Source organism: Argiope bruennichi, chromosome 4, assembly GCF_947563725.1.
Source record: "Argiope bruennichi chromosome 4, qqArgBrue1.1, whole genome shotgun sequence".
Taxonomy (NCBI): Eukaryota; Metazoa; Arthropoda; class Arachnida; order Araneae; family Araneidae; genus Argiope; species Argiope bruennichi.
Window position 1 is genome coordinate 35,890,976 of NC_079154.1, and position 231,924 is coordinate 36,122,899.

At 28.9% G+C, this 231,924-nt stretch overlaps 5 protein-coding genes across 9 annotated transcripts; 2 read left to right on the plus strand and 3 right to left on the minus strand.

The window, feature by feature from the left end:
* Positions 1-844: 844 nt before the first annotated feature.
* LOC129965645 (plexin domain-containing protein 2-like) lies at positions 845-67,692 on the plus strand. 2 transcript variants are annotated; one of them, XM_056079726.1, is made up of 14 exons: positions 845-1,001; positions 48,069-48,556; positions 50,127-50,267; positions 50,391-50,460; positions 51,295-51,417; positions 51,610-51,663; positions 53,150-53,214; positions 54,023-54,113; positions 56,168-56,263; positions 56,344-56,486; positions 56,573-56,633; positions 59,016-59,150; positions 60,342-60,481; positions 63,287-67,691. In XM_056079726.1, the coding sequence occupies exons 1-14, from the start codon at positions 911-913 to the stop codon at positions 63,353-63,355; spliced, it is 1,767 nt and encodes a 588-aa protein (XP_055935701.1). In that variant the 5' UTR covers positions 845-910; the 3' UTR covers positions 63,356-67,691. The 2 variants fall into 2 exon arrangements, with proteins under 2 accessions (XP_055935701.1, XP_055935702.1); XM_056079727.1 differs by lacking the exon at positions 59,016-59,150 and having other exon boundaries at positions 63,287-67,692.
* Positions 67,693-80,099: 12,407 nt separating this feature from the next.
* On the minus strand, positions 80,100-119,248 carry LOC129965801 (Na(+)/citrate cotransporter-like). Its single transcript, XM_056079998.1, has 13 exons — positions 118,985-119,248; positions 114,650-114,799; positions 102,805-102,920; positions 102,473-102,621; positions 97,108-97,177; positions 94,533-94,661; positions 92,750-92,869; positions 90,801-90,881; positions 89,611-89,718; positions 87,842-88,019; positions 86,095-86,256; positions 84,117-84,254; positions 80,100-81,444 (listed from the first exon to the last, which is right to left on the minus strand). Exons 1-13 carry the CDS (start codon positions 119,093-119,095, stop codon positions 81,235-81,237), a joined length of 1,722 nt encoding a protein of 573 aa, XP_055935973.1. The 5' UTR covers positions 119,096-119,248; the 3' UTR covers positions 80,100-81,234.
* Positions 119,249-125,942: 6,694 nt separating this feature from the next.
* On the minus strand, positions 125,943-156,409 carry LOC129965804 (Na(+)/citrate cotransporter-like). Its single transcript, XM_056080004.1, has 14 exons — positions 156,311-156,409; positions 152,795-152,892; positions 151,281-151,430; positions 146,787-146,902; positions 146,555-146,697; positions 144,413-144,485; positions 143,245-143,373; positions 140,091-140,210; positions 138,324-138,404; positions 135,723-135,830; positions 132,699-132,876; positions 130,537-130,698; positions 128,806-128,943; positions 125,943-126,552 (listed from the first exon to the last, which is right to left on the minus strand). Exons 2-14 carry the CDS (start codon positions 152,873-152,875, stop codon positions 126,343-126,345), a joined length of 1,689 nt encoding a protein of 562 aa, XP_055935979.1. The 5' UTR covers positions 152,876-152,892; positions 156,311-156,409; the 3' UTR covers positions 125,943-126,342.
* Positions 156,190-211,157, minus strand: LOC129965803 (Na(+)/citrate cotransporter-like). Of its 4 annotated transcripts, XM_056080000.1 has the most exons (15): positions 211,027-211,157; positions 203,897-204,034; positions 189,344-189,437; positions 186,345-186,494; positions 181,539-181,654; positions 181,320-181,462; positions 179,783-179,855; positions 174,286-174,414; positions 171,510-171,629; positions 169,445-169,525; positions 167,585-167,692; positions 167,107-167,284; positions 164,586-164,747; positions 160,758-160,895; positions 156,191-156,624 (listed from the first exon to the last, which is right to left on the minus strand). In XM_056080000.1, exons 3-15 carry the CDS (start codon positions 189,422-189,424, stop codon positions 156,439-156,441), a joined length of 1,665 nt encoding a protein of 554 aa, XP_055935975.1. In that variant the 5' UTR covers positions 189,425-189,437; positions 203,897-204,034; positions 211,027-211,157; the 3' UTR covers positions 156,191-156,438. The 4 variants fall into 4 exon arrangements, with proteins under 4 accessions (XP_055935977.1, XP_055935975.1, XP_055935974.1 ...); XM_056080002.1 differs by lacking the exon at positions 211,027-211,157 and having other exon boundaries at positions 156,190-156,624; positions 203,897-204,023; XM_056079999.1 differs by lacking the exons at positions 203,897-204,034; positions 211,027-211,157 and adding an exon at positions 201,906-201,975.
* A 508-nt stretch (positions 211,158-211,665) lies between these two features.
* Positions 211,666-228,100, plus strand: LOC129966962 (protein pelota-like). The gene is made up of 11 exons (XM_056081584.1): positions 211,666-211,802; positions 213,384-213,476; positions 215,115-215,265; positions 215,471-215,561; positions 217,773-217,936; positions 219,327-219,387; positions 219,496-219,536; positions 223,757-223,877; positions 224,191-224,383; positions 225,367-225,473; positions 227,720-228,100. The coding sequence occupies exons 1-11, from the start codon at positions 211,762-211,764 to the stop codon at positions 227,812-227,814; spliced, it is 1,158 nt and encodes a 385-aa protein (XP_055937559.1). The 5' UTR covers positions 211,666-211,761; the 3' UTR covers positions 227,815-228,100.
* Positions 228,101-231,924: the final 3,824 nt, after the last annotated feature.

The following is a 231,924-nucleotide window of genomic DNA, read 5'->3' on the forward strand; positions in this document are numbered from 1 at the left end:
GTTTTCCCCTTAAAAATCAAAATAATCTTGATTTTTCTTTTTAAAAATCGGAAGCACATACAAAAGAGTACACATGTACAAAATATACCTTAACCCAAGCGATGATTGCTCCATAGGAGATGCCTAAATAACTCTTAACTTCTAATAAAGTCTATGAATCACCCTAATATTTCATGATTTCTTTTTCCACTGTTGCTACGATCGAATATTTTATATATGTATGAGTCAATTTCAACTATCAATCACAATGTATGTCGTTCGTTAAAAAAAATCAGAACATCTGTTTAACAAAACTTGAATTCTTCATTCGGTTTTACTTTCTCTTTCAGATTACACATGATGATGTAGTTCAATATTTTATTCAACTGAAAATTCACTAAGAATCTCTATAGAATATTATGTGCTTTGTTTTCCCAATTTTTATATATTTACCAAATCTTTTAAGATTAATTTCGTGTACATGTGATAACGACTTAGAGTTTTGGAGCTTTTTTTAAGGTGAAGCAAATTTCAAACAGTGCAGAGCTCTAGTATGCAGCAATTACAATAAGAAGAAATAAGAATACCACTTTTAAAAAAGTAATACAAACATTTCAAAATTGTAGATAATTTCTCATATGTGTATTGTGCAAATTGATAAACAAATTTCTCAAAAATTTTAAGCATTTTAACTCTCCTACTTGCTCTTATTTTAGTTCCAATTTTCGCCACAGACAGATCTATGAAGAAATAAACAAATTCCATTGGTTGAAAACCTCGAAAACAATCGTTGACGTCATTGTCTGTTACGAAACAGCGTCGAATTATTTTTATTTTGTTTTTTTCTTATTAGAAGTGAAAAGTAAGGAAGGTTAGTTGCGGTTTGTTTCTTTTTCTTCGGCAACGCAAACTTGACTCAGACAGTGTGAACATGGCGGCCACGGCAAAACTTTATGGGATTCTTTCTGTTGTTTATTGTACACAAATATTATTTAATTCTGTATTAGCATTTGATTCTCTGGGTAAGTTTTATAATAATTAATTTATATTGCTATTCCAGTCATTTATTTCTATTTTAATGAATAGAAGAATCGTAAATGCCATTTCTAATATTTTTCTTCCATTTATATTTAGGAATTATTCTTTTGTTTAATGTTATTTTGAAATTATTTAAATATAAATAGCAAATTTATAAAATATTGAAGAAATTCAACCGGTTTCAAATTTAATCCAGTTTTACTCTGTTATTGAATCCTTACTATTGATTTGTTATTGTTGTCCACAACAACAGTGAAGCTGATTTGCTTATTTACATGATTGACTGATTTAGAATGCATTTATTTCATAAAATTAGTATACAGTTCCTGTAATTTCTGTTTTATTCTTCAAGTTTTTTTGCTTTTACATATTGCATTTTCAAAAGTCCTAACATGAATTAAAATAATAAAACTATTTAACTCTTAAATGAACTTTAGGTGATAATATGATTTATTTTTTTTCTTAATTGAAATGTTTGTTACCCTCTTAAACATTTTTTGCAGATATCTCTGATAGTTATGCATAGAATCTGGAAACAATTAATAGTGCAATGTTATTATAAAGTAGTTTCTCTTTCAATTCATTCACAAGTGCTGTGAACTGTAAAACATGTAGTATAAATTTGAGTGCCCTTTTCATTATAATTAATATTCAGATGATATAAAAGTATTAAAGTTGGAAGTTATAAAATTTGTTTGAAGAAAAATCCGAAATATTTTTAATCAGTGAAAAAGTATTTTTGTGACAGTTTACTGTATTGTAGTTTGAAGCATTTTTTTTTTTAAATTTAAAGTTGTTGAACAGTTAACTATTAATTATGATTTTTTAGTATTTCAGCGAGTCTTCAACTATAATAACCTTATTTGATATTTTATAAAAATCATTTTCATGAATATGCACTTTTTTTTAATGTTTAAAGCAAGTTAATAAGCAAATAAACCATTAAATGAATTATTACTGGGAATAGTAAATGATTATTTATGTAATAATGATAATATAAATTTTATGATTCTTAAAATATAAATAAATAATTTGATTATGAACATAAATTTAATTGGTATTTAATGGTACATTTCACTATATTATTTTGTTTTATTTTACAAAAATTCAAATATATAAGTGCTTTTCTTAGGAATAATAATTTTATGATTATATCAAATTATTTTTCATTAATTATACATTTAGTTTTAAATTGCTGCTTTTCTGAGCTTTTAGATGTGAAGTTATTATTTTTTTTGTAGAGAATTGGAATGCATTTATATTTAATATGCTTTGAAAATTAAATTGCATTGTGTTAGACGAAGAATTAAAATTGAATTTAATTTTCTGATTGGTACCTTAAATATAAACAAAATGTACTCTCTTTGATTAATTAATATGTAGATGATGCATAAATATTGTATTGTATAATTTATAATTTTTTTTTCTATTTTAAATTATTACATTTCTAGAAAACTGTTAATTTAAATTAAAATTAACTAAGAAAATTCTTATCCTTAGAGAACATGCATGTACATATGAAATCAAAAGTAACAATATTACAATTTAATGATTTGATATTTATTTTTCATATATCAAATTTTGAAGTTAAGTATGTCTCTATATATTTATAATTTTTTCTTCAGTTTTTTTTTTTAATAGTTAGCAATTTTTTTAAAAGCAACTTAACTTTTCAAATCAAAGTCCCCCCCCCCCTTCCCTGCGTAAGTAGTGGACTTTAAACCGAAGAAGACCTGTTTATAATATAGTTGAAATGAAAATGTTTTGGATTTATTTTTTTAAATGCCAAATTTTAATGGATGAGTTATAGGAAAAAAAAAAAAAAAAAAATTTTTTTTTTGCTTAGCTATTGGAATTTTAGAAGATCTTTATTTACAAGTAATTTAAATATGAAACATAATTTACGGTTTAAAAAATTAAAATTAAGTTTTTGTCTTTGAACTCGTGTATTATTTGTAGCATTTTGATTTAATTAAACAAAAGTTGATAACAATGCTCTTTTTTTAATAAAAGTTCTATATGGAATATTCTTTTTGATATTTAGTATTTATAAAAAAAAAGTTAAAAAATTTCATTTTTTCTGTTAATAGTTCATAATTTGAAATGTTGATTATGCAAAATCTCATATCAAATTATATATGACCATTTGTTGTTTAATTACTTAAAACATATTCAAAATTGCAAGAGAGAAGTGGGAATTTGAATAAATAAAATGAAGAAATAAATTTAATGTAATAACTATAAAGTTTAACTTTTTATGTTCAAATTTCTATACTTATTTTACTTGTAATTTTGATGAAGAAAATATGATTTCAATTGAATATTACTCTTACTGAGTAGATAATTATATAAATTAGACCATTTAATTAGTTCCTCTCTCTCTCTCTCTCTTTTATTTTCCCAATTCTACATTTTTTGGTTTTTAGAACTTTCATACTATATCATAATCTGGCAATGAATGCAATAATGCATGTCATTTAACTCCTGTTATAATGCTTTTCCTGTCTTATGAGCATAAATTGATTTAATTTTATTACTTTATAAAAAAATTGTTATTTTATAAATGATAAGACTTTTAAAATTATTTCTGCTTTGATTCTGAAACTAATAACTGAGGTTTTAGAAAAAATCATATATATTCCTATTGAATAAATTTCTATCATTCTTGCTGTGACAAAACAACTAATATTAATGAAAATTTCTATTGTTTTTTTTTCATTATTATAAATTATAAAAAAGCATTTTATTTTTAGAAATAACCAGAAAATTCTAATAAAATAACATTAGATCTTAAGTTGAATTGATATCATTATCTTCCAATTTTTTTTTTAATGCATTTGAATTTGGATAACAGGAAAAGAAGTTTAAAGAATAAAATGAAGTAAAACATAAGAGGAAGGAATATATATATATATATATTTCAAACATGTTACTCCTTTATTATTACAATTTTCATTTGCATCTTAAAAGATCTGCAGAAAGAAACTACGATTTCCATGCAATTGTAAAAGGACAAAAACACTAAAGAATGCATATATGAATTACAAAAATGTGTGGAAGAGAAGATGCTGGAAAATTTCAATTCAACAACTTTTATTTGATTCAGCTGTCATAATATTTATTTCTACAAATAACCTTCTTTAGTGAAGCTATTGACAGTTGATTGTTATTTTATTTGATTTTTTTTTCTGTTATTTGATGTTTATACTAGATTATACTTTACATTCAACATTATGCTTTATTGGTAATGTTTGGTTAAAAATCTTTCAGACCTGTTTTTAGATATGCAGAATTTATTCAAAGCAGATATATTTTATTTATTATCTTTTCAAGTTCATAATTTTATTTATAACTAACATAATCAAACCTTGTTCTTTAATATATATTAAAAGAAAAGAAGATATGTTGATGCTTGAAGTTGAGTGAATAAAGTTTTCATTTTGTAGCGTTATTAAATCTATTTAAAGATGCGATTTCCAAAATTCCTCTCTATCTCTTTTGTGAAGAGAAAATATTTTGATTTTTTTATTGTTTAAAAATTAGTAATATTAATTTTTATTTGACATCCATTGATATTTTCATTTTTGGAGATTTAAAAAAAAAAAATCCAAAGAAAAAAATTTTGTTGTAACTTTTATTTTTTGTTTCCAAATAATTTTGTTCATTTTCCCTTTTCAATTTTTACTGATCGTGGATTCAATTTTGCAGTTGTAATTGTTCCTATGTGGCATGAATTTTAGGCATTTTAGGAAAAAGGGCGATGTTGCTTTAAAGGTAGGCTGTTTTGAAAGGCTGAGATCTGTCAACAGTCTTCATTGTAGATTTATTTTTTTTATTTCATATTTATCAGTTACCAAAAAAATTCATCGTGACTAATTTTTATGAATAGCTTATTATATAATGTCAAAATTTAGAAATTAATTAATTACAATTAAAATCTTAATGAATAATAAAGCAGAATGTCTGAATGTCACTTATTGTTTTAGAGATAGATTACTGAACTTTAGAATTACCAAATGTGGCACAGATACATTTTAGAAACTAGAATTGTGCATCGTGGAGCAAAATTTTCATTAGAATTTTAGTTAATAAAAATTAAGTAATACTATTATTTTTGGTACTAACTTTAAGAAATATTATTACACAAAATTTATTTTTACACCATTAGAAAATTCAAAAAGTTGTCTCTCTAGCGAAACCAATGTAATTTTTTAAAAAGAAAATCTAATTTTTTTTAAAAAATTTCTTTTGTAATAATTGCAATAATAGCAATTTCCAAGTCAATTAGAATAATATTGGAGGTGATCATATATTAGAAGTTATATGAAGTGAACTGTTTTAATATTTAAATCTATTGTGGATTTTGTGGGATGGAAAAAAAGATTATAACAAATTAAAGCACTGTGTAGGTGTTGTGAAATTACATGTTAGTTGATCTGGATAGTTACAATTTTCTTGTGACTGTGACCATCATAGATCTTGATTTTATTTTCTATACACTAAATTTTTAGATCTGTTTCTGATTATAGTATAATATATTTGTTTGTAGTAAATTATTGATAAATGAAATCTGATCTTAATTGCAAATTTATAGAGAAAGCATGTATTTGTCTATTGGGAAGGTCTGAAATCTATATACGATTCATCTGATTATACTCTGAAGCTTAACATAAAACATGTCATATTGTGTAAGTATATGAAAATGGTGGGAAAATACTCTTACAGGTTTGAGGGAGGGAAGAAAGTGCTGACTTTATTAGCATGATTGGACTGTAAATATTTTGACCTTAAACTGTTGAAATTTCCCCCTCCCCCCAGATTTGGGAACACTTTGTATTCTAAAAATCCTGCTTTTTCTAACTCCATTTTAATTTCCTTTTTAATATTTCTATATGTTCTGTCAGTTACGAAAGATCATAGAAAGTTTTTGACGATGTTTCTCTTGACCTTTTTCTTCTCACTCCATGCATAAAACGACCACTTAAAGAGATTCAAGGATGAGTTGATTGACTAGATGAATTAGATTAAAAAATACATCATTGGTACGTGCTGCACCTAATTAGTTGTCAGACGACGATACTTTATTCCTGCAGATAAAATTTAATCGTCTGGTCTTTGTTCGTACAACGCATAAATCTCGAAATGAATTGCTTTGACTTAATCGTATTTATTTCATTAGAAACATCTGTGGAGATACTTAATAGATCATGAACATTTTAATTCTTTGAATTATGTGAGAAAGTTAATGTGTCATGAGAAATTAACATTAATATTCAAACATCTTGAAGAAGTTGACTGAAATGACGGCACTTCCCTTTCAGACTAAATACTCCCGATTTTTTTTTTTTTTTAACAGATATGTGATTGAAAAAAATGTTCGATTATGAATTAGTTTCCTGATTGTTCCGTTTTTAAAAGTAGAGAAAGTTAAAAGTAGGAAAATGCATTGTTTGCATTTAACCTTTGCATGCATTGAAAATGCTTTGTTAACCTTTTTTTTTATTCCTTCTTTTAAAAAAATATTTTTTTTAACAATTAATTATTTTATTTCTTCTAAGTTTGTTTTATTTTTATATATAATTTTTGAATTTTACCCAATACTGCTAACTTTTCGCAGAAGTTTAGAATATTTTTCATTTTAATAAAAAATTCTTGCATATGTATATCTGTTTATTTCCGTATTGCATTCTTCCGTCTCATAAATGAATATTTATTTATATCGCATGCTGCTTTTAATTCTTACATTGTTTTTCCGATTTTTAACACATAAATTTGCTTAGTTAGCAAAGTTTTACATTCTTGAATAAGGAATTATATTAACTGCTTATTTTCTCCAACAATTGCATAAAAGTAACTTCATTATAGCAATTGCTTTTTTGCATGAGCTTCTAAAATGTAAGTATTCCCATGGAAATTTTACCTCTATCTATATACGTATAGGAAATGTACAAAGAGAAATTCGGCTTCAAAATTTCTAAAAATCTGTATATTATTAAACGTATTAAGTCAGAAAAAAATTATTTTTGAAATCTTATTTATTGTCCATCGTTTGTGAATCGGGAATCAAAAAGAAAAGAGGCGGTGGTGGTGGAAAACATGGTGTTTACTGCAAATTTGGATTTGTTTAGAAATCAAAATCCAATATTTTTATTTAAACAATCTTCTGCTTTTTTTTTTTTTCGTTATACTTATGAATATACACAAAAAATAATGTCATTGTATGCATGAAATAATTTATAGAAATTTTTAAAGAATAGTTTAGTAGTCATTTCATTCAAATCAATTTTTTTTCATTATTTTTTTCAAATATGAAGTAGATGAAAAATTAGACTGATGTTTTTAGAAATTATTTAAGACTAATTCATCATAATACAATTTTCGAAATGGCCGTGAAGCGATGCGGATCATTGGTGGACGCCAAAGGGTAGAAAGAGAATGCCAAATTGGTGCCTGGATTTTTTATAACTTCGAAACGAAGCATACTCCTAATTTTGGAATTCGATTGATAAGAAGTCCTTTTAATACTCGCGCAGCTGATCAGAACTGACAAGCAAGCTGAGACCGTAAAATAATTTTTAACTTGAAGGACGTGGATAAAAAGAATTTATGACGTATATTATTTTTTAAATCTTTTTCACATCTACCGTATGACTATCCGCAGTACATGCAACTTCTGCTTTTATTTATTTCTAAAAGCAGAAAAACATTTTATTTCTAACAGTTTGCGGTTTTTATATCCCTTTAGAGTTTTTAAAACATTTAATTCTAATTAATAATAATTAATCATTATTCTACGGTTTTGGAATAAACTGCAATTTTAGTTTCGGCATTTGTACATAATAATGCAATAAAACTAATTAAGATATAATGCAAAATTAAATCTTGTTCAATGAATTCAAATTAAAAAGACAAATCTGGCCACCTGGACGCATTAAAAATTTTAAATGTACTAAAATATGAGAAAGAATTAGGGCAAACAGTTAAAAAAATGAACAGTTTTAAAAGGAGTGTTTAATCATTACATGTGCATATTAACTCTTTAGTTTTTACTCTACTATTAAGAGTAAAATATATATTTGTGGGAAGCAACTTAACATTGACATTAACAAAAGAACACGAATTATCTATATATGATTAAAAAGTGAAATAGATTTAATATTTCCACAAAGAGAAAAGAAACTGGTTAAAAATCAGTAACAAATAGTACGACAATGAAACTGATGTCTCTGTTAAATTATTATTATTTTTTTTAAGTTTAAGATGGGATGAAATTGTTTTTTATGCCATGATTTGTGCAGACGTTATGGCTAAAAATGTATAATCTTTCAATTTTTTAAAAGGTCAGTCTACAATTTAGTTTTAAAAAAATAAACATTATTGACGAGACGGAACGGTATCACTTTCCTAAACTGAAAATTATTTGCTATCATATATAGAATTAAAATACAGATTTCTGCTACATGCTGAAAATTATCTGGAATAAATGAGAGTATTAATGTGTTTTTCTTTTTTCGGGAGAAAAATCCTAAGACGAAGATTGCAGTTTTCTCGTAATCATTACATTCTACAAATACATAGACACTTACTCTGCTTTTAACTAAAACAGAGACAGAATGAAGAAACTTACGAAAGTTTTGATTTTTCTTTTTCTGAATACATTTGCAACTGAAATAAGTAAATGTTACTACGCCGAGAGATTTTTTTTGTCTCTCTTTAAAATGTCTTAATTAAAACATATCTATTGCAGTATAGCAAAATTTCTCAATGCACATTTTAGTCACCGTTCTTTTTACTCCTTTCTTTTATCTTGTCTAACCGTATGATTATACAATGCATTTTATTAATTTAAAAATATCATTAACTTGATTCAGCAGTTTTCTTTATATGTGTGTTTGCCTCATTAACTCTCAAAATGTGACGGTCCTTATGGGCCAATCTGTCTCTTTATTTCGGGGGTTCATTCTGCTCAAAAGGATTTTTTTTAAATGTTAAATTAATTTTAAATCCAACATTTAAAAATTTTGGAAACTATTTGAACGTTAAGTAATTTATTTACTGGATCAGTGCATTTGAAACTAAGTGAAACGTTGTTGGCCGGTTGTACTTCTTTTTTAAATTACAGGCAGTCGCCCCGTTACCACAGAACAAAGACGTATAAACAGGGCTGTCCGATTGGGCTATTGGGATTTTGCTTTTAATACTTTCACAAGTTCGGTTAATATTCAGATTTAATAAAATTGATTTAGATTCTTTTCCTTTTTACAGCAGTTTAGAAAGGTTATAACAGGAGAAGGAGGGGGGTATCCATGTCAGCTGACATGCTCGAATGGCAGTCTCGTCAAATTCAAAGGATGGAGTTTGGATGATAATTGCCAATAAAAGCCTGCAAGCCATCGCTAGCATTATTTTTTTCTCGCCTTATTCTATTACGAGTTAAATGAATAAAATGGGGAAGTATCGTTTTATCTGTTGTGGAAAATCCAGGCAACTTCCTGGCTGAATTATGCCTGGCACTTAAAGAAATTCTGGTGTGAGATAACTGGCGTTTACAAAAACTTTCAGTGACTGCTAAAAGATTCATAAATGAAAATGTCAGTAACAGAGTGGAGATATTTTTATGAGGTCACCATTCTGTCATTTTATTTGGTTCAAAAGTTATCAAAACATTCCAACTTCCACGACTTCTTCAATTCTTTATTCATTTTCACTTTGAATAAATAATCCATAAATTGGATTATTTATTTAAAGGAATAATAATAGCTTTCCATTTTTTTTACATAAAGATTTCAATGGAACGTTTTAGAAATGGACTAGAAAAGCACCCGATTTTCAAAAGACATGATATCTTAGGTAAACTTTTCGAATGGTAGAAATCTGAAATTTACGTGCTGTCTTCTTTATTTATCCATGGTTCTGGATACGTCTCAATATAACCTTCGCAATTCTATAAAATGAGACCAAATTTAGTAAAGTTAAACTGAACACATTGAATAATAAAACTCAATTTCTCAACCTTTCCTTTTGTCGTTTCACTTATTCTCCTGAAAAAGCGAGAGTCTAATAGATTGAGTCCGTAAATTTCAACAAAATTTTAAGTCTCAGTGCAATGACATGAAGTTGAATCTATTCCAGTTTCAAGTTGAACTTGAAAAGCGAGAAAAGTTCGAAATAGTATTGCATTGAAAATCTATTAAATAACATGATTCCCCTCTTGTCATATTCTTTTTTCACTTAATGTATAATTTATTTGAGTGCTAATTCGTAGGTTTGTATAGTTAGTCAATTTTATTGCTTCTGTTTTTTATCTATCTTCGTAAATGTCCATTCCAAAAGAATCTTCGTGGTGCTTCGAAATAAGATTGAATATATATATATAAATCAAGTTAAATTAGACTAAATATCTAAATTAAAGTATAAAAATGTTAAGTAATAAAACCCGATTAAATGTTTTAACGCTATCTCGATTAAATGTTTTAATGCTATCTCACTTTCTATCTAACTAAAGCAAGACCTTTGATAGTTAGAATCTCCATGTCCGATTATTACTAAAAATTGTTATATCACAATACAATGAAATATAATTGAAAATAAAGGTATAGGCCGAGCTTTAAAAGCAAGATCTATTCCAGATTCATTATTTTGGGAACACTTTTTAAATAACATATTCCTCCCTGTTCCCTATCATACTCTTTTTCCACTTAACATTTAATTTATCAGAGTGGCATTTCGTGGGCTTGTCTTAGAAAGTCAATTTTTGCTAATTGGTTTTGTTCGTTATCTCCGTGGCGTAAAATCTCTTTTCTTTTTCAAATTATTAATTTAGAAAAGTGTGTGGATTCGACTGTATTGTCATCGTTCCGTAATTAGGGTTAATAGCGTTGGATAATGTCTCTCCCTGTTAGTTTTGCGCTTTAATCACACAGAAATTGATACGAAATTATTTACTATACGTTTTCAAATGTGTTTGGTCAGTAGGGTAAAAAAAAACCTTTCTGTAGCATTGAAAACTTTTTCATATTGGTTTATTTAAGAATTCAAATAGAAATTTTCTAGAATTCTTATTAAAAGAGCAGAATGAGTATTAAATATAGGTAGAAAAGTATGAATATAGGTCAGATGCATTATCATTAAAATAAAATTTGCGCTTTTTTACATTGTCTGGCTTTTTTTTTTCTTGCAAAATTCACGCCTGAAATACGGGTCTACATTTTTTTAAAGTTTGAATCAAATATTTTTCTCATTTTCTCTCTGTCAGAATTGTTTTTTTTTTTAAATTTATTGTTAAATTTAATCACGAAAATAATTTAAATGAATGGAATAATTTTTTTTTAACTTAAAAAAAAAAGTCTTCCTGTTGAAACATTCCGTTTTCAGCTGTCGGATATTTTAAAATCCTGTTGAACTCTGTTCTGGTTCAAGCTTTCCTGGTGGAACTAATATTGGGGCGTTTTCTTTTCACATCAACAGCGGAAGGTGTTTCCTGACTTAGATCACGAATTTATTCATCCATTTCAGACTCCGGACTCTATCAGCCGTATTCGGTGAATTTATTTAAATCTAGTTAAAATGTTTTTTTAAATCAAGACTTTTTATTTTAAAACATATAATTAATACATTTTTTTCACTACTTTTATGCATGTACATTCTTATCAAATGTGTCGTCTGTACATCTTTATAACCGTACTTGATTAAACCATGATTCAGTTTTACATGAAATTAGATACATGGAAATATTAGTATATCTGCATACTTTTTAAAGGTGTTAAGTAGAATCCACTTAAGAATTCCTTTTTTTTCTCTGATAATTCTGTGAATTATATTTGTATATTCCGCATTCAGTTGAAGATCTATGACTCTTTTTGACTGTATTGCAAAACTGTTGTATATATAAGGGATTACTATATTAATGCTGACATTCAGCGGAGAATATACACATTTGCCAGTTATCGGATTTCCACAGTAACATATAACTTCGGTGCGCTCTCAGTGTTTTTAAAATTGTGATCCACGATTTTAATTAATTTAGTAAAAATGAATAGTAAGCTATTCAGTTGGTTCGTTTCGAACATTAAAAACAATGCGCAATATAATCATTCATCAATGTTTTGTTTTTCATTAAATCTTGATCTCTACATGTAAATATAGGTTCCCGAACTTTTAATTTATGACTGAAAAGAACCAATACTTAATAAAAATACTCATTTCGAAGTAGCTCAAGCTACCGATCCTAAAGATGTAAAAACGACACTTCTTTTTTATTAATTGAATTTTTTTTAACTTTTAAAATATTTTCCTCATCCTTAATAATGCTTTTATCGTAGCAAAAAGTCATAAGTTAGAAAAAAATGCTATATTTTTCAAAACAAACGTGATAATATCATAAAGATATTCGAAATTGTTTATTAAATAAAACGAAGTTAATCTTCTCTTTAAATATGGAACCGTTACTGCAATAGATGGGTTCTTTAAATTTTCAAATGTTAATGTTTATTCATTTGCATCAGATCGAGCATTTATTTCACAACACAGATTGTAGATGTTATTTGCTAAATTATCTGTTAATCTCGCAAATCAATCTTAAAAATAAATTTTACGCATGAATCAAGGAAGTGGATCACTTCCATTGAGCGAATGCGTCAAACGCATGAGCTTTCCTTAAGTCTATTGCCTGGAGGCTTCAAGACGCTTTAGACGGGAAGTAGATAATAAAGATGTATAGCCTGAGACTGAAGGATATGTCAGGAAAAATTTGTTGGCCTTCAAGGAGTTTTCTCTTTTGTATATTCTTGTATACAGTTTTCAAACGTGACAATTTGGGGAGCGGCCAAAAATTATGAAAATATTTTTTTTTTCAATTTAAAAATTAATAGTAATTGAAATTTTAAAAACAATATTGGATGCAGTTTTCTACATGGGAGCCATCTCAAAAATGTGTATTTTAAAATATCCAGCTATCTAATTAATATATCAGAAAAAAAAATACTCATTATATTAGAAGTTGTGTAAAATGAATGGGAATAAGTTCCATTTTGCTTTATGAACTACACCCACTTGACCCTCTAGGAATGCTGCAAGGACACATGGCGCCCTTACGTAAAGAAAAATTTATATGTTGTCTTACTAATACATAATCAACGTGTTCATATGCATAGACAATTTGAAAAGCCTTGTATTAAATAAATGTTATTTAAATTTTGTAAAAAAAATTTGTAATATTCTTTAATTTGTTTTTTAAACATTGAAAAATTCATCGATAATGCATCTACATTTATAATTAAATGCATTTTGCATTTTAGTTTTTGTTATTATTGTAGAAGCAATAGTTTCATTTAAAAAAAAAAATGGTAATTTCGTTTGCTTTGTTGTTGTAACGTTCATAGGTGATCACTTAAGTTCGTCTAGTAGTAAAACCGGCTTTGCTCGATCCCTGGACATGCAAATTTATTTAACCATTTAATTAAACACATTCTTCGGGGATATTTGTTATTAAAATCCTTATAAGAACGCAGATCACACCCAGTATCAGCTTAGTTCCTACTGAGCATGTCCAATTTTATCTGAAATTGTTGCTTTAACTTCACTGTTCACAGTTAATTATCAAAAATTTTATTTATCTATTCACGAACAAAATGCTATATGTAAAAGGATGAAATTCTGTTTAAAAAAGCATTAAAATCAAAATCTATAAATAATGGTTGATTCCCAATTATTTATCTGCATCCTATTTTTGAGATAAATGATAGGCGAGAAAATAATATCTTTAGTTGAATTTCTGGAACAAAATAAAGCAATTTTAAAATCTTAAATAATCCTTTATCTTTATTGCCACTGCAAAACATTGATAATTTGTTTCAAATATTCATTTTTTTAGCATATTCTGATTGTTTTTATAGTACGAGTTCGAATCCCAATTAGTGATTGATACCAGTGGTATTAACTATTCTCTGTTAGCTAAATTATTCAATATCGAAAGTAATTAAAAGAAATTATCATCATCTGACGCATTTTATTAAAAATCTCCAATTACTTAGATATATTTTTACTATTAATCTCTTGATATTATTTGAAAAATTCGTGAATATTTTTAAATCTGTGAACAAAAATATCTATGAACTATTATTATTTCAAAAACAAAGTTAACATAAATTCCAATTAAAATATGAAGTGTTGTTCTGAACTGTGGAATGAAATCGGGTAAAGATTCTGTTTATTATTTAAAGCAAGATTGGAAAGTTCAGTATAAGTTACATTCATATGATTTATTGCGTTTGGATTATTTATTTATTAAAATGATCTGAAATTTTTAATTGAAATAGGAGACGATACAAACTTGATTGCAATTTACAATACAAATAATTAGAAAAGAAATATTCTAATATTAAATGTAGTAACAATGACAATCAATGATTATAATGTGGGTCATCTGGATACTCTAAAATAATAAATGTGACAATGTAAGAAATAATATTTGAAAGATATCAAATATCAGCCGATAAATGAAAAAAAATGGTAGTGAATGCGTTGTTATAGATCGAGGTTACAGCTATTAGATCCTGTATTTTGTCTGTCCTAAATGTGTCTGCCAGCTGTTGTCTAGAAAAGAACTGTTGCAAAACAAGAATCTTGTCATTGTGTTTATTATCTTAGTCATTGTTAAAACTTACGTACCTTATCATGTAAAAAATGTGTTCCAACGGGTCGAACTACGTGAATACAAATAGAACTTTCGAATAAACACATTGGATTAATTTTTTTTTTTTCCTTCATTCATGTTACTATTTCCTGTAGAACTTAAATTCTAATACGGCCCGCCATAATTAGTAAATTTCCAGGAGAGAAAAAAAGATACCATTCTACAAAAGGGGAGCTCATTTTTTCATATGTTTCATTGTAATAAATAAATAACATTTTTCTTTATTCATTAAATACTGTATTAAGATCTATTACATATTAGATTATAGATTTACTAAAGTATTTTTGTTTGCTAGGTTGATATACCAATTTGAATTAATCTTAAAATACAATTTACTATGTCAATTTGTTACCGCAGTATTTTTGAAATATTAAATCGAAATTATTTTTATGAATTTGTAAAAAAACCATAAGTAACGATTCGACTAGATGTAATAAATGCCTTAAATAATCAAGATTTGAGAATAAAAATAAATAAATATAATGAATTATTATTTAAGAGGAATGTTAAAAATTGAATACGGCAATTAATGTAGTTCTTTGACGCTCCGATGGAGTCATTGCAAGCACACGTGACACACGTCTTTCAGCTTGGGATTCGTTTGGCAGTAAGTAAAAAGGTTTTGACATCACAACACAACAGAAAACATCATGCTTTAAATGGTGTGCACAATCACCTTTGACATGAGACTAATGTCACGTACATTAGCTTCATTACGTCCACCTTGAATTCTTTTTTGGTGTAGTAGGGATTTCTTTAGGAAGGAGAAATGTTTTCTTAGAGATGGTCGCGCTTTTGTATTTATTAATCTGGAGAGCATTGTCAACTACAAGAATTTTTTGAATCTCAGCATATTCGTTTCCTCCTTTTTTTTTTTTTTCATGTAAATATATTAATATTCTTTTTTCGAAAAATATTCTTGATGTGTTTTTCAACTTAAATTTTTCATTGAAGTGGCCAGTAATACGCAATTAAGGAGTTCGGATTTCAGTTTTCGAGTGTCATTTTCCCTTTTACTGATTGAATATTCATATTCAAAACAATTTTTATGTTGTTAAATGTAAGGTTATGTGATTTAAATAAAACTTGCTGAATTTCCCAGCATATATTCTGTAGGTTGTCCTTCCCCCCCCCCCTTCTTTTTTGTATTATTTGGAGTTTTTAAATTGTTCATGTACTCTTTTCGTATTAATTGTATTCGTATTGAATTCTTTTTTAGACTGATGGGATTCGTTTCGCATTTCGAAATGGAGTATAAAAGTGTAAACATTTCCAACATCGTTAGTTGTTAAATAGTGTGATTGAAATGTATACCAGATTTTTTTTTTTATTTGGTAAATAAAAAAAGTAAAATCCAGTCCTTTTTTTTTAGACTGATGGGATTCGTTTCGTATTTCGAAATGGAGTATAAAAGTGTAAACATTTCCAACATCGTTAGCTATTAAATAGTGTGATTGAAATGTATATCATATTTTTTTTTATTCGGTAAATGAGAAAAATAAAATCCAATCCTCTTTTACAGAGGACTGGATTTAGTACTTGAAGTATGGTAATAAAAAGCGTTTTAAATATTTGTTTTCACTAATGAAATACGATACATAATAATATGAATAAACGAGCGCGTGCTTATCCTTCCCTAAATGTGTATTTTACAATAATCATGATTAAAGGTAGTTGAAGTTGACAAAGCTATAAAATATATCATTATAACCAGTTAATGTAACAAATTAACAAATGCGTTAAAAAATTAAGGAAACATTCTTATCTTATAAAAAATTGCTTTTAAAAAATCATAGTCTTTTGACGTGAAAGATATTTTTGAAAACATATTTTTGAAAGGAAGAGCCGAGAAAAACGAAATGCGAATAAATTTTAGAATGGTAGAGATTGTTGACATCATACACTTCTTATATTTTTTTAACAAGGCAAATTATTAAAACAACAATTTCTATATAAAACTAATTAAGATTTAAACTAATCTATACTTATATAAATCTCAATGTGTATGTGTTTTGGCGCTCTACAGGCTAGATCATTCGACCTACAGCTACCACAATTTGGCACATGCGTACCTTGGAGGTCGGGAATGTGCATTTGGAGTCCCTTTTTTTGAATTTTTAATTAGAATTTTAATTATTAATTAAAAATTACCTTTCTCGCCAAAACTTTTTATTTTCCCACTGTCAAATGAGAAAAGCTTAAGTTTTTTTTTTTCTTTTTTTCCCCACGCTAACAAGGATAGGCTTAACATATTTTCGGCCGATTATTTCAAACGATTCTGTTTATTTTCTTAGTGTTTGATGCATTTAAAATTAAACATTGTTAATGAATCGATCTTTCAGATTCATTCTGAAGTACTTTTGAATTAAAATAAGACAGAATGAAGGAAATTAAAACTTTCTAATCTGCGTAGCGTTACCCCAACTGGCGTAGAAAATTCATGCATTTGCGTTACTATAATTGGCTTTGAAAATACGCACATGCGCATTGTGTTCTGATTATTGGCAACTCTATATTCAACGGATACGGACGTGGTTTTGAAGGCTTCACATATTTCCGACCGATTGTTTCAAGCGATTATGTTTATTTTCTTAGAGTTTGATGCATTTAAAACTAAACATTATTAAATAATTGATCTATTCATGATGAATCTGAGAAAATTTTGTAGAAAACTTCTTGAGATATTACATAAATTAAAAAAGATATTCCTTAGTGCCCATAAGGTTTAAATACTCAGCGACTCTGTTTTCAGTACTCATATTTAAAAAAAAAAAAAAAAAATACTTCATTTCAATAAAAATGTTCTTATATTATTTGCAATTTAACCATTTCCACTTTAATTTAAAGCATAAATACGTAGAGCGGGAGCTAACAGAAAATTAGAGATATGCATATAACGTTATGGCTGAAGGCCTTTATAATATTATGAATGAATAATATGATTATCAAAATTTGAAGCTTTAAAATATTTTGATGAAGAAGCTATTAAAATAGGAGTTACATTATTAAAATTTTAACGAGCATTAAGATTGGCGAGCCTGCTAGTCGCCAAAGGCTTCTAGTTAAGAATAAATGTGAGAATTATATCTTTTTTTTTACCAGTGAGAGTTTATTTTTGAAAAATAGAAACGGATGATTCATTAAAAACAATCAATTCTCAAATTTAACTTTAATAGCTGACAAAGTGCATATTAAGTAATGGGGTATTCAGACAAGATAATCATGTAGAGACCAGGAAGCAGAGAAGGTATACATGCTCCTTCTCAATCTCAGGAACAAACGTAGGACTTTGACGGAGACAAAACATTAATACGTTCTTGCCATTTTGTTTAAGTTAAACATTATAAAAAGGCGGGAAATTATCATGCGAGGGCATCATTTCCCCTTGTTAAACCGATTACAACGGCTGTATCGTATTATGTTCGGACACAGTTTACTTTCGTTACGTCATTGTAATGATATTCTGATTAAAATGGTAGTAGTTGTAAAATAACATTTTAATTTGATAGGTTGCTGTTACTTTCAATTATATTTGCATGTGATTAAAACATTTACACATCCGCTGTGGGTTCCCCCCCCCCCACACACACTTCTTTTGAATTCTATATGTGGCGAATAAAAAGTGGATATTTTGGGAAACTTTCGTAGAAAAGTTTTCCTACTAATAAATATAGCTGATATATAATATCAATAGTCGCGCCTTTTTCCTGTCTTAAAAAGCTGTCTATGAATAGAATGTTAATATATATACTATGACGTAGTAAGAGATATATTTTTATTATAAAAAACTTTCGCTTTGTTTTCTTAAACGGTTTAACTTGCCTGTTTACTGGAGAAAAACGGTACTGAGAAAATTATTTTTGAATTGAAAAAATAATTTTCTTTCTCCCATCCCCTCCGCCATTGATATTTATCTTCAGATGGACATTCGTTTACGTCTGTTGTTTTCAAACATTTATCAGCGTTCATTGAACCACCATTATAAAACGTTTAAGATGTTTTATTATATTCCTTTCTGTTATTTGAATGTCTTCAACGTTGTAAAATCCTATCCAATATATTTCCTATCATATGTGTAAAAGTGTAAACATGTAGTAAATATTCCAATGCTATAAAAAAAACAATTATTAATGACAGTTTCCGAATTTTGTTTTGTTAACTCAAAGTTGTTTAGAGTAAAGGAGGATTTACACTTGGGCAGTTATAAGACGGCCAGTAAGACAACGCATGCGCAGTACGGACGGATTTAACATTGCCACAATTTCATAAGATAGATTCAGGGATTCTATGCTTGGCAATTAATTGCCATTTTAGCGTCCTTGAATTTTTCTTTTTCACTGCGTGTCGTGTTAAAATGACGGATATTTACACAAAGAAACATGGCTATATATATATAACGTTCAACATACTTCAATTTGCGAAACTATAGAAAAAAAAATGGCAAATAAAATAACAAAAAAGCACCACAACCTCGCTTCAGAAAAAACAAAGAGCAAAAAATATCGGTATTAGTCTAAGATAAGTAATGAATTTTTTTCACTCGTAAAAAACGCCAAATTGTACAAACGCCTGCGCAGTAGGGGAAAAAAAGTTCAAATACAGCGGCATGTTGTCTCGTACTTGCCATGGAACGAATTGCATTTTTCAGCCTTTCTACGCTTGCATTGCCTACTGGCTGAGTGTAAACCCCCTTAACCATAATGAAAGGTGACCAAAGTTGACAGTACGGAAAAGGCTACGAGAAACATCATTGCAGTTATAATTAAATAATTTTCATTTTCATTTTTTTAAGTGTAAAGGACGTGTTTATCTAAAATTTAAACACACGTATTCAATATTTAGCATGATTTCGGTAAAGTTATATTTACTTACGTCTCTAGTTTTATGACTACTGTTTTAAAACTGTGTGTGGCGATTCTATAAAAGAGAGTGGAAACTCTCATTATCACCTTCTTTTGTAAATTCTTCCATTTGTAAGCAGACGAAATTCAAGGTCACAGAAATTAATATGAACCCGACTGGGTATAACGTAAGAATAGTGTGTTCTTTTTTTTATAAGTTAGAAGGCGCACATGAACCTCAAGCATAGATCAGAAAGAGTTATGTTTCGCTCCTTCGTGATAATCATTTAAAAATTTATCAATGTTGAGAAGTAAGGAAAAAAAAAAAAAAATTGCACCGAGTTCAACGTAATTGTATTCATTAAAATCTTTTATTTCTTCTCGCCTATTCTCCTTTTTATACTCTTCTTCCTCTCACGAAATGGACTCGTCTGTTTGAGAGTGAAGGTCAGCTGCTAAAAATCACGTAGTATCAGGTGAACACTATAGGAAGTATTATTAAGTACTTATTCAGTTTAAATGTTCCGAATATGATTCTAATATATTTAAAAGTAATTTTTATAGTGAATGCAATTTCATTTGAAGCAGCAATAATTTGTGATATTAATAAATGAGAAGCTTTTTATGAAGCTTGTTTTATTTCATGGATCTTTTTATAATGCCTGTAGAAATACTGTATTATTAGTACATTATAGATGTAACACTAGTTTCTTTTTAAATGCTGTAAATTTAAATTTAACGAAATAAGAGTGTATTGAATCATAATTTTCTCTAAACTGAGCAAAATGTAATATATTTTAAATATTTAAATTAAACAAAACTTCTATTTTAAATAATATGACTGTGTGTCTCTTAATCCATTCTGTTTTTAAAAAAGGAAAAATTATTTTCTATTCCAGTAATACCGAGTGATACCGAGCTAAATTTAGTGAAAATTGTAGTTGTACCCTTTCCGGTCACAATGCTACAACTTTTTTTTTTATTATTGTCTCTTTTCGCTTCTCCTATGTTTGCCACCTGTTGTGTTGCCTTTGTTAAAAGAGCCCGTATTATTCTGATTTCACTTTTCCGACGTACATGCTTTATTGTAACAGGTGATAAATATTCCAATTAAGGCCGTATTGCCAGTAGGAAACAGAATGCCACAACTTTTTCAAAGCCGCTTTGCATTCTTTTCGTGACCGAGGTGTTCAAGAGTATCAACTTCAATAGTATGATTGTAGAGACATCAGTCCATTCAAATGCCGTTAGTGCAGTTTTCACTAGAAATACAGAAAACTATATTCACTGCAAAATTTTCAGGTGATGGTGTATTTCCGACGACGATGAAATTAATATTTCAGCAAATAATGAAATGAATATTTCAATAAGAGATAAAATTAATATTTCATCATTTGGAAAAGTAAGCGTTAATGAAAATTCTGTGTTTTTTACCGGCAGAAAATTGCAATGTGAAGTGATTTTAATGTTTTAATAAGGATATAAGATTTTGGAAAGTTTGTAATTTTCAATTTTATTTATTTATTTTTATTTTTTTAATCAAATTTACTATGGAAAATTGAAATTAAGGTATAAATTCTTCAGCTATGACATTTTTTATTATAAATAAAAAATCTATTTTTTTTTTTTTTTCAGCATTTTCTATGAATCAATTTATATGACATCATAATAACTTGGCAAGTGCAAATGTAGTTGCACACTACTATTATCCGTAGCACACTTACTGTGCTATGAATAATAAATGCAAAATGTCTAATGAACAAAATTAATTTAGCCCTCCTCATATGACATATTTTGTCAAAGCTTGAAATGAATCTTTGAAAAACTGAGTAAATGATGCAAAATTGAAGAGATAGCTTATAAACACTCTTTGTGAGAAATGATAAATGTCTAACTTGCATCATTTTGTAGAAATGAGCCTTGCTACTTAGGTTGCAAGATTTTCTGATATAGTAAATGTGGTTAACCGAGCATGTCTAAGCACTCTGTAATAATTCTAATTATCTCTTCACGATCGTCTGGTTTCCCGATGCTGTTTCCGGAAGAAATTTCTTCTGAAATTATCTTTGAACCGTTTTGATTAGTAAAATCGAATGATAGTTCAACACTCTTGAACTGCGTATCTAAAAATCGACTTCTAAATCTATATTGAGTGCGGAAGAAGTTCTCATTAATAATAAACGTTTTAACTGTAACTGTGTTCCATTGATCTATATATTCTGAAACAGCGGTTCTTTCGAACCATTATTTCCTCGATTATACCTTGATTAATCTTTTTATTACTGAATATCCGCTGCTATAACCCACCTCGCCCATCCTTCCTAACAAAGATTTTGTTGATGATATGAGGATCTTAGGTTAACTTAAGAATCAAATCATTACAAGATTTATTTTGGATTTTATATATATATATTTTTTTTTGAGGTAGATTCCTATAGGAAAAACTTTCTATTGCATTGCTTCTCATGACAATTCTTCAGTCCTCCACCGACCACGGTCACTAGACCCAAAACAAGTCTTCTTTCAGCAGTTTAATTAATTTCTAATTTATCAGTTAACCCATATATTAACTTTATTCTAAAATGTTCTCTTATTTCCTAATCCAATTCCACCTTTTTTTTTATTTAATTAATGTTACACGAGCACTGTAAATCAGCACTTGCACACGTTCCAAATGAAGGGGGAAAAATCTGTTATGCTTTGCAAATGTTTTTAAAAGATGCCTATATTTCCCTTTCCTAAATCGACTCATGTCAAAGAATCCCAATCAGAATCTCATAGTATAAAACCTCTGGAAAAAATATTTCGGTCTCTTTTTGTTCTTGTATCGCGCTATATAATATATATATATATATATATATATATATATATATATATATATTATAACTGGTTTGGAATATGTTGTTAGAAATGTAAAAATCTCGGACGAATTCGTAAATGGAATATCTAACTCAAAAGGAGCGAGAGTGGTAATGGTGGTGATGTTACTGACAAATATTATCATTCCAATAATGAATTAAAGAGCACAATTATTCACTGTTATAATCAGTTAGTTCATTTTCAGTGCAATCTTTTCGCTTATTGCTTATAAGCGAGTTTTACGAAATGAAATGAGAAATAATCTCATATCAGGAGCTTCTACAAGCTGATTTTGATGTTTGTGAATAGTATAAGCATACGAAGAGTATGTTCTTTTTCACAGATTCTATTTTCGTGAAAGGTATACAATTTTTCAATGCTTTGATACAGTATTTTTAGAATTGCACTCCTTCCACCAGTAATCAGTCCGCTTACGATCTTTCATAATCTTCACTTGTCACGCGAACGTGGAGAAACTAAGTTCTATTACTTTTTTCTTTTTTCATTTTTAATCTCTTTATGTTTTGTGTCGAACTAAGTTGAAACATCTGATCTGAAAGATTACATTCAGTTCAGTCATTCATAGGAGCAGAATAAAGTTAAATTATTGCTCACTGTCAATTTGATGTAGAAACCATCTCATGTCATCGGCTGTTTCCGTAAACTGAATAAACAAAGTGAAACTGAAAATTATGAGGACATAATTTAACTCGTGTTTTCATAACTTTCAGTTTCACTTGAGGTTAATAATGTTTTAACTGGAACAAACAAATGTAAAATTGTAAAATAAAAGGAAGATCGAAATTTCCGTTTGTTTATTCCCAATTTAGTGGAAATTTGTTGCAGTTTCATTTCAAGGAGATAAAGCAAGGAAATTTGTTTTATAGTTTCATTTCAAGGAAATAAAGCAAGGGATTTCGTTATAGATTCATTTCAGTGATTTCAACCATTTAATCATCCGATTTTATTGTGCAAATTTGTCGGAAGTTAATGAAACGTAAAAAGAGATTTTTAAAAAAAACTTTTTTTTAAAAAGTACATTAGAAATAATTTTTAATTTTTGAATATAAGAGAAAGAAATGAATTCAAATTAGCCTCTTAAACTAGTATGTACACAACCGTTAATTCAAAGCAAATAATTTTAAATTTCGAAAAAATAGATGTGAAAACAATCATTATTAATTTTAAAAAAAAGCAACTGTCAACTGAGTTTTAAGTTGTATAGGTGGAATACACTTCTTAATCCCTTTTCTTGCATTCTAATTTTTTTTTTTCACATACTGTGTTGTATCTGATTCATACACGGAGTTAAATAATTTTTGATATTGAAATCTGTAATTAAGTTAGAATGACAAAATAATTTAGGACGAATTTTAAAAATGGGGTAATGGGGATGGTAAAAATATTCGGACACGGAGTAGTAGCTCGGATATGTTTTATATTCGTATGTCGATTTCTCCAAATAGTATGTGATTTAACTCAGAAATGAAATATATTCGTAAATAAAGAGGCTAACAGATCATTATTTTGTTTAGAGGTAGATGCCATCTATTATTTTTAAAATGTCTCTATTTTTAACGTGATTATGTTTATAGATTGGCATATATTAATTAGTAAATTGAGCGACACTTCATCAAAAAATTATGCAAAACTCTGTACATGACAGAATGTTGAATCTAGAGCATCTTCATTTGACACGTCATTATTTCGTGGTTAATTGAAAATGAGTTGAAATTTGTAAGTTTTTTTCCCAATAACTTCAGGTAGTATTTTCAAACAAAAACGATTTTGTACCAGTTTGATCATTTAAAATATAAACTTTTCATTAATACTAATTTTATTGGCTACATTCTTTTTCTAATTAAAAAAATTATATAATCTTACAGTATTTTTCATTTTTTTATTCTGTCGCATTGCTCTCATATAAGTATATTTTTTTTGAGTACATATTATCATTGCTATATAGTTGAGAACAAATATAGTAAGAAAATAAATAAATATATGTATAAGAGAATCAAGCTTAGAATTTTCCCGCGCTTCGTTGTTTTGGACTAGAAATTCCAATTCTTTAGTTACTTTTTTTTATAAATCTAATTTTACTATCTATAAATTACACTATCTAATTGTAGCATTAAATTTATTTCTGAACTGTAACTTTACTAACTTACACTATCTGATAACATTAAACTTCTCAGCTGTGACTTTATTGCCTGTGATAGAATTAAAAAATTCCATTTGTTATCTTGCTGAAATTTCTTGATATTCTAACGCTTTCCATAAAAACGTTTAAAAAGTTGTCTCACGGTCACTTAGAAAGTTTGAGCATCAAATTCTTTTCTTTAAATAATTAGTTTATCGATTCAGTATGAAGAATTTACGTAAAACCGAATAACTTTATCCTTCGCACCACATTTATTCAAAATTTTCTTACATACACATGGAAAAAATTTTAAGGTCAACATAGGAAAAGGTACTTACGATTTATTTAACGTTTTTATCGTCTAGGACGTGCTACGTCTCATCAGGCGATACCGAATAATCGAAAGATTATCGCAAGAATTTGTTCAGGAGTCCATTCTCTCCATGTAAGTAGAGTATCAACTCTTAAAGATGAAATCGACAAACTACGACTTGTACTTGTAAAGTGAATCGTTATCTTAAAACTGTAACGTTGCATTTCCTTAAAGTGCAAACACAACACTTGATTATTTTATGCACTTTCATTTTTGCTTGTTGTGCATATTTTTCAGTGTCATTGTTTTTGATATTTTTATAAATGAAATTATAATAATACTCCATCAGTAACTTTAGTCCAGAGTCTTAAAATCTTTTCATTTGACTATACTGTTTCTAAAATTTGGTGCTATATTCTAGTAGATGCATTCCATCTGTGACTGTATTCAAGTATCGGCGCAAGTAGCTGTTATTCGTCTTTTAATGATAGAGATATCAAATGCTGAAAAGTTCTGAATTCAACTTGACCGTATCATATGAAGATCATATTTATGAACAAGATCTTAGTATTTAAAACTAAATAACCTAGTTTAATAAATCTGATGTCATTTAGTAAATTTTCTCCTATTAGTATTGTGTAAAAATTTGATGTCCTAGTGGCAATGTCTTCAATATAGGACAATGAGTTCTGATATTTGATTCCAAGACACATTCCTGGTTTGGTTCAGTTTGTACTCATTTGAACCGCATGTTATAAAATTGTAAACTTACCTTATCTCATGAAAGAACTTCCCTATACAAAGTTGGTGTAGGTAATATCTGGAAGTTATAAGTCCTTTTACAGTGTGCTGCCGAAATTTATATAGGGAATATTTGTTCGAATGGCCTTTTCGTTCTCTAATTATTACTCGAGATTATGAAATCCATCCTAAAAAAACCATTATAAGTAACTTCAACATCGCTCTACGAAACTGAACTATATGGAAGTTTGGTGATTTTCTAAGGTCTCGTCTTTACGTTCTAAGGGCGATTTAGAACGACAATGTAACAGACTAGCAAGTTTTAAACGGAACATTATTGCTGACAAATCGGCCAAAAAATCCAAATAATCTGTTGGATAGTTGAGATTTTATTGACGAAATAAGAATTAACTTTAAACTATTTTTTTTTTAATTATTGAGTTTATTGGGATGAAATGGCATCATGTAAAAGTTTTTTTTTTTTTTAATGGCATTTAAAACTAAAGATAGGACTATTTTTTCCCCTCCATCCTCTACTGAGACAGTCAACAACCTTTCTTTTACAAACTTCGCTTCATTTAAAGAAAAACAGTCATGATCGTTACTCGTGTGCATTCATGTATCTTAAGTATCAGGTAAGCTATTTTAGTTTACATAAGACACAATATGTATGCTGTCTGCTTAATTGTGCCTTTGTTAGCGAGAAAAAAAAATTGCTACTTAGGCCAAGGTCGTTATCTTATTCAGTTTTCAACAATATACGTTTTGGGAGGGACCACTGTATTTATGACTTAATGGTACACTGATTATGGTGCTAGTTTGCGATTTTTACGCTTTTGCATTTCTTTTTTACACTCCCACTTTATATTAATGTCTAGCTTTATGGCAATATTAATACGATATCTTTAACTTGTTGTTTGAACTGGTTTTGAAACGCAACTAAAATTCCTTTTTCGCTTAGATTGTACGTTTTCGTGAGATTAAATAGTTCTGAACACACTTTTAAATTCTTTTATTTACTTTATTTTAAAATATGATGTTAAGTTTTTGTCATTTTAACTTCTTGAAAGAGGTATTAGACTGAATATGTGTGTGTGCTGAAAATCAAAATAATGACCTTAAATACACACACACATATTTCGATTGGTGAGCACTTTGCATACAATTCGAATTTTCTCCCCCTTTCCTTTTTGAATCGTAGTTGAATACTATCAAGTATAAGAGTTTCAAAGTCATTTTACTCTAGAAAGAAAAGAAAACCACTAAAATTTTATAAAATTTCAAATTAATTATATATATTTTGGTTAAGTACTACAGTCAAAGTTTTGTGTTGAGATTCTCTTATGGGAAAAATAAAAAAATAAGCATCAAATTAGTAAGAGCAGTTTTTTATTATTTAGTATTAAGAAAAGGCGAAATATTGTTATGATATATGGAAATTATTAAATCTCAAGAAATGGTATTGTTACATACTGAATAAAAATAGTTGAATGAATGACACTTATTTATCTGAAATCATTAAAGAATTTTTTAGTGTGTTATTTTGTAACAGGTTATGTGCAACTAGCCCTAATGTGTTGGATAAATGAAAAAAGTTTTTAAATTTTTGTATTTATTAAAAATGATACATATATTTTTTATCAGTCATAGATTCGCATTTGCTTTGAATCACATCACCGAATAAAGCCTGTAAAATTGGTAGTTTGAAAATATAAAAATAACTTTATTAATTTTTGGGCGACACATTTAATTTGGTTTAATTTCCAGCATTTGATCATTATTGACTTTCTAACCTATTTAATATTTAGAAAATATCGCATTCAGATCATATGCAAATGTTCATTTATCATTTCAGCAATTATTTCTTCGCATTTGATTAGTTCGAACAAGTATTATAAAGAATTTTTTTCTGGTTATTATTTTGTATAAAATTTTCGAATAAACTTCACTATACTTCATTGGTGGATTTTATAATATTCAATATATCTTTTATCCTTAAAATATTCCTGTTTTTTCTCTTCTTCCAACAAAAACTTTCTAGAAATTATCATTTTAAGGGGTCAGTGGATTTAAGCATAAGCAAAAATTGATGAAAATATGAAATTTTCTTTTTATTGTGTTATCACCAAAATACATGTTTATATTCAACTAAAACAGGATAATAAAATATATTTTTTCAATAAAGATATATTTTTAAAAGCTTACAAAAAAGAAATACATTTTAATGATTTTTCTCAAAACTAACCTAATCTCTGTTCTAATTAGATTAAATATTATTCTAATTGTTTAAATATCAGTATAATAATTTTTGAAGAAATTAAATAAAATTACTAATGAAGATTTCGGTTAAAAATGAAACGAAAACTGGGTATATATTTTATGTTTCGAGTTCTTTTAAGATAATTAAAAATCAATTTTAATTTAGAAAAACAAAACAAATACTTACAAAACTTTATTTTGTGCGCATAAAAATATTTCTAAAAAATTAACTATTATTTGGAATTGCAAAATCATACCTAGTTTTGTTCCAGTTAAATTTATATTAGATAATAAAGAAAAAATTAATGAAAAAAATTAAAAATTAGTCAATAGAATATTTTAAAGTTTTTAAAAATTATGCATCTTTTAATTTTTTTTAATAATATATTTCGTCTTAGAGACTTTTTAAAAGATATTTGACATAATTATATTTTGATACATATGCATGCAAAATTTCATAATCCTTAGGGAATAATTCTTAAAAGTGCTTAATAGAACTTACCGTCCCCTTAAATCATAAGCAAATGTCATCATATGAATCTCAATAATTTTTTATATTCATTTTTATTGCCGGCCAGTTCAGCATATTTACAAACTCAAATTCATTTTTTTAAAAAATACATTTTGGATTCTTAAAATGTAACCTTTTTTTAGTAAGATATCGATATATGCTATGTTTAAAAGATTGTGAAATTTTCTAACTTCCACATCTCAGAGATTGCGCAGTCAAGCTCTACAAATCCCATACTTTGAATTGCTTTCATTGAAACGATGACTTTGAGGTTCCCGCTGTTGTATATCTCTTTTTGAGTCACAGTACCACATTCTCTTATCAGATTCTTTTTAGTAGCATTTATGAATTTGGCCTCGAAAATCCAACCTGATTGGTTATTGATTCATCATATTTAGAACTTGCCGCCTTTGGCGACCAGCCGGTTTGCCAATCTTAATGCTCGTTAAAATTTTAATAATTAAATATTTTATGATATTTCTACTTTAATAGCTTCTTCATTAAAATATTTCAACATTTCAAATTTTGATAGTCATATAATTCACTCATAATATCATAAAGGCCTTCAGTCATAACGTAATATGTATCGCTATAATTTTCTGTTAGCTCCCATAGAATTTGTGCTTTAAATTAAAGTAGAAATGATTAATCTGCAGTTAATATAATATTTGTTACTGAAACAAAACATTTTTTTTTATATGATTACTGAAAACAGAGTCACTGAGCATTTAAACCTTATGGGCACTAAAGAATATCTCTTAATTTATGTAATATCTCAAGAATTTGTCAACAAAATTTTCTCAGATTCTTCATGAACAGATCGATTAATTAACAATGTTTAATTTTAAACGCATCAAACACTAAGAAAATAAACAGAATCGTTTAAAATAATCCGTCGAAAACCGGTTAAAAAAACGATGTACTTAAAACTATAAGCATATACAAAAAAAATATATGACTAACATAAATACAATTTAATTACAAAACTAACCTAAAAATAATTTAAACCAAGTCCTATTCCGTTGAAAATAGTTGTCAACAATCAGAATACAATGCGCATGCGTGAATTTTCAACGCCAGTTACGGTAACGCAAATGCGTGAATTTTTCTACGCCAGTTGGGGTAACGCTATGGAGATTAGAAATTTTTAATTTCCTTTATTCTATTTTATTTAAATTCAAAAGTACTTCAGAATGAATCTGAAAGATCGATTCATTAACAATGTTTAATTTTAAATGCATCAAACACTAAGAAAATAAACAGAATCGTTTAAAATAATCGGCCGAAAATATCTTAAGCCTATCCTTGTTAGCGTGGGAAAAAAAACTGAAGTCTTACTCATTTGGCGGTGGGGAAATGAAAAGATTTTTTTGGCGGCAAAGCTAGTTTTTAATTAATAATTAAAATTCTAATTAAAAATTTTCAAAAAGGGACCTCAGGTGCACATTCTCCCGACCTCCAAGATATGCATGTGCCAAATTTGGTAGCTGTAGGTCGAACAATCTGGCCTGTAGAGCGTCAACTCACACACACACATACATTGAGCTTTATATAAGTATAGACTAAGATTCTGATCCCACCCCTACACCCCTTTCACAAACTTAAAATTTATTCTTCTAAAAATTATTTTTTTCCTTGATGTCTATATATGTTCTTATGATACAACATCATGCGCATTGTGCTAATTTTCGTATCGATTGCATATCTTATTGTATTCAAATGGGCGTGAGATCACAGTTAACATTAAATAACTTGCAGTTACGAATTCAGATGTAATAAGCTGTTACCGTTGTCAAGTGTCTTACAACCTTGATACTTTGACCTTATTTAAAGATATTGCTACTTATATGGGGGAAAATACAAATGTACAAAATAGTCTTTTACATAATTCCGCGCCATACTATCTATCTTGCAACTCCATGTCTAATTTGTAGCTGTCTGTAATTAAAATAATTCAGTGAAGTTTTATTGGAGAATAATTCGGTAACCGCATTTTATGTTGAAATAAAATATTGATTGGTCATTCGGTTATTGCTGAGTTTAATATATTGCAAAAACTTGCCTTAAAAGTTATTATCATTGTTCTTTTAAAATTTAAAAGATAATTTAGGCCTTTATCTATCAGTCCAATTTTCATTTGCCGTTTTGTTATTTTTATTTTCTCGTATGCGAAGTATAGAGAAAGTATTGTAATCGTCAAAAAAAAAAAAAAAAAAAAAAAAAAGAAAGAAAGAAAGAAAGAAAGAAAAAAATATGACTCGATTTTGACGAATTTGCACGTTTTACACCACCCAGAGTTTGAAAAAGACATTTTTGGAAAAATGTATGTGACAAACATAACACAAAAACGCTTTGAACTAGATATATTAAATTTGGTATAGTCTTAACACCAAATTTGTGAATTTCTATCAAATTTTGAACAAAATCAGTTCATAGGAAGTCTGGCTGTCCGAATATGCCTTAACACAACTACTAAACGAAGAGAGCTAGAGAGACAGAATTCAGTACACAAACTTAGCATCTATAATCTATAATTTTGAATCAAATACAACAAAGTTGAAGATAGAAGAAGGTTAAGAAACATGTAAACTCAACAATTAAAAAACGTAGTAACTTAAATACATCAGAATTTAATATGTGATTTTTTGTGACTACATTTGTAATTTTGTGTGAAAGTTTTGTTTCAATCGGTTTTAAAAAAACGCGTCTGAAATACAAATACGAGTACTATTAATTGTATGCTAGGAATTAATAATAATAAAAGTTCGTCGAAGATCACACAATGGATAAAATCAATATTAAATTCACGCTAATGCCATAAGGCTTCTGTGAGATAAAAAACATTTTTAATTAGAGTATGCAAAAAAGTTTTCGGGCCAACATTCCTTCTAGTTTCACCATAGAAAATTGATAGAATTTTATGAATTTTGAAATTACTTTTCTGTTTGCTCTTTTCTGTTTAATAAATGAAATTTCGTTGTATTATTTCTATCGTACAAGGCAATTTGTATGACAGTTTGTTTTACATTAGTTGCATTAATTAATATATGTATTTTTAATAATGAGATATTCATAGAAATATGTTTTCTGACGAATTTATGGACGATTTCCAGAAATTAAAAATTGTTATCGTTTTATTTTGGGCTAGCCTTATTCCTATTATTGAAATTCATCCTGCAGTTATAGATAACCATACTCGATAATCAGTTTTCTTTTTATACTATCTTTCTTTAAATCCACGTACATCTTTTAGAATTTGACCGCGTCAGACGAATTCTCGAACTTAGCGTTTATATTATCAAATGATGTGTTAGTTGATATTGAGATATCTTAATCGGGTGTAAGAAAACAATCTTATCGGTAAAACATTTTTTCTGGACCTTCGTTGAACTTATTTGTAAAGCTTAATGTATCCATTCAGAATATGGTTCTTCGCCCTATTTAGGAAAATGTTCGCTGTGATCGATGATTATTATCGTCAAATTCCTTTTATGTTTTTTCAGCAAGATGGTGTTTGCGAAGTTCAGGAGTCTACATTCAACCAAAAGGGAATATAATGCTGTTGTTTTTTATTCTTTTAGTTGAAAAAAAAAAGCTTCAAATTGTTTGTTTGAGTTTGCTTCTGTAAATACTTTATTTGTTGCAATGCTTTTGATGTGGTGTAGAAATTAGAACATTGATATGTCGAAGAGGTATTCTCTTTTTAACTGCTATTACGAATTATCAGTTCCATTTGTAATATTTCATTGTATATTGTATAATTACTCTATGTTGTCCAAGCCTTTTCTGATAAAAATCTTATATAGTAAGAGTATTATTTATAAATGCTTAGTATTAAATATTGATGTTTTCTTTAAAGAAAATCTGTCACATATTTTTTATTTTTTATAAAACTGAAATAAAGACAATATTTACTATTAATTCATTTTAGTACTAACCTCAGTCTTTTCACCTAAGCCGGGTTTTTTTTTAAAATTAAATGTTAACATTATTTTATTCGAAATTTCACCAGTTTTTCCTTTTTAGTGTGTTGAGAGGAGGGGAGCTTCCTTTTTAAACGTATATCATCCGATTGAATTTTAAATTTTCCTTCCTCTATAAAAGCTCAAATACCTTTACAAATGCTCATAATACAAATGCTGCTTTGCTTAGAGTTTAAAACCTGACCCCGATCATGTTCATTCAATAGAAACAAATCGTCTGCTGAATGGGATAAAAAAGAAAAGCTTACTGTTGCGTTTCCTTGTTTTTCTTTTGTGAAATCGTCTGATGTTAAATTATAGTGAAATATAGCTTGAATTTTAAATAAGCGGAACAAGTTAATATTGAGTTAAATTTTTGACCTTGTGTTGGCTTTCAAATGACATTGCAAAAATGACTAAAGAAGACAACTGTAATTTCCATCCCCTCCTTTACAAACATTTAGCGCTTCGCTTTTGGCCTTGACATTGATTCGAATAAATTTAATTTGAAGCCTTTCAACTCATTAAAGCATATGATACTCATTTGGTCCAATATGCCCAGCGATCAAGTTACTTTCGAAAGCTCTTCCACTGTCATCTCCAAGCCACTAACCATGATTTTAGTTATCCCAGAACTTCAGAGAAATGAAGCAACACATTCCAAATGGATACTGTTATTCTATGAAAGATATCTAAATGGTGCACATAAGTCAATGCCCGCTTTTTCGTATTAGTAAATGCTAATCTTAATTAATTGTAAATATAGGATAGGAAAGTAAATATGTGTGTGTGGGAGAGGGGGATATACTGTAAAAAGCATATAGTTTTCAACATATCGATACAAATAATGCATATTAAAATGTAAGTATGGCTTATTATGGAATTGTATCATTAACGTCATATAATCATAATACATTGACTGTAGTAGCAATTTGCTAAAGTCTTTCATCATTGCCTGCTATTTACTTTGAGTTCACAGTTACTATCAACTTACAGATGTACCTGACAAAATTTGTAATTCCTTCTCTTACATGATTATATTAATTAGTTCCTGACGTTGCATTCCAATAATTTTTGAAGAAAAAAAAAACTTTATTTCTGATTTTATTATTATTATTATTATATTCTGAAATGGGAAATATTCAACTTGGTTGGGAGAAAGCGGGAACCTCTTAGCATCAAGTGCGTATAAATCAATATATATTACTGTATAACAAATGGTCAGTTGTACATAAGCGAATGAAAATTTAGGTATATTTGCAGCTTTATGATAGATGATGAATCTGATTTCATTATATGAATAACTAGTCGCTTTTGCCGACCATCTGATTCGCCGGGAATATTGATCTTTAATTTCAGTTAAATCGTTTAGATATAACTTCATATCTATATCCTACTTTAATTGTCTTTCATATGCTCTATTTATTGTGTACATGAATCTTTCTAATGGAGACCAGTTACATGTTGTCATGGCGCTCTTAAAAATGCAAATGCGTGGTTCATTTATCTTATAAATTTCGTATTGTATTGTAACTTTTTTTTTTCCCATTTCGTCAACTACACGGATATTAATTAAAATCCTTCTTTAGCCTTCAACCATGGAAGAAAATCACGCGATCAGATAGTTAATGAAAGAATGAAATCAGTTTGAACTACAGGATAACAGTGTAATCTGCTCTTCGAAATTAGGCAAACATATTTTTAAAAAAAATTGCTGAATTTCATTGAGAAATACGCTTTACTATTAAACTGGAATTATTAAAAAAGGAAGTTTTTAATTTCGAATCGGTGTAAAATTTATATATGTATTAACATTTTCACAGGTTATCGCGGGAAAACTCCAAAATTCAAATTAATTTAAATTTTAAAAAAGTAATCTTTTCGTGGCGCACATTCCCACACTCCAAGGTATATAAATTTGGTTTGCTCTAGATTAAAAGAATGCAGAACGCCAAACACACTCAAATCCGTCTTTATTATTAGTAGAGATTGTAACCGATTAAGTAAAGTTTTTATCTGTCGAAATGCATCAAGATTCATGCTTCCACCATCACCACCACCACCCTCCAAAAACCTATTTTTGATGAATATTGCGTCATTGATGTTATGGCAGTGTTTTGTAATTAAAAGTTTTTTATTCGTATGATAGAGATTTTTCTTTAATAAGGATGTGATCATTTTATCTTGCCAATTCTGGAATTCTGTAAGCAATTAACTTTGCATCAAGAACTTAAAGCATTCCATTCCAGGCGCAGAATTATTTTTAAAAAATGGTTCCACCGGTTGCCAATTTTGAATTATTATAATTTAAATCATTATATTTAATTTTATTTTCAGATGATAGCAACAACATTTTAAATAATTTGTTTTGTAATAGTATTTTGTGTGTTACGAGTAATTAATTCCTCCCAAATCTGTGCCTTTCATTATTCTATGTATTTTGTTTCAGAAATAAATTTCTTTGTAGAATAAAAATGTTTCTTTTTACATATTTATTAAGAATAATAAATTAAAATTTTAAAAAGAAATAATTTGGAAAATAAAATTTCTTATCCTATAGATCAAGATATTATTAGTAATTTACGTGACTTTCAAGAATAAATTACATATCATTATATGGTACCTTTTTTATAAAATTATTCTTTAAATTTAGATATCCATTTTTTAAAACATTTTTTGTTTGTTTCTTTCAACTAAGATTCATATTCCGATTAAGAATGTTTCTTCTAGATCGAAAACATCGGGAAAACAAATTCTTCCGTTTAAATTGATTATAGCCCTCGTTATTATTTTTTTTATTGATTCCTTAATAATGTATCTCCATCATTTGATTAGAAATTCAGCCTGTGTGCCTCTGCTAATTAACTTTGAAATGAAAAATTATTCGTTGACCAGCAACGTGTAGCTATCTTATTTCCTCCTCTGACTCTGACTGACCACTTTTGGGAAGTTGTATTAAACAATTATGAAAAAATGCGTGAGTCATTCATACTTCTTTCTGGTTTCTCCGACATTACTTAATGAAGCTTAACGATTGCGTTTTACTTTCATTTTTGTATCCCTTTAAAGTTATTCATCTGCATAACAGCGAAATTGTCTGCAAGTCCCGAGAATTTTCGTGTCTGTCCCAGTTTTGCAGTTGTACATTTAAAGGTCTCGTACACAAACCTCTTCCTTTACGTCATGAAACCGTGATGTGTTTCGAAGTGAATATTCGGTGAAGCGTGTTGTATTTTCTTATGGGAACGCTTGTAAAGGAAATGAAGGGTAATCGGAAGAAAGTGGCGAGTCATTTGAACCGAATTTTATTTTGAGTTAAACATTCTAAGGGTAAAAAAAAAAGAAAAACTTTAAGGTGATTTTATTCCAATTTCGTCCGGAATCAGTTCACCACATTTTCCGAATACTTTTTCGAATTCAAATTTAAGAACTTTTTGATTGTACTAAAAGTTTTATTTAAAATTTTAATATATATATATATTCAATCTGTGTTATTAACAAAGCGTGATGAGATCCAGTTCCATTTCAATTGTTTGTATATTTCATCCGTTTTCATTTTATTCCAAGTTTTGATCAGAATCCTTCACCATATTTTCCAAATACTTTTTTCGAATTCAAATTTAAAAACTTTTAAAATGTATTAAAGATTTTATTTAGTATTTAAAATTTTAACTTTTAATTTTTTGTATCTTTTTTACTAACCCAACGAGATGAAATCCAGTTTCAATTAAAACCTGCGCATATTTCATCCGTTTTCATTTTATTGCAGATTACACTCAGAATCGTTCACCATAATTTCCGAAAACTTTTTTAATTCAAATTTTAAAACTTTTTGATTATACTAAAGGTTTTTTTTTAAATTTTAACATTTAATTTTTTGAATCTATGTTATTAACCAAACGACGTGGGATCCATTTCCAATTCAGTCTTTCGTATATTTGATCCGTTTCCATTTTACAGTGGATAAAAAAAGTATTGGCAATTGTCTATAAATGCTCATATTTGTTAACAAAGTATGTTTACAAATTTTATTTTAACATAGCGATTACAGAAGGAGAAAAGACAAACAAATACAACGAAATTTTCATTTAAATATTTTTTTAGTCAAAATCTACGAAAAAATCCAAAGTTTACATGATAAAAAAAGTATTGGCAAAATTAGGAAATTGACAAAATTATGAGCGAAAAGAAAATCAGTATATGTTTAGTACTTTGTATGCATACCTTCTGCATCTATAACAGCTTGTAATCTATTTCTCATAGAGGAAACGAAGATCTTTGTTGTACTGTTGGGAATTTTGTGCCACTCTTGCAAGAGTAAAAGTTTGAGGTCGTCTTTACTTGAAATTTTATGTTTCCTGATTTCTAGATCCAGCAGGTACCATAAATATTTAATTGGATTGATGTCAGGCGATTGAGGTGGGGTTTTTAACTGGCGAGGAGCATTGTAGAGTAGCCATTCAGGGGTGAGATTCGCTGTATGCTTGGGATCATTGTCTTGTTGAAAAACGAATGATGTTCCCAAGCCAAGATTTTGGGCACTGATTTTTAAATTATGGCGCAAAATGTCAATGTATGTACGTGCTGTCATAATACCATCAATAAAATGCAGGTTGCCAACTCCATTAGCTGCCATACAGCCCCAAACTAAGACGCTGCCTCCACCATGTTTTACAATAACAGTTAAATGTTGCTCTTCCAATTCAGTATTTGGCCTCCTCCACACATATCGTCGTCCATCGCTGCCGAAAATGTTAAACTTTGATTCGTCAGAAAAAATAACTGTGTTCCAAAACTCTTCGGATAAATCAACGTGGGATTTTGCGAAATCTAACCTCTTTCTCCTATTTATTTGCGAGATGAATGGTTTTTTTTCTAGCTGCCCTTACATAATAACGTCCCTCGTGTAAAACATTCCGTACAGTCTGTACGCTGAAAGTCTTTTGCGAACTGAAAGCAACATCTCTAGCTATATGGGGTGCACTTATTTTAGGGTTTTTCTTAACCTTGTTAATAATGACACGTTTTTCTCTAGTAGAAAATATTCGAGGTCGTCCACTTCTAGTCTTATTTTCCGTTGATACTGTTTCCTTGAACTTTTTTACAACACTTCTGACAGTAAATAAACTTATATTCAACTGCACTTCTATAGCACGATAAGTTAAACCTTCATTTCTTCTGAGCCTAATAATCATGTTTTTAACACTAACATCCAACTCCTTCGATTTCGAAGTCATTTTGCTGCAGTAATCGCAAAATAATGCATAGACACTTTTGGAGTAGTTTTGCAGACTTTATACCGGTAGAGTTTCTTATCAGTCGAAACACGTGATTTCAATGTAACAAAATTTGCATAGCATTTAAAACTTAGCCAATATTTTTTTGACATGCAAATTTTCGATTTTGAAAGAAAAAATCGTAGAAAATGCAAATTAAAATAAAAGTTTTACTATTTTTATATATCTAAGGTGTTTTGTATTTAATTACGACAGCTAAAATTGCATAAAATTTTATTTATTTGTCAGTATGAATAAATTAGGGCAATTGCCAATACTTTTTTTACCCACTGTATTGCGGATTTCGCTCAGAATCGTTCGTCATATTTTCGTAATACTTTTTTCGAATTCAAATTTAAGAGCTTTTTGAATGTTCTTAAATTTGAACTCGAATAAATATGAATACCATGTTTTTACTAAAGGTTTTATTTAAAATTTTAATATTTAATTTTTGAATATATATTATTAATTGAGTGTGATGAGATCCAGTTCCAATTCAATCATTCGTATATTTCATCCATTTTTGTGTGAATTTATCAAACGCAGTCACCACCAAACACGTTATTACTTTCTTCAAATTTGACTGGAAGTACTTTGAAGTCTTTTAAAAAAATGATGTGCATGGAAGGATTTTTATTTTTTAATTTCATTTTTAGGTGGTGGTCTTTTTTATGATTTCGATATTTGTTGAGTCACTGACGAATTTGGCATTGGTAAAACATTTGAATCATCTTGATAATGGCTTGGTATTTTAGTCATTGTTGCCAATAAAAACACACTTCAAGATCTATTATTTACTATTGCGTTGTTCAATAGGGAAAGATGGCCGTTGTTGCCTCTTCCCACAAAAGAAATTTTCTGATTTGAATTGGTGTTCAATCCAAGGGTGATAAGCAACAACAACAACACAACTTTCAGACGCTGCTAAAAGTAAAAAGTTCAAGAAAATCACATTCAAAATAAAGTAATTAATTAAATAAAGACACAAGACCATTGTTACATGTTTAGAGTTGATTTTTCCAGTTTAGTTCCATCTAATCTTGTTTGTTTTTAAGGATTATACCCAAACAACGGTTCGTGTTACAAAAATTTGAAGATTATTTATTTAACGCTTTTCTGCGCATTTATCTCGACAATTTATGATGTCTGGTAACCTTGAAAACAAATCTGTTGTCACAGCGAATGACAACATTGATTGAACTTAGACTGCGATAAAGAAAAAGCATATCTCAGCGTCTTTTTTTACTACTACTATTACTAAAGGTTTATTGTTCAGAGAACTAATAATATTATGTAATAAGTTGTGTAACGTTAATAGAAATAAAACTAAGTTTATTTTTGTTTATGTTTTAAAAAATAAATTATAAAAGAAAACAAGTCGCATTTGCTTCCTTCAGATTTCTTCTTTACTGGCATTTTTTTTTTGGGTGGGGGGGGGTGTTTCTAATTGTCTTATTCAAAATTTAACCATTACAAATATTATTAATTCTACATATTGATTTATGATAGCTAATTTCTTTCTGAAACTGATATTGATAAGTAACCTTAATGTGTTAGTAATTCCTTTGAGAATTCCCTTAGCGTGGTAATCATTTCATATAAGAATTTTGTAAATAGCTTTCGTCAGAATAGTTTTCAAATCTGAAGATTAGATACTATTATTATTTCATATATTGTTAATGGAGTGAAGCCCCTGCTTATAGTATACCGCATTCTTTTCCCTCTTCATTTATACTTCATAGTTTTGAAGCAAGATATCCAGTCATTAATTGTAATCAGGATATATATATATATATATATATTACCTTTTCATTCATTTCGGAAAGTAGAGAACTCTTACTACTTGATATCTAAGATCAGCGCTTTTGTCATGCTTATTGTATATAAACAAATTTTTGTGACAATACACGTAATATACTACTGTATTGACTGAACGAGAATATGTATTATGGACGGTTATGCCTAGCTTGGATTTTATGGATGACAATATCACATATGCCTGCATCTAAAATATATTTGATATCCTTAAATTTTTTAAAGCGCTTATTCTCTTTCAGTCAAGTGAATTTATATAACAAATGTTACAATAGTGCCTGAATATATTACAGTATACCGAATTTCTTATTGAGATAAATTATTTTTCGTACTTATCATTGCTTAACACTTGAGATTCTTTTAAAGCTTTTAAGATGAAATGACTTGGATTATTGTAATCTGCCATCTTTTCTTTTATTTGCATTTCTCATTTATTTTAATGGTCATAGACGTATTTAGTTCAGTTGAGAAATTTACTTATTTTGAATTCTTTGTTTATATTTGCAAAAAAACTTATTTTTAGTTCTCCGTCTCCATCTGTTACATTTTTTAATGCCTTGAGCTAAGTTTCTATTTGCAAGCTTAAAAGTAATATTATGTCTGATTTTCAGAATTCTATGAAACTAGTGCTGTGTTAATTTACTACTTCTTGACTACAAACAAGTAGGGAACTATTCTGAAAATGCAGACGTCTGCTATTTGTACGGCCGCCATAACACATTGCCATCTTTTAGAATAATATAGTTCTCTACGACTAGCGTTAGTCAGCCTGACATTGTAAATGTAGAATAATATTTCATATATATAGATGGAATTGATTGTTTTAATATATATATTAAAATGGAATTTTTGAGACATGAATAGCCATTTTTGTCGAATTTTTTTTTTTTCTTTTGAAATAGAAAAATAAATTTTTTTTCTTTTGATATGTTAATGACTATATTTTATAAATTCTTGTAGCCATATTGCACATTTTGCTCCATTCTACTCAGTAAACAATTTAAATATGCAAATTAATTTTTAAACTATTTTAATGATATTTATCTTTGGATAACTATTTGTAAATTGTGTGACATGGCGTAACTATTTGTAAATTGTGTGACATGGCTTGTACTGTTCAACAATAGCTTGAAATGCTTTACATGGCAGCCCATTTGACTTAGAATGATGGAATTTGGCTTATAGTTACTTTTTTAAGACAGCAGATGTTATTTAAAAGATTTATTTTTTCAAAAAAATTTCGATTTGTGATTAAATATTATTTGCAGTTTTAACATTTTTCAATATAGCTGCGGGGCACATTGTCGCACAAGAACAATTTTAAACCAAATTAATAAATAATAATTAGTTATTTAGTAATATTAGTTGTTGTTTTTTCTCTCTAATTGCAGAAATAATTTTTAAGAATATTTTTTAGTATATTTTGCAATAAAATCTTCCATGTTTTAAATATTGCATTTATGTGCATATGTGTTGAAACGATGTTAATAATATTCTTGTGTTCACTTTATTGTTACTATAATTAAGAGTGTATTTTTAGAAATATTATAAATACAGAGGATTCAAACCTGAAATATTATTAAGTTTTAAAATAGAATTTAGAATCGCCTTAATTTTTTTCCATATAATATGTATTTTATGAAGTTAAATTTCGCGGACTATTCCCTACTCATTTAACACTAACTCATACTGTATTCATGGCATTACTTTTTATTTTGATAGCTTTCGTGAAAATGCATTTTGTCAATGAATAATTTCAAATATTATGAGATCTAAGCAATCGTATCGTATATTCTCAGGTTTCTTAATAATAGATTAGCTTAAGATTACAAAACATTTTTGCGGCATTTACTTTTAATATTTTAGATTAAAGTGGATATTTTCTACCCTAGCATTATTTTGCCCCCCCCACACTTTTTTTTTTTTTTTTTTTTGTTCTTTTACCGTAGGAATGTTGCAAAACGGAGCTAATTACTTTTATAAGGAACTGGTATACGTTAGTCCCGGAATTCTAAAATGGTGGTTTCTGTAAATGGAATCATGACATCTGTTACTTGGAAAGCATTTGACAGCAGGAATGTTGTTTTTAACAGTCAGCATGTGTAATAGTCATTTCATTTGTGTTTCATTTCATTAAAATTTTGTGATAACTTTGTTTAATCATCAATAAATGCTTCAGTAGTTGCTAATATGTTTGGAGATATATGAGATCGTGGTCCCCTTGCCCACATACACAACTTGAAAAAAAATCATGCAATGAAAAAGTTTTAAAGGCATTTAATTTCAGAATACTTTTACGATTTAAACTTTCCTATTTATGCTTTTCCCATATCAGAACAATAGGTATATTTATTTTCACGAAATCCCCCCCCCCTCCTTTAATATGAAAGCATAAACTTGTTCATTCAAATTAGAAGCAGGTTCTTTTTAATCGTTTCTTACTGAAGAAAGCACGCGAAGGACGAAAACAAAATTATGTTGCTATTTCAGAAGTTTGCCGACTGTGTTGAAATCATGCGTAGTATCTTCCAGTAGCATGCTAAGTAGATAGTTTTCCGTTTCAAATGTTTTTCTGTAGTTCGTTTAAGTAAATATTTTCTACTTGGCAGCATTTGTACGACTAATTGTAAATTTTGTTAGTTTCTTTTCTGAAGAACTGGAACTAATGTTTTCTCAGGTCCAATTCCTTAGAAGGTTATTTCTAACTACAATAGAAGCCAATTATCCAGATCGTATAAAGGAGAGGAAAAAAGATCAGCAAACAAATTCTTCCCCAGTGAAAACGACAAAAACAGCTTAGCTGATTTGATAAATATCAGTGATATTTTATAGCAGTATGTAAAAATATAAACAACGTTTTTTTTCTGTGGTCAATAAATAAAAATAAAAAAGTTCGGGGGTGGTTGTTGATTTTTTCCCCCAGTCTCCTAAGAAGATATTTTTCGTCAATTTTGCAGTAAACTAGATTTTTGATTATCCGACTCCGGTCTAGTTCTAATTAAACTGGATAGCTACAGAATTCTACTGTTTAATTTTTTTTACATTTTAACTATTATTCATACTTTTTATGGTTATAATAAATTGATGACTTATTGTCTGATATGAGGGAGAAAAATCTTAGTGCTTTCAAATAATAATAATAATAAAAAAAAAACTTTTTAATTTACATAATTTTTGTGGATAGTTTGCATGTTAAGTTATATTCTTAAATCTTCATTAATAATTTTTGAAATACTGGTTGTCTAAACAAAACATGCATTACAAGGAAAAGAGATGTTAGATCAATTCGAAAAACATGAATATTATTCTTCAGATTATTGTTATAAATTTTGTTTAAATTTTTATGTTTACTTTTAACCTGCATCGGTAACAAGAAACTGATATTTATTCGATGAACTATATAATATTCTTGACAGTGATTTGATTTTCTTTCTTTCCTCTTCCTTTCTGATATCATAGACGGGGGGGGGACGTATTGCAAGGAATCTCCCTATTCAGGCTTTCTTAACTGTATTGAGTGTATTTTAAATTTGTATTTTTTTAATGCATCGGAAATGCATGCATATTTGCCAAAAAAAAAAAAAAAAATCGTCTGTTAATGTCAACTTAATAAAATTTGCTTATAAGAGACTAAAAGATTTACTTTCTTGAGAATAAATAAATTTCTTTTCACTACATTTTCAACGTATGTAGGGAATTTAACACTAGAACTTAATCAAAGCATGCTAATTTTTGTTTTGAAAAATAATATTTTCAGGCTATTTAGATTTGTGATGAAAATGAATTTGAAATAATTTTAGGTAATAATCATGCATTAATTTGCTAATTATTTTTGAAACGCAACTAGACACTAAGTTTGATTTGTCATAGTTTAATTGCACACAATTTAATAGAAGTATGTAACGTTATCATGATTTATGCAACGCAATTTACATAATTTATTCAACATAATATTTTTGATAAATAGATATTCTGACGTTATCAGTTTATTCAGCATAAATAATATTGTGCTTAAATATTTATATTTAATTTTTCCTTATTTATCTGCGTGCATCTTTTTATTATTAAAATATTTTAAACATTAAGTAAGTCCTTCATTTCATAGAATTAAAGACTATGAACTTTCAGTATAAATAATATATTATCAGATGACTAGTGCTTTTTTTTTATTCCATACCTTAAGTTGCTTTATAAAATATATAGTTAGAATCGAATAGAGAATGAAATTTGCTTCCTTAGACCTTCTGTATATGGAGATGAATCATTTGAGAAATTAGTCACAAGGCGAAACAATCTACCCGAGACTTGAATTTTTCCATTCATAATTGTTTACCTTCCATAAATTTGCATGACGCAAGCAGATGTGCATGTAGGAAAATAAAATACATTGATAAAAAATGAATAGATGATAAACCAGATTTTTTTTTTTTTTTTAGTTAAATACATTAACAGTAGTGTAGTAATCTGTTAGATTGTTTTAAATAAAACGGGTTTTTTTTAGTGGAAAAATTTTTGAAGTATTTGTACCCTAAAAGTTTCTGGTCTCGCTTAAGGAAGCGCCCTATTTCAAACTGATTGAAGTATATTGTCTCAGCATTAATCTTAGTTGAATCTGGTATAAGTTTCTTAATATTTGTCCGCAGTTTTTACAGCGTGAGTCACCTCCTGATGTAATTTCGCTTAGTGGTGATTTGTTTCAATCACCTTGTTAACCTAAAGGAAGTTTTTTTGGTCTGTCTGAGTAGTTGACCCTTGCTGTAGCGTGTTTTTTGTTGCGTTTTTCCTTTACTTCCTTTCAATCTCGCCCGGACGTATGCAATAGAGTTTTGCCGTCGCGTGTGACAAAAGTGGATAATCGTGTTTTGAACCTTTATTTTTGACCCTGAATTGCAGGAATGAGTCATTTTTGACGAAATATTTGTCTCTTTTGTTTTTTGTGCTCCTACAGTTGTGATGTTCCATGGAGGGCGGTGACAGATAACCTGCCAGAGGTTGATTATCCAGCCTTCGCGGAACACGGGATTTTTGAATATCAATCAATTTGTATATATTACCGTATTTTGAATTGTTTTTGCGAATTTTCCCCTTGTGTTAGAAAGAAGCCTGTTTTGAATAGCATGTTTCACAAGCGTTCAGACACCTATTTGCTCAGGTTGAAGTTTGATTTAATAGGAATAATATCTTCTCGTTGCAGAATATAAATTATTTCTACGGAGTAGATCGCCATCATTTGTCTGTTTCGTGCTTTTTTTTAAAGAACCTAAATTAAATTTTTATTTTCGGTGAGAAATCAAGGTCTGATTAATTCGTGAACGTCAAATTTTGCTAAGGTGTTTTTTCCCCCTTTCTTATTTTATATTTCTGTAAAATTTATGTAGTTTCAATACAATACTTATTTCAAAACAGTATGGTGCACTTCGTTCTTCACTAACACGGATATACTTGTAAAGGGGAAGGGAATAACTTGAATTATGTGAGAAGGAAAATAACTTTTATTATTATTATTACTTATTATTCGACAATTTTATCGTCTTGATATCGCTGTATTTTAAAATTTGGCATTGCTACAAATAAGCTTGCTTATTTTTACTTGCCCCAATTTATTGTCGCTAATTGGTATTAACTAGATATTGATGTTAATTGCATCTTTTAAAAAAATGACTTAAGTTCTAAATGCTCCCCCCCCCCCATTTGCATTTAGTTCTTGAAATGACTTAGTATTATTTGTGCTTGTTGGGAATCTGTGCATAATAAATTCTGCATGGTTTCTTAAAATTCATTCCGTTTCCTATTTTATGAGAATTTCTTTGTATGTTTTTTTTAATCTTGAAGTTAGATTTATAAAACTTGAAAAATACAGTGATCATTTTTATATGGAATGATTTTGTGTAATTTAAATTAGATTACTTATTTCACATTAATTTTGATCCGAATCCAGTCCGAAATATTGAAGGCTGTCAAGAAATGTTATTTACGAATGTCATAACGAATCAAATGCATATCATCAATACATTGCTAAAAATCACCATAATAGTTACCATCAAAGATAGCATTTTAAATCAAGAAAACAGTAACTCCGTTGTTTTTTTACTCATAATTTTTTTTTTTTGCAGTATATTAATTTTTTTAAAAAAATACTGTTTACTATGCTATTTTCCCGTTTTGCAATACACCGATACATTTGTAATCTTCTGCCGTCATCAACTCTTATATGTAGAGTGAGTGGCAATCGAAAACTTCTGATTTCTTTTAAAATTTAAAAGAAATCTAAAAAAATTTTTAAATTTCAAATTTTTTAATTTTTTTAAAATTAAAAAAAAAATTGGTAAAAAAAATTAACCAGTTTAATAAAGTTTTGCCCAAAAATTCGTAAATGAAAACTTCATTACGCTATTTTATACCTGGTGATTGATAGATTAATATTAGTTTTACCATATTACGTTTCATTTCTTATCGCCTTTGGTGACCAATTAGTGAATCGGAGTGTTGGCTTTATTTTATTTAGTTAAAACTTCTTGAACTTGATTGAATGTTCATAATTCCATCAATAATATATTTTAAGCATTTAAGCTTTAATTAAATCTTATCTAATTATGTCTATATAAATATTTCTATAGACATTAAAACTTTATTTTATTACATCTCTTCTGTTCATTGTGTGCATGAACCTTTTTAATAAAGGCGACTTCCACATCATCATAGTGTCTTTTAAAATTTAAGTATTCGAGTAATCTATCTTCGAATTACGTAATCTCTTTCATGATATCATAACATCATTTTGTTAGATTTCATTTGAATAAGTATATTCTTTCTTTCTTGCTTTGAATAATGAAAAAAATGAAATAGTCAAATATCTGATACAGCAATGGAAACAGTCGTTGCAGTTATAAAATATTTTTGAAAATATGCAAAAAAAAAAAAAAAAAAAAAAAAAAGTAAGGTAAAAATTAAAGCACTAAAATTCAGAAAAAATTATATAATTAAATAGAAACCATTAAAAAGACAATTTTTTTTAAATGATGGGAGTCAAATTTGTGTGATGATGTTTTCAGAAGTTGTGGAAAATGTCAAAATCTCTTTAATTTTTTATTTATTAAAATTTTAAATAACTTGCTGCGAATTCTACTTTATTAGTAGTAAAAATAATATATATAACATTGTCAATTAAGCAAACATTGTGGGATCATCTATCTGAATAGAAAATTCTTAAGTTTCTTTTTATGTATTATATATTATTAAACTAGCTCGTCAAATATTTTCAATCGAAGAAAATATCATTTTTTATAAGTAACGCATAGTTTATCAACTCCCCTCCCCCCTCCCCATTTCTTGTTTAGTAAAATTTATTTTAAGAAATACAGTTTTGTATTGATTGAAGAAATTTCAGCTGTGTTCTAGTTAATTCTTAGTTCCCTCATCTTTATTTCTGACATCATTTGACATTTCAGCTGTCTTAGAAAAATATTTGCTTTGAAAATAAAATACCTAGTTGTTTTATTTGATATCTTTAATGGTATCGCAAACTTGATCTTTTAATATTTGTCTGCACTTATTTATATGCAGTCCTCTTCACGAAACGCATCAAAGCTGAAAATCTTTTGCTGTATGCTCTTTCTAAGTCTATAACATTTATTGATACTGACCCATAAGCAATGACCTTTAATAAAATAGCAGTCAAAATTATTGCTGGCAAATGGTACCATGAATCTAAACATGGTGCCGTTCAATTCAGCTCTTTACTTCACTTTTTTTTCCGAATTTGTTTTTAAAATTGTCAATAATTATATTATGATTTCTTACATTTAATTTCCTTTTGACTACATACTTGGTATTTCCTAAAAAATATCACTTATATGTTTCTATAAAATAATAATAATAGTAAATTGCAAAAATTAGGCAGAAAACAAATTGCTTAAATTATGTAAAGCCATTTCCAATTGCTATTAGATTTAAAGAATGATATACCCTCAATATTTTAAAGACAGTTTCAAAAGCACAAGAATTTAATCTAAGCTGCATTTTTCAAATTAGCAATAATGTCTGAACAGTGATATTTTATAATAGTATGAACATTTTGCTCATACTATTACATAAAAGGACCCTACTGCAGTACATTTGCATACAGTATTTTTTAAATAAAGGTTTTAATATCAATCATTCAGTTTTAATGAACATATTTTTACTATTTTAAGATAATGTATTTTAAATTTTACTTTTTAAATGTCCTTTATGTATTTATTATAGCATGGCAAGCTTCTAGAGCAATTTGAAAGAATTCTGTTGTTTCACTTTGGACAAATTTTTGAAAATTTACATATTTGTATTTCAAAACCAAGGTGGCATATCAATGAAATTTGGAATTTTTCTATGTCTATATAAATAGTATATCTGTATCAAATTTTATGTATGTCTGAGATGCTGGGATTTTATAGAATGTGTTGAATTCCTCTGGAATGACCCTGATGCCAATCTAATACAAAATGCAGACCTTTGATATTAGAGTTGTAGGTTTAATTGTAATAAATTAAATCAAGTTTAATGCATCTGTATACAATGCCTATTAATGTTTAAAATAATAGATTATGTTGTTATTTTATTTTGATGCCATAATCTGTATATTTATATCCAATATATATTTTAGGTTCTTCTCACTTCAATCCATCCACAAATCTTTTAAATGTACAAGAAATTGATGGTAGCTATATACAAAATGAAGACCTTTCAAAGACTTCCTATCATATTGTTAAAAGATCTGTTGTTGCGCCACCCATTAAAAAAGCTACCTCATTAATAGAAAAGAAAGTTCAAGCAAAAAGCACATCGACTGAAAGTACTCTACAGAAAGTGATTTCCTCATTTGACTCAAAATCAAAAGAGGAAAACAGTACTTTGCCTTTGAATTCAACAGAAATTGATGTATCTTCTACTCAAACAAATGTTTCTTCTGAGAAGTATAATGTTTCTACAACCAAACCGTCATCAACAGAAGCAGCTAGTAGTACAACTACTACAACTACAACTACCACAACTCCAAGCAGTACCACAGCAGTGTCCACCACTTCTACTTTATCTACAACTTTATCTGACATTGTTCCTCCCACTAAACCTTCAAATATCACCAATACTACAGTAAGTTTGTTTTAAATTCATTATTAATTTTATAATGCTATCATTTTTTTTATCTTGTTAGATTATTAGCATTTAATTTTACTTTGAAGTGATTTTATTAGTTATTTGACAATTTAATTTAAAGCATATATACCAATCATTTTTTTAATTATGTTAACAACACCAGAAAATAGGATTAACTAGTAAGTAAAATAAAATTCCAAATAAACAATTGTTGTTGTTTAAAAAAAAAAAAAAAACTCAAAAAAAATTGGTAGAAAATCCTTATTATGTGGTTAATATCTACTCTTATGTACCCCTTGTATCTTTAGAGTATTTAAAAAAAAAAAAAAAAAAAAAAAGATTCTTTCAGATTTCTTGCATTTATTCAAAAATAAATCAAAGGAATGAAAATTACTGGGAGAATGTGCTAGCTGTTTTAAAAGTTTGTAAATACATATTCAGAAAAGGAGCAATGGAATGTGTTTAGCATAGTCATAAGAGTGAAATTACTTAATTGTTCTATAAATAAGGTGCTGGACATGATTAAATTAAATTAGTCTATTATTTTATAAAAAAGAAAATTTATATATATTTTTATCATAGCGAAGTCTTAGTTTTATCATTTATGGACTTCACACCTATAATTATGCATGATGCATCTTAAATTTGCTAGGCATAGATATTCTCCTTTTCTTGTGGTCTGAACCTTTGAAAAGGTGTCATATGTCTTAGTATTTAATTGTAGCTCAAAAATCTGACCCAGGTTAGTTTGTCTGTAACTTTGAAATGAAATATTAAACTAAGTCTTTTCTTTTGAAGTTAAAGTACAAATAAATAAATGAAAATAAAATTCTGTCAGTCATTATTTAAGTAATTGATACCACTGACAAATAATTGCAATGCTGCTTTATTTTATTTATGTAATCATAGTAGTAAAAAATTAGTAGTATTAATCATAGTAGTACATCCAGAATTAATTTTATCATAAATAATCTTTTATATTTTTTAAACAGTTACGTTCCTGATTTTTTATAATAAATATTTATTTACAGTTTTACTTTGAGATGTCATAACAGGTTTAGTAAGGTTTAATAACTAAAATTTCCTTTTTTGTGTTGTAGCAACTGCTTCAAAAAATTTCTTAACTGTTTCATTAAAATTATAGTTATATGTTTTATAAGTGTGTATAACTTGTTTTATTCATCACATACTCTATTTCTCCAATTAATATTTTATCTCATATTTTCTTATAAAGAAAAAAAATTTCACCATAAAACTCGTTAAAGGTAAAGAATTAAAAAAGCAATTAGGATACATTGTAATTATTAGTGGATTAACTTCAATCTCCTATTATATACTCTAAAAAATGTATTATATGTCACAAAATATAATGTATGAAATGTCTAAAATCCATGGAAAAAATAATGCAATATTTTTTTTAATGGAGTGGCAATTTAAAATTTAAATCCAGTGGAATGATGTTTTTGCTTAATTCTTTGAATAAATTTATTTTAAATTGTTTTGCTCTTTTCTTTATGTAGTAGTAGTTTTCTTTGTAGCTTACTATAGTTTAAAATTTGTTCAATAGGTGGATCATCACATTTATTACAACTCAACTATGTTATTAGACGCTGATAAGGCTCTAGCATATTGGGTTGATTTTAGTAAACTTCCTCAAGATAAAGTGGTAGTACATCGCATGTTATCAGATTCTCATCGAAAAGCTGCGGTAAGTTGATTTAAAAACCAAAATTTTTTTGAATTAGAAGTCTCTTTTACTTTTGATTCTAAAAAAATTATTTCAGTATTGAGTTTTAAAAATTTATTTACCATTTATTATTTCTTATTTCAGACTGTTAGTTTATCATTTGACTTTCCATTCTATGGTCATCCTTTAAGGAATATCACCATAGCAACTGGAGGTAATTGTGTTTATGAATTGTCATAAATAAATATGATGATCTTATTTCATTGTTATTATATTTTGTATTTTTCTCTGGTTTTAGATTGCTATTCTGTCATAGAAATAAATTATTAGCTTTTTTTTTTTTTGTAGAATTTATTTAAATTTTTAAAATGTTACTTTATGGGTTATTTCTTGCCTTTATTACTTTTGTCTATAATAATGAGAATCTTCATAGAAAAAGGCTGATTAAAAAATATTTTTTTTTTTCATTATGTTATGCTAAGATAAATATCTATAATATTTCAAGAAGTAATAACTTGGTCAGTCATTAATGATGCATTTTTTTCCAATAAATAATGATTAACTGATTTTTCATGTATAATACAAGATGAAAAAAAGAAAAAAAAATTTATTTCATTTATAAATTTTTTTACTAGCCATTTTTGGTGTCCAACCAATACAAAAAGAGTACTTGTTGTGCATTGTTTAATTTCAGTTAAATTTTCTGTATGATGACAAAAATAATTATAGATATTTTTGTAAAAAAAAAAAAAAAAAAAAAAAAGAATAACATGGAGCTTTATATGATAATAAATAACTTTAGTTATTTTTTACATAATAATTTTTACTTAATAAAGAATTTTTTCATCAGCAATTGAATTTTATATCAGAAATGTTTTAAAATTGCTATTTTTTTTTTTTTTTTTTTAATAAAACAAAATTTGATTGTTTTTAACTTCTCTTAAATTTCTTATGAAATGTTTATTAATTTTTTTCACTTTTTGCCATTAATTCTGGTTATTCAAAGTAAATAGTGTTGCATTCATGTAAAATATTTTATTTTGTTCAGGATTTGTTTACATGGGAGATTACATGCACAGTTGGCTAGCAGCTACGCAGTACATTGCTCCTCTCATGGCAAATTTTGATACAAGCCTTAGTAGTGAATCAGTCGTACAATATTTTGATAATGGTAAGTTTATTTTGAAGAATGTGTGTCTCATTTTACTGATAATATAATTTATGATTTTGATATTTCCCTTTGTTAAATATATATCATTTATGTATACAATAGTTTTTGTATACTTACAAAAATGTATTTTTCTTTATTTTCTGTGTTTTTAGCATTCTTCTCAATTTTATATTTTACTTTATTATTTTTCAGGGACAGCATTTGTAATTGAATGGCATAATGTTACTCTACAAGATGAAAGGAAAGGTATTATCTTTTTTTTACTCTATGCTTTTTATTTAAAGTTTTTGAGGAATTGAATTTCTAAATTAAGTCTAATTTTTTCATATTCTTTTTAAAGTAAAAATAGTTTACATGTTCTTTTTGATTCTTTTATTGTATTGATAAATTCTCATTTTTAAGAAGTGCATACAAAGATAAATGTTTGTATTTTTATATTTTCTCTTGATTTTTGGTGATGATCTATTCTTTTCAAAATCAGCATTTCCTCTATGGAAGCAAATTTTGGAATATCTTTTTAAGGATAAAATTATATTCCTTTACATACATACAAATATTTGTTTTATTTCTTCTATATTACAAGTGTTTGTTTTCTCTCTATACTTTAATTGGAAATAATCTAGAAAATACAAGTATATATGTCATTATTTTAACAGACAGAAAATGTGATTTTTGTTAAGAATAACCACTTTTTGGTGAATAATTGATTTGTTCATTGTAAAAAAAAGTAATCATTTAGTTAAATGCATAAATCTCAATAAAGCACTCAAATAAGTAATTTTAAAATTAAAATTTGTGAATTAAAAAAATCGATTTTCTAGAAATAGTAATAATTATAAGACAAGTTTTGGACTAGTCAAAGAAATTTGTTGGAAAAAAAGTTTTCATCTTCAAATAGTTCATTTTTAATTTGATGATTAGTAAGAAGTACAAATATATGCAGATATCCCTATTATTTCTTAGAAACATCATTTCAATATCTTGTTTCATTATGGAAACTATCTAAAGTTAATTTCATTTACAATGGAAGTGTGTAAAAGAACTGAGCCAAATATGTATAATAAAAATTAACCAGACAATTCAAGATATTTATTTCAATGTGTAAGAGAATAAAAATTTGAAATTATGTCAAGTGATTTGTTTCTTCAATACTTCTTAAATTCCTAGGGAGAAAGACTAAGAGGAATTGAATTTCAAATAATTTTTAATGATGCCAATTACTCAGAAATAGGAGACTGAGATGACTAACTCCACAATTTTTTTCTCCTCCCTATTGGATTTCTTCTGACCCTTTTTAAAAACTGACTACTGCCACCTTGTTTGATATTTCATATTATTGAAAAATTAAACAAAGCATTTTGTATCTTAAACTAATCTCATTAGAAAATGATTGTTTGTTTTTAATATATATACACAAAACTATTCCATGAAGTAGTAATTTGAAGAGTTTTGCGTTAAACACACACACACACACACAAAAATGCAGCCTTTTATCTTAGTTTCTGTTATTTAATTAAATATAAAGAAATAATATTTTGAAAGTTTAAAACAGTACAATTGGCTTAGTAATAACCTGGAAATCCATGTACTAGTTTCATGTTGCAATTGTTTTGGGAGAGTTTTCTTCTAACAGGCAGACTCATTTATTTTCTATTTTATACATGTAAATAATATTAAACTTGTATAAGCTAAATAAACTAGAAAGCAAATCATGCTTTTGTTTTTGTTTTAGGTGGAAATTTCACATTCCAGACTATTTTGTTAGACAATGGAGACATTGTTTTTGTTTATAAAGAAGTAAGTTCTTTTTTCAATTTCTTAATTCTAAATTTACTATTCTGAAGAATTCAAAAATAATTTTAGGATATTTAATGCAGAAAACTGTATCACTTACAAATGTAAACTTTTATTACTCAAATGAAATTAATTTTAAATTCAACAACAAGTTTTTAGTAACTAATTTTCTATGTGATCTAATATTAAATAAAATTTTTATGAAATTACTTTGCAGGATTCCATATTTAATTTTGTGAGTGTGATTATTATAGGAAATATAAAAATTCTGTTCTATAATTTTTGTTATTTAAATTAAAGAAAATATTTGGTTCAGTTGTTTTTTTCACCTGTAGGAAATAAGAATGTTTTGATGGTAAACAAAATGTGTTCACTCTCTTCCCTGTGTTGCACAATATGTTGGTAAAAAGCAGTAACTTTTTGTATTTTTTATCATAGCTAAATATATATTTTGTTATGTTTATACTTTTGAATTTCATTAATTTTTAATATTTGTTTATTTAAATTTGTAATTAGGCATTAAACAATTAAAACGAGTTTAAGGGTTAAATAAAGCACTGCAAAATAAAATATTACTATTTAATGTCTTTTTTTTTTTTTTTTTTTCTGAAAATTGTTACTAAGTAAGAATGGAAATCATTCAAATTATATGTTGAAAAACAAATTTCATGAAATTTGTATCTAGAATTTTGATTTAAATTGTAAATCTTGAAGATTTTCTTTTCTCCGTTTTTATTCTTATTAATATTTACTCTTTTGCATTTTAATTTGTATGCATTTTTTTAAAATAAATAATTAACATTTGTGCCAGATTCCTGTTTCTGTTACTGAAATTGGAGATGAAGCTCATCCAGTGAAAGTTGGATTATCTGATGCTTATGTTATTGACAGAATGATTTATTGTAAGTTTTGTTGATTTTTTTTTTTTTTAGTAATATCTTAAATACAATGCATGGTTAATACTTTCTGTAAGTTTTTGGAAAAAATGTTGAGTATGCAAGTTCAGTTAAATAATATAATGAAGTTGAAACTTTATGAAAAAAATATTTATTGAATAGTAGTATGAGAAAATTGTGTTGCAGCAAATGTCTTTTAAATTTGGTACTGTTTTTAAGTTCTGCATTATATGAGGTTTGACTGTATTGTACGTGTTTTTAACCATATTTATTGTTTTGCATGTAATTATTTAATAAGTATTTTGCATGCTTTTTTTTTTTTTCTAAATTAATAGAATGTGGAATAGAAGCCTCACTGAAAAGAAAGCAGATTGTTATAATTGTAGTAAATAAATGTAACTACAGATTTTGTCAAATCATGGGAAAATATTCAGTATTATTTCCCACATCTAATTTTCTGGATTCATTTTTTATGATATTTTAATTTTGTTATTTTAAAAATTCAGTTTTGCACAAGTAAAATATAACACTTGCTTTTAGCCCAGAGCCTTCAACATTGTTCTGCTCGGGCAAGGCAGTGTTGAAGGATCTAGTTCCTGACATCTGATGGCAAAATCCCTGCATGCAGAGCATTCAGAATCTGAGCTAGCCATTAATAGAATATAAATTATTAATGCTGATTGCCATGTCCATATATATATATATAGAGAGAGAGAGAGAGAATATAGCCATAATTTTCTCCACTTTGAATTTTTAATTTTGTTTTATTTCATCCTGAGAGGTATGATTTATAAACAAACAGAAGTGACGAGCATACACACAACACAGAACGAAATGAGGAAAAGCTAATGAAAATGTTATCCCTGTGATTATATACTGTGAGATTTTGATAGGGATTTCCTACATTGTCGACCACAGACAAGGGAATCTTAAGGTTCTTTTAGAAGAATTTGTTTAGGTCTGGAAATTTTTATCCCTTCACTTGGAGCATGCGAATCGCTGACTAAAACACTTTTACAGAGCTTTCTGTTGCATTAATTAATAGAAAAAGTGGAATGGGATCAGGAAATAAGAAAACATTTTGAAATTAAGTTAATCTGGGTTAAATTAAAATAAAAATTAGGATTTAACATGCATACAGATTTGCGTGTGTGTAATATGGGTTAAATTAAGATAAAAATGAGGATTTAACATGCATACATAATGTACATATATACGTGTGTGTGTGTATTTGTCAAATATAACAGACCTAACTGTATTTCATTCTAGTTACATATTCCACAGTCTGAAAAATTGAATTAAGCATTTTATAAAACTATTACATTACTAATTTTTTCATGTCATCGTGGAGAATTGGGAGGCACTAAAGTGCAATCTCTGTTTTGATGGATTTAGCTAGGTAATTAATTGGTAATAAATGCAAAATATTGCAAAGTTTTCATGGCTGATCAATTATTTATATTTCATCCCAATGTTTGGAATCTCAAGTACATGGATAAGATGCTACCTTGTAAGCAATTTCTTTAATGGGGTATAACAGTGTTACTTCATTAAGTTCACTTCTGGGAGGGGCGTGTCTCTTGTGGCAGGAATTGGGACATGGCAGTGAGAATGACTGTTTCTGTTGTGGCTCTTAAGACTTCCACCTCGATTCCTTCCTTTTATTGTCGCAAAAATAGAAATTCAATTAAATCAGAATGTTTAGGCTGAGTGAGAGTAATTCCACTGTGGTATATATATTTATAAAGAAACTTTATTATTATTTTATTCTAATAAATTAGAAATTTGAATTTGACTGATAAATATGATAATTGCAATTTACTCATGTACTTTAATGCATTCATTCCTAAATTTGTGCATATATTTTTATGTTATCATATTTATTGATTATTTATTGTTCTGTGACTCTGGATGATTGCTTTTCATTATATTTCTGAAGATGAGGAGGCTGGAACATTGTATTTTTTTTAAATAAAATGATTTATTCTATATATTTTGAGGCAATGCCAGCTTTTTTCTTTTTTTTTTTTTTAAATTCATTTTCTGTCTCAATTTTTCAGTCATTAGAAGGAAAACAATCTATGAATACCACAGAATCGATATGAAAAGTGCCGAGATTAGGAACAACACTGCCATATACTTCAATGCTTTAATCAGTAAGTGATTAATTATTTTCTCTTTCTTTTTTAATAATTGGCTATTTAAAAACTGCAACTGTATTTGTTTTTATTTACAGCTTGTATGAGGTTCCCTGATTGTAAATCTTGTATGAATGCTGATGTTGGATCAGAATGCATTTGGTGTGAATCCGCAAAGAGATGTTCAGATGGTCTAGATCGATTACGTCAGGACTGGTTGCAGTCAAAGTGTGATGTTCTGGTTTGTATTTCATTTGCATAAACTGTTGAAATGTTTATTTATTTTTTACTAATAACTGCTCAGACTAACTTATTTTTTCATTGCAGAAACATTCTGTTAACTGCAGTTCACTGCCTGTTCCAGATCCATTTGTCCAACCACTCACAGGTAAATGCATGTGAATTATGAATTAAAATAATAGCCTTGTTTTGGTAACAGTATTGATTTTGATGATGGTGACAAGTAATTTTTTCCTTTTTCATATTGCATGTAATTCTATTAAATGTTAAATAAGAAGTTACTTTTTTAGTTTTAGTGATTCTAAAATATTACATTAAAACTCATGGAACTATTTTTATTTCATATTTTGTTTGAATTGTTCAGTTTCAATGCTGGATTATCTTCACTAAGTTATATTTTGGTTTTTCATTGTTGTATATCTGTATATTCTCTATTATTATTTATAATTATTACTTACTAAATTTCTTGTTCGTAATCATCAAAGTAAAATTAATTTCCTATTCAGGTGAAATTTTGATGTTTAACCATTGAAATGAATAGTGTCTTCAATCTTAATAAATGGTCCAGAAGAAATATATGTAAGAAAATGACCTCATTTAAGAATGCTTCTTTTCTCTCAGTGTTGTCCTGTAAATCAATATTTAAAACTCAGAATCACTTTTTTTTCACCAAGGGTTGTACTTTTTATATATATACTTTGCTTTCTGTTTTGGCAAGAATTAAGCTGTAAGTTTCTTTGTCAAAAATTAATTTTCAGCTCTACTTTTTTTTATCGAGAATAAATTTATTGTTCACGTATTGAAAGTCTTAGATGAGCATAATTAATGACATACATTGTAGCATATATATATATATATATATATATATATATTTAAACAGTGCTTTTGAATATTATTATATATGCCAAAATTTATTTTAAACAACATCTTACATATTTTCTTATTTTTGTTTTACTTAGCTTTTCATGATTATTTCTACTTTTTATTACTCTTACTGCTTCTTATATGTCTATTTAATTTCACACTATTTTTATTGACTGTTTTATTTCAATGAATTTATATTGCTGCTCATCAATATATATATATATATATATATATAATATGTTTTTTGTACCTTTAAATAATATTAGTGTATAGCCCTGTGGTTCCCAAAATATGTTTTCTAGACAATCATGGCTTCCTGACAGGAACACTTTTAGATATTATATAATTTTCACAATTTTTTTTAGTTGAATTGTAGAGAATATTGTATTTTAAAATAATATTTACCACAGATTATCACTTGAGTTGATAAATATATTTGTAAAATGATTATATCAATAATTTTACTGGGCTTTATTGCTATTACTAGAGATAATCTGAGTTGTCCTATGATAATCTTTTAAGCAAAATTTGCTGTATGGAATTAATAAGGTTTTAATTGTCAGTAAAAGAGGAATATCCATGTTTTATTGCTCCAAGTTGGAGATTTTTCATCCAATTTACTATTTTTTTTTTGTGCTAATGCAGATTTCAGCAGTTACTGTCATAAAGGGTAACTGAGTATAGTTTCATTGAAAAACTTCAAGAAAATAGGCTGCCAACAGGTTGAACATTACCATTCATTTTTTAATATTTATTAATGAAATAATTGTACAGTTAATTTATATATAACCTAATATATGTTCCTTTATTTTAAAAAAATAGCTATATGGTCTATTTGCAAAAAATAAAGTTTTACATAGGATGCCTTGGTAAAATACTGGATTCACTAATGGTACTAAGAAATAAAACAAGTTTGGGAACCATAGATACAGCCTTTATAGCAAATAACTGCATATTACATTTATAAAAACAGTTTGTACTTTTCAATAGTGAATATTTATTTTTCTATAAATGCATTGTTCTCAGTAAAATTTTTATAAAATGAAGGATTAATTAGAATTATGTTTTAAATAATGAAATTCTCTGTGAAGAAATTTCTTTTCAGTAATGAATGTTTTTCAGTGAATGCATTGTTTTAGTAATATAATAATAAATTAATTAGACTTGCATTTAATGTATGAATTTCTGTATGAAAAAAGTTATGTGAAAATCATTATTTAAAAAAAATGTAGGGTTAAATTCTTTTCATATAAAATATTTCCTCATGTAAAAACATTTCATGTTTTCTTACAATGTTGTTTTAAGCTTACTTTTATTGTAGTTATTAATTTCATCAGGTTGGCAATTACTTATTACTTTATTCTAATGCATTATAAGTATGACAAATAATCCCTTTAGTTATTCCCTTGCATGATATTTTTATTTTTTAAGTACTGTAGTCTTAACATTGTGTGGATGCCATTTTCTTTATTGAATTTTCTTAGAAATTAGATTGCTAAACAAATAGTATTTTTTCTTATTTTCTAGTAATTTTTTTTTTATTGATTGTTTGCCTGTTGTATGTCAGAATCCTTTTTTTGATTTGAAGAAAGTTTAACAAATAATCCTCTTAATTTTTTTTTATTTGTTTAATTTTTTTCATTATGTATTTGCATGATTTTCTTAGATTCGCCATATAAACCATATACTTTATACCCGAAAACTCCTAAAAATGATTATCCTTTTGAAACAACAACTGCATCACACATGTCTTATAAACCTGGTCAGACCAGTGATGATGGAGCGTCAAGCAGTGCTCGAGGTATATTGCAAAAAAAATTATTATTTAAAACAGTTGGATTTTGTATGTAATTAAATCAAGTAAAATTTGTAACAAAATGTATTAAAAAAAATCAAGATATATTGTTATGAGAAATGTCTGTTAATATTAGAGTATTTTTGACTTATTAAACTGGTTAAAAGAATTTGTACAATTTACATTTTTTTTATATTGTGTGCTCTCATCTGCTTTGTTAATTCTGCATGTTAGTATTATAATTTGAACTATTAGCTGTTGTAAAAAATATACAAGCATAGTTAAAAGATTGCATTTTGGCATTTGCAAATTGTTTGCTATTATGCTATGTCATCGTAAAATGCACAAAGAATAGTGTATTTTATAAATCATTGTTTTATTTATGGATTGCTCTTAATTGTGGTAACTTATTATTTTTGAATCTGGTTACAGGTTCCATCCTGCTTTATATGACATGATTTACTATACTGCAATGATGATATTAGTGAATATGATTATTATGTTTTATAATATTTTTACACCATTTAACCCTAATTACTTATATGCTATATAAGTTATCAAATTATATATTTAAATTTTTAATTTCTGTGTAATATGAAATATTTTTATAAGCATTGTTATTTATATTTTGAATTATTGAAAAGTATTTAATGCATAAGCTTTAGTTTTCAAACCATTCAATGAAGCGAGCATATTTTTAAGCTTTAAAATATCCTTTCATGATTTAGTAGTTTAAAAACATAACCACTATGCATGAAATACTTTGATATAAATGTTTCAGAAAATAAAATATTGTGCATGAAAGAATCAAAAATAATTTAATATAAAAAAATAAAAGACCAATTAATATTTGGTTGTCAGTTCTATCTTAGACTCTCATAATGGTTTACTTGAGACCCAAATCATTTATTTATTTCCTGTCAGCACTTATTCAGGCACAGCACAAAATCTTTTATTTCAAACTTATATGTAAGAGAAGAATTATCAAAAAATAATTCTTTTTTTATAATGTTCTGCCTTTTCTTGCCACATGACTGCTGGCTTTCTTTATATGAAATATTGTTATTGCACACATATTGAAGAAGGAAATGCAATTAATTCAAGTATGAATGCAAAAATTCTTTTTCAAAAAAAAAAAATGTAATTTTTATTAATGTCTTCTCGAAATATATTATTTATTTTTTGAATTAATTTCAGTTGCTGAAGAATCTACATCCATGGGAGTGGGCAGTGTGATTGCTGTGTTATTAATTCTTGCCATGGTCATGGGAGGCCTTGTGTGGGTTGGCTATGCTTACAAAAATCCACATACTTCCTCAGGGCAGCTTTTAATTAGAGTAAGAGGCTTCTAAATGTTTCATAATAAATTTTTGAAAGTTTAAAATGCTTTGCATTAAAAATATTGTAATTTAGTTATTTAAAGGGATTTTTTTAAAATTTCTTTTTCATATTTTGTTAAAAAGATGTAATGGAATCATACAATTTATTTATAACTATTAAAAGTTTAATATACTTGGCCATTTTATATGGTTCATCCTAAACCTTTTCAAAGTAAAATATGAACAATAGACAATTATGAAATCTGCGAGATGCAGAAATTAGTTGGTCATTTTTGTAATCTAGATTATAATAAATATTTTTAATTTCATTATAATATTTTTAATTTCACATCAATATTCTATATACAAGATACCCATAGATAGCGGTATTAAAGTTTAGTTCAGAAATATAGAAAGAAGTTATATTGCAATTAAATAATAGATCAGGAATGTGAAAAAAAAAAGCATCATATTGTTTGTTGCTTTTTTTTCAGTGAATTAAGTAAAATAAAAGAATATATTAGATAAAATGTGCAAAATAGGTATAAAATACAAATTTACAACTAAGCATTGCTTGAATAAGAATTTGCAAAGCATATATCACCTGAAAGATTATGTTTTTTGAAAACTTAATTTAAGCATTCCAAAGTCTTAATAATACTTACATATCTAATGCTGTTGTAGATTTTCATTCCATTAAATCTTTGTGTACATTTTATCTGGTATAAACTTGTAAACTTTAATTTACTCACAAAGGGCATAATTGCAAATCCCACGACCCTTTATTTTGTATTTAGGATACCATTTTCTATTATAAAAATTGACTAAGCATTAATAATCGCTATTTATGGTACCTTACTTATATATGTTTATATAATTTCTATTTATTAATAGGTGTATAGTTAAATATTGATAGCATAAATTTTATTCTTTTGTTAGGAAATGAATCTTAAAATTATGGTTTTTAGGGTACCTACTTTGACCTTACACAAATTATGGTTCCAAATATAAGTGTTGTGAATGATTGGTTAACAAACAGTTTTGCAAAGCATTTTTATTCTCAAACAATAAATAATATTTAAATAAGATATTTCACCACAGAAAAAATCTTAGAAGAAATGAAGTGTATAAGATTTGTAGAAATGATTCTTGTTGAATCTGTTAGACAGTAGAGTACATTGCATTCCAGGAATTTTGCATAAAATTATGACAAATATATATAATTTGAGTGGGGGGGTGGTAATAATAAGTTCAAAATGGATTATGATCTATAGGCAGAAGATTTTCACATAACTTAGTTCAACAGAAAAGGAAGAAAAAGTAGCAATACCGTTGGCATCAGCAATTAAAATATTTTTTTAATCAGAACCATTTCAGAGTAAATTCTTGAAATATTACCCTAACCAGTTTAAAATAAATTGTTTTGTATCTTTGCAAGGAAAGGCTTTTAGTATTTCAAGAGAAAGAAGGGGGGGGGGGACTTTAATGATCAAAAATGGTCAAATTTTTTTTAAAAAGTAAAATGTTTAAAAATAAATTCTGAGTAAGGGATTTGTAAGATTAAGTGCTCTACCATCATTATTATTTATCAATAGACATAGTAATATTTACAACTGAGCATCTATATATTGAACTTGAACATAATTGAAAAAAAAAAATTGATGTGTATCAGTTTTAAGATACTAAAGTAAATATTGCAATTTTTTTGTAATTGGATTATTAAAAACAGTGATACATAATTATTTTTTGGAGCTAAAGATGATTTTTAAAATAAAGTATAAATATGTGATTTCCTTATTAAAAAGAGTTACAGGTAATTACTTTTTAAAGCTAAGAATAAAATCTATTTCTTAAAATATATAAATAACAATTTTTCAAAATTTTCCATAATGTTTTTATTACAATTTCAAACTTTTTTCTGCATTTTACATTTTTATTCCTCACTTTTTCCATTTCATTTCTTCTATTTTTGTTAAATTAAATTTCTTTTCCACATTATAAATTTTCTGTTAAGGAATGATTCTTTCTGTAAGAAATATAAACTGAATATGAAACAATTCTTACTCCTAGTTAAGAAAGGGATTCATGCAACAGAAGCTACAAATAACATATGTTTCTCCAACAAGTTTTTATTTCTTTTTCATGAATAATTTCAAGAGTTTATATTGCAGTAAAAAGTGAAATATATATTTTTTTTCTTTATTTAATTTTTATTTCTTCCCCAAAGGGTTGCTTTTTATGCATTGAACAAAGGCTTACTTTGTTCAACATATAGAAATGATGTTATATTTAAGATTCCTGAGTGGAAAAAAAATGACTGTAGATATATATTTTATACTTCTGTATAAAATATTTATTTGTAAAACATTAATATGTTTGAAGAAATTGACATCGATTGTTTAATGAATTTTATTCTTCATAACTTCAAGGAAATAGTCTGACTTTTGTCAAGATTTCTTTGTTAAACTCATGATAAAAGGAATCAACTAGGAAGGCAGAAAGCAGGAAAAAGAAACTGAGAAAGTGTGCTGAACTTATTAATTTCATAAAGAAATTTACCGATACATTTTTGATTCCATGGAGAAAAATAATTGTCTTGATGCTCAGAAAAACTTAGAATAATTAGAAGATACAAATTTATTGTAATTACTAAGCAGTGGACATAATCTTTTGTCAAATAGTGTTAGTTTATCAATCACTTCTGTATATCTTTTTCGTATACAATGTTTCTACAAAAAAAAAAAAAAAGTTAATTGTTTTTTGTATTTGTTTGAAGTATTTACAGTTTTTGAAATTTTTCTTTTATATATATTTTTTTTTCAGTACCGTCCTAGCCAGTGGCGTTTCCGAAGTGGAGAAGCTAGATACACAGCAGCATCTGTACATATGTAAAATTAAATATTCCACTGACGTAAAGACAATAACATATTGGAGGTCTCACATTCCCTAATGTTACATGACATTAATTATTAAGTGCACCTTATTCGCCATATCATGTCTGCACACAAATTTCAAAGTGAAGCTCTGAGTAGTTACGTAGATTTTTAGTTAAATGAAGTGAAAAAGAAGACATCATCACAGTGCTGGTTTGAATATGTTTTAACGATTGTTTTATAATTTTTAATCTTTATTTTATCTCTTCTTTTGACTTAGTCTGTTTTTAACTTTGGCAACTAAAACAATCAATCAATTTATTTTGTAGTCTGTTTTTAACTTCGGCAACTAAAACAATCAATCAATTTATTTTGTAATAGATTATGTTTTGTTTGTTTCCACTCATGCCATTGAAAAAGTAAGTTTGAAGGGTCTGTGGCCATGTGTGGAAAGTCAAGCAATTGGTTTTATTTGTACTTTTTTTTAATTGATCCTAATTGTTTAGCTCATTATTATTCTCTGAATGAAAAGTGCTTTAACATGGTACTTAAATGAATTTTAAGAAATTTTACTAAGTAAATCTTTTGAATCCAGATGAGATGTGCCTTTACTGCTGTGTCATAAAGGTTTATATTTGAAGTGTGATATATACATAGATATATATATTATAGCATTTGCATTGGGTACATTTATAAGAACGGACAAACGAAATAAGTACAATTTTCATTCGTTCATGCATGTGTTTGAAGAATTTCCATATGTTTAGAATTTTAGCAGCATGCAAGGTGTGGCTGGGTCGTTTTTCATGCTTGTATATAATGTTTTTGTTATCAGTGGAATTAAAAATATTTTCTGTACAAGATGCTTTGGGTTGTAGTTGGATGCTTAATAGAGAATTCTAAAGACTGATTATATATAATATCGATAAAAGAGTTTATTGAAATGTGTTCTCTGCAGGTTATATCTGTATCAAAGCTATCTCAAAGAAATGGTTTTTAATTAGAGGATGTAACAGCGAATCTTTTTGCTGATTTATGAATATCAACCTGAGTTTAATTTGTAGAATTCCAAAAAGATAAACTATCATATTAAGTAGCATTGGCATGTTGTTAAATTATTAAATGACATATATTTAGAAATCTGGGAGGCCAGGCAGCCAGTGTAAGATTGTTGTGAAAAGTAGTTATTATTAGTACTCATCCATATTACTAGTTTGAAAAAAAAATTAAATATGGGAAGTTGGATTGATTCCAGATAAATCAATTATCTCTTTCCTAACTAATTACACTGAAAAAAGCCTTTATTTTTGGATAAGTTTACTTGGACACCTTGTACACTGAAACTAGATATTTTCTGATTTTCCACTGTGTCAATGTAAATATAGATGTACTTTGATTTGAGAGAAAAGTGTAATTATCTAATCTATATAGGAAAGGATGTTATAATCTTAATTATTATATTGTGTTTTTAAAAAGTAAAGTGGTTTTTTTCCTCCATCTTTGCACATGCATGAATGTTTGAAATGAGAATTTGTAAATAACTTATAAAGCAGCTACACCAACTTAGCATTTGCTTGGGAACATTTTCTTTGAGAAATTATGCATTATTGTTTAATAAAAGTGCAATTTTTCCTGCCAATATTGTGAAGTATAAAATAATTTTTTTCTTGCTGATATATGAAACCATCAGAGGTTGTTATAGTATGGTTGTACTTTTCTTTCTGTTTATTTTGATTATTAAAATGAAAATATTCAGGTCTGTATTTAATGTTATTCCTGATTCTTCCTATATATAGGCTAAAATGCATTGAATTATGCATGTTTTGAGAATCTCATTTATTTTATTTAAAAATTGGATATTGAATTTTTAAATTTTTTTTTAATTGTTGACTATTTTGTTACCTGCTGATAAAAATGTTTTACTGTTTGACTATCAACAAAGCATTTGTTTATTAATGAATGATTTAATATTTTTGAGGTAGGATGGAAGTGGTAAATTTTTATATTTTAATGCCATTTTGCAAGAAACATGTGAGAATCTCATTTTTAAGTTTTTGATTTATGAAATGAGAAATTATTGAAGATAAAATTTTATATTATCTCCTCCTCTCATGCAAGTCTCGAAATTGTGTACTTGGTAGTGATTTTTTTTAAACATTATTATAATTTGATTTTATGTTTTATCTTTTTGTCGATTATTATTATTTTGGACTTTGTTATTTTTTTGTTATTAATCTGCATATAATATTTTTGTCAATTTATTTCAAAAATCTAATTAAATTTTTAAAAAGCAATCTGTATTCTAAAGTGGAAGAAATTCAAAATGCTTATTAGCAGGGTTTGTTTCTTTAATATAGGAATTTCTGAAAGTATATTTTTCATATCATATTCATTCAATTCAATGCATTTCAAAATATAGATTAGTATCTCAAGTAGTACACATATTTATCAGAATACAATGCAGTGTAATATAATAAATAAGTAAAATCTGATATTTGTATAAGTTTTTTAGGTGCATATAATAAGGTTTATAAATTATATGTAAAATTAATTCTATTTACGAAGGAAATTGTCGATTTAATGTCAAACAACATTATTTAGAAAAATAGATTTCACAATAATGTATCTGTTTGTACGTGGAGAGAAAAAGAAAGGTTGCATAGTATCATAAGGTTCTAACTTTTATTTTTGTTAATTACTAGATTCTGCTCTTATAACAAAATTAGAATTAATGTTTGTATATATTATGTCAAAAAAATTGTAGATAATATTGTTGTACATTAAACCATATCATACAAATTAATTTGGCAAAACAATTTCCTACAGCAAGATGTTGGATTGTGTTTGAGGAAGGATAATTTTATATTTCAATAAAAGAAATAAGCATATCAAATGGTATTTCTTATGATATGAAAATTTTTATATCTTCAAAAATAGTTACATGCAATTATCCTTATTATTTTGTATATCTATTTCAGCGGACTTTTTTTTTTTTTTTTTCTAATGACGAATTGCATATTAAGAATTAAAAAAGTAATTGTGGACATCATTACTGAAATAGAAGGGGAAAAAAAGTATTGAAACTTATTTTGTTAAAGATATTAAAAAATGAACATTCTTGACAAAGCCATTTTTATGTAAAAAAATACTCTAAAACTTTATATATTTCAACTTGCAAATAAAATATTTTTCATGAAAAATAATTTTGAGAAAAATGAAAAACTTTGGAAGTTTATTAAAAAAAAAAAATTCACTTTGGAAATACTTAAAACTAAAGGAGGAAGTTAAATTAATGATTAATTTAAGTATGAGATTTATTTTTTTAATAATGTATTTCAATGCAATGTGTTTGATTTAGAGGTAGAAATTGTAAATTTGTCATAAGATTTATTTTTTTAATTCTGTATAATAATTGGTAATATAATTTTTTATTTGCATTTCCTATGGTGTGATTAATTTTTTAAAATATGATACAGAATTTTATTTTTCATTTCATGTTGAAAACCAGAATTCTTGTTCAGCATACTTTTTGAAGTTTTATGATTTTATTAATATTCAGAGTCCTTCCAATTTCAGCACTAAAAAAAATCACACTTCTCAGTCCATTAGTTATATTTCTGATTTTTTTACAAACTGCCTTTTTAAAAAATAAAAAGAAAATCTGTGGGATCTATTTTAATATAAAATTATTTTATGTACTTCATGAAGGATCTGCTTATTAAGGATTTTAGCCTTCTCATTTTATAACATGTATGCAGCAGCTCTTGTATTCTGAAATTATTTTAATGCCCTTAAGACTTGTGTTTTTAGAAATTAGACTTGAAACTTAGTCATTTACTAGTGATATGAAATGCTGTCTGTAAACGTCCTTTACAAAAAAATTTAATCTTAAGTTACTCATCTAATTTTGTAAACATTTTTAGATTTATGTTAACACATTAGTAGTTCAAATGGTTTTCTTTTGAAATTTCATGTAAAATGTTTTTAGTATTAGTGACTTTGCTCAAACCAAATATCAATATTATTTGCTCAGTTTCCTGTAATTGATAATGTGTGATTTTGTATATTTGTCAGCTTTTGATTGTGCCTGCTAAGTGAGCATTGTGATCTAAGCTAATTGTAAATAAAGATGAATGCTTTTTAAAGAATTGCTGTTTATATTCCTATGTATTGAATAAGATTACTTGGATAAGCATAATAAATCTTGACAGAGATATGGGGAATTTGATTTGTTTAGAACTATATCACTTCTTAAAATCTGCCCACTTGCAGTGAGAAAATTTTTTTTCACATTTTTATGTGAAAAGTTTGTTTTGAACCAAAATTGTGAATTTTTAAAAATAAAGCAATAATTAATGATAATAAAAAATAATTATGCTGCATATCTTTTACTTTGTCAATTCTTATCCAGTCAAAAAAAAAAAAAAAAAATCTGAAACTGATGTGACATGATTATAGGAAAATGAAAAGAAATTTCCATTCAATTCATCCTAAAACAAATAATGGTCATTCTGGAATTGTTTTGAACTGACGATGCATTTTAGGTTATAATTTTGTTTTCAAGCCAACTTTTTTCTTTCCTATCTCTCATGTACCTCATACACACAATTGGAATAACACAAAATATATTTCGACATTCAAAATTCAGTGATAAAAGAAAAGATTTTTTAAAATTTTTAATGGAAAAGGATGATTATTGTTAAAAGGTCTAGAGTAAAAAAAGTTATAAGTCCAATCTTTAAAAAAAAAAAAATTATTAAAAAAAAAAATTCAGTCATTATATTTCCTCATTTGTCTGATACATGAAAACATGGAATTTGAATGTCCCCTTTTCATTATCTTATGTATCATAAACTATATCCATTGAGTTGACAGATAGCGCTGAAACTTATAAATCTAAAGGAACTGGATCTACCATCTTTTTTTTTTTCTTTTAGACTCTTTAATTGATATGGAAAATAATGTGCCAAAATAAGGTTAAAACAGCTGTTTTAAATAAAAACCTAAAATATATATAATGAAAAATGAAATTATACCTGAAGATTCATATCGCAAAGAATAGAATAACATACATATTTTAGTGCCTTTGACTGACTTAAAGATACATGATTGTTATGTCTTACATATGCAATATATCTTGTAAATCATGTCATTGATTTTATCCGTAAGTCTTGTACAAAGGCTAACAATTGAGACAAAATGTATGTTTCTGTCTTAAATGTATAATTTCTACATGTTTTACAAACAGCATCAAGTAATCATTGATTTCAAAACAATAATTTTAAAGATTTGGCAAAGGAATCATCACTGCACAACTTGCAACATTCTTTTTGATTCTTTTTTTTTTTATATGCAATCTTAATCTAGTTTTCTAAATATTGTCTCTAAGTAGCCCATTGACATTATATAAAAGAAATTGACAAAAATACAAAATTAGATTTTATAATTTATACCTGCAGATTTATTCCCATGCCTGTAAAATGTATCCATAAGGTTAGTGATCAATTAAAAATTTGCTGAAACTACATAGGTGCATGTAAAGTATCTGAGGGTCGATGTTGCTATTACACCCACTTGGTAATTCATTTCATTTAAATATTCGTCAAAAAAGAATTCTAATTTGAAAAGAAAACTAATAAAACACTGTAGCACTCAGTGCTCCCAGATGAATTGGTTCTAAAACATTTTCTGTGGATGTGAAAATTTGCATTTGCTTGGCTTCCATAGAGGTCATTCGAATTATTGAGAGGTTGAATTATTAGAGGTAACTCGAGTTATTGAATTGAAGAAATATAATATATTATTGATAAGATTTTTATTGTTCTTATGTAATAGATGAAAAAATTTCTCAAAATATGTATGATTCTTGCAAAAATCACAAGATTTCATAAAGCTATTTGCAGAGATATAAAACTATGAGTGACTAGAATACATTGGATACTGTCGTTTTTTCATAATTCAAAAATTTTCTTTTAATCTGTACTCTACCATGTCTGATTTATTCTCGGCAATGATTTAAAATTTTTGACAACATTTTGATTTTCTCTCTCTCTCTCTTTCAAATTGTTTTTAAAAAAATAATAAGCTTTCTGCATAAAAATACTAAAGTTGTGCCCTTTTATCATTGTTTTGCTTTGGGGGAGGGGGGGGGGGTGAGTTGAAATAAAATTCGCATGAAATGGATTTATTAAGGGAAAATAATGAAATGACTGAATTACATTCATTTCCCATCATCCCTTTAAAGAAAGATGTATTATAAAATTTTAAAACTAGAAATAAAAAGGAAAAATTAAATTTCTTTAAAAGAATTAATGAGGAGACAGATAGCACTAATTTATCGTGTGTGTGTGTCTTTCAACCTTACTGCAGTTATCAAAAAAAATTTCTAATATAAAATTATTTATATTAACTTCAAGCACTTTATGTGATGATTTTTTTTGGTCATGCTTTTCGCGAGTTAAACTTGATTCAGTTTTCTTTCTTTTTTTTTTTTTTACTTTGTCATTATCAATTCAATTAAATGTTTCCACTTGTATCTCAGATCGATTTAAAAAGCTGAATGGGTGAATCAGTTTTAGATTCAATCAACACGTTGTTTGTTATGAAGCCACCTGTCTAAACCCGTCTAATTGGATTATCCTTTCTCTACTGTAATTGTGAGATAATAGAGAAAGGTTCATGCTTTTGAATCAGTTTTAGATTCAATCAACACGTTGTTTGTTATGAAGCCACCTGTCTAAACCCGTCTAATTGGATTATCCTTTCTCTACTGTAATTGTGAGATAATAGAGAAGGGTTCATGCTTTTGAATCAGTTTTAGATTCAATCAACACGTTGTTTGTTATGAAGCCACCTGTCTAAACCCGTCTAATTGGATTATCCTTTCTCTACTGTAATTGTGAGATAATAGAGAAGGGTTCATGCTTTTGAATCAGTTTTAGATTCAATCAACACGTTGTTTGTTATGAAGCCACCTGTCTAAACCCGTCTAATTGGATTATCCTTTCTCTACTGTAATTGTGAGATAATAGAGAAAGGTTCATGCTTTTGAATCAGTTTTAGATTCAATCAACACGTTGTTTGTTATGAAGCCACCTGTCTAAACCCGTCTAATTGGATTATCCTTTCTCTACTGTAATTGTGAGATAATAGAGAAGGGTTCATGCTTTTGAATCAGTTTTAGATTCAATCAACACGTTGTTTGTTATGAAGCCACCTGTCTAAACCCGTCTAATTGGATTATCCTTTCTCTACTGTAATTGTGAGATAATAGAGAAAGGTTCATGCTTTTGAATCAGTTTTAGATTCAATCAACACGTTGTTTGTTATGAAGCCACCTGTCTAAACCCGTCTAATTGGATTATCCTTTCTCTACTGTAATTGTGAGATAATAGAGAAGGGTTCATGCTGCTCATGCTTTTCGCGAGTTAAACTTGATTCAGTTTTCTTTCTTTTTTTTTTTTTTTTTTTTTTTACTTTGTCATTATCAATTCAATCAAATGTTTCCACTTGTATCTCAGATCGATTTAAAAAGCTGAATGGGTGAATCAGTTTTAGATTCAATCAACACGTTGTTTGTTATGAAGCCACCTGTCTAAACCCGTCTAATTGGATTATCCTTTCTCTACTGTAATTGTGAGATAATAGAGAAGGATTCTAATTTGAAATGAGACAAAATAATCTACATGTAAAACTACTTTTTATTTCTCATTTTCTTAATGTTACCTAGTTTCCGTCTCTATTACGTCTGGTTTTACTGGAGTATAACTCATTTCTTTCTCTCTCAGTTTGTCTAAATGCGAATCTTAAACTGATATCTTGTATTTTAAAATTATTTAACTTTTCTTGAGAAATATTGCTACCATGGAAAAATTCTAACCAGTATAATTCAACTTCGGTAATCTTGCAGCAGGCGAATTATCGTTTTACTACTTATTTCTCAGATGGCGCCCCTAGTGAATTAAGCTATTTCGTATTGTTTGACAACGAATTCTAAAACCCTCCGCGCTTTTGCGCATGCGTTAGGATGGGTTTAATTCGTCGAAATAGGGTGAGAGGAAAGATGAAAGGAGGGAATGTTTGCAATTAACAATAAAATAAATTCGGAATACTTGCAGATTGAATTAAATTAATACTGTCAGAAACGATACGATATTCACATTCACGTGAAGGAAAAAATGGAAAAAAATATCTAATAGGGCGAAAATCAAGGTCAAAGAATGACGAAGAATTCCAGAAATGCGCCCACCCTTCTGCGTCTCTCCTTTTAATGAGATAGAATCGTAGAAAAGTGGTTGTCTCAAAATACTGAAACGAACAGTACATTCAGTTTGTAAGAAGAGAAGCTAGGCCATGGGATTTTTTTAAAATCAAAAAATTCTTTCCAGTATTTACTTAAGATACCGCCGGCTCCGCCAATTTTATTATTGTACTTTTTCATTACAAAAACCTGCGCAACCAGATTGAAAAAAAAAAAAAAAAAAAAATTCAAGGTGACGATATCTAGAGATGCATAATCCACGATTTTTTGAATAACAAATAATATTGCTATTGTTATTTTTAAATATCTGTTATTTCAATCATTATTAATGAAAAATTATTACTTAATATTAAATATAAAATTTATTAATTGTAATTAATACTTAATTTACTAATTTAATTAACGTGTGATTGAATTAATTTATCTGTTTCAGCTTACTTCTTAAATTTTATTTTTTTCTCAAAACTATTTATTTAATTTATTTATTAGAGTGAACCATTTTCTGGAAAAGATGAGTTAAAAATATATGTCATTTCTTTAAAATGTTTACTTTAGTCCTATATTCTACCAATAGATGGCGCCAGCAGTAAACCGAGTACATGTAATCAAAGTCAATCATGTCACGAGCAATAAAAAATGATCTGTATGGAATAGTGCATCATCAAATACGAATATCGGTGACTTCCCATTTTCCAGTGAAGCCTCGCACTTTCCGGTGAAATCACCGCTGCGATAAATTTCAGTGATATGCAATTCAATGATACGATACGATAATTCCAATAACCGGTCCGTTCACTTTTCATCTAATCACAGATTTCTTTCGAGAGCTTCCATTGGACAGATCGTATCGTCGCCGCTCCGGCAAATTTCAGTGATATCGTATCGATTGTTAGTTTCTATCGTGATCCAAAACTTGTAATCGAAATATCATCAGTAAGATCGTATGAAGGATTTGAATCACACCCCTCTTTGAAAAGTATTGATCACTTGTATTTGTGACTTTTTGATATTGGTTACGTAACAACCGCTCTGAAAATATTCGTCACCCCTAACGATATCTGCAGTATCTCAGCCGAGTACTGAACAGATTTTTTTTTTTTACATTAATATATACACAGTATAGAGAAAATAATGTAATTTTCAAAAAATTGGAAATCCAGATTTTGACGAATCTTTTACCCTGAGTTCGAAAAATACAATCTTGGAATTTCGTTTGTCTGTGACAAAGATAGCTCAAAAATACTTTGAGCTAGATAGATGAAAATTGGTATGCTGTCTTTAAACCATGTTTGTAAATTTCTGTCCAATTTTGAGTAAAATCTATACAGAGGAAGTTTGGTTTTCTGAATATTAATTAGCACAATAATTACAAACCAAAACAGGCGAATGTATAAAATTTAGTACACAGCTTTAACATCCAAAATGTAAATAAGTTGCCAAATTTGGAGGCAAATCCTTCAATCGTCTTCCGTCTGTACTTTCAAAGTATGTTGTTGTTGTTTTTGTTTCTTATGGCACTTGAAATGGACAAGCCCGCTGTTACGAAGACAGCGATTTTAATCCGGTGGGGGAGCATCTCTTGTTTTTTTAGTAGCGCCAAAGAGGCCAAGAGTACGACTTAGCTACTCACGCAGCACCCATTCACTTGCACAACCTCTTTTTACAGGAGGGCACATTCACACATCTCACAGATAGAACAACGCAAGAACAACCATGCCCAAACCGAAACTCGAACCCAGGACGCCCAGATCACGGGGAAGACGCGCTACCCCTATACCAGGACGCCGGCTCAAAGTATGTAAGCACAACTCAAAAACTACTAAATATGTAACTTTAGACTTAAATATGTCAACTTGGTCTATGATTTTTTTCTACTACAGTTGTAGTTTTCTGTCAAATTTTTGTTTCAATCGGTTGAGAAAAACGCATCTAAAACATAAGTTAGATTTTCGAATACTATTAACCCCATACCAGAGATTAATCGCCAAAGAAAACACAATAGATTCATTAAAAATGCTTAACTCGCGCCAAAGGTTTATGTTTCTGTGTTGCAACGCGTTCTCTGGGATAACATTATATTAGAGAGAACGCGAGAAAGTTTTGGGTGGGCCACGCCAGCTAGTTTAAATTTTTGAAAAAAGGCATCATACGGCTTTGCTGGCCTCTGAAGTTAGAATCTATTAGCTTTTGCAAGCAAACTGGATATCAGAAATTTCCGAATTAGGCTTAATCGTGCTCTCGATGCCAGGTTGCATTATCTAAGAAATAACTAACCTATTTTATTCATTGAATATTTATGGCTATGTATTTCTAGTATCTGAAGAGGAATTTTTTTATATGATTTTCTGTTTTCATTGCATAATTTATAAAATGTTTAATATTTGGATTGAATTTTTATTCCGTTTTATTTCTTTGTTACTTCGGCATTAAGAATTTTGATAGGTATGTAGAAAAAGTCTATGCCTTTTTTCCAATTTGAAATATTAATTTAATGCAATAAATTTGTAATGAACTGAAAAAAAAAACACAGTAATGTAACATTTTAAGTTATTGCCTAATATTTACCGTTACAAATTTTATTGTAGTCTGATGTTCGCTTTGCAAACTATTTATTGTAGAAAATTGGATGCAGATAGTTGAAGTTTAAATTGTACTTTTCACAAAGAAACATCAACAGCAAACTACTCGAAGAGTCTATCGATTTCATAAAAAAGTGCCGAAGCCACTTTGGATCGTTGCTGGAATTGCTAGATTTGAAGTTGCATTATTATTCTGTTCTTTCGAACTTGCATTCATTACAATAAAGTTTTTGTAATCAAAGTGGCCCTGTTCTGCCATATACGATTCTGTTTTTTGACAGATGTGTTTCAAGTATTCAAAATTTTACGATATTAACTCTTTTAAGATAGATTCAGTTTAAAACTGTAAGGCATTACATTGTTTACAAAGACGTTTGAACTTCAGCATGTTTCAAGATTGCCCAAAAATGACACGCATCAGCTAGTAATTATGGATTCTATGTCAAAGGTTCTGCTTGAAATAATAGCTGTCCATTAGCTAGTTCTCCACGTCTTGGTAAAGTAAAAATCTTAGCGGTAAGTATTTTTAATCCGAAGAATTATTTTAGATTTATTTATATATCAGCTTGGCTTTAATGACGCTTAGGAATGCTGGGTTCTATTTAGATGTCTTATTTCCTCTGTGGTTAATTCTGAACTTTTTAGTGACGATGCTGAAAGATTACGCAATTTTTCTCCTTAATCTTAATAAACAGTTGACCTAATTTAAAAGTCACTCATTATACTAAATGATAATATTATAGCATACATCTAATGATACCAAAATCGTTTACCGAAGATTATATTAAATGGATAAAGAGTGCAGCAACAAGAAATACATAGGATTTTTTAATATTAAATAGAATACAATTATTTTATATATTTTATTAATAATTAGATGCCTTTTATTTGGAAGTATCCATCTGCCTTTCCAGTATTTAATGCAGAAACCTGGTATTGCAGAAAATAATGAATACATCTTATAGGATTCATTATCCAAAGATAAAAATAAAATTTAAAGAATGTACCAAATTGGTGTAGTAAAATTGAAAATGCTGCGAAATCAGATAAATACAAATTGAATTTTGAGAGCTTATCGAAATCTAAAGGGAATCAAAATTGGCTTTAACTTAGATACGCCATTCCGTGCAAGTGATAAGCATACTCTATTAAAATAGAAACATTAAGATAGATTTTGCGCAAACTCTTATTAATTCATTTGGTTTATCTTATTTTGGTACAGATTACATCGTTTCGTGCCAGAAAGTTTCATGAATTAAAACCATTTGGACTTGTGAAATTATGTATAAATAAATAAATTTTGTCTTTTTCATTTATTATTACTTCTTTGCATTATTTTATTTGTATTTTATTATTTTTGTATTTATTTTTATTTTATTTTTTATTTTGTGAAGTTAGAATGCAATATTGGTTGATATCTATTTTAGTATTCTCTTCCACGTCATCCTTAATAAGTTAATATTCTTAACAAGTCAAGTATGAACTAATGCAAATATGGATTATTACATTTTCTATGAAATATTTTGCTAAAATCATAAGAGGTTGTTTTTTTCATATTAATATAGGAATAAAAGGAGATTAATAGCATTCAAACTAGAGATTAAAAAAGTAATCTTATCTGAACAACTTTGTTTTCTTTCTTAATATATTAATTTAAAATTAGATTTTTTCCTGTTCCATTTGTTTCCATGGATTTTGTAAAGTTTAAAAAAATCATTGTTACAGTTTTATAAATTCACAGGTTGCATGAAATCTGTTAAAATGAACATGCCACGATTCTAGCCGGGTGCAAAACATCTATTTAGTTGGGTAATTTTTTTTCCTGTTTTTTAATTATAGTTGAGAAAAGGTATTTAATTAAAAAGAATGTGGGAATCTCAGCAAACTTACGCGGCAAGCAACATTGTTGTTGTTGTTGTTGTATTGTGACTTATGGCACTTTACAAGTCCGCTGACCATTGTCTGTCAGCGATTTAAACCGAGTGAGCGTCTCTTGTTTAGTCAGTAGCGCCAACTAGGACCAAGAGTACGACTTAGCTACTTCATGCATCACATTCGCTTGCACAACCCTTTTTTACAGGGGGGCACATTCACACACCTCACAGGTAGAGCAAGAAGAACAACCATGCTCGAATCCCGGACGCCCAGATCATGGGGAAGACGCGCTAGCCCTATGCCAGGACGCCGGCAAGCAACGTGTTAACTGCATACGTTTATATCGTAAAAACTAATGCCAAAATATGTTAAGGTTGTCATTAAGATATCCATTTGAATATCGGCACTACGGAAGTGTAGTATCCCAACAGCAGAGAATGTAATTACTCATATTATTTGGTTTTTCGATTTTTTTTTTTGGGGGGGGGGGATGTAGTGTTGTTGTCCAGGCAGGTGGTGTAATTATTATTCAGAAAAGAATGGGTTACTTAAGAAAGTTACTTTGACAGAATACTTTTGAGCTTATGATTAACACCACGAAAATGATGCCACTTTTCGTAATCGTGAATTTTAATATGTCTGTGAAATTAGCAGTGTTTTTTCAGGATGTGTTCAACTCTATTAATTTGATTTTAAAAATTGCATTATCTTTATGGTTTATTTTATTAGAAGATGAAATGCGCAGTATTATTCGATAAGAGATTCTACATGTTTTTTTACTAATGAAATATTATCTATTTAATTAATTGTTGCAGAATCTTCATTAAAACCCTGTTCATACCGAAAAATTTTTGAACGAAATTTGAAATGCAAATAATATAAAAATATTTATGGTAAAGTTTAGTTAGGTTTTAAAATAATTGTTGAAAGCTAACTAGTGTAAGCGTCATAAATGAGAAAGTTAAAATATATGTAACTATTGACACACGTTAGAATCTCTCTTTCTCCTAAACAAAAACTTTTGAAATTTGTATTATATTTTTAATGTAAAAGATACTTTTTTATAAAACATTATAATACAAATTATACGCAAAATCCCCGCATCAGCTGTAACTTTATTTTTAATGTATATTATGAAAAATGAAATAGGATTTCTATTGTTTTCAACTTTGCCTTCAATGAAAAAAAATCTGTTTCAATAAGGAAATTTAACCCTTTGCACTCAGAAAAGTAATTCGATGCATGATTCATCTTATGCAAGGACTTGTTTATTGCTTCAAAAAATAAATATCTATTATCCGCCTTTGACGACCAGTTTGTTCGTCCAGATTATTGATTTTTGGGGCTGTTAAATGATTAATTATATGAAATCATTAAAAAAAACATTTTACCTTGTTGTATGATATGGCTGAAAAAAATTAATTTAAGTTAATCAATTTATTACGAATTAAAAAAATGTATACAATACGAAATAAAAGCATAAGTGAAGATCTACATTAAGGATTGGTAAAAACACGATTGAATGTTTCGATAAGTGGGTTTGAATTCCATCTTAGCATTTAAAAATATTATTAAGTATAATACATGAAATCTTATTAAAATTAAGGGGAAAAATTATTTAGAAATGAAACTGATATCGCTAAAGCTAATACGAAGAATATTTTTATAAGATAATTGATGAGATATGAAAATTAGTTTCCGTAAACAAGTCATAACGATTATTTATCTGACAATGATTAAATCTATTTTTATGCTTGATTAAATTCTCTGTTCGAAATCTATTTCTTGATTTATTTTATATCCTCTTTCTTCTGACTGAATGCAGTTTGTTGTTACACTGCGAACCATCTAGAGAAAATTGTTGTTGTTATTTTGCAGCTCCAAAGAAAGCATCGTGTTCAATGCAGATGTAAAAGCATTCAATGAAGTTGTTTGAAATCGGTATGATGGTTTGCTTGCATTTGTTTGTTAAAATTCGGAAATAAAAAATAGCCGCAATTTCTGTACCGCAAACGCTGTTAGCCTAGTAACTAACCATATGCATATGTGATATATATAGAGAGATAATTGTTTTAAGTTGAATTTCTTTGAAAAAAACTAATCTACAATTTACTAGTCTGTACATATTTTTTACAATCAAAATTTTTTAAAAAATTCATAAATAAAACTTCAGAATGATGCACCGTTTTGAATATTATCTAAGAAGAGTCCTCCGAGTGGATAGCGTTAATGCACCTTAGTTTTTGAGAAAATTATCATTACGTTTCGAAACGATATTTAAAAACAGCAAAGACATAATTTTTTTCAAAATAATTAGAATTAATTTCTAAAGAATGGTACAAAATTATCTTAAATTTTGTGAGTGGCAACTTAAAAAGTAATTACAATCAAATATGAAGGCAACCATTTTCAAATGAGAATCTAAATCTCCATTGAATGTTAAAAGCAAATAACCAAGTTTTGAATAAATTTTTAAGGAACAGAAAATGTCAAAACAATTTGGAAAACAGAGAGAAATATATAAATATATTTTTTTTAAATTTCTTATTTTAACTATTTCTGTATATTATGTTTTGATTATGTCAAATTCGATTTGGTAAACAAATCTTGGATGACTCCTTCTTGTTTGCTTGCCATAATGCATACTTAATGGAAGCATAATTTTTAATTAACAAAACTTAACAATTTCTTTAATTATCAAGAAACCTTCATGTTATTTCAAGTTCATATTTATATTCATATTATTTTTAAGTCATTAATCTATTGATTTTTTTTTTTAAAATTTCTATAATGAGCAAAAATATTGGCTTTTCAGTTGTTGTTTTTTTTTAATTCAGATTTAAATTTATGATTTATTTTCTCATGAAAAATGAAAAATTAATAAAACAGAATTAACAAAAATGTTTCAAACGATTTTTTACTTGGAACTAAATTTTCAATGTTTTTTTACAAAATAACCTAGATATGATTTCTTATAAAATGTATTCGAAAAATAACACGAATAGAATAAGATAAAATGAATTAAATATTTCGCCCAACAAAGATATTAAAATGGATCCTATTTAAATATATATATATAATTATGAATAAAAATGAAATACATTACGAAATCACGATTCCTTCCATGAAAAACTAAATTATTTCCACTGTGAAGAAACGAATTATTCTCTCTATTTAAAAATAAATTAGACTTCCCATGAAGAAATAAATCATTGATTTATTAGAATAGTAAATGTTTCTAGGAGTCAATAAAAATAATAATAGATAAGTTAATATCTTATGTATTTTATTCAGCGAAACATATTTTAAAATAAATATTATACAATCTTTTATAAATAAACTCATCAAAATATATAAAAACACAAATAAAATACGAAAAACTTTTGAGCTCAGATAAGTGTAACATTGAGATAAGTTCTATATGTGTCTCATTTATTATATTAGTCAGTCAGTATAATTGGATAGCTTCACATCAATCACTAATTTCAATTTAGTTTTTAAAAAAACTGTTTTATAATTTCAAATTTCGGCTTTATTATATTAATTTAAACATTAAAATAACGAATTTTTAAATCAATATAAAAAATAATTATTATTATAAAAAAAATTTGTAACCAAAGCAAAATTTATCTTTGCAGTAGCAAGCATTATGAAAGGAAAATGAAAAGGTTGGAATATAAATTTTCAAAGTATACATAAATTATCATATATAAATATTTATATATGATAATTGCAGTAGCAAGCATTATGAAAGAAAAATGAAAAGGTTGGAATATAAATTTTCAAAGTTTACATAAATTATCATATATAAATATTTATATATGATAATTGCAGTAGCAAGCATTATGAAAGGAAAATGAAAAGGTTGGAATATAAATTTTCAAAGTATACATAAATTATCATATATAAATATTTATATATGATAATTGCAGTAGCAAGCATTATGAAAGGAAAATGAAAAGGTTGGAATATAAATTTTCAAAGTATACATAAATTATCATATATAAATATTTATATATGATAATTGCAGTAGCAAGCATTATGAAAGGAAAATGAAAAGGTTGGAATATAAATTTTCAAAGTTTACATAAATTATCATATATAAATATTTACACAGAATTATTCTTAAAACGAATTCTTGTCATGTCAATAAAAATATAAATTAAGTTATAATGTGATATATGCAATTCTCATAAAACATGAATTAGTAAAGACAATTTAACTTGACAAAATTAAAATACTTTCACTTTTATATCATTACGCTTAGTTAACTGATTCTGCATATATAAATATGTACATAATACAGGTATTACTCTAATCACAACCCATTAGTTAATTTCAAAACCATTACAAATATGCATAAATTTCTAGTTAGAGTAAAGAATTACATTTTACCCTTTTTCAATCAATTTATCTATATTTTTTATCAATCTCCTTGTGCTATTAGTCATAATTAATAAAATATCTCAGATACTTAAAATTTTTCAGCGTTTGTCTCAAGAAATATCACCCAATCAATGAACCCAGCAGTTGATTGGTCTAGAATAAAAAAAAAAATTTCTGCCGTCAATATTGATTTAAAGCTTTATAAATCAATATTTGCTCACAGAAGAATGGGGCCGTTTTATGTCAAATATTAGAGTTTCGTCATTTAAAAAAAAATCAAATATGGCTCATTAGACCCTGATAATTATATAAAAATTTGTCTTTTTAGCAGTTTATTTATTGATTGAAAAAAAAATAACATTTGAAGCTTTTTTTCCAACTGGTCATATATGTCTAGATCTAACGGTTAAGTAACGAACTATTAAACAACAGTAGAGTAGATACCCATTATATTAGAATAAATTTGAGTAGTAAAAAATGTTTAATGATTAAAATTATTTATTGCTAAATTATCTAATTTTATGATGTTTTTGTTATAATCATAAAGCTTAGAATCTCCTGTTACATCATTCGTCGGCAAAATGGTCATTTCTTGTGTTCTATGTGCTGTCACTTTAATCCGTTTTTAGCTTCATCTATAATCTATTCTTCCGTTACAGTTCTCCGTCTTTTCACATAGAAAAAATTCTAGATGAATAAATTTTTCAGAGTTCAAATTTCAACGCCAGCATGTGTCTGCAATAATTGTTTCAAAATTAAGACAGACACCATTTCCTAATGTTGATATCTTTCAGAATTTTAAGTTAACAGAGTCTCATTCATATATTGGGACGCATTGGCAATAATATTTCCAAGATCAGAAATGTTTCGACTTGTCATGTTTTGATGCAAACTGTGTTTGGCCCAACTTGGGAATGTGTTTAAGTCGAACATGGCTACTCCTAGTGTGTTGACCATGAACAGTTGAACACCACAGCACACTAAATTCATAACAAGCCCTGGTTTCGCCTGTAAAGAAAAAATATATTTTAACAACTATTTTGAAGTAAATTGCTGCCTTCGCATTGTGAAGGGGGGAAAAATTATCCTCTAATTTAGATAATAATTATTTATTTTTCAAATTTTTCATTTACTTGCGTGATAAATCTTCCGATTTCTAATTTTGAACTATGAACTATTTGTAATATTTTTTTTATAAATTTCTTTTGATTTTCTTATACGTCATTTTAGATGCAACTTGCATAATGTAAAAGTTGTCCAAAACATTCTACATGGCAAATATTCATATCAAGAGCTGCCAAAATTGACATAGATATTTCCTTGATTATAAATGCTTATTAAAAAGGCAATTTTCAAAATTTTAATTTCATTTTTGTTTAAAATGAATCGAAATTAATATATTCACTCATTGAATTTGGAGCATTTTATTGTACGAATGCATTTTTAATTATTTTAAAATTCCAAAAAAAATAAACTTTTAAGTGTTGCTAATTTTATTTGCATATAATGTTTTTCTCTAATTTTTATAAATGTTAAAACCTTACTACATGCATATTTTACAACAAAACCATTTATTTTTTCATTTATTGAATTTATGCTCACGTGTGAGGGTATTATAAGCGCACGTCATCTATACTAAATTATTAAATGCAAATTTTAGAAATAAAAGTAGAAGAATATAACCTAAAAATTATCATACTACAAAGGTTTAGTCCAGTCACGTTTAAATATTTTTTGTGAGTATTTTTCTACTCTGAAACAGAATAGACTATAAAAGATTTCCTTTTAAATTTTAAGTTCATAAGTTTGTGATACAGCAATGCAATAAGCAAAGGCATTTGATTATTTCCGACACGAATGAATGTATCCGATGCCGGTTAATAGTCGAAAAAAAGCAACCAATCTAATCAATAAATTCTAACATACTCTTTAATATGGGTGCTATTCCACTCATAACAGTCGCATAAGCTTGTAGACTTTTTAGAATTATGAAAGCTATAAGTGCTTCGATTTTTATTTTTTGAGTTCCACATTTGAGAATTTTGTTCTTCGTAATATAGCAAAGAAAACAAGCACTTGTGTATTATTAACCACATACCGTTTGATGGATAACACTAGCAAAAGTGCTTATTAACCTGTTAAATGGGTATGACGAAATATTTCAATGCAAAACGAATTGAATATGAATTAATTACCCGGTTAATAGGTTAATGGGCGATTATTTTGGCAATTAATATTTAGGGTGTAATTAATTCAAACGTACCGGAAAGCTAACCGTATTTTTGATGCCTTTTTTTTCGACCTACTGAAACCAAAATTTAACAAAGCATGGCAAATGAAACCACGAGATCACATACCAAATTTCATTAATTCAAGTTGTGTTTTTAGTTATGGGTTTACATGCATGTGAAAATACAGATTGCCAGACTGTCATTCTCTTGATGGATTTCAAATTTGATACGTATCTATATTTTAGATATTAATTCTGTATACTAAATTGTATCTATCCAACACCTTGTTTTTTTATAATTATCGTGTTCACTTATATTCATTCAGACTTCCTCTTAGTGGACTTTATTCAAAATGTATAGAAATCCTCAAATTTGGTGTATAGTCCAGGTGCCAGGTTTCATCTGCTTAGGTCGAAGCTTTTTTGAATTACAACCTTCAGAGACAGATAGAAAAAAAATTCAAAATTGTGCTTTTTGGCCTCGGGAAGTTGGACAACGTAGTAACCGATAATATCTCCTGCTCGCTCTTTTTGATATACTTCAGATATGAAAAAGTAAAAAGAGAAGATACATTTTTTATAAACGTTACATTTAATTTGAAATATTTCAAGATCTATTGCGTTGCAAAATATATAGAGCAGCTAATATAACCAGACACTAATAATAGAGGGATTACATACTAGAAAAAATATTTCGGAATACTGACAAAATTTTATAACCAAGCATTTTTGATAAGATTATAATTACCTAACAGAACTAGAATAAATGCCGGTCTAGACGAATTGGTATTCTACTAACAATATCGCGAATATAATTCTCACATATTAACTAATGAAAGTTGTAGAAGAAAATCTCATGCACATTTACACTAATAAGAAATCAAAAAAAAAAAAAAAAATACTTTATGTAGTATACTTTAGACGTAAATATATAATAACATTAGACTTTTGTTTCCTTTCATTTGGAGTGTATCTGACAATAATGTTTACGAATACTCATTTCAAAAATAATCGCTAAAATCAGTTTAAATATAAAATAATAAAATTTTCAGGCCTCAACTCATTAACCTTTACTACAGTCAGCATAAAAATTGTAAATGAAATGTGAAGTTTACAATTAGCATACATAGCTTACTTATATTCGCGCTTTATTTATATCTTTGTTCACACAACTATAAACCAACCGATTTACATAGAAGTTTTTAAAAAAAATCCGCCTTAGTTGCTTGACACTGAAATAGAAATTTCAAATTGAGCATCTAATAATAATACGGGCCATATTTTTAGTTCCAAAAAGAGTTATAGACGACGGTGTATGACTATATATATTGATAATAGGAATTTTCTAAGGATGTTTAATAGTATCATAATTATAACCTCTTTAGTGTTGCATGAAAGAAGTGTTAAGCAAATGAACATGCGCCGGCATTCGTGAAATTATAGAACCTACCATATCTATTGTTCTCATGTTTCCATTCTCGAAAGCTATGGCATTTGGAGGCGTGGCAACAGGCAACATGAAAGCATAGGAGCACACGATAGAAACTGGCAGCATCAGGCACAGGGGATTCACACCAATGGATATGGCCTATAAAATGATACAAAATTTAAAAGAAATATTGGTTTTAAAAATATATTATTGGAATAACAGTACATTGGACAGCATTACGAATGTATTTATTCAAGTTTAAACATGCTTGTATTGTTAATGAGATTTTATTTCTTTCAAATATGTTATTTGGGAGAAGTAACACGCCCACAAGTGCAGTAAAACTCAAACTTCATTGTCGTTGTAGAAACAGCAGTTAAGTGGATATATTTGATTACCTAAGCAAACAAATGAATGACTAAAAGAAAACCCATTTAATTTACTTAAAATGTTACTAAAAATTTACTTAAAAATTAAAATTACTTAATTTACTTATATGCTTACTATAAAATAATTTAACAAGTTGAATGAAAATCAGTTTCAACATATTCAATAAGTTTAGTTTTATGTAAGAATTCTTTGTATTCACAATTTTTTTTCCTAAATATAAATTTCCTTCCATGTCTCTAAGAGTAAGACTTAAAAATGGTTGAATACTTAAGAATTATATTAATTTTTATCAAATCGTTTATGGCAATAGAAAATCTATATAAAACACATTATTAAAATTATTTGATTAATTTTATTAAAATGAATGCTTTTTCTCCAGTATATAATGCATATATTGCCAACATAAGGATTTTAATTCATTTTAATGAAATGAAAACACAAATTTAATTAGAACTCTGAATTGCCACATCAGATAGTAAATTTCATATGCTTAAGTCATTACATTTTTAAGTTAGGATATTCATGTACTTGTGAAATTACAGACTGATAGAAGGTCGTTCCGTTGAGGAATTTGACTCCCTGAATTTGATTTGATACATATTTTAAATGCTAAATATGTGCAACATATTTATCCATATAGCTTTCTTTGATTTTCAATCATCGTGTTAACTCTTATTTGGATAAACAGATTACCTCTCAATGTATTAAGCCCAGGTGTTAATAGAAATCCACAAGCTTTTAGCAATACCCATAAACCAAATTTCATCCGTCTGGCTGAAAGTGCTTTTGAATTATTTTTATCATAGACAGATAAAATAAAAATGTGGTTTTTTTTCTCGAACCCAGGGAGATTTGAAACGTGGAGATTCATCAAATTTGTGAAATCTAAAATTTTGACGTTTGTAATACTTTCTCTTAGTATATTCCGTGTATAGCAGAAAATAAAAATTGCTTATTTCACCCAACTGTGCTACTTTTAAAAGTTCGTCCCATTGTTTTTAATTACACTGTATAAAGGCAAATTCAAATTTCGCGACATCTTTCCCAGAATTGGCATTCTCTGACGTCATGATTTTTCGTAAAACAATGTAAAATATTTTGATGTTAATTCTGTTGTATGAATTTATTTCTAGCATTGATTTGCGATAAGGGTGCTCGTTCAGCTTAGAGAGATCTTAATGCAACACCAGCGAATTTATTGCGATCTAACAGGTCTGATTGTTTGAATAAAAAAAATGAATGCAAGATAACATAATTATATAACAATGATTTAAAGAATGGATGACGTGAAGCAAATTATTATGTAAAAAAAAAGTTATCCACGTTTTATTTAAGGCGAGGTTTAATCACGAATGCTATATTTTTAGGCGAATTTTGGCCAAATATAATCCTGACATTTTTTTTATTGCAACCTTAAAGCCATTTGTTAGTATTTAATGTAATCAAACAAGTTGATTCTTTTTTTTTTGGCGAGCTTTTATATAATTGGCACGATACTGTGCTGTTTCACGGAAAACTGGACAATTCTCTCAAATCTTTCCGTTATCAGCAATCTTTCATAGTTTTATGTTATTAAAAAATTGACTTGAGATTCCAATAATGCACCTACCATTTGATTGAGGACAGGCAGTAGAATAGTAGCTGCTGTGGTGTTCGATGCGATTTCCGTAATCATAGCTGTCATGAAGCAAATAATGGCAACAACAGCACCAGGGGGCAGAACGTTCAGAGATGACAGTTTCTCTCCTAATAGTTCAGATAGCCCAGATTCCTATTCATGAAAAAATATTGTTAATGCACTCAAAAATTATTAAGTGAATTGAAGGAAATTTACAGGATCCAGTATTTTTTTTCTTTCATAATTAATTATGCAAAGGGAAATTCATTAAACTCAACTTATTAATCGTTTCCACTCTTATGTCGATTTTGACTCACTATTCTATAAGACGAATCGTTTTCACATTCTTGGTAGATAATTATTATAATAAAAGCCATGTAATAGCAAAATTCTTAAATTAAATTTTTGGAATATAACAAATGGCAATTTTTTTTAGCTTCCTAAGAAAATTAAAAATTATCCTTACAAACATTCTGGATTTACAGAACAACACATTTAGGTATAATCATGTCATTGAACTTTTCGAAGTGCAAAGGGTTAAGAGCTTGTAGTGATCGTAGCGCCATCTTTTATTCATGTCATTCTAAAGCGCTACCTATCTAGTTTCCCTAATACAATCTATGTTAATACTTCGCCCGGGGAATCCCCGTTCTATATAGGGATGACGAATATTTTCAGAGCGGTTATTACGTAACCAATATCAAAAAGTCACAGATACAAGTGATCAATACTCTTCAAAGAGGGGTGTGATTCAAATCCTTCATACGATCTTACTGATGATATTTCGATTACAGGTTTTGGATCACGATAGAAACTAACAATCGATACGATATCACTGAAATTTGCCGGAGCGGTGACGATACGATCTGTCCAATGGAAGCTCTCGAAAGAAATCTGTGATTGCATTGAAAAGTGAACGGACCGGTTATTGGAATTATCGTATCGTATCATTGAATTGCATATCACTGAAATTTATCGGAGCGGTGATTCACCGGAAAGTGCGAGGCTTCACTGGAAAGTGCGAAGTCACCGATCCACTTTACGGGAGTGACCGATATTCGTATTTGATGATGCACTATTCCATATAGATAATTTTTAATTGCTCGTGACATGATTGACTTTGATTACATGTACTCTATTTACTGCTGGCGTCATCTATTGGTAGAATATAGGACTAAAGTAAACATTTTAAAGAAATGACATATATTTTTAGCTCATCTTTTCCAGAAAATGGTTCACTCTAATAAATAAATTAAATTAATAGTTTTGAGAAAAAAATAAAATTTAAGAAGTAAGCTGAGATAAATTAATTCAATCACACGTTAATTAAATTAAGTATTAATTACAATTAATAAATTTTATATTTAATATTAAGTAATAATTTTTAATTAATAATATGATTGAAATAACAGATATTTGGAACGCATATTTAAAAATAACAATAGCAATATTATTTGTTATTCAAAAAATCGTGGATTATGCATCTCTAGTTTTATATATACGTGCGCTAAGCAGTGATGTTCCGATAGTTGTTAGTGAAATAAAGAGTTTATTTTCCTAATAGCGATGAAGTGCTTAATACAACACTCTACATGAACATCACCATAATGGTGACCGAACTACCAATCTCAAAATTATGAAATGTAGTAAATTTATTAATGAAGAGACTTGAGCTCAAAAATTATTTCTTGATAAAAGAAAGTTAAAAGAACATAATATACAATCATTAATCCAATACCTGTGCTCCATGTGCCAAAGCAAAACCTCCTCCTAACAATAAAAGAACACCCCAGGGCAGTTTTGCTTGAGCTGTCTTCCACTCCAGTAAAGGTCGGCTGTTCAGATCACGAAGATTCGAAGGCAAGTAGAACAGTAGAAAAGAAACAGCAATGGCAGGGGCTGAATCTCCAATTTTCCTAGATGATGAAATGGTCAAGTCATATTATATGAAAGTCATAAGGTCAATTCTTATCATATGAAATGGTCAAGTTCAGTGATAAAAGAGACATTTTAACCAAATAATAAATAAATTTGATGAATTACAACTACTTTAATTCTTTTAACGGTATATTCGAATTGCCTTATTATATCGATATCATTTAAAATGCAGTTCAAGCTTTAGAAAACCGTCAAACAAAACCACAATCATTGTTAGAACTTTAGCTTACGATGAAGTCTTATCGTCACTCTCGCAAAAATTTAGCCAATTGTTAAAATGCTTGTCAAATAGATACCATCTTGAGTTGCATCAAAAAACAAATAAAAACAAAACAAAACAAAAAAAATTCAATTTTCGTTCTGTTCGCCGAAATTTTGTGGATTGTCTTATCTGGGAAATTTGAAAACTTAAAATTTTATGGATGAGTCTGAACAGGTATTGCTTGAAAAAATTATACTTTGGCAATTGTTCCCTGCACTGATTTTCTATTAGTCGTCGCAACTAATGGACATTAAAAATAATGCTAAAATTTATTTTTAAATCTCCAAAAACTTTATTCTGCAAATGGTGGTCCAAAACTCTGCGAGTAATTGCACAACTGATGGTGGTCCAAAACTCTGCGAGTAATTGCACAACTGATGGTGGTCCAAAACTCTGTGAGTAATTGTACAACTGATCGTTGTTTGGAAATTTTCTTAATGAAATGTATTCATTCATATTCAAAAGTAACACCCTTAAATTTCAGTAAATAATGGCATTTTTCAAACAGGAAATGCATATTTGATGAAAAAAAGCATTTAAAAAATTATTTTTGTTATTGCTTAGTTGATAACAATGAAGATGAATGTGTGAGAATGTGTATGTGCTGATGTTCTACAGGCCAAACCGTTTGACCTAGAGTTATCAAATTTGGCGCATAAATACTTCGGAAAGTCAAAGTGTGTACATTGGAGGGATTTTTTAAAAAATTTAGTCAGAATTTTAATTAAAAATTAAGAGAAATTTTGACGTTTCCTTCGATAACTTTTGTAAATATTACAGCATTAGAATGATTTTTAAGTCATTCAAAATTTTAAAATAGCATTTCCCTCCTTTTTTCTTGCATCAGACTACCCTCGTATAAGAAAAGTTAAATTAATCATCATATTTAAGCTTAAGAGCTGACAGGTAATCTAATTTCAATTCCTACTATTAGCTCACACTCTTTCTATATATATCTTGTTCAAATTTTCAATCGCTAATAAAATACTTTTTATTCATCCACTCAAGTTCAAATACATTTTTTAAAACTTGTAGAGAATGACACTTGATATAATAGCTTTTTTTAATATTAATTTATTAATTATTAAATTAAATTAAGTTTTAATACTTTAAATAGAGTTTTAGCAGTTTGTAAGAAAAATTGAAATCAACAGGCAGTAGCTCAATTGGTAAAATGCAAGGATTTCAGTATTTTTCACGTGAAGGTGAAGAATGCGAGTTCAATTTTTGCAAAAGTAGGAATTGACTTAAATTTTTTTTATATATTACTTGTTTATGAGATATAATTGAAAAAGCAGATTACTTACGTGTCCGAACCAAAGATACTCGCCCAGCCAGGAATAAACTTGGGATCCCGAAATACCCATAAAAACACTAAAATCAGGAACAATACTATCACAGAAGCCTCATGAGACCTGAAAATTTATGATAGCGATGATTAATGAGATTCTATCATTCTAATACAACATTTTTATTTAAAATTAGAAATTAAATTTCAAAATTTCATAGATGAAATTATTATTGTAAGGAAGTAGGTGTATATCTTAGGATAATTTTAAAATTCTGCGTTTCCTATGTGTTTTTAATTAAAAAAAAGTTGCAATTCCAATTCTTAATTTCTGAATTTGAACAATATCTTCTAAAGAAAATCTCATAAATTAATACAAAATGCAGGGTATATTTTTATACGAATTTAGTTTTATAATTTCTTATTATGTTTTTCAGTTCCTGTATCACAGAATAAATAATCCGTTAATTTAAAAAGATTTCATAGTAGTTCATACTTATAAAAAAAAATCCCAAATTTCATGTTATTTACCTATTTAAACACATAATATAAATACAACATATTCCGTATTTCAAGGTATTATAAATTTTTAAGATTTTGAACAAATTATTTTATAAACTTTTAAGCAAACAAGATCTAGCTTTATACCTTCTTTTAATTAAATAATAATACTCCAGTACTCATGCATTGACATAAGCATTTGTTCTTCACAAACTTAAGTCTGCTTAAATAAGTCTTTTCATGCCTATTATTACATAGACTGGTTTTATACTATTTTAATTAGTGGAGATTCTAACCTTGCATTTTTAGTATGTGACAAACGAAAAATGGGGCATCTTTTATTGGTCAAAGCAACTTTGAAGTAGCAAGTTAATACAAATGATAGAAGCCTGATTTCAATAAATGAAATTAGATTCTAGTCAGGAATCTACTAAGTATATTTTGGTTGAAGAAAAACATGCTATAGCCAGTCCAACTTCGTTGGAGACAATTACATGCTTAAAGTGCGCATCAATCAATCAAGTTATTTTTTTTAATATTGCACAGCTGGAGAATGGAATACATAATGTCCTTCATCCAATTCTTATTCTTAAGCTCTTTCCTGCCTTGACAGAAGGCCAATGGTGGGTTATTTCAGGTTGAAGGACAGGAAATATAAGGATTCAAGTCAATTTAAAGTAAACAAATCAATTTAAAGTTTTAACTTACGACAAACGTCCAAGTCGAATATATCTTTTTGAAATTATTTCATGAATCCTCTCTTTTGATTCAATATTGTGGTCTATATTCCTGAAAAAAATAAAATAATTATTTTTTTCCTTTTGTTAGTTGTTTAGAACTAGTAAAGACTTTAATTGCTAAAAATTGCAATCTTATTTTTATTTGCTTTAATTAAATATTTTCTTTATTAATATAAATATTTAAAAATGAAAAACTTTAAAATTGCAAAATAATAATACAGAAATACATGTTTAATACGAAATAATAATAATCTACATGTTATTTCTCGGTTACCATTTGAACTATTTTTATAAACCTGAAGCATTTATTTATCTTCAATAATCGTTGAAATTTTAAAAAAAAACTACGTTGATTCGGTATAAGTTTCGGAAGTCTTTCTGATTCTTAGCTTGCTTGTCTTGGGAGAAGAGTACTGTTTGCATTGATATTCTTGATAAAGTTCGAAAAAAAATATATGAAGCATAACACATCTTAAGGATATCATTGCGAAGAAACATTTTGATTTTAGAGGTGATTCAAGAAGTGTTGTCTCTTTTTAAACATGGACCAAAAGTTGTAAAGGGCTAAAAAAAATTTAGAATTATCATAGTAGAATCGCCAGCACAATTTGGTTTTAACGGCGACCAAAAAGCGCTAAGAAAAAAATTACTCAAAATTATAAAATATACTCAAGTGCATAAATACACACACATACATATGCAAAAGCATCAGCAAACAACTATATAGCACGTGCAAATCACATGCTATATAGTTTGAGGATTGAAATCGCCAAATAGACGAAATTTTTTCTTGGCGCTTTTTGATCGCCGTTACAACTGATTAGTAGTACCGAATCGCCAATAAATTGCAGCAGTAAATTGTATCTACAGCAGTACTGATCTGCTGTCTTGATAGAACAGTGTGGAAAATTGCTGTTTTAACATTGGTAGTTACGTCCACAGCCCTTTTGTGACGCATTTGCGAGTAACCCATGATTATGTAAATCATTACTAACATGATCAGATGATGGATAAATCATCTCCTTTTTACTATAATCAAGATTCGACTAACTGTTTTCTCACTAGTATAAGTACGGCTCTGTGTTGCTGTTTGTTAACATTATATATAATTTACATTGAATATTTTTGATACTGTATATGATATGTATGCTTTAACTTCCAATTATTTTAGTTATAAGTTACGAATTAGTAACAAAATTAGCATGACCTATAGGTTTAGTTGTTAAATTTTAATTAAGAATCTGTTTTCGATTGTTTTTCTATAAACATTTTCAGATAAAATTGCATCTTTCTTTCAATTGACATAAGGCTAATAGGTTGTCTATACAAACAGTATTTTTCTTTTATCGTAATAAATGTAAAATTCTTCGAGTCAAATAGATCTGACGTTATAGAGCTAGAACATTATAGGAATTATTATTATTATTGTTATTTTGAATAACGGGAAACATTCATAATCTATAAAAATATAATATAATATTTAGTCTAGTGTAAATATATCGTAAAATGTGGCGGAATTCAGCTATATTAGATATAAACGTGCGGTTCACATATTTAATGAAATTTGAAAAAAATATCAGTCAGTGAGTTACTTTTAGAGAGATTTCTTGCCGAATAGTTTCTAATTTTACTGATAATCTTCTAAAAAGTCTCTTCGCTGATCTTGGATAAATTATTCAATTTATAAAGAAAATTTTAATATTTCAGAACTTTCATTTTAAATTCGAATTCTATAATACATGGACAATTATGTTCTGCAGTACAAAATATTGTATTCTAAAACGAAAAAATAGTAAAATTAGCTTTCAATTTTTTTTCTTTCGAATTTTGTTATTCTGTAAGAAGCTAATAAAAACTCATAATTCAATAAACAATATTTAAGTTAAATTATTTAAAGAATGCAATTATTTTACTTACGAACAACGAACGTACACCAGCCAAAGATAGAACCAACCAATGAGAACGCACAGAATCATTCCGGGTACATTGTACATCATCCAGGTTGCGAAAGTTATATCTGTACTCTCTGGGTGAAGTCTAGAATCATGAAATTATTGTTTGGAATAGGAAAATAGTGATTTCTAAACGACAAAATAAATACAGTACATTCCCGAGTATCCGGTTCAGGACTATCCGACTTCCGTATTATCCGGCCTAGTTTTCTTTCATCGTAATTAAATCAAGGAATCAATGCGTTGCATTGGCAACATTGTTTATGTTTCCTGCATTTAATTGAGGCTTCACAGAATTTATATTAATATGTGAACAATTTGTATCCTTTAACTTACTTTTCCCTCAAATAAATTCCTGAAACGTGCAGTGTAGTATATAAACATATATAAACTACCAGTACAGAGCCTTCTATTTCAAATCGACATGTTACCGGCAACTGCTTCTATGATTTAACGGGTCACTGCCGCCTTCACATTCTACGAGGCTTGAGATAAATAGAGGGTTTAGCATTCAATAAGAAAGAAAATACTTATTATATCAGTGAGTTTTGATGTAAAAACTTTGTTTTCTGGTATTGGGGGCAAAGAAATAAGTTCAAAGAACTCCGGTATATCCGGCGTTTTTGTTATCCGGCCTGCCCTTCCGTCACATTAGGCCGGATACTAGGGAGTGAATGTATGTAATTAATGATTTAATTTCCAAAGCTCCTTTTTATAATTTTGGCTTCCGATTGATTTAATTTAACGCATGAAGACTTTCAATTTTAGAATGAGAAATTTTCTCCAGAAAATAAAATAATATTGCATATTCAGAATGTTAAAATATTCTTTAATGAGAATATTTTAATGAGAAATTTATATCAAAGTATATTATGATTTGTCACAGACTTTGATATCATGCTAATTAATTGATAAATGATACTAAAATATTTTATTTCATAATTAAAATTAAATAATAATCTCTTGGTTTATTTACAAAAATAAATCAAGATATGTACAGTTGTTAGTACAGTTAATAAACCAAGATATGTACAGTTGTTAGTACAGTTAATAAATCAAGATATGTATAATTGTTAGATATGTACAAAATTAGTATGCAAAGGGAATTTGAATATCATACATGGGCATAAATAAGTGATTTAAATCAATTTTTTCCAAATCTAAATAATTAAAATTAGTCTTTTCTAAATATTCTTTTGAAAACCTTGTGAAAATATTGCATGTTCGGTGCGAAAAATATCATTCAAGTTATTTTTTCAACACTCCATCATGGCCAAATTTGTATTATCAGATCTGAAAATAAACGCTTGTAGATAATAGTATTGATAAAAATGTATTTCAAGAACTTTTATATAATTAAAAAATGTTTTGAAATTATAATCAATAACGAAGAAAAAGAATAATCCTAATTATAATCACATTAAATTCATAATGGCTTTTTAGGATTCATTTTGGGTACCGTGTATGAGTGATTTTCTTTTAAAATTTTATTCAAAACGACATCTTCGAGGAGTTCGCCTTATTAGATCATAGATTCAACTTAGCCTGGGAGGCAGATAAGAGTTCTTAATAAATGCATTCTATCTCTAGAAATTTAAAGGCTTCTGTTGTAACTAGTCAAACAATAAATAATTACATGCTTCGCTTTACAAAAGCTGTATATTAAACGCAAACGATCGCATACTGTACTTTTAAATATCAGTAGGAACAACATCAAAATTATGATACTTTAAGAAACAAAAGCTTACTCTTCCAGCATCCCTTTAAGCACTAAGTTTGGTCCTGTTCCAGTGAGTGTTCCAGTGCCACCAATATTAGCTGCATAACAAACACTAAGAAGGCATGCCACCTTCAGAGTAGAGCTTCTGGCTTCCAGACTATAAAGTACATAAAAAGAAAAGAAAAATTACGCATAGTCCAGGGAAAAAGTTAATAAACACATGCAAAATGTGCGTTGCTTCTAGCTTTCTGACTATAAATTATATAAAAAGAAAATTAAGTTAATGTATAGCCAATGAAAAAAAAGTTAATAAAAACTTGATAATATGTGCATATAGGAAACATATTGTAGGTGAAGGGTTATTTGATTAAAACGATAATACAAGGTATATATAAGAAAAATTAATCTATTTAAAGTTGTATATAGTTATAATTATACACCTAAAATTTATGAAATTTACCAAGATTTTAATCAAGAGAAGCGACAGGCAAATTTTAATAAAGAGGCTTCTAAGAAAATAATTAGTTATTATTGTCCTTATTCCACAGAATATTACCCTAGAAAAGATTAATGAAGACAAATCAAGACTATTATTGCAAAGATTTCTGAGATATCAGAATAGAAAACTAGACATTCATAGGCTAAGACATTCTAAAAATTTTATCAGCATGATGGAGAGTAATTGGCAAATAAATTCTGACAAACATATTACGTCATCATGAATAATCCACTCTTTAAATTAGCCCTGAAGCGAAAGATCACATTGATATCAATGTAGGTGTCTTGTAAACCAAACATAAAGAAAATGGCGACTAATTACCCTTCCTTCTGTAATATTTTTCTGAGCATATTGAAGTATCAAAAAATATTATTATGCTTCGGGTAACATTTAACTTGGATAGATTATTGGTGAAGATGCTCCATAATGTATGCAAAAAGTTCCGTCAGGACACTCAGTTGCTGGAATGGAACAATGTTATTCTCTAGAAGCGATGCATAATACTGTCCAGCAGCAGAGCATGTTATAGGGCCTCTAAGGGTAAATAGACCGATCATAATTGTTCCTTTCTATGACTGCAATAACACTTAAAGGAGAGAATGAAGTTTCACATTCCAGACTTATATGTTACATTTGTAGTGAATAGCTTATAAGCCAGTTAACAGCTACGCTACCCGAGCAATTGCTTTTGTAACGTGGCCATGTTAGTGGATTGCGAACCACAAGGTCCCAGATTCTATCCTCCCCCATCACAATCCTCCACAGTGGTGACCCGGACGTAATTTGAACACATAATCTTCTTACAGCTGTTGTGGCGCCATCTACCCACAGCAACCCAAAGTCGTCAGACTCACTTGACGCAGCACATCAGCAACCACTCACCCACAGACGCTCGCCATAACGCTTGGCGCTTCTCAAATGCTCAAATAGGTACAGGCGCATTAGAATCAACAGCTAAAACATTACCACTTATAAGCCAGTTAACAGCTACACTACCCGAGCAATTGCTTTTGTATCGTGATCATGTTACTGGACTGCGAACCACAAGGTCCCACGTTCCAGCCTCGCCCATCACAATCTGCCACACATGTATTCGCCGCACCATCCATAAAATTATACTACAATGGTCCATAGAATGTTCCAGGTTCGATCCATATCGACTTCACATCGACAAGGAATTCTAGTACAAATGCTAAATCTACAAGATAGTCAATTAGCAACAGTTGCTGCCCATGTATCAAATTATAGGAATATATGCTATGTATCTTAAGAGACATAATGTTCCTAAGAATCTTATGGAAGAAAAAAAAAAACCCTGAAATAATTTATTGCAATGTAGCGAATGCCCGTGTTGTCCATTAAGTTTGAACCATTGTCCGTTTTCACCACATTTACAACATCATAAATTAACTCTGTAGAAAAAAAAATTATTACATTTTAAGGACAAATGTATGGTTTCCTTGAATTCCTTATTATTTTTGATAATCCTTTTTTCAATTATTGCATTTCTGTAAACGTTCTTCGAAACAGAAACTCTTCAAGTAGATCCTGGATCGTAAACGCCTTTCTGATTAAATAGAAAGAAGTTTAAATAGCGCTTTCAAAATTGCATATTTTCTGTGAAAAAGGCAAGAAACGGATGCAACATTCATTCCATCTTTTTATTCATAATATTTTCATCTTATGTCAGAATAGTGGTTATCAAAATATGAAGCTATATGTCAATTTTATCATAAAACGCTCTCTAGTTGCAATTTTTGTAACTATTTATTTTTTGTGGGGGAGGGGGGGTGATGTGTTTTCGAAATTTCTTGAAGAAACTTGCCAAATTTCACAAATTTTAAATGAAGAGCTACGAATATATTCAACAATAAATAGATTGCTTATTTACTACATACACGATTTCAAATAAGGCAAAATTGAAAATAACGTAAAATATGTTGCAACCAGACAGAAATTAGCAGTTGCTAAAGTATGTTTCTAAATTTTTAAGTAAAATATTTAATAAAGACCATTTATATTTAATATAAGCGTTTATGAAACAATGAAATAAATTAACACTAAATGATATATTCATATAATGCTGATAAAACTATTTGCTTACACTTTTTTAGTACTAGATTTTCCATTATCTTCAGTATTACAAACTTGCTTACTTTCTGTAAGAGAATTGTCTGAAAAAAAGAAAACATTCTGACAAAAGAAAAAAAATAATTTTAACTTATAATTTATTAAAATTTAATTAATTCAAATTAATGTATGGATAAGAGATTTTTTCATAGAAATTGAAATATGAGATTTATTGAAATTTTATTTTTCTCGTCTTCACCGAGAGCGTACTTTTTAAATAATCCAATTGTATTCAGAAATGAAATAAACTTATCTGTACCAATATTGAAAAATAAAAATACACAGTATTGTATCTCCTAAATAATAATGGAAAAAAAAAATCAGCTAGGAATGCACAATCTTTAAAAAAATAAAACAAAAATGTCATGAAATTACAGAAAGTTACTTCGTAAACTTTTTATGCAACATAATTTTATTCAAATACTAGCAATATTTACTCATAAAAATGTTGAGTAACTTAAAAATAACTAATAAAATTGATTAAAGCCTACCTTAAAAATGATTGATAAAATTACGATGTTAAAATTTTTTAAAAAAATGAATTTAATGAGAAAAATTGTCAAAAATTTTATATTTTAAGAATATTTAATTAAACTTTGTTCTGAAATCCTTTTTTTAAATTTTATGTTCACTTCTACAAACACAATTCGGTTTTTTGATATGATAGAATTTAATAACTTCTCTCCTCTGCATAGCATATATTACACATAAAATAAAATAATCAATTTAGGAAAAAAAAAAATGAAATTCTGAATTCTGTAATTAGAAAGGAAAAAAACTTTGTTTTAAAAAGTGTATTCTTTAATTTCGCAATTTCTGAATATTGTTCAGCGTATTAAATAAATTAATCGTTACTGCTTTATTGTGCTTTTTTATGTCTCTTTCTGATATCTTTCTTATTAAGATAAAACTTCTTCTTTCCTTGAATAAAATCAGATACTTATTATTTATGCAGCCGATATTTCTCAATTTTATAAACAGCTTCTAGAAAAAATATATTGATACTAAATACGTATATTGCAGCAATTGAAAATACTCAGCATTCGTATTCAGTATAAAAATGCAAAAAAAATTTAGAGAATAAAGTTTTTATAAATAAACTTATAAACTGCAAAAAATAAATAATTTAAAGTTCAAAATATACTGACAAAAATGCTCCAAAGGAACTCAAATGTTAATAACATTCATAATATATTTTAATTTTTAATAATTATTCAGAAATTTTCTTATTTATTAATTGTAGTTTAATTTACAATTAATACATAAGAAATACCTTATACATATGTATAATTTTTTAATTCTTATATATTTGTTTTGAATACCTCATTCTGTTACATTTTTTTTAACTTAGACTTTTTTATAATAAATATTTACTTTACTTATTATCAACAAAATTTTGCTTATAATTCCGTGAATAGGGCTAATAATTTATACTTAAAAATTATTCTTGTTTAAAATTTTTTTATTAACTTCTACTTTTTGGATTTAATACGTTTCTAAATTCATTATTATAATTAATTTGGCATCTTTTAAATAGCTGTTTCTAGAACTCGGAACTGAATAGAGCCACTGATAAAAGACTACAATTCATTCAAAATGTATTGATTAAATTTATTAAATGACAGTTGAATTATGAAATTTTTCAAATATAAAGTTCGCATCGGAAATTCATATTTGTAAAAATTTTTAGAACTATTTCCAATTAGAAAAAAAAAGTCGATTACAAAATTCTGAGCTGACGAATGTGAACACTGTTAACATTTTCGCTGCTATGACTCACGCTTTTATTCTGGCCGTAGTGTCATGGTGATAGGGTTACCAATTTCGGAATACGATTCCATTAAATTTCCATCTTGTATGTGGGATTAGTTAAATCAGTTAAATCAGACTCCTTATGCCATACTTCCTATGACTCACGCTTTTATTCTGGCCGTAGTGTCATGGTGATAGGGTTACCAATTTCGGATACGATTCCATTAAATTTCCATCTTGTATGTGGGATTAGTTAAATCAGACTCCTTATGCCATACTTCCTATGACTCACGCTTTTATTCTGGCCGTAGTGTCATGGTGATAGGGTTACCAATTTCGGAATACGATTCCATTAAATTTCCATCTTGTATGTGGGATTAGTTAAATCAGTTAAATCAGACTCCTTATGCCATACTTCCTATGACTCACGCTTTTATTCTGGCCGTAGTGTCATAGTGATAGGGTTACCAATTTCGGAATACGATTCCATTAAATTTCCATCTTGTATGTGGGATTAGTTAAATCAGTTAAATCAGACTCCTTATGCCATACTTCCTATGACTCACGCTTTTATTTTGTCCGTAGTGTCATGGTGATAGGGTTACCAATTTCGGAATACGATTCCATTAAATTTCCATCTTGTATGTGGGATTAGTTAAATCAGTTAAATCAGACTCCTTATGCCATACTTCCTATGACTCACACTTTTATTCTGGCCGTAGTGTCATGGTGATAGGGTTACCAATTTCGGAATACGATTCCATTAAATTTCCATGTATGTGGGATTAGTTAAATCAGTTAAATCAGACTCCTTATGCCATACTTCCTATGACTCACGCTTTTATTCTGGCCGTAGTGTCATGGTGATAGGGTTACCAATTTCGGAATACGATTCCATTAAATTTCCATCTTGTATGTGGGATTAGTTAAATCAGTTAAATCAGACTCCTTATGCCATACTTCCTATGACTCACGCTTTTATTCTGGCCGTAGTGTCATGGTGATAGGGTTACCAATTTCGGAATACGATTCCATTAAATTTCCATCTTGTATGTGGGATTAGTTAAATCAGTTAAATCAGACTCCTTATGCCATACTTCCTATGACTCACGCTTTTATTCTGGCCGTAGTGTCATGGTGATAGGGTTACCAATTTCGGAATACGATTCCATTAAATTTCCATCTTGTATGTGGGATTAGTTAAATCAGTTAAATCAGACTCCTTATGCCATACTTCCTATGACTCACGCTTTTATTCTGGCCGTAGTGTCATGGTGATAGGGTTACCAATTTCGGAATACGATTCCATTAAATTTCCATCTTGTATGTGGGATTAGTTAAATCAGTTAAATCAGACTCCTTATGCCATACTTCCTATGACTCACGCTTTTATTCTGGCCGTAGTGTCATGGTGATAGGGTTACCAATTTCGGAATACGATTCCATTAAATTTCCATCTTGTATGTGGGATTAGTTAAATCAGTTAAATCAGACTCCTTATGCCATACTTCCTATGACTCACGCTTTTATTCTGGCCGTAGTGTCATGGTGATAGGGTTACCAATTTCGGAATACGATTCCATTAAATTTCCATCTTGTATGTGGCATTAGTTAAATCAGACTCCTTATGCCATACTTCCTATGACTCACGCTTTTATTCTGGCCGTAGTGTCATGGTGATAGGGTTACCAATTTCGGAATACGATTCCATTAAATTTCCATCTTGTATGTGGGATTAGTTAAATCAGTTAAATCAGACTCCTTATGCCATACTTCCTCCTGCTAATGTGGTATGGAAGTTTGAATAGAAAGTACCAGCTCGGATTTCATCTTTGCTGTCTGACGACGGTTCGAAAATATGAGTTCCGTTTCAAAATATCCTTGTGTTGTTTCAAGAAGTGATGCTAATATAACTAAAACTAATAAAGCTAGAGCCACCATATACCCACTACTGTTTCTTAATTATAATAGAAAAAGGGCTATATAGTTAAATGTAGTAAAAGCCGCTTATAATGAACAGTCAATTGTATTAATCAAAATAGTGGGAAACAGATCTCCCAATTTAGATACATAAAAGATCCCAGTGATCAACAATTCCTCTGCGGTGTTCAATTTTAATGCCCAGGCGGTACCGAATGGATATTTACTTTCTCGTATATATAGTTTAGAAAAAGTATAGTGAACGTCAAAAATTCCACCTCTAGATTTTGACGAATCTTTAAGTTTCAAATCTCCCTGATTCCGAAAAACACATTTTGAGAAATGTCCGTCTGTCTTTCAGTCAGCCTGTCTGTTTGTGACAAAGATAACTCAAAAACGCTTTGAGCTAAACGGTTAAAATTTGGTCTTTACAACAAATTTGCAAATTTCTTTAAATTTTGAGTAAACTCTGTTCAGAGAAAATCCATCTACCTAGCTGTTCGAATATAAGTTAATACGAAACGAAGAGAGCTAGATAGATAAGATTAAGTGCACAAATTTAACATCTATAGAATAGATATCTTTCAAAGTTTGGGCCAAAACCAACAACGGGTTGTCTGTCTGTAGGTCTGTACTTTCAGAAACATGTAAGCACTATTCTTGACTTAAATATATCAAATTAGGTATGATATTTTGTGATTACAAGTGCAGTTTTGTATCAAATCTTTGTTTCCATCTATTAAAAAACTTATCTAAAACACAAATTCGATTTTCGGATACTATTAACTGTATGATAGGGATTAATCGCCAAATAACCCGCCAAGGATGACATTATAGATTCAGTAAAATTGCTGAATTTACGCCAAAAGTTAATATTTCGTTACTACTGTATGCTAGTGCCATGCAAGGTTTGCTTTGGTATGGCAAATTTATTAGAGAGTATGCGAGAAATTTTTAGAAGACTCTCCCTATTGCTTAGGACTAACCAAGAGGAAGACTTAACTTGGTTGAAAAGTCAGCAGATCTTTCTAAAGAATATTATGAAACCTAATCCAACGTTGACGCAAACTGAGAGATAGCTAAAGTTTTTACTGAAAGAATAAATTATCATAATGGATGAATCGAAGTGATAACAGCATACAAGATGAAGATAATGACGATGAAAAGAAGTTAGAAGAGAGCCATTATTTCTGTATACCCATCAACCTTTAAGAAGCATGGCTCAACACCGGGCTAAATTTTTTTGCTGGACTTTATTCAAATAAAACATTTATTCAACGAATGATTCATAAGTCAATAGTCTCGATATGTTTTGAAGAAGGTTTAAAATGTTAAATACTTATGAATATTTTTCGATCTCCTACATTGTACACACTTTTCTGCTTTTAATTAAAACGAATAAATAATATAAATGATGCTCTGAGGTCTTTTTTTATCTGCTGCCCTTTTATACTTATAAAATTGTATCATTTTTTAACATATTTTGGATGTACTGATCATTCGAATGTAGTAATCACTTTAGCTTTTAGCCAGATGATCATGTGCTCTTCATTGTAATAAGAATGATTCACAGGCATGAGTCACATAGTATCATTGGCAGTCAATATATTCAATAAAATCAAATTGCGTAATAAACTAAGATAAGTATTTTGATTAATGAATCTTACTTTCTTCAAGTTCAATGTCATTGCAGTTTGTGGTCATTGTTATCTTCCCAATCACAGCATCCACTATTGGAACCATCATGGCCGTTGTTGCTGTATTACTTATCCACATAGATAGGAGCATGGTTGTTATCATAAAGCCCATCATAAGCCTATGGAAACATTTTGTATTTTTTATCTAAGCAATTTGTAAATAGATGTTCGTAAAATTTGTTTATGAAAGTTTCATTGTCTGAAGAGCAATATATTTCATGGACGAGTCGAAATTGTTTCACATAACAGAAATAGGTTTTATTTGATTTATTTAAAGCTTGTAGTCTCTATCCAATACTTACCACTTTATTTCTGACCCTATCAGCAAAAGAACTTTCAGCGCGATTCTTTCATGTAACTTGCAATCTTCTACAGCTATGGCCACTATCAGACCTCCAACGAACATCATGAAGGATTCCTGTTATTGAAAAAGAGCAATAGTTAAGGATTTCGATATTTAAACTTGAATTTATCAATACTGACACAATTTTGAATTTTTCGCTATTGTAGGATAGAATTATTATGTCAGAAGAGTTTTAGCACAAATTAGAAAGATAGTACTGCTTCATAGCGCAAAAATTTACACTTCAATTACAATTTGAAACTCATGCCTTCAACTGTAAAGTTCAAATCCCCAGACGAATGAAAAATGGAAAATTTACTCCAGAACTTCAAAACAAATTCATATTAAAGTGCAAATTTAACTTGACGGGCCGATAAGAGACGAAAGATTAAAGTCTAATTTCAATTTTAACTAAACTTTAATACCAATAGTTACTGTGTAAATAATTTTACTGCTTAGAGTTCATGATTAATTATATAGGAGATGCTAGATTTGTTTTTGATTGGGCTGGACTAGATTAGAAAAACCCACATATATCTTCCAACTTCCAATTACTTTGGTCTTTTTTTAGCATGGTGACATATGAAAGAGGAGACACTAGAAAAACTTAACTCGAGTTTTAATTTTTCTATAATCGTCAATATTTCTGACTTAGAATCATAAAATCTTTTTAATATGGAAATGTGCACTCATCTTAAATTAATAGTTTATTCAAGTTTAAAAGAAAAGTATTGCATGAAATCTAACTTCTGAGGTAAAATCTCCTTGTCCAAGATAGATTTGATTCCTGAGGTTCAGAGGAAAATTGTTCAACTGGATTGCTCAACCCGGCGACAAGCTCCACTATAGTAGAAAATTGATTGAAATCCCACACTACACTCGAATCTACTATAAACATCGAAGTTTCATTAAATAATAGAAAGTATCAACATTAGTTTTTGTTTGGTGAACTTATTTTGATTGAGTGAAATTTTCCTAATTTGATCTTTCCCATAAAATCTAAAAACGTATTAAGCTACTTAGAATTCAGAACTTTTATACAATCGTATATCAAATTAACCCTTTCTAAGGCCGTGGGAAGTATGCTTCCCACCAAATGTATCAATCTTTGTATGAAATTATGTAGGTTGGCATAAGTTCTGACAAATTTCTTTAGAAAGACAGAAGCTTAAATGCTTCAGTTCTTTATCTCACACAAAATGATGTGTCTTGATTTGTTACTTAATTATTAATTAATCAAATTAAATTTATTTAATAAGCTAAATGAATCCCTTTTATTATTCTAATTTCAAGCCTAAAAATATTTAAACATGATATGACTAGAAAAAAATGGCCCTTTAAAGTGTTAATATAATAAGTATGCTAAAAATTTAGAAATATTTATTTTTGAAGATATAGTCAATTAAAAGTTCAAAGTTACAGAAGAATTAAAAATGGAAAACTTATTTCGGAACCCCCAAGAATATTCACCACAAGTAGTAGCTAAACATTTTCATTTTAGTTTGTAATTTAGTAGTTAAGTTTGTAGTCTAGTGACAGTTCTAGTCTGGAGACATTATTAAAGTTCACATCTGCTCCATTTCACAGGTCACTTGATACTGCGTATTAAAAAAAAAAAAAAAAAAAAAAAAAAACTTTTCGGGATGAAAAGTATGGATATAAAATAATAGAGGTTTTCAACTTCTGTAATAAAGTTTTTATTAATTCGTAGTGACAGAAAGATATGTTTTCATCTTTGTTTGTTGATGCTAACTACACCACATGGAATTATCTCTATCCTTTCAGCTTTGTTTGGGGCCATAGATCCGCGATTTCATAAAACTTTCTAAACTAGCAAACTGTAATTTATACAACAATAAAATAGATTTTCCTTCATTTATATTAGAGAAAAGATCTGTAAACATCGTCTTAAATACTGGGGTAGGGTCAATTATTGCCCAAAAACTCTACTTCTCTCTCTCTCTCTCTTTCCCCCCTATTTCACAGAGAGCATCACAATTCTTCGTAGAGAAACATTTCCTTAAAAACCACAGAACTGAGTTAAGAGCTATTTAAAAGGTGAATTTTCATTATAACATATACAAGTAAATGATAGATATTTTCATTAAATCTCCACTAATAATAAAGGAAAACATTTGAATGTGCGTATTGGCGCTCTACAAGTCAGGTCATGTGACCTATTATTATCAAATTTGATATAAATCAATTTTGGAGATTGTAAATTACTTTTCTAATTGAAATGGAAATCCTTTTCAATGTAATATAAGATAAAGAGTCAAATGGAAATGGCATCTAATTACTAACTGACTAGAGTTTGAAAAAATTCTCTAGGATCACGGGATAAAAATTTTCTTAATTACCCTTAAATAAATTTTTAAAACAATAAGTTTACCTTTCAAAGAATACACGATTAAAAAGATTTAATGTGCGGTAAATATAATTATTTACAGTTTTACTCTTAAATAAGCAGATACTGAGATATCTTCCATTAAGAATCTCTTAACACACTTTGATTATCTTTCGCCATGAGAAATCTGATCATATTTTTTATGTAATATTCTGACAAAAATAGAAGCAAAAGGTCATCATTCACTTTTGGTGTGTTTGTTTATGTTAGTTGATGCACTTAAGAGTTCATCAAGTTCAAGAAATGAAGCTGATGAAACAATTTAATAAAGCATTTTATTAGATTCCGAATATTAGGCAAGAAAGAGTTTTCGTTGTAGATGAATCATTTGTTTTTGTCATAGGCATGGGAAAGAACAGGATGTTTATGTTGGTTGGGCATTGTAATTAATATTTCTTTAACCTTTCTGCATGAGCGCCCTCTATGTCATGAAAAATTGTGCTTATTTCCTAAATATACTATAATAATTTAAGAGAATAATTATTAAAATTATAGGTAAAGGTTACTGCCAAAATTAGATAATTGAGTAAAGGTTAATTACTACAATTAATTTAAGGTACCCGGCTAGGTTCCGAGACGAATTTTTAAAAATGATACATAAACATTTTTTATTGTACCAGATAGCTAAAACATACTTGAAAGGTCACTATTAAAAGAAAAAATATATACTTATTGCCTTTAATTTTTGAAAAAGGCTACTTATTTAGTGAAAATTTAGCAAAATTTTCAATATTATGAAAAACAGAGCATGTTAAAAAAAAATAATAATGAAAATATTCAATTTTTATTTCCCCTATCAAACTACATAAAATATAGCAGACCACAAGATAAAAATTATTTTAATAAATAAACATTTTATGGAGATTTGAAGTTGCCTTTAATGATTTTTTTGTCAAAATTTATCTGTGTTTTCAATTTAAATTGCCTGTAAAACATGTCTAAATGAAACTATCTTATAATCCGAGGTCTATCAAACCCTCAAAGATTTTGGACACATGCATACCAACTTTCATGAAAATTTATTGAATTGATTTTCAGACATCCTGTTTTCCGTGAATAAATCACAGTGAAATATTCATTCTTCAGAAAAAAATTTTTATATATCGTATAGGGATTGCAATATCGGACCAAAAGTTTAATACCGGTATTCGGTATTTTTTCTATCTTAATACCGGGATTAGAAATTTTAGAAAAAGAAAGAAGACACAGGCGTTTCTTTGTTTTATTTGCCAGTTTTATTAGAGAGCGTAAATATTAGTAAAAATAATTTGTAACATAAATTATAACAATATATAAAGAATCACAAAAAAAGGAAAGGAACATTTTATTTATTTAAATCACAAAAAAAAGTGTAAATATAACTAATCAGTCTGTGGTACTATTACAAATTTTTGAAATGTGATCTTAAAAAACATAATGCATCAATTGTACTGTTATTAAGCCTGGAACGCAATTTTGTGCAAAAATTACCAGCTGTCGAAAACGCTCTTTCGGCATTTACGCTAGTTGGTGGTACTGTTAGCAATGCGCGATATACTTTTTTCAAGTATTTACCTCTAAGTCCCTCATCTTCAAATAAATCGATTTCTCATCGGATGGTTTTGGATACATCTGATTTCTGCATTCTATTTTGATTTGTTGAATTTTTTTTTATTTATCGCTCATTCTAATTTTTGTTTGAGAGTCAATTCCTTTTCATTATCGACATTAGTGCCATCATAATCTTCGATAACTGTACCGAATTCTTCTGAATGTGGATAGGTTTGTGGGTAAAAAATTTTAAGAAAATTTACAATAAACTTGATCAGATTTGAATTGGTTAGTCTCTTTTTTTCTTTTTCATTCTTAAAATCATTATAATTATGTAAATACAGTAAGACATTTTCTATTTCAGTATGCCTTTCTTCTGTACGAGTTTTCAATGTAATATATAATTCTTCAGCTAGTGATGTGTGCTGTTCTTTCAGTGACTGCAACATGAAATTTATTGTTGCATTAGCTGTTAATAAATTAGAATCTCTCCCACATAATGCCTCAACAGGCATTTTTATTTTAAGTAGAGCTGATACAGTTCTGGACATTAAGTCGAATTCACTATCTGAAAAATTAGGAGTAAACTGTTCCAACGTGTTTTACAATCTAATATTAACACATATTCCGTTTCATTTTCATTTAATATATTTTGTAATATGGCATTTTTTGTAGGGAAACGTTTAAATATCTTAACAATTTTTCGAACTTTATAAATTATAGGAAGCAATTCTTGATGGGTTAATATTTCATCCTCATTAGCAATACCGTCTTCAATAGTTACATTGTCATTATCTTCATTGTCAATATTACTCTCACTCTCTTAGGAAGTCGGAATCCGAAGTTTCTATATTCACAGTATTTGGATTCTTCTGTTCTTTATATTTTTGGTATAATACATCTATTACTCCTAATTGAATTCCTTGAGAATAGCACAATTGCTGATTTGCACCAATCAACTTTCCAACTTTTTTCATAACTGTTGCTCCATTAGTCGTTATGGATACAATATCTTCTTTCGGGGATAATCCATGTTTCGGTAATTTAGACTTAAGCACTTCCACACATTTTTCAGCTGGCATACTTCCCGAGACATGTGTGAGTACTGTATTCCAAAATTTTTTTTTTCTGAATGAATATTTATATTTAAATAGCGTCTATTTCTTACACTTGTCCATTCATCAAATGTAAGAATAAATTTTTCACCATTTACTTTTAATTGTAATAGCTCGTGTTTCAAATAATTGCGAACACCATTACTGTAGTTTATAACAGTTCTTATAGTGTTTACCGATGTTGGTAGATTTTTAAAACCTCTGGCGGATAGTGATTTTCTTAATTCAGTAGAAGTGCAAAACACTCAAAAGGGCAAACCATCTAATGCTGTCATTTTGCTTATCGTTTCATCCAAATTATCTTTTCTTTTTTAAAAATAATTTAAATCTCTGATGCCTTGGCCTTAGAAACTGTGCTTAAATTTGTATCTTCATCGCAATTAGATTCTTTCCTCTTTAACAAATTTGTATCATGTTTCGTTTTTAAATGTGTATGGAGTCCACTTGTACTTCCTCCGTTCACTTTAATAACTCGTGAACATTTTTTACATTGTGCCACCATATTCTTTTCATCATATAAATAATGAAACCAAACCGAAGTATTATCAACTGATTTTTTATGTTCTTTAAAGTTATTCTTATTCATTATTATGGGTTATTATTTATGAGTATATATATATATATAATAAATCTGAAAAATATTTTGATCCCTAAAGTATGATATGGATATCAAAATATTACGCACTTTCTTCACAACTACACCCTTGTTTTCACAGACACGAATATCAGACTACGAATCCTGCGCATGTGCAGTATTGCTCGGAGCTGTAATAGGATAGTTTTGACCCTCCTTCTTGGATGATTCACATACTGTTCTTCTACATTTCGACGATTCTATCTCATTAAAAGGAGTGAGACGCGGAACGATAAGCGCATTTCCGGTATTCACCTTTGACCTTGGATTTCCCCTATTAGAGTTCAATTTTTTTTTCCATATGTATGTAAGTGTTATCACGTGAACATGTAGTGGAGACAATTTAAAAGATTTCTAAATATCGAAAAACCGGTATTTTAACTTGTGAATATCGGTATTACAAAATTGTACAGGTATCGAGGTTCACCGACCCCGCAACGACTCAGTACGAAACTGTTTTGAAAACTGATCCCATGTCAACAGGGTTACAATAAATTTTATCACTGAAGCCAAGTCAGCACATGGTTGCAACATTCTTTAACAAAAAGCGCCAACGAAGCGGTAACATAAACATATCAAATATTCTTTTGGTAAAAATAAAATAAATAACTCATTTTTGATTAAAAATATCTCTATTTCAGATTTCATTTTAATTTTTTGTGTATTATTGAAACTACTATATCTATTGTTTTATCTTAGATATATTAAAAATAAATTTTAGAATCTATAAAGTTTGGACTTTATTTTCAAATTATAAAAAAAAAAATTGGAATTTTTCTGGAAAGGCATCTTTTTAACCTAGTTGGGTACCTTAAACAATTTTCATATAAAAGGAATGGAAAATTTTATTCATAATACATATAAACAATATAAAATGACTAAAAATATTTAACTGATGGGCATGAAATAAACTAAATGAAAATGCCAATATTCCAATTAATGTATGTATGCATACTTCTAAAAGGGTAAAACAAAAATAAGAAAGTAATGTACTAACATCTACATAAATTTAGTTGCTCATAATTTCATACAGGATTGTTATAATTAAATTTGGCCTATTCGGAAATTTTTAAAGCTGGTTCTAAGGCTACGAAAGAAACAAAGTTTCACTAATTTGTAATACAAATGGGGCGTTTTCTGAAAAAAGTGAACAGTTTCGTCAATAAACGGCACTTCTCCAATATCTGTCTCTTTAAAATATTTTATTAATATTATTATCATTGAAGTGAAACTGAATATTTCATTTGTGTTTTTTCTACAATAAAACTAAAAAGGATAATATTCGTTAATAAGAGTCACTTCTAAAATATCTAAGTTAGTAGCAGTTGCATTACTCTATCTTCTCTTTTGGATAATAGATGGCGATGTCTGATTAGGTACGTATCCCATCGTGCATTGCGATTGTAAGAAAAAGAGATGATATGCCGTTCTGTTAAGGTGCGCGCGTTAATGTCTTGTAGCGAATTGGTATGCTCGAGGATAGAACCTGGGACCTTGTGGTTCACAGCCCAGTAACATGACCACGATACAAAAGCAATTGCTCGGGTAGCGTAGGTAGTGTGGGTGAATGGTTGTTGCGTCAAGTGTCTGACGACTTTGGTTGCGGGTAGACGGCGCCACAACAGCTGTTCGAAGGTTGAAGGATCATAGTCCGATGTCACCAATGTGGTGGATTGGGATGTGCGAGGATAGAACCTGGAACCTGGGAACCAGTAACATGACCAAGATATAAAAGCAATTGCTCGGGTAGCGTAGTTATTAACTGGCTTATAAGCTATTCACTACAGTCGTGTCTTCGCGTTTTGTGTGTGTTTTCTGTGAAATGTGATCATTAAAGAAATGTTCCCGAAAACATGGATCCTCTTACTTCCACTGCACAGATCATGAACTTCATTCCAACACACTGGCGCCCAAAGAGAAAGAATTTCTGATGCAAATGATGAAACGAAAGTGAAACGTATCGTCCTGACACAAGGCATAATTTTTCCCATCCCGAGAATGATTCATCATTGTGTTCCAGACATCAAGTCTTCAAAACTAAATCAGTCTCTGCCATCGCATCGTTGATGTCCTAAGGAGTATTCCAGTATTCAGTTTTAATTCCTAACTCGTACGGGACGTCGGCCCTAAAAATCTCCAAACCGATCTCCCAAACAACCTTCTAAAACTAATGACAATCCTGGGACAAACGTCAAAATATCAAAAATCACACCACTTTGTAGTGAATAGCTTATAAGCCAGTTAACAACTACGCTATCCGAGCAATTGCTTTTGTATTGTGGTCATGTTACTGGGCTGCAAACCACAAGGTCCCGATTCTATCCTCGCTCATAACAATCCGCCACATTGGTAACCTCGGAGGATTAACCTTCGTACAGCTGTTGTGGCGCCATCTACCTGCAACCAAAGTTGCCAGACTCACTTGATGCAGCAACAGCATCAGCAACCACTCACCCACACACCCACTGCGAACCACAGGGTCCCAGGTTCTGTCCTCGCTCATTTCAATCCGCTACAACTTCACCGAGACAGTCTAAGGTGGTATAGGGGGAGGATGTAGCAGTTGCATTACTTTACATTCTCTTTTGCATAATAGATGGCGATGCTTGATTAGGTACGCTTCCCATAGTGCATTGGGATTGTAAATAATGAGATGATATGCTGCTCTGTTGAGGTGCGCGCGTTAATGTCTTATCTTGTCGTGTTTTGTGTGAAATGTGATCATTAAAGAAATGTTCCCGAAGACGTGGGTCCTCTTTCTTCCACTGCACGAATCATAATGATCTGAATTCCAACACAAGTTTATTTTTGCTTATTTTCTTTTGGTTTTATCACTCAAGTGAAACTGAATTATTCATTTGAGGTTTTCTCATAATAAAGCTAAAAAATTCAGCAATAAAAGACATTTCTCCAAAATTCTTTGTTTCCGCATAATTATCTCTAAAGCAAAGGTTTTTTTTTGTTTGTTTTTTGTTTTAGTAAATTTAAAAACGCTGATGAAGTTCTGTACTTCTTTTACTTCAAAACACTTTTTTATGTAAGACGATCACAATTTTCTATAATTCGTTCTGTTCACATTTTTTTTTAATACTCCATTTCTCGAAATATTTTATGAAAAGTCGATACTTCAAATACTGATTGCTTGATATTATACCAAACGATTTCTGATCATGAGTTTCTCTAAGAGTGTTTTCTTTTGTTCTCTGAGAGATATTTGTTCAAAAACAAATATCAGAGCATTTCTGGCCTAGTGACATTATTAAAGTTCATATCTTCTCAATTTCACAAAGCACTTTATGCTGTGTAATAAAAAAATACAGTTTTCAGAATGAAAAGTTTGATACAAAATAATAGAGATTTTATTCACTTCTGTAATATAGTTTCTGTTTATTCGTCTTGATAGAAAGATATGTTTTCATATTTTTTTTTTGTTGATACTGATTCACCACATGAAATTATCTCTATTTTTTGTGTGTTGTTTGAGACCATAGACCCGGTATTTTATAGAACTTTCTAAACTAACGAACTATAATTTGTACAATGATGAAATAAATTTTCTTTCATTTATGTTACAGAAAAAAATCTGCAAACATCATCTTAAATTATTTGTTAATCATTGCCCGAAAATTCAATCTCTCTCTCTCTCTCTTTCCTGATTTTACAGAGCACATCAATTGCAATTCATTCTAGATAAGTATTTCCTTTGGAACCACAGAATCGGGTTCAGGGCTATTTAAAAGTTAATTTTTCATTATAACATACATTCATAACGTACAGATATTTTCATTAAATCTCTACTAATAATGAAGGAAAATATTTGTGTGTACGTGTTGGTGTACTTAACCTAGTACTACCAAACAAAATTTGGTACGAATATACTTTGGAGGTTTCAAATTTGCACCTTGGAGCGATTAATTTAAAATTTTAATTAATTAAAACCTATACGGATTCAGGCATTTATTCTAGATCCATAAGTATTATCGCGCATAAATAATTTTTTACACCGTTTTAAATATTAAGAATTGTCTTTTTAATAATACCGGTGTATTTGCAGCGTAATTTTTTGTTGTGATTTAATTGCCAACACAATCTTTAAACATCGTTATTGGCATAAATTTTCAGCAATGCATTTCATTGTTGTGAAGGAAATAAAACTATTTTTTTTTTGGTATTTCATCAAATATTAAATCTCACAAATTTCTTCTGCTTTTTTAAAGCGAAGAAAAGAGGATTCCGTTTAAAATCCTTGCAATTTGAAAAAGGAATGGAAAATTGAAGTTGCTACATCCGGAATGTTAGAATATAGATGAAGCAGATTGTTACATTTTTACTGACATTTATGCAATAAAATTTGACCAAAATTGAAAAAAAAAATTATTTCCCTAATAAATAGAACAAGATTAAGGCTTTTAAAGAACTCGACTTTAATGTGCAGTATCTCTATAATGAAAGTTCTACTTTGAAGTTGCCATAAAAGGGAAATTACTTGACAAAATCTTATCAAACTTAGTAATAGTGTGCAGGAGGTTATGGGATTTCATTTTCTAAAGAAAAAAAACTCCACACTAAAGGGTAATGGCAATCTATACAATGTTGTTAGACATAAAGACATCGGTTTAAAATGTTTCTAATCATTCTGAGTGTGGCATTCACCATTTCCTGAAAGCAATTCAAATCGAATTCCTTCATTCTCAACAGTAGCTGTCACAAGAGAAATTCTACGGACGTGTCGGTACATCAGATTTTTCAATTTCGTCAAATTTCATATGTTATTACCATAAATAGAGGCTTTGAGCTAACCACATGGCTGGAATTTACAATATTTGAGATTTGATGACTGTAGTGACCAAGAAATGGGAAATGACAATATTGATCCAGTCATCAGTAAATTGCTTCATCAGTACTGCTTAAGTAATTGTTGGAAACATGTACTAATTGGTGGGGGACCCTGTCGTGTATAAAGATCGTGAGACCTAAATGCCGTATTGCTGAAGTTCAGGCATTACGAAGCATGCTGACATCAATGCTAAGAGAGAAGCAATCACAGTGCCAGTCACAGGCCCACATGTTGATTGTTCTTCATATAAAAATGGTCCAATTAGCAAAACAGCTATCATGTCACACAAAACCCTGACTTTAGAAGACTGCAGTGGAACTAGGGAGATAATATAAATGATTTATTTGACCCAAATCCTGCAATTATAGATGTTCACCATCCTAGTTTACTTACACAAAAAATGGGCCTGTTCTGTCCACAAAATGCTCCGTGACCAATGCTAGTGTACAATATTGCATAAAGCACTGTTACCCTGTAGTAAAGTATTTTTTTCTGGAATACATGCAGAATACACTCCCATATTCTCCTGCAATGGCAGATTTCTAGCTAAGAAGCTCTTAAGGCCACTAAGCTGAAAGAGGCTATCTAATTGCTAGGCCGCAAACAGGTCGATCAACAATCCTCATTTTTTTAGTTGCCAAATGAATAAGTTTGTAAAAAATAAAAAATTCTATGAATGATAAAATATTAGGAAAATATTTGTATTTTATCAAATAGAAGGTCCCTGTATGTTCTTTACATTGATTTAATTATTAGAAAATTAATAAATACAGAACGTCTGCTACAATAATATTGCAAAACAAACAAACATGCCAAACAGTCAGGAGTTATGATAGATAAATAAATACTAATTCACCATCAAAAAGTTAAAAAGATATAAATTATTAACATAAAATTAACCATTAATATATTAAAAATATACTGAAATTAAATTGACCATCTTTTAAAAAGAAGGGCCACATAATGTACAATGTCTAGAGTCTAACAGTAATAAAATCTGCCAATGTACCCCTATAAACAGTTACTAGATTTGATAATATTTTGCTGTATTTTTAATTTTAAGGTCCTTTCAAAATGGAAATTTAATTTTAAAGACACAGTATATCACAATTTGATTTTTAATTCTTTTTTAAAGGAATTATGAACTTCAATGTATAATATATTGAATGGAAATTAAATTTTACCAGTATTTCTGGTCAACCAACAGGTTGCCAAAGACGGAAAAAGTAATTATATAAACGTAATGCTAATAGAAAAATAGATATAAGCCCTTATACTCACTTTCATGTAGTTCTTGCAGATCTCCGATGAGCTGACTACGCCTAATATTGGAAACAGGACTATAGGAAGTAAAGAGGTTGCTGCTATCGGAACTGGTTCTAGTAACCAATATGCAGCAACTATCACCATAACGAAAGTACATTTTGATTCCTGAATTTGAATAAAAAGAATATATTTAACATTTGAATAAAATGAATATATTTTTAACAAAAATCAAATTTTTATTGAAATATAAGAAATACTCTACTCTATAATATAACGTAAAACTTTATAATAACAATAAAAATCAAATTTTTATTGAAATATAAGAAAATACTCTACTCTATAATATAACATAAAATTTTCCTTAATCCTTTCTAGCGCCGTGGGAAGTATGATTCCCACCAAATTTATCAATCTTTGTATGAAATTATGTAGGTTGGCATAAGTTTTGACACACTTTTTTAGAAAGACAGAAACTTAGATGCTTCAGTTCTTTATCTCATACAAAATGATGTGTCTTGATTTGTTACTTAATTATTAATTAACCAAATTACTTAATTAAATTAAATTTATCTATAAGCTAAATGAATCCGTTTTCTTATTCTAATTTCAAGTCTAAAAATATTTTAACATTATATGACTAGAAAAAAATGGGGTAAAATGGGATAAAGAATTGTGTCCAAAGAAATGGCCAATTACACTCTTTTCATTTTATCCTTTTTTTATTTACATAAATGAAATGTTTATTTTGGTTTTGGTTTAAATAGAAAAAAAATTATTACCTAAAAATAATTCTTTCATTTTTCAAGGAAACGAGAACTACCGAAAACTTAACAGTATTATTATTATTATCTAAATTTATGAAGTATGAAATTGATATTCAAAAGACATCTATCAGATTTGACATCAATATTTCTCTAACAATCAATCCAATTTTTAATATATGTCCTTCTTAACCATATTCGACAATAAAGATATATTGTATCGAAATAAAAAGTCTTTTTTTTTCAGGTGCTACTTGATAATTTAAAAACTAGTTATGATATATAATTTTTCCGAAATGTATGAGGCAATTTTCGTGAATTTTGTTTTTTCTAATAGGTTAAAAATTCTGATATTATTCTCATGAAAATTCAGGTAAAAGTAAGAAATTAAAAAAAAACCAGATAAGCTATAAATAAAAAAAAAGCTTGCATTACACATTCGTCTGTTTTTTTGTTTGTTTTTCCTTCCGAAGAAAACGGGCAGTTTATTAGAATTGTTTTTTGCATCTCTGCTATCTGTAAATTGCATCACTCATTTCTTTGAACATCAAACACATCGTCTTTATCTTGATTGCGGATTTATAAAATTTTAAGAATTATTCTACAGCAAGAGACTAAACAATCAATTCCCATTATTGGGGGGAGGAGGAGAGAACCAAGGCTGAATAATATTTCGTCATTTATTTATAAACTATTGTACTTTGCATTATTTTATTCGGTTTTAATCTCTTCTTTCTTTCTTTTTTTGAATAGTTGAAAATATGCCTAGACATAGATTTAGATTGTTGTTTGCCTTCCTTAAAATGGCTATATAAACTGAAATTGCGTAATTAGAATCGAGGAAAAAATTTTTGAACCAACTATTTAATATTTTGGTAAAATTACGAAACGCACACACACACACACACACACACACACACACACACACACACACACACACACACACACACACACACACACACACACACACACACACATATATATATATAATATATACACACTGAAGAGCTAGAAAAACTGATATAGCTGGTCGTGTGCAAATAATGCAGGTATGCAACCAATCAGCATAACATGATGCCTAGACAGTGCGTATACGTATAAGACAACTGGTGTCTGAGGAGACTATTGCATCGGTTATTGCTGCTACAATGGCAGGCTATCAAGATTTAAGTGATTTTCAACGGGGACTAATATCCGGCGTACGAGAGATGGGACACAGCATTTCCGAAGTAGCGATGAAATTTGGATTTTCGTTCACGACTGTTTCAAGGACCATTTCATTGAATATCATGTTCCAGGTAAAACCTGAAATCTCCGACATCGGTGCTGCCGGAAAAAGACCTTAACAGAACGAGATCATCGACGGCTGAAAAGAATCATTACACGAGACAGACGTTCAATAGTTTTTTTTTTTTTTTTTTCAAATTGCTGCGGATTTGAATGCAGGACTATCAACAACGTACGCACTGTGCAACATACCCTAATTGATATGGGCATTCGCAGCGTCAAAGCCAACTCGTGCACCGTTGTTGACTCAGTGGCACAAAGTTCTGCGCCACGCATGAGCTCGCCAACACCATCATTGGATTCTTAATGACTGGAAAAACATTGTTTGATCTGATGAGTTATATAGGGCCTTGCAAGAGTGTGAAGAATACACCATGAATCCATGGATCACTCATGCCTACAAGGGACTGTTCAAGTTGGTGGTGGCTCGGTGATGGTATGGAGAGTGGTATATCTTCTAACACAATTGCGATATCATATAACTCTTCCAACCAGTGGCAGATTTCTGACTAAATAAACTAGGCGAATGCCTAAAGTGGCGTTCCTACGACCTGTCCGCCTGTTGACAAAGCATGCTTTCCCTTGTTTTCCCTCTCTTGCACTTTTCTAGGGTGCTTTGATGTTAAACTAGACAGGCATCAAAGAACGCCAGAAAACCACAAGAGAGGGTCAAGGAGAGGCAGTAGGAGCGCCGCTTAAGACCACTGCGGCGTTAAGAGGGGGACGCAAGTAGGTCAATCGTAATTAGTCTAATGAATCAAATTTAAAAATGTAAATTCTGTAAATTAGTAAATGTTAGGATAATAATATTTTATCAGTTGATAAGATTTCTAACCGTTTTATTACATTCACTTCGCTATCATAATAATTGTAAATTGAAAATAACTAATGGAGTGAAATAAAGCACTGACATTCGTGTACATAATGTCGTTCATCCGTAAGTAAAATAAGAATATACATTTTCATTAAGTTATTAAAATTAACCTAAATTAAATCATTAATAAGTTAATTAAGTATATTAATGAGTTGAAATTTAAAGCTAAATTCATGAACTGAGTAAAAGAAAATGGGCCTCATATTGTGTACTGCCTAGGGCCGCAAAATGCATAAATCCGCCGCGATTTTTAACATTTTTAAATGAAAGAATTAAATTTCATTATTTCATTAAAAAAGTTCCTGAAATAAATTTTGTGCAATTTTTTTATTATCAGAAATAAATTTGAATAATTTTAATCAGTTTTATATATAGAAGAATAATTAACATAATACACAATTGTAAAGAACTATGAAATAGAAAGGAATTACAAGACAATATTTTGAGATAGATCTATTTATGCTAAACATTATGGATAAAAGTTTTATTTTAAGATTTTCAAGAGCTAATTATTACATTCAAATTTTTCCTTCAGTGACAAATAATATTTGGTGTAATTTCAAATGATAAAAATTTTTAAACATAATGAATCCTAAAACCATCAAATTTTTGTGATTCTTCATATGATAATTGTATTCAGTTTGTTCTTCAAATAGTGAAAAGTTAATCACTTCCTATTATCGATATATAGTTTAAATATTTATTATTTTCATTTTTATTGAAAAATCTTATACAGAGCAATTTTCCAACATCTGTAAAAATAGTTAATAAAATCTATTCAATTTCTTTATCGCTATTAATTAAAGAGCTATTTTTATTTTTATTGAAAAATTTTAAATATTATATTTGCAAAAGTTGTTAATAAAATTTATTCAATTTTTTTATCACTATTGATTCAAAAACTATTTATTTTTATTCAAAAATCTTAAAATGTCCAACATTTGCAAAAATTGCTAGTAAAATTTATTCAGTTTCTTTATCGTTATTAATTCAAGAGCTACTTTTGTTTTTATTGAAAAATCTTAAATTTCCAATATCTGCAAAAATTCCAATGAAATATATCTAATTTCTTTATCATCATGACCGTGCATAATATGGGCATCTAATTATGGTTTTTCATTTTTATAATCTGAATTTAAATCTTTTAAAGACATAATTTGAAATAAAAGTATCACATAATTCACAAACATCTTATGTATTCTAAAAATTCTTTATTGAATCAGCCTCAACTACCAACCAAAACTGTAGGCATCATTTAATTTGATTATAAAGAAAAGAAAACAGTAAAGCGTTTAAAGTATATATAATTTTTTCATGGCTCATTCAAATGACCAAGTCAGGTGTGTGAGTCTTTTTCTCAACAAATTCTTAATATTTCATATTAAATAATGACTTAGTTTCAAGAAAATGAAGACATGACTTACTTGCCTTATCAGTAGACAATGCCAAGGGCAATAGCGCGAAAGGTAGAATCAGACTCACGATATACACAAAAATCTTTCTATTCATCCGCTTCCAGCAGCTCTGCCAAAGCGACATGACGTCCTTTGACTTTTTTTTCTTTGCTCCAGCGAATAAAAGATCACAGGATGTTGGAATACAAAAACGATTTTAATTGACTACAATGCGCTCAGATTGAGTCTCAATGCCCAATGCACCCGCGTACGGAGTTAAATGAATCTCCACCGAGGATGGTTGACCTTTATCGATGCTGGACCTTGATCATATGATGCAAGAATCACTTAATAATATTTTGGTCTTTCCCGTTTTTTAATACAGACTATTTGAAAGATTCGCTGTGTCGCAACATAAAGGCCATCACTAAATGGTGGTGACAAGTGGCGTCTGCTGGTGATAAGGATTCATGTACCTCTTTGGAACATGTACTCTTCTATCACTAATCATGGTGTTTTTTTACAGTATTTGCTGTTACTCATATATGAAACTCTCTTATCGTATTTAACTGTATCAGTTAAATATGAATTACGATCTAAAGATGACATTTGATAAATAAACAGTTTAAATCAGTGTGGAAAGGAATTTAGTTCGTTTACTTTTATTTCTTCGCATATTAACTGGAAATCAGATATAAGAAAGTGCTGGAAGTAATTCTATTTAAGAACTATCTTTATTGATAGTGAGTAATGTTAAATAAGGATAAGTTGCATCTCTTAATTGTATAAGGCCGATCGCTAAGAATAAAGATAACTATCTTGTATAATCAGGATAAGTAAAATATCATAATGTTTAAAAGAAATATTTTTTATGACCTTATGATTTCTGATATCGTTTTTTGTGGGGCAATTTATTTAGAAAATTAAAAGAACTAGAGCCTGCATTTTTTTTGTCTCCTGAAAAATTTTTTTTTTGATATTTCAGCGCTTATGGGAATACTTACTAAGCAATAATTAAAAAAAAACAATAAATAACTCATAAATTTACTTTTTAAAATGTGATTAATAAAAGTCAGAAATGTTATTAATAAGAGAGAGTTATAAATATATATATATATATATATATATATTTGCTTTTTTTTTCTCAAAATATTTTTCTGCAACATTATTTACGTCTATATAAATTCTTTTTAATGTATCCTTTCAAATTTTATACTAAAATATATAAGAGCATTATGCATCCTTTATAGCAGGTTTTTATGAAGTCTGCAATATATATTTTTATTTTTTATAATGAAAAATATGTATTACAAGTTATAGCACTTTCAATATTTTTTGAATTTTTATTTTCAATATAGAGTGATTTTATACAGAAGCTTATTTTGGAGTGATTTTATACAGAAGCTTATTTTGGAGTGATTTTATACAGAAGCTTATTTTGGAGTGATTTTATACAGAATTTTTTTTCTGAGTGTAGCATTTGCGTTATGACCTTGATGATTATTTCATCACAGCATGCTTCCGATTTTCTATTAAAAATAATGCTATAAAAAACAATGTTTTTAAACATTATAAAGTTGTGAAAGTACATTCTTTCTATATATAATCAATTTTCTATCAGACATTTTTCCGCCAAAAAATACGATTTATTTGCAACTCATATTTCGACGTGATCCAGAGCATCTCAGTTCTCTTATAGAAAAAAAAAATATCGTTTTTATACGAATATAAAATTAAAATTATTTCAAAAATGAAATTTTTTTGTTAGTCATTTATTTGATACAATTTGTAATTATAATGAAAATAAATTAAAGGGAGTCGTTTCCCTTAACTTTCTTGCACTCAATCTCATAATGCGCTTGTGAATTTTTAACCGTTTTTATTGGCGAATAATAACTACCAAAGAGCATAATAGTGTGCTATTTTTGGCGATTAACCGCTGAGATGCGGTTAAAACAAAAGTACCAGAAAGTTGAATATGAATTTGGACACCTTTATTCCCTCTGATTGAAATCAAAATTTCAGGCATAACCAAAATTGAATTCAAGAGATGACATATCTAATTTCACGTATTTAAATCATTGCTATTTAAGTTGCCTCGCTTGTATGCTTTGAAAGTATAAACTAGCTGGTCAACCCTTTAAGATACGTTCAAGATTTGATAAAAATCAGTATTTTAGATGCTTGAACTAAAAAAGAAATTTCATTTGCCTATTTTGATATGTTGAACATATACATGCGAAAGGACAGATCAAAATAAAGTTCAATTTTTTGCCGGTCTCGGTTCTCAATTTAATACGTATCTACATTTTCGAAAGTTAAATCTACGCAGTAAGTTTTATTTATCCAGCTTTCTTTGTTTTGTAGTTATTGTGTTAATTTATTTTTGGAAAAACAGATTTTTACTGATTGGAATTTTTCAAAATATGATGCAAATGAGGTATAAAACTAATATCTGAATTTCATCTATTTAGTTCAAAGTGTTTTTTATTTATCATGTTTATAGAGAGACAGATATAATTCTAAAAATATAATAAAATATATAAAATATATTATATATTATATAAAATATATAAAATAAATAAAATATATTTTTAAAACTCAGTTAGACCTAAATCTCAAGTTCGAATATTTTGACGATTTCAATATTTCCTTTTTGTATATTTTGTGCACGTGAAAGTGAAAATAAAAAATAATCCTAACTATAATTTATCGGTTTATGGTAAGTATTGCTATTTCGGTTTTAACCACTTCACTTATCTTTAAAATTTATCGTCTTCTTAAAACTTACTTTGAAATATCAGAAATATTTTATACAATGAAACCAGTTTATGTTGATTCTAACAGAGAAATTAAAGAAGGAAATATTTTTTTAAAAAGCAAAATTTTATTTAATGCAATCTCTTAAGTAAAATGCATATTTATTGATATGAAACAAAACAATATCTATGGAGAAATTTTTAATCTTTGATCTTTTCCTAGCATTTATTATTAACTAGACTGAAGTAGGAAATGCCTCCGACGTAAATTAAAATAAATAGTGTATATCAGATGTTTTGATTGGAATTTTATGACACCAACTTTTATGAAATCTGTTTTAAACGTTAAGTCATCTGAACATATTAAAGTGATATTTTATTAACGTTAATCCCGAACGTTCTATGTTTTGAGTTAAAAGATGTTAGCACCGAATCATTAAGTCAATATATCTAATAAAAGTCTTTAGAATATTAAAATATATTTTTATTTGAACCCTAAAAAATTTGTTTGTACTTTAACTTATTTATTTTTTATTTTCTGCCATTAATTTATTATGTAATATTTGAAATATTATGGAATCTTGAAGTTAATTTTTTTCTAATATTTTCTGCTAAATAGTGATTACTCACAAATTTTGATTTTTGTCGATTCACTGATAATTAATTTCTGAAATTATAGTATTTTATAATTTTATCAAAAAAGTATAACAGATACAAAATTTCAAAATTCTAGTGCATCAGGAAGCGAGAAGAAAACAGATTTTGAGCAATTTTGTGAGCACAAAATAGGTCAGATTAAATTAAAATGAACAAAAATATTGACATTATTATTAATGTTATTTATAATTAATAATATTCGGAGGAATGATGCTGAACTTCCATTATTCACTAAATTTAGATTATTAGTCTACATCTAGAAAAAAATTGAAAAAGATAATTTCTAAGAACCCAATTTTCTAAAAACATATTTAATTAAAGATTTAACAATTTTTATTTTAAATAATTAGTGTTAAATTGCCAAGAAAGACTCATTAACGGAACTAAGAAGTTCTCGGCAAAGGAATTCATTGAAATTTGAAACGCATATAAAGAGCCTTTTTTGTAAGTAAATGTTATTTATTGTGCAAAACGAGGATATACTGTTTTCATAATAGAATAGCAAATATTATTTTTATTCTTAAAGTATTCTTTTTTAATAGCGAATTGAAAATATATTGTGATGTCATATTCTTCAAACTCATGACTACAAATCGATTCGCTTAGGGAAAAAAAATTTCTATAAAATTATTGCCAAATAAGCATTGCATCCAAATATATGAGTAATAAATATCTTAGATTTTACTTTTTAATGTATTTTAATTAAAAATTAAAAGATAATGAATATTATAAACTTGAAAATCTAAAAATTCACAAGTTTTTTTTAATTATAATTAGCTTTTTAAGATTATATTACAGCTCAAAATTAAGTAAAAGTAGGTGTAACAGATGTATAATATTTGTAAATATTGTATTATCAAATTTCTATCGTAATGAAATAATTTTATAAACGTATTGAAATTTGAAAAAAAAAATGTTTTGTAAAAAGAGCATATATATATAATTATAGGAGTTTCTATTAACTGCATTTTAGAAAGTTAGTTTATGAGATTTCAGCTTTCCGAAGCTAATACGCATTTCACTAGCCAGTTGAATGTCCCTTGTTTTATGTAAAATTAAAAAGATCAATCCTTTGAAAGTACAAGCTTTCCCAATTCTCTTAGACCATAATTTAAAAGGGGAAAAGAAAGAAAATTTCCAACATTTTTTCAAGTACTAAAAAAAAAAAAAAAAGAAAAAAAAAAAATTCAGAACCGTCGCGATTATTATGAAACTTTTGAATACCTTAATATTAAATAACTAATGGGGATTTAGGAAAATTACGAAGAAAGTTTGCTGCTCCTTCCCTTTAAGAGATTCAACGCCGTTAGTGCGGGAAAGAAATTCGAAGAGATTCGTGCCACTGCAAATGATGTCCTTATCATCTGATTGAGGCTCAAAATATCCTAAATGTTTCTTCCAAACGGCGTTAATTCAACTAAAGTAAACTAGTTTAAACAAGAGATGATTGTTAATAAAAGACTTATTTCGTTTGATTTTCTCCATGTGTATAATGATGGAATTTCGTAATCTTTTTTTTTTTTTTTTGATGTTTTTCTGATGTTCTAGAATTTTAAAATTTTATATAATAGTGTATTCTTAATAGCAACATAATATTCACATTTTAATTATTAATTATTTCGTTGAATTAATTACATTTTTGGTATTGTATGAATAGATATATTTTGTAATGAATTTTGAGAAAAAAATTGACAGGAATATTTCACAATATTTTTATTAACAAATTATGAAAAGTACGAAATAAGTTAAAAATTAAAAGGTTATATATCTGTATAAAATGTTTTTATCACTGCAATCTAAATAATTATTGTATTCAATTTTTGTAAAAATTGTATTCATTTCATTCAATGTTTATATAAAATTATCGAAAAAAAAAACATAAATGCGTTAGGCTCCGAAAAGGATAAACACTGTCAGAAAATGAAGCAAAAATGAATATTAAATAGGAGAAAATTTTTAATCATTTGATTAAAATCTGCTACTATCTTTAATTAATGACTGTTAGTGAAATTGTATACTTTTAATTGATATTGTATATTTTCCTTAACTTTTCTTCTTTTTTTTACATTGCAAACATTTAACATTCGAAATAAGTTATCGAATACAGTTAAGTTTCGTATACAGTTATTCATTTTTTAGAAGAGAATATTGTATATTTTATGTATAATTGGATAAATTCTATTTATCTTGCAAAATATGAGACTATTAGATAATAGATAAAAATCAATGTGAGCAGTTCCGCCGAAAGTTTCTTCCATATTATTTAATAAAAGTGTTATACTCTTTCCACTGTATAAAATTATGGAAAATGGTCAAGATAGTGAAAGCCACGATTGCTCAGATTTTTATTTTTAGAGTTCCGAATAGGAATATTTCGTCATACATAGTACAGTGAGGCAAACTGTGTGTATCATTTAAACAATCTTTTTTCAAATGATTGAAATCAAAATTTGGCATGGAATTATAATTACAATATGATGTTCATACTTTAAATTTTATTCTTATAAATTGTTGCGAATTTGAGTTATTTGCATGATGGTTAGTCCCTTGCCAGATTTGGTTCAAAATTTAATACAAATCTACATATTGAGTACTAGATATGTGTACCAAATTTTATTCTTGTAAAAAACCAAATATCAAGCATCATACATTTAGTTCAAAGGTTTTTTGAATTATCGTTTTCATAAATAAATAGACATAATTCTAAAATTGCGGAGTAAAAAGAAAGTCAGACAATATAAAAATAAATTTTAAAATTATATATTTTTATTTTGCAAAATATTTATATTTTGGTACACATCATTAAGAAATAACATTGTGAAATATTGAACAATGAAATGAAATGCAGCATGAAACTGAAATTTTATGAAATATAAACGTTAAAAAAAATTTGTATATATATTTGTATATCGGAATCATTTACTTTTACGGATAATTTTAGTTTACGAGTATATGCTATTCATCCTTGTGGAGAATGAAAAAACGATATCAATTACTTCCAAAAAATTATAAGAAATTATTTAATTCTTTATTTAACTTATAAGATGACTCTTCATTAATTGCAAATTTTATTAACTCATTAGTTCCTTCAGATTTCTCATGGTACTGTATATATTTTAACGCTTTGACACCCAATGGAACTTCGAAATTAACTTCTACAATGCTCCTTAGACAAATGATTGAATGATAATACAAACATATTTCTCTTCAGAAACATGTCAAATACAATTCTAATTGTAGATGATATAAAGCTACGAAGGAAGCATAGAAAATTGAAAATCATCCATGCTTTTACATATATAATATAGATATTTTTTTACATTTTAGTAAATTATATTTATATTTTTGTTTTATATTAAGTACAGAATTATTTAACAAAATTAGCGCCATTTTGTATTTCTCAAATTATTTTAAAATTTCGAATATTACTTATAATAGAACATTATTTTTATAAAAATAATATTATATTATTAGTAAATATAAAAAAAGTTTTTTTCAGAACTTAAAAATTCAACATTAATTAATGACCTTAATGATGATTTAAAGTGAAAATTGCAGTGTAGATTTTTACTTGCCTCTAAATTAAGTATTTAAAAAAGCCAATTAAAAAAATTAAGAAATTCAGTAAATAAAGGGTAAAAATTATAGGATATACATTAATTTCTGAAATTACCTTAAAATTTCAAATATTACCTAATAATATAATATTATTTTTACAAACAATATTGCTTCTGTAAAGTTTAAGTGGGGACTTGAAAATTCCAGAATATTTGTTCATTAATGATCAGAATAATTAATTTCCTTAATGATAACTAATAATAAATAGTCTGGTATAGGCTTTTACTTTCTTCTAAATTATGTATTTAAAGAAATTAGCTCAAATTAAAAAAAAAAAAACTTTTAAGAAATATATGATGTAACATTAATTACATTATGTATGAAATATATGATGCCATTAATGTACATTAATTTCAATTCATAAAATTAAAGTATTATTTAGAATTTGGGTTGTATTAGCTGGCATGCTTCCAAAATCAGTAACATTTATGGTCATTGTATTTGTTATCCCTTTGTGTTGAGCCCAGCTTGGAAATTTGTTCAAATCAAAAAGTGCTACTCCCAGAGTATGAAGAGTGAACAGTTGAATGCAGCAACACGCCACGTTCATGACGATTCCCGGTTTCAGCTGTAAAAGAAAAGTCAATGATATCAAATAAAATATTTCATATATATATTTATTCATATTAGATAGAAAATTAGATTTATCCATGGATAAAATAAGCAGAATTTCACAAATTATTGTTTTCTATAATATCACTTTTGGAACCACAATGCTGATGTTTGCAAATGCGTTTTATCGAATAAGTATTATCACTCAAATTAAATTTCTAATCATGGCATTTGCATTGTTTACATTTCTCATATATAACGTCCATCTATGTTTTTCGTAATTCAAGATAGGCAACTATGTTAAAAAGCCGATTTTTTGCTAAATCATGAAATTTTTTAAATTTAATATTCAACTCTTTGATAGAATTTTCATTCGAAAAACCTCATAAATTAAAATCTAATGTATATTTTTTAGTTCAAATTTGGTATAATAATTTCTCAATATGTTCTGCAGTTAAGAAAATAAGTAATTTATTCATTTACAAATATTTTTTTTTTATTGTTTGTTTTAGTGCTTTATGAAATGAAAAAAAAAAAAAAAAAAACTTTGTGTTATTTTCAATTGAATCCCAATATTTAAAGAATGGATAGAAATACAACCTACTCTTTAGTTCAGAAACTAGGCAATAATTTTCTTAAGGTATTTGTAAAATTTTAAGAAATAATATGACAAACTTCTAAACTAGAAGATTTTTGCTGTAAATTTTTATAAGACTTTTGCTTTATCAGGAGTAGTTAATTCATTTTTTCCAAATTCGCCACTCTCTGTTATTAATGAAAAATTAGACGATGTCATAGTAAAGAATGGTTAGATGTTTAAAAAAATAATCGAATCTGTAGATTTCCAAGGCAGTCACACTTTATATTACTACCTATCAGGAAGTTTAAATTTTAAATTTTTTTCCGGAAAAAAAAAGCTTTCTCAAAACATTTTTCAATTCATTTTTTAAAAATATTTCTGACTTTTTTATCTCTCTATATTATTTCGCTTTGAAGTAATAAGCAATCTGGAAAATCTCTCTTCAATACTGTTGAAATTATTCCTTTCATTTTATACATCTAGAGGCTTCTTGTTTTGACGCCAGATCTTTTGCTTAGATTAGGATCGACCAGTTGAGTGCGTCCCTTTAACTGCATCCAACAGAAAAGCCCGGTTCTTGCGGTGCCTAACATATCAGTCTTGGGCACAGCAAGAATGGGGGTGTGTTCTTTTCAGTGATGAGTCGAGATTTAAGACACAGAGTGACACTCGTCAAATCTTCCTCTGGAGAGAGCGAGGAGCTCGCTATCATCCCTCCTACGTAAAAGAAATCGACACTTGATGGCAGAGGAATCCTTGTCTGGGGTGGCATAATGTTGGGTAGTCGTACACCACTGTACGTCTTCGATGCGGGTACTGTCAATACACATCTCTATAGAGATGAGATCCTTGAAGCCTATGCGAGGTTGCTCCGGGGTGCTTTTGCCCCAGACGTCATGCTTATGGACGATAATGCGCGTCCCCACAGATCCCAGATTGTTGATGATTTTCCTGAGGAAGAGGATATTCGACGTATGGACTGGTCCTCAAGGTCTCCGGATCACAATCCTATTGAGCATGTTTGGGATGGTCTCGGAAGAGCCATTGCACTGTTTAAGCCCCCTTCTAATACCCTCCAAGTCGCGCTTTTGGAATAATGGGCTTTGTTGCCCCAAGCATTTATTGACACTCTCATAAACAGTATGAAAGCTGTATAGCAGTGCACGGTGGTCACTCCATATTAGACAGGCTTTTCCCGAGATAAATGCTTTATCTCTGATTCATAATGTAACACTTTTTAATATACCTTGTTTCTTAAATCCCAATTAAAATCTTTTCAATGCTGTTATGTGTCTATGTTCTTTCTTCCATTGTAGTGTACCTCTGTGCCAAATTTCGTGGCAACACAGTGAATAGTTTTTCCTTTTTCTCAGATTTTATGTTTGTGACTTTAATTTTGGACATGAGTGTATATAAAACATGTTCGTCATAGTCTGAGAAATAGGTGTATGAAATTTATGAATGGTCTTTTGTATCTTCCTGTATACTGGAAACCTCATTTTTACTTACCTGCTCAAATTGTACAGAAATAAATCCCAACTATAATATATATTATTTTACAACTGATTATTCTTATTGAGCTACTAAGCATAATTAATTTTCATATTATATTACCATGCAATAAATAAATAAATATTCTTATGAGAGTCTGATTATATGATGAAAGAGATATGATTTTAATTTTCTTACCATGTCCATTAATTTCATGTTACCGCTGTCAAAAACGAATGCATTTGGGACAGTGGAAATGGGCAACATAAAAGCGTATGAACACACAATAGCACAGGGTAGCATCAAATAGAGAGGATTTACACCTATTGTTAGCGCCTGTTAGGGAAAAAAATATATACTAGAGTACATTTTCAGATAAATAAATAAAGAATTTAACCCTTAAATGCATGTTGTTGCCATTTGTCTACATCCAGTTCCACTTAATTTTATTCAAAAACCCGTTGATAACCATAGACAATAAATCGTGTATAAAAGAAAAAAGTTGACATTACTTTTGGCGGTTAAGTTATATCTCTCTTTTTTTTTTCTTTTTTTTTACATTTGAATGTAATAGGCGAGGAAGTTCAGTGTGTAACCTGAAGCGATAGTTGCCATAGTCGAATTTCCTAATTGTTAAAAAATTACTTCTCCTCTGTTGACAGGTAAGCTATAAATGTTTGATAATGTACTTTTCGACGATTCTATCTCGTTAAGGGGAGAGACGCGGAAGGATGAGTGCATTTCCGGAATTCTTCGTCATTCTTTGACCTTGATTTTCGCCCTATTAGATACTTTTTTGTTCAATTTTTTTCCACATGTATGTGAATATCGTATCGTTTCTGACAGTTGTATTTTAATTTAGTTCGCGAGTAATCCGAGTTTATTTTATTGTTAAATAGAAAAACCTCCTCTTTTTATATTGCCTCTCACCCCTATTTTGACCAATTAAACCCATCCTAAAGAATGACAAAAGTGCGGAGGGTTTTAGAATCCGTTATCAAACAATATTTGAAAATTATATTAGATACAATCAAGATTTTTGGGGGAAACTGTATGTTTCCAAAAGTCTACATGGAACTTTTTTCAAAATAAATATACCACATTTTTTTTTTTTTTAATTTTTACGTAACTTATGACTATTTTCCTACAGTAAACGATTTTTTTTTTTTAAAAATTCAAAACAAATAATCATGCATTTAAGGGTTAAACCATTATCTTTTCTAAAATCATATAAAATCCAAACGAAAACTTATAATTTAATTATTAATTATCTATTGACTAATGTAATATTATTCTTCATTAAACTTAAAAAAATAAAGGAATCTTGAAATATTTTCCTGTAGTGGCCTTTGTCCTATAATAAGTCACTCAGAGCTCAAAACCCAAATGAAAAATTATTATAAATTAATTAATAATTATTTATTTATTAACGTAATGCTATATTCTATTAAATTTTTTAAAAAATCTATTGTTATTTATTAAACTTCAAAAAACATGGGAATCATGGATCATTTCCCTTTACGGCATTTGTCCCATAGTGATTTTCACAAATTGTGAAATGTTTCTAGGTTGTTATTAACATAACTGTTTGACATTCTGACAGATGGTACTTTGGAAAGCTGTCATTTCGACCAGAAGTGATATCGGAATAAAGAGTTCTTGAATGCTTTTAGGGGGCTTCAAATTACTCACATTAGGGAACTCGCAATAAAAAAAAAACATATGACATGCAAAACAACTGCATTAAAAATTTTAAGAGGGCTCAAATATAAATCATAATTGTTTTTTTAAAGATTGCAATAATTTTAAAACACAAATTTTTAATTATTTTTCATGCGAATTAAATGTTTCATTTTTTCTCTATAACTTAAAAATAAAAATGCCACAGAAAACAACTTAATGCGTTTCATTTCCTCCTATTCTACTCACTATTTCACTCAAAATTGGCAACAAAATCACAGTTGCAGCGAAATTCGAAATAATCTCTGTGATCATAGCAGTGCTGAAGCAAGTGACAGTGACAATCAATCCTGGTGACAGCACGCGCAATGCCGATAGCTTTGATCCGAGAAGGTCAGAAAGTCCAGACACCTGTCAATAAAAAGTAAAATAATTGAAAACACAAAGAAATTATATATCCCACTGTCAGCAAAATACGTATTTTCTCGACTTTTTCAAGACATTTACATAATGGTGGTTATCCCAGGATCCTCATGTAGAATACAAAAACTCAAGGATATAGACAGATAAAATTTTATACACGTTTAGAATCTAATTGGGTTTTTCTTATAAAATTTTGAGCCACATAGGTCAAATAGTTAACCATAGTCTGATCATTTATCGATAGTTGACCATCTGTTACAGAAATATTGCATGCAAGTAATCGCATTAATTCACAAATGGAATGATTTAAGTCAATGAAATTCGGTATGTTATCTGGTGACTACAATTATAGTTCTGTGTCAAATTTTAGCTTTAATCTATCGATAAAAAGACGTACAAAGTTCATATTTTCGCGATAGATTCATGTTAGATCAGACAAAGATCTATATTTTTTAGTTTGTAATATAAGTATCTAATGTCATCAAGGCATTCGCGACCTTACCAAGGTCAATGACTTTATGCGAGGAGGAGGGGGAGAAGACCTTAATGAGCGAGAGGACGAGAAAGTTTCTGGACTACTTCTACTAGTTGAAGTTGCTTCTAAGATCAAACGTACTCATGAAATCCAATAAACTATATCGAATCATTAAAATTTATCCATAAATATTTTTATTATTTATTCTAAACATGTGTCTTTTTCAATATTCATGAATATTTTGAAATTTCCAATGTTATATTTCGAATTGCATTGTTTCTAAAATAAGAATACTGATCGCAGGTAACATCAATAAGAGCTATTGAAGGATCGATATTTATTCTTTTATAGTCTTTGTCTCTAAGATTCTTGGAGCCGAAGAGCCTTAGTTTAGAAGAACGCCAAATCCCTATTTCAAATATAAGGGAAGTTCCTTATTAGTCTAAAAGAGCGTAATGACAGTTTACATTCTTAATGATTTGATTAAAAAAAAACTAATGGCTGTGTGGTGAAAGCTTATAAGCCAGTTAACAGCTACGCTACCCGAGCAATTGCTTTTGTATCGTGGTCATGTTACTGCGCTGCAAACCACGAGGTCCCAGGTTCTATCCCAATCCACATTGGTGACCTCAGACGATGAACCTTCAACCTTCGTATAGCTATTGTGGCGTCATCTACCCTCAGCAAATCAAAGTCGCCAGACTCACTTGAAGCAGCAAAACAAAAAGGCCGCAGTAACCCAGAGTCGTCAGACTCATTTGACGCATGTACAGCAACCACTCACCCACACAACGCTCACCATAACGCTTGGTGCTACTCAAATGGGTACAGGCGCATTAGAATCAACAGATTAATACATCACCACTCAACAGCCATATCGTTCGTCTCACCTCCGACTCACTGTAGTGAGAGTCTGTGGTGAAAGCTTATAAGCCAATTAACAGCTACGCTACCAGAGCAATTGCTTTTGTATCGTGGTCATGTTACTGGACTGCGAACCACAAGGTCCCAGGTTCTATCCTCATTCAATTCAATTCGCCACAGCTGTTAGTGAGAATTTTTATTAAAAAAATGGTTTAAATTGTTGTTTTGAGAGGATGTATGTAAGCTCAGACTTCTTTTGAGAATTCTAAGAAAATCTCCTTGTCCCCCTAAATCATCTGGAGTAGTAATTCTAATAAAAACGTCACGCGTCTCATGTCTCAATGAATCTCAAGCAAAGAAAGACGGTGAAAACTTTTAAATTATATTTGGGCACTTGTGGCGTTTGTCGTTCTTGGCTTGAAAAGGCATTTGGGGCGTTTCAGGATCGATCGAAAAAATTCACAAAAGTTTGGATTGAAATAGAATTTTTTGTCTCTTTGAAATTCTATCAGTGACGACTCAGTCAATCGGAACGGATTGAAAGCGGCTGAATATCACTCTCTTTCAAAAATAAAATGCCAATAGAAATGGATCTAAAAATTTACTAAGATTACTTTTGTAATAGATACCGAATATCTAAAGACTTTACCTGTATTCCTTGGGCCAATGAGGAAGCAGCTCCTATAAGAAAGAGAACTCCCCAAGGGAATTTTGCATGGGCTGTTTTCCATTCCAGAATGGGTGGGCTACTCAAATCTCGAATATTGGATGGTAAGAAGAACATTAAAAAAGCAATAGCCACGGCTACAGTTGAATCACCGACCTTTCTAAAACATGCGGACAAAGCAAATTACATTTTATGTAGATAAGTATAATGCCTTTATTGAAATAGAATTCAAACTGGCAATACTCAGAGTGCAATCAGTACCCGCCGATTAATGAAAAATTATATGTTTGTGTTCATTAGGAATTGCAATACCGGTATACCGGGATACCGAATACCTGTATTCACAAGTTTAAATACCGGTTTTTCGGTATTTACTAGAAATTTTTAAAATTGTCTCCACTATATGTTCAGGTATCGCGAACATAGCAATATAGTATACGTTTTTGTTTTTATGTCTCCCTAACGGGCGAAATTAATTAGCTAATTAATGGCTTAATTAATTGCTTAAATATAAATTAGCGAAACATGGATTATCCCTGAAAGAAAATATTGTATCCATAACGACTGAAGGAGCAACAATTATGAAAAAAGTTGGAAAGTTGATTGATGCAAATCAGCAGTTGTGCTATGCACATGGAATTTAATTAGGAGTAATAGATGTATTATACCAAAAATATAAAGAACAGAAGAATCCAAATACTGTGAATATAGAAACTTCGGATTCCAACTTTGAAAAGAGTAAGAGTGAGAGTGATATTGACAATGTAATTGTTGAAGAAGATATTGCTAATGAGGATGAAATATTAACCTATCAAGAATTGCTTCCTTTAATTTATGAAGTTCGAAAAATTGTTAAAATATTGAAACGTTCATCTATAAAAAGGATATATTACTAAAATATATACTAACTGAAAATAAAACAGAATATATGTTAATATTAGATTCTAAAACACGTTGGAACAGTTTACTCCTAATGATGGAACGATTTTTGAAACTGAGAAATCCAATCCAAAAAGCAATAATCGACTTAAACCTGTAAATTAATTTTTCAGATAGTGAATTCGACTTAATATCCAGAATATCAGCTCTACTTCCAATAAAACTGACTATTGAGGCATTATGTTGGAGAGATTCTAATTTATTAACAGCTAATGCAACAATAAATTTCATTTGCAGTCACTGAAAGAACAGCACACATCACTATCTGAAGAATTATATATTACATTGAAAAATCGCACAGAAGAAAGGCATACCGAAATAGAAAATGTCTTATGGTATTTACATAATTCTAATGATTTTAAAAATGAAAATGAAAAGAAGAAAAGAAAAGAACCAATTCAAATCTGATTAAGTTAGAGTAAAATTTCTTAAAATTTTTTTCCCACAAATTTATCCACATTCAGAATTCGATTCAATTATCGAAGATTATGATGTCACTACTGTCGATAGTGAAAAGGAATTGTCTCTTGAACAAAAATTAGAATTAGCGATAAATAAAAAAATTTCAACGAACCAAAATGCAATACAGAAATCAGTTATATCCAAAACCATCCGACGAGAAATCGATTTATTTGAAGATGAGGGATTTAGAGGTAAATACTTTAAAAAAGTATATCGTGCATTGCTAACAGTACCACCAACTAGCGTAGATGCCGAAAGAGCGTTTTCGACAGCTGGTAATTTTTGCACAAAATTACTTTTCAGGCTTAATGACAGTACAATTGAGGCATTAGGTTTTTTCAGATGACATTTCAAAAATTTGTAATAATACCACAAACTGAATAGTGATATTTACACTTTTTTATGATTTAAATAAATAAGACGTTTCTTTACTTTTTTGTGATTATATACTGTTATAATTTATAAGTTACAAATTATTTTTTGTGATATTTACACTCTCTAACAAAACTGGTAAATAAAAAAAAGAAACACCTTTGTTTTCTTTCTTTTTACCAAAATTTCTAATACCGGTATTAAAACCGGTATCCCGGTATTAAGATTTAAAAAATACCGAATACCGGTATTGAAATTTTGGTCCGGTATTGCAATCCCTAGTGTTCATATTCACATGATTATTTAAATCTTTGAGGTGCAGTTTCTTTCCTTTTAGATGCAAAATTTAGGAAACAAAATTTTATATATTTGTGAACTGTTCAAATGTAGGGACGTCATAAAAAGATTTTTCCGATTGGACCATTTTGTCAGGTATATTTTCATGTATTATATACACAGGGCAATCACTCTTATCGGGTATCGCGGACCAATCTAAACCGTTATATATAGAGTTGTAATTGAAAAATACTTTAAATGATGAAAGATTTATGTTGTGTTTTGTTTGAGTCGGAAAATATATTTCTTAAATATCTAAAATCTAACTTTTTTTGCGCGCCTGTCTGGTACTTAAGCCAATAATCATAATAAATAAAATATTCTTGACACTGCATTATATTAAACAAAAAATTATTCTTTCTTCTGTGAATAAATCTGATAAACTTCTGAAACGAAAATTTTATTTTAAACAAAGATATTTTAACAAGCCCATTTTAGAATAAATTAAGAGCCTAAAAGAGATATTAAGGGATCGTTTGTAAATTGAGATTTTGCGCCCTGGTTCTACATTTTTAAGTTGATCTTTAATACAAATTTGTATAAGGCCCCCATTTACATTAAGCAGCTGTAATTCAGTCAATTTTGTCTCAGAAATATGAAATATTTTTATGTATAATTTTAAATAAAATATCTTTATTTGGAACAAAAAAATAAATTTAAGAAGTAAATTTCTTATAATTCTTTCTTTTTTTCTATATATTTTTTTTAATTTGTGGTTAAAAAAATTTATTCTTTGGATTTCATATTTTCAGAAATAATTAAACAACAAATTCCAAAAGTATAAAGAAAGAAGTTTAAATCCTCAATTAAGAAGCTTATTATTAATTAAACAAATTCGGTTTTCAGGCCAACTTTTCAAAAATGTATAATCACAAAAAGAATTAAAAGGATCCTTACGATTTGGGAAAAAAGACAGTAGCCCAACCAGGTATGAATTCTGGGTCTCTGAAAATCCATAATAAAATCAGAAGGCCAAATAAAACCATTACTGAGGCCTCATGAAATCTGAAAAATGATTTGTTAATAAATTAAGAGCAAGAAATTCAAATTCTAAATTCATAAACAGGAACCTATTATTATAGATATCTGAAAGGATTTGATGGACAAACATAATTATCAGAGATTGAAAGATGAAAGTTCATTCATTAATGCAACAAATGTTAAATAAAGAAATAAAAGAATACTTTTATTTTAAAATTAACTTTAAAATTGATAAAACAGAATTGCCATATCACTCAAAACCAAGTTGCTCAGTTGATTTTATTTCTACAGAATTTTAAATTTTAGAGAAACGCAATCAACATAAATGAATTGTAATTAAGTCAATTTCTGCAAATAATAAAGAAGCATGTGTATATACAGATGCTGTATAAGACCAGACTGTTTGGCCTAGAGTTACAAAACTTATATATGAGTTATTTAAAAAATGGACTCAAATTAACTGATTTGTATTTAATGAAGTTTTAATTGGACATGAGCAATCTATATACTAATGAAAGATAAAGTTTCAAAATTTTTTACATAGGTTATAAATGTTCAATGTGCCTTCCCCCATTGCCGCACGACAAACATCTATGCGACAGCTAAATTTTCATCCCATAGGCGAAAAAGCATGTCTTTTAGGTTAATGAGCACATGGCAACACTTCCACAGATCGGCCGAAGTTCTTAGTAAAAATGAGATGTAAACAACTTCCTTAACATAGCCCCACAAAAGAAATCGCATGACTTAAGATCAGGAGATCTTGATGGTCAGAAGTGTAGAGTTATATTTTGATTTTCCCTCCTATCTATTCTTCGCTGAAGTTGGGATTGATGTAAAAATCCTCGAACATTACGGTGCCAATGGATTAGAGCACAATTCTTATTGGAAAATGGAGTTTTGTGATTTTCATTAAGTTGAAGAAAAAACCATTGTTCCAACATACCAGCTACGTTATTTCATTTTCAGAGCTTTCCGCAAAAAAGAATGGTTTAAAAAATTTTGTCCACGATACGGCATAAAACAAACTTCTCTTCGCCATTTTCATCTTGTAATATCGTAAGGGAATTTTGCAGACCTCATATGCGCACATTGTGTGTATTCACTTTTCCATTAAGATAAAATGCTGCTTCATCTCTAAAAAATAGGCGCGATAGAAACACGTTACTCTCTATCATTACAGTGTATGAATACAAAATTCTGTACGCTTTTTTTTAAGTAGAGTTTGCACAAGTTATAAGCGTAGGACTTGTACAACAAATACCGTCTCAGAACTTGCCACACATGTGGTTGAAATTTTCAAAATTCTGTGTTAGTTTTATTGGTTGACTTTCTTGCACTACAAACAAAACTGTCTTCTTTTCTTCTGACGTCATTCCTTGACAGACTCAATCGGTCTTTTCCTTTGCAGAAACATCCACTTTCTTGAAATTGTGAAAACCAAGACCTTATGTTTTCCACGGTTAGTAGTTCAATGTAGAATCGCAGATTAGTTTAGTTATATTAATGTCCCTTTGTAAAGCAACACTAGGGCTATTTTGGGACGGACCTCGTAATTTTGAACCGCGGTCGGATGACGAGGACATCTGAACTGGCACCTCCCTCTCCACACCACACCACACCAGCAGGAGTAGAATCGCAGAAGAAATACCCTTTGCACTCTGTCTACTCTTTTCTTACTAACTCTAGAACGCAGATAACCTTATGATGCACAGTCGCCATCCTGTTCACAACTGCCAATGAAACGAAATACATGCCTGTTGGTTCAAATATCCTAGCAGTCTTTCAGAGAACTACTTCCCTAGCGGCCTTTTATGCAACTATCATAGCCTAAATGGTGCTAAATAAAACCTTGGAACTTCCTGTTTCCTTTGGTATTTAGATTGTACGTATCCAATTTATATTTCATGAACTACAAAATAATTAAATTGGAATTCATCTTTTTTAAATAAACTTGTATATACTTTTAAAAATGGGAATGTGCAACATGAAGCATTTTTTTTTTTTTTTGTCTTAAGGTAGAATACTAATGAATTAAAAAATAAGCAAAAGTTTTCCATTTCCTACGATAACTTCGAAAAATAGACAGTTTGAAAATTCAAAATGTTATCTTTTCAATTAAATCAATTTAGTTGTCATAAAAAGGTTTTTATACAGCTTAAATTTATATAAAGTTAAGATTTCACTTATTACTTAGTTTATCTGAACTTTGAACAATGCCAACTGAGAGAAAATAATAGTAGACGCAATTGAAAATAAAGAGATACCGGAGCTCGAATCATTAGATTATTTTTTAGAACATAGGTAGTTAATTACACACACACACACACACACACACACACACACACACACACACACACACACACACACACACACACACACACACACACACACACACACACACACACACACACTCACTCACTCACTCACATTTCGCAACTTATCAACAACAAAAGATGTTTTTCTCTTTGAAAAATTTTATTGTTCTTAGATGAATTGAATAAAATAAAAACTTACGATATAGAACCCAATCGCTTATATCTTTTCGAAATTATTCCATAAATTTCTTCTTTAGATTCATCATTCTGCTTCAGCTTTCTGTAATTAAAAAAAAATAGAAGCGTAACCGATGAAGAAAATCGTATAGATTTATTATTGGGAAAAAGAATTCTTTGCAGCTAATTTTATGCATCTTCACGCAAATCTTTAAAAACAGAGGGAATGGTTTCTCCAAAACTTTCTTGCGTGGAATTGGGCGTATAATAGTTGCGAAAATTAACCTTTGGCAGGAATCTATCATGACCTTTAATTGAATCCCTCATGTCATTCATGTCAAGTTTTTGGCGATTAATCCCTGGCATGTGGTATCTGCAAATTTAATTTGTCTTTTAGACGCGTTTTTCCAAACCGTTTGAAACAAAAATTTGACACAAAGCTACACTAAAAATTTGGAACAAAATCGCTTATCAAATTTAATATATGTAAGTCACTGTGTTTTTGAGTATTGGGATTTACGTGTTTGTGAAAGTGCAGATCGATCAAATTCTTGTTGAATCTAGCTCAAAATTCGATAAGTGTCAAAACTATAATTGTTAATCATGTGTACTGAATTTTTTCTATCTATCTTTCTTCGTTTTGTAGTTATTGTGTTAACTTTTATTCGACGAGCTGAACAGACAAATTTTTCTCCAAATTTTTGTTCGAAATTTGATAGAAATTTACAAATATGATGAACGTACACCAAATTTTATCCATCTCCTTCAAAGCATCTTTGAATTTTCTTTGCCACAGACAGGCGTACATTTTCCAAAAATGTGTTTTACGAACTTGTTACCGCTTCGTTGGCGCTTTTTGTTAAAGAATGTTGCAACCATACGCTGACTTGGCTTCAGCGATAAAATTTATTGTAACCCTGAATATTGAACCCCCTGCTGAAATGGGATCAGTTTTCAAAACAGTTTCGTACTGAGTCGTTGCGGGGTCGGTGAACCTCGATGAAATAAAAAGTTTGCTTTCGAATTGTCGTTTGATTTTAAATAAGATTATAGTCCACGTATTAAAAAATTGAAATGAACCAGCTTAAACTTATGGTAAATTCGTACCAGAACTCATTTTAAACGTGTTTTTAAACCTAAAGTTGTCAAAATCTGGAGTTTGAAATTTTTGACGATTATAATATATTCCCTACACTGCTGGTGCGAAAAAGTAAAAATATCATTTTATATAGCCTCAAAAGCAAATTTTTATCAAATAAAAGTATCATTTCCTGCTCGATGACTGTTGCTTAGTATTGAACAAAAAATAGCATCTGGTATTTTTCGCATGTAATGAAGTAGCTGCGTCTATTGGCTTTCACATAATTATAAAGAACTTTTCAAAATTTCAAATCTAAAGTAAAAATATCCTTTTATATAGAATCAAAAGCAAATTTTCATCAAATAAAAGTATTATTTCCTGCTCGAAGACTATTGCTTAGTATTGAACAAAAATTGATTCTCTAGTATCTAGTATTTTTACATGTAATGAAGTAGCTGAGTAGCTTCCACATAATTATAAAGAACTTTTCGAAATTTCAAATGATGAAGATTTCTACAAGGCAGAAAAATGTACAAATAAAAACATGTACAATACATTTTTTTATAAATGAATTGCATTTTTTGTTGTGAAAAATTTCATACTTCATTTGTGCTTAAAAAAACATTTGGTTAATTCACACATATAAATTTGTTTCATAAATTTCACTAAAACAATTAACACAGATTTTTCTCTAAAAACTGTACTTACGAGAAGTAGATGTTTATCAGCCATAGATAGAGCCAACCAAAGGTGATGCATAGAAGTACTCCAGGTATACTGTACATCATCCAAGAAGCAAACGTGATTTCATTGGTACCTGGATAAAGTCTAATAAATATAGTAATTTAAGATATTTCGAATTACTTTCTAAATACAGTATGCTAAGAATTGTATCAAATGGGCAAAAAGTCAATTCATAAAACCCGTAAAATTAAGCAAAAAAAAAAAAAAAAACCGGTTTGCAAATTTAGCATCACGGGATTTTTTAAGGTAGGAAAGAAAAATAATTAAAAAAAATAGCCGAAAGGGGGCTTTTCGTACATAAGTGAACGAATAGATACGCAAATAACAAAAATAATGTTATCAAAACATTTCTTATTGCAATATGTATTCACCATGTCCACTAGTACAAGTGATCACCCATTGCTGGCATGTCACAAATCCAGGAACGGTAGAGTGCAGCATGTAAGGCTGTATACATGACATCACTCGGCGAATTGAATCTTTCAATTCCGACAGATTGGATGGACGGGATCAATACATCCGGGATTTTAAATTCTCCCAAAGCCAAAAGTCTGCTGGTGTCATATCTGGTAACCAAGAAGCCATGGAACCTTACAACGTTTACTAATGATTCTCTCTTCCCCGAACTTCTGCATCAGGAATTCCTTGACTGGAATAGAAGTGTGACTTGTTGCTCCATCTTTCATAAACCTAACAACAGAAAGCACATCTTCTTCACGCAAACATGGAACAACCTTGAAGCAGAAGTGTTAAATAACGCTTAGCATTTACTGTCACAGTTTTCCACACATTTACCGGGCACTGTGTTTCAAAGAAGAAAGGTCCTATGATGAAGGAACCTGTGAACCCACACCAGACTGTGACTTTGGGAGAATGCAGTGATTTCTTAGTATGCACTCGTGGATTTGACGTCCCCAGATGCGACAGTTATGTGTACTAACGTCGCCATGGAACGAAAAATGAACTTCAACTGTCCGCAAGATGTTAAAGACCCAGTTCGTTCAATTTTGGAGAGAGCCCACATCGACAATGCTTCTTTCTACAGTATCCGATGCTAAAAGTTCATGGCAAGATTGTAATTTGTATGGAAGCTTATTAAGAACTCGATCTCCATGAATAATGTTGCTTATCGAGGAAGGTGGTAATGCCAAGCGTCTGCCAGTTTCTCGTGCACTGCTAGTCCCTGCCGCGGTTTCGGAAGTTAATGTTTCCATTTCGGCTGCAAAGAGCTCCGAACGTGTCTGCGTTAGACCTGGTCGTCCGGAACTTACACGATCGTTCAGCGATCCAGTTTCCTGAAATCGCTGAATAAGCCTTATGAGGCCTGCCACTGGTAAAGATCCTTCCCCATTCTTCATATTTTTCTGAAGTCGAAATTTACGCAGTGCAACGGTCGCTGATTCCTGGTTCAGGTAAAACAGCTTCACCAACAAAGCTTTATCTTTTCTACATAGCATCCTTGTTTACTTACATAGCATGCAACGGAGAACTGATTCTGGATCAAGGGCATAAATATTTATAATCACCTGTCTCATTTGCATATTTTCAACTAAGTCGTTCATACTAGCTCCACCTATCGGCTGTTTTTTTAATTAATTTTTTTTTCTCACTTAAAAAAATCCCGTGACTTATCGATGCTAAATCTGCAAGACGTTTTTTTATTATTATTATTATTATTATTATATTTTATTTCGCTTCATTTAACTGGTTTTATGAATTTTTGAAGTTTTTACGGACATTTTGCCCACCCAGTATATCAAAGTTTAGCAAGTCAAAATCTAGTTCTCAAAACTGATTCCAGTTTAAAACAATATAATAGATGCTTACGCATATAGAAAAATAAAAAGAATTAGAGGCAGTGTATACTATTCTGATCTTAAGTATATTGTTACTCCTAACTTAATTTAGTTTTATTGAGGTAAATTGAGTCTTTATCCGAAAGTGACACAGCATATTTCACAATATTATACAATATTTCGAGATACTATATTATTCAATATTCGACAATGTCATGCAACATTGCGAATATTTTTAATAACACATAATAGTGTATAATATTATGTGATATATAGAGGATCATTAACTGTTTTATAATCGAGGAATTTTTTTCTATTAATGAGCTTAAAGTATAAAATTTCTACATTTTTGATGGAAAAATATTCTGTTTACTTATATTTTAATATTACATTTATTTCTGTAATGTTAACACTATAATATTTCTGTAATTGTATGCGTAAGATTTTTTTACGTTTTAAAAATTTGATTAAAGGCAATAATTGGATGGATCGAAATGGAATAAACACAATAAATTGTTCATAATTGATTTTTTTTCCAAAAACACTTATGCATTGTATTTGATTATTTATCTGAGATTTGTCTATAATAAACTGATTTCTATGTTCATGAAGTTGTTATAAACAACTTATATTCGTTTCATCTACATTGTAGAGAAAACAATTCCGTCTTTTCAAAGGAATCTTACTTCTATAAAACAACAATTGACGACATACAGTTATTAGATAAAAACTAGCAGAACTTTATCAGATAAGACTACAAGCCTCAATATATATTAATTATTTCGACCTAACATCAACTGACAATCATTATTTATCTCAAAGCCCAGCTATTTATTTTGAAAAGGCTACATAAACTATAGATTGTTGAAAGGGAAATCGCTGAGCATCAATTGAAAATCACTGTTAATTTCGTATAACACTGTAAGAACGTATATTTATGAAAAATATGTTTGCGTAAGCAGTAAGATTTTGAAATGTCTAGTTTTATGGAAGCAAAAGATGGTTTTTTAAAGCGTTGCTGAAAGATTTGTAAATAATTGGAAAAATACAGCTAAAAATTATCTAGGATAATTCTTCAAATAAATTTTTTTGCTGCGAAAAAAAAATCACTATTTTTTCTCTTTATTCATATGTTTAGAAAAGAGAGATAAATCTATTTGTTGTCTTTTCTTTTCCAACCACCCCGAGTCTTGTTGACATGTTACATTATTAAAAATCTTTAAAGATTGAGCTCATATCTCTGTTTCTTTTATCACTTTCGGTATTACAATGATGAAATGCAAAGTAAAATATACTAAGATACGAAGAAAAAAGCTGTATACGTTTGAAGTAATGCCACCAGCGCTACGTTTGAAGGAGTTCCTATTATTGTTCCAGTACCTCCAATATTGGCAGCATAGCAAACACCAAGGAGCAATGTTTTTTTCAAGACAGCAACTTTATCATTTTGACTGCAAGAAATAGTAATAATTAGTAGGGTTTTGCTAAATTAGAAATATAAGCATTTTAATTTATAATATTGTTGTTTTTTAAATAACACTAAATAGATATATATTAAATAAAGAATAATACTTTAAAACTAGAAGTAAATTTCAGATAATAATATGCCAGCCTGAAATCTGATGGACAATTAATTTATTATGAAATTTATTTCAAATTCTAGCCTCCATCTGATTATTTTGGAATATACCATGAAAATAATCTTCACAATTTAATGGCAATCATCAAGTATTAATTTGTTTTTGTTTATTAGTGCTATACTTTTATCAATTAATTATTAAGCAAAATAGGACATGAAGACACTGGTTTAAAATGTGTTTAATCGTTTCTGAAACGTATTACAAAGCATGTTCAATGTGTATTATCTCAAAAGCACTGTTTATGGTGATAATCTAAACAATTTCGTAGAAATGAAAGATGCAATACACCGACATGTGCTTAACATTCCTCCTGATATGCTAAGAGCTACTGTTGTGAATGCAGTAATGCGATTTAACTTGCTTTCAGAAAATGGTGGACGACACATGAACATGCTTTGTAACACTTTTCAGAAGCGAGTAAACACATTTTAAACCGATGTCTTCATGTCTTATTTTGCTTAACAATATTGATATAGAGCTATTTCCCCTGGTTGTGATTTTTATTTATTTATTTATTTTTGGAGAAAAAGAACCTCCTTTAAACTGTTATCAAGATTGATAACATTTGGTCCAGTAGTTTTCCTTTTATGATCTGTTTGAAAATGGAACTTTAATTGTAACAACCGTGTATTTTACAATATTCAAATAAATATTCTTCAATAGTGATATGACATTTTCATTTATGAGTCATGAAATATGTGTGAGTGATATCATTTTCAATTATTTCATTAAAATCAGTTTAAGATCAATTAAAAACAAAAACAAGATCTAATTTTTAAAAGCAATTTTCGTTGATCTAACAAATAAATAAGAAATATGCTTATTTTTAATGCACAGCAAGATATATTACTCTTTAGTTCTATTGTTCGTCTTGCCATTCATTTCGGTATCGCAAAGCAGTTTATTGTTTGTCTCGAAATTATCTGAAATAAAAAGAAGAAAAAAATGCACATTTTAAATTACCTCTTAAAACAAAATATAGAATTGTATGTAATGTACGCAAAGCAAAAAATTCATATATATATATATATATAAATTACTTATAAATGTTACTTTGTTTTTATCAAACAAATCGGATAAATTTGATTGCTAGAAAATACAGAGTTTGTTTGAAATGTATTCGACCATAATACTCTGTGCGTAAAAAACTGAGAATAAAATGGCATGGTATGGCACAGATAATAATATTTTTTCATACTTGGAACAATTGATAATGATAATTTAGGGTGTGGAAGTTGACACCTCCCGAATTTCCCTTTTTAAAAATGTCTGGAAAACATCAAAAATGCCAATGCTTTAAATCTTCCGTAAATTTAATAATTCCTAAGTGAATGACTAAGAATCGGAAACCAAGCTACAGTTATCGTATTAGAAGCATTTAACATCTTCGAGGCAAAAAAAAAAGCAAGACAAGTCTATAGCAATATTAAATTCTTACTTATCATCTTTATTGATTCAACCACAAAACGTAATAATCATCAAGAAGTACCATCAAGAATTTATATATTGCATTCGTGAACTTCGAGACGCAAATGACAGACGCTATGATGACGGACAGTCGGTACATCCAATAGAAATATGTATCTTCTCATTCTTGGTCCAATGCAATATACCTGTACTTCGTCAAGCTTTTAGTCTCCCAAAATAATTCCATGCGACTTCTAGCATTTCCTCAGGCTCATCCAAGAGAAAAAGCATAGAATGCAGCCTTATTGGCTTTAAATGTAGCATTGTTATAGTACCTCGTATATATAGTCCGGCATTCAAAATATCGAAAAGCATCGCGGAGAACAATATCTTGCGTTAATAAGACCTAGCCAGCTGCACGCTAAAAGGAGCATGCCAGAACTTGAAGATATATATATATATATATGTGTTCTTTGAATAAATTGTAATAATTTAATGTAAGTACATTGAATTATTTGCAATAATTTAATGTAAGTACATTGAATTATTTGCAATAATTTAATATAAGTACATAATCACGAAATTCACCAAAACATAACAACATGCTATTAATATCATTAGGCATGTTTTAGTACATTTCACGATCTTTCCGAAAAAGGCTAATATTAAATTTACCACTGTCAATTTTTGGTGAAAGAAATGCAATAGTTAAAGTTTAAATAAGAGTGTGTAAACATTCATATACAGTACTTGCATGTATGCGCGATTAGCACTTTTATTTAGGAACTGATAAAAATGAAAAAATTATTATTTACTAGTTGCCTCAGGTGACCAATTGATTCACCAAGAATATTGGTTATGTTTGTTTTGACACAAACCTTTTTTGTAATTTCATGTTCATGATTCCGTGAAACTGTCTGACATTAAATCGTGTTATTACAATTGCCTTATTTAGGGTTCTGTCTATTGTGTATACGAACCCTTATGTTGGAGATAATTCCATAATATCGCCATGCTATTAAAAGCTTAAATATTCGGGTAATTTAACTTCTAAGTTTCGCGACTCTGTAACTTTACTTTTTATTATTTTTCTTGTAATTATACAAATATCAAGTAAAAGCCTTCCTTTTTTAGTTTTCAGCAATGGAAGAAAATCTCTCAATTTGATGAAATAATGAAAATTATTTGAATTTCAGGTCATCAATGTAATATATTATAGAAAATTAGGGAAAAAAATTATAGTTTGGTAACACTCAGGAAAGCATTCCACGTCTGTTAAATATTTATCAATAAAAGAATATTTTTAAAATTTTGAAAGATGCAAGATTTGTTTTGGTGCGATAGTATTTTTGGAAGTTATCGCAAAAAAAAGCCGAAATTCAGCTTGGTTTTTAAATAAAATTTCAAAAAAATGCTTCGAAATTCATATTTTTATCCACCAAGGCATATATTTGTCAAAGTTGATAGCAATAGATCAAATGGTCTGGCCACTAACACACACACATTCATCTTTATTATTAGAATAGATTAACATTAAAATAAAAATTTTATATTAATACAATTATAACGTAAGATAAAATCATACTTTCATCAAGATATATTTCTTTCGTATTTGAACTAATTTCTTCAACCAAGGCATCTACAATGGGAATCATCATAGCTGTCGTGGCAGTGTTCGTCATCCACATAGACATGAGCATCGTTGTAAGCATGAAACCTAAAAGAAGCCTGTAATAGTGATATATTTATATGTAAGGGATAATATGCTCGGTCTTGAATTTGAATGAAGTAAATCTACAGTAAATATTGAGTCTCACCACTTAATCTCTGTTCCAACCAGAAGCAGAATTTTGAGAGCAATTCTTTCGTGCAATTTGCAATTCTCTACAGCAATGGCGGCCACCATTCCACCAATAACTACCATAATGCCTTCCTGTATTCACAAATTTCTAATTATTTCTTTGTTTAGGATCTTTATCATTAATTAAAAAATGCAATAATTTAATGTATTGAATTGTTTCATCACTGGTTAAATTAATTTCAGTTTAACACTTTTAGGGCGATAATTTTCTTCCGACATTTTTGGTGTTAATTGTCTTTTCATTTTTGCCAATTTGAGGGATGTGTCATGGAGTTCTTGAACTCAAAGTTCTTAACTTCTGGACTAAACTGGTGATATGGGTATTAATATGGCATTAAGATTATTTAACAAGGGGTTATGCTTTATGAAGTTGAATGGGGTTATGCTTATGAATTTTATTCATTAGAAAAATTCTATTTTCAATCTCTAATGAAGACAAAAGGCGCCAAGGTAAGCAGTAATTTTAACAAGATAATGTTTGTCAGCTGACTTACTATCTATAATTTGCAACACCTATAATGTGACGCACAGTCGCCAAAAAAAAAATAAAAAAAAATGCCACCCAGCTTTATTTTGTCATTATTCATCTTACATTAATAAAAATGGTATCATTCAAAAGGGTTTAATATACTTTGAAAGGTTTTTGAATTAAAAGTTTTATAAGGGGCTATCTATATATTGAAATGAAAACAAACTTGAGAATTACTAAAGACAACATACATTTTTCTCATTAAATTTCAAAATTACATTTCGAAGATCTTCGCGGATATCAAATTTCATTAATCTAGATCCATTCGTTTCCAAAATTAGAGTTAACAAAACTTTGAACTTCTAATGAAAAAGATAAAATGTTGATTTTTTTCGTATCTTAAAAAATATAGTTATTAATCTAAACTCTTTTTTATTAAGAAAAAATAAGATATTTTTAACATTTGACTCATATTTAACACTCATATTTATTATTAAAAATAATTCTTAGTTTGAAAGACAAATTTCAGAATATAGTTTCAACATTGTTAAATTTAAACATATTTAAATTTGTGCTTAAATCGAAGGGAGGCCATTTTATTGGAGCATACAAAATTTCTACCCATTCATACGAATAAGGAATCCATTACTTTGTTTTCAGTATTGTCTCTAAATCGATGTTTTTAGAGTTTCAATTAAAACGATTAAAAAATTTCAAAATATCGATAGAATTTCATTGGCATTCATTTCTTGAATTAATAATATATGTAAAAATTCCGATGATGTGATAAAAGATGTGAAATAAAAATAAAAGTAATGTTTTCCATACCATAATATTTTATTAATAGTCACTACTTTTAAATGTGAGAGATTGATTCTGTAGCAAGCTAGAATTTTTACTCGTCGGCTGATATAATGATACTTAAATACGATAAGAAATTACTGTAAAGGAAATTTTATTTCCTAATAAGTGTTTTATTGGATCATAACAATTTAATTTTTCAAACAATGTTCAAAATATTCCTTTTTTGTAATTAATTCATAATTAACTCCATATTTTGTAGCAAGAAAAGATATTTTTGTTTTATTATGTTCTCGTTATTTCTCACAAAATTCTCAATTTTATAATCTGCCGTATTTGTAATGTAATGTTAATATAATGTAATGACATTATAATTACAAAACTAATTATAATGATATTAAATATTAATAATTATAATAACATCCTAAATAATAATATTTCCCGTCCTATCCCATAACAAGGGGAAATTTAAAATAAATTACGAATTCCACATTGATATTTAAAAATGCCAAAAGTTAATAATCTAGGCGAACAATCTGATCGCCAAAAGCGACTAATAGAAAACAATTACAAAAATCTCGAAAGAAATTCATTTTTAAGTTATTATTTTATTTTAAGATTTGAATTTTAAAAGAATACAAGAGATTTTAAGAAACTTCTTTCATAAAATATTTGCGGTCATTTTTCATTTGTTCTCAGTAATATGAATAATCGTGATACGTCGAATAATTCTACTTTTATAAACTTTTGAAAGAAGTTTCAAACTGTTAAGAATGAATGCGAAAATCAAGCTTATATCTGTAGTTAATCTTTTCAGTATAATTATACTTTTTTTATAAATACCATGTAGATGTATAATTACAATTTGTAATTCGTTTTTATTCACCTTACTTCTCCATTTAAAATATTTGTTTCATAATTTATTTTAATTCCTTTTGCATTGCTTAATCAAAAAAGTTCTAATATTAATTCTTGGTTATTGACACATATTTCTTCCGATATATTTCTTATACACATCCTAGGGAATAATTATTCTTGTATTTATAAATATATTAATTATTCCTATAATTATATATAATGCTCTCTATAATTTATAAATAATTATTTCTATAAATAATTATGTATAATTAATTCAGTAATTCTAAATGACCATTTCTATAAACAATTATGTATAATTAATTCATTATTTCTATAATTCTAAATAATTATTTCTATAAATAATTATGTATAATTAATTCATTATTTCTATAATTCTAAATAATTATTTCTATAAATAATTATGTATTATAATTTCTATAAATAATTATGTAAAATTATGCATAATTATTTCTATAATTATACATCCTTTCAAATTTCTATTCATATCAGAATCAACAAATATCTGAAGGAATAATAGTTTTAAAAAGTGCAACACTAATTGATTGCGCGAGATCTACGCAATAAACGAATGAACTGTGATTTCCTTTCAACGTCTGTTACATGCATATGTCATATATACGTGTCATCCTATAATTAAATTTTTCGCAATCAAGACATTTTTATTAAATAATAATAAGCAAAGCGTGGAAGAACACAGATTTACATTTATCAGTGAATTATATATAATATATCTGAGTGTGTGTGTAATTTTGCCAGATGCGTGACCGAAAGGAAAACAAATTTTGAATAAAATTCAATTTATTTTATTACGGAAGGCATAATTTGTACACCGGGACGAAAGGTGTAATATAACTGTTTGCCCCAGAACATAAGAGAAAAGGGGCAGAAGTTTTTCACTTCAGCGATTTTACTAAAGGATTCTGATAGGGATTTCTTTGACATATGTAGCTGTTTTAGTAAGGATTTCTTTGACAAAGGAAAGGGTATATTTGAATCTTAGGTATATTTTAAGTTATATCGTAGCTATTAGGAATTTTTATTCCTTTTCTCACAGCGCGAGATTTCTCCACTCAGCAAATTTTTAGAGCGCTTGTTAGCAATAATTAAATTTAAAAAAAGGTGGGTTTTAGTTGAGGAAAAAGAGAAAATTTTTTAAAGTAACATGGGCTAATTTAAGATAAAAATTGGGAAAATAATTAGGATTTAAACTAAATTAAGAAATATTATGAATATATATGAGTGGGTGTTTTATTTTCGACATTATAAGGAATCGCTATCTATAGAATAAGAGAGGTTGTTTTAAAATGGTTTTATTATATATTATTTTTTATTTATTTTTATTACAAATTATTTTTTGATTTATTTTTTACATAGTTAAATGTCTGCTGAGAATGACAAGAAAAACAAAGGAAATTCATGAGTACAATATGACTATTCGTGAAAGTGCCTCAAACATGACACGATAAGATTAAGCACTGATTTTTATAACTCAATAAAAATCTTTTTAGGAAAACATCAATCCTTAAATATCAATCATAACGTGACAATGTTTTCGTATGGCATACTCTATGTGCACTGTGATAAGCTTAATGCGTTATGCAAGACTAAAAAAATAGATAAAATACTGGTATGCCCCATCCCATTTTCGCGGCTGTCCTTATGTGAAACCAGGCTTTGAGTCTGGAGCTCTCCGGTTCCGAAGTCAAGATCTTGTGGTGAAAGCTTATAAGCCAGTTAACAGCTACGCTACCCGAGCAATTGCTTTTGTATCACGGTCATGTTACTGGGCTGGGAACCGTAAGGTCCCAGGTTCTATTCTCGCTCAATTCAATCGGCCACATTGGCGACCCGAACGTGATTTGAACACGCAGTCCATATGAAATGTTACACTGAAATCGAGATGCATTATACAAAAGTTATTTTAGAATTTAAATTTTTCTTTTTGATATCACTTTTGATAGAATTAATACACTTTGATATAATAATGCTAGTATTTTTTTTTTAAATTTAATTGTATTCTTAAATATTCTAACTTTCAAGTTGAAAGCGAATTCAACTGTCACTTATAGGCTGTCTCTGATGGGGAAAAACACTTACAATGTAAATTAAATTTATATCTGTGTTACCTAATTAAGTGTGCTACAATAATTTGAGCAATAAAAGTTTATTCTAATCAAGAACATTGCTTTATTTTCCAATGAATATTTCCACTGCATATGAAATGTTTCCATTTAAGATAAGCCTTTCTTTTTTATTATTATAGAAAGTTGAATGATATAATTGTTATGAAATAATATTTACCTTCATGTAATTCTTGGCAACATCTGTCGAGCTGATTATTCCCAACAATGGGAAAAGAGCCACAGGAAGTATTGAAACTGCATACATATGAGCTGGCTCTAATAACCAGTAACTAACAACAATTATCACTACATATGCACATTGAGATTCCTGAAAAGGAGTTAAATTTCATATATATTTATTAAACATTCTTGACAAAATTATGAAGAGATACAAGGATTCAATTCTCGTTCTGATACCAAATTAATTTATGTAATAAATATTTTAATAGATCTTTTTATTGAATATCATTAATAGATCTAACCATACGTTTGGCGCAGTATGGTCAGAATTGGCTCTTGCGCCATTAAAACCCACAAATCCAAATCATTAATAGATCATTAATTCATTTACATTAATCTTATAATACAAAATTTCTGTCATCACTATATTGATAACTTCTCTTATGTTACATTAATTTGAAACTGAAAACTCACATTTTAATTCCCAAATATTTATTTTGTTATAGTAATAAATGTATCCTCTCATTTTTTCCCTCATACAATACTTATAAGAGAATTCAATCCCGCTCTGATACCAAATTAATTTATGTAATAAATATTTTAAAAACCCTTTTTATTGATTATCATTAATAGATCATTATTTCATTTACATAATCTTATAACACAAAGTTTCATCACTATATTAATGGCTTCTTCCTTTGTTACATTCATTTACAAATGGAATGGCCCATTTTATTCGCCAAATTTTTATTCTTTTATAGTAATAAATCTTTCTTATAATTATTTCCCCCTTATGCAATACTTATACGTTTATTCAATCCCGTTCTGAAACCAAATTAATTTATGCAACAACTATTTTAATACATATTTTTATTAAATATCATTAACAGGTCATTATTACATTTACTTTAATATTATAACACAAATTTCTGTCATCTATTTATTAATGGCTTCTCCACTTTTGTTACATTAATTTAGAACTCAAAAGTCACGTTTTAATCCCCAAATATTTATTCTGTTACTGTAATAAACATATTTTGTCATTTTTTTTTCTTATACACTTCTTATACGAGGATTCAATCCCCTTCTGATCCCAAATTAATTTATGTAATAACCCTTTTTTTACATTAATTTTGTAACACAAAATTTCTGTCATCACTACATGGATGGCTTCTTCACTTCACATTAATTTACGACTGAAAAATCACATTTTAATCTCCAAATATAAAGTATATTCGGTTGCAGTAATAAATGTAGCTTGTTAAATATTTGATAGAACTCATAATTAAAACATTTTTATTGAATATCATTAATGGATCTTTATTTCATTTACATTAATTTTGTAACGCAAAATTTCTGTCATCACTACATGGATGGCTTCCCCACTTATGCCACTTTCATTTACGACTGAAAAGTCACATTTTAATCCCAAATATAAAGTTTATTCGGTTATCTTAATAAATTCACCTTGTCATTTTTATAGAACCCATAACTAAAGTCTATTACACTTACTTTGTGCGAAGACAGTGCCAATGGAAGCAACACAAATGGCAAAAGCAAACACACAATGTAAAAGAAATTTTTCCACTTCATTTTCGTTTAGATATGCTCTGCAAAATGATTTTAAGAAATAAAGATAGATTCAACTGAAAACGAAGAGAGATAAACTGATGAATAAAAGGAAATAAATCTTGCAATATAATTCTATCCGTCAATTAAACATGAAAAAAATAGTGGCTTCAGTGACTGTGAACTGGTAACTGAAGAAAGTACAATTACTTCCAATCAGAATTATTTATAACTTGAGAAAATGCTTGTTAGAGGAGAATTTCTGGCGTTCTTTTAATAACTTCTGGAGTATTTATCTCTAATAAAACTAAGCTGTAATTAAATTTTGGAGACTTGGCTAGAATTCTTTCGTAAAAAAATAATTGTGACATAACATGCTTCTAGATTTCTGAACTGACTAATTCATGCGAAAAACATTTTTTATTAAGTTCCCGAATATTCCACCATAGTTGAAGTCTTTTTTTCCCTTGCCATTCGAAGTTTTTTATAGCTTCTTTTCTAATTAGGTTATAAAAAAATATCAAAAGGAAACTTTTAACACGAATACCATTTAATACCAATATACAATATGAATACCAATAGATTTAAAACCGTGGTTAAATTTTTAAGAATCTGAATAGAATTATATAGCTAGAAAAAATTTTGACAAGGCATTCGTCAAAGTTTCTAAACTGATTGAAGCACGAGAAAATAATTTTTTTAAAAATTAATTTCAGATATACTTCGATGGAGTTGAAGGTCATCTTTTTCTGTCATTTGTAGCTCTTTTCGATCACTCATGCAATTAATGTTTAAAATATCTTCCGGAAATATATCTCCACACATGCATCTCCAAGAATAAAACATATTATCGTTATAATTCTGGTTACCATTAATAATTTCCTGCAATTATTAATGTTACATTATTTATATTTATACTTACGTTGCAGATTTTATCTATTTATAGTATAATAGTGTATATTATATGATAATATAAAGAGTATCCCAAAATAAAAGGAAGATTTGAATTGGCCACCATTCATGTAGTAAATTGTTGGTAACCCTATTAAACATTTGAAAGCTGATAGTTAAGGGTTAGTGAAAATGGAGAATTACAAATAGAACAACGTGTTAACACAAGATTTGAATTAAATAAAAAACACATTTTCTTTAAAATGTTATATTTTTATTGAATCGTAAAGTACACAGGATACGTTATGTATAGAATAACACATAGGGCAAATGGCCTCCAAGGTTTTGATGGCACATGTGCACTTTTTTGTCGAAATTTTCCATGGCCACTTTTCATAAATGCGGCTGAATTTCGTCGATGCAGCATTGAATTCCTCATTCAATGCATGCGTGCTTGTGAAGATCTTTGACTTGAAACAATCACATAAAAATAAATCAGATGGTGTTAAATCACACGATCTAGAGGGCCAGTTCTCAAATTTTCGAACCGTGGCCGCCATACTTTCATTATTTTTGAAATATTGTTCAAGAATGAAAATACAATGTTCTATCGTGTAACGCTCCATTTTTACTAAGCCTAAACTATCAGCTGTCAATTGGTTTTTTTTAATAGGGATGCCAACACTTACTGCATGAATAGTGGCAATTTCAAATTTCGTGTTAATTTTCTGACACTCTTTATAAAAGCATATAATAATAAATAATCATAGTATGATCATGTTGTTCTTTTTTCACAGTGTATATGGTAAAATGTATCACAAATGCCATTGAAATACACAGTGCAATGATGTAAAAATCTTTTTTCTCCTGAAAGAAACTACATGGACTCTATAATTACCATCGTCTTTTAATGTGTTTCACATAAAATACAAATATATTATATTAAAACATAATTGAATATATTATAATAAAGCAGATGAACGCTGATTTCCGAATTTGAGGAATTTTTTTAAGTCTTAAATATGACGTAAAGCAACCGGAATATTTTTCCGTACACTTTTTTTGCATATTCTTCAATAAAAGACTTCACGAAAAACTCTGGACCTTGGGGAAGAATGTGAACCCTTTGATTGGCATTGGGCAACAATAGACCTTTGGTTAAATATTTTATCTTCTTTTTACTGAATCTGTAGTGCGAATATATATTTTAAACGACTTTTTACCTCGATTGATACCAAAATTTGACACAAAACTACAATTATAACAACGCAATAAAATACCGAATTTCATCGAATTGAAATTCATTGTCTTTTATGAATTATTGCGCTTACAAGCATACGAAATAACAAACCGATGACAGTCAACTGTTTGAAGGCTTTGGATCAAAATTTGATATCTATATTTTCGAGGCTAAACATGCATACCAATTTTTTTTTATCTGTCTCTTTATGTTTTATAGTTATCGAGTTCGCTTGTATTCAAACAGCCATACAGATAGCCTTTTTGCCACTGAAATTTCTTTCAAACTTTGATAGAAAGCTACAAATTTGCTGATAATTCCACATACCAAATTTCAGCTCTCTAGCTCATCACGTTTTTGAATTACAATCTTCACAGGTAGACAGACATAATGCTTAAAATGTGTTTTTCGTATCCAGGGAGATCTGAAACGTAGAGATTAATCAAAGTCTCGATTTCAAATTGTTTGTCGCTTACAATACTGTACTTCGTATATGAGAAACGAAAAATATCCTGCTTTATATATTTGGATACATTTTGTAAGATAAGGAGGATAATTGGTACAAATTATGAAAATTATGTAGATTTTATTTAAATAAGAGTGCATCCATTAGCCATTCAAATCGAAAGTTCCAGTGATTTTTTTTTTAATGAAGAATGAAAAATAGCCTACTTTATATATTTGGATACATTTTGTAAGATAAGGAGGATAATTGGTACAAATTATGAAAATTATGTCGATTTTATTTAAATAAGAGTGCATCCATTAGCCATTCAAATCGAAAGGTCCAGTGATTTTTTTCATGAAGAATGTTTCTTCATTATTTTTCCTTATAAATAACATAATTTCATTCCATGGCAAATTATTTAATAAATATTCGAAACATGATACCTTAACTTTGTTGCATAAGCGTCATTCTTCAATTTTGGTAAAAAAAAAAATTCGATAAAAGATATTTAGAATACAAATGTAGGATGCATCAAAATAGAATTGAAGTTAAAAGCAAGAAAGAATGTCACAATGTACTAAATAAAATGAAATTGACAAAAATATTCGAATATGCTTAGAATGCAATTCATTTTCTTAGTATAACAATTCATAAATTTTATCAAATAAATATGGTTTATTTTATTGTTTTCATATATTTTGTATATATTTTGAACTATATAGTTCATAAATATTACATCTAGAATTTTTTTTTATAAAATTGCAAGCTAAATATAACATAACTGCTGTTCTTGATTGACATAAACAAGATACACAAAGAAAAAAATGAAATATTAATTTTTTTTATATAAGTTAACAGGATTACATTATAACATATTTACCAAGAATTACAGAAATTTCAGTCCGCAAATATATCCAAATAAAGTATTTTCCTTGCTGTAAAAAATCTGTTAAGGTATTTTCAAGAGTCCAAAAAATGTATCAGATCTTAAAACTGAATGAATTCAATTCATAAAATCGAAGTATTATTTTGAATTTGTGTCGCATTAAAAATCACATTTTCAATACTAGTAAGGTTGCTGTTAATGGTCCAGCTTGGAAACTTGTTCAGATCAAACAACGGTACACCAATGGTATGGAGAGTAGCTAGTTGAATGCAGCAACACAGTATGTTCATGGCAATACCCGGCTTTAGCTGTAAAAAAATGTATAAATCTAAGATTGAAATTAAAAGAATGGGATAAATATTCACCTTATTTTCTTAATTAATAAAATTCATGATAATGGCAAATTAATCATCGGGTTTATGTTTGCTTGTAAACTGTAAAAATAATTTGATGTGTAGATTTTGTAAATTTAAAAAATACTATTTCAAGCGGGACTGGGAATGCGCCTTATTGCCCCCCCCCTTATTGCTTCGGATATTGATATCTATTCGAAGAGTTATGCTTGCTATAAAACCATTTCAGTTGGGCCGGTTGTCTTGTGGTCACTGAAAAAAATAATCATTGGATTCTATATTCGCAAAGTATTGCATCCATGAAAATTAACAATACTTCATAAGAATTGGAAGCATATTATCATGTCAGAACATAATGTTGTTTTGGTTTGTGGGTTTTTAAGCTCGAAATAGCGTAGGCAATGAATAATGAAGCTCAAAATCGCGTAGGCAATGAATATTGAAGCTCAAAATCACATAGGCAATGAATATTGAAGCTCAAAATCGCGTAGGCAATGAATATTGAAGCTCGAAATCGCATAGGCAATGAATATTGAAGTTCAAAATCGCATAGGCAATGAATATTGAAGCTCGAAATCACGTAGGTAATGAATAATGGATCTCAAAATCGCGTAGGCAATTAATAAAGCATAAATGGCAATTTTATCATCATCTTTTAATCGCATATATATTTTTAACTGCTTTTCCCAGTATTGCATTATTATTATGTATGCTTTTTTGACAGCAGATGCGTTTTTAAAAGGTTGACGTAGAACTATCACATCATAGTTGTTATTTCAGTTCAAAATCGGTCGAGCTCAAAAATTTTGTTTGCCAGCTAGAAAAATTGAAAATGAAACTTAAAAAAAAAATCATCTCTCTCTCTCTCATATTATATTATATATATATATATATATATATATATATACACTCAAGAGCCAAAACATTATGACCACCCCTACATTTTGCAATGAACTCGCCTGGATGACGTGCAAGGCACGTGATCAGGTGGAAGTGGTATTTAACTGATGCTGGAGAGTCTGAAGAATCATTCTTTCACTTACTTCTGTGTGTGATGGGAAAGGCTACGGATCTAAGCGACTTTGATAGAGGGAAGATTGTAATGGCTCGAAGGCTCGGAACAAGTATTTCCTGAAACTGCAAGACTCGTGGGTTGTGCGCGATCTACAGTTGTTAGTACTTATGCAAAGTGGGTAAATGACGGTGAAAGCAACAGCAGACGACATGGTGGTGGACGTCCACACGCTATCAAAGAAAAAAGTCGTCGGAGACTGTCTCGCATGGTGAAGCAAAACCGGAGCCAGACAGTGGCTCAGCTGACAGCCCAATACAATGCAGGGCCAAGTAGAATAGTATCGGAGCACACTGTTCAGCGGATACTGTTGGGTATGGGGCTTCGCAGCAAACGTCCCACTCGTGTGCCTTTGCTGACCAAGCGTCATCGCCAACTGCGCCTGCGCTGGGTCCGGGAACATCGCGACTGGTCCATGGATAAGTGGGAGAGAGTTGCCTGGTCAGATGAATCACGGTTTGTCATGCATCACGCCGACGGCCGGGTCAGGATACGCCGTCTTCCAGGCGAACAGTTGCTCCCTCAATGTACAGTAGATCATACACAGGCCTTTGGTGGTGGTATTATGCTTTGGGGGACGTTCTCTTGGACGTCTCTGGGACCCGTGGTTGTGGTAGAGCATACCATGAATGCTACAGGGTATCTGAACATCATTGCGAACCAGTTGCACCCTTACATGGCCTCTGTTTTTCCAACTGTAAATGGAATGTTCCAACAGGACAACGCCCCGTGTCACAAAGCTAAAATTATGTTGGAGTGGTTCCAGGAACATGATGCTGCATTCCAGTTAATGTCCTGGCCGCCTAACTCACTGGGTCGTAATCCGATAGAACACCTTTGGGATGACATGGGACGCCAGCTCAGAGTTCAAAGACCACCAATTCGCAATATCTCGGATTTGCGTGACCGTTGCTTAAACATTTGGTACAATCTGTCTCCGGCCATCTACCAAGGACTTGTGGCATCCATGCCAAGGCGAGTTGAAGCTGTGTTGCGCGCCAAAGTTGGGGAAACTCGTTATTTACAGGTGGTCATAATGTTTTGGCTCTTGAGTGTATATATATGAGAGAGAGAGAGAGAGTGGGACGGAGAGGGATAGAGAAGTCTCGTGATTATTTCAAGCCGGTTTAAACTGGTTAATGACTTAAACTAAGACAAATAATGACTTAAAAATAATAATATTCTCACATGATAAGTTGAAATTTGAGATCGTAGATTTCATTTTAATTTTTTTAAATTTCTTTTCAAATAGATGCACACTTTTGTACTTTTACATACTTGTATAAGAAGTATACAAAGTAAACCAACGGCAAGGGTCTGCTTGAAACTTTCTCCTATACTGTTTAGCAAATGATTTGTGTATTGTTAACCATATTCTACTGACGAACAACACTTACGAAACAGCTTGTTAGAACGCGATTTTTTGAAGAATAATCGTTGGGGGTCAGCTAAACAGTTAAAATAAAGCACCAAAACTGAATTTGTATTATAGTCGCCTTTATCCAAACTGATTAAAACCAAGATTTGACACAAACGATAATTGCAATCATAAAACCATGTACTGAATTTTATATAATTAAATAATTTTGTTTTTGAAATATCGTGCTTACATGTTTGTGAAAGTACCGACCGATAGACGATTAACCACTTAGCGAATATGGTTCTAAATTTGATATATATCCACTCTTTCTATACCTAAATCTGTGTAGAAAATTTCATCCACCCAGCTTCTTTTGTTATAAAGCAATCGTGCTAACTCATATTCAGACAGTCGGAAAGACATTTCTTCTAAATGGATTTCATTTAGTATTTGATACAAATCTGGAGTAGATACTATTTATCATCCATCCAACTCAAAGCGTTTTTGAGTTATTTTATTCACAGATAGACAGACAGACATAATTCCAAATATGTATTTTTCAAGTTCAAGGAAGTCTGAAGTCAATTAACCTCGTCAAAATCTCCAGTTGGAATTTTTTCGGTAATTGACACACTTTTTAATGACTTATTTTTAAAGTTATACATGTCTGTCTTTTTGTGAACACGATAACTCAAAACGTATTGAACTAGGTGGATGAAATTTTGAATGTAATCATAACACGTAATATGTAAATTTCTATCTAACTTTGAGCGAGATAGGTCACAGGGAAATCTTATCCATCTGTGTGGTTGCATAGGAAGACGAAACTCAAAACACAAAGAGCTATGCGAGTCTAATTTACAGATTTATTATTAGAATAAGAGATGTGTGTTAAATTTTGAACCAAATCTATCAATGGAGGGATTTAATGGCTTGTATATTTGCATATATATAATAAGTCTTTTTGCTTTCGATTTATTTGGTCGAAGGGAAAAGATCCAATGCACACCCAAAACATTGCAAACAATCTAAGTATTTAATTAGTATAAAATTATTTAATTAAGCCAGTTTAATTAATTTAAAATCCAACTTTCATACAGCACGAGGATTGTTTCCTGATGAACCTTTCTACTTTGACCAGATGATGAGGGCAACATCCGATGTTGCTGGTCGTCCTCAGCGTCATATTTAAGACTCACCAGACCCACATACATGATGCATTTTCTGTGGAATCGGGTCCCGACATAACCACTGTTAGAGCAAAATCTTTGTGACATTCAACGAAACATACCATTTTGTTCCTTCAGTGTTAACTGAAGCTTTGTTACTACTTTGATGCTACTTTAACTGTTACTTTGGCATTGTATATTGATCGATTGGGGCTCTAGATCTGCAACAGAGGGATCATAGCTTCTTCCATAATTTAACAGAAATCGTTCCTTATTGCAAAGGCATAGGAGAATGTCAGGGGGGGGGGAGGAGAACATACGCGCTGCTACAAAGTTAAATTAAAATAAGTTTTGCAGGAATTTTCTGGTTTCTATTTAATGTTTATTTTCTTTTACTAATTTTCTTATTTTTCATAGAACTGATTAGCAAGGACAATGAATGTGCTTCATATAAAACAGCAAAAAATGTGAAATAACTCTCACTTACCATGTCCAATGTCTTCATGTTACCCTCTTCAAAAACTATGGCATTTGGAATAGTGGCAACAGGTAACATAAAAGCGTATGAAGACACAACAGTTGCTGGCAACATTAGATACAAAGGATTTATACCGATACTTAGAGCCTGTGAAAAAAACATATTATAAAATATTTTCTGCTTCAAAATTTTTTCAAAAAAATTCGGAACTCTAATACGAAACATCATAGCATGATAATGTTTTAAATTTGGTACGCCAAGCTTAATTGCATCAAACATTACATCACTAATAATACATGTATATTGCACAATATTGTATGATGTTAAACAATATTTACAATATTCCAGAATATTGTTGAATATTGCATAGTATTGTACAACAGACTGTGATAGCAGAGAATCTGTACAAAACGGTTATTGTATCACTCAAGTCGCAAAAAAATGCCAGAGAAACTATATTATCATATTTGTCACGTTAAATTTAATAATGTATAAATATTTTTTTTAACTTGCTTTAGAAACTTTACTTTTAATTATAGTAAAGATATTGTACACGCAGAAATGTTTATTAAATGTCGTCACAACGCGTTTGTTTTTATAAAAGCAGAAATTAAAGTAAATAAAAGAATTGTATTAAAATATACTTTAAAAAGATTTCGAAGTTACAGGAAAAAATGCATTAAAATAAAATGGGTATCATTGGAAAAGACATTTTTTAAAAAAAATTTAAAGTAACTTGTATGCAGCTCTATCCTCCTAAATTATCGAGGATAAGCATTATAATATTGATTCATTTTTAGTTGAAAATCTTATTAAATTTTTGAAAAGCCCCTTTTTAGAGCACCCTGGAAATACCGTGCCAAATTTCGTAACTCAGAGCTTAAAGGTCTATAAATGTTTTGAACGATTTTTTTCACCATTGAAAACACATGACACGTCATGCAATTTAAATATAATATGGCAACTAGTCACATCATTAGATTAGACTAGCGAGAATGATCTGCCTAAAACCTTTTTGCATACTTTCTAAAAAAGATATTATTCCCTGTCCTCCCGCATAAAATTATGGACGTTGGGTAAATCTACGAACAGCATGGCCGGACAATAGTTATGAAATATTGATCTTTGACTTGAATTTGGTATTTTTATTGAATCTCCATAAGATATTTTGAGATTTCATGGCGATTAATCCCTCACATTTCAAATCAGATGCGCGAAAAACGAATTTATGTTTTAGACGCTCAGTTTCAAACCAATTCAAACGAAAATTTGACACAGGACTAGAACTGTAGTCATAAAACCATTTCCAAATTTCATTTAAGTCATTTCGTTTTAGAATTATTAAGTAAAATGTATGTACTAAATTACAGATAGCTAACCCTTTGACAGATTTCATACAAAAATTTATCAGAATATATATTTTATCTTAAGTAAAGTATCTTTAAGTATCTTGTAAACATATTTTATCTATTGAACTCCTTAAATTTTTTAGTTATCGTGTTCAGTCGTACAGTTGGACAGACAGACTGCCTCTGAATGAATTTCATTTTGTATTTGATAGAAATTACGATTTTGATATGAAGGCCGTATACCACATTTTATTCATCTAAATCAAAATGTTTATGGTACACACAGACAGTCGTACAGATAGAGTGGCAGGTATACATTATTCCAAAAGTGTGTTTTTCTAAATCAAGGAAGTTTGAAGCGTGGACATTCGTCAAAATCTCGAACTTACAATATTTTTTCTAATAATAAATAATGTTTACAATATAATCTTTATTTTGAATATGTAATAAAGAAAGATCTCTCTACTGCATGTAAAAATAAAGACAGAGCCAACACTTTTTGTGATGTTACTAACCTCTTTTACACACTAACTTTCATTGGTGGTCACATAATGAGGAATTATAAAAAAAAATTAAGGAAAATTTTAAATTAATCATATGGTCAACTGGTTAATTTAGGACAGGAATGAATATACAAGGAAAGGAAAACACAGAAATTCTTATGCAAAAAAAAAAGTCCCTCACTGAAACCCCCTATAGAAAATTGCAATAGACAATAACTCAAGATACCCATGGTGTGACGATTGTGCTTTGTTAACATCAAGTCTCACATTAAACAATCAAGTAAAGAAGAGCACCTCAGATTCACTACATTCTTTTAGATATACATTTATCTTTTTAAAAGAGTTTCTATATACGAAATCTATTTGTCAAATTATTAATCTAATTTTTATCAATTTTTTTGTCTTTTAAAAAATTATTATTATTTATTATTTATTATTTAATATACATTTTTAGTATTATGGCGGCCTGTATCTATGGCAAAGCTAACTCAAAAATGCTTTGTGCCAGACGGATGAAATTTGATATATGATATTTCCATCAAATTTGTAGATTTCCATCAAATTTGAGCAAAATCCATTCAGACTGTCTATTTAGTTGTCTTAATATAAGTTAACACAATAACTGCATAAGAAAGAAAGCCAGGTAAATAAAATTTGCTATACAGATTTAGGCAGGTTTCTACAGAATATTATCTTCAATGCTATGCAAAGTATCCGTGGCCTTATCCAAGGTTCCAAACGCTTATTCGGTGTGAGGCTAAAAGGTGAGGACTCTTATTAGAGAATGTGGCAGAAAATTTTAGGAAGTCCAGTTCAGTTGATTTCTTAAACAGACTATATTCAAACATCAGATTGTGCTATTAAATCAGCGTTATTTTAATAGCTTAAAAGCTCGTTGTTTATTTAAACTATCTAAACGAAAGCGCCATGATGCCATCATGCTACTAAAAACATTGACCTCCCGACTGCTCTATTTCAAAATTCACATTTCTTTCGTGGTAACGTCATTGATTTCACCTGTAAATGCGATAAATAGGAAAAACAGTATTTCCTTAATTTACAACTATGGAAAAAATGACGCTGTAGAATATTTGACGAAACAATGCAAATGGCTTGCATTCCATTATAGCAATCAAATCTATTGTTTAAAATGTTGCAAAAAAATCTTTAAAATTATTAAAATTCAGAAATAAGCATAGCAGTTAAATTGATATAATCAAAAATACAATTTTTTTTAACTATAAGAAGATGTAAAAACCAAATTTCGGCTATAATATTTTCGGGTCTTATTGTAAAAAAAAACCTACTGAAATGTGTTATAATTTTTAATTAATTAAAATTGTAATCTAATTTTCAAATAATCGATCTGAGGTGCACATTTCCGTCATCTAAAGTATTCATGTGATAAATTTGGTATCTCTTAGTTTAGTTATATTAACGTCTCGTTTTAAAGCAACACTAGGGCTATTTTGGGACGGTCCTCATAATTTTGAACCGCTGTCAGATGATAAGGACGACACCTGAGCTGGCACCCCACTCTCCATACCACGCCGCACTAGCGGGAGGACGTTTGACCCGGACGGTTTTAGCGTGTACCAGACCCTCTTACATGACGGTTCTTCGGAGGAATCGGGTCACGAACCTGGGACCTCCGGTTCTGAGGCCGAGACCTTACCACCAGGCCTCAGAACCGGAGTCCAGCTCTAGACCAAAATAACAGGCCTGTAGAGTGCCCACAACACACAACCTTGTAGGATACACACTTTGTAAAGATGCTTGTATTTTCAGTAAAAGCATTTTCTTTAAAATAAAATTTTTATGCCATATTCATCATATCGTTCGGTTACAGGAGGTCATGTTAGAAGAGGAAAGATGACATGTGTAGTTCTGTATTTACATATAATTTACATTTCACCTTATTTGAAATATTTTAAGTCAACATGAAGAATGGAAATGCATGTTCCAGTGCCTTACAATCATCTCACCATCTGACTCAAAATTGGCAGCAAAATCACAGTTGTGGTTAAATTCGAAAAAATTTCTGTAGCCGCTGCTGTGCTGAAGCAGGTGATGGTAACAATTAATCCAGGAGGTAAAGCTTTCAATGCTGATAACATTGAACCAATGGAATGCGAAAGTCCAGATACCTATAAATTGAAAGCATGTATTTTTTTTAATTTGAAACCACAGATATAAATAAATTTTATTTCTATATTTTTTTTCAATTTTAGCTAACAAAAAAATGAGATAAATAAAGCAGAAAAATAAACAAATATTTACAGGCTTGATAAAAAGTTCTATTTTAGAATTTTTTTTGTGTTTTTATTTCATATCAGCTCGCCTCTTGTTCATAAGCATGTTCGTGATTCTTTCATTAAAATATTTTTAAACATCCAATTGTGACAGACTTTAAAGACGTGCTATTTTAATAATTAACACTTGTTTTGATTATTCTGTACCTGATCATTCCTAATGGAGTCTAGACCCATGACATAATAGTACCCGTAAAAACATAACTGTCTAGGTGGTCTATTTTCTATTGACACGATGACATTCGTGATACAATGATTTTCTTATTTCTTGTGCAAACTGAACAGATAAACAATTTCACTTTCTTAGTTATCAATAGTGGTAAAAGATTACAGGATTAAATATTAGTTGAAAAAAATTAAAAGATTCGACTTTTATTGCAACAATAATATATGTATTGTAAAAAAAAGTATACAAGCAATTTTTTTAATTCTAAAAATCCAGAAAATTTTTTTGGCTATTACACTGGTATTATTAAAAAAATAGTTTTAAATTATTTAAGTGCTACAAAGAAATCAGTTTTATTCAATAATATTTTCAAGGGTTATCGAAGAAAATTCAAATATCTTGAGTAATTTTAATCAATAAAAACTCTAGTTAAATTGTTTTAAATAATTGCCTGAGATTTATATTATCGACCTACAAAGTATTGTGTACCAAATTTAATAAATTTAGGACAAAAATGCATTACAATGTTCTGTAGAGAACCAGAATACACTTTCTTCTTTATTATTAGAAAATAATTGCTTTTATTAATAATGGAATTACAACTTTACTAAAACTTTGCTAAGTTGCCTTTCAGATGCCGGCTCATCAACTTAAAAATTTGCAATGACAATATTTATTAGATGTTTAATAATCCCTATCTGTATTTTAGCATCATTAAATGAATAACTGTAAAACTGGTTTAAAAGCTTAACCCAAACTATGATAAGATTAATCTCTTCCTCTGAATAATGATTTATTTTTAATGAATTCGCCATTCGTCTTCAGCGACCGGCTGTTCAACTTCCATATCATTAGCACTAATTAAGTCACATCAATCAATTTTGAAAAGTTATATCTTACCATAAATGAAAGTTTTGCTTTAAATTATGTTCATATATTCAATACCATAGAGTATTCTGGTAGACTAACTAGCTCGCAAAGTAGAAAAATAAATTTCCATACAAAAAGGGCGATAATGGGCCTTTTGTTGAGGTTAGAGACTAACTGAAAATTTTATTTTGCGATTTCTTAACGAAATGGAGAGGAAGACGCCAAATGATGAAGTATATCGTCGTAATGAGCTTTCAAATGAAATAGAGATTGGCTAAATCGGTCTAATGGTTGAGACTGGGAGATTATCTCATTCCCCCCCCCCCATAGAGAATATTCAATGAAGATTTCTCTCAAAAAATAAAGTTCGTAGGCCATTGAAGGCCATTTATTAAATATCTAGATATCGTAAGTTTTAAATTAAATAAAATATGGGTAAATATGGGTTGTTGGGATTACAGCATTTTATCGAGGTTTCTTCCCATAGAAAATATATAGAAAAGTTGATTATTTTAAAGTTTCTCTTGAAAATGAGAGCTGATAGAAATAGACTTCTACTGATGATATATCTAGATGTCATGAGTTTTCAAATGAAATAATAATTGGCAAAATCGTTATTCCGGCTGTGGCTGGAGGACTATGTCGTGATATTTTACCATAATGTAGAGTGAAGCAATGTTTTTGATGTATTTCTCTAAAATGGAGTATAGCTACAAGTGAACATTAATAACATATCTAGGGTTCATGAACAGTCACATGAAATAAAAAGTGGCGAAAACGGATCAATGGTCAGCCTGGAGAACTAGTTCTTTGGTTTCGTCACTTATTTTAAATATATAAATAGCAAAAGAAGTGGGAAAAATTAAGTAAGTTATACTAAACAGGGAGTTAAATTCGTCATTTAAAACAATATAAATTGAAATTATCAAAAAAAAATTAAGGAACAGGTTTAAATAGAATTCAAAAGAAATTCAATTCAATGAATAATTTATCTTAAATGGTTGGGACAGATATATCATGCTTCTCAACAAAGGATTATTCAAAATCTTTGCTTCTGTTTATACTGTAAAAAATCATGGATCAGAAATTAACAAAAACAAATGAAATAATGGAGTAGGGAATAAAAAATTAATAACCGATGCAATTCTAACAATTTACCTGAGCACCCTGGGCCAAAGAAGCTCCACTTCCTACAAGAAAAATAACTGCCCAGGGAAACTTTGCTTGAGCTGTTTTCCATTCCAGAATGCGCGGACTGTCCAAATCCCGAAAATTTGATGGCAGGAAGAACATCAAAAAAAGAATAGCAATAGCTGTAGTTGAATCGCCAACTTTTCTAAAAAGGAAGGGCACAATATATGATCACTTAATGAACGAAGACATTTCTAATGAAATAAAGTATTTGTTTACTGGTGTTTTTATTCTGAAATGAATTTTTAGCAAATCAATAACAAATACATCAGTTTTATGCATTTTAGATATCAGACAGAAAGTTAACATTAAGTACCAAAACGAGAACTCAGGAACGTAGTTTCAATTAATAAATCATACGGATAGATAAATTATTACAAGAATGTTTTTAAAAAAATTATATTGGACATCTGTAATTCATCAAAAATATCTAAAATGTTCTTACAACTTGAAACCTAGAGCAGTGTACCACCCTGGTATGAATTTCGGGTCTCGAAATATCCATAAGGCGATTAGTAGAGAAAACAGTACGATCACAGATATCTCATGTGACCTGAAAATGTAAGAATATTTTGATAATAAACAGGAGTTTAAATAACAAAGAAATAAACAGATTTTAAAGACAAAATAATGAATTTGGACCCTTTCTGATATTTCATTAACCCTTTAAATAATTCAGAAACAGAGAAGGATCAATGAAAGCTAAGTCGAGGGAAGTAGGGACATAGATCCGAATGTCTTAAGCCATGAATTTACGAAAAAAATTAAATTATATGCTAATATTTCTTAATTGATTAAAGAATACTATCTATATCGAATCAAAACTATGCTGGTTTGGCAAAGTTCTGACTATTTTGTTTGAATTAAGTGGAATACTTACCTCTGGTAGTATGGTTTGTAATTACGGACGTTACAAGATTGCATTAACCCATAAACTTTAATCCTTTCATTTAAACTTTAATCTTGTTTCCAAATTGGAATTTGGGAACAACAGACAACGAATATTAACATTTGCTAATTCCAATTAATTTCTAAACTAATGCCCCCCTTTCTCCAGGATCAGTGCCCACTATCCATTTCAGTAGCAGTATCGGCACATATCTTTGCTACTCAGGTCAACTTCTTCAACTCTTCAAACCCGATAGTCTCTATCGAGATGCCGAACTCTTCCCACAACTTTAACGACAAGCTATTTTGTTCGGATATGGTTAACCGTATGCCAGGAATTAAAGGCCGAAAAAGATCGCCAAAGATCACACGATATATTCAATAAAAATGCTATATTTATGCCAAAAGTTAATATTTCGTATCTATTGTACGTCAGTGCGATGGAATGTATTCCCTACCTTACCCAAGATCCACAATTTTTGCAAGAGGTGGAGAATATACCTTCATTACAAAGCATTTTAGAAAGTTTTGGAGGGAGGGAAGTTCCACTGGTTTTTATTCAAAACAAATTTTGCACCCATAAAATCAGGCAGCAAGAATTGTTAAATAAAATAATTAAAAGTAACGGTTTAAAATAACAATTAAATGAATTTATTTATATCATAATGACGGTATTAACTATTTTTGTCCATGTTCCAATGTCCAATGTTTTGTCCATGTTTTGTTCGGTAAAATCTCAAATGGTTTTTTTCCGAATAATTAGAAAGCCTTCTAATGTGTACTGTTATGATAAACAGAACTTATATTGGCAAGCCTTCCATGAAAGAATATTCCGATGTGCGTAGAATTTGAATATGTTGCTCTTAATACATTTCTTGCTCAGTTTTCAGTTATTGGTTAAAAATAATGATTAAATGAAAAAAAATGTAACAAAATAATTTGTTTTTTTACACATTTTTTGACGACACTTAGTTTGAATTTAAGACAAAATCATACAGACACATGCTTCTATAAGGAATAATCATAATATTACAACATTTCGTCTTGTCAAGCGTACTTTTATAATTAAAATTAAAAATTCTATTTTGAAAACTTATTCAAATTTTAATAATTAAAACCTGTTGATTATTATTTTTTATTAAAAATAAAACATGTGTTTAGTTTATATATAAACTAAAATATTGAATTCTTTCATTTCAAAATATTTGTCTTAGTTAAAGGAGTTTACTCTAAATTTCAGGAAATGATTTTAAATAAGCATTAAAATTAAAAATACATAAAAAACATATGCAAAAAAAAGTTTTAGAAAAAGCTTTATAAATATTTTCATAAAAATGTAAAAAAAAGAAAATCTTTTTTTTTACATCACTGATGGCAACAGTCTATTAAACATTTATGAAAGATAATAGAAACTTACGTTAAAGTGCCTAATTGTCCATATCTTTTTGAAATTATTCCATAAATTTCATCCTTTGATTCGTCATTTTGCTTCATTTTTCTGTAATAAAAAAGAAAGGGAGGAGAAATGAGATGAAATGAGAAGCCACTGTAATGTCTTGATCCTGACCGATCAAGTAAGAGAGTCGTGTAAACAAACAATTCTTTTATTTACAGCCTTATATATGGACACACAAACAACTTGTTCTCATCTAGGTTAATACTATTTACAAAATTCACACAACAGTTGAAAGTTAATCATGAAACAGTTCCTCGGTCAATTCGGAGAATAAAGACATACACACAAAAAAAAACCACTAACAGGCTATTAGCTTAAACGGCAACTCTAGGGATAGCTCCAGAAATCCACCGATTTTCATCGGGTGGATCATAACACAGAAACCCGAATCACACGGGTTCCTCACAAAATCAGGAACACCTTCGAACACCAACGTCTTTCTGACTGCTCCTTAAAAGGCTCTCATTGCTCAAAACAAACTTTCCGCGTTTTATTTCCGTCTTATCTCCGCCTCGGACTTTCTCATTGATGCATTTGAGTTCCTTATCACCCAATGGCTGCTCAGCAATGCTTCCTCAATGATCTCCAGTCGATTGTGGAATGTCTGTTCATAATCCATCTATGTAGCTGACCCTTACCGAACACATGTTAATTATATTCAATTCACCGCTGACACCGGCTAAAGTCCACCTATATTTAATGACAGCGATTGCTGGTGATTGATTGTTCCTCGAAGATGTGAGAAATCCATTCATAATAAAAACGTTTAACATCTGGATATTTTGACGTTCTTCTCCCTAGAAGATATGATGAAACAACGAAACACACATATGTTGTCCTTTATCTGGATACAGCAAACAACCAGACACAATGACTCCACTTCCGAAGAGGATCCTCATATGGCGATCCGGAGGCAATTAACGATGTGTGGGCAAACAGGTGATGTTACATCTGGCCGGAAAGTCAATTATCATGTGAGGGAAATGGGGAATCATTACAATACTTTAAAGATGTATGAGAGGAAATACGATGTTACAGAGTATCCAAAATTATAGATCGCAAGAAGATGTTAAATATATATTTTTACATTATTTGCAAAAATGGAAGAATGCCATCCCACATAATTGGTTTAAATTCTTCATCAAATCTCTTGACAATAATAAAGCAAAAAAAGTAGCGCAATACTCAAAACAGAAAATTCATTCCGAATGACAGAAAATGGAGACACAAAACAAGAGTCTCTTCACCTTGCGAATCACCCACAAAATAATAATAATAATAATAAACCTTTTCACTAAAAAGTTCAATTCTGTAAGTTATAATCATTCCAATATTCAGTTTATTGTCATTTATCTGAACATTTATTATATTTAATAATAAATATGGGTTGTTTTTTCCTTCACAAAATTAGATTTTCCATAAAACACATGAAACCTCTTTCGGAAAAAATGTGTTATTTTCCCTTGAAAAATTCAATGTGTTGAGAATTAAATGAGTTGAAACAAAATCAGTTTCCATAAACTGGGTCAAAATATTTAAAATTTTGGGAATAATCACGATAATTAATTGATCACAGCAAATTTTCTCTCTGTTATCTGGTATTGGTTTTACCACTAGCAAATTATAATTCTTACTTGTCACTTTGGCCATCTAGTTTGCTAAGCATATTAATCTGTTTATGGAAACCGACTAACTTTCTTAATCTTTCATTAATTGAAAGAGTTAACAGTTCCAAAATAAAAGCAAAAATAGAATTGGAGTAACTTAATAAAACTGAGTCACAGAAATGTAGTAATTATTTTCTATCATAGATACTTCCCAATAGAAGTAAAAACTTCAGTAACTTTCATGAAACCATTCGAAATGTTTCAGACAAGATTAAAACACATTATTTAATTAATATACTGTTCATTTTCTTATGAAAAATTGGCTTTTATTAACGCAGAGATAACAATGTTAATTCGCGTAACTTGTTCAATCTTCGTTCAAACAATTTGTAGCCTTTCCATTAAAATGTTGTACTTACGAGAAGTAGATGTTTATCAGCCATAGGTAGAACCAACCAATGATAGTACATAAAAATACTCCAGGTACATTGTACATCATCCAAGTGGCAAAAGAAATTTCCTCGCTACCTGGATAAATTCTAAAAACAATAACCTTTTTTAATATGCAAAATTATTTTATTATATCGCATAAGAAGACATCGTTACTTTAACATAACGAAAATGAATCAATATAGATAATGTCTTAAGCATATAGATTCTCAAAGAAATTACAGGCAAGATATTGTTTAAGACTCAATTTAAAAATTATTTATGAAATAGAAAGCTTTTACAAATCTGATTTATAATTACTTAGTAGAATAGTATTTATTTTCTCGTGTATGATACACACAAATAGAAAATATTGTTACAAACCAGTAATGTTGCTTCTCAGAACGGAAAGACCGATTAGTATTGGGTGCTGTTCGGGTGTTGAGTCAGTGATCCCAGAGCTTGGTCTTTATAATTCCTTTATAGTTCTGCCGGCCTTTTATAATTCCCGGGAGGTGGTCCTAGAACCTTCTGGGCCAATCAGGCGTATCTCAGTTCCTGTTGTATGTCGTTAAAATTCTCGAAGTTTCCAGCATTATCCATTTTGTCGCCAAAGTCGCCAGATGGTCTCCAAGTTTGTCGCCAAGCTCTGGGATCACTGCCTCGGCAATCGAGCAGCACCCAATACATATGATTGTAAATCAGTCTTTCCGGTTATAGAATTAACAGTGCTGGGAAGCAACATTACTGTTTGTAACAATATTTTAATCCTAAAAATATTCGAACTCGAGATTTGAGGACCTACATGTCAGACCTTCCTGAACCCAAGACACAAATTTTGGATTATGTTTATGTTTTTGGGAACATGATAACTAGACAATAGTTTGATCTAGAAGGGTCAAGTTTTGTATGTGGCTTTTATATTCAATTTGTACATTTCTATCAAATTTTGTACAAAGTCCGTTCACTGGGCGCCTGTTTGGCTGGCTGCTCGAACACAAAGTAACATACATAACGCCATCCTGTGCCTATAACACTAAGTTATCTAACCAGTTGGATGAGCACAAGATAGAAGGAAGGAAAAAAATGCTACAAGAAAGAAAGAGACGACAAACCATCCAGGGATCTCCAGAGAGAACACCATTGGTGTCGAATCCTACACGACTGTATTCAATTTTTGGTGAAGTAATAACTAAACGAAGGGGGACAAGAATACTTAAATGGTGATTATGGGTTGAACTTACAGAGAAATGAGATTACTAGTTGAAAAGAAAAAAAAATGATAAATTACATTGTGAACATTTTTATGACATGTATAAGCATATGAACAAACACTGCAGAGTTAGAAATCTGTATGCGTCCGTTTGGATCCTGTGGTTTGGATTTTCTTCGTGAGAACTGCACTTTTGAACAATTTTGAAAGAATAATTTCGGCTGATTTTGACAAGTAGCATTTTGTCTCAGCTATTGTGTAGTCTTGCAAGAATTATCTGTATAAATGAAATTTGTTATGCAGATTTGGCATCTGAGCTATAGGTCCTTATAAATCCATTCTGTTTAGCTGACTACTCGAGCACACGGTATCAGGATACTTACATGAAAGATCTGTTTTAATAAAATTTATTAAACGGATTTGGCATCTAAGATATAGGCGTGTATAAAAGTTATTTCAGTCTTTATTTTTTTTCAAAACAGTTTCACGGTAATTACTATTTTTTCACACTTGCAAAATGTCAATTATTTTTATTGAAACAAAATATGCTGTAAAAAAAACCCAATGAAACACGAGAAATTTACAACAAAATATGTTCCGCGTGATGGCCAACATTTCCAGAAACTATATGAAAATGTAAGTTGGCATGTTCTGTATTTGCCAAAATGTGTGCGTGTAAATGTTTAGTACATGCCTTGAAATACTATTTCTAACTCCAGTTACAGCTCTTATATTATCACTGTCATTACTTAGTAGACGGTCATAATCACTGACGGACACTGTCATTACTTAATATTACTTAGTCGCAAATGTTCCACAACCAATCATCGCATAACTTAACATATGGGAATCGGGAAGGTAGCAAACACAAAGAGATCACTGCGAAGCTCTCGATTTTATAGCATTTACAATGTGATGCCAAACACAATTACTTGTTTCCTACAAGTATTCTTGATACAACGTCATCTGGTGTAGAAATACGTAAACTATTTTTTTTCTTTGCCGGAACAAATGCCCATGATTCATGCAGTTTTCCGAACAGTTTCGCAAATTTTGGATGATTAGTTTTACTTATAGCCTAATTTGAGATAAGGTTTTTGATAATCGTAATTGTTTCGGAAACTTAATACCAATTTTTCTCAGATTCAGAATCTACTCAATAAAATCAAAATTTTATTCAAAAAAATTGACGATAAAATTGTAAAAATTCTGAAATATCATTATTACAATAATACACCACTCCTTGAAATTTCAGAATTATACCACATCAAACGTCTGATGTGGTATGGAGAATCTCTTATCCTCTATATGATGATAAAATTTATTAAGACAGTTTTAAAAAAAAGAGAATTACAAAATTTTCAGTTCTATTCTTGGTATAATATAGAACATAAAATTTAGTAAACTAAAACAATAACTGTCGAAATAATGATATTTTTAAATAATTACTATTTATCTATGAATCAAAATTATTATAATTTTGAATCATTTCTATTTATCTAAATTTTTGATATTAAAATGACGATATAAAGAAAAAAAATAGTACAACATACTTTTCAAGCATTGCTATGAACGCCAAATTTGAACCGGTTCCTATTAATGTTCCAGTTCCTCCAATATTGGCGGCATAGCAGACACCCAGAAGTAATGTTATTCTCAAAGCACAAGATTTATTTCTTTTGCTATGAGGAAAAAAGAAGACTCCTTAAAATATAACAGCGAGTTAAATTTACAATAACACTTTGGGTACAAAAACTATACTATACTATACTAAAGAAATTAATTAAAGCAAAATAAAAATTCATAAATTAAACTTCGATAAATACTTGCCTTAGTATGAAGTATGCCCTCTTTTAACAGAAATATCTTTTGAATTCGTCTTGCATTGGTTTTATTTGTTTAGTACACATATTTTAGATTTTCTTCATTTTCTTTTTTAACTTTCTCGTATACGCATTATACAGGAAATTGAGCGATCGTCAAAAATATTTGAAATTCGCAACTTTTAAGAATCTCTACGTTTTAGGCCTTTCCGAGTTCGAAAAACACATTTTTGGAAAGTATGCATCCGTCTGTCTGTGACAAAAACGCTCTGAGCTAGATGGACGAAATTTGGTATACGATCTTTAACCCTTTAAAGGGCCATTTTTTTCTAGTCATATTATGTTAAAATATTTTTAGGTTTTAAATCAGAATAAGAAAAGGGATTCCTTTAGCTTATTGGATAAATTTAATTAGATTAATTAATTTGGGTCATTAATAATTAAGTATCAAATCAAGGCACCATTTTGTGTAAAATAAAGAACTAAAGCATCTAAGTTTCTATCTTTCTAAAAAAAATTGTCAGAAACTTATGCCAACCTACATAAATTCATACCAAGATTGATAAATTTGGTGGGAAGCATACTTCCCACGGCCCTAGAAAGGGTTAAATCAAATTTGAAGATTTCTTTTACATTTTGAGTAAAATTTGTTTAGAGGAAGTCCGTCTGTTTGACTCTCCGAATATAAGTCATGATAATTATAAAACGAAGAGTATATAGATAAAATTAAGTACACAGATTTAACATTTAAAGTATCACCTATAAAGTGATACCTATCAAATTTTGAGCCAAATCCCACTAATGGTTGACTGTCGGTGGATCTCTACTTTTAGAAGCCTGCAAATATGATAATTTGAAAACCCAACGACTTAAATATATCAAATTTGATATGGGATTTTGTGACTACAAATGTAATTTTGAATCAAATTTTTGTTTTAATCGGTTGAGTAAAACGTGTTTAAAAGACAAATTCGATTTTTGGATACTATTAACACGTGCCAGGGATTATTCACCAAAGCTCTTGCCAAATATGAGACGATAGATTCAGTAAAAATGTTAAGTTCACGCTGTAATGTCCTGATCTTGACTGATCAAATAACGAAGCAGAATTTCCAAACAATTCTTTATTTTACAGCCCTATATATACAAAGAAAAACTTGTTCTAATCATGGTTAAATAAATAGTTATTTACACCTGTAGTAGGAGATACAACAGTCAAAATCGAAGGTTTTTCTTGAAACTCAGTTCTCCATCATATCAACACGACCACTCCAGGGGTAGTTTCTCAGACTCCGAACTCGTGAGCGTAGTCCAACCGTCTACTGCAATTCGTTTCTTCTCTCCCTCCTAAAAAAATCTCCGCACTTTATTTCGGCGACAATCTCGGCCTCTTAATTTACATTGGTCATTTGAGCTCTCTTTCGGCCAATTTGGATTCAGCCATATACTCTCTGAGCGGCGCCAGTGGGTCGTGGGAAGGTCCTTTCACAAAGAGAAACATCTAGCATCCAGATGATTGGACACCCCTTTCTCTTTGAAGGTACTATCAATACCTCTTTGACGAGAAATTCCACATGTGGTCTGTCATTGTAGTCGCTAATGAACAGATGCGAGACCACCCAGGTGAAAAGATCCACCATCTGGCAATCTCGAGGGGTTTAGTAAGTAACAGCGACGACACAACTGGCTGTAAATGTCTTATCAGTACTGAGAAACGGGGAATGTTACAACGCCGAAAGTAAATATTTTATAACTATTGTACGTCAAGGCTATGTAAGACTTTCTCTAACATGACAAGTTTATCAGAGAATATGCGAGAAATTTTTGGGAATATTACTCCCACTGTTTTTTTTTTCTTTGGATACAAAGAAAATATTGAAAACATTCTCGGAAGAAAATATTGTAATCGTTAAAAAGTTTGACCTTCATATATTTATGAATTTCAACTTGTCAGTCCGAGAACTTTATTTTTGAAACTGTGCTTGTATGTGTATATCTGTTAATCCATCATTCAACATCAAAATTTGTGTTTATGGCAACTCAAACCCGGAAAACGCTAATCAATAAAGATTTAGTTCATTGACTAAAACTTAAACATAACTAAATTGCTTAAAACTTAAGCGCTGTATCATGTTTTTGATAAACTTGCTCATTGAAAAAGCTGTCGATTTGTTTTTATACATATGGGAATATGGGAACTCAAAATTTTAAAGAGCGAGAGAGATAAAATTTGATATATAATTCTCAACATCCAAATTTAAATTTAGTATCAAATTTTGGTTATATTCCTTTAAGTCTAGTGCTGTATTTAGAAACCTTTTCAACGATGAAAAAACTAAATAAATAAAGTTTGGAAAATATTTCTCGCACAAATTATAAATGTGTGTCAACTTTTGAACTTAATCCATCGGGTAGAGCTGGTCACGAATTGATACAAATTGCATAATTTTAAATTTGTAACAATATCCTTCCTTTTACCCTTTATAATCTGTAACAATATGCCTTTATTAACAAAAAAAAGCGCTTCAAATTATGAAAGCTTTGAAGGAAGTCGAAGAGACAACGTTCCCAATTTTCCAACTGAAGCAGACAGCTAGAGCAAAAACAGAGTCAAATTAGTAATATTTCCAGCATTGTGCTTAGATAGAATAATGACTAAATTTCAGTGAAGATGAAATTCATCATCTCGGCATATTTGGAAGATGAAATTCATCATCGCTTAATATTTAATGTTAAAAGAAAATATTATAGGTTCAAAAATATTGCAGAAAACTTTTATAACTAAATTGCTTGTTTTTCAATTTTTAAACAATATGTTAATAAAACACTTGCTTTTAAAAATTGCGTAATTTTTTAACATTATTATTCTCTATCCTAAAGAATGAATAAGGAATGCAAGATATTCGTGAAAGATATTTGTTATTCTAAATATTAATAACAAAAATACGAATAAATATAAGGAAATATAGTTTGCGGCGAGAGAAGGAATAAATAGCCATTACTCTCAATATAAAACATCAAGTTGGAGTTGGAGGCATTCTTCTGCTGAATCGTAATCACAAAATCGCATACTAAATTCTATATACTTATTGAGTTTTGAGTTTTTATCTGTATGCCAAAATACAGATAACAGATTATCGATTATTATTCGATTTGGATCAAAATTTGATACTGATTCACATTTTAGATAGTAAAAATCTGTGTCAAATACTGTTTATACAGTTCTGTACGTACTGTAGTTATCGATTTCCTCTGTACTCTAATAGCCAAACAGATTTCCTCTGAATAGGTTTCATTCAAATGTAGTGGAAAGATATGATAAATTTCATCCATAAAGTCAAAATGTTTTTGAATTATCATGTTCATAAATAGATAAAAATACAGACCGATAGACTGACATAATTCCAAAACTGTGTTTTCCTAATTCATAAAGAACTGAAACGCAAAGATTCGAAAATCAAAACGAAAAATAAATTATAATTAAATAATTATTAATTAATTATTTTACAATAAATTATTCGAAAAATAAATTATTGTATTCTTCGATAAAACTATTAAAATAAAAACTGTTAAATTTTACAGAAAATTGAATTAAATTTCACTTTTTTCCTATTTTTATTATCAATGTTTAAAATAATATACATCTTATCTCAGCATCCTGCTTGTTTGTTAAGTAAACTATATTGCATATATACACTCATGTTCAAAATTAAGGTCACAAAAGTGTTTTTCAAAGTAATTTTAAATGGCTACCAGTAAAATTTAAACAAATTATATTTTATATATTGTGAAGGAGCTGTAACACGATATTAACCTTTGTTGTGGGAAAAAATGTTGTTTAGCATTAGTTTTTGAGGAACTACTGAAATTAGACCGTTTAAGCCTCTGGGATTTTTGCCTGCAATTTTATGAATATTGCATTAAAACTAAAAATTTAACCTGTTTCCAGTGAGTGAGTTCTCGTAATCGTTTAGACGATTCCTTGAGATGGCGATCCGTTGGCAGGCTTGAAGCTGGGCAGTCTTAGGCGGAGGTGGCTCGATGGTTACAAGTGGCACCGAAAGTGGTATCCAGGTTGTGGAATCAATTCCAAACAAGTGGTACTGTAACCAGGAAGGCCGGCCAAGGTCGTCACAAAGCAACGACATCTGCACAGGATCGCTATTTGGCATTTAGCGCACGATGGCATAGGCTGACAACGGCTCCTCAACTTGCTCCTGACCTTGCTGTTGATTCTGGAATAAGAATTTCCAGACAAACAGTATACAGACGTCTAGCAGAGAGGGCTTTTTATGCCCGGCGACCAGTTGAATGCGTCCCTTTGACTGCACCCAACAGAAAAGCCCGGTTGTTGTGGTGCCAAACACATCAGTCATGGGTACAGAAAGAATGGGGGCGTTTTCTTTTCAGTGATGAGTCGAGTTTTACCACACAGAGTGGCACTCGTCGAATATTCATCTGGAGAGAGCGAGGAGCTCGCTATCATCCCTCCTACGTAAAAGAAATCAACAGATTTGATGGCAGAGGAATCCTTGTCTGGGGTGGCATAATGTTGGGCAGTCGTACACCACTGCACGTCTTCGATGCGGGTACTGTCAATGCATATCGCTAAAGGAAGCAATGCATATCGCTTGAAGCCTATGTGTGGTTGTTCCGGAGTGCTTTTGGCCCAGACTTCATGTTTATGGACGATAACGCGCGTCCACACAGAACCCAGATCGTTGATGATTTTCTTGAAGAAGAGGATATTCGACGTATGGAATGGCCCTCGAGTACTCCGGATCTTAACCCTATTGAACATGTTTGGGATGATCTCGGAAGAGCCGTTGCACAGCGTAACCCTTCTCCTAATACCCTCCAAGAGTTAAAATCCGCTATTTTAGAAGAATGTGCTTTGTTATCCCAAACATTTATTGACACCCTCATAAACAGCATGAAAGCTCATTGTGAAGCTTGTATAGCAGTGCACGGTGGTCACACTCCATATTAGACAGGCTTTCCTCGAGATAAATGCTTTATCTCTGATTCATAATTTAACACTTTTTGATATACCCTGTTTCTTAATTCCCAATTAAAATCTTTTCCGTGTTGTTATGTGTATGTTCTTTCTTCCATTGCAGTGTACCTCTGTGCCAAATTTTGTGGCAACACAGTGAATAGTTTTTGATTTTTCGCAGATTTTATGTTTGTGACCTTAATTTTGGACATGAGTGTATATATATATTACCTTTTAGTGGTATTTCTTGTCTTGCCAATTTCTTCAAGACTGTAGATATAATTACTGCCAATAACAGCATTATCTGTAAAACAAATCGTTATAAATTCAGAATTTTCCAGTGTGCCAACAATTAAATTTTTTAAAAAATGTAAAATGCAAAAATTATCAGAAAGATGAATTTAATTATCTGGACTATTAATCTGTTCTTTTCAAAAGAGCTAGCAAAACTAACAGACGAGCTTAATTTTTAGAAAAACTGCAAATGAACATAATATAAATTTAATTATCTAAATCGTACTAAAATACACCATGTGTGCAGTTATGTATCAAGAAAATTAATTCGTCAGGTAAATATTACTGAAAAGTACATGAAATGCATTTTTTTTTCAAGAAGTAATGTAACGAACAAAAATATAAGTAAAATATCTAAAGATGTCAAATTTTTCAAATGATCATTTTTAAATTATTTTACTGAAAAGTATTATTTTATCTGTATGCAATTTTTAAAATCTGATTGATTTATTATTTAAAATAAAAAAAAACAATTCTTATACGACTATAAAGTATCGACTCCAATCCTGACCAAATGTCAAATTTCTAAATTTTCAGAGATAGGTATATGATTTCATTTAGAAAAATGTTCTAAATGCCATATACGATTTTTAGATGTCATGATTCAATAAATATAGTGATGAAAAAAAAAACCTACGAAATCTTTTATGTAGCTTCCTGCAGCCAGTTGGTTTATTTAGTAAAATAGTTTCGACGCATTAATATCGAAACAAAAAAAATGATCGATTCATCTGTGATCTGTACTTCTTGAGTTAAAAATCACTGAAGTTCTTCATTTTAGTTAATTTTATTTCGTGTCAACTCTAGGTAGATCCACCAATCAACAAACATCACTTCCACAAAGTAGACATTCATTGGCTTAAAATAATGAGATTCGAGGCTTCATAGCTCGATCGGTTATGGATATATAACTTGGATTGAAGGAGCAGTCATTGACTTGTTTTTGTGCCTTTTATTGATTAATTTTTCTTAAATATATTGCAATTTTTAGCTTTTTTCATCCACGATATGGCGAGAACAGAACGACGAACCGAATAGGTACGTAGAAAGGCTAAAAGAACGAGTGTCCGATCTTGTATAATTGTTTAAAGAATTTTTAGACCGGTATTTTCATTCAGCGGGAAAATTAATAGCTAGCGCAACTTTGAAATCAAAGTTATACCGAAGTGAGATTAAAGTGATTAGGACATTATTTAAAGAACAGAGCTAGTTTAAAATTATTGCGCGCACTTGCTTGCTTATGTGCGCATCTCATTATCTTTGTATGATGCTAAATATATATGTATTTGGTAGACCCCATAGCAGAGTGCTTGTTTTTAGTCCATCATGTGTGTGTGTGTGTGTGGAAACATATATAGTATATTTAAAGAAAGATTTTTAGTTATGGAAATTAAAGAATGAAAGAAATCATTTATAACCTCAATTAAATATCACTTAATGATTCAAATAACATAATTTAAGAAGAATGTTTTACTCTCATCTAGATGCATTTCTGTCGTATTCGAACTGATTTCTCCAACCAAGGCGTCAACAATGGTGACCATTAATGCTGTTGTTGCTGTGTTAGACATCCACATGGACATGAACGTCGTTGTAAGCATTAAACCAAGAAGAAGCCTGTTATGAAAATATTTTATTTGAAACACTTTACTAAATATCAAAAGAATATATCTAGGAAAAAACTGATCCTCACCACTTAATCTCTGCACCGACTAGAAGCAGAACTTTGAGAGCAATTCTTTCGTGCAGTTTACAGCTCTCCATCGATAAGGCAGCCATCACACCTCCAATGAATGCCATGTAGCCTTCCTGTGATCACAAAAATATATTCAAATCTTTTAGTAGAACATTTATTAATACCAGCCACCTTTGGTGATCAGCTGGCTCCCCGGAAATATTGGTAAAAATTAGCTTCAATTAAATCTTTTATTCATAGAAAGTTCATTTTTTTTCGTAATAAGGTATATTTTATTATCGAATTTTGATGATCATAAAGCATTATTTTAATTGGTCTTTTTATTTTTTCAATTTACATGCGCGCACATGAACCTCCCTATTGAGTTCAAGTTCCAAAACATCATAGAGCTAATAAAAACATCGGGTGGTAATCTATTTTCTAATTGCATGTTGACTTCTCCGTACTGCTTTGCTTCTTAAATAAACTGCACAGATAATAAGAGGAAACATACAGTACTCATTCTGGGGAGGGGGACAGCTTCCAATTAGGGATTGCAATACCGGACCAAAATTTCAATACCGGTATTCGGTATTTTCTAAATCTTAATACTGGGATACCGGTTTTAATACCGGTATTAGAAATTTTAGAAAAAGAAAGAAAACACAGGTGTTTCATTGTTTTATTTGCCAGTTTTGTTAAAGAGTGTAAATATCCCAAAAAATAATTTGTAACTTATAAATTATAACAGTATATAATCACAAAAAAGTAAAGGAACATCTTATTTATTTAAATCACAAAAAAAGTGTAAATATCACTATTTAGTCTGTGGTACTATTACAAATTTTTGAAATGGGATCTTAAAAAAACATAATGTATCAATTGTACTGTCATTAAACCTGAAAAGTAATTTTGTGTAAAAATTGCCAGCTGTCGAAAACCCTCTTTCGGCATCTACGCTAGCTCGTGGTACTGTTAGCAATGCGCGATATATTTTTTTAAAGTATTTACCTCTAAATCCCTCATCTTCAAATAAATCGATTTCTCGTCGGATGGTTTTGGATATAGCTGATTTCTGTATTGTATTTTGGTTCGTTGAATTTTTTTTTTATTTATCGCTAATTCTAATTTTTGTTCAAGAGACAATTTCTTTTCACTATCGACAGTAGTGACATCATAATCTTGGATAATTGAACCGAATTCTTCTGAATGTGGATAGGTTTGTGGGTAAAAAATTTTAAGAAAATTTACTCTAAACTTAATCAGATTTGAACTTGTTATTTTCTTTTCTTCTTTTTCATTTTCATTTTTAAAATCATTATAATTATGTAAATACCAAAAGACATATTCTATTTCGGTATGACTTTCTTCTGTGCCATTTTTCAATGTAATATATAATTCTTTAGATAGTGATGTGTGCTGTTCTTTCAGTGACTACAACATGAAATTTATTGTTGCATTAGCTGTTATTAGAATCTCTCCGACATAATGCCTCAATAGTCAGTTTTATTGGAAGTAGAGCTGATATAGTTCTGGATATTAAGTCGAATTCACTATCTGAAAAAATAATTTACAGGTTTAAGTCGATTATTGCTTTTTGGATTGGATTTCTCAGTTTCAAAAATCGTTCCATCATTAGGAGTAAACTGTTCCAACGTGTTTTAGAATCTAATATTAACATATATTCTGTTTTATTTTCAGTTAATATATATTTTAGTAATATATCCTTTTTATAGGGGAACGTTTAAATATCTTAACATTTTTTCGAACTTTATAAATTATAGGAAGCAATTCTTGATAGATTAATATTTCATCGTCATTAGCAATATCTTATTCAACAATTACATTGTCATTATCTTCATTGTCAATATCACTCTCACTTTTACTCTCTTCAAAGTTGGAATCGTAAGTTTCTATATCCACAGTATTTGGATTCTCCTGTTCTTTATTTTTTTGGTATAATACATCTATTACTCCTAATTGAATCCATGTGCATAGCACAACTGCTGATTTGCACCAATCAACTTTCTAACTTTTTTCATAATTGTTGCTCCATAAGTCGTTATGGATAAAATATTTTCTTTCAGGGATAATCCATGTTTCGCTAATTTAGATTTAAGCAATTAATCAGCTAATTAATTTCGCCTGTCACGGAGACATAACAACAAAAATGTATACTATTTTGCTACGTTCGCGATCCCTGAACATATAGTGGAGACCATTTTAAAAATTTCTAGTAAATACCGAAAAACCGGTATTTAAACTTGTGAATACCGGTATTACAAAATTGTACAAATGGCTCAAAATACCGGTATTCGGTATCCCGGTATACCGGTATTGCAATCCCTACTTCCAATAATGAAAAAAAATCGCACGATTGAGTATTACATTAAATAATGAAAAAAAAATTAATTTTATTTCAAAAATGCAAATTATTGTTGCAGATTATGCAAAAACAAATTTTGATAATTGTTACAATTTAGAAAAAATTGCACGGCAATTAAAATAGAAATCATTAAAAAGATTTTTTTAGTTTTAAGGGGATGACAAATTTATTCTTGTCCAATAATATTTTTTGAAAGTTATCACAGTAAAATGTCAAAGTCTCGTTCAATTTTTAATTAATTCAAACTGGTAAAAATTTCAGAGAAAATTGCTCTAAATTTCATATTTTCACCACCAATGTATATATATGCCTGGGTCAAACAATGTGGCTTGTAGAACGCAATCATATACCATTTATTATCAACTAAATAGAATATAAACCCGGGTTTGCTTGAAATTAGAATGAATTTATCTTAATATTTTGAATGTAAAACTAATTCTATATAGATTGCCATAATTCATACAATCCCTATATCATTTGATTGACTGCCCTTGGATTTTGCTGGCTAGTAATCGCTTAAGTTGAAGGCATGCCAGTTTTTCTTTTATTTCTTTAATTTCTTTTATACGCTCTTAAATAATTACCTTTAATCAATTATAATAATTTCAAAAAATATGAATTTCAAAAAAATAATAGTATATTAGATTGAAGACTTGTGTCTTCCGTATTTCAGAAAATCCTATATTAACTTTTGAAAAAAATTAAAACATTTGAAAAAAATTGCACAGAAAGTAATTTGACATCACTGAAATGGCAAAAGGTTGAATTTTAAGATGATATCAAAATATTTCTTGTAGGATAATTTCCTTTGGCATTGCCAAAGAAAAAGGACGACATTTCGATTAATTTCAAATTAACTGAATATTTAGTTAACTTTTGTACTCTGAACAGTTGGCGATATAAAGAATAAGATACCTTAATGAATAAATGTACGAAGTTTGATTGAAATCATCCATGTCATTTAGAAAATGTGAAACATACACACACAGTCAAAATGACTTTTTTTATGTCTTTTTATTATGTCTTTAATTTATGTCATTATTTCTGTTATTTCACTTAATTAATGGATCGTTTTCAGCTTAAAATTATACTAAAATAGTAATTTTCAGAACTAGTAGTCTTCAAGTAAACGCTTCGCGAAAAATATTTTTTTTTTTAAATTTTCTGGTACACAAATAATATAAATAGAAAAGATTAATTTCATTAAATAATTAATTTTATAGATTTTCTTCAGTCATTGAAAGCTAAGAAAGAAATGCATATTATATTTACATAAGGAAGAAAAAAATAGTGAAATTACAATACAAGAAATGAAGCATTTAATTAAGCATATATCGCAAGAATACTTAGACATTTATGTTTTTATTAGCACTATAATATTTCTACTGATATTTAATTAGAAAAATTCATATGCATAATAAAAGAAAACACGCATACGGCTTCTAAAATAGAACTTCCAAAATGTTTATCGCAATTTTATGATTAAAAATATATTGATAGATACATCGCTGTAACCTATGAACAGAGGATTTCATTCATATTGTTACGGAACTTCCCCTCACTAAATCCGTAAAGTCAACGCTTGTAGTGGGTGCGTGGTGCAACACAGACAACAAGCCTCAATAGCTAAAGACGATGTTTATTAATACGAAAACACGAAGACATAGACGATAAAACACAGCCGAAACATGCACAAGCAATACACAGCAGCACACTTAGTACAAACAGCAGCCCACAAATAGTAATCAGTAGCTGACAATAATCACAGCACACAAAGCGGCCAGATAGAATTCAGCAGGAAGTGGGAATCTTCATAGCTACTCTCTACGGTCTCTCCAAATTCCTGTAATTCTCCACTGTCTCCTCGCTTTAGTTGTATCCAACTGCCGACTCCCTAATACACGATTGGCTAATCCACGCACTACTCGATGCTGCTTCTATAATAAACTCCAGGATGCGGCTCACAGCTCAATTTACTAATGGCTTGAGTTCCACTCAACGTCTGAGCTTCGCTGGACTGATCTAACTAATTCGCCGTTTACTCCCTATGAGACTCTAAACCTCTCTACGACTGTCTATTACTTCGACTGCTAGCCTTTTTATAGTTTCTGGGGAAGGGCAGAGAAGGTTCTCGAACAATCAAGCATATTTGAGGCCCTGTTGGTTCTATAGCCAAAATTCTTAAAAATTCTGGTGTCTATTTTGTCGCCAAAGTCACCAAATTTTTCACTAAGCCCCGGGGGGGGGGGGGTGATTACTGATCCAGCATCCGATCAGCATCCAAATCATGATCAGGTGATCATAAAACGGTCTTTCCTGCAATGGAACTAACAGAGTTAATAGCTGGGAAGTAACATTACAGATTCGTAACAACATAGAGAGAGTCTTCGAATGCAGCTAACATTTGAAATTTGTGATATTCAAACAATAAAATTTACCTTCATGTAATTTTTGCAGACCTCTGTTGCACTGATGATGCCTAATACTGGGAAAAGGACCATAGGAAGCATTGCAACTGCAGCAATTGAAACTGGCTCCAATATCCAATAAGCAGCAATTATTATCATTACATATGCACACTGCAATTCCTAAAAGGAAAATAATTGCTTAAATATTAGAAAATCAATTCTCTTTCTAAAATCTTGTCTTTCTCAAATTCAGTTCTTTTTAAAATTTCTTCAATTGCAACAAAATTTGAAGATTTTTATTCCATAAATTGAGATGAAAGCATTTTGTATAAAGGTCAATTTTTTTTTAGAATGGGAATAATATTCTGTAGTTTATAACTTGATTTAGAAAAACACAGGAAAAACATAAGGATTTAGAAAAACACTACGAAAATTAAGTTTCGAAAAGTAAAAGTGATATGAATGCCTTCATGATGTTAATATTTTTCTTACTTTTTTCGTAATTATTTCTGATCGTATTTATGATAGCGATCCTCAATTTAAAATATCCTAGGCTATTACAACTTTTTCTTCTAATAAAAAAAAATAAAAAATTGTATGTTTATGATCGGGCCTTTGGTCTTAAAATAACCTTGGCTATCACATTTTTTACTAATACAAAATAATAAAACGTGTATGTTTATGATTGTGACTCTTAGTTTAAAATAACCTGAGTTATAATTTTTTCTCTCCTAATTAAAAAAATTTAAGTATTGTATGTTTATGATTGCAAATATAATTTAAAATACTGTAAAATTCCCCATTTCCCTCATTTGATAATTGGCATTACGGTCAGATGTATCGTCAGCTGTTACCCCCCCCCACACACACACACACATTGTTAAGTGCCTCCGGATTGCCAGATGGGGCATCCTCTTCTCTAGCAGAGCCATTGTGTCGGGTCATTAGTGGTATCAAGATAAAGAACAGCAAATGTGCATTTCGTCGTAGAGATGCATAATCCACGATTTTTTGAATAACAAATACTATTGCTATTGTTATTTTTAAATATGCGTTCCAAATATCTGTTATTTCAATCATATTATTAATTAAAAATTATTACTTAATATTAAATATAACATTTATTAATTGCAATTAATACTTAATTTACTAATTTAAGTAACGTGTGATTGAATTAATTTATCTGTTTCAGCTTACTTCTTAAAATTTTATTTTTTTTCTCAAAACTATTTATTTAATTTATTTATTAGAGTGAACCATTTTCTGGAAAAGGTGAGTTAAAAATATATGTCATTTCTTTAAAATGTTTACTTTAGTCCTATATTCTACCAATAGATGGGGCCAGTAGTAAACAGAATACATGTATTCAAAGTCAATCATGTCACGAGCAATTAAAAGTGATCTGTATGGAATAGTGCATCATCAAATACGAATATCGGTCACTCCCGTAAAGTGGAGCGGTGACTTCGCACTTTCCAGTGAAGCCTCGCACTTTCCGGTGAAATCACCGCTCCGATAAATTTCAGTGATATGCTATTCAATGATACGATACGATAATTCCAATAACCGGTCCGTTCACTTTTCAATCCAATCACAGATTACTTTCGAGAGCTTCCATTGGACAGATCGTATCGATTGTTACTTTCCAGTGCAGTCACCGCTCCGACAAATTTCAGTGATATCGTATCGATTTTTACTTTCTATCGTGATCCAAAACCTGTAATCGAAATATCATCAGTAAGATCGTATCAAGGATTTGAATCACACCCCTCTTTGAAAAGTATTGATCACTTGCATTTGTGACTTTTTGATATTGGTTACGTAATAACCGCTCTTGAAATATTCGTCATCCTTATTTCGTCGTTCCATAGAGATCTATCATATATTCAACGAAGAAGAACATCAAGCCATGCAGATCTTAAACTTTTTTTCCATTATGAAGGGACTATAATTAACATGTGTTCGAAAAGGGTCAGGAACAAAGATGAATCATTAATAGATATTCCCACGATCGACTAGAAACCAGTGAGGATGCATTGCTGAACAGCTATTGGGTGATAAATAGCTCAATTGCACCAATGAGAAAATGAGAGGCGGAGATTTATCGGAAATAAAATGAAGTATTTTTTGATGATGAAGAGCAGAGCAGTGAGAGCCGTTTTAAGGAGGAGTCGGAGAGCCGCGATTGTTCGAAGGTGTTCCTTATTTTGTGAGAAACTTCGTGTGATTCGGGTTTCTGTGTTAAGATCCACCAAATAAAGATCGGTGAATTTCTGGAGCTACCTCTGGAGTAGCCGCTTGAACTAACAGCCAGTTAGCATTTTTTTTTTTTTTGTATTTATTCTTCGAATTGATTGAGGAATTATTTCATAATTAAATTTCAACTGTCGTAAAAATTTTGTAAATAATATTAACCTATATCTGAACGAGTTTTTTTTGTGTACATATATAAGGCTGCAAATAAAGGAATCGTTTTTTACGCTGCTCTTTTATTTGATCGGGCAGGATTAAGACATTACAATACCCTGGGTTATAATATTTTCCTTCCAATAAAAAAAAAATAAAAAAATTGCATGTTTATGATCGCGACCCTCGGTTTAAACTGCCCTGAGTTATTACATTTTTTTTCTTCAAATAAAAAAAGTAAAAAAATGTATATTTATTATCATACATTATCATGTATATTCATTATAAAGTATATTCATATTGGTTATAATGAATATACATGAATATATCAAATGTATATTCATGTATATTCATTATCACCACGTACAAATGTACATTCATTATCCCACGGTTTAAAATAACTCGGGTTATTACGTTTTCTTCTTTTAATTAAAAAAAATATATAGAATTTGTACATTTATGATCACAAATCCTACTTTTAAAATAAATTGAGTTTTTAAATTCAAATGAAAAATAAAATAAATTGTATATTTATTATTGCGACCCTTGGTTTAAAATACCCTGGGTTATAACATTTTTTTCCCTTCAAGTTAAGAAAAATCCAAAATTTGTTCTGCACTTACTTGGTGTGAAGACAACGCTAATGGAAGCAACACAAATGGCAAAATAACGCTCATGAGATACACAAATATTTTCCACTTCATTTTGAAATTTTTCCTGCAAAATAAGATTAAGAAAATGAGAGAAATAGAACAACTGCTGCTATATAAAAAGAAATTTTGGCTGTAGGACTTTTCCGTACAGTACACTTTCCGCACCGATCATAAAACTGTCAATCAATGGTCTTGTTTCCAAGGGCAGTTGTGTTACTGATAAGGGTTAGTTCTAGAATAGGTTGCAACATTTTAAACATTATCTAAAAGTGTCAGATTTGGCGAAAGTTAACATGATATTTAACGCATTATCGAATAATGATACGTTCATTAATACAATTTCATGCGTATTAATACTATCTAAAAAATTTCCACTTTGCTTTTTTTATGAAAAATGCATTGTTTTTCAATCAATTTATTTAAAAATGCATGATAAAAATCAATGACGAATGATATTTCTTCTCATATAAATATTGTATCCTCTTCGAAACAATAATCATTTCTTCTGCATTTCAGATATAAATGCATTATTACTTTACATAAATATAGCGATTTGCGTTGAACGGAAGAGTTTGGGTTTTTTAGTTTTTGCTTTATTTCTTCTTGATTCGTTTGTTTAATTCATTAAGTTCGAACACTGAAATATATGTTATTTAATACAGGCACTTAAAAAAAGGTTGTTTCTTAAGTTTGAAGTACAATTAAATAAGGTTAGTGATATTGAAATGATTTGTAAGAAGGAAATAGTTGCAAAAGCAATTCTTGAAATGCCGTAAATAGTAAAAAAAGCTTTTATCCACGGATGTTAAGTTTCCATGTTATATAAGTTTCGAAAAAAATCAGTTTCAAAGTAGAAGCGCCATTATAAATTTAATATTTTCTCTTTAATATCGTAGATTTAATTTCAAAGTTGTTGCATTTTTTTTTTTAAATCTGTACTCTGATAAAGATAAATTATTTGTTCATTATATAACTTTTCATTTTGCATATGAAATATTGCAAGCACACAGTACATAAGAACAGTGCAAAAAGAAACAGCCTATTAAAACAGAAGTATATTAATATTTTGCTAATAATCATTTGCATCTGTGAAAATCTGTAAGAGATGTTAGCTGAATTCAAATTTAATTTTTTTTACATGCACTATTTATTAAACCATAACCCAAATCTACTGCTGAAAAATAAAACAGAATAAAAAATGATTTTTACATTAATATATGTATTATACATTTTTCAGAAATTTTAATTTTTTTAAAAAAATCGTTCTTATATGTAAAATAAGTCATTAAAAATCTTGATGAATGAAGTTCTGGTCACATTTCAAAATATACATCTACACTTATATTGTAAATTTGTACTGATTAAATATGCTTTTTTTTCATATTTCAAGCAATGTAATTATTTCCAATTTCAGAAAAATTCAGAGCCGTTTTAAACTTTCCATGGAACCTCAGCTAAAGCAAATCTCGAAGCCACTTCCGCCCCCCCCCCAATTTATTGATTTTAATTTAATTTTTATTCAGCAGTTTTAAGTAGGAAATTTTGAAAAACTGCAATCGCAAGTCCCTTTCTAAAAAAATCCATTTCAATATTTCACATATAAAAAAGTGCATGGTTAAAATGTAAAATTAACTTTAAGTAAAATGTTAAAAGTAAAAGACAACTTTCTTTAAAACACTAAATAATATTGTAAAAGGAGGGGACGATTTTTTAAAACTGAAAAGATCCAAATCTTTTATAATTATAAAATAACACAAAAAAGTAACTTGTAAATGGTAATTAGGAATATTACTAGAATAAAGTTTCAAAATTAATTTAATCAGTACTTGATTTTGACGTGAATAAATTTGATCGCACGGCTCTCTGTCATAAAGTATAAAACTAAATAACTTTCTAAAACTGCTATAATTCTTCAAGAGCTGAGGGGCTCCTTGGCAGTTGCCAACTTTGCTTATTTAATAATCCTGCCCTTTTTCACCCCCTTCATTAGAATTATTTAAATAATCTCTTTGGAATGTTGACATTACTGCTCCCTTATTGTAGATTCAAATCTCTTGGGAATTTAATTATATGCATTAGAAATGGCTATAAGGGCTCCTTTCGATGTACACATTGATTCGGACGTTCTTACGCAATTTTTTTTCGTGAAAAAAAGTGCGCATGCTGCAGATATTTTGCTATGGAAAAAGTATGGTTAGTTCGCAATGGACCCATAGTTTGCAAAAGTCCTGTCCTTTATTAAAAGAAATAAAGTCAGACTTCTTCTGACTTTTCTGAGCAATGTTATTGCATTGCAGGAGAAATTCTTGCTGTAGCAATAAAGAAGTTTTTAAAGAGATATTTTATTTCTTCATAATTATATAAGAGAACATTCACTTTTATTTCTGTAATTTACTTTCAATCATAATACATGAAACCTTGATTAAATCTTCAGTATATTTCCGCTATAGAAATTTGTAATCGTGTTATTAAAATGAAATGAATCATTCCCTATTAATATATTATTAAATAAAAAAATTGCATTATAATACTTAAGTAAGAGCTATAATTTTTTTTTTCAGAACTTAGGCTAAGGTTTGATGATTTTTTATTTAGATTTGAAGGAATATTTAACAGAACATTAATTCTTTAATGCTACTATCTACAAAAAAATAATGTAAATTATTTCTTAGATCACTTTTATATTTTAAAATTACTATCAAAATAGCCTCTCACAGGAAATGTTCTAAATACTTAAAGTATAAAAATATTCTTACCATTGTTCAGCATTCATTTATTATGAAATATATGCATGAATAATATTAAATATCATTTACTCAAAGAGATGCTTCCCCTTTTCTCCTAATGCAAACAACAAAATACAATTTAAAGGGATACAAAATGAAGAAAAGCAAAAAAAAAAAAAAAAAACCCAGTTTGTAGCACATGTAGTAGAAATTATGCGTTAAGATTATTTAGTATTTAATGCATTTCTTTTAATATAGAATAATATTTATTCAATGTTGATAGTTCATGAAACATTTTATATCAGCGAGTTTTAATTTCCATAATATATATTTGAGAAACCATTTTAATTTGCATATAAATGTATATTATTTTCACTAAGATATACATTTAAGACTTTTAAAAGTTTGTTCCTAGCAACCGCAGATCTATTAAAGAAAACATATTTGGAAAAAAAAAGAAAAGGCTTAACTAATTCTGCTTTCACAATATTTTTTGAAAACTTCATCACTTTTGAATAATCTTTTATTGATTTTATAGACTTTCTACAATGCAAAGATAATTTTATTGCATACAAAAAATTCACATCTAGTTGTTATACTAAATCTACGCTAGAAAATTACATGAATCTAATTTGTTTGCATTAGAAGAGTTTACAAATAAAATTTCAGATGAAGCTGTTGACTCTAAAATGCGTTTTTTTTTTTTTTTTTTTTTTTTTAGAGAATGAACTTTCTTCTTCTTTTATATATATTTTCTTAAACTAAAAACACCTTTTGTGCAAATAAAAATACAGCTACTTTGTTTTCAAATAAACCGTTAATCAACAATTCGTTGAATTTGAAAAAAAAAAAAAATCTATTCATGACATTTGAGATGTGATTGCTAATGAGGTTAAATTAAAAAAGAGAGAAAGAATTAAATGAAATTTTCAGTTTCAGTTTTCAGATATTTATTGCATAACATTCGTTTTTCAACTTTATAAATAAATGCAATTAAAAATACAAATGACTGGCAACATTGAAACTTTTCCACCTAAAAACAAAATTGAGACATTCCACTGAAACCGAATTGAAAGAATTATCACATTTTTGTATACGAATAATAAATATTTCTACAAATAGTTGTAATAAAATATTTACATAAATATTATAAATATAAATATTGATTGTTAATATGTATAACGCATAAGAAATCTATGAATAAATCAATATTACAAATAAGAACTTGTGATTTGTTGCATATTTTTAAAATTTATTTATTCATTTCAAATTTAAATATTTTTATTACACATTAAATAATTCAACTTAATAAATGATATTTTTTTATCAATTTATTAATGAAATGAAAACTATTATAGCTATATATTTTAATGAGTATTGTTAAATTCGTTTTCATATTAGTATTACTATAATTACAAAATTACCTTACATATTTTTTTCATCAGATTCTTTCTTTATATTGTATATAAATCCATTAATATTGTTATCATTCCATTTTTGATATGTAAGCTAAAGAAGTCTCTCACTTTCTCATGTCTTTCGTTTCATCATATTCATTAATGATTCTGGAAATTCTTTGATCTAATTGGGTATACTTTTTATTTCGTTTTTTTTTTTCCTTCTAAATTCATTTCTGTTCAGCTGATGAAAAAATCACTACACCTTGACTCATCTTTTAAAGCCAAAACAATAATTTTAAACTTTGGATGTGGTTTATTAAGAATAGTCTTTGAATGTGATTAAAAAGTCTAGTCGTATTGTGCCAGCCTTCAATTGCATTATTTGTTCGATATTGCTGTTTATAGCAATTCCACATACTTGTAGATATTACTGTTTATAGCAATTCCACATACTTGTAGATATTACTGTTTATAGCAATTCCACATACTTGTAGATATTACTGTTTATAGCAATTCCACATACTTGTAGATATTGCTGAGTTGCACAACCATTCTTCAACAAAATAATCATAAAATTGTTGCAGCTTTGGATGCAATGGAGATGTTTCCTGAATGCACAGCCAACCGTCTTCAATATCGTCTTCTGGTAGATGTGCTAAAGTTGCGCACATGCGCACATGAAGGCGAATCTCGTCATTTTCTTTATATTTTCGAACTAGTCCAGGACTCTGAATTTTTTCTCCATAAACATTGATTGAAGTGAAAGTTACGTCCGATATTTTAACTGACGGGAAAAACATTTCAAATTCTTTTATAACAGCTACTTCAAAATCCGTAATAATGGAATGAGGATTCCATTCTGCATCTTTTAAAACAGTAAAGAGTTTTAAATAAGTTTCGCTATTCTCTCTAAGAAGCAGAGAAAAAACTATTGGTACAACTGTTTGATCTTCCTGATTACTTCTCGTCAAAATTGCATGAATGGTGTAGACCTGGCAAAATTGCATGCAACAACTTTTGAAGGTACCATCCATGAAAACTTTTTTACTATTTCTCAGCGTATTTCTTCCTTTTGAACTGGCGAAAATTTAAATTCTGATGTCTAAACCCAAGCAGCAAAAGATCGTTGGCCAACCATTGGCCAAGTATCGCCCCACGGAACGAGCGAGATTGGGGCGAGATCGGAGGCGATCTCGCCCCGACATTGGTCATGTCCCCCGGCGGTACGCCGCGCGATGGTCGCCCCGACTTGTTTTCGACGAATTTGCCGATCCTTTGGCGACTTGTTATTATCACGGGCGACGTTATACCAAGCATTTCGCGACCTGTTTTATCAATGGGCGACCCAATACCAATCATTTCCCCATGTGTTTTAACAATCGGCGACCCAATACCAATCATTTCCCCATGTGTTTTAACAATCGGCGACCCAATACCAATCATTTCCCCATGTGTTTTAACAATCGGCGACCCAATACCAATCATTTCCCCATGTGTTTTAGCAATGGGCGACCCAATACCAATAATTTCCCCATGTATTTTAGCAATGGGCAACCAAATGCCAATCAATAGGCAATTTATTTCTGAACACTTGCTGGTGTCAAATTGAAATATTAGTTTAATGGTTATTCAATTTTCTCAAACTCTAGAAACTAGTGTCATAATATTTAAAACTATCATACTTAAAAAATTTTGTCAAAAGACTGAAAATACGAGATATTTTGAATAGTTTACTTTTCTTTTTTACCTATTAATAGTAGTGTTTGTTATTTATTTTAATAAATTTAAAATTCCATAAAATACTTGTTTTCGATAAAAATTCATGGAAAATGTCATTCTAACAATTCTTCCAACTTTTTTTTAACTATTATTATAGCATAGATTTTACCACAATCTTACCCTATAAAATGTTTAAATGACATTTTTTTACTGCTCTTTAAAAAAAATAAACAAATGTTAAAATTATCTGAAATAATTTTAAATTTGATCACCTCAACATCTATCTACATATAAGATTTATTTCCTTCATTGATATTTCCTATTTATTTGCATTGTTTAATGCATGGGAAGAAATGTTAACATAATCATAGTTTCAATTATATAATTAATCAGTATGATTTTACCTGATATTAGAAATTTAAAAGTAGATGTATTATATATATTGCCTATATCATCTGTTTTTAAAAGCTATTTTATAAAAATTCGAAACAGAAAAATATATAATTCTTATTAAAATTTTTTTTTTTTTTTTTTTTTTACTATACACACTTTTATATTGCTTAATGTGAGCAATAAACAAATAATTCCTAAAGATTAATGAATAAAACACAAATTCCTATTTTAACACCCTAAAATTTAATGCATTGGTTAAAAATAGTTTAAAACACTAAATTATATAATTCCTATTATATGTTTCTTCAATAGAAAATATTTTACAAGCACAAATTAATAAGTTACTTCAAATTTCTTATATTTTCATAATTTATGTTTAGTGAGGTTTAGATTCGTAGCAAAATAACAAAATTTGATCAATGTTAAACAACGAATATTTCACAAATATGTTTCATAAAAATTCCATATACAAAAATGTAACGCTTCTTTCAATTTTACTGATTCTATTTACTATTGATTTTACAAAATTAATTCATGAAAAAATTTTATACCTCATTATAAATTTTAGTGTTAGCTAATGTCCAATAGATAACATTTTACAAGCACAAAATAATAATTTACTTCAAATTTCTAATATTTTTTTATTATCTATGATTAGTTTGGTTTTATGGCACAAGAATTAAATTTGATCTTTGATTAACACTGAATATTTCTCAAAAATTCCATACACAAAAATGCAGCACTTCTTTCAATTCTACAAAATTCCTTATATTTACTATTAACATGCAAAGTTTCTTCAAGTTGTAGAAATTTTACACATTATAAATGTTAGTGTCGGTTGATATCCAACATACAACATTTTACAAGCACAAATTAATAATTTACTTCAAATTTCTATTATTTTCTTGATCTATATTTAGTTGTTTGGTTTTGTAGCACAAGAACCAAATTTAATTAAGGATAAACACTGAATATTTCACAAAAATTCCATACCCAAACATGGAACACTTCTTCCCATTATAGGAAACTTTATTTACTATTAATTTACAGAGTTACTTCATATTGCATTAATTTTAAACCTCATTATAAATGTTAGTGTTAGCTAATATTCAATAAACAACAATTTACAAGCACAAACTTACTTCTTATTTAATAACTTACTTCAAATTTCTAATATTTTCATAATTTATGTTTAGTGAGGTTTAGATTTGTGGCAAAATAACCAAATTTGATCTATGATTAACTCTGAATATTTGAAAAATATGTTTCACAAAAATTCCATGCACAAAAATACAACACTTCTTTCACTTATGCGAAATCTTATTTATTATTAACTTACAAAGTTACTTTATGGTGTAGAAATTTTATACCTCATTACAAATGTTAGTGTTAGCTAATGTCCAATTGATAACATTTTACAAGCACAAATTAACAATTTACTTCAAATTTCTAATTTTTTTAAAAATCTATGATTAGTTTGGTTTTGTTTAATGGCACAAGAACCAAATTTGATCTATGATTAACTCTGAATATTTCACAAAAACTCCATACCTAAAAATGTAAACACTACTTTCAATTATACAAAATTTCTTTAGACAAATATTTTTTTAATTATTATTTTCCCCTCTTTATTTTTAGGAGAAAAGAAAAACAACTATGCAAAACAATTTATTTACAAAGACCTTCATTAAATAATATTTTAGAAATACAAAGTAAAATAATAATTTACTTGAAATTTTTTACTGAATTTTCTGTAATGACTTATACACCCAAGCAAAATCCTGAAACTATGACTTATAATTTAGAAGAATAAATACTATTGACACAAAGTAATTTATAAAAAATTTATTTAAACTTTATTTATTATGTAATACTTGAAGAGTTTGAAATTTCTAAAAATCCACACACATTTATATAAATATTATATATATGTATAACTGAATCTTCAGCTACATATAAAAAATTATACATTTATTTATACATTTCATTTTTCCTTTTTGCTGAACCTAGAAAACAATTATAATAGTAATTGAGATTTCGCTTCATTTAAAAGTACAAATAAAACATTTGTTGACAATTGGAGATGAGTAATTAACAAGCAAAAGAGCTTCTTTTTGCAGATTTGATGAACCTAAAAAACATATTCCTTAATTAGAATAATGATTGAGCTTTCACTTCTTTTAAAAGTACAAATAAAATATTTGTTGACAATTGGAGATATGTAATTAAGGAGTAAAATAGATATATAGAACTTCATAAGCTTGATAATGTTTTCAATCTGATAATGAACTATATAGGCAAATATTATAATAATGTTTAGGACAATAGAGAAAAATAATATAAACTAATGGGTGTAAAATTTATGTTACTATTTTATGAAAGGTGAAATAATTATAAACTATTCACATAAGAGTATTCAAATATAACTACATAATTGCAAGTTTTACAGATTTTTTTTTTTTTTTGAAATTTACAATAAATATATTCTGCTAATCTATTTTTTTAGCCTTATGTCGAAATAAAAATAATAACACAAATGTTATTGCAAAATCAAAACATAAGAACGCAATTTAATATTTTTTTAAAAACTTTTTTCATTAGAAATTGTTGTTAACAAAAGGAAAGGCATTGTAAATGAAATGGGAAAATATCTGCAATAATTTAAGAACAGACACAAAAAAAAAGATAGGAAATAAAATCACTTGAAAAGAATACAAACAAGAAAAGAAATGATAATGGTCGCTTACGCCTAACGCTAATAATATCACGTGCAACTCCATGTTTCAGGTAAGCAACGAATTCTAACGGCTTCAACAAAAATAATCTTTTTTATTCACTACTTAGAATAAATAATATATTATTTACAAATATATAATAATAAAAACTTTACACTTACCAAGTTTCTTGAAATGACAGTATGCGTTGCTGGTTGAATTTCAAAATCCAATACACGCCAGGTGATTCATGGGAAATTTCTAAAATATGTTCGCATAGCGCCACCTAGGAAAAGCAACTTTCCCGACATCGAGGCGACTATGGGCCGATTGCTTTGAGCCGGTCTTTTTCACTAAGTCGCCGGAGGAGTTCGCCCCGATGAAAAAGCGATCTTCAGAGGCGAAAGAAAAAAATATGGTCAAAATCCGATGTCGCGCCAATGCAAAGGTGACATTGGCAAAATACGGGCGGCGTATATCAGATGGCTGCGATGCTTGGCCAATCGTTTAGCGACTTCTCTTGCTGCTTGGGAATTGACCGACTAGCAAAAAAACTGGACCCATCGTCCATGATGATATCACCATCCAAAATAATGTCTTGTAAATTTTTTGGTTCTGGTGCTCCTCCCTGTTCTTTTTGCCTGACGCGATTCAGTTGTCTCCTAATTGCAGACAGAGTTAGTATAGTTCCTGTATAATCATGACCTCGATTAAATAAAGGACTCATTTCTTGCATGTAAATTTTTGAAATAGAACTTCCTTCCTCTCGAAAACGTTTTTTGACTATGCATGATTTTTTCGCTATTTATGTTGCCGCTATATCTGGTTTGCAGTTACGAGTAGAAACATGCAGAACTTTTCCATCTTTTAATTTCAGAGGGCCTCGACAAATTGACGATCTTTCTTTTATGCACAACCAACTATTAATATTGTGTTTGTTGGTTCGATGTAATCGGTGCTGATAACCATCGAATATAGCAGAATCCTTATTCTTTGAAGTCTTTATAAGATCCAAGACCTCCATTTGAATATCGATCAAATAATAAATATTTAATAGCAATCAATTTTTTTAAAATAGAGAAATGCTGGCTTAACTGGTGTGGAACCCGCAAAACAACTGTTGACTGAAATATTTTACTTTCAAAAAATGAGGAAAGCTACGTTTGCACTGACCAATAGCAAGAATGTAGTACAGTCAAGAGATCAAGTTTTAAGTATAACATACATGAAAGAGTTGTAAAAGAATGGGAGTAAACTTAAAAAACGAAATACTGTTCGCCAACGGATTTTGAGATGACCACATTTCGACCATTCCATCTCATTAAGGAGTAAGACGCGGTACGATGAGATCATTTCCGGTATTCCCTTTGACCTTGGTTTGGTTTAGTTTAGTTTTAGTTATATTAACGTCCCATTGTAAAGCAACACTAGGGCTGTTTTGGGATGGACCTCGTAATTTTGAACTGCGATCAGATGACGAGGATGATACCTGAGCTAGCACCCCCCTCCCCACACCACACCAGTGGGAGGACGTTTGGTCAGGACGGATTAAACGTGCAACAGACCCCCTTACACGACGGTTCTTCGGTGGAATCGGGTCTCGAACCTGAAACCCTCCGGTTCCGAAGCCGAGATCTTACCACCAGGCCACCGCGGCCCTCCCTTTGACCTTGGATTTCCCCCATTAGATAATTTTTAGTTCAATTAATGGTGGAGGAAAATTTTAATTGTTTCCACAACAAATTGCTCTGAAACTTTAAATTTGATATATTATATATATTACGTTATTTCAAAACCCTTACGCTGTTTTTATCTTCATTGTGCTTTGCACTTGCCCCATTTTCTGTTTTTCTATTTTTATTTTATGCACATATTTTTTTTTTCAATTACATCATAGTAAAAGCAGCGATATTTTAAAATGGAGGCATTTAAAAAAAATTTCCAACATTGTTTCAGTTTGAAGTTAAATCTTATTCGTAAATACAAAAAAAATATCAAAAAAAATTTCAACAGCCATATATAATATTGAAACCTACTCATCATGGAAAAATAAATCTATTCTTCATATTCTAGTCACAAGGATAGGAAAAAAAGATGAAATATTCCTACGATCGGTTTTAAGTGTCTTTTCAACAATGAAATGTATTGTTGCAAAATGCGTTTAAAATATTTCAGAAATTTATTAAGTGTAAAAAGAAAAATTATATGGTAAAAAATTTGGTATCATTAAATATATATTTTTTTGAATTTTAAGAAACTAAAAACTATTTTCTACTGTAAAATTCTAGAGAGTTTTCACGAAAAAAGAGTCAATATTTCTCTTAATTTTTGATTAATTAAAATTGTAATTAAAAATTCAAAATATCACTTTTCTACCCGCCAAAGTATATATTTGCCGAATTTGATAGACAGACGGTCTGGTTTGTACAGAGCCAGCGCTTACACACAGAGACAGAAGTTTTTTCCTTATGTTTAAGCCTCAAAATTTATTTCCCGCCAAATACTCTTGCCAACGGATATCATGTTTTAGCAAACCCTACACCCTTTTTTAAAAGAGCTACGCATAATTTATTGGACATTTATGATTCGTACGGATGTGTCCCACTACAGAATTATTTACCCAAAGACAAAGCTAATTTTTTTTTTTTATTTTTTTTTTAAGATACAATCTTCCGTGATATACGGAAGCAGTAGCAGATTAAAAAACGCTGATCTTGCCATTTAACAAAGTGCAATTACTTCCATTCAGAATTATTTATTGCTCGAAAGATACTCATTATCGAAAAATCTCCGACATTCTTTGAGTATAAATCTAGAAAAGGAATTGAGGATTGCAATGAATCTATATTTACATACTTGAAACAACTAAAACAAAAATTCTTTAGGTTTTACTTAAAAATTAAGCTTGGAATATTTTCGAATTCTGAAAAAACTTTTATGATTTGATAAAAATTATAAAAACAGATTAAATAAATAAAAATCTGAGATACATTCACAGACAATATTAAAACCGTCATTTCATATCTGAGGTCGTTTTTGTTTTACACCTAGAGCAATAAAGATATAGCGCAAAAAGAATGTTCTGATGCCAAACAAATGCGCATTTTTCATTACAGTAAAGATTATATCCTTCTATATGTTGCTTATCTCATATTTTCCTGAAAATTTTTTTAATACAATACATTTTTTTTAAACAATAAATCCTTACAATAGTAAATAAGTACATCTCTATATATCTTTCATACATCTTTATAAATAAATACATCTTTTAAATACATAAATCTTTTTAAATACAATAAAATATCGATAAACCATACTGAATGGAAATTTAATATAAAATCTTTAATATAATTAAATTATAAAACTCCGATTAATATAAAACTCTTTTAATAATGATTGAATTTTAAACTATGATAGCCTATCTTTTAAAGAGATTTTCGAAAATTTTTGTTTGAAATCATAAAGGTAAGTTTGATAATGCAAACACATTAATATTTTAACAATTTTTTTCTAAGTTATTAAAATTCTCACGTTTCATTTTTGAAGCATAAATCAGATTTCAAAAAAAAAAATCTGTTACCTTTTATTGTATGAAAAATTAGATGCCATACAATCGCATCATCGTTTCATCAACAAAAATTCAATAGTAGAATCATCATGATGTTGTTCTAAACATTGAACTGCTTTTCTTAAGGCTTCAACGCCTCAACATAACTGATTTTCAAATATTCGTTTCCATTATATTGTCATCCTCAGAATCACTCTTGCAACTGACTACTCAGGATTTTTTTTACAATAATTCTTTTGCGCTTGTAAGATGCGAATAAATTCCTCATCACTCAAAGCTCAAAACGTTCGTTTGCCGCTCTCTACATCTATCAATCCCGAAAGAACTACTTGAGTTTTCACACTCGATTATTCTTTGAAATATGTCCTTGAATTTATTGTCTCCTGGTGCCAAGCTGTTGGTATCTCTTTGCTGATTTAGAATTTGGCCTGATATTTTATGAAAAGTTCGGGTGACGATTTATTTTTTTGCCAAGGTTCCAAATTTCGGAATGCATGTAAATTACATCTTTTATTATAATGGGCTTCATCCCTTCTATATCATTATCTTTATTGTTCAGAATAAGAGAATCGAGTCTTTTCTATAATACCGCTTTGTAGATTTAACTTTCAGTTACATGGAACAATATGCAGGAAGTGGCATTAGCACGCTGAAAAATTGTTTTTATTTTTCTTTATTTCATTTAACAACAACCTGGATGCCTTTCTTGGATACGCAGCACAGAGAAGTATTATAATCTTCAAAAAATTCGAACTTGAGATTTTGATGAATCACCACGTTTTAGACTGTCCTGAGTTCGATAAAATTGACTTATAAAATATTGAAATGGATCATATTCATCGATCGATTGAATGATTTGTATTCATCGGCGATTATTGAAAATAAACTTATTTATTGGAAAATATCCGTCTGTCTACCTGCCTGGAACAAAGATAACTCAAAAACACTTTGTTGTTGTTTCTAATGGCACTTGCCATGGACAAGTTCGCTGACAAAGTCAGCGATTTTAAGCCAAGGGAGCGTCTCTTGTTTTAATAGCGCCAACTAGAGCCAAGAGAACGTCTTAGCTACTCACTCACATTCCCTTGCACAACTTTTTTTACAGGGGGGGGCACATTCACACATCTTACAGATAGAACAGATGAAGAACAACCATGCTCAAACCGGGACTCGAACCCAGGACGCCCATATCACGGGGAAGAAGCGCTACCCCTATGCCAGGACGCCGGCCAAAAACACTTTGATCTAGACGAATGAAATTCGATAAACTGCCTTTCACCAAATTTTTAGATATCTATCAAGTTTTGAGCAAAATCCGCTTAGAGGAAGTCTGTCTGCCCGGCTGTTCAAATATAATTTAACACGATAACTACAAAACGAAGAGAGATAGCTATACAAAATTCGATACACATGATTAGCGTCTGTAATCTATACACCTTTTTAATTTATAGCCAAATCCAATAAGGGATTGACATGCTGTCGGTCTGTATTTTCAAAAACATGTACACGCAATGACTTAAATATGTTATATTTAATTTGGAATTTTATGTCTACAGGTATAGTTTTGTTTCAATCGGTGATAAAAACTTATCTAAAACACAAATTCGGTTTTTGGATACTTTTAACAGCATGCGAGGGATGAATCACCAAAACACTTGCCAAAGACGATATGATAAATTCAGTAAGAAAAGTAAATTTATGCCATAGGTTAATATTTCGTAGCTATTGCACGCCAATGTCATCCAAGCTGTTCTTTGAGATAACACCTTTACTAGAAAGAAAGCGAGAAAACTTTTGGAAAATTAATTCCCCAGATTTGTTTTTTTTTTTATAATGATTGCATTTTGACATCATCTATAGAAAGATATATATTGTAAATACATTCGTATCCATAAACTATCATTGCTACACGTCTTTTAGAATTTAATTTCAACTACACAAAAAAAAACGATTAAAATGAAATGGAGGGATAATATTGAAAGTACAAAAAAGCACAGAATTACCCATTCTCTTTCAGACGTTTTGATAATGGGCTTGTCAAGAGGGAAATTCTCACCCAGTCAGTGACCGCTTGCCTCTTTTCGTCAGCAAAAATCGGACGAGGAGGGGATGAAATTGTAGAAAGCTGAATTCTAGAGAATCTGAGGATTAAAAGTCATTTTAAAGACATTTAGTTATAAATAGACTAAATAAGAGAATTTTTCTGAAGGCGACTTGGTTAACAGCTGTTAAGCTGATATACAGACACCTGATCCAGTTTCTGTCCATTTAGCTGTAGTTTGCGCTACATTTGGCTGAATAAACAAAATGCTGGCAAGTAAACTAGGTGCCGTATTCTTGCGAATCTATTTTTGGTTGATCACTAAAATATCAACACGATGGATGAAAATTTTGATGGATTCTTATTTTATTTGATACGGAAAAGGGGAAAGTTAGATTCTTGGTTAGTTAATATATGGATATATCTGTCAACTTATTTTCTTTGATTCAAACTTTACTGAAAGCTTAAGAAAAGAAGCGTCATTTTATTTATCCAAATGCTTATTTATAGCGATAAACATACAAGATTTTCTAATTTATTTCGATTTATTTCATCATAATAATTCCTTTTGGTTAAGGTTTGGAAGAAACATAGGTTGATTTTGTAGCTTCTCCTTTACAATATATATTGTAAAGGAGTGGAGGCATATTACAGAATCAAATATATTTGATTCTCTAAAAAGAATTGTTTTACTGTAGTGAAATGATATCAATTCAACACAAACTAATAGCCTAAATAAAATGTATAATGAAATTAGAACTGCAAAGTTTTGGCTTTTCTGTGATCTAGTTTCTTCTTTCTTTGCCCTCTTCAGTTTTAACTATACTAACATTTCAATTTTACGAAACATTAGGGTGTTTTTCAACGGTTTCTTCATTTTGAACTCTGGTCTGATGATGAGTTCGACACTTGAGATGGCATCCTCCCTTACAAACTTTCGTACTTCAAAAGCTGTCATAAGACAAATGTTTTATGACATTTGTCTTACTTATAACATCAGATTTAACTTGAACCCCACCTGCCTACATGAAGGAACTTTAGTGCAATTAGGTGAGCCTGAATTAGTAAAGAATCCCATATAAGAATTTCAGAAAATGCTATTATTTTAAAGAATTTTAGAGCATATTAATTTTTCTCGTGTTATCAAGATTCTGACTTTCAAAAAGAATTTATAATTTTTTCTACATCAAATTCTTTCAAAAAGAATTTATAATAAATGCTATGTTCAAGAAATATATTTGCATATACAAATTTGTTCAGATAAAATATTTTCAAAAAATACTTTTTAATAAAAAAATTTAGAATTAACAATCTGGGTTTTATAGAAAAGGAGAGACTTCCTTTTAAGTAAATATTTATTTACGTCAGCAAAAATTACATCAACAATAATTGAATTTGTGTATTTTGATGAACAATCTAATTTTGATTCCAAAAGTTCTTTAACCTTTAGTTTCGATAATTTCATTTTTTTTTTTTTTAGAATTCATTTACCTAATTAGAGTATCTATCATTTATCGTAAAATATTTAAATATAAAGCTTAATAATAAATAAATAAATATTTTTACTTATTTCGGTTATTATTTTATTTTACAATGAGATTTCAATTATAATGAGTATATCATTGAAGCACTATTCAATAGTTATATTAATCATTGTTCATTTTCTTTTATTGCAATTGGACAATTCTTACTGACCGACACAATTTGACTTGTTAGTCATTGCAAATAATTACTTATTTCGAACGAACTAATTATTGAACGATTCCTTTTCTTTAATTAAATATAAATAATTGTGATATGAACTTGAAAGAAGTGGGTGATTGGGATTTATAGCATCAAAGGCTGTTATCCCCTGTTTCCAGATGAAGAGAACAACAATTTATATCTAAAAACACAAGAGCACGCACACACACACAAAAACAAATTGAAGTTCCAGTTAGTTAACAGTTACAAAGCCGTTCCGCTGATGCGATTATATCATGTTCGAGATTCTGAATTACCAGTGAAAAGAAGCGGTACAAAAAGATGGACAGTTCCCGCAACACGGTGGTGTGAAAAAGGAAAGACCCAAAAAGAACGTGAACAGAAAATTTAATGGATATGGAAGTGCTTCAGTGCTTTAAGAGAAACTTGTAGATTTCTTTTGTTTGCAGTTATTTTACCCACAACATTTTTGAAGGAGATATCTTGTTTATCTAATTGTAGAAAAGTCCACAACTTGTCTCTATAATATAAATACTTTTTGCACGAGAGAATTATGTGTTCAATATTATTAATGCTATTGCATTCGTGACAAAGGGGATCATTATGAAGGTTAAAACGATTCAACAGTCCTGGTGTTATAATTGTTTTGCTGATTAATTTGGCCAAAACAACATCTTCCCTCCGATTTTTGGACCATGGAGATAGTGCTTCAATGCTAGGGATGTCTCCTAAAGTGTTGAAATATTTACTGTTTCTATAATTATTGATAGTGATTTGATGCGACGCATTTTTGAGGCTTGAAATCATATCTTCAGGAGAGATCCATTCAATCCTAGGTGTAATTTCTGTAACTTCTTTGGCTAAGCGATCTGAAAGTTCGTTCCAGATTATATTCGAGTGACCACGTACCCACAGGAAGAATATCTTTTGGTTTAGTCTGATTAAAGTTTCAACTTTGGAGGCTATACGTTCAATAATTTTTGGCGACTATATGGAGATATTTTTCAACGATGTAAGCGCAGAGTAGCTATCTGTAAGAATCAGACAAGCAGGAACAACGAGAACATCTAATGCTTCGGCAATGGCTAAACTTTCTGCAGTAAAAATGGAATTAATGTGATGGACTCGAAACATGAACTTTTGGATGGAAGAAAAACCAGCAATTGAGGTGTGCTGGGGTGTTTTCGATGCATCAGTAGCAATGATAAAATGATCAGGAAAGAATTTCCGAATGCATTCATTAAAATAGTTGTTAATTTCAATCAAAGACAAATTTTTATTTTGAAATTTAAAATCCGTAAGGAAAATTTCAAAGTGATTAGAGTTGGTCAATGCTTTTTTAGGCAAGGTGATAATTTGGCTGGTAGAAACGTTTAAATTATTGAGTATAAACGAGATGGATTTTTTGTCTTTGGTAGTTAATTGAATTTCCTGATTGTTATGGGATTGCTCTGTTAAAAGTGGAGAATGTAAACCATTGGCAATTTGCTTGATTAAAAACTGGGAAGCTAGTCTCGATTTTTTTTCAGAAAGAATTTCCTGTAAAGAAATGTTCTGTAGGGCAACATTCGTGGTCCATTTTGGGAGGCCTAAAGCAATTCTCAGGGCTATAGTTTGCATTGCATTGCATGCTTTAAACTGAATCTTGGAAAACCTGTTGATTACGATGCAACCATAATAAAAAATACTGAAAATGCTATTTGTGATATTAATAATATCTTTACTTCTGGGGCCATGGTTTTTTGATGAGAATATTTTGAGACCATTCAACTTTTTACGTGCATGATTTCTAAGATTTCTTGAAGATTACTGAGCTTTGATTCTTTTTAGAAAAATGAATTCCAAGAAATTTAATCATTTCATTCCATTTTAAAGGGTAATCTGCGTAAGAAATGCGTGGGTATGTTGCAATTTTTTTTCTTGGACAGTTCAGCTATTGCACTTTTTTCTGCAGTAATTTCTCGTTTCCAATAATTGCACCATTTGTATATGTTTTCCATTGTGTTTTGGTTTTTTTTTTTTTTTTTTACAATCTCCCAGGAGTGATGGCTACAAAAGACAAAGATATCATCCGCAAAAATAGTAAATTCGATCCCATCCTCTATGGTTTCGGAAAAGTCGTGCATAAAGATAACAAACAAAATTGGTGATAAAACACTGCCCTGAGGTAACCCTATGTTCAGTGTTCTGTTACTAGAAAGGGAGTGCCTCCAGCGAATCCGGAAAGTTCTGGTTTGCAGGAAGTTGAATAGCCACTTTGACATGTTGCCTGTTATACCAAGCTGTAATCATTCAAAAATAAGGCTGTCGATATGAACAGAATCATAAGGACTTTTGATATCAAGATTCACACCAACGAAGTCTTTTTTTTTTTTTCGTCGGCTTCTGCGATTTTTGCCTGAATATTGTAAATTGCAGTTTGGTTATCTCTGAAGGGTATGAACCAATGTAAACTATTATGCAGTTTTTTGTTACAAGTTAGATTGTAAGTAATGCGTTGAGTGAGGAAGTTGAAGACTTTGCAAAAAACTGAGGTTAAGACAATGGACCGATAAGAAGAAACTTTGATTTTGTCTTTGTTTGGTTTTGGAATCGGTATTATTAGAGCGTGTTTCCATTGTTTGGGCATGTTAGCCGACTCAAATTGGTGTTGAAATAATTCCAAAATAATCTAAAGTTGGTTGTTGTTGAGATTTTTGAACCAGATGGCTGGGATGTTGTCAGCTCCAGGCGTAAAGTTTTTGGTTTTATGGACTGCTTTCTTAAGTTCCCAAATTTCGAATTTTCTGTTGAGGAAATAATTTATTCCAGAAAACGCTAAAGGAATAGATTCAATATTCACATTTTGATTAGAAAGGGTCTTTGCAAACAAGTCACTTTGTGTGCTGGATCGCAAATACAGCGGTTATTTTGTATTATAATGTTATTGTGTTTAGTGTTCGGATTTGTGTGATTCGAAAATTTAGAATTTTAAAAAACATTTTTGGATTACGAGATATTGAGCAAATTTTTCCCAGTATTCTCTTTTCGCCTTTTTAGCATGGAAACGAAATAGACTTGCAAATTTTTTGTATTTTATCCAATCTGTTTCAGAAATGTTTCTGATTTCTTTTTTCCGAAAGTACTTGTTGAGCTTTTCATAATTATTACAAGAAAGATTCCACCAAGGAGGATAAGACTTATTCGACAATAGTTTAAGTGAAGTATTTTGGGTTATTATCTTAATTGCGTGCATCATAATTCCTTCAATGGAAAATTGTTTGGCATTATTAAAAAAATTCGCGTGTTTGTTGTGTGATTCTCGTTTTAAGTTGCGGCTGACATTTTCTATAACAGACCAGGAAATGACTATCGGGTTGTGATTACTATCGAAAGTTGAATCCATTACATAATAAGAAGTTTGATTATGAATATCAGATGAACAGAGAGTAAGATCTAAGATAGATTGAGTTCTTAAGGAGCTGTGCGTAGGAATAGTTGTATTGAGAATTATGAACCGTGAATAAGTAAGCCAATCAATGAAATCGTTACTCAGAGCCGATGAGCGGGATGCTCCCCAAAGAGTATGGTGCAAATTAAAATCGCCAAAGATGAAAGTAGGTAAGGTTAGTGAATAAAAAAAAGGGTTTTGCTTGATAAATGTCAAAGCCCTGTGGAGCATATAAATTGATAATGTTAAATTTAATATTCTGGAATTGTACTTCGACTGTCGAAAGCTCCAAGTTAAGATCTTCTCTGATATTGTTAGGAATTATTCTTCCGGACATGTTAACCGGAATGTCAATCAGAAGTCCACCACCCGATCTATTTTGTCTGTGTGAACAGAAAAAAAAAATTTGTTCGGAAAGGAAAAAGATTCGGTTTCAGATAGAAAAGTCTCTTGAAAAACCTAAAATTAAGAGGTAGAAAAAGGAGGAATTGAAAGCCTTTTATTCCCCTACAATTCAATCGCAGAAAGTCATTAAAAAGACAGAAAAAAGAATATTTAGAAACTGCTCCCAGCTTGGGGCTTTAAAAAGGACAAAAAGAAAAAGGGATTCGAAAAGCAGGCTTGCAAATTCGAACTCAGATTTTGAAAAGAAGGAAAAGAAATACCACCATTTAGGAACTCGAAGAGCAAATACAGGAACAAAAGAGGAAAACGAGTAAAAATCACCCAAAAAGCTTTAAGCTAAACTTGAAGGACCACCTGCATCCCATTGCATCGGAATGGGATGCAGGAAGACTTTTGTTGCTTTTTTTTCCTTCCAGGAGATGTTTGATTCTCCTTGATTAAACATGCTGGCAAGATTTTGCAGTAATTTTTCTACAGTTTTTTTGAAAAATTTCAATGAGCATATTTGTTTGTTGTTCTAGCTTCTCTGTGATATTTTTAACTACAGCTTCGATTTTATTTACAGTATCCTCGCCTTCGCTTACAGATATGTTTTCTTTTACTACGTTGGAGTAACTTAATTTTGAGAACTGTTGAAAGAGGCGTCTGACTTCTCTAGTCGTTAGGTGGTTTCGGTATTTAAATTCTAACATTTGTCGTTCTCTGATGCAACGGGAATAAGATTTCGATGTCGCTGAGTGCGGACCATGGCAGTTTATACACTTTTCAGAACTCTGACATTTGCTATCATGTGTTACACCGCATAAATGATAGATCGGTTTGTTGCAAATTCTTGTTGGATGCATGAAACTATGACATTTCGTGCATTGTTGAGGTTTGTCTACAAAGTGCTGGATTTTTTGTTTCGTAAACCAAATCTTAATGGATTTTGGTAACACAATGCCGAGTATTGTGACGAGGACAGGAGAAGATTCTCGAGTCGAGTTAGATTTAACAAATCTTCTCATTTCAAGGATTTCTACATCGTTGTTCTGTGTTAATTCCTCAGCCAACTCTTCAAGCAAAGTTTGACTGGGTATATCAAATAATAAGAATCTGTCACCTTTTCCCAAATGTCATTTGTCGAGACTGGGATGTCAAGAATTTTTTCTAAGCTTAAAATTTGAGCAGCGCACACAGGATCCGATGCCATGAAAATGATTTTTCCCTGCCTAGTAAATTTCAAATTTAAAATATTGCTGCGTCGATATATGTGCTGTTTAAACTAGGCTTGTATAAGGAATAGGTTCAATCGAGGGATTTTAGATGCAGCTTCTCTGTTAGACACTATTTCCTCATATTGTCTTTGGCAAATACGGATATTAAGTTCGTTAGAGGATTTTCCACTCTTAAAGAAATTTTCATTTGAAATGTTATGCACTATAATAGTATCATTTCCAGGAGGCGAATAGGAAACGATAAATGTTGAGTGGCTCAGTTTCAAAGAATGACAACTTTGCAGCTCTTGAATAAATAAATATAAATACAAGAGATTTGAGCAGAAAAAAACTTACCGAATGTCCAAAAGTTAGTTATAAAAAGGTGAGCAAAACAAAATTAGCAAAAAAATAATTTTTGGTATCACACAGAACCTATCCCAGGCAATGTGCTATGACCACAAAAGCGCGAGTCCCACCGACAGATCCCTTGAATCTGTTTCAAACAAATGCTAAGCTAAATTAGACAAAATTTTCTAGGTGATGTATACGTGGCCGTCTCTCGCCGGCTACGATGTATGGCCACCTTGTCAGAAATTTTCTGCTGCCGCCTATGCTCTTCTTATTTCATAAAGGAATGGAGGGGAGATATCTTTCGAAATATTTTCTCATTATGATTTTGAAAAATTACTTTTTTAATAGTATTTAATCAAAGTTTTAAATATATCTACATATGATTTGACAGTGGGAGAAACATGAATAGAAATTTGATCGAAAACAATAGGATTTGCTATTAGATTTAGAATGGAGGATTTATAAGCTTTAATTAAAAATAATTTTCGAGATTAAGTTGAAAATCTTCAGTCTAAAAATTATTTACATTTCTTGATTATGACTTTTTTTTTTTGTCCTTTTTTCTAATTGTCTTTTGTGGGAAAAAATATCATGATGTGTATTGTTTACACCGCAAATTACTCATAACTTTCACTGTATATCTGAAAAGCACAAATTGCGTGTAGTATTTTCAAAACACGGATGTTTTCGTTATTCAATTACAGGTAGAAATAAAAATAATTATTCGCTTCTTTCAAGATGAAGCTAATACATAGGGCTATAGAAAAGGATGGTAGTGGGTGAGTACAAGATGATTTTGTGAATTTTTTATCCTTTCTAATCAGTTCTAAATTATACTAGTGCTAGGCAGCTATGTTAACAGTTTTATGTGATGCTTATGATTTCCCTCCCACAAAACCTCTTGATTTTTCTTTCATTTTATTTTTACCATGGATTTACAATATCATATTTATATTATCGAAAGAAATCTTTGTTCATAAGTCGTCATGAAAAATTTACTGAGAAGTTATTTTATTTTCAAATTTCCTTACATGATTTTTCGTTTTTCGGAAAGAATTTTCAAGTTCTCTGATACTATTTCTATTGCAATAATTTACTCTGTTGAGTTATAGTGTGTTAATATTTTTGACATTAAAATTCTGGAAAGAAAAAAGAAAATGAGTTGTCATTGAATGCATTACTATGCATATTTATTTTGACTTTCTGGTCGATTTGCTGACAATCAAATTCTATTTTTTTTAATATAGAAATATAATAATTATGCTTCGTTTAGCTAATTATATTATTAATACGTATGGTTTTTTTTAATTATCTTTTCTATATTGCGGGAAAGAAAATGTTTACTTCGATTATTATTAAACACATCGATTTGATAATAAATATTATTTTTGTATATTGAATGTATTTTGAAAATTAAAGAGAAATATTTTACTTAACATTCCCATTTCAGATATAATAATTAATTTTTTAAAATTAAGTTTGATTGCATTACCAGGTTTAAAGTTTGATTGTTTTGAAAATGCCATGACTCTTGAAAACCTGATTCCAGTAAACCTGAAAACCTTGAAACCTGAAAACCAGTGTCATTTGTTGGACTTTGGTTTAGAATCTTATACTATGTTTGAAAATATTTTTTTAAAAATAGCATTTAAAGAATTATTATCATATTGAAGTAAAATAAATAGTTATCTAACTAAATAAAGCTATAAATTTGATAATCTTATTTCCTATGCAGTTGCTTTTAAAATTTATAATCACTGAAAAGTATAAAGTCTAATATCATTAATTGTTTTGAGTTGCCAAAAAATACATAAAAAATATAGCATCAACTTATAATTTTTTTTTAAAATTTTATATTTAAAATCAATTAAATGTATGAGATGCAGTTGATTGAAAACATACATAAAAAACACTGCCATTATAAATATGTTTGATAAATGCTTATAAAAGTTAATTTTCAATCAGCTTTCATTTAGCATTGTATATTTTCTGTAGAGTGTTAAGTATTTTTTTTATAGCTTAACTTTTGAGTTAAATCAGCTGCTCCACATGTTCCTTATAATTGCATCTTTGCTCTATTTTTATTGAAGTGTGCAATTGGCTCAAATAAAAAAATGCAATATAATGCATAATACCATTTTTAATTAATCTAAGGTGAATATTATGTTTGTGAATAATTTCATAGTAGGTTAACTTTACTTAGTTGGAAAACATTGAAGAAGGGGAAAAGAGAGAGAGAGAGTAAAGTATATTATTTACTTGTCATGATTATTTGTTTATATATACCTAGTATGTTAAAAGGACAACCATTTTTATCATATTGAAATGTTGAAAAATGAAATATTTCTTTTTATCAATAGGTCTATAACCCTAATACCAGAAGAATCTGAAGATATGTGGCATGCTTATAATCTTGTTGCTGAAGGTGATACATTAAAATGCTCGACAATTCGGTAGGCATTTAATTTTTGAAAATGTATGTTTGGGTATTTATTTTGTAAACAATTTTTGAAGTAACATAATTTTTTTTCCTTGAATTTCCTGACATTTATTAATTAGTATTTGATGCATTATTTGACCCTTTTGTACTGGAGTTCTAAATTTTATATTAAATAAAAATTAATATGACACATTTTTATGGAAGTCAACCTTCATTTATATAATAGCATTTTTTTATGAACACAAATCTCAAAAATCATTTTTCAGTTAGTTGATGAATGATAACATAAGATCATGTTCATATATTTTTAATTAATGATTATATGTCTTGAATTATTTTGTGTGACCATAACTTTACATATGTATTATTGATGATGAAAAGGCACCATATATTTTTAATTATAATGTAATAATCTAAATAATGTATTGATTTTATTTCTCTGTTTTTATAGGAATTGCTTAACCCTTTGCCTTCAAGGCTGTTTTCGCACACACGAACCGGCAGCTTGAGACGTTTAATAGCACTCTTAGTAAATTTCTCACCTCTAACTTAAAATTATTACATGCACAATTTAGCATATAAAACTTTTATATTCACACCATTAATAATTGAACCTACACATAATATTTCAAATGTATGCTGAGTTTTTATAAAGGGAACAATAGTTATCGGCATGCAACGAATTTCTGCACCAAACAAAGTGGTGAGCATGAGTAACTTCTCGAGTTGCTGCATTAAATCATGTCATGAGTGAGAGTCACCTTTAGAATTGCAGCGTTAAAGAGTTGCCTTTCAAGAGCAAAGTGTTAATATTGCAGTGTTTTTAAAAAATGAATGAATATTTTACATTAGCTCATGATTTTTTTTTAAATTCTTGAAATATATTATTTTTATAATCATCTCCTATATTAGGCTCCATGATATACCTTATTGTAATGACGGAGTAGGAACTTAAGATTTACCTTCTGTATATTAAATGATTTTTTTAATGCATCACTTTGAGATAAGGTTTATAATTGGTATGTTATTGTTTAAAACTGTATTCTTAATTTGCATGTTTTTAATTTAACAAAGTAAAATGTATTCCATAATTTTTACTGTTTTTAATAATATGATATTATGGCAATGATTTATATAAACATTAGTTTTATAGCATAATAACCATCCATAACTATATAACACTAAATCTTAACTATTCAGTAATCTAAAATTACATTGCATAACATGATTAGTCATTCAATCCTTATACTTATTAATTCCAATCATATCGAAATTGGCTCCACATTACAAATGATCAATATTGTTTCCAAAATTGATCATTTGATTTCTTGTTTTGATGAATAAACCTATCAAATAAAGAATTAAAATTATGTTCTGAATAAATATCTGTGCTTGTATGGTTAATATTATACAATAATTTGTTTCTTCCTAAAAAAATTAATCTAATTATTGCATCTCAAATTAAAAGGAAACAGTTTTTCTTTTTGAAATATCGGATAGTTAGAAAGAATTGTCATTGTATTAATTAGTAATTAAGATGCATTTTACTTTCTTGTATTGATATAATTATTTCAAATGTGTAAAATTTAGCATCGGCATACTTTATAGAATTATAACTTCTTCTTAATTAACCATACTATAAATCTTACAGGAAAGTCACAACAGAATCTGCAACTGGTAGCACTGGGAGTAATAGGGTTCGCACTACTTTAACAATTCGAGTTGAAGATATAGACTTTGACACACAAGCATGTATGTTGCGAGTAAAAGGTCGAAATATACAAGAAAATCAATATGTCAAGGTAAGTAATATTCTAAAATATTTATGTTTAAAAATATTATTATATACTTTTATTTAGTATTTGAATGGGAGGAATTTTATAAAGAGTTTTTATTTACTTCATAATTTTATTCATTGTTTGTCTATTCTTTTGTGCATTAATAATATTTGTTTTTGAAAGTTTTTTTTATTTTATATAATTAATAAAGTATTCATTATTTTAATAGATGGGAGCATATCATACATTAGATCTGGAGCTTAATCGAAAATTTACCCTTTCAAAATCTTGCTGGGACAGTATAGCTCTAGAAAGAATTGGTAAGAATGAAAATTTGAAATATTTCTAAATTAATGATTTGTGATTCTTTTCTCAAATTTTGAAAAACAGAAAAATATTTATGTGCATTTATTATCCCATCATAAAACTATAGTGGAAAAAAATAAAGAGAATATTAGTTTCAAATCAAATTAGAGAAAAGTTTGAATCTAACTATCTACTAAATTACATACAAATACCTTTTTGTTTCCCTTATATTAATTTATTCATGAAAATTTTCTTTTTCAAATAACTTTTTTTGATTGATACTATTTGAAAAATCAATAGTTTGCAGTTTAATTATAATTCTTTCCCTTTGCCCCATATTGATAGTAAAATAGTTGATAAATTAAATTTTCCCCTTAATAATAGTAGCAAACATATATATTTGGCAACAACATTTATTTTCAAAATATTAGATTAAATTAAACAATACAAAATATTACTCCTCATTTTTATTTTCAGTGTTAAAATAATTTCCGAATTTTTCAATAATTTTAATACCAAAATAATTTTAAAATGTAACAAACTGAAATTGAATTACAATTGAGAAATTGGTTTTACTCTTTAACTATCATAATTTCGAAGCTGTGTTATTACACCAAGAGATATCTCCGTCTCTATCAGAACATTGTGAGTTTACATCTTATCAGCAATCAATGTTAGATTTGAACTGCACAACCTTGAAGCTCTTCTTCAGAGCAGCAAAGCACACACAGTTAAGATGTTATCACAAGTTTAATTACAGCTAGTTCATTTGAATCCCTTTTTACAGAGACTCATATTTACATTACAGATAAAATACAATATGCAATATATTTCCAACTCTACAAATATATAGAAAAAGTTTGTAATTTTAACAGTGTTGTCCTAACAGTTTTTAAGAATCTATAGGAAAAAGTATTGTCTATAGGAAAAGTATTGTTGTAAGCAGTTTGATCATTTGCACATTCATTGTATATGTATGTGTGTATACAAATACTAATTTTTTTATTCCTTTGATTTATCCTATATTTACTGAGACAAGATTATATTTAATAATTTTTAATTGTTAAAATTCTTCAGGGCTTGATTTTTTTTTTTTTTTTTTTTTTTTTTTTTGCTACAATTTTTATCAACAATAAATGTATGCATGAAAGGGTGAGTTAAAAAGGAGAGTCATTCATTGCTATCTTTGAAATCTTTTTTTCTGTAGAAAAAATATGAAAATTTTAGCTCTTTTAGAAATTAGTTGTTTACTAATGAGAAAGTTTTGCAATTTAGGGTAGCTTTATCTACAACATCAATGGTAATATGTTTTTTTTTTTTTTTTTTTTTTCATTTCATTTCATGTCACAAAAGCATTTTCAATATTTTGCTTTCTCCTCCTTTTCCCCAAATAATTAGTTATTGTTGGCTGAAAAATCCTGTACTTTTATAGCAACATGAACTTTTTTTCACCCTTGATCTACTTCTGAAGTTACGCATAACTTTTTAAATCTAATTTTTTATGTTACACCATTGAATATTCAAGACTTTATTACTTCAGAAAGAAATTTTAAGGAATAAGTGGTCAGACAGAAGTGTTTACTACAAATAAACAGATCTGACTCTACTTATCTGATGACAGAAACATTCCTGTTGCTAATTTGTGCCCATTTTCCTAAGAGAAAGAGAGAAATTGAAATTGTACTTAAAAGTTTTTTAAAGAGGTAAAATTATTGTTACAGACAAAATGCATTTAGAAAGTTATCATATCTGCAGGCAGTTCAAAACGCATGAATTAAATAGGAATTTCTCCAAGATCAAAGAAAATACTGTTACAGGCAGGTTTATTATAATGCATAGATTTCATTGTATAATTAAGTAATGCACATGATTGAGTTTTTGATTATTAATTCATTAATTACTTTTGATATAATATTCTTATTAGTTGATGTGTAGTGTATTTATAATAAATGTGCCATTTCAACTATAGTTTTGCCTTTCTTCCTTAATTTATAATTGTTCAAAATTATTTTTTACTCTCTACTGAAATAAAATTGAAGTGTTAAATGTACATTGAATAAATACTCATTTTAAAATGCATTACTATATTTAATCTGTAATGGTTTCAATTAATTATAGATAATGAACCATAAGTTATTAAGTAGTATTGTATTGATATTAAAATTCTAGCCATTAACCTTGATCTCCAGATATTTGTGTAAAATAAATTTTTTATTGTTTTGAAGACATGGCATGTGATCCAGCACAAAATGCTGATCTTGCAGCAGTTGTTATGCAAGAGGGTCTTGCCCATGTATGCTTAGTGACGTCTAGTATGACAATTGTACGTGCCAAAATCGATGTAAATATTCCTCGTAAACGAAAAGGAATGTGTGCACAGCATGATAAGGTATAAATCTCAGTTATATATTCATATTAAATCAGCCTTAATTTATATACTAGTCAAGTTTTCAATTGCAGTTTTATTTTATCTATAATGACTTAAATAACTTTAGTATAAATTCATATGTTTACCTAATGCTTTATCATTTATGCATTACTTATAAAATTTTTAGTATTACAAATTATTAGTTTTTCCAGCTTTCTGAGAGCTATTCAATATAATTTTCTGAAATTTAAGGCAGAAGTGAAATGATATAAATTTGTTTCATATACTTGTGTGCTTTCTTATATAAATTTTTCCAAAAATGTCTTTAAAATCTCAGATAGTTATGTAGACCACTTGTGATATCTTGGTAAAATTTCTAAATGTGTTGTTGCTTCACTTAAATAAACCAAATTAACTTGTTCCAACAAACTTGATACCATATATGAGTGTAAGAATTTCCCCTGATAAAAAGTTGGGTGAAACAATCATGATTTCCTTAAATGTGTTATGATACAAATTGCATTTACAATCCAATTCATGAAAAGTGAATTATAATCACTGTCATTCAGAATGAACAATAAATAAATTATGAAAATATCATATTGTATGTTTTAGGATTCTTCATTAATATGCTTATTTAATCTGAAGACTATAAATTAAGACATGACTTCAAAGATTGTATGAACTTAATAACCTTTTGATATTTTTAGTTTATTTAAATACATTATAATTGTCACGTTGGTTCTGAATTAGTTAAATCCACCAGTGTTTCTGGTCATTTTCTGATAAACTAAAGGAAAGAAATAATATTTTTCAAAATATGTGAAGCATTGAAATTAATTTTATGTTTAGAGCAGAATATTTGTATTTATTCATAAGCCCAATGTAACTGCATGATAATATGAAAGTTGATCATGTACTTCCCCTCTGTGTTTTTCATAAATGAAAAGAACTGGTTTATTGAATATGTAAAGCATTACTTAATAAGCATCTGAAGTTGACTATGTATAGATAACTGAACAAACTCAATAGTAAATGTAATTCAACTCAAAAGTAAATCTCAACAAAATCATATATATTTCTTTAGTGTTTCAATTGATAGATTTTAATTAAGTTTCATAATATCAAATTTTAATGCTGTGTAGAACTGAATTCTGTTAATATAAATATGATTTTTTTAAATGCATTAGGATTGTATTGAAAGTTATTGAATTGAAATTAAGAATGATGTTCTGCTGTCAACTTAAATTGTTGTTGTGTATAAAAGTTTTGAATTTTCTTTACATTCGTGAATATATGTAAGCAAGTTTTACTATTAAAATTAATCTTTCTTGCATGAACTTTCGATTATTCTTTCATTAATTTCAAATGTATTTTCTAAATATAAATGGAAATTATTTTCTCTTTTTAGGGTCTTGAACGTTTTTTTGATTCTGTTTATCAAGCAGTAAATCGACACATTAATTTTGATAGTAAGTTTTAAGATACCACATATATGTTTAGTTATTTTTATTATTATTATTCTAACTAACAAAATTTGGATGTATTTTTATTAATAATACCTATTCCTTCCTTTCTAGTTGTTAAATGTGTTCTGATTGCTAGTCCAGGATTTGTAAAGGTATTTCTCTGTTTCTAAATATCTTTGGAGAATAATTTTCTTTATTATATATTTATTTCTGTATTCATTGCTTGAATACAGAACCTACCTTGAATGCTTATAATTGCTTCAGAATTTATAATTTGAAATATTACTTATTTAAATTAATATCATTAGCTAGAATATGTGATGAATGTGTTGATGCAAGATTATCATAATGTTAATTTGAAGGTTCCACATTTGTCATTATAAATTAAAATTGTTTAATAAACCTTGTATCTATTGAATTTCAACTATATGTATTATTCCTTTTGCAACTGTAATCCAATCTTTAGTAATGAGATTTAGTGTGCACTTGTTAGTAACTTTAAATTATTTGAATAAGAACACATAATATTTTTATAAAAACTCATTATATCCTATATAATATAGTATTATTAAAATTAAGTTGATTCTAGTGAGAGAATAAATGACACACAAAAGGAAGATAAGTGGAAAATGATGATAAATTTTTCATTTTATCTTTATGCTCTGCCTTTTAATTATATATATATATATTCAACTGAAATTTGGTTTTATTATTTACTGTACTCCTTTGTTACCTCATAATTATTTTATAATATGATTTTGATTGAATTATTATATTGCATAACGGCAACTGAATTATACTTATGGTAGTGACTATTTGCTTATTTTAGTATATTCATTTTTGAAACTTGTTCTGAAATTCATACCATTTAGATATTTCATTTTTATCATGAGTGACTTTTTCATTTGCTATGCTTTATATAAGAGTACTGCAATTCAAATCTTAATTATAAGATTCATCAAACATGTATTGAGACATGTATGCTTTTGAAAATTGGCACTATATGCTTAATTTCGATTTTATGGAGGTAGTTGTCATATCACATTATTTAAATTATCCATCTTATTTATTGTGTTACCTGGGTTTTCATGAAAATTATTAACATTTCTTGTATTAAGTTTAAGAAAGTTAAAAGAATTAATTTACCCTTAAATGCAAGAATTTTGTTACTGATTTAAAAAACAATATTTAAAAAAATGTATTGGGGTCTATAATGCACAAAAAAATGTTAAAAAAATATAGCATTGACTTACAGCCATTGAAAATTGGGAGGGGGGGAGGAAAGAAAGTATTTTGTATATCCATGAATATATATTTCAAATGCACTGAATTTCCACGAAACTATTTATTTCTCACTCTTTTAATATTATAAAATGTATAAAAAACAAAAAAGTACTTACTTTACAAAGTTACAAATTTAAAAAAAAAAAAAACTGAATAACACTTTATACTAATCACTTTCACATTTACATGCACCCACAATCTAGTAAATTCAAATTTAAAATTGAACCGCCATGCCAGCTGCCAAAAAAAAAAAAAAAAAAAAAAAAAAAAATTATCAATAATGTATGGTAGATAGCATTTGGATACTCATAACTATATCTGTCGAATCATTTGAATTTTTGGTATGTTGTAGAAATTTAATAACTTGAATTCAAAACTTAAATAAAGTGTTCTTTTTAATCTCTTTAATATTTTTGTTAATGTTATTTTTTCTCATTTTTCTGCATATTAGAGAACTACTTCACCTATAAATATGTTTAATGTATAATATAATAATATAGGGTTTTCTTAGTCAAGTATGGGTAGTATCTTCTAAATATGAGTCTCAAAATGTATCTTATGTTTGTTTATCTTATTTAATTCATGTTGCAATTCATATGTTGAAAGCTTGTTTCTTCCAAATATAATTGTAAATTTTCTTAAATGTTTTGATTTATAGAGCCTTTTAAGCTTACCTGTCCCTGTTATAAATCATTCTGATTGAGTCTTTCACCCCCCCTCCCCCGAAAAAAATTTAATAAGATTCTATAAAGTGAATAGAAAAATATATAAAAAAAATGTTTTTCAAATTCTGGTATAACTAATGATGAATTACAGATTTTTATACAATTACAAAGGATTGTGACAAAAAGTTCTACCTGATGTGAACAGTAATAAGAAAAATTAATTTACCTTTGCATCTTTTTGTATTAAAACTAAAAATTATGATTAACTCTAAATTTACAGAGATTAGCTGTATATCTGCTTTTACTGAAACTTGCCACTTTGAAAGTAAACTTGTATTTGTGATACATAATCTTACTTTTTTACTTTTAAAATAAAATCCATTTTATGAACAAGATTTATTCATTACACTTATATGTTATACAACTGTTATAACACTACAAATTACATATGACTTGCAAAATAAGACAAATAACATTAGATTGTGGAAAGGGTTGTGCTAATTGTCTTTACACATATAATTTGCAAAAGTTCTCTGTATCAAATAACACTATTTATTAATGGATTTCGGTGTGTACTTATATAAAATACAAATTTTACTAAGGTACATATATGTGCACCTCGGGCGTTTTCGCTTACATTTCCTGGCTGCTTGCGATCCATTGTGCTGTTTATCTTTTGAGCACTTGTTTTCAAATTGTCATTTCTTGCCCTTGAATATATTGTATATCTTTTTTATAATAAATAATTCTTACGTTCTGTATTGTAATAATATATAAATTTAAGACTATTTATTTTTTAACTTGAGTAAGAAATTTAATTTTATAGCTGTCTTATAATCAGTAATTGATATTTCAATCAGACATTACTGCATACCGAATTTTATAAGCTAATAATAATTTTTTTTTCACATCATGTGGCTTTAACTCAAAAGGAGGTTATTGAACTTTTAGAAAAAAGTGATTTTAGGGGAAGCCATAGAATTTCTCATGTATTGAAAATTATGAGACATGGCAAATGGGATGAATGGGTCACAGATGAAAGTCAAATGTGCCTTGTCAAGTAAAAAGATAATAAATCTGTGACGTTATTATCCACATGTATAGGTAATGAGCCAATTGAAATAGGCAGAAGATAGTCAAAATAATGGAAACAAAAAGCTGATATGAAATAATCTGTTATTGTAAAAGCATATAATATGGGAGGCATCAGTCATTATTTTGCATATTACCGGTATGCAGTAATTACAAAAAATGACCAACACGAGCATTCACGCATTTTGTAGATTTAGTAGTCGTCAATTGCTTGATATACTATAAAATGGTGACAAGCAGAGCTATTAGGAATGAAGCCAAAAATGTTATGAAGTTAATGAAATTTTGAATGCATATAATTCGGTCCCTCCTGAAATATAAGGGAATTCTCATCATCAGCAAGAAAAGAAATCAAGAACAAGTGAAAAATCATCTTTGAATGAAAGCAAATTAATAGAAGAAGGATCATCAAATGATGGAAATGCAACTAAAAGACCATTGGAGATTTCATTACCACCATTTGGTGAAAATACCTCTAAAAGATCAAGAAAAATTGTCCCTTCCCAATTCAAAAGAAAAAGACTAGATATGTCAAGCCATGGCCAATAATTATGAATCAAAATGCAGGTATCCAGGATATAAATCTAGAACAGTCAAGTGCTCAAAATGCAGTATCTACTTATGTAATATTCTTAAAAAATAAAATTTCATTCAAAATAAGGTTTAATAGATTATTAATATAATAAATTTGGTATTTTTTTTCATTTATAAGGCCTTAGAATAGGAAAAAGTAAAGCTATTAAATAACCAGGAAAACTTTTTTTTTTTTTTTTTTTTGTCAAGGATGCTTTAATTTGTTTAAGACCCGAGGTACACATATGTGTACCTTAAAATTATGGGACTTAAAATTGTTTGATCAGCACATATTTTTTTCCACAAACTACTGAGATGTAACAAAGGTGAAAGATCTAGAAATCAAATTTTTAAACCAGTTTTAAAAAATTCTGGACTGAAGAGGATAATAAATCCTTCAATTTAATGGATGTCTGAAAAAACAGTTATACTGTATAAATTTACTCAAAATTTGAAGAAATCCTTGAAAGAAATCAAATTGATATAAATATATGTTTCTGAGTATGCTTAGTTATCAACATATATTTCCAATACAAAATTTTCATGTTTTCTGATATATTTAATACCAAATTTATAGAACTCGTCAAATTGATAGTTAAATGAATCTAATTTTGTATTTCATTGTTTGAGATTAAAAACCTGAATCCAATCATTTACTGAATGTATCATAAGTTATTTATATCTGAAACTTACTTAATAATGAAGAAGTATTAAGCACTTCACTTGGCTACTTTTAATTATTGATTTTTAATCTTTAGGACCAATTCTTTGAATACATGATACAGCAAGCCATTAAGATGGACAATAAAATTATACTGGAAAATAAAGGTCTGTTTGTGTTAGTGCATGCTTCTTCAGGATTCAAACATTCTTTGAAAGGTAAAATTCATTGTTGTCATTAAGTTATGGTTTTAATTTTTTTTTAAAGAAGAAAAAAAAAATTTAATGTTTAAAAAAACATTTTTATTTTAAAATAATAAACATTGTAAAATGTTAATATTTGGATTTGTGCTTTCTGATGAAACATATTCTATATGACAAGGATAATTTTTTATTATTATTATCTTCTATTATCATTCTTAAAGGTCAGTTTCAATTATTTACATTAAACTATTATTTTTAACCTGCCTGTGTTTTAAAATAAATTAATCTTTATTTCTTTAATGCATTATTGTAAAATTTTTCTCTTTAGAAGTATTATCTGATCCAGCAATATCCAGTAAACTAGCGGATACCAAAGCAGCTGGAGAAGTGAAGTGTCTAGAACAGTTTTATAGTATGTTAATGAATGAGCCCAATAAAGCTTTTTATGGTGTGAACCATGTATTAAAGGCTAATGAAGCTCAAGCAATTGACACTTTATTAATTAGTGATAAATTATTCAGGTAATTTCTTGCATTGCATCAAAATATTAGAATTTATTGTGTATATATATGTATTTATTTTTATATGTTGTTTATATTGCAATCTTTTTTGTGAACTGGTTCTCTAAGTAAATTTAGGAATCTTCCACTTTGCAATTGGAATTATATAGTTATACTAATATGTGTATTCTAGATATTAAAATTAAAAATAAGTGTATTTAAATGTTTTTTTTACAAGGATCTTAAACACTTAGTGTAATTTAATAATCATATAAAATATATATTTTATTTCTTAACTTTTGACTAATTTATTTTTACTTCCATGAATGAATGGGGAAAAAATTATAGATGATTTATACAGTATTTTCATGTACAGAAAAATGTTGCCCTTTAAATAGTTATTTTTAAGCTAAATCTCATAAAGGATTAGTTGTAATCTTCCAGTGTATTAGATTAAAACTTATTCAAAATATATTTCAAATTCTTATATCGCTTCTGCTTAGAATTATATATAACTTCTCTTTTTGTTGTTAATAAATGTTTTACTACTTTATATTTTTAAAATTTCCAATTTATTTTAATATAAAGTTTTTTAATTTGGATATCAGTTTTCTTTTTTCTGTATCCCTCTTTGAATTTATATTGCTTGTATTATTAATTTATATTGTATAAAAATCTTAATTTTCTGGAATTTTCTTGCTTAATGAAATTTATTGCCCCCCCTTCCCCCCCCCCCTCTTTTTTTTTTAAAGGATTATTTTTTTGCTGTTGTTAAAATTAGTGTTGAATAAAGAAAGAATGTTTTAATAGATAATATTTCATTTTAATTTCACTTTTAAAACCATCTGATACATAAAAACAACATTGCTTTTCCTCCCCATGTTATAAATGATCTTAAAAAACTAAAGCTGTGTAGAATTGATATTTGTATATTTAATGTTTTTTGAATGAATGTAATGTTCTTATTTCAATGAGGTTTTAATTAATTTATTTTCCTTTTTTAGATGTAATGATGTTAAGAAAAGGAAAATGTTTGTTGATTTAGTTGATAGTGTAAGAGAAAATGGTGGAGAAGTAAAAATGTTTTCTAGTTTACATCCATCCGGTGAACGTAAGTAAATTAAAAAATAAATAAATAAGAGAGAGAAACATTATTGTACAAAATTTGATGTACTTTTCTGAAATATCCAATCCTATATATTTTTATTATTCATTGTGTATTTCTGATTATTAGATTAGTCATATGCAAAGAAAAAAAAATCTATTTTAATAACTCTAAACAATGCTAATTTGTAGAAATAATAGATACAGAATTTTTTTATGAATGGGTTTTTTTTTTGTTATTATTTGCAATTAGCTTTTATGTCTCTAAACAACCAATTATTTTAATCCAATAATTTTAAGCTCTTAGAAAATATTTTTTAAAATAGACATGCTATTGTGCCTTTTGGATATACAGCCTAAATTTTAAAGTCTCAAATTTGTACATTAAATAATTAAGAAAATAATGAAATATTGTTTTTTTCAAGAGTCCAAGATTACAACTTGCAGTAATTTAAATCCGCAAAGGGGTGATAGGCAGAAAGATGTAGGCACTTTTGGAATTTGTTACTAAGTCTTGACCTTGATTTCATTAAATTTGGCATGGCTCTTTTTTTCCGCATCTCAACCCTATTTTTGTGAAATAAATGCCTTCTAGCCCATGTATAAAAATGTGTAGGAGAGTTTCTGTACATGGGAATCTACAGTAAATAGGAATAGTCTGCTTTTGAATTGGACATGGAGATGGAAATATTTAGTTGCAGCGCATTGAAGATATTAAAGGCATATTTAAAAATCCTTCAAACTGCTTTCACTGCAGAATATATATAGTTTGATAATTGCTGCTCTTGAATAAGTTTCTATTTTATATATATATATATATATATATATATATATATATATATATATATATTTCATTTTTATTTACCCAAATACAAAGAATAACTTTTCAGGCTACTGTGTGACACTCATCAAATAAAGTATGGATATGTATTACAATTATAATTCAGTTATTTCAAATAATTGGCAGAATTAAAGATTCAACCCAAATAGCTAGTTTGCTTATGCTTTTTTTTTATTTTATATAAAAGGTGATCATAAATATATCATTAATGGTTGCCACTGTCCATTTTCAAAAGAAATTTCTAAAACAGTACTCTACTGTATAATCTCTTTGGTAGAAAACATTAACAAAATCCCTTAGTGTCACTGTGCGGCTCTTGACCTCTAGATATACTATCAACAGCCTCTTGCTTCTCACCATTTTATGAAAATATAAAAAACTCTCTCAGAATAAAAGGAATAGAGCCTAAACAACTGAATTGATTTCCTCAATTTTGTTTGAAAATCAATTTTGTTTGTTAATTAAAGAGTCGAACTGCTGTGTGTTTAGTATGAAATTATAATTTAAAGTAATGTATCTTTTATTATGATTAGATGTAATTAATTAAAGATGATTGTACTATTAATATGGTAGGTGTGCAAAGGTGACTATCAATTAAAATATATAATGAAATAATAATTCACCACTATAACCTGTTATAAAATAATTTAATGATAGATAGTTAAAATATAAAGTAGCAGAAGTGGTCTCCCCGAAATTTTCTTGCATACTCTCTAATAAACTTGTCATACCAAGAGTGCCTTGCATGACATTGGTATACAAAGGATTTGAATTTAGCATTCTTTTTTTTTTTTTAATTTATCCTGTAAACTTGAGGATTTTATTAGTAATAAATGTGGTTAATTTTATCTGAAAATCTGATTTGTGTTCTAAATGTGCTTTTCTTAATTTATTGGAAAAAGAATTGGAGGCAAAACTACACATTTAGTTCACAAAATTACTTACTAAATTTTATATATATATAAGTCATTGTGCTTAATGCAGCTAAATCATTTGTTATAACAGAGACTGCTGAATTTGCACTTGAAATGACATAGAACATTATTTTTAAAACAAATATATCATTTTGTTGATAGTATTTTGCATGCACATTTTAAAGTCCCACTTTGTGATGAATAGTTATCAGAATGCTAACTATTCATCACAATACGGTAGTTATTGATAACAAATATGATGAATTATTGTTATTCTATACTTTAAAGAGCTATGAATAATTATTCTCTGAAATAACTAATTAAACCGTAAAAGGCAATTGTTTTATACTTTTAACTGACTTGATGAAATATATAATGAAATAATGAATTTCATATTGTAATTTTAACATACACTTTTATTAGTTTTCCTTTTCAATATTTGTTAAAATTATGAATTTCAAAAAGAATTATCATTTTTATTTATTTTTTTCCTTTCAGAACTTGATCAACTGTCTGGTCTTGCTGCTATACTTAGATTTCCAATGGAAGAACTTGACGAAGAAGAAAACGATTCCAGTGATGATGAAAACTGATAAATCGATTGTGATATTTTAATAAAGGCTTTCTAAATTATTTTAGGCGAAAATAAAACTTGCATTTATTTATTAAATGTACACATTTTATTTATTTAACTTATTTTGAAAGTGGAGATATCTTGTAATGAGAATAACTGTTGTTTAATGGACTTTGTTAACTATTTGTTAACTTTTTAAAAATTCCCGTTACTTGCATGAATGCTGTTACTTCTTTTTAGAATCTGTTTATAATTTATAAAACTTTCAATAATATTGTAAATATTGATAAAAGTTCGTTATTTAATTTTGAGTCTGTTCCTTTCTTTCTTAGTACATTTATTACTTGTTTGGAAATTAGCTTTTGCTTGAAAATTTTATGAATCATACTGAAAAATTGTTATCTACTCTTTGTCTGAAAATTAATATATTTATAACAAATGAAGAGAACTGACATTTCAGATAAATTTGGTTACAGTTGTTGATATTTGTGGTAGAATAGTATTATATTTATCCATTTTCTAGAACAGATTTAATTTTTTTTTATTCTAATTAAAAACAATTTTAAATATATGTAAGCCACTTTTTCTTATGTTTAAACAATGTTTCTTTATATTTTTCGATCTAATAACTGAAAAAAAAAATTAGAAATTGCAATATAGTTTGTTAATGAAATTGGAAGGGCAAAAAAAATAATGAAAACTCATTTCTTTTGCATTCAACTTATAGGCTGTGTGTCTGTGTTCTTTGACGTGCAAAGTTCTTTTTGTAATGGAAATTAAATAATTAAAGTATAACTGATGTTTTTTTTGTACATAAAATTTCTATTTTTTTATATATTAAAGTAGAAAATTAGACCCTTTGTAAGTATTTATTATTGTAGGTTGACAATTGCACAAATAAATAAATTATAATTAATTTATTGATCATTTATATAAATGTAATGTACATATGTGAAGATATAGATTTCTATCTCATGTATAAAAATTGAAGACTAAAAAGGACAAACAATGCAACTGCTAAAACGAAAAAATTCTCAGACATTTTACGGTTAAGTTATGCTTTATAATATTGTAAAGATGAAAAATATCTGGTATTCTGCTAAGTAATTCAAAAGAACATCTTAAGTGTTAGAATGAGAAGTTCATGATTTTCTCATGTCTTTAATTTTGATACTTCTTTGTTGGCAAAATGTTTACCAATTTTAGTCTTCAATTATTGATCATTATTTTATTTCATTCGTATGTAATTATCAAGAATGGATTATTTCTGCTTTTTGAAGAATTTGATAAATATCTAAAATACAAGAATTTAATTGGTTTAATTCTGTTGTATTTTATTAAAATGAGAAAAGCTATAATTTTGATTTGATATTTAATAATACAAAGTTATAAGTTTCAAATTTAGGTAAATAATTGTTGAAATAAAAATCAAACTTGTTAATAGGGATTTAGAATTTAAATGTTTAGCATAAAATTATGATTTGTTAAAAAGAAAATCATAATAAAGTACTTTAAAAAAGTTTTCATGTAATTTTTTTTTCTTTATAAAAATTAATCAAATATGGAACCGGCTTCATATATGATAATTTAACAAAATTCTTTAATATTTTGAAGTGTTGATATTATATTAGAACTATCAAATGTTCATATTCTTTAGTAAAATATTTAATTAAAAATATATTTCTATTCAGTTAAATTTTAATTTTATTTAAAATTTTATTTATTTTCATCTTATTGTATGTGAAATTGCAAAAAATTTTTATGAGATCTTTGGTAGCATACCTAATTTTATAGAATGCCAAATATCATGGTAATTCAGTATCCTTTTATGATAAATACTGTAAGTTATTATAAGTTCCTATTGTTCTGCCTTTTCTTATTTTTGAGATTATGATTTAATCTGATAATATAGTACATACATTATTGTATTTTCTGTTAATAAAGATGCATTTTATAATATAAAGAAATATTATTCCTTATAATTATTCAACTAATACGTTATTTAAGCTTTCAAAATCATTCCTGTTTTTAATCTTCAAAATCATTTGTTTAGAGTTGTCTTATCTAAATATGAATAATTAATTACTATCTGAATTTTTTAATGCCGTCAGTAACCCAAAGTAATTGTCTTATTATAATTTTATGTTTGTAATCATAACTTTTATCATTAATTGTTTTTATAATCTATTTAAATGTGATTCAGATCTAATAAATTAAATGATTTTGGAATTTTAGAAAAGTAAGCTAATTTTGCAAAGGCATGGTTAAGATATTAACTCCAAATTGTTATGCTTAAATGGAAAAGGGTGTAAGCATTAAAAGTTTTCTGAATCCGATTTTTTATTGCATTAGTCATCTGAATTTTTTCTATCAAACATTTTCTTTAATTGTGAACATTATTTTTAAAAACAAAAGTCATTATGTCATATTGAACAATATTATTATTAAACTTGAGAAAATGTTATGTATCTGAAAATATTATGTTTCCTCCTTGTAATGTAAAATGTAATTCTTCCTCCTTGTAATGCTTATAATATTTTTAATCTTAAAAATTTAAACGATGGCAGAATTGGAAATATATCTTTAAAAAAATATGTCATTATTTTTAAATAATTACATAAAACATATTTTCTGTGTTTCCTTTAAAGTTATGAGTGGACTTTGAAAAGAAGCTTTTATTTATTGATAAAATTCCAAATATGATTCTACTCATTCTGTCAAACATTTTAAATGTTTTAAATCATATATAATGATTTAAAATGAAAGTTTTTTTTTGTCTTGTTTTTTTAAAATTGAGCAATTGAATTTTTAGTTTCTTTTTAATATTCTGATTTGTTTTGGGTGATTGCAATTAATTTAGTGCTAGATGTATTGAAGATTGTGGCATCAAATAAACTACCATCTTTTCTGTACCTAATGCACAGATAAGAGTTAACCATTGCTTATAAAATGAAATTGCTGCACTTTCTGGTTACAAGGGAAAAACCGAAGGTAATAAACAAATTTTAATTTCTGTATTTGTAAAGAGCACATTTGGTTTCTGATTTTCTGCATACTCTTGGGGTATGTGTTGAAACTGTCTTGTTCTTAGGCTTTATAGTTTATTGCACAGTTTTTTTAACCTGACAGAACATTGGATAAAAAAACCTGTTTTTTTTTTATGTATGTGTAGTAGTGTAAGTGGAAGACAAGTTGAATATTTGGATTCAGTTATGTAAAAATGGAATTCTTCTGAATAACTTTATTTAAAATTAATGGTTGCATTATCATGCACAATCTGAGTTTAGAAGTATTTTAAAACAAAGTCTATATAATAAATACTGAGTGGATACAGAGAAATTTTTCATGAATATGAATCCACTTTATTTTATTTTTTTGTGTATGCCATGTTTTCTATTTACTGCTAGCCACCTTTGATGACCAATTGGATCATTAAGATTAATAGTTGCCAGAAATTACAATTAAATATATTGTGTAACTATATCTTCATAGTCTTGTTAATAAAATAATTTCAAATTTCGATAGACAGTATTTTAGAAGTCTTGCACCATTTTGTGCTATGTGTTCCTTAATTTTCCGTTTCCCTTTTTACACATCCAATTATATCATAGAAAAGAGCTGTAGCATTTAAAAATGTTTTGCAATTGCCCGATTTTGAAGTTAATACATAATTTTAAGTATAATAAAATCTTGAAAATTTAATAAAACTGTAACGGTCATTGAAAAATAAAGCATATCTTCATTTCTTGATCTTCAATAATGAAATGTGTTATAAAATATTTTTAAAGCTGATTAAAAATAAAAAAATAAATAATATTGCAGGAAAAATTCTTATCATTGAAAAGATACTTTAAATTTTACGATGGTGCAAAAATCCTTTCTGTGTTGTATTATTTATGGAAGTTATGTAATTACATAATGTACAGAAAAGCTTTGTTTAAAAAATTATCTCAAAGAGCATGCTCTGGCTTGAAATGCTCTGGTAATGCTTGTAAAGCATTAACACAGACACATGCACACTTTTTATGTTTATTAGTGGTACACGTAGCTTTTTCTGGCTATTAAATTGGCTTTTAATTTCCTTTTATTGTATGAAATTTTGGTAAATTCATTTTCCTGCATTAAATTA

Excerpts from the sequence above, each read along its gene's own strand:
- LOC129965645 (XM_056079726.1), top strand. The coding sequence starts at position 911 with ATGGCGGCCACGGCAAAACTTTATGGGATTCTTTCTGTTGTTTATTGT. Across the intron at positions 48,557-50,126 it reads CAAATATCACCAATACTACA|GTGGATCATCACATTTATTA; the intron begins GTAAGTTTGTTT and ends TTTGTTCAATAG. Across the intron at positions 51,664-53,149 it reads TCTACAAGATGAAAGGAAAG|GTGGAAATTTCACATTCCAG; the intron begins GTATTATCTTTT and ends TTTTTGTTTTAG.
- LOC129965801 (XM_056079998.1), bottom strand. The coding sequence starts at position 119,095 with ATGTCGCTTTGGCAGAGCTGCTGGAAGCGGATGAATAGAAAGATTTTT. Across the intron at positions 102,622-102,804 it reads ATAGGGTCAGAAATAAAGTG|GCTTATGATGGGCTTTATGA; the intron begins GTAAGTATTGGA and ends ATGTTTCCATAG. Across the intron at positions 89,719-90,800 it reads ATTCGACTTGGACGTTTGTC|GTCTCATGAGGCTTCTGTGA; the intron begins GTAAGTTAAAAC and ends ATAAATTTTCAG.
- LOC129965804 (XM_056080004.1), bottom strand. The coding sequence starts at position 152,875 with ATGAAGTGGAAAAATTTCTTTTACATTGTGTGTTTGCTTTTGCCATTT. Across the intron at positions 146,903-151,280 it reads TTGCCAAGAATTACATGAAG|GAAGGCATTATGGTAGTTAT; the intron begins GTAAATATTATT and ends TTGTGAATACAG. Across the intron at positions 135,831-138,323 it reads AAGCGATTGGGTTCTATATC|ATTTCATGAGGCCTCAGTAA; the intron begins GTAAGTTTTTAT and ends ATCATTTTTCAG.
- LOC129965803 (XM_056079999.1), bottom strand. The coding sequence starts at position 201,934 with ATGGCATCTAATTTTTCATACAATAAAAG. Across the intron at positions 179,856-181,319 it reads AGAAATGCATCTAGATGAGA|ATAATGCTGTTATTGGCAGT; the intron begins GTAAAACATTCT and ends TTTGTTTTACAG. Across the intron at positions 167,285-167,584 it reads ACTGCTCTAGGTTTCAAGTT|AAAAGTTGGCGATTCAACTA; the intron begins GTAAGAACATTT and ends CTTCCTTTTTAG.
- LOC129966962 (XM_056081584.1), top strand. The coding sequence starts at position 211,762 with ATGAAGCTAATACATAGGGCTATAGAAAAGGATGGTAGTGG. Across the intron at positions 217,937-219,326 it reads TGTGTGCACAGCATGATAAG|GGTCTTGAACGTTTTTTTGA; the intron begins GTATAAATCTCA and ends TTCTCTTTTTAG. Across the intron at positions 219,537-223,756 it reads CTAGTCCAGGATTTGTAAAG|GACCAATTCTTTGAATACAT; the intron begins GTATTTCTCTGT and ends TTTAATCTTTAG.